At 42.4% G+C, this 243,793-nt stretch overlaps 1 protein-coding gene and 1 long non-coding RNA gene across 2 annotated transcripts; one reads left to right on the top strand and one right to left on the bottom strand.

Annotated features, from left to right (window-relative positions):
- Nucleotides 1-392: 392 nt before the first annotated feature.
- Nucleotides 393-204,300, bottom strand: Ttc29 (tetratricopeptide repeat domain 29). The gene is made up of 13 exons (XM_059264282.1): nt 203,943-204,300; nt 203,557-203,587; nt 198,448-198,545; nt 196,498-196,581; nt 167,617-167,840; nt 159,825-160,010; nt 126,458-126,670; nt 119,770-119,855; nt 87,848-87,939; nt 72,600-72,723; nt 62,078-62,306; nt 1,123-1,189; nt 393-642 (listed from the first exon to the last, which is right to left on the bottom strand). The coding sequence occupies exons 3-13, from the start codon at nt 198,537-198,539 to the stop codon at nt 624-626; spliced, it is 1,416 nt and encodes a 471-aa protein (XP_059120265.1). The 5' UTR covers nt 198,540-198,545; nt 203,557-203,587; nt 203,943-204,300; the 3' UTR covers nt 393-623.
- Nucleotides 64,713-77,835, top strand: LOC131911878 (uncharacterized). The gene is made up of 3 exons (XR_009379450.1): nt 64,713-64,803; nt 72,585-72,692; nt 77,500-77,835. It is a non-coding gene; the product is annotated as an uncharacterized LOC131911878 (long non-coding RNA).
- Nucleotides 204,301-243,793: the final 39,493 nt, after the last annotated feature.

The following is a 243,793-nucleotide window of genomic DNA, read 5'->3' as shown; positions in this document are numbered from 1 at the left end:
ACCTTTATGGATTCACCTGAGGGGGACCATCTGTTTTGGAGGTAACCATTGCAGCCACATCCTTTCAGCTCAAGCACACTAGCAATTGTCCCTGAGCCGAAAGGGATTCCCTGACTGTCTCAAACACACATATGTATGCTAGGTTGTGTCCTATCAGCTAAACATGCCATAAATCTAAGTTTCCACACATCAAACAGACTGAGCAGCAGTTTCAAGCACACAATGGACTGCTCAGGACCCTTTGTGTATGCTGGGACATTTCCCTGGAATTTTAACAAATATGATCATGTGTTTATGCAGCATGAATGGTTTCTTTAACTTGGAAATATTTTACAATCAGGAATAATTAAAATTTGATTCTTGGATGCCATGACTTAGTGTGGAGTAGTGGGTAAAAGGAGACATTTTAGAGTTTATTCCATGCATAACTGTTGATCTTTCTAACCAGGTGAGCTGTTCTTCATCTTCATAAACTCGCCATAGTTACTGCAGCACAAAATTCAACAAACAACTCTAATCTTTTTTTATAACTCTATCACTTCTTACATGCTCCTATGGAGTGAAGTCTAAGGCTATGTGCTAAATTTCTTCTTGCCTTGATGTGGTGCCACCTAAGTTTCCTTTCATTGATTATCTGGAGATCTGCAATAAAATAAATGATAAGATTAACTTTTGCATTGTGCTTGAAAGTTAAAAACAATTTGCTTTGAAAGAGATTTTTGCTTTCCCTGTTTAAAAACACACCTTGGAGATGAAAGTACTTGAAGTATATGATATTTCAAAGTGTGTCTGTGGTGATTTAGGAACAGTGTTTCAGGGTTAGTTTAGCACCAGGTGAAGCATTATTGGTTGTGAGGAATAAGATTGTGTTTAGTGGCTCAGCAGCTGAGAACATTGGCTGCTCTTGTAGAGGACATCATGGCTCATAACTGCATGCTACTCCAATTCCAGGGGATCTGATACCTTTTTCTGGCCTCCTAGGGCATTAGGCATACACGTGGTGCACATATATACATGTAGACAAAACATACTCATAAACTAAAGCAAAAAATATAAAAAAAATTATGTTTAGTATCCCATATAAAGTTGACACTTAGTAGAAAGTTTTTATTTGATCAGTACCTTGATTTTTCTTCCCGATTATCTGGGTATTGATATATGTCATCTTCTGTGGCTCTTCTAGTCATTCCTAGAAGAAAAAGAAAACAGATTCAAAGCTTTTCCTGAATAGCTTATCTTTATTGTGAGCTGGTGTTAATCCTATTGAATGAGAGCAAAAACTACCTACCCACATATTTTCATTGAATTAAGTAAGTTTTATTTTCTGTCAGACAGGGCTATCTTCTGAAGTGGGGTTTGAGAGAATAGCCCTGCCTAGAGGAGAAATGGGTTTTTATAGCCACAAAACCACAAGGCTGGGGGTGGGGTTGTTCTAAGGGTTTTTGGTTATGTAGGAACTTGGCAGAACATTTCAAAATTATTTGGTAGAACGTTTTATTAGGGTGTAAGTCAGGCTATAGGGTATGGAACATGTCAGATTCCAGAAGATGGGTCAAGACCTGGTCAAACCCAAGTTTTACAGAAAACAGGAAGGAACTTATTTTTTTTTTTTTTTCGAGACAGGGTTTCTCCGTGTAGCTTTGCACCTTTCCTGGAACTCACTTGGTAGCCCAGGCCAGCCTCGAACTCACAGAGATCCGCCTGGCTCTGCCTCCCGAGTGCTGGGATTAAAGGCGTGCGCCACCACCGCCCGGCGGAACTTATTTTGACCTTGTAAGAAGATGGCTTTTAATCTTAAGATGAGTTAGACTGGTACATCACTGGAAATGTCTTTTCAGGGACTGCAGTCTTTAGCACTTAAATTGTGAAGGTGCATGTATCACTAGGGTAGGTTGGATGGTCCAAAGATGGCCACAACCATACCTCCCATTCCACATTCCTACAGTGTGACCTTTTCAACCCTTCACCAAGAAGCACAGTCTATTTTTCTCTTCTCTTGAACTAGTTTTCAGGCTTTAAAAGTCAACAGTCACACTGGAAGTGACCATGTGCATGACTTCCAAGGCTGGCTCAGAAGAGGCTTGCAGCTTCCCTGCTGGCCCCAAGGCTGCAGTGTGTGAGCCAGCCTGTCTTTGACCTTTCAAATCACCCTGTTTGTCATCCGAATAGACTTAAGTCACCCAATTGTATCTATCCAAGCCCTGCCTGAAATTTTCACTTGCAGAATTCTGTGATATGATAAAATAACACTGGGTAGGCACTGTTGCTGGTAAGTTGGCATGTTAGACAATACTCAGAAACAGTGTTAATTTAGATAGAGTATAAATTATCGAAATGCTGAAGTCAAATGTGGCAAGTCTGTCTGTGTATCAGTCTGTCTATGCCAATCTCTCCCTGACTTTCATATTTTCTCTTTTGCTTTTGACTTTAGTCCATTCTTGCCCATGACAGTTTTCAGGTGGCCTCATTTCCTATCGTCTATATTTGAATATGGGAAATGCAAAACTTTGTATACTATTAGTACCACACTCTATAGTCTTGTTTCCTGAAATCCCCTTGGTGATTTTGTTTTGAGAGTCCAGAAGCCCTTTTGGTCCCTTTTCTTGCTGCTGGCTCTGGAGATGGAGACAGATCTACATGAACTAACATTCCTTTGGCTCATTTGTCCTTTCTCTTCTCGACACTTGTTATTAGATTCTATAACCAACCATTCATGCTCAGTGTTCTCTAGCTATAAGTGGGCTGGTTTGTTCTCAATATGTTTGTGAATTTTTCCACTTTGGGTGGGAATTTCTCACACTCCTGATCTCCTAGGTCTTCTCCTTTACTCCTGACTCAGTCGCCTTTTTCCTTGGTCATATGTAGAATTGACCATTATCAGTCAGCGCAAGCCCTTCCCGGTCTCAATTTCCTGCATCAACGACTTAGCCGCCATCTTTCTTTCTTTGATACCCTAACTCTGGTAATCCCTCTGCTCCACCTGTAGCTCCACCCCTTGTCATGGTTCCTTGACATCTACCATCTTCTTTCCTTTCTTCCTACAATTTAAACTTGGAGGCCACCCCCTTGATCTCTTTACCCCTTTCCTGATGCGTTGTGTCCTACCTGACACGTCTTCATCCCTAGTCAAATCAAGTTCCTGTCTGCTCCATTCCACTGCTATAGATCCACTCAGCTGGAGAGAACATCGAGCCAGACAGAGAAACCTCACGTTAAGTTTCTGGGCACAAACAGTAGAAGTACTGTTCACACTTTCAACAGCCTTAGTTTGTTTAGTCTTTGTCTCCATTCGATGGCTTTTTAGCTGTTGAAGTTTCTCAGTCTGTCCAGTGACTTATTTTCCAGTTTCACATTGGAAATGAATAGCACCAGGGAGGACAGTCTACAGGTTCCGTTGCAAGAGTGACACCCAGACCTGCATGTGCTCTGTGCTCTGTTTCCCTCCTGCACAGGTGAGCAGCTGCTTGCACTCCCACTCAGGTTCTAGTCTTTGCTTCCTTCCCCACAGCTCTCCACTGCTTGTGTGCACAGAGCACAGCTCCTGCAATCCCGCCTGCTTCTCACTTAGCAGGCTGTTTTGTACACAATCCAATACCTGCTTAGCAGCAGCTTTTGGGGTTACTTTGGCTGACAATTTAAGAAAGGACACAGTTTGCCACAGTGGGTAAAGGCAGAGAAGGGAGGTGACTGTAGTCAGGAAGCAGAGTAGACAGGAAGTGGGGCTGGCCTATAACACCTTAAGGCCCACTCTTAGTGACTCATTTCCCCCAGCAAGGCTCCTCCTCCTAAAGATTCCATAACCTTCCTAAGCAGCACAACTAAGCCATGAGAGTAAGTACACAAACTTCATACTCAGACAACAGTACTTTGCTTTCTAGTAGATCTTTTCTGTCTGTGTATCTGATATTTAACAGAGTTTAAGTCTCTAGGTTACTAGGAACAGGTATGCACAGAGTTACATGCACTGCGCACGGGTCTCGTGTTAGATATTAGGCGTTTACTTCTCTTTGCATTTCTGCCTTTCCTCGGTCTTATTTGTTATTCATTCATTATTTATCTATTTATTTAAATGACGTAGCTTTAGCTGTCCTAGAACTTGCCTTGAACCCACAGTGATCCACTTGTCTCTGCCTCCCAAGTGCTGGGATTGAAGATGTGTCCCACCACACCCGGCCCATCTTTTCCTCAGTCTGGAATGTAAAGTGCTTACTCTATCATTCAGACTGTATCTTGCAAGGACTGACAAGACTTTGATGCAATGGTTCTCAGCTGGAGGAGGGGTGACTTTGTCCCTCTGTAGGACATTTGGAAATTTCTGGAGATGTTTTCCTTGTTATAACTAATGGGAGGAAGTGCTACTGGAATTTAGTAAGAAGAGGACCTGATGTGTGTTCTTCAGCATCCAGTGACACACATGACAGGCAAGCACTATCTCTTTCTCTAGAGACAATCCTTTCAGTAGTATAAAGTTGAGAAACCCTGCCCCAGAAGGGGGTGGGGCACATAAAGCAAAAGATAGAAAATCATTCCCTCCGAGTGCCCATGTGGCTTTGTCATATGTAAGGAATGCTGTATAGAACGCTCACTGCAAGACTGAGGAAGACATGTATATTCTTACGCCACTACACTTTGAGGCTTTCTGTAGTGGGAGCATAGCCTTTCTCATACACAATATGCCCTGCTATTCTCTTTGAGATAGTGTCTCACTGTGTACCCCTGGCTGCACCCTTTGAACTCTCATGTATTCTAAGCTGGCCTTGAACTCAGAGATCTGTCTGCCTCTGTCTCCTAAGGGCTGGGATTAAAGGTATGTGCCACTATGCCTGACTGCCTTCTTTTAGATAAGAGCCCCTATGACTTTTTAGCTGGATGTTTTCATTGAATATATGGAAACATCCTAGTATCCTTAGACAGGATTTCAAGCAAGGTGAGCTCCACAGGACTGAGGACTCTTGTCCCCGTCACTGCCAAAGCACTCATTTTCAGTCCTAATCTAGGACTAGTCTCAAATTTGCTTTGTAGCCAAGGGTGGCCTTAATTTCTGATTTCCTGCCTCGACCTCCCAAGTGCTGGGAGTACAGGCACGTACCACCACAATGGATGGGTTTATGCGGTGCTGCGGATTGAGCCCGGGCTTTGTGTATTCCAGGCAGGCACTCTGACAACTGAGCTTCATCTCCCGCTCCTGTTCTCTCTAGTGTCTTAGGTTAGCACTCCCTTTAGTGTGGTGAATGATACAGCGAGGTAGACTGCAGAAGTCTTCCGTGGAGTTGTCAGGTTTGGTTTCAGTCATTTGGTACCCACTTCCCAGATGCTGAAGGAAGATGATGTTTACTCTAGGATATTGTCGGTGAAGATTCTCAGAGAATAACTACATATGTTGCTAATATTCTACTCCACTGGGCTATAACTACTAGTGGAACACAAAGACATTCCGTGCTGTCTGAGCAGGAAGTCTTGGCGATGGCTGATTCACATATGGGAACACTTCCATTTCCCTTTCAAGGGTTCCGGTCCTCTGATCCTTGGAGCACGGTGAGCCAACAGGACTGGCAACTCCACCATTGCTGGAGCACTCATTTTTTGGTCCTGGTCTAGGTTTTGGACTATGGGTCTGACTTAGGGTGTGACTTGACATGTTCAATCTGCAGGGCTTCAAAGCTGGAAGACTGAGCCAATAGAGTACAAGAGCCCATGGAAAGCAATAGGAAGCTCAAGTGTGACATGTGTTCATGTCCTCTTCCATGTCTGCAGAAATGAACGTTTCTCTTTTGCTCACAGTGAAGACATCCTTAAATGGTGTATTCTCTCGAGTAGTGGGAAGATGTGATTTATACCATCTTCTGGTTTATCCTGTGACAGAACAAGCCACAAAGTGTTGAATGGCAGTCACCTTACAGCCTCATCCCTTTGTTTGAAAGCATAAAGTGCAGTGTTGGGTATAAATGGGATCTTGAAGATCTGACCTGTAGATAAGTTTGGGTTGAAATGGAATAGACACTTTCTGGCAGTTTGGTGACTAGATAGGTGAATGAATTTTTAAAATTTTGTCATGCAAAACATTTTTAGTGGCTGTAGCTTAGAAAAGGGTAAATCATAACTCACACGTAAAGGTTGTGCCAGGGTTTATAGACTAGACCCCGGGTAATGGATTCAACCTTTCCACAACAGATCAAAAGTATTGTTGTGTGCTCACATGAATAGACAGTGGTCATTACCTTACATTTAAAATGCACTCTAAGCGACAAATCCAGAGAGCAGGGTGTGAAGGCAGCATTGTATCAGTGTACTCTGCAGAGAATTTCTTCATGCGGGTTTTGCCTGGCTGAAATATATGCTGCAGTTCAAAGCTAAAGGGATTCCTTTTGAATAGTCGTTGCAGAGGTTGATTACATCCGTCTGTCATATTTAGCCGGACCCTGCGGCTGTTATTCCATTAGCTGTGCTGGCCCTGCCATTGTCAAAAAGTTGATCACCTAATGTTAACAGACCACGCTTTCTGTTGACCTTATCAAAATGCTTCAAAAGGCTTTGTTAAAAAAAAATAAAACTTCGATTATGCGTTATGAAGTTGATTAAGGACAGATACCATGTATAAAATGGCCCTATTTTCTGGAGGGCCTTAGAATTCTGTCATTGTTGAAGATGAGATTTTTTTTCTTTTGTCTTTCAACACATTTTATTTGAAGCCACATATTTAACCTCAGGAGAAATGGCACCCCGTTTTCACTGACAGTAATGTCTTGAATGGATTTCTCAGAAAAGGGGTCCTTTTCTTTCCAAGCATACACTGAAATCACACACAGTTAACACAGTGAAGAAAACCTAGCACATCAGTGACAACAGCACATCTCTAATGCTCTGATTCCAAACGGTTTTGCTACATGGTTTTCATGGAGAACGGACTTGCTTTGTTGAGAAATATATGTAGAAAATGAAAATTTGCCACTCACACATGGTAACCAGAAAATCTTTTCCAGTAAATGTATAGATATTGAGAAGTGGGGTTCTATTACTTAAAATAACATATGAACAGTTTTCGCTAGGATCATGTTATAGAAGCTCTCCCCTAGGAACAAAGATGGCTGGGAAACCACCCCTTGAACAACAATTAAATGCCTTTAATCATGGTCTCAAAAATGATGTTGGCTTGGCACACTTGAAGGTGCTCTCCAGCCTGGTCTCCCTTAACTGATGGTGTGTGACATGGCTGGTCAGGGACAGTGCACCTGTAACTAAAGACAGGAGACAGATGTGAAGTGAGTGATGCTCAGCAGAAACTGACCATACTAGCTCTTGGACCTCAGACTTTTTAACTTTTAAACTGTAAGAAGAAATTTATTATATTATGTTATATTATACTATATTTACTATATTATATTATATGCCAATGAGATTCAGGCAATCTGTAACATGGCAGCCCAAACAGACTGAGACAAGGGTACCAGAGATGAGAGGGCTGGAGATCTATAAAGTAAATAAAACCTCAAGTATTTACACAAGTACAGATTGGGGTCTTTAATCCGGAGCCAGAGGAAGAAACATCATGTGGACACAGAATAGAGTACACAGTGCCCATAGAAAGCTGGGACTACTATCTGCTATTGACAGCCATATCAGGAAACTTCAAGTTTCACAGGATGTTGGGTCTTGCCTCATTGTGGATAATAGTTACCCCAACACTAGACCTCCCTCTGACCCTAGATAACAGATACAAAAGAGATATTTAAGACCAAACTGCTTCCAGGGAACTTTACTGCATATCAAACCAAAGCTCAAAACTATTTACGCCAACAGAAAACACCAACACCAAGAAGGGTTCAAGTTTGTAATGTCTGGTTTCCAGGAAAAATTTTAGACATACAGATAAAAAGCATAATGAAGAGAAAAATCAATTACTCAAAATGACACAGTCTTTAGGATTAAAATGATTACTGTAATTGTATTTTAAACATTTAGATTGCTTAAAAATACAGAATGTACAAAAAAGAAAACAGTAGTGAATGTGTAGACAGAATGGTAGAAAGTGCTAAAAGTTAAAATAATAACTTATTTTGTAAGCTGTAGAACAAGTTCAAGCAGCCTAATAGAGTTGTCCAGGGGGTCGTCTGTCTGTCCATCTGTCCAGGGGGATTCATTCTGTGACTTCCAGTGCTCCCCCAACACACAGAGAGTGCTGACCCCACATATTAGCATGACTGAAATGGGTGTGTAGCATGTGGGCATGGACACACTGAACGAAAGGAAGATGCATTTGCCCCAGGCAGGATGGAGTGCAGCAGCCCCAGACTTCAGCCCATCACTCACAAGACTGCAGAGTAAAACCGGAGAATTCTTTATGTCTCAAGTTTTTCTTTTAATGTTTTTAAGCAATGGTTAACCTTGGCACCGGAAGCAACATAAGGCAGTAAGTAATGTACACACACTGTTGGAATTCTGGAAGGAGATGGATGGATAATTGAAAAATATTTTAAGGAATAATGATTGAAAAATTTTCAAAATAGATGACTTGATAAATACACAGATCTAAGAAGGTCACCAGCTGGGCGTGGTAATGCATGCCTTTAAGTCCAGCACTTGGGAGGCAGAGGTAGGCAGATCTCTGTGAGTTTGAGGCCAGCGTGATCTACAAAGCAAGTTCTAGGATAGCCAGGGCTGTTACACAGAGAAACCCTGTCTCAAAAAACAAAACAAGTCACCAAAAATAAAAAGAAAAAAAAAAGAAGAAAAAGAAAAGCTTTGTCTGTCTTAGAATTCTATCCCTAGTGAAAAAAAAAATCTTTCAGAAAAGACTTTGAGACAGACAACAGCTGAAGTGATTCATCCCCAGCAGAGCTGCTGGACCAGAGACAGAGCAGGAGTGGTGTCAGGTGGGAATCTCCATCTGGGCAGAGAGCTGAGGAGAAAGTATAAAAATAGTTAAAATGTATTAAATAGTGACAACAGGGGCCGGGGAAGGGCTCAGTTGGTGCCCGAGGGCCTGAATCTGGATTAGGGCCTGAATTTGGATGCCCAGCACCTGTATAAAAAGCTGTGCTTAGCATTGTGTCCCTCTAATCCCAGTGATGGGGAGGCACGGACCGGCGGCACTCCTGGCCAGCCAGCCTTACTCAGTGTGTCATCTCTAGATCAGTGAGAGACAGGAGGAGGATGGGGGAAGACAACCTCTGGCGTTCATATGCACGCACACACACACACACACACACACACCTGAATATACACATGCGCGTACACAAATAAGTATACACACGTACCCCACACAACACAGTGTGAGATTCAGAACACGAGAGAAAGCAGAGGAGCAGCAGTGCAGAGGAGGAGGAAAGAAACACAGGTTCAATGCCCAAACTGGACTGACTGAAAATATCAAATGTATGTTTGTTGTTACTTTTGTTTTTACACTTTAGCTTACATGTCTCAGCTAATTTTGTTAAAAAGAAAAAAAAAAAAAAGACCACAAGATTTGCAAATCAACATTCCTCAGATCTGAAAATGAGAAAGTTTGTCTCTAGTTAAAACACTGATTTGAAAATTTGTGTGTTTCTTGTATTTCCTAAAAGTTCAAGAATGAGTGAATGAATTCAAAACAAGGACTGTTTTATTTTTATTCCTAAAGATTAATATTCCCTGGACAAACTACATGAAGTCTGATACATTTAGTATGAAATCAAATATTACTAGCTACATTCATATTTTTTTTCTGGTTTCTTTGTGAGGTAACAGAGGTTGGAAAATACATAAACCCTATAGTTGTTCTCTTTCACAAGTAGGCTACTTTAGAATAAAAAAATAGTTAGGAAATTCTTTTTCTACAGCTACTAATTTGAGTTCTGAATGATTAAAAATACATAAGATTTGCACAAACTGATAAGTTTAGAAATATGTATGCATCTGAAACCATTAGCACAATTTATGCATAAACACATCCATCAACTAGATGTTATCTTAAATGAATAACAGAGAGATGTAAAAAAAGCAAAGTTTTTGTAAAAACTGATTATCCCAGTAGCAGCAAAGTTTTCAAAGAAAAGCTACTATGCATACACAATCTCTAGTACAAGTATAACAAGCCAAGGAAATATGGATCTTAGCAGCAGCAAGGTGGTTCTTGGAAACAATTTTTCTACCAAAACCAAGAGTCAAAACCTTATACATTCCTTTTTACATTTTTTTAAAAATAAGAATGAATGAGTATATTTAAAGCAAGGCCTGTGATAAATTAAATTGTAAAAACAACCCATTGTCCAGGCAATGTATATTATCTGCCATCTAAAGTGTGGCCTCCAAACAGGTGACTTCATTTTATCTGACACTTTTTAGCTGTAGTTTCAGACCTGGGGATGTAGCTCAGTTGGCAGAGTGCTTGGCTAGCATGCATGAAACCCTGAGCCTCATTTCTACCCCATAGTAACAGCATGAAGGGGCACACCCATAATCTCAGCACTAAGGAGGTGGTATCAAAAGGAACAGAAGTTGAAAATCATCCTTGTTGATCAAGAGTTTAAGGCTAGCCTGGGAGACATAAGAACCCATCACCAAAATAATTTTTTTTTTGTAAACAGATGTTTCTCTCACACCCACCAGTCCCCAAATAACCACTCAGAGGCTGAATATGAATTACAAATGTCTGGCCAATAGCTCAGGCTTGTTACTAACTAGCTCTTACATCTTAAATTAACCCATATTTCTTATTAATGCTCTGCCACCGTGGTGGTACCTTTATTAACATGGCATGTTCATCTCCTGCCCCCTTCTGCATCTGGCTGGCAACCTCTGACTCTACCCTTCTCCTTCCCATCATCCTTAGTTTGGTTACCCTGCCTATAATTCTTGCCTGGCTACTGGCAAATCAGCATTTTATTAAACCAATTTGAGTGTCAAATCTTTATAATGTACAAGAGGATTATTCCACAGCATTTTTTTTAGATGTAGCAAATTAGTACAGACTCCTAAGAGAGTCATTGCCTCATCCATGTTTGAGAATTATTATTTTACTTATCTTTGCTCTAATTTATGTCCAACCTCTTAATGCTGGGATAGAAAACATGCTTAGGAAAAAGTAGATGTAGGAGTCCCAGGAAGTTTTGAGAACATAAGTGAAAATGAAATTTGTTTTCCCCAGGCCAAGGATGTATCTTGTTCTAGGAATGTGGTTAGCATTTTATTTAAACCTTTCAGTCCCTACAGGGTTTGCTTGTCTGCAGACAAGGAGCAAGGAAGGCCAGCGATGAGACTAACCTGCTCAAGTCTCACATAGGTGATAAAAGGCTTTTGGAGAGTCAAACCTATGCATACAGCTGTTATTCACTTTACACCAATGCATGTCCCCGAGGAAAGCGAGTAGCAGCAGAGCCTCTCAGGTGAGTTGGGTTTATCCAGGTTGATTTATTTGACTTTGTGGCAAGAAGAGCTGCCAACAAGCTTATTCAGTTCTTATTTGTCTGTTAATTGTTTAATTTCTTGTGTTTTAGGGGCTAATAAAGCACTTACGGCAACAGCAACAAAAGCCAGATACTCAAGGCACCTCTTCCAAAATCATCAATCTACAATACTGGCCATGACGACTGAGCTTGGGGGACACCTAATCCTGGGGTTGCATCATGTGACTTGTTGCCTTTATTTCATCATATTTTAACCCCGGTCCTGATGGCTTCAGCGCCATGAAGTCAGAAAAGGAGGGGCTGTGGCGGTTTCTTCATGAAGATGGCGGTTTATCTATGTTTTCACTGGGCTCCACTGCAGACATGGAATTTCTCTAAAAATGCAAATCACTTGGTGTCACACAAGTGAGACTTGCCAGCTGAAGTGCTGTCCCAGAGCTAATGTCTTTATGCTCTGTGATTGAATAAATCGATCCATCCACTTATTACAACATCTTCACCTAAACTTTTAGTTTTAAGCCCTAGATGAATGTGTCTAGAGGTAGTGGGGGGCTTTTCCTTAACACTCAGAAAATGGATTACACTTGTTAATTTGGCTTTGAATCCTAGCTATGTCAAAATAAATACCATAAACAAGTGTTGAAGAAATCAATCTAGACCTGTTCAATATCAGAATGACCAGAAAAGGATTTAGTAAGACTCTCAGATGTAAAGACTAATGTACACACTAAGCCCTTATGTAATAAGACTTTTTGACATGCTCAGTATAAAGCCGAAGGAAATGATTTCTGAAGGCAGAAATGGTGCACTTTTGTTGCATTAAAGAAAAATCCCTAGAAGGCCCACCTACACAAGCATCCATGGGAACAGGCATCTGTGAACAGATCTTGTTTTTCATCCCAACATTCTTCTTAATTCATGGGCATCATATCACTGAGTTTTCTTATGTTACACAAAGCAGCAATTACACACAACAACTGTAGGGTTAGTTTTTAAATATAGATGAAACAACACTCTCAAAGCCAGGACACCACGAGGCAGAGCGATCCTCCATTCTTTTTCAGAGAAGGTGAAGTTAAGGAGAAATAAAAATCATGTACAAAAACTTCCAAAATTCCATTGCTGCAATTTTAGACTTGGAGCCAGAGCAGCAAAAGCTAACCATCTTTTGCCTGAGATTTTTTTTTAATCTCACTTGTACCATAATGAATAAGACAAGGGCTTTCACACTGCAGCACTCTGAAAGACAGAGTCTCACACTTTCCAGCTGTGATGTGGTTATGTTGACTAGATTGTCCCATAGACGGTCACTAGATAGTCACAATGGTAATCTCCGTTCATTCCTCATCCATTCAACAGCTGGTCACCCAGCACCCATGGGGACAAAAACATATTTGTGGCGCAGGTGCCAGGGGACAGTTGATAGCACAGCTCCAATTAGATGGATGTGGGGCGTAGCTGGTGTGAGTGGAAACTGAGAGTCAGCTACTGTCCTAGCAAAGCTCTTCAGACCAGGGCATAGTCTTCAGGAAAGAAATGAAACTTATATGTTATGTATTTTAATTTACTAAAATCATTTAATCCAATAGGAGACCCAGATTTCTAAGACAAATATTGACTTTCGCAGAGTACATACAAATACGCTACAATCTCATCTCAGGAACAGCCTGCTGCGTTTTTCACTGGGATCCAAATTCTTTGATAGCATGATCAGTGGGTAAAAAGTTTGAAAATCAGAAAATTATTGGTTAGAACACCCAACATTCAACATACATGTGCTTATGATTTTATTGATGGATAGATAAGTCGTCATTTTAGAAAAGATTTTGCATAATCTTTAATTCTGAATATGTGTGCATATCTGTGCATGGGCATGTGCACATGAGTACAGTTCCTGCAGGGGCCATCAGTACTGGGTCCCCAGAGAGGTGGAGTTACAGGTGAATGTAAGCCACTCAACATGGGTGCTATAACCTGCACTCAGGTACTTGGGAGCAGGGCAGGCTCTTAATCACCAAATACAGCCCCACTAGAGGTCATTAAAAAAAGTTCAGATTGTAGAGGTTTCTGTTTTGAAACTTATATATTGATCTTTCTTTGATCTCTCTACCTATAGAACCTTGCACAAAGTTCTCAACTTTTTTTTTTTTAAGACAGAGTCTGTCTGCGTAGCCCTGGCTGCTCTGGAACTTGCTATGTATACCAGGCTGGCCTCAAATCCACAGTATATACTTAATTAAAAAAAAGAATATGGTTTGTAGTTTATCATTTTGCTTTAAAATGTATTAAAATATTGAATAGCACATATAAAATGGTCGCTAAATGTCTGTTGAAAGACAGAATAAATATGCCTCTTCTTAAAATGAGAGTATAAAGTTGTATGATTAAAAACAAAGCTTTTAACATTTTGCTTGAGGCAGGTTCTATATACAATCTAAGAAGTGTGTAAGAGGTAGATTTAGTTGTGAGTTTCTTCTTGTTTTGTTACAGACTTTCACTACGTACTCAGGCTGACCTCAGCTTTGTGACCCTTCTGCTGTGGCCTTCTGAACGTTGGAATTCCAGCACAGCCATCACACTTGGCAGAAGTAGCTTTGGAGAGCATGTTCGTTGGTTTTTGGTGAGTACCTTAATGGCTCATCTTACAGGGAGAGTAAGAAAATAGCCAGTCTCAATTTCTGAAGTGCTTCAGAGAAGAAATGTTTTAATGTTCAACCTCTTCAAATAACTTAAAACAAGTAAAAAAAAAAGCCTGTTTCTTTTTGCCTCCTGTCTTACTGAAAGAAGGTTTCAGCTACACAAATATCTCCATTCTCAGGAGGTAGCAAGGCACCTTCTCTACCCTACCTATAGGACTGCAGTGTTTGTGGTGTGGGAGGGAAGAGGAACGGACACCAGGAGCTGGGAGATCGTAACCTTCCTACAAGCATGGCTGGCCGCCTTTGGTTGACCTTTTTAGGTTTTGTTACAACACGGTTCAGAAAGAAAAGCATCATATCTTAAAACCAAAAGTACTTTATGTAGAAAGATATTATATAAATTAAGGTTTTACGCATGGGATGGAATTACCAATTATATAATGTGTTGCATTCAATGATGCCAGCTGGGGGAAAAGATGGCTTTAGGGATAATCTCATGTCAATCAATTAAGTTGGAGAAAAATTTGGATTATTTTATCCTCAAGAATTCAGTTTTATTTGTATTTTCATCCTTCCCCCATCTTTCAGTAAGATGATAACCTATATAATTTTTATCATTGTCCAATCTAAAAAAGTAGGAATTAAAAACCTAAACACCAAGGACAGGAGAGAGAGAGAGATCGGCAGTAAAGAGCACTGGCTGCTCTGGCAGAGGACCTGGGTTCAGTTCCCAGCACCCACACAGTAGCTCACTCCAGTCCCAGGGAATTCACTGGTCTCTTCTGCCCTCCACCGGCCCCTGCATGCATGTGGTGCACAAAACCATGTTCAGAGACACTCTTTTTTTTTTTTTCGAGACAGGGTTTCTCTGTGTAGCTTTGTGCCTTTCCTGGAACTCACTTGGTAGCCCAGGCTGGCCTCGAACTCACAGAGATCCACCTGGTTCTGCCTCCCGAGTGCTGGGATTAAAGGCGTGCGCCACCGCTGCCCGGCCAGAGACACTCTTATACACACAAATCAATAAAATAAATTTCAATCCCCGATTACAAATGCATATACTACATGTGGTTTAAATTCAGGTTATTTTGTCCCCAAATTTAGGGCATTTCATCACATATACTAGGGAAGAAAGTAAATCGAATGTTATCTTGAATGGAATCTCTTTTATTTTTCACATCTAAATTATCTTTTAAAAAATTTCCCTTACACAGTCTCTGTTCAGTAGTATTTCTTACTCAGGTTGTCCTGTTCTTTTAAAAAATATTTATTATATTTAGTATGTTTCTATTTACATTTTTATATTTAAATGACATTATAAGATTATTCCCTTCTCTTTGGTATTTGCTATCTTGCTCAGGCTTGGGTGATATTTTTCACTAAGACAGCTCACAAATTTATTTGGAATAATGTTAAGTGCCTATTGCTTTATCCATACCACTGGGGACTCCGTGGGACCACTTTTGCCAAACTATATGTCATATAAACATATAAAGGGCTTTGAACTCTGGAAAGAAAATGATTAGAATCCTCCCTATGTATTGAAATTATAGAAAAATTTTACTAGACCTTTTATAAAAGAGTAAACAATGGGTCCCTAGAAATCTGTAATTATCCCTCATACATCATATTCCTTACTGTAGGGTTAATTATTGCTTGTGTAGAGGAGTTATACGTATGGTACAATTTTTTTAAAGGATGGCTATTGAAAAATCTGAACTCCTCCATCCTCAGCTTCTTATTTCTTCTCCCCTGGAGGCAGTCACTGCTGCTGTTTGCTGGGCATTCTTCTCTGAAACATTCTATGCATTTTTAAAAGGATGAAGAATCCATATTCACATACAAATACAGTACATAGTTATGTTTTATATTTGCACAAATGTCAGTATACTATATTCATATTTCTGTACAGAAGTAGTATATATTGGGCACTATACTCTCTCTTCTTAAATACACCAATTTTCTTTAGAGCTATTTTAGGCTCACAACAAAACTGAGCAGAAAGAATCCCTTGTCCCAATGTCCTAGCATATACAGCCTCTGCCATTGCCTCTACCCAGAGTAGTTCATTGTTCCAACTCATGGACCCACACTGGTGTGTTCTCATCCTAAATCCACAGTGTAGAGGTCACTTCTGGTTGTTCCCATGATTTCACATTCAAGAATAAATCTGTTATAATTATCAGTGTGTAGGCATGTAGGTGGGCATATGTTTGCACCAGGTGTCCATCACCATGCCTAGAAGATCAGAGGAACTTTACCTAAAGAAAGAAGTATGGTATCTGTGTGGTAATTTATTTAATGTGAATACTGCCTGGTGGCGCTACCCATGCTCTGTGGGGTTTGCGTATTTGCTATAGGCCATAGCCTTTGCAAATTTTACTAAATGTAATATTTCTTCAGATACCCGCTTTTAAATTATAGACATTTTTATAAACAATATGTGAAGAATATGAAAACTGTTAGAAATATTTTAAGAATAACATGATTTGTAGAATTCTTGTGATTTTTCTAGGAATTCTATTTCTCATTCACAAGAACCTAAGATTAATTTCCTGGGAATTTGGACAAATAGAAATGTTGATATCAGAGAACTGAAGGGAACTGGAGAGGAGACAGGATCAACTGAGAAGGTTTTGGCAGGAGCCCGGCCCCTGAGCAGAGGGACCAGAGATGAAGAACGTCCGAGATAGAGTTTGGGGCTCTGTGCATTTGTAGGAACTGGGAAGGCCTAGGATTAACTATGGGGAAAGGGAAGTGAGTGTGACGGCAGATGAACCCACTGGAGGAGTAGACACAATTGGAGTGATGGAAGAAAATGTGAAGAATAACCAGGGGACACCGACATTGTCCAAATTTATCAGGCTTACTGATGGAGTAGCAGTGAACCCGGAGCTAAAAGCTTCGAGGGATGAGGAGGAGATACAGCGAGGTAGAGAGGTACAATCAGAAAAGGCAGGACTATACAAGATTTATTTGAGTTACAGATCATGTCTTAGATAGCCAGAAGTGGCAATAAGGTCAGGGTTGTGTCCCACATAGAGAAAATGCTTCTGTGAGAACTACAGAGAAACAATAACTCTGGGAGCCAGCCAGGTTCCAGCTCACACAGGAAAGGGAATATTGGGAGTAGGGAGGATGTCCCTTGGTCTGGCCATGAGTTCCTGAAAGCTCACTGGAAGAGTCGCCGTGGGCAGAGAGTTAGCAGAAAAGATGAGAAGAAAGGACACACAGACAAAGTTATGGTGAGGAGAGCACAGGGAGACTAGGGTTTGCTGTAGACGTCACACAGGCAGTGAGGGTATGCGCGGCAGTGAACCTAAATCTGAACATTCTACGTTAGTATGAGTTTGATTGGCTAGGGAATTTAGCAATGCATTTTGATTAATACTTGAATATTTTGATGAAATGTGTTTTAAATACTTCTGTAAATATGACATACAGGAGCTTTATAGTTGGTTATTTTTTACTCTTTGGTCTTTGGGGCCAACTACCCAGCTCCCAAATAAATACACGGAGTCTTATTCTTACTTATGAGTGCCTGGCCAGCTTTTTTTTTTTTTTAAACTTAAATTATACCATCTATCTTTTACTTCTCTCTATCTTATATTTATTTCTTTACTTCTTATTCTGTGGCTGGCTGTGTGGCTGTGTGGCTGGTCCCTGACATCCTCCTTTCCTTCTCCTTCTCTTGCTCCTCCATCTCTCTTCACAGATTTCTCCTCCTATTTATTCTCTCTGCCTGCCAGCCCTGTCTGCCTTGCTATTGGTCGTTCAGTTTTTTTTTTTTTTTTTTTTTTTTGAGACAGGGTTTCTCTGTGTAGCTTTGCGCCTTTCCTGGAACTCGCTTTGGAGACCAGGCTGGCCTCGAACTCACAGAGATCGCCTGCCTCTGCCTCTCGAGTGCTGGGATTAAAGGCATGCACCACCACCACTGCCCTGTTCAGTTCTTTATTAGACCAGTCAGGAGTTTTACATAGGCACAGTAACACAGCTTCACAGAATTAAACAAATGCAACATAAAAGAATGCAACTCATCTTTGCATCATTAAACAAATGTTCCACAGCATGAACAAATGTGACACACCTCCAACTAATATTCCACAACAGAGCTTGTGCAAAATAATGGTGAGCATGAGCCTGCTTACTTCTGCCCGTTCTCCTTGAAAATAGAGTAATGGGACTTCAGTAAGTACATTTAAAATTCTATCAGACCTATTATTTAAATATGGCTGTGCTTACTTTAAAAATTTTAGAGTTTAGTTTTTGCCCCAGATAAAGACTATTGCAGAGATCCACGACTCATCAAGATGCAGAGAGTGACTGACCATGGGGTACTCAGCCCTAAGTGATGCATCTACAATATGACCCAAGGCTCAGGGAAAATCGAAGAGGAGGGATTGGGAAGATTCAAGAGTCGGAAGCCCCGGACATGACCAGGAAAATGCACCCAATAACTCCGGACAAGGCCACCACAATAGCACCAGTTGACATGCCAATTCAGACAGGGAAAATTTCCCATGGTGCTACCCCTAGATAAGGAGCTGCAGAAGGTCAGTTAGTACGCAGAGTGCTGACACACCACCTGTGGCACAGCTGCTGAATGCTGCCTCCTGATCTGGACCCGGGTCACCAGACTCAGCGGTTGGCACTTGGATTTATTTCATTTGCTGATGAATTCTCCCTCCACAGAAGTCTCTGTCTTCACTTCTGTCTGTCTTTCCCAAACTCTCCTCAGGGCATCTGAGCATCCAGCTGAACGGAATATATTTTTCTTCTCTCAGTGAAACGACATTGTGTTTCATATGTGTTTTAGAAACTGCTAAGAAATGAAGGCCAGCTAGACAATCTGCCTTCCTTTCTCGGACTGTGAAGTCAGTGAGGTTCCAGAGTAGCCTTTGGCACATGGATATAAGTGGACGCATTGGTCTTCACTGGTCAAAATCTGACTTCCAGGTGCTGATCAAGAGCACTCCTTGGGATAGGAGCTGCTGCAACTCAGCCACATGGGTTTCTTTGTGGCACCAGAAAAGTAAAGTGTGTCTGTGGGGAGCAATTACAGAATTTGGAAGCAGGGTGGACCACTGGGGTGCGGTGCTCAGTCTCTAAAGTGCTTGGTGCACAAGCGCAGAGGCTTAAGTTTGGTTTCCAGCATCCATGTAAAAATCCAGGTGTGGAAGTGCACATCTGTAATCCCAGTGCTGGTTGGTGAGCAATCTGGGGCTTGTTGGTGAGCTAGCCTAGCCTAATTGGTGAGCCCCAAGTTCAGATGAGAGACCCTGTCTTGAAAAACAAGGCAGACAACTCTTAAGTCACTGGGGGTTGACTTCTGGCTTTCATATGCAACTGCACACACACACACACACACACACGTGTGCGAACACACACATACACACATGTGCACACACACATACACACATTTTACACACCCACACACATTCATACCCACCCACCCATATTCGCACACACATACATTTGCACACCCACATATATATGTACACATATACACATTTGCACACACACCTTCACACACACCACTTATACACAAACTCTGGGGAAGAGGGGGATCTTCTCAAGAATTTGTCTCTCTTTCTTTGAGGACGACTGACTCCTTGAACATGTTGGAGCCAGGATGGCACCAACCAGTGAGTGTAGTATGTACAGCTAACAAAAGTGAAAGACACACTCTAAACACTGAAATTATTTTCTATAGCAGTGTGAGCTCACCCTCCTTCCTTCCTCCATTGTTTCCTCCTTTCCTTATTTCCCTTCCTTTCTCGTTTCCTCTTCCCTTTCCTCTTCTTCCCCCTTTAACATAAATCAGTTGACTGTAGTAGAGTGAAGCACCAGTTAATGCTAGATAGGGCTCCATCTGCGTGGTGTCGCTTAGTGGCATCATTTCCCTTTCCAGAGAAATTGAATGGAAACATAAAACCAACTAAGATGGTTGGGTTACAATGGAAAGCCGGTTTGCCTAGAACTTCAGCTAGCTTCTGCCCTGATCTCCCAGGACAACTCACCCGTCAGACCTTGAGCTCGTCAATCTTCACTGACATTAGTTACAGACAGGGCCTGGCAGTGTCTCTAAATATCATGTGGAAAATATTTCTAGGGGCACAGTTAAACAGTTTAAACAATGTGAGACTGTGTCTTCTCGAAAGAACAGGGACGCTTCAGCCATCAAGCCTCAGCAGTATGGCTGCTTAAAGACCTGAACAAGTCTGACACCACCATGATGCTTACTCTGAAGGGGGAAAGTTCACGGGGCCTCACCCCTAGACAAAGAACTACAGGTAAGTAAGGAATGATCCAATACCAAGTGGTCAGCCCTGAAATCATACACGTACAAGCAACACTAAATGGACTGAGCAGGTTGTGTTCAGATATTTATGTATTTATACACAGGCACATAATAGTTAAGGAAAGAGAAGCCGTGAATCTGAAGGGTGCATGGTGTGGGGCATTGGGGAGCTGGAGGGAGGGAAGGAGGAAATGTTACAATTATATTTTAATTAAAAAAATACAAGCAGCTTTTGAAAACACATCCTAACTGGCCTTGGTTAGTGAGGGGGTGGTGGTGCATAAGTAACTTTGTGAAGACTGAGGTTTTATAAGAATGATTCAAATGCTCTAAAAGGGAGAACGTCTTTCACCTCCTTTACAGATCACTGAAAATAAGAGGCAAACCAGACACCACCCAGGCTTCAGCCATGCCGTTTTCAAGCTCCAAACAGATATTGATTTTCATTTCAAACTCTAATGCCAAAATTAGCAGTGTCAGGTTGAATTAGAGGTGGATGGCTTGGAGAGTTCAAAAGCAAATCGCCTGCACAGCCAGGCTGCCTTTTCTTGGTGGTTTCCTCCCCTTTCAAGCTTTAAAGGCAACAAAGCATGGGATCCGCTACACCCTTCAGTTTTATTGCACCCGGAGAAGCATTTAGCTCAGCTCTACTCCTAGTCCTTCAGTACACTGCTTTCCTCCGAGTTCACATCCAGGGGTGAACGCATCGAGAGTGGGGTCAGTCTGCTGATGGTAGCCATGCTTTCCAGTCCACAGGAGGAAGCTTGCTTATATCGTGGCTGATAGGGGCAATCGTGTGTCTTTGGAAACTTCAGGTCTTCTGATACACAAAGATTGCGTTTCTGCTTGTCCTACAGTGATTCTCATGTTGTACTGATGGCTTCCATAATTTATATCACAGCACAGACAAGTATCCACAGTGTGGTGTGTATGAAAACTACATGGTGTTTTAAATTATAGTGTGCACGATTTATTATTCACATGTTAATTCAAATTGGGTTATAGGCGTAAACCAGAATCCTGTAGTCCTTTATCTTTAGCTCTAGGCGCTATTGAAAGTTCCTCAGACAGGACACTGTCATCTCACAATGGATTCCTCCAGTTATGTAAAGAATACCACACCAGGAGGAGCCATTTGCAAAGAGAGACTCTGCTTTCTGTACCGCAGCTGGGAAGCACGGCTAATTCACTGTCTAAACTCCCAGCTCGGCGATTGATGTTGGAGAAAGTTCAGTCTCCTAGAGTGAGTAGTGGAGTTTACAGACTAGCCTTCAGCTTGCAGATCCTCTGTGCCAGCCCTAGGGAAGGACAGATTTTATAAATAAAATATTGGTGAACAGCAGTAGTCACAACATTTTTACAAACCTAAAGGAAAATAAAAGATATCAAAGGCTACGGCTGCACGAGCCAGCAGTAGTCGGCGCCTGCCTCTCAGAAGCAGGCAGGGCTGGGGGACAGAGCGCAGGGCCAGACAGTCCAAGAATTAGAGACGTGGAAGGTGTCACAGCGTCCAAATGGACTTCAGTTAATTTTCCAGTGGGCTCAACATTATGCTGCTAGGTATTCGTATTAGTGAAGCAATTATGTACTTTGAGGGTGAGTGTTAGAGTCTGAAAACTAAAACAATTGTGATCCTGTTTTCAATATGCAGATTCAGTGAAATATTGTTCTGTGGTAATTTTTCCTGTAGTGAATGTGTACTGGGGGTACATTCCCTTCTTCCCCAATCCTGGAGGAAAGAGTGGCTAGGTGAACACTGATGGGACAACCTGCCATTTCTCCAATTTCACAGTTCAGTGTAAATACTGCATCTTTCAGGAATGACTGAAAATTTAATTTAGGCCTTGCATCACAGGTCGAAATATAGTTCAAAGAATGACCCAGAACCACATGTCCACTATCCCGGGAGTGAGTTTTCTTCTGGGAGCTGTCATCCAAAGGCCTTTGATCTGAAAATGAACAGCCATCTCCAGATTCAGCTTATTGTAGTTGACTGAATTTCAACTCTTGTGTTTAAACAGTCGGAACCTAGGATTTTCCTTAACAAAGATTTAGTCAGGTTTTGATGTCTTGTCTATATATTTTTATGTGTGAGAAACCCCATCACCTATGAAGTTCAAAGGATACTATGGGCCAAAACCAGAATAAAGCTGTGTATCTGGAGTCTACCATGATTTTGTGCAAAGTGGCTGTGGTTAGGCCAATAAGGATTCACTGCTTGTGGAGGCAGCATCGAGACTAAAGGGATGATTCCATTTCCTATTAGGATTAAGAAACGTAACCTCGGGCTGGAGAAATGGCTCAGTGGTTAAGAGCACTGGTTGTTCTTCCAGAGGACACAGACTCTAGTCCCAGCACCCACATGGCAGCTCACAACCACCTGTAATTCAAGACACCCATTTCTGGCCTCTGATGGCATTGCATGCATATGATGGACAGACATATATGCAGGCAAATCACCCCTACACATAAGAAAAAGAGAGAGAAACATTGCTTATGAACAAGCCCATTTAAAACCAAAGCTGTTTTCTACAGCAGCCAACTGCAAACACACTTTAGATGGTAGGCGGCTACGGAGTGTTTCCATCGCTTTTTTATAGTCTAGGAAATAACCCTTAATTATACAAATTAGAGTAGGTCAATTAAAGAACAGAGGGATGTAAAGATTATTCTCGTGTCACATGCATGGAAAACAACTCTTTCTCCCCATCCTTGCTAGACAATCTTTCTAGAGCAGATGTATTCACGTAGCTTCCAGAGCCTCTTGCACACTGCATGTGTGATCAGTGTGGAGATGAGAACCGATGTCACTGTGAGACGCTGGGTTGGGAGGTCAGAGCTGCCTTGCATCTCTGTGGGTAAGAGGCGGGCTCTGCAGACATCAGCTCCGCATTGTCTCTAAACAGAATCTGATTCAGAGGTTTGTGTCTGGTGCTCCCTGCTTAGTCTTTCTTCAGGGTGGTGTGATCTACATAATGTAAATAACCAAGGAGTGCCTGTGCTTAAAACCACCTGTTTGCTTATATTAGCTAATTAATGGTGATTTCTCTGAGTTGTTGGTTTGAGTGGAGCTGATTGTCTTTAGGAACCTGGGAAACACTGTTAAGAATTCTGATTAAAATGTTGCCTTTATGACTGGAAGTTTCATGAAAAGCGATTAATATTCTCTCTCTCTCTCTCTCTCTCTCTCTCTCTCTCTCTCTCTCTCTCTCTCTCTCTCTCTCTCTGTCTCTCTGTCTCGGCAGAGGAAAACAACATCAGACCCCCAAGCGATGTCAAGCCATTGAATGTGCACTGGTTTTTGGTTCAGATCATATGTTATGGTTATTGCTTTTCTTTGCTATTCAGGTTTATTTTCTGCCAAGCTTTCTCTCATCTGGATGTCTTATGTGAGAATATTTTAAGCCTTCTTTTATAGGATTTTGACTGTTTGACAACAGTGCTGATCTTGAATCCACAGACCCATTCATTTTCTCAAGCATTAATACAGCAGATTTGTTTTAACCAGATTTCTGTCCCGGTGCCCGGATGTGTGAATTTAATGGAGATGTGTGCAGTAGGAGCATAATAGACATCTCTCGATAGCTCAGCAGTCTGTTGGATATTGGTGTGATTTCTTTCTTATTTAAAAATGTTTTTAATCTTTATTTTTACTTTATGTGAATGTCCTTCCTACATGTGTGTCTGTACACCATGTGTGTGTTGGATCCCCTGGGCCTAGAGTTACAGATGCTTGGGAGCTGCCAAGTTGGTGCTGGGAATTGAAACTGTGTTTTCTGGAAGAGCAACCAGTGCTCTTAACCCCTGAGCCATCTCTCCAGCCCCTGATTGATTCATTTCTTCCTTCCTTCCTTCCTTCCTTCCTTCCTTCCTTCCTTCCTTCCTTCCTTCTTTCCTTCTTTCTCCCTTTATTTCTTTTCCTCTCTCCTTCCCTTCCTCCCTCCCTCCTCCCTCCCTTTCTTCTTTCTTTTCCTCTGCTGGTCTCACTGTTTCTCAGGCAGAAAAGCCCGAAGTCTGGAAAAACTGGCTATCTTTTTTGATTATAATTTGGTTCCCACTGCTATTACAGCAAAGAGAGAAGTCTCTCCCTAGACAAAGCATGTGGTGGGCAACTGTTGAATACACAATTTATGAGAACAGTGGCTCCATAATTTGTGGTGTGGCTTATCTTGGTTTCAAGAAGTTGTAAAGTAATTAACCTATGTGCCTTGCCAAGACTTGGACTCAAGAGTATTTTCACGAGCCAAACACTTCCCAACAAAGATTGTTCAAATAATAATAGCAAGATGTGTATTGTATTTAGGGTACATATATTTTCAATTTCTGGTCATTAATTCACATATTCCTTTTAAGGAACAAGGCACTTTTCATGTATATACATTATGACAGTTAAAGATTTTAACTATTAAAATAGTCATGAAAGAATTCAGGGTCAAAATGCAGATGACAAATTTGTCTTCTCAGTGGCCACAGACTTAAGGTTTTCCTGGATTATCTAGTCTTGAGGCATACAACTGAAGAATAATTTACCATGTTTTTCTGATTTCTGATACATTTTTAAAATACAGAACACACACACACACACACACACACACACACACACACACACACACTATGGTTACAGATATAGCTCAATAGCAGTGAGCTTGCCTAGAAGGCATGAGACCCGGTGATCACCAGCACAACATATGTGTTATATATTTCTATACATATATAAATATCTGCATACGTATATACACAAACATAATACATGCACATGATCTACGCCAGTTGTCAGATTTGACAACCAAAACAAAGTTTTGCTGTTTCTACTTTGCACTGTAGCCGTTTAGTGGGCGTTATTTTTGTGATTGAGGCTTATGCCAATTTGCCTGGCCACGGAGTTTTCATAGTGGCCCATCCTTGCATTTGCAACTTCAGCTCCCCTCCTTGGTTGTTGAGCGAGGACTCCGGGCACAGCAGTTCTTCCCATCTGCTTCTCTTATCTGTGTGACTTTCAGATTAGTATGCCTGAGAGGCTCTTCAGCTTTTGACGTCTGCCCATTCCCCAACAATGCCTGTGCTAAGTAAGTGAGGAGTTCTTCTAGACCTCTTTATGTTGAAAGTGGCAACACCATCTGTTCTTGGATGAAGATCTTCCTGCGCCTCCTCCTGCTCCATCTATTTTCTCCTGTTTTTGACCTTAATAAATCCAAGACATTTTTATTGGTGGCACTCTGTATCCAAGTCCAGCTTATACCATGTGGGTTATACGCCCCAGCTTCTGTCATTTCATCAGAGTATGGGATAGGGAAGGGTAATTGTCTAGTGCTTTTCAGATAGATTTAGTTGAACGATACATATTTTAAAAACATCGTCTTTTAAGAAAAGGTGATTTTATTTTGTATTTCCCTGCGTGTATGTTTGTGCACCATATGTGTGCCTGGTACCTGTAGAGGTCAGAAGAGGTGCCAGAACCCATGGGGTTGGAGTTATAGATGGTTACAATCTTCTGTGTAAGTTCTAGGAACCAAAGCTGGGTCCTTTGCAAGAGCACAGGAGATCTTAAGCACTGAGCCACCTTTTCAGCCCCTACAAAGGCATGTTCTCTCAGAGACTCGATGAAAGAGGGCAGAGAACATGTGGAAAGACAGACAGACAAAGAAACATCACCAGATTGCCTTGGTCACCATCTAAAGTGGGTTCCGAAAGAGAAAGGGAAGTCATACAGCAGGCACTGCGACCACCCAACTTGCACTCATGGACTTTATCAGAATGCCTCTGAGTTTCATCTGCATGTATTTCATGTTCACATGTGGGGTCTTGATTTTTATAGGGCGAGCCCAAGCAAGCGCTAAACTTTATTCTAGAGAAAAGATCCTACTCATATCAGGGCTGATTATTGCTAAGCCACAGGGAAGCCAATGGCGATGTCCAGCTGAACTGAATTAGTTCCCTCCTTGTGGCCCTTCTGCTACGATGAAGCAATGCACTGATATTTCAAGAACACAGAGCAGAGGAAACACCCCCAAAAGCATCTGTGTTGAAACACACTCTAAAAGTGTAACAACATATGGATGAGAAATTGCTGGTGATTTCTAACGCTCGGAACTAGTTTCTGCAGTAAGTATTCAATCACATTATGATTGGTTCCATTTCAAGAGTGATAGAAGGGGGAAATAGACTCCAATTCGCAGTTACTGTCTTGTGCAAGAGTCTTATTAAAAACAGCACATTCCTGTAGCCCAGAGGGCTGACAGCTTCTTCCTAAGCAGGAATGCTGCTCGAAGCTAACCTCAAGGGGCTACTCAAGAGCGACAGAGATGCAGCCTGCACCTCTCTGGGGGGGGGGGGGGTGTCTGAGCGGGAGGGGCGGAGAGCATGGGATCTTATCGTGTTGCCAAGTCTCAGTCATCCCAATAAACTATTTCTTAAGGCTCTGCTGGCTTTCAGCTCTATGCTTAATTGGTTTATAAGTGCATCACTAAGGAAACTGATCCTAAAGAAAAACACTGTAGAATCACTGTGCTAGGGTGTACATCCTCTATGTTAGCTAGCATTTTTCCTGTTTTGTTTTTTATCATGTTCAAACATAGGTGTCATTTGCTCCTATTTCATCACTTGGGCTTGACACTCTACCTAAAGATGATCAAAATACAATAAAAGGATTGCTGCCAGACAGAGGCTCTTAACAGCGCTGAGTGAAGTAATGCTTGGAGACACTGTGCTGAGGAGCAGGAAGACGCTGAATAAATTCAGTTCAAACAAGATGCTCATGTCCTGAGGTACCACTAACACGCCTGCTTTTTCTTATTGTCTGTAGAGAGTGACAGCAAGTGTGCAGACAGGGGCTGTCCTCTGTTTTCCACAAAGATCGTCAGTTTCCAGTTTATTGACTTCACCTTTCACGGACAAGACGTTAACTTCCACATTCTTTACATGTTCTTATGTGATAGACCCCCCTTCTCAGAACCTTGATTCATGTTAGACGTCTACTGTGTGTACTATCTCGTCACATAACAGGTTTAAAAAGTTACGGTATAGCTGCATGTGATGATTCCAAGGTTCTGGAGGTGGAGGCAGGAAGACTGAAGGTTGTCCTTGACTACAGGGTGAGGTTGAGGCCAGCCGCAGCTGGTCTTCTGACATCACACACACAAAAATCAAACACAAACAACTAAATAGAAACAATAATGTCACTAAAATTTGGAAGGATTTTGGGCTTATTTAAAATGTATTGGTCTTCGGTTGGGGATGAAGCTTCCAGAGACAGAGAGAGAGAGAGAGAGAGAGAGAGAGAGAGAGAGAGAGAGAGAGAGAGAGAGAGAGAGAGAGAGAGCAGAGAGAGCAGAGAGAGGCAGAGAGAGGCACAGAAGGGTAGCCTCCACTGTAATGCAATCTTGGGGACTAATCCTGGGCCTTGCACATGCCAGGCAAAAGTCCTACACTGAGCACCGTCAGCAGCCCTTTATTTTTTCGGACAGTCTTGCTATAAGTCTCAGGCTGGACTTGAACTCCAGCTTCTCCTGCCTTAACCTTCCAAGTGCAGGGATTATGCTGCCTCGTGTATATCTTAAAGGCATGTGCATGTTGATATATTTTAAACTATAATAGTCTATTGTTTTATAAATTTAGAACATTACAACCTCAAGATAAAAAGGAAATGTCAGGTGTGGTGGCACAAGTCTTTCATCCCAGCACTCAGGAGACAGAAACAGGTGGATCTTGCAAGTTCAAGACCAGCCAGAACAACTTACATAAAAGTTTCAGGCTAGCCAGGGCTGCATAGTGAGGACCTGTCTTAAAGGAAAAGAAGAGCCAGGTGGTGGTGGCACACACCTTTAATCCCAGCCCTTAGGAGGCAGAGGCAGGTGGAACTCTGTGAGTTCGAGGCCAGCCTGGGCTACAGAGTGAGTTCCAGGTCAGTCAAGGCCACATAGTGAGACCCTGTCTCAAAACAATAGCAACAGCGACGAAAGAAAGAAAAGTTGACAGAAATAAATTATTAATGAGGTCAAATCATAATTTAAATGCTTAATTATTTCTTTAAAAGAAATAAGAAATCATAAGGAAATGTGTAAACAAAATGTGTTAGACTTGCCACTACACTATTCAAAGAATGGGATAAGATCGGAAACAGAACTCTCATTTTATCAAACTTTTATCCTGCAACTGTGCACATGACCGTCAGTGACAAGGAAGCAGTCCTTCGGCCAGCACACTTGCCCTCCCAGTTGGTTGTGTATATCATGTGGTCCTAAGTCAAGAGCATCTGAGGCAGACAGCTTCTGAAAGATGGCCCACCTAAGCCTGTGCCCACACTTCCGTTTTAAAGGATGACGATACTTTGGGGCAGTAGGAAAAAGATGCTTGGTCTAGGAGGGCAAAGGATAGAAATCAACAGTCAATTAGAGGGCTCTGCTGCTCAGAGCTTTCGGCTTCTGCCATCCACATATGCAGGTCAGGTAGCTGCATTCTTGGGGTATACAGAGCGCTCAGGGAAAGGTGAGAATCCTAGGGATAGAGTGAATCTGAGGACCAGAGAGGTCTTGAGCTGAATTATTATTTACTCAAATTCAGTGTTTTGCACATTTCTCAGCAGCTAAATGCAAGAAGAGGAAGGAAGAAAGGAAGGAAGGAAGGAAGGAAGGAGGGAAGGAAGGAAGGGGAGGAGGAGGAGGAGGAGGAGGAGGAGGAGGAGGAGATGGTGAAGAGAAAGAATTCTGATGTGTCAGTGGCCAAATCCTCATACAGATGTTTTCATTTAAAAAACTGAGGTCAGTAAACTTAAAGAAACACCCAATCGCCACACCTCAAACAGAAGATCACTGTTGTGTAAGGAAATAATTTTGACACAGGTAGGAATGCATTTGGTTAGGTCAGATCATTATGTACAAGCTGGGTACTTTTTTTTTTTTGACTTAGTTTTTATTCGTATATCCCTGTGTGTGTTTGCATGTATGTATGTACTCATACATGTAGGTGTCTTTGGAGGCCAGAAGAGGGTATCAGATCCCTTGGAGCTGAAGTTATTGGCAGTTGTGAACCACCTGATACAGATGTTGGAAACCCAACTCTGGTTCTCTGCAAGAGCAGTGAGCGCTCTTAACTGCCTAGCCATCTCTCCAACCCCCGAAGCTAGTTTTTATGGTCACTCCTCCTCCTTTATTTCTACACCAATACATATTGCCAGATAGAAGTTTTCTAATTCCCCTAACATTTCCCTGACATTAACAAATATGCAAGGGCAGCTTCATTTTGTAAAGGGGATAGGAAGGGATAAGTATTCATAAATGACTATACTAATATATTTGCTGTACAGACTTCCTGTCTGATAAAAAATTAAAGAGGAAAACTGAATCTGTATATTTTACCACGTGGGTTTGTGATAAAACCACTAGCCTCATAATTGTTAATTCCCACTGCAGTGATTTTCTAAATTGAGGTTAATGACCTTGTGGATAGACAGACCTCAGCATTACATTTTGTGGGATCTTTGTTAGAAGTATGAAATCATATGTGTAACAAATGGCAACATTCTTTTCTCTCTATCTAAAGAAAACTGAAGCCTCTAGTTAGGTTAGAAGAGACGTTATAAGAGTTGGGAACTGGGAAGAAGTCGGACAGTGGGCAGCTTTGTGTCTTTGCAGCTAGACATTTAGAAGTGATTAAGGAAAAGATCAGAGATGAATGCCAGAGGGAATTCCTTTAGAATCATTCATGAAATCGTGCTGCCAATTAAACCCCGAGACAGCCGGCCAACCGGCTAGCCATTGTGTAAGCAATCACAGAACTCCTCTGCAGAATCCCTAGGAATCACCCAGAGCGCAAGTCACCTCCAGCCACTGTCATCAGATGGGATGTTCCCTCATGACCTTAGAGCAAAGATTAGCAGTTAGTCTAAAAATCAGTGAACCTTGATTTTGGTTCTCTCTGTGTGTATTTACATGTGTGTATTTACGTGTGTGTGTGTGTGTGTGTGTGTGTGTGTGTGTGTGTGTGTGTGTATGTGTGTAGGCTAGAGGCTGACATCAAATAACTTCTTCATCGTGTTCCACCTTATGTTCTGAGGCAGAGCCTCTTGCTGACCTTGACGCTCACTGACTGGTTAGACTGGCAGTCATTGAGCCCCTGATTGGAATCCCCTTGTTCCCATCTCTCGATACTAGGATCACAAGCATGTGGAACCACACCAGCTTTTTATTGGGGTGCTGGGGATCTGAACTCAGGTCTTTATGCTTGCAGACTGAGCCCTTTGCCCACGGGGCCTCTCCCTGGCTCTGCTGGTCTTAGTTGTGTCCTGTCATCCTGTGGCTGGGGCACAGGAAAATTACCTAACATTTCCAAACCTTCACTCTCTTACTACAGAGAAGAGCTCCCATCCTCCACATGCTTTATCCTATTTTGACAACTACCCTGAATCCCTCATAGTTCTGTTCTGATTGCCAATGCCTAGATCTTTCTCTGCCTTTCTTCTTCCCCAAATAAAAACTGAACATTTTATCCCATTGCTTCAAGCCTGGTTAATATGTCTGCTCACTAATAATTCGCCTCTCAGACAATAAAATACCTTAATTCAGTGGAAGCACACACCCTTCTTAATCATAACCCATGCCTGTATAAAGAGCTGTAGTTTATACAGTAAAATCTCAGTTAATCCACACAGCACACCTGAAGTAGGATCCAATTGTCTCCACCTCACGGATGAGCGGTAATAATAAGCAGGAAACCATTGTTCTCTCAAGGATGCATGCATAATTTGGGACCCAAGTTCTAGACCAGCTATTCTTTCTGCTTCCCTGCTGTGGTCAATAAAATGCTGAGAGAACATTGAGAAATACATGAATTTTAGACTGGGCAGTCGACACCCCCCAAACAGTAGTGGGGAGGTAGCATCCGTCACTCACAGACAAGTGTGATGAAAGCAAGCTTTTCTAGGCCTCAGTTTCTTTACCTTTAAAATGAAAATTTTGGACAAGACAATGCTTTGGGACCATTTCAGGTTTAAGATACTATGATTTTTATGAACATGTAAACATCATAGTTGCAAGTTTTAACGTCAATTTTCATTTTCTTTCACTTTATATCAATTGTACAAGGACATTGCAGTTGCCAGAGAATCTGATAGCATTTCAAAAATGTTTTATGTTTTATGTTACATTAAGAAAGAAGCAAAAATACGGAAAATTGAGAAATTGATTGTGAAGATTCAAGCTGGAGGGTGTTGGGTTGACGCAGGAACACCTCCTGTGGGGTTGTGCTTGGTTTCAAAAAAGATATACAGTAGGGGCAGTGGTGGCAACATTCAACTATCCTAGCAGCCGAATTAACTCGACTTTTCAATAGGGTCACCAGCGTGGAAAATCAGCATCAACCTGCTCATGAATTAAACGGTAAAACATCAGATGTGAAACAAGATTAAGCCGTGTAGCCAATACTGATGTTGCCCAAGTTTAAGTACTATTCTCTATTTATTATTATAAACTGTTGGATAAAATGCAGCCCAATTTTAGACAACAGGCTGAGAGCAGAAGTAAAGGAAAAGATGTTTCGAACCCCTTCCCCCCAACACAATGAGGCTGGCCGGGCTACGCAATTGTGATGGAAATATTTGAGCTGGTGTGTCTGAAAAAAATGCAGTGATCATTTCACTCTTCCTGGCTTTTAATGCTCCAGGGTTTTGGAGACGAATAGGAGTAATAAGTTCACTTTGCAGGATTAATGCAGTAATTCTTTATCATAAGAGTGGAGCGTTACCTCAATCTGATTTTGCTACAAAATGGTTCAAAGTCTATTTTTAATGATGGCCCTAATTTGTTAACACCTTTTACATTATTAATCCCCTTTATATCCAAGTAGTTATTGCATGTCATAACAATGTATCTATGCAGGGAATTTAATAGTGTTTTCTAGATGTCAAGAAAAGGCTTGTTCCACAAAATGCTATTAAAACTGATAATGAGCTAAATATTTGCCATAGCAAACATTGAAATTACTATATCAATCAGCATTGGGCCCTCTTATTCAATAAACAGAAATTAACCTATTAACTATGCCCAACTTTCAGCCACAAAACGCTGCTTTCAACCACTGTTCTCCATTCCTGGTCTTTATTTCCTTGGGACTACGTATTGTCCTAAAATCTCTGAGTTTTGAGTAAAACGCTCAGTGTTAGCATTGGTAGTGCAAGCTCTGAATATGTGAAATCATGTGTGCTTTGCCACAGTGGCTGCAAATATTTTTAGCCTTTCTTTAAGGTAGGCACCTACTTATACACAAAAATTAGATTCTACCAGATAAAATAATGAAAGACTTAAGCTTTTAAATCATTCTTCAAGATCTTTTCCAGATTTCTAGTACTCAAAGATTTCACTAATAATTATAGAATGTGACTACAGTATCCCTATAAAAGATATAGGAAAAGTGGTGGAGAGCCAGCCACTGGTCAAAAACAGCATTCAGATATCAAAACAGAGGCCTAGGGGCAAAGTGCCTACTCTTCATAGGCCCAGAAGAAGGCTGCAGATTCAAAGACACATACAATCAAAACTAAAAGAAAGCCTCATTCCTACTGTGACGTAAGCAGCCCTGGATGAATGCGCTGGCCAGATTCATGGGCTGCCCAGATCCAGTTACCCTCAGAGTGACACTCAGTGACATTGGGCTGAAGATCAGTGCTGTGCAGCAGTGTATGACACCTGGGTTGGTTCTGATGTTGTTCTGTTGGTACTTAAGTAGTCAAAGGAGCCTGTACATTTGTCTTCATGGTTTCTGACTTTCTGGATAAAACGACACTACACATTTTATGTCATTTGAAGTCAGGCGAGGTTAACATTTAAATGATGAGTTTAGGGATTGGATGTGTGGCTGCATGCATCAAAAAATATTTTGTGGTTGTGCTCCCTACTTCTCAGGGCTTTTTGTATCTGTTTTATTCAGTTCCTTTGGAGCAGGCAGAAGGTACAGTATCTCTATTGGAGAGTTAAAAGGCAGATCAGGAACAGTTAGATGTTTGGTTCAGTCAGTATGGGCTCTAGGGAAAGAGCCTAGGGTATGGTTTCCAGGCTGATAACCAAAGAGGGTCTGAATTCTGGTTATTCCCTGTACTCACTGGGAGAAACTCATACATTGTTGGAATGCCACCCAGTTTGATGTCCAAATCTCTTGGCGTCAAGTCTCTCCACCAGTTAGTTTTTAACGTAAATATATAGGGTACCCCATGATATTTTGATCCATGTATACATTGTTTAATATTAAGTTAGAGTAAACATATCTACCTCCTCAAACATGTATCATTTGTTTGTAATGAAAAGCATTCAAATTTGTTTCTTCTAGCTTTAAAAATTATCCACTGCACCATCACCCTCAATCAGCACTACATCATCATCCTCAGGAGTCACCCTCTCGCATCCAGGAGTTTTAGAGGGTTTAAAAGTGCATCCAGGGCAGAGGGCCCAGGGACCTTGTTAAAATGCAGACTGTGGTCAGCAGATCTGGGGGAACCTGAGCGTCTATGTTTCAAAAAGGCTCCTGGACTCTGACAGGCAGAGAGCACATGCTGAGTATCAGATCACTCTTCTTTCATCCCAGGGGCCCAGGGAGACCTTGCTGGGCAAATGACATCTCTCCAGAGGCTCTTCCATATTTAAGGACTTGGAAGGAAACACTTCCTTGAATGGGCCTATAATTTTTTGGACTTCATTAGATTGCATGTAGCTTCAAAGAACACATGCAGTTCAATCCTAAACTTCAGTCTCTTCCAAGTCAAATAATCTCATAAAAGGTAAGTCTTCTGTTAGAACATTTGGGGATAAGGACCAAGTAGGGCTTCAACAGCAGGTCTAAGTACAGATCTGTGAACCAGCTTAGGGGCAGATTCTAGCTCAGGCAGACAGACACCAGTACTCGGCCTCATGCGGCTGAGCCTCGTTCTCCAATGTGTAAGGTGGGAGTAATGTACAGAAGCCTGGTACCAAGTACATCAGACCCTGTGCTCTAGAGAAGAGCAGGGAGCCCTCCCTACAACCAGCAGTGTCTTCGCAGCAAAAGCGAATGATGCCTGCAAATCGCTTAGTATCCGGCTGAGCGTGCAAGGGCTCCATAAATCTTAGTCATTATTTTGTATTAGTGCTAAAGTCATTTCTGTTATTATGTCCAATTAGTACATGCTGCCTTGATTTGTTGATAGCCTAATAAGGACAGGAGCCATTGATTAAATATACTAATCATAATTTTGGATGCAGAACAGGCCTTACAGGCACATTATCTGAATATGCCTAAGAGCAAAGAGCAAAGCCTTCTTGATTAAGAAATGCAGGGACTTGGCTGTTAGTTTTATGGTCAGTTTTTGGTCAAAGGCTCCATATTGTTTATAACAAAACAGATAGGCATGTCTGCCAATGTGATCTGTAAATATAAGTGATGGCAAGTTTGCAAAATTTTTTTTTAAATATTTCCTTGAATGCAAAGTTATTAATAAATGCTTTATATCACATTCATTTATTATTTTTGGAAATTTCTCATTTTACATTTGTATTTTCTTTTAAAAGAGATTTTCTACTTTTTGCATTTTAAGAGATATATTTTTTTTTGTCATTGTTAATTTTTGATACGGAGCTATGGGCCCAGAGCCTCACACTAGACAGGATTTCTCCCATTGAGTTACTCTTGGGAAGTCAGAAAGTTTTAAGGGTGTATAGTTTAAAATAAACCTCTCTCGTGCAAAACTTAAATGTGGAGAGGATAAAAGGAGATATTTTGCCTAAACAGTCCTCTGGGAATATATGCACAGGAAGAACACAGGATCAACATATGAAAGCCAGGTCAAGGAGTCCCAGCCATGTTGCCACAGGGGCTGTAGTCATAGGACACAGAAATACCTTCTTCCAGCACACATGATGAAAAATCAACTTTTTATCACATTTTCAGTTTGCATTTCATCCCACATCCTTCCTGGATGAATAAATACTATTGCCACTCTATTCTGTACCCCATCTCTGAGCATCTTGGCCTCTGTAAGAAGGTACTTCTGGGGCTACAGAAAGTCTGCTCCTTCCTTACACAGGGGGAAGCAGGCACAGAGTGTTGAGATGTTTCCATGAACTCATCAACTCAGAGCCAGGACCAAGAGACTCAGACTGATGCTCATGTCCACGCCAACCCTCTTTTTCTTCTTTTTTAATTAGGAAAGAGGGCACACCATTCTTATTTATGTGTCCTAGATAGTTATTTTAAAATTGCATTTATTTATCTATACATTCATTCATTTGTGTGCATGCATGTGTACCTGGGAGCGTGCTGCAGAGCACTTGTGGGGTCACAGGACAACCTGTCGGCATCGGCTTCTGTTTCCACTCTGGGGGATCAGGGGGTGAAGCTGGGTCGGCAGGCCCGCCAGCAAGTGTCTTTGTCTGCTGGGTTCACTTGCCTTTTGACTTGTTGATTTCTTATTTTTTGAGAATCTATTTGCCAGATCATTCTAAATATTTCTTATTTGAGCAGAGAAGTTGTAAGATGTGAAAAGAAAAGAGGTTTGAGTTGTAATGCCCAGGACAGTTTCTAGAAGCATGGAGGATGTTCCGGCATAACCTTCCCACGCTCTTTCCTTTGTATCCACAGAGCTGTTCACGATACGTTTATTGGTACCTTCAGTAGTAGTTTTCTAAGCCGGACATGGCCACACCCCCACTAGAGTACCTTTGAAATTTCGTGCTAACCTCAGCATGTCTAAAATTCTACCAAAATGTATAACAGAATACTTACAAGTTTTCTCCACTTTAGAAGAGAGTGAACTACTAAAGTAATGGGCGAGCCAGTGGGCTTTGCTCATTAACTGGATGTGGGTGTGAGAAAAGAGTGGACATGAGTATAATTGAGAGAAGGCTATTGGGTGAAAATCAGAAAGCTGCCATAGATCTGCAGATGGTTATGAAATATCTCAGTGGTGAAGTGAGGTGGACTGGTGGCTGTGCTGACGAGCTCAGGGACTCTAAGCTATGCGCATCTGGACTCTGAGCTATGCACATCTGGACTCTGGTATGCACATCTGGGACTCTGAGCTATGCACATCTGGACTCTGGTATGCACATCTGGGACTCTGAGCTATGCACATCTGGACTCTGTGGTATGCGCATCTGGACTCTGAGCTATGCACATCTGAACTCTGTGGTATGAACATCTGGACTCTGAGCTATGCACATCTGGACTCTGAGCTATGCGCATCTGGACTCTGTGGTATGCACATCTGAACTCTGTGGTATGCACATCTGAACTCTGAGCTATGCACATCTGGGACTCTGAGCTATGCACATCTGAACTCTGTTGTATGCACATCTGGACTCTGAGCTATGCACATCTGAACTCTGTTGTATGCACATCTGGACTCTTAGCTGTGGACATCTGGGTGGCACCCATTATACTTTCCTTTTAATCTTGCTCTATTTTCCTTCAATTTGATCTTTTTTAAAATTTCTCTCCCTTCCTATAGAATTATGCTAATATTCTAATGTAATTTGTATATTTAACTCATTAATCTGTGTACTACTTCATTACCAATATATATTTAACATTTTAACAATTCTTTTTTTTTTTTTTTTTTTATTTATCATGTATACAGTGAGTGTTCAGCCTGCAGGCCAGAAGAGGGCACCATATCTCATTACAGATGGTTGTGAGCCACCATGTGGTTGCTGGGAATTGAACTCAGGACCTGTGGAAGAACAGCCAGTGCTCTTAACCTCTGAGCCATCTCTCCAGCCCATTTTAACAATTCTTAAGAATTGCTTTAGTTAGCTGTTTTGCTGCTTTGATATATATATATATATATATATATATATATATATATATATATATATATATATATATATATTTTGGTTTTTCAAGACAGGGTTTCTCTGTGTAGCTTTGCGCCTCTCCTGGAACTCACTTGGTAGCCCAGGCTGGCCTCGAACTCACAGAGATCTGCCTGGCTCTGCCTCCCGAGTGCTGGGATTAAAGGCATGCGCCACCACTGCCCGGCTGCTTTGATATTTTAATATCTTCATATCTATTCAATTCTAAGAATTTTCTCACTCCCCGTTTGACCTTTTATCCAGGACCATTTATTTATTTAACAAAATGGCTATTTGTTTAAAGCATCTTAATTCTATTTCAGAGGAATCACTTGATACAAACTGTAATAATCCTGTTAAGGATTTTTTTCTGGGCACCAGCTTTTGAAATGTCTCGTGTGTCTGAGGCCATCACCTAGAGCAGTGGTTCTCAGCCTTCCTAATGTGCGACCCTTTAGCACAGCTCCTCATGCTGTGGTGACCCCAACCATACAACTATTTTGTTGTCCTTTCGTAACTGTAATTTTGCTACTGTTATGAAATGTAAAGTAAATATCTGTATTTTCCAATGGTCTTTGGTGACCCCTGTGAAGGGTCATTTAACCCCCAAAGGGTTTGTGACCCACAGGTTGAGAACCACTGACCTAGACAATCTCCACTGTTTTATTGTCATGATTTGTATCTGTTGGCTTTTTTAAAAATATTTTTTTAATTATAATATAATTACAGCATTTCCATCCTTTTCTTTCCTCCCCTACCCCTCCAGCACACTCCCTGTACTTGCTGTCAAATTCATGCCCTTTAAAAAAGTTGCTGTCCCCCCCCCCCCCAGCACGTGTGCATGTGCGCGTGGACACATACACAGGACACAAGCATGCATTTCTGTTACTGTGCTTGATCTCGACACTGCCACCCTACATATGGTGCCTTTGACATTTCATGGTAACCTCAGCATGTCTAACATTTTACAAAACTTTATAACAGTGTGGTTGTAGGGTTTCTCCACTTTATGGAAACATAAGCTGCTCAGCCCATGTGTCACTGTACGGACATGAGCTCAGGGCTGACCACTTGTTACTGGATAAGCAATTGCTTTCCACCATTTTAAAAAACCAATGGATTAGATTTCACAGTTTCTTTGTAAAGGAGCACTGGGGGTCTAGATTTACTTTAGATTTAGCTTTTCCTTTTCTCACACCCCTCCTTCAGACCTGTCCTCTGTGATTTCTTCGTTCTTTAGTAATCTCTTCAGAATCTAAGTAACACGGCTCACAGAGTGGGCTGTTTGTTTCTCCGCCCTCAGTCTTAAGGTTTTCTGTATTTACCATCCGCGGTTGACCATGGCTTCTCTTGTTAGATCGAGGTTGTTAAGTACATGTCCTGACTTCCATCATGTCATTTGATAGCTTGTCTTCTGGCCATGCTCTAATAAAATCATTGCCTTCTGGTCGCTATTCAGACCTGTGCTCTCTCCCTGAAGGTCTGCAGCTTTACTCTAAATCCTTTATTAAACTTTGGTTTACCGTGTTTGCTCTAGGTATGGGAGCTCTCCTCTCTTGGCACTTCTCAACCACTGGGCTGTTGTATGTTGCCTTTCTCCTGTTTTCTCATGGGGTAGCACTCCAATTATTGTATCATATCAAAGGATTTATTTATTTTTATTTGTATCTGTATTTTGCCTGTATGTATGTATGTATGTATGTGCAATGTGTGTGTGCCTGCTGCCCACAAAGCTAGAAGAAGTTGTTGGATCCCTTGGAACTGGAGTTAAGCATGGTTGTGAGTGGCCACGTGGGTGCTGGAGAAAAACTCTGTGATGACAGTTAGGGAATTCACTGGTCTGATCTCTGGGGCAAGCCAGTTCAGTTCAGGAACCCTCTCCACTCTTGAGGCAGATCCCATCTGTCTTTTCTAAACAAGGACACTTCACCTTTCTCTTCTCCATTTCACTATAGTTTCTCTCCTCTCCATTGGCTCTTTTTGCACATTACCAGCCATCAACTCCGAGACCTTTTCTCCTATCACTGGGCTACTGACGAGGTTTCTCCTGCAAAACCAAGCTGACTTATTTGCTGTTTTGTAAGCATGCAAGCACACTGAGGTTTAGGACTCTGGTTGTTTTCCAGCTAAGTTCTGCATTCTAGATGGTTTGGAAAATGTTTACCATATTTCAGTGGAAATAAAATGCTCCACGGTGCGATGGTTCTCAGGGTGAGCCGGCCACCTGTGCTTCTCCTGCCTTGTCCCACCACTGCCTCTTTCTCAGAGCACAACCCAGACACTGCTTGCCTTTTCTCTCTGTACTCTCTCAGGTTTATTTCACGAAGTATCACAGATTCCAGTGCTATGCATAGGTTACAACTTATATTTTTTCTGTCTTGAATGTGACCCATCAAAAAGTCTACGTCCTGTACAGAAACATGTCTCAAGTCTCGGCTCCTCTTTGTCAGCACATTGCTGTCACTACCCTGTCGCCAGCCAAATTTTCAGAGGGACAATTTCAGTATGTCATTTAACCTTTCTCCTCCTCCTCCTCCTCCTCCTTCCTCCTCCTCCTCCTCCTCCTCCTCCTCCTCCTCCTCCTCCTCTTCTATTCAGTTTTCTTTTGGTAGGAATTGAGTTGAAGGATCTCCTCTCCTTTGCATTTGGGTTCGGCATGCTTCTGTTCTGAGACTGTAGCAATGGTCTGTGTGCACACATGTCAAACAGATGCTCCCAGGGCAGAGGCGGAGCTCTACGGTGGAGCACCCACTTAGCATGTGCAAGGTCCTGGGTTCATCCCCAGAACCACAAAAATAAAACAAAGAAACCCAAACAGCTACGTCCATACTGTCATTTCAAACCTAATCACATCTGGTGTTTGTACCTTGTATGTATGTGAACATACATTTCTACACTTGGGAGGAAATAAACTATACAACGAGTTAGTTTCCAGAAATGTTGAGAACAATGAGTAATTTCATACGAAAGCATTTTTGGGATGCTGTTTCAGACTTACTTGTGGGCAACAGCTTTGAAGCATGCCGAAACCCAAAGGAGAAAGGAACTTGGTCCCAGTACAACTTGCTAAGAGTTCACTGAACAATATTATGTAAAAATGAAATGGACATCTAATTTTACAATGATTATATGACAATGTTAGAAAAAGATTTGGTAATAATTATTTTTGGCAGTGTCAATGAATATAACCTAGTTACAGTTTGTAGTGTTTCCTTTACAGTGTGCTTTCTTTTTTCAACTAATTTCCAAGGTTTTCTAAATAATTTTTGCTTTTCCCAACATTTAGGTGTAGCTTGAGAACATAACCAAGATCAGTACATTTTAAAGGATGTTTACACAGCTTACAGACAGCTTTTAAATAATATTATAAACTGAATTCAAAGAAGATATAAGAAATCTTCTTAAACTGGCTCCATTGGTAAAAAAATCTTTAAACTGTAGCACTAGTTTGAATATTTGGCCAATTAACTAAATGATTTTAGATAAAAGTAGATGGGCTGATCATCTGCTTCATCTTGGTCACGATGGGCTGCTGTACTCTGGGGCTGAAGACCAGGTTCTAATTGAGTAGATTAGTCACTGTGTGGCTGAATCTGGCCATCACTCTATTCATCCTACGGTCACTGGCTCCCAGCTACTGAGGAGGCTGCCAAAGGCTCATTTTACTTCCTTTACATTGGTTCTGAATCTCTACTTAATGGAAGACTAACCTGGAAGCTAGTCAAAATCACACTGAATTTATAGTTTTCACGTAGAATAGAAGCACCTGCTGTTTCTACTGCTTTTAGAGCCCCTTATAACTAGATGGCTGAGGCCAGTGAGCGAATCTTAAATTCAACATTACATTCAAACAATCTTCTTGCCTGATACAATGTTATATTTTACCCCCACCTGGGCTTAGTAATGACATTTATAGCTACTTGGGATTCTAGACCTGTACAGATTCTCAAAAATTGGAATGTTTTACAATTTGAAAGTATTATACATATTTTTTTATCTCCTTGTGAAGTGTCAGGGATAGTAAACACAATTCTAACAATTTTTTTTAGCCTTAAAAGAAAGCAAAAAAAATTTAAGTAAGATAAAAATAGTATCAATTTTCAGCTAACGTTTAAAACATGCAATTACCTTCCACCTTCTAAAATCCTGCTGCTTGAAGCAAATGTAACATTACAGTTTGTGGTACATTTTTGCAAATATTTTAATTAAACAGTTGTGAAAGGGAATTATTAGAATTATAAAATTCCCATATGTTTTTCCAAATCTGCTGAAACCCGTGTTTCTCCCCAAACTGAGCTTTGTGAATCCCTTCCCCTCACAGTGCTTTTTGGCAGCTTAGGTAAGGAAAGGCCATGGCGTCTCAGGGATCTGGGGGATGCAGTGGACTGTTTATCTTTCGGACAGTGTGTGAGCAAATGAATGACAATTTCTGAGCTTCATGTTGTTTTGTGTGCATGTATGTGTCATAAGAACCTTCATCTTCTGCATTACAAATACTTCATAGTTTAAATTGCTAAAATGTTTCAAAACCACAAAATGCAAAGTAGCACTTCTCATTTGCTTTATCTAGAAGTTATTTCCTAAATTCGTGAAAAATATGTATTTACACATATATAAATTATCACTGTACCAGGGTTCTCATACTTTCTTGTTTCAATGGTTCTCTGTTAGTGTGTTTTTTGTTGCTAATGAAATAATGAACCCTACACAAAGAACAACAGACAACCAAGGAATGTGGAGAGCAGGAGAAACAGTCCTTTCCAGGGAAGAGCACACCAATTGGTTAGCTAGTACCAAATAGTCAGCCCTGAAAACTTACATACAAGTAACATTATAGAGATTGAGCAGGTTGTATTTACATATTTAGGAATACATATCTGTATGTATATAACAACAATTAATGAAAAAAGAGGCCATGAATTTGAAAGAGAGAAAGGAGGGGATATGGGAAGTTTGGATGGGAGGAAAAAATGATATAATTATTTATATTATAATCTTTTTTTTTTAAAAAAAAGATTTATTTATTTATTTATTATGTATACAGTGTTCGGCCTGCATGCCAGAAGAGGGTGCCAGATCTCATTACAGATGGTTGTGAGCCACCATGTGGGTGCTGGGAATTGAACTCAGGTCCTCTGGAAGAGCAGCCAGTGCTCTTAACCTCTGAGCCATCTCTCCAGCCCCTATATTATAATCTTAAAGAATAAAAGAAATAACTAAAAGATGCCAAGGGCTGAGTTCTTTATAAGGAATAATATTTTGGGACTGTACTGGTCAGCCTCTGATGAAGATCCATCTGGGCTGCATCAGATCATGGCAAACGGCTTCACGGTGAGAACTCATGTAAGAGAGAAAGGTAACACAGTGAGAGGAAGCCAGAGAGACACAGGGGCCAAGTCTGCTTTATTACTTTATTTTTAAAATAAGAACTCACTCTTTGTGGAACCAACTGTGGCCTAAGAAAACTATGTTAATCTCTTTCTCCACCACACTCCATGACCTAACTTGTTCTTATCGTGTCTTACTTCTTAACAGATTCCCCCTTCAACTGCAACCCACTCAGGAGCTGACTTGGTTGGACCCTCCATGTCAATCCATAACCAGCCTGTGAATATGAATGATTTGCTCATGTAAAAATCAGAAAATAAAAACTTAGATGGCAAATGATGGTGGGATTGCTATTAGAATCCACATCTTCCGTGTCTCCATATAGGTACTTTCTCATTTGCCTCCCTTGTGAATTTGTGTGAGTCTCAGGAGAATCAAAATACCCTAGCAGCTTAGTTCAGAAATAGAGCTGCCGCTATAACTCTAGAAGGAAGTGTGGTGTAGTAAAAACTGATAACCATGCGTGAACAGAATAACCACTAGATTAGATAACCCAGTACTACAGGGCTTCACCCCACCCCAATCAAGACATGCTAACTTAATACAAATATTTTGATAACACCATTCTGAAATGAGCTAACTTGAGTCTCAAGCATATAGATTTAGGAAATTAAGTTAATCACTGAAAGTTCCTTTTAAAAAAATTCTGAAGTTGAGATTTGAAAACAAAACAAAATAAAACAAAAGACCTACCCTCACATTTCAAAGCTGGTAGACTAAAATTAATGTGAGGACTGTGCTATGAAAAATTTATTCAATAGAAGCAAGTACTATATAAGACAAATTCTCTATATTTGGAGTTTGGTAGAACTTCATTACAAGTGAAGGGAGAAGCATGCTATTCCAATACTGCATTAGCTCAAGTTATTCACCTGTAGTGTAGGACTACCAGAAAATGAAATTTTATCACAGTGGTATTTGGAAATGTTTTACCTTGGTATCTTGAGAAAATGAAATCTACCCAGCTGTGTGCCAGGAAACGCTGCAAAAGTCATTTTATGCATGTGAAGACTGCTTAAGAAACTCCCTAAGACTCGTAGGAAATAGATTTGATGGTAAAGTGAACTCAATAAAGATTCCAGCAGTGAAGGGAAACCTTGAGTTTTAATTTTTAGAGAACAAAAATATAAAACAAAACCCACAAGCAAACCTCGAGGTCTTTCTATTGGCAAGCACATTCAGGGCCACGTCATTTACTCAGCTGGCTGCACAGACAGTTAAAACATGGACTGTGTGGTGACGCCATCTTGGATACAGCACCTTTATACATGAGTCTTACGGGACAATAGTCTGTGACAAATCTAACTCCATTTGACTTTTTGAAATTGATTCTTGATAGTTACTTAATGCCCATGGATGATGCCTCATTGTCTATTGATTTCCTCCTTTTCTTCAACAATCTTTTTCTTTCTTCCATTTGTTTTTTCTATGGTATCTTTATGCAGAAAGTAAAATCTTTATGCTGTATTTTACCACAACCGCTCTAGCATGTTTTCCTGAGACAGGTAGCTGCACGAAGCCTCCATGGATAGAAGAATTTATGATTTCAACCATCCTTTGTAGTTGTATTTCTCAAATGTGACAGGTGCTAAAGCTTATCTACTGACTTCAGGTAGGGGGAGAAGTGTCCTTTTAGATTTATTAACATAGGAACATCTGTGATAGTTGTCTTCTATACTTACAAAAATAGTACCATGTTTTAGGCTATAGCTTGGCAAATGTAACAAACACCTTCATTATTTTTTCAAGATAAAAGGAGAAAGATGGTTCCACAGATCAGTGAAAATTTTAGAGAGCAATTAACTTAGGTCTGTACGGTCACACAATACTTAGAACTGGCAACTTAAGGCATATAATCCTTAACCTTCCTCAAGATTCAAGGAAAATAGACTCAATCACTAACAGGAGCTTTAGCCAGTTTTCTCTACTGAGAAAGGACTGAGATCTCAGTTATAGTATAGCACAACACAACACAGTATATAAACATATATAATACGTGATACATACTGTATCATACATGATGGAAGTCCTATGTTCACCATAATAGTTGCTGAATACAGAGGGATACTGTACTAAATCACATCAAACATACAAAGATAACACACAGTAATGTAGTCCCCCATTATTTTCGAGCATCTTTTGAGAAGGCAGATGGTAAACATTTTCAGTAACTTGAATTTATCTTGGTAAGTACCCAAATCAAAACAAAACAATGAAAACGGCACAAGTTGTTGGGAGAGGTAGTAGGTGTGCCCTCGGAAGTGTCTGTGAGTCCTGGCCATGTCCTCTAAATGGCCTTGGGCAGGAGCTCTGACTTCAGTGTTTCCATCCTCAGCCACAAAGCTGAAATCCTAACTCTCAGGGAGCCGGCATTGAGAGTGGGTTCTGGGAGGGGTTAGGTTACATGGCCTCAGCAGGCGATGGCAGCGGAATACCTCATCTTTGCTGAGCTTGTTCTTCGTCTTCTCAACAAAGGCTGGATTAGAAATCAGGGCCTTTTGTATTATAGAGTTCCACACAAGTGTTCCCTTAGATTTTCCCTTAAACAGATTAACTAAACCAGAACTTTCCCATGTGGTTGAGGGACGCCAATAGAAAAATTGATCGTGTGAGGTAACACGAGGCCACGAAGTTTTCAACAACTCTGGGCTCATTCCCACATCAAATAGCTCAAGAATTCTATATGCTTGGATGGATGGGGGGCTACTATTTTCAGCTGCTTATTGACTTTGTCATCAAGTTTACGACTCACTGAGGAGCAAATATATTCATCTATGAAAGACTGCAGTTTCCTAAGCAACAGCAGCAACAACAGGTTGGGCTGGTTGAAGCTGGTTGAAGCTGGTTGAAGCCACCAGCATTTGATGGATGGACAATTAGGAATTTCTACACTCTAATAAACAAGTGATGTCAAAAAAGAAACTCCTGTGCTGTAATTACCAGTCTGTTTGCCTCAGTCCCATCCTCGGAGGAGATGAAGAACAGCTGGTGAAGTCTCCTCTGCTTAATGATGCTTCTTTGGCCACAGTTACTGGGTCATTAGAGAGCCTTCCTTTCCCACAGCCCGAAGAGTCCCAACCTTTGTTCATATGTCATGTTTTCCAAATGATCAAACTTTTCCATTGTAATTCTGAAAGTGATTTTCAATGCTTTTGTGTATCTTTTGAGGTGTCTGCTTTCAAAACCAAAATTGTGGTCAAATAATAGAATCATTACCACTTAATTCCATGAAAAGTAATATCAACACTTTTTAAAATGGCTGATCTGAAATCAGGGTATAAGCATTTAACTAAAAGTCACTAAACTGGTGTAACTGAGAAAATCCCATTCTTTCCATCACACTATTGAAGAATAGCTACATGTAGGCATATATGTATCTCTCATATACCCTGTAAAATAAAAGACTTTGCCTGGGATCCATGAAGAGCTTTTGGGTGAATTGCTCTCAAGGCTTTATGCTGATAGGTTAAGACTAGCTGAGAAGACACCAGGCTTCTTGTTAAAGCAAGAGGGCTCCCATCTGCCGCACCACTTTTACAGGCTCCACTCCTTTGTACGTATGTGTGAGGCATAATGAACGAGGGGTTGGTATCTCTTTCCCCAGAAAAGCATGGAATTGCCAGGCGGTGCTCTACATAATAAGCCTATGTTTAAAAAACATGCTTTAAGTTAACTCCGAGTCAATTTGTACAACTTACCCATTCTACTCACACTGGTTCAAAGATCACGTAGAGCAGGGCTCTCAACCTGTGGGTCGCAACCCCTTTGGCGGCCCAACAACCCTTCTACAGGTGCCTAAGACCACAGAAGACACAGATATTCACACTACAATTTGTAACAATAGAAAAATAACAGTTATGAAGTAGCAATGAAAATAATTTTATAGTTTGGGGTCACCACAACATGAGGAACTGTATTAAAGGGTCACAGCGTAGGAAGGCTGAGAACCACTGACTTAGAGGGATCAGGGAGATGGCTCAGTCAGCAAACCTTTGCCACGGAAGCACGAGGACCTATGCACAATCACGAAGACCTATGCACAATCATGAGAACCTATGCACAATCCTCTGTGATACCCATGAGAAAGACTGGGCATGGTGGCAGGCACTTGTAATTTCAGTGCTGTGTGGTAGCCATGGGAGGATACCTGTGGCTCACTGACAAGCCCAGATCCCAGTGGAAGACCCTGTCTCAAAAAACAAACTAACAACCCCCAAACAAAAACAACAACAAAAAAACCACAGTAACACTCAAGACTGATCCCTACACATGTATCTTCAGCATCTCAAATTCTATTGGTTCCTCAATTCTTCTGGTCATTTTGATATATCTTCAGAGAAAAATATGCTTTTTTTTTTCTATTCCTTATTCTAATACTTGTAAACATTTGACTACTATTATAAGATATTTCCTGGAATAGTACAAAAGAATTGACCAATTATTTAAAAAATCTGCATAAAATGTGGAAGCTGATATGTAAGCTCAAGAAAATATTCTGTCCTATGTAAAAAGAATTTAAAGAACTGAGAATTGCATAATAACATTTGAGACATGCTTTGTTTGCCAATGAAGAGCCAATGAAGAAATACATTGTGTTTCTGAGCACCTCCAAGCTTAGCTAGCCAGGACTGGGACTTTAAAACAGCGTGAAGGTCCATGCATGTGTTATACTGCATCAGGTATAACTTAGCAGTTCATCTGGATTGTTAGAGAATAAGTCCCCAAAAGCCTAAAAGTAAAAGAGTTTTACTTAAACATACTGCTCAAAAAATAATGTGAGATAGTTGTATATTCACCTATTATAGCTTTCACATTGTCTGAAAAAGTAGTGTGTGTGTGTGTGTGTGTGTGTGTGTGTGTGTGGATAGCCTATATAGTTTAGACATTTAAGCCAAATTTTGCGTCGTTCTCACCAATGTGGGGACATTGATTTACACAATTGTTTGCGTAGGCTCAAATGAGTCTGACAGACTGGGGGTTTCTCCCATGTTTGTTGATTTTTGACAGCTGTCAGTTTGCAGGTCTGACTGCTTTATCTGGGCTTCACCAATGGCACGTTAGTATCTTCAGAAAATGGGCCGTGAGAGCTGCAGTTCCAGTGTCCCAAATCAATTACTGCATTCTTAGACCGGCAGTGTGTTCATTTGTGGGCACAGGGACAGCCAGTGGGGGGACTGATTGGAGGAGAATGTCATGGGTAGCAGGAGAGAAGAGGAGAGTGTTTCTTGCTTAATGGGTTGGTATTAAGTGGGTGGGAATGGCTTCTAATTAGGCAACAATTGCTGTGTTTTCTGGTTTCCTCCTTTCCCTCCTCCTGCCGGTCACCAGCTGCCAATCGGCCCCCATTTCTGGATGTTTTTTTTCTTGAGTTCATTGCTCATTGCAGTGGAAGTCTTTGTTTAAGAGAAGAGGGCTCCCAGGGTCTCAGCTGCCTGGGTGCAGCTTGCAGCCTACAATGAGTAGCAACTGTCAGTTTATTTTATCTCAACCTTTTCATCATTCCGCTGAAACTGATCGACTGAAGCCACCTGAGAGACCTGAGGATTCAGTACCTACAAGTCATTAGCCAGGACTGTGCAGCCTTCCACTGTGGAGTGAGTCAACTCAACACTTCCTGAACCGCAGTCCACCTTAACCCTGTGCTGCCCCCGGAACACATGAGAATCTGGCCTCTCTGTGGTTCAAAGCTGAGTTGACAGGAGTGCTTATTCTGATACAGTCCTATGAGTCTGAATATTCTGCTTTGGCCGAGGGACAAGGAAAGCGTCTCTGTTGTATGTTTTGCTCTAGGGAACTCCCTAAGGGGAGACAGCATATAGTGGAATACAGTTTTATTGTAGCCACAGGAAAAACAGATACAAAATTGGACAACATTTTACAAAATGACTTTATAACATTAGGTACTAAACTCCATTCTTCACAAACATCCAATGAGTGGGGTTAGAGCCTTATTTTATAGGCATGTGACATATGACATTGTTTCTCTTTATATTTATTTATTTACTGTGTGTGTGTCACAGCACACATGTAGAGATCAGAGGACAACTCCCAGGAGTTTTCTCCTTTCAACCTATGGGTCCCAGGGATTGAACTCAGGAAGTCAGGCTTGGCAACAAGCACCCTAATCCACTGACGCATCTCACCAGCTCTAATGTAGCTTCTTTATGGGGTTTCCTGTGTTTTATTTTTACAACCAACCAGATAAAATTTTCCTGCACAGATCAATGGGATTTGGAAAGTCATTTCCTAAAGAAACCATGGAAGCTGTTGTGTCCAGAATGTATTTAAAGAGAATGAATGACGAGACAAGAAGATCCTGCTTGTGCCACAGGGGAGTGTAAAGCACAGTGAAAATCAGCAGCACGCCAGTAAATGGTCTCATTTACCACTTGGAGTGGAGAGTGGCAAATGGCTTATATTTAGCCACAGTCAATATGGACAGACTGGCGTGTCGGGAGATAAAACTGGCAGAAAAAAGTAGATCGTGTTAGGTAAATCAGGAGGTGACACATAGTGGCACTGGGTTGGGACTGAGACAGCAGGTCCTCAGGAAACCCTGCAGCACCGTTAGGTGGGCTCTGGGTGTGAAACCTGAGCACCTGAGGCAGGAGTGAGGGGTACATCCGACTGCCCACAGAACTCATCTGCTAGGAAATGCTGTCCCTTTAAGGGACAGCTACACAATCAGCTTAAACACCGAAAGATTAAAGAAACCTAAGGACAGTTCTCATACACAAGAATCTGGCTTGCACTGAAGGCAGGCTCTTAAGTTCTACCCTTAGAGGTTTGTTCACTCATTCCGAGGGCCCCGGAACACCCATTGACAGTAACTCTATGCCGGTCTCATAACTCTGGTATAAGTGACCCTTGAATTCCACCTTGAGACACTGCCTGGAGCTAATGTGAGGTTTAATTTTTCATAAGCCATCTTAAAACACTTGTGTATAGTAGAAAACACAACGGATTGTCCTGATTCACCAACTTCGACTTCAGTGCAGTTTGTTTTTGTTTTTTCCTTGTAGGAATCTCCTCCTACTCAAAATGAAAAGATTGGCGACTGGCCGAGGAGTACACACAGAAGAGGCCGGAGAGCTTCCCAGGGGTGGCAGAGGAGTACACACAGGAGAAGGCCGGAGAGCTTCCCAGGGGTGGCCGAGGAGTACACACAGAAGAGGCCGGAGAGCTTCCCAGGGGTGGCAGAGGAGTACACACAGGAGAAGGCCGGAGAGCTTCCCAGGGGTGGCCGAGGAGTACACACAGAAGAGGCCGGAGAGCTTCCCAGGGGGTGCATATTGTGTTTGTCCATGTCTGGGCTCAGCTCCATGTTCTCGACGCAACTGATCTTCACTGAGCAGCTGAAACAACCTTTTTGAAAAGTTAACCAGAGGGGTCTTCTCAGACGGACCTCAGTGGCTATTTCCTCACATTTGTAACAAAAAACAAAGCACTCACAGAGGCTTACAAGAACTATGAACCAGATGCCCCCAGGTCCTTCCCTTCTTGCCCTCTCTCCCCCTCCCCCTTTCCCTGTCTTTTCCCCTCTTCCCTTGCTCCTTCCTTCCTTTCTCCCTCCTCTCCCCCTCTCCCCACTCTTCCCCCACTCCCCTTCTCCCCCTGTTCCCCTCTGGACTTGCTCCAGCCACGTTGGTCATCTTGCTGTTCCATGAGCGAGCCTGGATAGGCCAGAAGACCTCGCTTCTTCCTTTCCCAGGCCGGCAGCAGCTTCGAGGAGCTTCTTCCCCTGCACCACTGGGCCACTCTCCTCTTACGCTGCTTTATTTTACAACTTTATGGTACTTACCACTATTTCTGGAGGCTGCCTGCCAGCATCTTAACCTGCTTCTCTGCTGACAAGATTCCCAACTTTATTAACTCAGGTGGGAGGATGAGATGTGTGCTCACTGTATACGTTAAAAAGAGACCCATTTTGCTACTTTCCCTCACAGATGGTGGGAATCTGGTGAGCCAGGGTCCACCTATCAGCTTCCTTCTCAGGCCCGCTGTTGGGAGCCAGGGGCAGTGATGGAGGGCTATCCAGAACCCAGCCCAGCAAGGGGTGGCACCAGGCATGGTTTGTACTGTAAAGCGTCCTTAGTATTTCCTATAGCAACAAATCAACCAGCCAAAACATATGTACATCATTAAAAATCTTTTCCTATGGCTGCCCTTTTTTGTTTGTTTGTTTTTTGAGACAGGGTTTCTCTGTGTAGTAGCCCTTGCTGTCCTGGAACTCGTGACCAGGCTGGCCTTGAGACCCGCCTGCCTCTGCCTCCCAAGTGCTGGGATTAAAGATGTGTGCCACCACCACCCGGCTTCGGTTGTTCTCACTGTTATATAATCTTGGATTTGATACATACAAACCTGAAAGATTTGCTATCTGCATTTTTATTTGGGAGTCACTGTCTTGAATCCCGGCTGTTCAGTTTGTACACAGGTTTATGAGATGTGTGCTTATTGTATATGTCAAAAAGAGACCCATTTTGCTTCTTTCTCTCACGGATGGTGGGACTCTTGTGAGCCAGGGTCTGCCTAGGTTCCCCTAAGTGTGATTATAATTCTATCTAATGCGAGTTACTTCTTCAATTCGATCTACTCATGGATGCAGGTTTTCATTCACAGATATCTTTAATTTCTGTAGATAGCTTTATTATTATTATTTTTTCTTTCTTCAAATAGGTTTGCAAGAGTCAAAAGGTAATCTCGAAGAGAAATAGTTTCCACTTAGCTTTCATGAATTCCATTTGACTGAGAAGGTCACTCAATAGAAGTTAAAGCTAAAGAATTCTGTGTTAGCTATAGAAAGAGACAAAGTTATGCATAATTATCTACGCAATTACACTTGCCCGGCTTGAAGATTTTTAGCCAGGAATGCTTAATAACATTTGCATGGTTAAATGAGACAGCAGGAACAGTGGGAAGGGCCTCGGGGCATGGTCGTCTATTTAAGCATCCACTTGGATTTTCAACATAATTAGTCATATAATTGTGTGCCTAAACTTAGTGGATCCATGTAAGTAATTATCAATTATTAAAAAGTAGTGCTTCTAATGTTTTTCTCTCTGCTTCCTGCCAATCAAATTACCAAGGAACATACTATGTTCATGTTTCATCACATAAATTTTCAAGTAAAATTAACTGTGAAGCCTTAGGTGAAGGTGGATGAATGAGAAATCTGTGAATTAATTCTGATGAATGGTAGCTAATTCAGCCATTTGGATATCTATGGTTTTAGGGAGTTTTCTTGCTATCAAATCATAACATCGTTGAAGGATTCGATCATGGTAAATATCTGAGAGTTCAGGAAGCAAGTTCAAGTATGTTCATAGCGACTTCAAGATTCAGTTCAGAAGCGTTGACACTGCTCAGGATGGCCTGGGGCTAAAAGGTATAGTCAGACATTGCATTTCTTCTCTAGACTGTGGCCCAGTGTTTCCCACATGGTTTATATTGTGCTCAACCCCGGGAGGCTACCATCATCCACGAGAAGTCTGATGTATGTCCATGGGTTGGCATTCAAGGCAGTGTGACTTCTAAGTTACTGTAAGCAATTTCTAAAAGAGAACTCGCCATGAAAACCATGCAGTTTTCTAGTAATTATGCCAAACTATCCAAGTTATACAACATTCACTCATATCTGAGAGTTAGAATAGTCTTCTCCTGGAAAACGCATGCCAGTCAGCCCTGAAAACATATACACAAATAACTTATACAGCCTGGGCAGATTGTACTTATGAACACACACACACCATCACCACCACCACCACCACCACTACCACCACCACCACCACCAACAACAACAACAGTTAGTGAAAAAAAAGAGGATGCAAATTTGAAAGAGAGCAAAGAGGGGTATTGGGAGGGTTTGGAGGGAGGAAAGGGAAAGGAGAAATGATGTCATTATATTAAAATGTGAAAAATAAAAGAAATAAAAAAAATCAGGCCAAGGGGGTAGAATAACGTAATTATATTGCAATTTAAAATAAAAACTATTGTAAAACCTTTAAAAACTAAGTTAAAAAACACAAGGATCTTAGAATAAGAAAATTTAAAGAAAAGCAACTTCTAGAACCAGGTTATAATTTTAAAGAGGAATTCCCAGTTGGGGAAGGTGTAGGACGAATTAGAAGCCAGTAACACCGATGTCTCCAATGCTCGTGCTTCAAGTACCAACCATGTGTCACTTCTTTCTTCAGAAGAGAATGCTAGATGGGAGAGTAACAGAGTTGTCCTAAGAGAAATTTACCAAAGATGGGTGACATGTGCCTAAGGGAGAGGGCCTCATATTTCCAAATTCTGGCAGTGGTAGAAGGATTTAGCTACTTTCCTAGTATGTCAGACCCATGAGCACAAGTCAGGGGACACAGCTGGACAGTGGAGACAGACTTCTCTGGCAATGAAACAGGTAAGACCAAGTGATGGTGGGGTTCACCCAGACCCACAAATGCAGACCTTCCGCTGCCACAGCTCCAGCATTAACCTGGTTTTGCATGGTTTAAATAACCCAAAGACTGTGCATAGGCCTCTCAAATGAGCAGTGAAGACAAACCGCAAACAAAAGCACAGCAGAGAAGCCCAGTTACACATTCCTTAGGAGAGGTGCACTCAGTGTGCTCTGCAAAGTTAAGCCTGGTCACACTACCAGCTACCAAGCACTGTGAGTGGAATCTAAAAGAAGGCAAGTTTTTGTTGGAGCAATCAAGAATTCTCTTTTATTGAACCAAGGCAGAAGATAGAGAAGGAGATTCTTAGAGTGGGGGAAAAAAGAAAATAAGAAACAAACCTCTCAACCTGAGGGAACTGCAGTCATTATTATTATTTCCCAATGAAGCTAGTTTTAGTTTCTGAAGAAATACTTTATTCTGTAGGAAGTAACTTGTTACTTGTGTTGTACAAAATAGGTGAGGGCTGGCGATGTGTATTTGAATGAGGAAATTGAAAATCCACACTCAAATCCTTCCTTTTTCTTTTAGAATTTGGTTGCAGTGAAGTATTGGTTTCTCTCTTTCAGACATTTTCCATTTGGGAAACATTTGGGCATTATGTTTGTTTTGAATAAGCTGCAGAAGGTACTGAACGTGTTTCCTGATGTCTGTGAGAGCCAGATTCAGGTGATCACTTTAAGTAAGGCAAACAGAAAGGGTACACACTGGTGTGCTTCTTTTGACGTGGGTATGGAACATATAAAGAACGTATTTTAATGCTTTTATCCTATTTGTCTCATCCAACTCATTTGCCGTGACTAGAAATGGGAGTTTAATACAGTATTTTAAGGGTTTCTACCTTTAAAAAATCACAGGCCGACTCGTAGACTATAAATGCACAATCCGCAAATTGTCCTACAGAGAAATGGCCACCCCAAGTCTCTCACCAGCACCCTTACTGCTGTGGTCCTGCACTGAGAAGAGTCCTGAGGCTTCTGGAGTCAGAGTAGGCCAGGCAATGTGGGAACCTACATGGGGATGGAGATTGACGTCCTATACATCCTCTCCTAAAAGCCATAGGTTTTTAAACAAAAACCCCAGAGCCAGGTGTAACTTACCCCCTTTATGAGCATTGGTAAGGCAAACCCAAGAGATTACTCTCCCCTCAACAAGGCCTGACACTCACAGTTTCTCACAGGAACTAGACGATAATACCCCGTTGCTGAAGGTGCCACATCCCTTGACTACAAGACAGAGAGATCAAGCTGGAACTGAAGAGGAAGCTTCCCTGCTGCTGACTGGCTTTGTGGGCGCTGAAACGTGCTATGTGGGCTGCTTAGGGAGAAAGGGCATTAATGGTTTCACCCAGCTGTGAATCCTATAAACCACAATATCATCCTGTCAGACAAGGTGTGCCTACTGAAGCCATCATGGCATGACTGTTATAGGAGTAACCAAATTCTCTTTGAGTAGATATGAGGCTTACCCCTAGGAGGGAATCCTTGCCTGATAACGTAAATGCAGTAAAAAACAAACAAAACTCATGGTTGATGAGGTCTTCAGCCCTAGTGGAGAACTTATGACTGTTTATTACCCTTCTTTAGCTTATCATAACACCAAACTTCCTCATAAGTATCTACTTTTAGACCCATATACAAGTGCTCATCTCAGCCTTAACCAGAGATGTTTCTCTTTGTAAGAGGTGATGGTGAATACAGAGATGCCTGGCTGCTCAAGGTGCTGAGAGTAATTGACAGTTGAATGCTTAGCCTTAAACAAGACATTTATGCCACCGCCTCAAAGGTTCAGGGAACATGGCAGAAGAGGGGGCAGAAAAAATGTAAGAACAAGAAAACGGGAAGAAGGGCTGTGACGTGCTAGCTTCTGGCCTGGCACGGCCAGCACCGCTGTGACCTCCCAGGAGCTCTGGCTGCATGCAATGGGCCCGTCAACAGTGACATGGTTTCAGCAGGGCTTGGGAAGGTCCTACCTCTCCCTCCTGAACGACTGGCTCCTGATGGACTCTGGGGGAGCAGAAGACATCATTTGCAGTTAGTTAGCCACAGATAAGACCGTTGGGCTCCAGTGACTAGTTCCAAATCCATCATCACAGAGATGGCCCTGGTTAAACTCAGTGAGTCACAAAACAAAAAGACACTAAAGTGGAGCAGGGACTTGTAGGCAAGAGGAGGTACAAAGGGGCTAGGCGGGAATTCAAAGAGGGTGGGGTAACAATAATCCGGATATACTATGTACATGTATGAAATTGTCAAAAAACAAATTAAATAAAAGTTTTTTGTTTTTTTTTAAACCTTGCTTGCTAGCCAGTTGGATGATTCCATTATTGTCACTTCATATTTATGGTTATTAAGCTATAGAAAAAGTATCCAATCACAATAGAATATGAGGGCTTGGTTACGAAGATGACCTTTTCATATTCTTTAGAAGCTCATGAATGAGAAATGCAAGCAAAGTACACAGTAGAAAATGGCTTGGTACTACACTCTGGGTGCAACATGAAGCCAACAAGAATCAAGAGCTGTGAGACCAAGTCATGGCACCTCCTGAAGAATAGTGCAGGAGTCATAAAGCCAAGATGATAATTTTTCAGTCCCTGTAAACCTTCACATGACGTCTCACCGAGAACAGTGTCCTTGCAGTCCAACTAGCTGGTGTGCTCGTCTGTTTTGGTGCTTGGCGTTCACATCTGATTTCTCTGATATAATTTACATTTGGCCTCAGTGAGAAAGTGCGTGGGAATCCTGCTACTGATCCCATTCTCATCAACGATGTAGCTCGCATCAGGGGCATTTAAATGGCTATAACTGCATGCGGGGTTAACACTGCCGTGAAGTTGAAGGAGGAAAGCATTGTTTCTATTGCTGTGTCTGTGACTGCGGTATGAATTACCTTTTCCTGTAAAAACACACATTTCCTTGATTGTGAGGATATCTTGGGTATGGGAAGTAAATACTATTCTGGAGAATTCAGTCCATGTTCATAGGCCCCTGAGCCTTCCAGAACCAAACAACTGCAGTTGCTTCAGGACTGAGTCATTTTACTGAGGTGTAATAAACTTGATTTTTTTTCTCTCCGTTTTTAAATTTGGGAGGCTCAATGTTGGAAGGGGAGAGCAGGTGTATGAATCATTCCCACCATCTCCCAGTATTAGAAGAGTCTGAAGGTGCCTGTTCTTGCCGTGGTCCCTCTAGAAGAACAAAGACCAGTGGTTTGCTAGTGAGTCACCCTTCCCATTCATCCGAGGACCTCAGTGCTCTCTCTGCTCCATTCCCTTAGGGGGTCATGTTCTCTACTTAAAAGCGTATTGGCAGTTCCTAGAGCTAATGATTTGTTTGGAGGATGGAAGTCTCCGAGGTGCCAATAACCGCATAGCTTTCATAATGTAGCTTTCCGATCTTTGATCTTTTTTTTTTTTTTTTTTTTTTTTTTTTTTTTTTTTCTGTTTCTGAATGCACGGGACCCTCAATAGCAAGATTAAAGATGCCTCGTCCTACAAGGACGGTGGAAGTTGAAAACTTAAAAGCTGCTCAGATTTCCAAATAATATTCTTGTACTTTTTCATTTTGTCAACATCCTGTTTGGTGAGCACCATCCTTCATTCATGTGATAATTGGATGGTAATCCAAATAGTGTGGCATCATAGGCTTCCCAAGGACGCATTGAACACAAGCTTAAAACGTGCTCAGTGCAAACTAGCTTGTGGTCGGGCTTACAGCCTCATCTTGAATTCTATTTGATTTAAACATTTGCTTGGCACCTTGCAGATGTCAACTATCACATTTCCTAGAAAATACCCAGAGTTCGGAATGCGTGTTTGAGAGACCCATGCTCTTAACTGAGCAGTTAAGGCGATTAAAAAAATAGTCATGGTAGAAAATGAGCTGAAATGGCTTGAAGAGAATGAATGAAGCCATTGAGACCAGAGAAGAGAGCATTTTCAAGTGGAAGGGGCCTCAGGCACCCTCACCTAAGGACCTGGCTGAACTGAGCTAGAAGGAAGGTGTTCATTAGGAGTGCAGTGTGGGGGGGGGGAGGGGGGAGATGGGGTTAGGGAGTGGGGGAGTGTTTGTAGGAAGCAGTCAGGAAAAGACCAGTTTAGAAAGGTCAAGAGGCCTTTAACTAGAACTCAGTGAAGAGCCAGTGAGGAGGGTTTTTTTTTGTTTTTTGTTTTTGTTGTTGTTTATTTTTGGTTTTTTTCGAGACAGGGTTTCTCTGTGTAATTTTGGTGCCTGTCCTGGATCTCACTCTGTAGAACAGGTTGGCCTCGAACTCACAGAGATTCCTCCTGGCTCTGCCTCCCCAGTGCTGGGATTAAAGTTATGAGCCACCACTGCCTGGCCCAGTGAGGAGTTTTAAGCAGAGTAAAAATGGAGCATCTTAAGGCAGATGTTAGTGTGCTTTGAACTAAAAATACACTTATGCAAACAATCATGTGCATTTAAATAATTTCCTGTAGGTTTTATTTCATGAAGAAAAGTTACCCTTCACAATGCATAATGTGTCAGCAGAATGAGAACTCAGTGCTTACTCATACCTGTCTGAACAATTATTAATTTTTACTTCTACAGGGAAGTAGCTCATCCCTGCACAGAGCTCTGAGTCACGAGAGATGAGCAGGGCTGGTTGTGATTTCTACAGCACTCTGAGGAAGGCTACCCCCACCCCCACGCAGACCATGAGCTTTAGTGCTTGAATCACATGGGCAAATGGATGATTTGTTTCTGCTCCCAAGTCCTTCAGAAGAAAATATAACCTCTCAAAACACCAAAGAGCCACAAATGTAAGAGGTAGGGATGAACAAAAGTGGAAGAAGGCTTTTTGAAAGCTGGAAACAAGGCACTGACAGACACACCTGGATCCCATCCGAACGTGGCTTTTCTGGCTTTTTCCCCCAAGAGAATTTTTTTCACAGTATCATCAGGATGGTAAGAGTTTATTCAAGACCAACCCGAGACTTGAGCAGCTCAGCTTATCCTCTGCAGACTGTATCTTTTATCAGTGTAAGACGGCTAACATGGATCATTTCCCCTGTCTTAGGTCCTGATATTCTGGGCAGAAAACACAAAAATCTAAGATGTAGGTGTTGGAATTCCTGGCCACTTCTTCAGCTACATGACCGCACATGCACAGTTCAGTAGCCAAGCAAGGGGCCTTACGTCCTATGTAAGCCGTGTGATTGCGTAACTTGCGCTCAGCATGATCACGCAATCTGTGCATATGCGTGGTGTAGCTCTGTAAGCCCATATACGAATGTGCAGGGAATGCATAAAAAGCAGGTCCCAGACTCCTCCCCCTTCTCCTCACCCTCCTCCATGCACATGTCTTCCACAGGCCTGATCACATTCTCTTCTGTCCCCTCCTTCTCCTAATAAAACTCTTATAGTGGGTTTTCTCTTACCTTGTGGCTTTTTTCGAAAGGGATATTGTGCCGCTGAATAAAACCAACATTGATGCCGAGACGAAGTAGGCTCTTCTAGCGCTCTGCGCCCGGAACCTGTGCCAAGGTTTTGCCTCGTCTATGACTGCCCGCTTTTTTCATTTGCCAGGCTGCCGGACCACTCCGCACAATATTGGCTGCTCAGATTGGTGAATTTTCCCTTTCCAATCCCTCGCCATTTCCCACACTGCAGCCTGAGATATATTTCTCTCTGTTGGACCCCCAGGGGGTCCTTGGGCTATGTACACCATGACTCATTCTCTCTTGATGAAGCATTGAATGCTGTCAGACCCCCCCCTCCCCCGGGGTGGGGGTGGGTCCTCCGGGTTCGAACACCCTGGCCCTTATTCTCTGGCTTGACAAAGCATTAAATGATTTGTGCCGATTCACAGATCCTTCCCTAACCTCAGGGATGCCTGAGACTGGGGTCTTGGATCCCGTTTGTTATTTTAGTTTTTCATTTACTTCTCTTGGCTGCAGTCATGGGACATAAAGGTTTCCTCCTCTTGGTCCTACTCCTCCTCTGAAAAATACCTTAAATATCCCTGGGATACCATAAATATGGCCATGTAACAGCTGTTTGGACCCCAATATTCCATGGGAATTATCTAACTTCTGCCAGCGAACAGGCAAATGAAAAGAGTCACCTTAGCCCCACGCTTCTACCTAAGCTCTGAACCCTCCCTTTCTGAGTCTTTCTCTCCTGCCCATGTGCAACTTGAACCTGAGGAATCTCTGACTCCAAAGAACCTCCACCTGTCTGACCTCCACTCTGCTCTCTGGTATCAGGCGGGCTGTTCTAACTGCCCGACTCTGGCTCCCACCTCCACTCTGCTCTCTGGTATCAGGCGGGCCGTTCTAACTGCCCGACTCTGGCTCCCACCTCCACTCTTACTGTCACCGTTCCCAGCTGCCCTGAGAAGCACAGACAGGTCTGGAAGCAGGCGAGGACGCCCGCAAGTGAGTTTCTGATCAGGACCCACGCTGGGATTACAATAACCTGGTTATTACAATAATCATCTGGCTCTCTAGTTACAGACCACTTCATAACTTGCCTCCTGGCGGGTCTTCTTGAGGCTTCCCTCAAACCAGTAAACTATAAAAGCTAAAAACGTAATTCAAGATACAGAATAAAATCCATCTCATGTCTCCCAGAGCTTCCTGACATCAGGGCTAACGTAAGCCCTGGAGAGAGGGCCCTCACCCCATAGGCAGAAGTTTCAGCTGTGACGTTTAAGGTACCATGGGAGAGATGAGAAAGCCCGTGAACAGAATTGCCAAATGCTGGCACATGCTATTTGAGCAGCTGCCTGAAGGCTTCCAGGTCCCTGTTTTAAGTGTGGTAGAAAAGGCCAGTGGGCTTGTGCGTGTCCTGCCCTACTTGGGTCATCAATTGAGCCTTGTCTGAAGTGCCACTGAGAGGGACATTGGTCAGCTGACTGCCCCCATGCACCTCATGGCATGGGGAAATCAAACAAAGACCTCCAGCAGACCTCCTAGGCTTGGGAACCCAGGATAGCCATTGCAGCACGGGGCGATCCGTTTCCAATTTTGGACACTGAGCCACTTACTCAGTCCTGAGGGAGTTTTGGAGTCCCATATCTCCTCGTTTTCCTATTGTCAGGATAGGGGGACAGCCTTATCTATCTCATCAGACCCCATCACTTTATTGTATTTTCAGGGGCATCCCTCTTACACACACATTTTTAGTGGTGCCAACCTGCCCTGTGCCCCTAATGGGAAGAGATTTTTTTTAGCTAAGGTAGGAGCTTTCATTTCATTTGCTCCTCCCATTTGCCTCACTCCAGACCTGTCAGAAGTGCCTCTTCTCCTCCTCATGCACAGTGACACAGACAGGGCCCTGCTCTCTCTCATTTCAGAGGACATTACCCCACAAGCTCTTCCTTCCTGGTTCCCTCTCCTAATTAACTACTCAGCTAATTGCCACAGGACCACCATAGAGCTGGAGTCCAAGGACCATCAAGTATACCCAGGCAGTAAGGAACAGTAACAGTCCAGAGGTATTTACACCCCCAGACTCAAAAGGGTCTGGGCTCTGCAAAAACAGACTTTAATATAACAGTCTATTACTGTTAGCCCTTAGCAATTGATCACCTGTGTCTCCTAGATGCTAAACAGGTGCCTTAAAATAATCTGTCTCAGATAAGGCTTATCTCAGGTAAAAATTAAGAGCATGTTCTAAATATCTGCCCCCCACTAACACTAACCAATACAGCAGAGTACTAAAACATTACAATGTCATGGTCACCAGCTCAAGATTTTAAATTTCCCATGGCTGCTTCTTAATATGTTTAAAAATTCTTCTGAGCTCCAGAGAATCCACCTGGACAGGTCAGCGAACTCCGGAGCCAGCTTGAATCCACCTGGACAGCACCTTGTCAGATAATTCCCAAAGCAGCAGAGGACAATCCACTAACCCAGGACACCTGGCTACCTCAGAAGCCCCCCTTTCCTATCCCCCAAGAGTTAACCATGTCCACCGAGTCAGCTGGAAGCAGTTTTAGGAGACACAGCATCCCCATCTCCATTCACCCACCTTTTTTTATAATAAGCAAAGAGTCTGGAATGTTGGAATTCCTGGCTACTTCTCCAGCTACATGACCGCACATGTGCTGTTCAGTAGCCAAGCAAGGGGCCTTGTGTCTTATGTAATCTGTGTACCACGTGATCATGTAATTTGCACGCAGCATGATCATGCAATCTATGCGCATGCGTGGCGTAGCTCTGTAAGCCCATATGTGCAAGTGCAGGGGAATGCATAAAAACCGGGTCATGGACTCCTCCCCTATCTTCTCCTCCCACTCCACCCCCATGCACATGTCTTCCACAGGCCTGATCACATTCTCTTATGTCCCTTCCTTCTCCTAATAAAACTCTTATAGTGGGTTTTGTCGTACCTCTTGGCTTTTCTCACACAGTAACAGTGCCACTTAATAAATAACATTGCGCTGCCGCATTAAAGCCAACAGTAGGTAGCTCCAAGCTGTGGAATGAGCTCTCAAGGATCTAACAATGAGCTAAAAAAGTTTGGTATTCAGGGTGGGCAAGATGGCTCAATGGGTAAAGGTGCTTGCCACCAAGCTTGATGACCTGAGCTTCATGCCTAGAGTCTAATGAAGTTAACATCCAACGCTGACCCTTACACTAGCCTAGTTGTTTATAATAAAATAATTTAATTATTCATAAGAAAAGTAGTATGAAGAAACATTGTTATAAAATATTTTCCTAATTCAAGATTATAAAACTAACATTAGCTACTATCAGTAAAGTACATCATATATCCCAGTTTCTCTACAGTTGCTCTTATCTGTATGCCGTGTGACTGGATAGTATTAAAAGGCATAAGTTGATTTCACATGCCTTACTCCTTATTTAAATTATTCCTTACAGCTGGTCGGTACATAGTGTGGTCTCTAAGATGACTGGGAAGTGCCAGCTCAAGGACGGTGAATTATTGGTAGGACAGATCACCCCCACTGGTGTATGCTTCCCTTAAACAGTACCAGTATGATTGGCAGGAGAGTACACCCAACTTCCAATGTAGTAACAAATGAACGAAAACAAAATTACCAAGTTCAAGTCACCAACACGCGAACAAACCTTTCCAACAGAAATACCTTCGCTACCATGGGATGATACAAAATCTAAACACCAAAGCCTTACCCAGAATCGGGTCGTATTTGATTTGAGTTCTACTCTCCTTCCAGGACAGCAGGCAGTTGAGGCTGTCCATGTCTGCAGATTCTATGTAGTTCTTCATCATCAGCATCATCTGGTGGGCTCTCGCTATCCCGAAGTGAACTTTGGTTTCATCCATCAGCTCCGTTTTCATGAGCTCCACTGTGGTACGGAAAGCTTGCTGGAAGTACTCGGAAGCCTTGCTGTACTGCCCCTAGTGAGCAAGAGAGAACACTTTTTTATTTCTTACCTCACCCATTTCACAGATTTGCTCATCTCACCTTGGCACACCCATTTTTGAAGAGAAAGAGCTGGCAAGCTGGCTTTTCATCAGAAGGCTGTCTTCGGTGAGCAGTGGTCACTTGAGGGTCAGAATCCTGAAATTAATTTGGTTAGAAAGCTACATCTGTGGCTGAAACACATGAAGTGCACAGCGGCAGGAGGAAGCTGGGGGAAAGTGAGCTGGTTGCCACGATTTCAGCACAGTGTTACTAGTTATGGCATTGTATGTGTCTGGTGAAATGTATTCAGCTGTCTCTTGGTTTTATTTGTAGCAGGAAGGCATTTGATGGCACGTCAGTGGTGACAGCTGACACATGCAGCTCTCTGCCTCTCTCTCCTGACGGACCTGCACCTCTGGGCTAAGGTCATGGGAGAATCGAGATTTAAAACATATGATTGTAATGTGGCTAGAACAAAGAGAAGGTGGGAGGGGTTGAGGAGGACACATGACTTCAACCCCCAGCCTCTACATGCGTGTGTACCCACACAGCTGTGCCCGCTACATGTGAGCACTCATACACACACAGAAAAAAATGATAGAGATATTTAAAACATGGTTGAACACTCCTTTCAAAAGAAACTTTCACAGGAGAGGTGTTTTTTTTTTTTTCAATAAAATTTTAACCCCTATTCCCATACTTTGTGAAAGAAATGGGCATTCAAACCCCATGGATCCATCTTCAGGCCACACCCCAGCACAGAGGGGATGCAGCCTCAATCCACAGCCCTCTGTGCAGTGGGGCAGGCAGATGAGTGGTCACACTGATTGACAGCGGATGGTGATGAGCGGTTACTCTCACACGCAGCACATGTAACACTGTATGTCCTGTGTCCATAGGGCAGTCTATATACACTTCCTATTCAAACTATTCCTTCAACCAAGTTTGCTGATTGATGTGAAGCTCCTTTATATTGTATACCTAATAATTATTATTTGTTGCTGTAAGCAATTCATTCTTTTATCATAAAACAAAATTTCTGATGAGGAAAGATGATTTGACTAAAACCATGTGAAAGGTGGTATCTATGTTCCAATTATATATGACTGAGAACCATGAGAAATACGAAGGATGATGGAAATACAGATTACCCTGACAGATACCAACAAGAAAGGACAAACTCCACAAAAAAGGACAATTTGGCCAAGGATAGCCTTTTTGATAAAACAGAAGTTGAAGCGTCTAACTGCTCCTGTTATATTTCTGAGCCTAAGGCTGTTCATTGATTTAGGTTGTGCTGTGGGATGGTCTGTATGTCAAATCTGTTGCTCTGATTGGTCAATAAATAGAACACTGATTGGCCAGTGGCCAGGCAGGAAGTATAGGCGGGACTAACAGAGAGGAGAATTAAGGGAACAGGAAGGGAAAGGAGAGACTGCCAGCCACCGCCATGACAAGCAGCATGTGAAGACGCCGGTAAGCCAGGAGCCATGTGGCAAGGTATAGATTTATAGAACTGGATTAATTTAAGCTATAAGAACAGTTAGCAAGAAGCCTGCCGTGGCCATACAGTTTGTAAGCAATATAAATCTCTGTGTTTACTTGGTTGGGTCTGAGCGGCTGTGGGACTGGCGGGTAACAGAGAATTGTCCTGACTGTGGGCCAGGCAGGAAAACTCTAGCTACAAGGTTGAGAGTTTGAATCTGGCAAATCAAGGGCTATAAATGGGCACACATTTAAATGTCCAGCATTATTTAAAGATGTGTTAAAATGAACTCGTGCATTTATCTGCTCAGTCCTGGGGCAGCCACTATGTGTGGGGCTGCATGGTACCAGTGACACCCAGCAGCAAGGGCCGGAGGGGCAGGTGCTCGCTTTAGAGGGGACAGTAATGCCTGAAATGGTGACTGGGCCTTATTTAACCCAAGTGCTTTTTCTCCCTGGGACAGGACTACCCTTAGGTAGCTGTCCTCCCTTCAAACTGACAACTGTCTTTCATGAACTACTACCAATGAAAAGGTCTCTAAAACACTGTCAACTAAACGCAATCAATATTCATTCTTTTCAGATGCTATCATTTGTTTAAAAAGTACCTCTGGGGAGTGAGTTTTCTTTAGTGTCTATCGTGTTTCCACATTCTTCATTCTTACAAAAGCTTACTATGTAAATGTAATCGCCTCTAAAATTCTGTATAACTTTCTAAAGTTCATCTTTGTTTTCAAGTCATCTCTACTGTAAATTTCTAATGATTCTAGAAATCACTTCTGACAATCTTAAATAGGAACTTGAGGTTGCACAGCAAATTATACGTACATTAGTCCATCCACGAGAAGGCAACCCCAACCAGTGCTCTGCAATCCCTGGCAATTCCAAGATAAGAGCTCAGTGACATCATAGACCTGAAACAGAGCTTGTAACAGAATTTTCATGCCGATTCTGTTTCTTACAGATCCAATAAGCAATGTCAAAATAAATGAGTGTTTTCTAAAGGTAAGTCATTCTCTCTGTGTGTGTATGTGTCTCTGTGTGTGAGTGTGGGCTTGCACATGCCATGCACACTTGTGGAGGTCAGAGGACAACTTTCAAGAATCAATTTTCTTCTTCCACCGTGGGTTTGGGGGATCGAACCCAAGTCATCAGGCTGTGCGGCCAGTGCTTTGACCCACTGAGACAGCTCATTGGCCCTTTTCTGTTATTTTAACATAAGAAGTACCATTCTTTTAACTGTGATTATTGTTTTATCTTATTAAGAATGGGAAATCTCATAAAGGGACTTGATTATCTCCCCTAAAACATTCTCATTCGGACACTTTATAGTAATTATATATTTTCAATTAACATTCTATCAAAAGATCACATCTAGAGAGTGGCATGGGAGGCGCATTCTCCCAGATTTTATAATAAAAGTTTAACTACAATAAAGACTTTTTAAGATGCACTAATTTAAATAATAAAAGCACTACCATAATCACAGAATATGCCAATTTCAGTGTTTTTCAAAATAACAGTTTCGCCTTGTAACTTCTGTCTCACAGTGTTATATTTTGAAACTTATTACTAACAATACCATTAAAATAAGTGGCCTGAGCAATACAGAGGCAAAAAGGATGAGATGTGGTGGCTGGTAGCGAGCTCTCCTGCTTGCTGTCTATTGATATGATTAAGCACCATGACCAAAAACAACTTGGGGAGGAAAGCATTTATTTCTCCCTATAGCTTACAGTCTATCATGAAGGGAAGCCAGGATGGGAACTCCAGGCAGGAACTGAAGCAGAGGACAGGAAGGAACTCTGTTTACAGGCCTGTTGCTCATGTCTCACTTAGCCTGCCCCAGGGTAGCACTGCCCACAGACAGCTGGGATCCCCTATACCAATCACACAGATGCTGTGTGATGTCTTTCTGTATGCTTTGAATATATGTTGTTCCCATTGGTTAATAAATAAGCTGCATTGGCCTACGGCAAGGCAGCTTAGAGGCAGGCAGGAAATCCAAGGAGAGAGACAGGAAAGAGAAAGGTGGAGTCTGAAGAGATGCCAGCATTGCCAGGAGAAGCAAGACATGAAAGTACCAGTAAGTGATGGTCACGTGACAACTTATAGATTATTAGAAATGGGTTAAGTTATAAGAGCTAGCTAGTGAGAAGCCTGAGCCATAGGCTGTATAGTTGGTAATTAATATAAGCCCCTGTGTGTTTACTTGGGACCAAAGGCTGCAGGATGCGGGTGAGAGAGATTCGTCCTAAAGGGTGGGCCAGGCAGGACCAGAGAAACCTTCCAACTGCACACAGACTCACCTACATGCCAGTCTGATGGAGGCAATTAAGGTTCCCTCTTCCCAGAGGGCCCTAGCTGTGTCAAATTGACAAAAACCATAGTTAGCACAAGGGTCTTACAGGTACAGGACTGATGAGTGGCGGCAGCATTTGATTTGTTTTTAAGGATTCAGGACAAGTTTTCCAAATGATATGATACTCTAGGAAAATGAAAATGTGGGATTTCAGAAGTGATAGAAAGCTTTCTCAAGTGGTCTGAAACTGGTTCCCAAATCCACGCAGTGGACTGACACAGTTCTGCTTCCCTGTCACAGCAGGCATGTTTCTTAGACAGGGCAATAAAACAGTATCTGCAGACAGGGTCTGGGCTCTCACAGAAGTTACATTCTAGTCAGATAGAACAATAGCAAGAAAGCAGAGCAGGCAAGAAAACCACACAGTAAACACAACACAGACTATTAAAGTACAGCAGTGACGAAGTTTCCTAGTGATCACTTTCGTTTGGGCCACCAAGGGTGGCAGGACATGGAACTGTACAGAGTTCCAAATGGCAAGAATGTGAAATGGCCAGCAATGTGATATTGAGACTGGAGAACATGCCACAGAGAGCCTTCTAGCTGAGGCACACATGCTCAGTCAGAACTACCTTGGAATGTGTGAGGAACTATCAAGAAGTCTCCTTGGCTGTGGTAGAGTTGGTGAAGGAGAGTACAGGGAGCACTGAGGTCAGAAGTCAGGTGGGGCCAATCATGATTCAGTAAGGGCATGAACATAACTTATGTCTTCTGCCACAGACAGGCTTATTGTAGAGGGTATGTTTGGGAGGGGCGAAAATGGCTGGTGGACTTTTGGCTTGAACAACTTGATGGATAGGTAGGTTAATGTAGTGCTTATTTTTATGTTATGTTTTGATGTGTCTGTGGGGCGTTTACCCACCTACCCCACAGTTCCCCAGAGTTTTCTTGAGTGTGAGCAGCAGGAAATATTAGATAGAAGGATTTATTGTGGAAAATCTTGTGGAGATAAACAGATAGAAAATACAGGATAGCCTCGAGAGGGCCTGGAACCTATTCCAACGGCCCCGACTGCCTCTGCCCCAGGGTTTTTATAGAGACGCCAAGGGGTGGAGCAAAAGACCTCCTCCCCCAGCACAGCCAAGTGCAGACCATCTCAGACACCTGCACTCAGGCCCATGGTCCTAAGCATCCTCTATGCGGACCTGCTGGGTAAAGCCATGAGGAACCCGAGAACGGGCTCCCACATGTGTTTACTAGGAATACTGGTGCAGGTGCAAAGTGAGCAGAAGCTGGATGCTCAAAGCTATAGAAGCTAAGGAGGGAGGAGGATTTGGTTAGGTGAATTTGGCAGAGAAATAGAATTTAAGAGAGAGAAGATGAATTGGCTTAGCAGTAATAGTTTATGTCTAAAGAGATCTGGGTGAGTATGTCAAACAGCCAGAAGGCTGAGTCTGGGCTTGAGGAGGGAGGAGCTTGATCTATTAAAGAGCAAAGAGTGATTATGAACTCAATATACAATAGGAACTCTATCAGGCACTCCATGCTTATCTTGCAATGCCCAATCCAGCCATGTACAGTGGCCTAGGTCTAAAAAGTCAGCACATGGGAGATTAAGACAGGAGGCTTGCAAGTGTGAGGCTAGCCTGGGCTTCATTGAGAATTTCCGGCCAGAAAAAAAAAAAAAGAAAGAATAGAAGGAAGGCTAATTTTCTAAATTATTTGTGTGTGTGTGTGTGTGTGTGTGCGTGCGTGTGCGTGCGTGTGCGTGTGTGTGCGTGCGTGTGCGTGTGTGTGCGTGCGTGTGTGTGCGTGCGTGTGCGTGCGTGTGTGCGCGTGTGCGTGCGCGTGCGTGTGTGTGTGTGCGTGTGTGTGTGTGCGTGTGTGCGTGTGTGTGTGCGTGCGTGTGTGTGTGTGAGTGTGTGCGTGTGCGTGTGTGTGTGAGTGTGTGCGTGTGCGTGCGTGCGTGCGCGTGCGTGTGCGTGCGCGTGTGCGTGCGTGCGCGTGCGCGTGCGTGCGCGTGTGCGCGTGTGGGTGCGTGCGCGTGTGCGTGCGTGCGTGTGTGCGTGCGTGTGCGTGCGCGTGCGTGCGTGCGCGTGCGCGTGCGTGCGTGCGCGCGCGTGTGTGTGTGTGTGTGTGTGTGTGTGTGTGTGTGTGTGCGCGCGCGTGCTTGCTTGAGTGCAGATGCCAGAGGCACTGGGTCTCCCTGGATTTGGAGTTACAGGTGTTTGCTAGCTGCCTTAAGGAACCTAACTCACATCCTCTGGAGGAGCAGTATGTACTCAACCACTAAGCCATCTCTCCACCCTTAATACACCCCTTCTTACGTTCTTCTGAATACTCTGGTTGCTCAAAGCTTGTGTCAATACTACAGTAAACATTTAATCATTTATCGTTTTAATGTTTGTGTGCAAATTGTAAATTTTAAGACACTTCAAATATAATAACTTATACTAACATTTTAAGTACTGTTTTCTACTAGATGTCTTAAATATGCAGAAAGTCGTGCATAGGGCTGGTGAGACGGCATCGCAGGTATAGGCACTTTTGAGTTTTGAGTTTTCTTGTTACTGACATCTGGAAGGTGAGGGAACTGAGCAGAGAACTAACTTGCCCAATGTCTTAATTAATTAGCAGCTGGGCACAGTTCAAACCAAGCGAACAAAACCCAGGCTAGTAACTCTCTGCCTTACCTTAACCTCCTTCCAGGAAGGGGTCAGTTCCTACCTGCACAATAACTCATGGAATTGTTCATCTGGCTAACTTGTATGGGAGCACTTAATATAATCGGGAACTGTCCTCAGCCACTGAAGAGCAGAGGTGGCAAGTTACTTGTTGTCAACGTTTTCTTAGGAAGGGATTTTGCAGAACTTAGAGAAATAGCAACCACCACTCGGTTCTAATCAATCTCCTTCGTTATACCTACTGCCTTTCAAATTGCACTGAGAAGTAATGACGGGACAATTCAGGTGAGGCTGAGCCACTGTCAGCAGATGCTTTTAAATGATGACAGGGTGAAGAATGGTAATGCACAAAGATTAAATGTCGCTGTAACAGTTTGAGAAACAAATCAAGCTTTGTTTTGAAGTGTGTGTGGTTATAAAATCATGTACTCAATGTTTCATTATTTGTCATTAAGACTATTGACTACTGGACCCATCAAAGTATTGGAATCAACTTGTATATTTGAACCATCTGTTTGTCTGTCTGTCTTTCACTGGTGATTTGAATGAGAATGCCCCAGCATTGGCTCTGGCATTTGAACACTTAGTTTGCAGCTGGTGGTGCTGTTTAGGGAGGCTTAGGAGGCGTGGCCTTGCTGGAGGTAGTACATTACCATGGGAAGGTACTGAGTGTTCAGACTTACACAGTTCTCAGTTTGCTCCCTGCTTCCTGCTTTTGGTTTAATACATGAGTTCTCAACTTTCTGATCTAGTCACCACACATGCTTAAGGCCATGCCTCCCTACTATCCATGGCAATGGACTCATAGCCCTGTGGAACCATAACCCCTAATAAACCGTTCCTTCTGTGAGCTGCCTTGGTCATAGTGTTTTATCACAGCAATAGAAAAGTAACTAACATAGTGTCTATCTGTCTATCTATCTATCTATCTATCTATCTATCTATCTGTCTGTCTCTATGAATAAAACACATAAAGATATATATGTATAATATATGTATATATACATATATATATATCTTTATATATATATGTATATATATAAAGATGGAATGAATGTCCAGAATCCTCCTAATTTTATAACGAGGCTAAATTGGTAAAAATTAACTTTTAGTAGTTGACACAGTCTTTGTACGTTAAACTGTTCAAGAATCAAACATCAGAGAATAAATCACACTAGTGACATTAAAAAACACTTGGCAAAACTTGAGAAAATGAAAGCCTGAAGGTAGTACTAGTGTTTCTCTCTCTTTCCGTATCTTTCTGTCATGAGGGAAACGGTGGACACTTGGCATTCCTGTCATGGAATATTGATGTTTGGCGTACTGTTTGGTAGGATGGGAAAGCCATAGAAATGTGTGCTTGTTTGTGTTTCTGAAGAGCCGTCCTTTCAAAGGATCAGTCTGTGTCTTTCGATCCAGTGTGTCAATCCATCTATTGTGGGCTGCAGTCCCCTCTTTGACTGCAAACTTTTCTAGGGCAAGTCTTGGCATCCCTGCCCACTGCCACTTTATCTGGAAAAATAAAATCCCGCTGTGGGGATCAGCAGAGCAGAAGTGGTCCAGGAGGTGGGGGCAGCAGAGGAGGCACAGGAGAGGAGGGTCTGGGGTGGACATGGGAGGCAGAAAGAGGAGGAACAGTGGGAGACGGAGGGAACAGAGCCTAGGTGAGGGCAAGGGTGGGGGCCTGGAGGGAGGAGGCAGGAAAGCAGGGGAGGGATGAAGGGGGCAGAGTGGGAAACCAAGGGAACAGCAGACCTTAGGACTCTGACCCTTCCCCAGGGTCTCCAAAGCACTCTGGGCAAGGGAAGAAATGGCGTTATGGTCAGCACACTGACTAATTCTGGTGTCTTTGTGCTGTACAAAACCCACTCTAAATTTCCTTTTAGAGTCACTCTTGGGATGGTGGGTACTTCTCCTGGGAAGGGCAAAGGAACCAGAGGAGCAACAGGAAGCTGAGAGAAATGAGAGGACATGACTTGCTTGCAGGATTTTCCCAGTGCAGAAACAAAACAAAACATTACTTTCACTCATTTGTACTAATTTCAAACTCATTTTCTTAAAAAAAAAATATTGTAGTGGCTAAGAGCGCGGGTGGGACTGTTACAACTGCTTTGAATCTAGGAGACTCGAAGTCAGTCAAAGTCTTGGAGGGTCTGGAACAGAGAATGGTTTGGTGGTGGAGCACAATCGTAGCAAAACTAGCCCTGTTTCCCCTGCCAGACACAGCAATATTTCAAGGTGCTGCCCTCACTAATTCAGTTCCTGTTCTCCTCAGTATTTACTCTGTGTGTGGTGCATGTTTGTGTTCGTATGGATTGTGTACCTGCTCATGTGTGTATACATGCATGTGTATGTACAGATGTATGGAGGCCAGAGGTCAATGATTAGTTTCTCCCTGGACCACTTTCTACATTGTATTTTTGAGACAGGATCTCTCTCACTGAGCCTGGGGCTCACTGATTTGGCTAGGATGGCCGCCCAGTGAGCACCACCGGTCCTGCCCTCCATTACTGGGGTTATAGTCATGTGTGACACACTGCTTTTGAACACAGGTGCTGGGGATCTGAAATCAGGTCCCTTTGCTTGCAAAAAAGATACTTTAATGATGTGGCCATTTCCCCAGCCCTCCAGTATTTATTTACTCTGTGTGTGTGTGTGTGTGTGTGTGTGTGTGTGTGTGTGTGTGTGTGACTATGTGTATTTATGTGTATCACCTGCAGAGGCCAGAAGATGGCGTCAGATCCCCTGGAGCTGGAGTTATAGGTAGTTGTGAGCAGCCTGGTGTGTGTGCTGGGAAGCAAACCTCTTCTGCAAGAGGAGCAAGGACTCTTACTCATAGAGCCATCTCTCCAGCCCCTAGTGCTGATTTTTTAAAAAGTAGCATTGTAGTTGGTATATAAAATACTGGGTTTCATTATGACACTTTCACACATATACACCACTGTGCCCTGTTCATGATTACTCCCCCCCCCCGCCCTCTTTTCCCACCCTCTCAGGGTTCTTCCTTCATAGCCGTTCTTCCGCTTTCTTGTTGCTTAATTTAATCCTTACAATAACCCCGTGAGACGAGAAAATCAAAGCACCTAGAAGTGTAAATAACTTGTCCCAGGTCCCAGATCTTATGAGAGAGGGAGCTGGGCTTGTCACCCAAGCAGTGGGTTTCCACAGTAGTGCTTTTAATCACTGAGCACTCAGATTAACACAGAGTGCATGAACACAGTTGGAGAATATAATTACCCTAAAAAATGATGGATCTGATTCATGATCAAAACAGCAATTATAACCGGAGAAACAGGCTTCTTCCATACAATTTCTAAAGGAGACCCTGGGCAACTGAAGGTAATAAAATTGGTATTACAACTGATGCATTTACTAATCATGGCTCCTGGGATGCTGTGAAAACCCCACTCTAAATTCCCTTTGGAATCATTCTTAGGGTTTTTGTTTCTTCGCCTGGTGGGGCTTAATAAAGAGCATCCCAACTGGATTAAAAAGAAATAAGAATTTGGACCAAGAGAGAAATGTCAGAGTAAGCTGATAAGGGCCAACAGTTATCACAAAGTGCCTTTGAATGGAAATCTTTTCATTGTTCCTCACATTCAGTCACTTGGAATACTGAATAGCCGTGGTCACTGCTGGTGGGGCCTGTACATCACCAGTGAGTGGGAAAGAGGTATTCCTAGTTCCGCACCTTGTCTGTGCTCCATCCTGTGGTCTCAGCCCTTTTCCACACTGACTTGTGAGAGAGCAAGCATAAAATGAGAACAGACTTCCAACTTTGCAAGCTTTTCCACAAACAGGGGGACACAACTCACTCTTTCATTGTGGATGTCACCAAGCATTGTGGACGCTCGGATCACATCGAGGCTCTGGAAGTTGTTTCTTGCGATTTTCACAACCTTTTCCAGGTACTTAATTGCTTCTGTCATCTCGCCTTGGCTAGAATTAAATGGGAAACGGTTAGTGTAAATCATAGCGTTGTGAAAAGAAGGAACTTCGTGTCTGATGTAAAAAGTGGGAGTGTTGGTCAGATGGTTAGATTTACAACACACAGTGCATTTGCAGACACATGCTCAGGATGTTAGACTTACAACACACAGTGCATTTGCAGACATGGCTCATCTCTGTCAGAGAATACAATGAGTTAAAACTCAAAACTCCTTAAGTTATTTTTTTAAATTCTATACATCGTTTCCACCCCATCCTCTCCTTACTCCAACTCCTCTCATGTCCTTCCCCTCCCTCCCAAAATTCATAACCTCTTCCTCTTTCATATCACTTTACACACACACACACACACGCACGCACACACACACACACACGCACATGCACACACACACACGTGTGCACACACATGGCCCTGCTGAGTCCATTTAATGCTGTTCATATCTGTATTTTTTAGGGATGAGCACTTGGGATTGGATAACCTATCTGGGTGCTTGTCTCTAGAGAAGACTGAATCCCCCTTTCTCAGCCAATAATTGCTTGTAGCTCCTTATTAGAGCTATGAGATTTCTATGAGGTTTCTCCCGTCCACAGCAGCATGTCGACTGGGGCTGTCATTCTTCAGATCATTCTCAGGTGATTCTAATTGAGACACCAAGGGTGCAGCTTCCCTGTCATGTATTGAGGACACAACCTTACTGTAGACATCTGGGCCTCTAGCTCTGGCAGCCTTCCCATCCCCTCTTCTGAGATGCTCCCTGAGCCTTTGGTGCAGATGTGTTGAAAGCTCAGACTTGTAAAGCCTCATGGATTGTTGGTGTGGATGGAAAATGGTCCCACTGCTTTAGAAAACAAATAGTTCTTCAAAGTCTGTAACACAGAGTCAATGTGAGGTCCTGAAATTTGACTGAAAGATATTCAACCAATAGAAACAATCACATCTTCACACAAAAATCCATACATTATTGTCAGAGCAGCCTTATGAATAACAGCCAAAGAGCAGACACTATTGAAATGTTGATCAGTTCATGAGTGACTCAGAATTCAGTATGTCCATACAATGGAATATTACTCTGCCATAAAAATGAAGTACTGCTGGGCAGTGGTGGCACACGCCTTTAATCTCAGCACGTGGGAGGCAGAGGCAGGTGGATCTCTGTGTGTTTGAGGCCAGCCTGGTCTACAGAGCGAGTTCCGGGACAGACTCCAAAGCTACAGAGAAAAACTCCATTTCAAAAAACAAAATAAATAAATAAATAAATGAAGTGCTGATACCAGATAAAATATAGACAAAACTTGAAAATAGTAAGTGAAAAGTAGACAGGAAGACGATATATTGTGTGTTCATTTTCTACTGTGTGAAGAACAGCCCCATCAACAAAGACAGAAACGACACCAGTCACTGCTAGAGGCTGAGAGGGGGATGAAGGATGATTAATGGTCCACACAGGATTTCTTTCAGGGATAATGGAAAGTTCCTGAAATCAGAAGGTAGTCACGGCTACACAATTCTGTGAGAGTATTAAAACCACTGACTTGTGGAATTTAAAAGGAGAGTTTGTATATAATTTTATTTTAAAGTATATAAAAAGTGAAAATGCTAGATTTAATCCCAGAACTTGGGAGGATATGAGTTTGAGGCTAGCCTGGTTTATGCAGTAAGTTATAGGCCAGTCAATGTTACATAGTGAGTGAGTGAGTGAGCGAGCCAGTCAGCACCCCCCACCTCTCACACACACACACAAACACACAAGTGAATACTGTTCTTGTAAGTGTCTCTCACCAGCAAAATTGCAGGTCTCACTAAAGTCACACATATACACATTCTAGCAAAATGCTCAAAGAAACATTCACTTTCCAGCAGAGTACACAGCATGTACTGGTCACTTAGACACATTTGAAGGAAGGCGTGGCTCAAAGGTGGATGAGGAAAGATGTGGTCCACGTGAGCTGAGCATCAAGGAAACTGAGGGAGCCTCAGCCACGTGCATGTTTGAAGTTCACAACTCATTTCAGTAACATTGGGGACTTCATGAGAAGGAGCACAGCTGGAAGGGCATGTGCCTGGTGAGCACAAGTCCTGAGTTTCATCCCCAGCACCACATGAACTGTTTCATCCTAGCACTTGGGAGGTAGAGATGCTGGCATTACAAGTTCAAGGTCATCCTTGTGAGTTAGAGGCCAACTTGAGATACACGAAACCATGTCTCAAATAAACAAGCAAGAGGTGCAAATTAGGAGAGATCGATTACGGACTCTCAATGACTTTCAAAGATTATTTGAAGACATTTCCCATCTACGAACTACTGCTGGGGTAAAAAAACGATGAACTGAGTAATTTGTTCAAAACCTTAGAAGGTGACAAAGACTTAAATCGTCCATGAGAATTATCACCTGAAGCTGAGAAAGAACTGGCCTTGGTAGAAAAGAAAGTACAGGAAGGACACGTGGATCGTGTTGATCCAAAGCTGGATTGCACTTATTTTTTAAAAAAAAAACCCTCTAGGTAGTCTCCTACAGGAATTTTAATGCAGAGGGAAGATATTATATTGGAATGGATATTTCTACCAAAGAAACAGAGTAAAAAATTAAAAACTTATGTGGAAAAGATCTCTGACTTGATTTTAAAAGGAAAATTGAGACTTTGTCAACTAGCAGGAATAGACCCAGCAGAAATTGTCATACCTTTAACTAAGGAGGACATTAAAAAATTATGGGCAGAAAGTGAACTTTGGCAAAGAGCTAAAAGAGTAATTTTTGGGGAGAGATTAACAGCAAATATCCAAAAAGCGATAGAATTGAACTTACAAAGAGAGCTGATTGGATTTTGCCTTGCATTGTATGGAAAACACCCATATCTGGAGCTCGTACATTTTATACAGATGCAAACAAATAAGGCAGGTTACAAATCATAAAATTTAAGTAAAGTGGTTCAAAGTCCTTATAATTCTGTTCAAAAATCGGAATTGTATGCTATTCTGTTGGTATTAATGGATTTTTCAGAACCTCTCAACATAGTTACCAACTTTCAGTATGCTGAAAGAGTGGTATTACGTATTGAGACTGCAGAATTTATCCCTGATGAGTCAGAATTAACTTCACTATTTATTCAGTTACAAGATATAATCAGGAATAGGAATCATCCCTTATATATAACTCATATCGGATCCCATATGGGTCTACCGGGCCCTCTAGCACAAGGTAATGATGAAATTGATACATTATTGATAGGAAATGTGCTGGAGTCCTCAGAATTTCATAAAAAACATTATGTCAATAGTAAAGGTTTAAAAAAGGATTTTTCCATAACCTGGCAACAAGCCAAGGAAATTGTAAGGGAATGTCCTACTTGTTCCTTTTACAATCAGACTCCATTACCAGCAGGATGTAACCCAAAGGATGCTCAGAGGAATGAAATCTGGCAGATGGAAATGTTTTACTTTGCAGAATTTGGAAAACTGAAATATGTACACCATACTATTGATACTTATTCAGGATTTCAATGGGCAACTGCTTTGAGTTCTGAAAAACTAATCACTCATTTGCTAGAAGTTATTGGCCATCATGGGTATACCTGCACAAATTAAAACTTACAATGCTCTAGCACATGTCTCTGTTAAAATGAAACAGTTTTTTGCTTATTACAATATAAAGCATATTACAGACATACCACATAATCCTACAGGCCAAGTAGTTATAGAAAGATCAAACAGAACTCTAAAGGATATGCTAAATAAACAGAAAAGGGTAACAAAAACCCCCAGAAATCGATTGCATAGTGCTCTATTAACTTTGAATTTTCTCAGTGCTAATGAGAAAGGAACAACAGCTGCAGAGAGACATTGGATATTAGAAAAAACTACAGAATTAAATCAGCCTATATACTTTAAGGATGTGCTGACCTCAGAATGGAAACCGGGATATGTGTTATGTTGGGGACAAGGTTTTGCTTTTGTTACTACAGGGGAAGATAAGCTGTGGATACCATCAAAATTGATAAAAGTTCGATTTGAACAAGAGAGACCTCTTAATTAAAAGAAATGATAATTCATCAACCAATATGATCATCCAATTTAATCTAACTTATACCATTAACACATGGCATTTCATTTAATCAGATATAACTTGCCAAAATGGAACCTCCCTAATGTTAGTCTTGGGGAAAGGTTTTTGTTTTTGTCTGTTAGAAAGAATGAAGGCTAAGAAATCTGAAGAACACTGGACAAATGAGACATCTGAAGAAAAAGGACAAATCATCTAGAAAAAATGTCCCAAGAAAAGGAGTAAATTGGACTATTGGTATATCATCTATAAAATTTCATAAGTTTTCCTAAATGTTTGTTTCTGCTCTTCTCTATGAGCACTTAACACAAATGGTCTTCTTGTAGTCCCAGTTCAATAAAAATTAAAGCTGGCTTTGGAGTTGGAGAATGGCTCTCTCCTTCTTTAAACTCAAGCATTTTGTTAGGAAAGGAAAATGCAAACTCTCTGTATCATGCCAGAAGAAAGAGCTATCTTCTGATATGGGACAGAAGAAAACAAAAAAAAAATTAAGGGACTATTCCATTACTACTAATCTCAATTCTTTGATTCTATTTTGATTCTTTAAACTTTTCTTGAAGTATGAATTTTATATCAAAATTTATAAGATTAATATATATTTTAAACTTTTGTTATGATATTAATGGTCATATAGAATACTAACTAATTCTAGAAAAAAGTCTTCAATTAGCTGCTTATACATGTTTTTTGTAATTGAGTCTCTATCAGTTTTCTGCAGGAAATCACGACCAGGCCTAACATCAAATTTGAAGTCTCCAGAAAGATGATGGGGCTCCACAACAATGATTCCACATGGACAATAATCATACCACTAAGCTGACAAACATCACAGATCAGCTTTGGACTACAAACTGCTCAGAACAATTTCGAATTGGCTAGCTGAGATGATCCAGTTTCACAGTCTACTTGAACAAGGACGTGAGATAAGCCCTGAACTTTAGCATTATGCAGAGACTGGACAACAAATGATAAAGCTACCTTTCCTAGAACTTGACAATTAACCCCCAATTTTTCTTTTCAGAATAAAGATGCCTTTGCCCACAACCAGCAGGAAGCAATTTTAAGAACACAATGTCCACATTCCCAAAGAGGTAGTGTGGGCAGGTGGTTTTTGGTCTTTCAATGGGTTTTGGATTTGGGATAATTTTCATTGTTTAGGAGGGTTGGTTACAAGTTGTTGTTGTTAATGGTTAGGAAAAGGGCTAAGCAAAGGAGATTAGATTTAAGGTTCTTGTAAAAAAAAAGATATATAGAAAAGATAGATGGTAGATTATTGAATCTACTCTGAAAAGTAAAGAGAAGATATAGATATGATATAGATAAAAAGAATCTACTTTTAAAAGACAATTACTAGCTTTAAATACTTTACATTGGATTGGATTTTTGTATATTGTATACAAATTATATATATTGAGATTGTTAGGAAATGTTATATGTATATTTCTAATCTTGTTCAAGATATTGTACTTGAACAGTTCATTTAACAATGTAATGCAATTTGCTAATCCTTGAGTGTTATTATTACCAACTATTAGGCTATAAAGAAATGAAAGTAGTTAGACATTACAATTGAACTTGTAGTTATATTAGGTATGTTTTCGAGGTTGAGCAGATATATTTTAGATAGACAGGTCATCTTCAAACCTTTCAGAGATCTATAGATTATGGCATTTAAAATGTTTTAATAACTTAGAAATTTTTTCTTTCTTCCTTTTTTAAATGACTATGAGACATGTCGGCTCCTGGCAGCACCAATCTACTTCAGAGAAAATATGGGCATTGAAGAAATTGCATATGGAGTTAACTTTCATTGTGGCAAAAGTTAGCCACTGGACAACAAAGTGTCCTCAAATTGACTGCTGACAAACAGGACAAAAATGGACAGATAGGACATGAAACAAAGGACTACCGATTCTTGCCAAGACAAGATTGAAGTTGAAGATTAGTTGAAGACAGGCATCCTCTGAGGCCAGGACAATATGACACTATCGCTGAAGTGGCCTTTGCAATCCGGAAAAGGTACAGTGCCCCTTTCTTCAAAGGCAGCTGAACAGGCAGTGGACCGATGGCTTCTGATGTGCAGTGGAACAGTAGCTGAAACAGTTATTCTTTAAAGAGTAACTAGGCTGACAGAGTCTAACCTCTCAATGGTAGACTGGCATTTATTAAAAGAGATGAAGCTACTCATAAGCTGAGAAGAATGGGATATGGAGAAGAATGGGATGCTGAGATGAAGCCACCCACAAGCCAAGAAGAATGGACAGCTGAATTTCAAAAACACCAACAATTTCCAGAATTTAAAATCCTGAATCATTACAGGACACTGGTGAAATTCAGGTGTTTCTGGTACATAGACTGCTCTCACCCAATGTGAGGTCGAACTGTAGGCCTTGTGTACATCCTACTTCAAAAATGAGTCTGTCAGATACGCTAAGCCTATAGGGCTGAAGATGATGCCCCAACGCTGCGGAGAAACCTCGGGTGACTGTCCAGGCAGCTGGCTGTTTCTGTCAACTCACATTTTTTTTTGGAAGCTGCTTGCTTGCACTTCCTGTTTTACTAGGTTACATTATTTCCTTCTTGGGTCTCTGAGGGAGTTGAAGATTAGATAGTTATAGTTATAGTTAGTTGAAGATTAGATGGTTATAGTTTTCCTTGTTAAGAATTTCAGAAAGAAACTCTCTAAAGAGGTATAAGTGTATAAATTTGAAAGACATTATAAGATAGTTCTTTGTTAGTAATATAAGTTAAGATAAAAAGTGAATCAGGTACATTTTTGACTTACCAAAATAGGATAGATAATGGAATATTTTCTTTGAGTTTGTCAAATGCAAATGTACTAGACATTGTTGAGGTATTTATTGCTTGTATATATTGTATATAAGTTATTGTACTTATTGTATATAGTTTTTCTTGTATTAGTTATAGGTTTTTTTCTTTTTATTAGAATAAAAGGGGGAAATGTGGTGATATTTTAATTGTGCTGAAATGTGATTTTATTTGTATGTTAATAAAGTTTGCCTGGAGATCAGAGGTCACAGCGAGCCATAAACAGAAGTTCAGGCGGTGGTGGCACATGCCCTTAATCCGATCACATGGCAGGCAGAGTCTCTGTGTGGTCAAGGACACAGTGGAGCATGGTGACACGAGCCTTTAATCTCAGTACCAACCATAGAGACCTGGAAGTCTGTATAGACAGGCAGTGATGAGGAAGTCATGTGGCTGGGCTTAGAGCCAATGAGAAAGCAGAACAGAAAGGCAATAAAAACACAAATCAGACAGGACGAAGCTCTCTCTGGGGAAGCAACGGTGGCCAGGTGGTAAGATAAGGTAGTCGTGGCTCTCTGATCTCTTTGGCTATTTCCTCTGTGTTTGGCTCTGTGTTTTTTATTTACTAAGACTGTTTAGAATTTTGTCTACATTTGTCCTCCTTCAGTGTCCTGCACAGTCTGACCATCTCTGCTCTCTCCTTTCTCCTGTGTTTTACCCTCTTTCTGGATCTCACTCTGAAACTGAGCCCAGGATTCTCTGTGGACTTCCATCCAGTGTCTTGCTCTCCCCTGCAAATAATGGTTACCCTGGGTGTGTCTCATGCACCAGCTGGTGTGACCTGCTCTGCACCCATGTTTGGCAAATCTTTATTCTGGAGGCGGTGGGGGGGGGAGGGCTCTGATGTTTCTCGGAACTGCAGATCTGCCTTTCCTGTCCCAGCTGTTCCCTATGACTGTTCCCTTCAACTGGTCCCTCTCAGCGACAGCACCCGCTGAGATGTGAGATGATGTTGATGGTAGTTATTTAGAGAACTCTGTCGTAGCATAGTGGTAAAAACATTCCTAAATAAGTTAGTCAACTTTGTCCTGAAGTAGGATTATATGTAGAGATTTTTCCTTCCTTCCTTCCTTCCTTCCTTCCTTCCTTCCTTCCTTCCTTTTCTTCCTCCCTTCCTCCCTTCCTTCCTCCCTCCCTCCTCCCTTCCTTCCTTCATTTCTTCTTTTGTTCCTTCTTTTCTTACTTTCTTTTTTATTTTCCTTTTCTGTCTTTCCTTCTCTCTCTCTCTCTCTCTCTCTCTCTCTCTCTCTCTCTCTCTCTCTCTCTCTCTCTGTCTTCTCTTTTTTAAAAATTGTTTTCTAAGGCAGGGACATAGTGGCACATGCCTTTAATCCCAGCACTTGGGAGACAGAGGCAGGCAGATCTCTTTGAGTTCAAGGACATCCTAGTCTACAGAGCAAGTTCCAAGACAGGCTCCAAAGCTACACAGAGAAACGGTATCTTGAAAATCAAAACAAAACAACAACAACAACAACAACAACAAATTATTTTCTAAGTGTGACTCTAATTTTTTTTGCTCTTTCAAATGATGAAATATACGTCCAAATCTGCAATGATGTGCTGATATTGAGGGGATTCAAAGGAACACGAAACAAGAATATGTCAGAAGCGTTTTATGGGCACTTTCGCACAGGCTACGGGATGAAAAGGCTATCGTCCTGCATGGGTTCTCTAGCTCTAGGTGGTGACATTCATTTTATCAATAGTTTGTTCATAAAGAAGCCAGATGACTTTAAAGCCAGCAGGTTGTAGACGTTAGGCGGAGCCAGGTCCACACACACAAGTGTCATATTCTCATTTTGTTCTCCTTTCGTTCTCTTGGAAAAACAAATTTGATAATATTAAAGTTATAGACCTAGAGAAAAAACTCCCATTTCTTCATTTTTAACATGACTCTAAAGAGCTCTGAGGTGGAAGCTGTGTAAGTGAGCAGCTGGGTACACAGCAGGGATTCAACAATGACCGCCCGTGAAGTGACAGAGACTGTGTACCATGAGAGACAAACGCAGTGTAGCTAAGCATCCACTGGAAAATCCCACGATGTGATAAACTGAACGTGAGATTTTAGTGAATGCTCTACCCACAGAGTCACGAAGCCCCGGCTATCAGAACCTATCAAACCTGTTCTTTCTTCTTTCTTTTTGGTAAACCAATACTCTACAGAGCAGAAATAAAATGGAATTTCATGTTCCCCAAAGTTGTAATTATTGCCTTTTATAATTCCATATGTATCATTTTTCATGCCAAAATCACGGCTTCTCTTCCAGAATGAGGTATAGATCAATTCTCGAGAAAAGTTATGCTGCTTATGAAACATATATTAAAATATAAAGAGAGGGTTGCTAACTGTTTTAACTTAAATATTTGTCTGTATGTATAATTTTCAGGGAAGATCAGTTGGTATTAGATAGTCGTTTGGTATGCTTTTCCCTGGGGAAGACTTTCTCCAGCTTTTAGCAGTCTTAGTTATGTGTATTTCGTTACCTGGGATTGCTAACACAAACTGTGCAGGTTGTATTTGTGTATTTAGGAATATATATCTACACACACGTGTACACACATATATGTAACAACAATTAAAGAGAGGCTATGAATGTAAAAGTGCAGGGGGCTGAATGGTACATGAGAGGGTTTAGAAGAAGGAACGAGGAGGTTAAATTATGTAAGTCTATTAAATCTCAAAAAATAAGAAAGTATTCAAGAAATTAACTATCTACAACAAAACTAAAATGTATTGAAAATAAGTATTAAATATTGATAAAATAAATAAAGCATATAAGCCAATAAATAAAATACTAATAAACAAAACTGAAACAGAGAGTACAATAATATTTTTAGGGCTAAGAATATTTTATCAAACTGATGTTAACATTTCGAGCTTTTTTCTGTACTGTAATGTCCCAGGAAAAGAATGAGACATCTTTACATACCACTTTAAAGCCAGAGGGAAAATTTATTCTTGGTATTTAGCTAAATAGACTCACCAAAGCTTATTTATGCTGAATGTTCTTTAACAAGTGGGTATGTCTTGGATAGAAGTACAGTTTACATTAGGTTTGGCCTGCTGAGGATGTTAAATCATATCACACTCAAACAGCAGTGCAAAAAGAAGTTTGGTAGAAAAAAACCAAAATACTATAAATAGAGTGATTACGGGGTGTTTTGATCTTCTCTCCAGCCCCCCGAGATGCAACAGATTTTCCAAGCACCAAGAATTATCCTGGACTTGCTCTAAAGCGATGCTAGAGAAAGTCTTCTCATCATGAGTTATACACTCCACTCCCATCCTCAATCCACACTGTCAACCCAGCAACTGGAATATAAACAACACAGAGTGGAAAGAAAACCTCCGAATGTGGACACTAACAACAGATTTAGAAGCTAGTTTGTCCTTGGGAGAGGGGGAAAAACAATTTCTTCCTAGAGAAAGGCTACGGATTATTTATATAAGTTCAAAGACAAGGTTAAACGTTAGACAAATATTAATTCCAGTTTTCCTATACGCGGTGCACAGGTGCACCTTCAACAGCAGATTATATGGTATAATCATTAAATTCATTCAACCGGACCTCAGAGAGTTAAAAACATATATTCTGAGGACCAGGACTCCTCGGTCCAAAGAATGAGAGTGAAACGGGGCAGAATATTTGTGTATCAAGGTGATTCCAGTTTCCAACTGGGAAAACAGGACTGTTAACGTCCCCGTCCCCTGACAACTGTCCAATTATGTAGATCACACTTGGCCTAGTGTTTGCTGAAGAAGTAATCAATAAAGGATGTGGTTGACTGAGCATAGATTTTGGTTGAACCAATGCATGAAAACTTAATCATTTACTCAGAGAGAAGAAATCAAATAGAGCAGAGATGGAGCAGCCACTGAGGGGTTTGTTGATTGTACCACCAAGTTTGTGGGCCACAGATGAGAGTAATAAGGCAAATGGGATCAGTGACAGGAGAAAATGTAAAAAGCTATTCTTAATTCCATGAATTAATAGAAACGTTTCTGGTGGTCTTTTTTTTTTTTTTTGTCATTTTTAGCAAATTTCACATGGAAGCCTGGATGCTCCATTTTAGAGAATATATGAAAATTACTAGGGCATGTCATTTCTCTCAAGCAAGAAGAAATTAATCTTTGGCTATAACAGAAAGGTAATTTTCACACTGGAAACTTCGTTGGGATTGATTTGAAGATCTCCACTGTGGAAAGTTTTCCAGGAAATCATTTAACTCAAGTGTGTGAGGAAATTGACAATGGGCATGGAGTAAACCCAGAAGTGGGATTGCTGTGACCAGTGCATCATGAACACAGCTGGTGGGGTTCTTTTTTTTTTTAAGGTCCTTTTAAGTAGTTTCCTGATTATGTTGAGCTGTGGCATTTCAGTAAGTGAATTTGTAAATGAGAATATACAAACATACATATTCCATAAGGAAAATTGCATGCACTTGAACCATCTCTCTCCAAAATCATCATCATCATAATAGTAATATTTACTTGGAAATTTCTCAACTCACTTTTTCATTATGAATCACAAGTGACGTTTATAGTAGTGTCATAAGACCCTTTCAGAATCAATTCTTCTCTTCAGTACTACTTCACGTAGGGAGGAAATGACGTAACTGCTTATCTTCCTTCACTCCTCTTAAGCCTTTATGCAGTGTATATTGTTTACACTAATAGAAAAAAATGTCCACTACTGAAGCCTCTCTGAATAAGTCACTCCAGGTCTGGCTCGAGCAACATCAAAGAGTAACTCCATATTCCCAAACCTGAGAGAATGTGTGTTTCCCAGGGAAAGCTTAGTATAAATTCTTGTAACCATTTTAGAGCTTCTAGCTTGTACTCCTTCCATGTACTCTCAGCTGATGGCCTTAGACACGCACTTATCCTAGACATGGCTAACCTCCTCCATTTCCGTTAAAGAGATAAAATATGTTTATAGAGATAGGGCTGCATTACTGAACCTGGTGCCATTACTCAGGTTAGGAAGAAGAGATTTAGGAGGAATGTTAAGTTTCCGCCTAACACAACTTGATTTATTTCTCAGCCACCACTGCCATAATTTTTCCTATTTTGCCTGTTACCTTTTGTGTGATACCTGCTAGTCCAGAAGAACAGTTGAGGACTCTGAGTAGGGTTGACATGTATGTACTTGTGTGTGTTTGCACATGGGTGGGCGCGCTTATTAAAGTTAATATCAACTCCTCAAAGCAACGTTTTCTTAAAAATGACCATAAAACCTGTAAAGGTTTGGACAGTTTAATAGACTTGATTTTAATCAAAGCTTTCCAAATAGCCAGTGCTGTTGTGTTCCAGAACGTTTTGTTTTGAACACTGAAGAAATGTCCATAGATTACGTCCTTGACCAAGGCCATGTTCCCCTGAATGCTCCTATGAGCCAATGTTGCAAAATGGCAGCTCCACACTGGGAAGGTCACGGCCTGGGATATTTTCTCCTATGGCTTCAAAGGAAGCATCCCTGTACCCTCCTGCATCCTATACAACATTACAAAATTAAGGACGCACAAATCATTGACAGCTTTACCATACTTTAGTGAAAGGCAATTTCTATAAGTGTAATAAGTTTTATTGGCATAAAAGTAAAATTTGGATCTGTTTCTCTGTGTCTGTCTCTGTCTCTCTGTCTCTCTCTGTCTCTCTTTGTCTCTGTCTCTCTGTCTCTGTCTCTTTCTCTGTGTCTCTTTCTCTCTCGTGTGTGTGTGTGTGTGTGTGTGTGTGTGTGTGTGTGTGTGTGTGTGTATAATATTAGGAGTCTTTCTCCATTACTCTCCACACAATTTTTTTTTCTTTAAGACTGTGTTCATCGTGTAGCCCTGGCTGTCCTGGAACTCGCTCTGTAGCACAGGCTGGCCTCGAACTCACAGAGATCCACCTGGCTCTGCCTCCCGGGTGCTGGGATTAAAGGCGTGCGCCACCGCCGCCAGCATCAACACACTATTTTTTTTTTTTTTTTTTTTGAGACAGGGTCTCTTACAGAACCTGGAGCTCATCAATTAGACTAGCTCTCCCACAAGCTCAGGGATGCGCCTGTCCTGACCTCTCCTGCTCTGGGATTACAGCATGTACAGCCATGCTGCCCTTTACGGGGATCCTGGAGATCTGAGCATAGGTCTGTATGCTTTCACAACAAGACCTTTCCTGATCGGGCACTTTCACGGTTCTATTTGCAATGTTCCCGAGAATATGAGAAAAGGATTTTCCCCATTCCCAAGAAAAACTTACACCTCCTGGCCTGGCATGTGCAGCTATAGCTTCCCCTACCTCAAACACATTGGATCATCTGTGTCAGAATTTACTAAATTATCACTCACCTTTGCCCTTAGTGTTGACAGGACAGATCAAGAATTCAAATTCTGAGGTACATACTGAAATCTCCCAGATGAAACATACAGTGAACCTTTGCAGATCATTTGAAGCCAACCTCAAGTGTCCAGAAGTTTCAAAAATAAATACGAGCCATCAGTAACCAAAGGCCGCCATGACATTATCTTGTGACACGGCAAATGCTCAGAATAGGTTGTTAGGGAAACCATTCCCTCGAGAGTTTTCTCTCTCTAGCCATGTGGAACGGTATGGAAATTTCCTTTTATAAGAATTATTTTATAAACATGTGAAGGGACACATTAATATTACTGTGTGAACTTAGATCAGGCTTATCACTACCAAGTGAGATGAGGAATTCAACTATTTTCTAGGGGATGGAGAGATGGCCCAACAGTTAGAGCACTTGAATGCTATTCCAGAGGACCCTGGGTTCAATTCCTAGTACCCACATGATGGCTGACAACCACCTCTAATTCTAGTCCCAGAGGATCTGATCTCCTATTTTGGCTCCTGTGGACACCAGGCATACACATCATGCACAGACATGCACATATATAAAACATGCATGCATATAAAATAAAAGAAAAAAACAAAAACAAAACAAAACCAACAACAAAACCCCCACAAAAACCCAACTGTTTTCTACTGATTTGCGACAATGATGATATCAGAGGCAAGTGATTTAGTAGTTGAAATGAACTGGACAAAGACATGCACAGGGTCCAAAAGTCCAAACAGATATTAAGTTGAATACTAGCCAATCTCATCTTAGCTGCTGTTTGGAGAGCAGAGCTTTCAAGAGGCAGCTGGTGGGACTGCTGGGGACTGCTCACCATGCATATTAGGAGGGTCCACTTCCAGGTTGCTTGCTTTCCTTACGTGTGGCTGGCCCTGGCTCTCTCCAGTAAACATCTACATTCTCAACAGTACACCTTCTCCAAGATATTTGTCTAACAACTGATATTTTATAGGCCACCTTCCATTTCATTTGTATTAGCATTTTAAGTAGTGATTCTTATATTAGTAGTAATATTTATGTAATGATTCTACTTTTAGTTCATGTAGCATATAAACGTTAAATGCCTTTCAACAACACCGCCACCTTTTCAGACTGCCCTGTATATATACAATATGTTTACAACGGAAGATGAATATGAAGAAGTTACAGTGTAACACACTTTACACTTGCCACTATTATTATTATTATGAGCAAGCTATATTTTGGCTCTAAGCTAACATACTGGAAAAACAAGACTGTACGTTTGATGGATTTCGGTTTTGTGAGTGGCTTCCACACAGTCACACTCTATAGTGAGTGGTGAACCAGATCGCACTGGTTGCAGTGCAGGAAGTGAGGGGCAACCAGGAAGTTTCCACCAAAGGCCGAGTCAGAAGCTGCTCTAGAGATTTTTATTAACTTTCTTGTTTCAAATGAAATGTTGGGAGTGTTGGTTTGCACCCAACTGTTAATGCAGGTTTGCTTAATGAAAGGAGTGTGGTGGAAGTTCAAGTGGAAACTCTTCCTGAGGAACTCAGCAGAGGCTAGGCGAGTCACAGCATTGAGGCTCACTGCCTGGTACAGGCTCTCTGCAGCCCTGACCTATGAGATGTGACCTGATTTTTTCTGCTTGGGTTCATTCAAGGTCATCACTCGGAAAACGAAAGGGAGCTAACTCAATGGAGGAACGGACGAAGACGACTTCGGATGCATCTTTTAAAAATACCACACTGGTTTGAAGTAACTTACCATCAAAGGTCACTTAAGAAGGGCGCTGCTGAAAATTTCAGCAGGCAGTAATGGAAAGCGACAGACCTCAAACAATTTAAGTCCTTCACAGCCGGGTGACTCCACAGGGACAGCAGGCCAAGGCTGTGCTAACTTACCTCTGCAGGACCTTGGCGATCACCTCGTAGGCTCTCCCCAGGCTAAGATCATCATCCATGTTGGTGGCGATCTCACAGTACCTGTGAAGCACCTATGGGGAGAGGAACATGCTGAGCGGGTAGTCTGTCCACATTTATGGATGGTGCATTTCATGACAGAGAAGGTGAAAAGGCATCCTTTTTAAAAGTCTAAGTTTTTGTTTATTAAAGGTTCACGCTGGCTTGCTTTATTTTTGTCTGTGCTATGACTGTTTCACGACTATCTCTTTGAGCCATGACAGTGAAGTCTTACTTTTGAAAAATTTTTTTCCTTACACCATCCCAATTCTCCAAACCTTTCCGTTTATATAATGTAGGTGTGAATAAATAATTGAATGGTTTACAGCATTATTTTAAAATATGGAGACTATTACCTAAGGTAATAGAAGGCAGATTAGAATGTTCTGCCATAGTAGTTCAAATATCATGGTTCTTTCTATAAATAGCTCTTTGAAGAGAATGAATTTAGGCGAGGGGCCTTCTCTAAATCTGTCATTATAGGAGAGGCCTGCCTTGCAGTGTTATGTGTATATAGCAGAGACTAAAAATATTTCTTACAAATGTACTTCATTACCAGCAATCTCCCTGATAATCGGAAGATTACAGCTGCCACAGCAAACGTATGATCTTAATTTAATTTAGCATTGACATCATCGGTGTGCTGTCATTTTTGTCTTTTTAATTCCCCGCTCCATTCCCTGGTCAGAGGAGGAAAACACAGAAACCACTATCCCCTCTCTTTCTTCTTCCTTTATGGTTATGTGACCCAACCTATTACACACACGAGGACGCAGGAACTCTCCGAAGACCTCTGTGAAAATCCTTTGTGCACATTTTCTAGGAAAGAATCATTTGAGAGGGTGGGGGCGGGGGTGGGCCGCACATCTGCCTGGTGTGCTTTGCCTCATATGGTGGCACGAAGGGTTATGTACCAGGAGAGGGCCACGTTCGTCTCGTTCTTTTTCCTCCCGTTTCTTTTCCACACACCGCCCTCCCCTGTGGCCCCGCCCCCATTGGCTTTCTGTTTCCTTCCCTATCTGCTTCCATGTCACATTCATCTTTATTTCTTCAAAGTTAACACTGGGGAAATAATTTCGTGAGGTCATCATGATCCCTGGTCAGAAACAGCTCTCCTGTGGTTTATAAGACACTGCTCATGTTAAGACCTGTCCATGGGTCTACATCAACCCTGAAGTCCACGGGTCTACATCAACCCTGAAGTCCACAAAGTTCTAAACTTTGAAAATGCTTTCAACAGTTTTGATTGACAAGTGATGACTGCATTTATTGATAAGCTATAGTGTGATGCTTTGTCCTGAGCATAATTGCGGAGCTCACTTGCCAACTTCCCAACTTGTTATTGTTTTATGGTAATAATGTTCAAAAACAAACAAAAAGAATGTACATAATGTATTTTGATCAATTTTTTTATCTTTGTGTGTGTGTTCCTGTGTGTGAATGGGTACACACATGCACGGCACATGTGTGGAGGTCAGAGGACAGCCCCAGTTTCCAGACCTCACCTCCTCCTCATCTGGAACAGGCCTCTTTTCTCACTGTGTAACATTAAGCTGGCCCATTAAAGGTAACGGAATTTTCTCAAGTTCAGCCCTGAGAAAATTCCTCCCAGAGTCCTGGGAAAGACGCTAAGCCTGGCATGGGTTATCTGAGGGAAAGGAATCTACATACACCATGCTTTTTTGTCCGTTGACTTTATTCCTCTATGACAAAATTCTGTTTATACAGCTTCAGCCCTGTCCTCACATTCAGCTCCTCTCTGTGCCCACTTTTCCTGTCTTCATAGTTTTGGTAAGCTCCTATGTTTTTGACTTCATCTTCGTCCTCCGTTCCTTCATCCTCCATCAGTCCTTCCTGGCTCCTTACTCCTGGCCCTGATAAACTCTACAAGAGATCTGCCTTACCATCTGTAGAACCTCTGTCTTCCTCTCTTTTCTCTGGCCATGAGATTCTGTGTCTAACTCTGGAATTCCGCTCCAGTCCTTACAGCATCTGGTTATGCAAAAAGCCCTATTGTCCTCAGTCAATCTCTCTGTCATGCCCCTAGGCCTGAAGGAAGGGGATGATCTGAGCTTCATCTGTACAAGAAACAAAGCTATGCATCTACAGCCTGCTTGTCTCCTAGGCTCAGTTGGGGAGTTAGTTACCTAGAGCTTTAGCAGGTCTGAGAAGCTGACCCGTTTGCCAAATGGTCTATAGTATATGGGCACACAAGAATTTCATAGCAAGGCGCAGCTGAATATTAAGACTGTATAACACCAAATATTCTGTGATAAATGGCTTCCCATTTGGTGGATCCTTGGTCGGTCAAAGTATAGCTTTAATACACAGCTGAATCTCTATAATATATTCTTGCGGCCTGCAAGAGCCCATGTGCTTCATTGGAGTTCTCTGCCTCCCGTCTTGCTGCAGGAATACACACACACTACCACATCTGGCTTGGCGTGGTGAATACTGAACTTACACACTACCACATCTGGCTTAGCGTGGTAAATACTGCACTTACACACACACTACCACATCTGGCTTGGTGTGGTGAATTCTGCATTACACACACATGCACCACATCTGGCTTTGAGTGGTGTGGGTGCTAGGATCTAAACCCAGGTCCTCACACTTGCACAGCAAGCCGTCCACCTCCTGAGCTGCATCTCTGGCCCTCCCTTGGCAATTTTGGAATATATAGGACATGATCAGTAGCCTTGATTCTCATTTTTTGGCCTCTCAATGAAGCTCCACAGAAACCTTAGGACATTCTTTTGGTCCCATCCTCACAGCTGACAATTCACTGCTTTGACCTGAGGTGACTTCACAGAGCCTACTCTGAGGCATGAGATAGAACCTCTGAATCTTTTTAAATTTGTAAAAAACCTTGTTGAACTGATGCACAAAGACATGTAGGAAGAGACTCTAAGGAGCTTTATTTTGGTCCACGTATTTCTAGATGACATTCTAGAATCTCAAATTAAAGGCTGACTATTAATAGATTTTGTGCCCCAAATAGTTCATTTGCTTTTTTTTTCAATAAAAACTGTCACTGTTGATATGGATTCACAACACGCCCCCACGGTTGGGCATGGTCACGCATGCCCGGCAGGTCCTAGTCACTTCCACCTAGTCATTTCTGGGTCAAAACGTCTCACGTGACCAGGACCCCGTGGCTTTGTGTGGTTGCATAAAGCCTGCAGTGCAACCATGTGATCTACATGCATGTGTGGAATAGCCACATGGGCCTGTGTGTGCAGGCGTGGCACAGCCTTTATAAGCCGGCGCCATGATTCCCGGCCCCACTTCACTCACATGTCTTTCCACAGGCCTGTGTGTGGTGGTATTGTGTTCCCCGAAATATTGTGCACCATAATAAACTTATCTGGGGTCAGAGACAGAACAGCCACAATAATAAACATAGAGGATAGGCAGTGGTAGCACATGCCTTTAATCCTAGCATTCCAGAGGCAGAAATCCATGTGCTGAAGGATACAGCCAAGCATGGTGACTCACGCCTTTAATCCCAGGGAGTGAGGCAGAAAGCAGAAAGATATATAAGGCCTGAGGACCAGAAACTAGAAGCATTTGGCCTGGTTAAGCATTCAGGCTTTTGAGCAGCAGTTCAGCTGAGACCCATTTTGGATGAGGATCAGAGGCTTCCAGTCTGAGGAAACAAGACCAACTGAGGAACTGGCGAGGTGAGGTAGCTATGGCTTGTTCTGGTTCTCTGATCTTCCAGTTCATCCCAATACATGGCTCAGGTTTGATTTTATTAATAAGACTCTTTAAGATTCATGCTACACCTGTGCACCTCTGTCTCTCTACCTTATTTTAATAAAACTCTTGTTAGTGGATTCTGTCGTGTTTCGCAACATTTCCTCGCAGGGTAAGAGCGCCGCAAATAAACCAACAACTGTGGCCCCAGCACTATTTTAAAGGAATCTTACAGTGGTGACTTGTTTGCAACACTGAGAACTTTTGTATATTGCCCACTAGTCCAGACTTTGGACTGATGCAGCTGTGTGAACGAGTAACAATCCAAGGCGGGATTCTTGGGGGCATAAGCTGGGCTTACACAGTGAAGCGCTCTCGTGTTCTTAGTTACCATGTGGCTTCTTCATGGTGGTGGATACGGTCTCCTGGGTGAACACTAACCCAAGTAATCCCTCTTTTTCTTGCTTATCCCTCTGCCCCTTCTGTGAGAAGGGATCTCACTCTGTTTACCAAGCTGGCCTCATACTCTGGGTTCAAGCAATCCTGCCTTGGCCTCCTGAACTGCTGGAACTAGAGGCATATGCCCAGCCTCAAACTCAGAAGAAGATTGAGATGTAGGCCTTAGTTCTTCCATGACTGTTCCATATCCCAGCAAGCAGGCCAGAAGAGCTCTGTATTTAATTTCCTCACTGAAGAAGAAAGCTAAAAGCTGTCACTCAGTTCTTGTGACTCCATACATCATATCATGTAGTCTGCACACTATACAAACAAGTCTTCCTCTGCTTACCAGCCTCCGGGAGCACCCTGGCAGGAGTTCCCTCCCCAAAGGGAAGACAACCAACTTTATCTATGGTATGGAGAGAATTTGGTATTTGTTTTAACAGGTACCCCAGAACCATGAGCCGCATAGGCATGTAAAGCCATGGTTCGTCTTCTGTCAAACAGGGAATCACTGAAGGACACAAGAGCCACACTGGGTATCTTGTGGAGGATCTGGTCTATGACGGGTTTCTCTGCCCCGGGAACAAAAGCTTAGGAGAAGAGCCATGCATGTGGGGGAAATCTAAGAAGAATGCAGAACAGAGGGAGTAAGGAGTTCTTATTAAAGTAAAAAGAAAAAGCCAGGACTTCAAGTAAAAAAATAACATGGAATTATGAACTCTGTGGAAAGTAGAAGTGTTTATATTCATTGCAACAAACTACTGTGATAACCTTAATCCCACTAAGAGGCACCTAAGAGATTAGTAAATCTAGACCTAGGTGTGTGTGAGAGCGTAGCCCGGGTGTGTGTGTGAGAGTGTAGCCTGGGTGTGTGTGAGAGCATAGCCCGTGTGTGTGTGTGTGTGTGTGTGTGTGTGTGTGAGAGAGAGAGAGAGAGAGAGAGAGAGAGAGAGTAGCCTGGGTGTATGTGAGAGGACATCTCTAGAGAGGATGGACTAGCAGGGCCTGACCAACCTTGAACATGAGTGGCACCATCCCACAGACTAAGTAAGGCCTGTAATGGAATAAAAAAGGAGAAAAAAAAGCCCTTTAGTGAAGGCATTCCTTCCTTCTTTCCTGGCCTCCATGATGTGGATTTCTCTGCTCTGCTTACCCCCCTCACCAGGACAGGCACATGCCTCTAAACACATGGCCCCAAACATACTTCTTTGTTTAGCTTGTCTATGGTAGGTATTCTGCTACGCTTGCGAAAGTCTAATGTGACGCCTCATCTGCTTTTAAAAGTAGGTAAGCTGTGATGTACACACAGGTAGTTAGCAAGTGCTGGGCAACTGAAATCAGTGAGAAAAACCAGAGTGGGACTGTTTTTACAAGACACAGCATGTAAGAAGATGCATGGGGTTCTAGCAGCATCTGTGGAAATCTGAATAGACTCGTGTTGTGACTATGTTGGGCACGTATCTATAGCCTGGATGGTTACAATCTACCAGCACAGGTCAGAGAAGTGGGAACAAGGAATCCTTAGCCATGCTGTATCCTTGTGGATGAAGAAGTCTTCTTGCCTTCCAAATGTACAGTCAGTGAAGTCCATGAGCTTGAAGAAAGAGAAATACTTATCTGCTATGCTGTTGTGTCAACTCAACGTCACCAAAGTGGGAAAAGTCAGCTCATGTAGAACCAGTGACTGGTACCATGCAAAGAGTTCTTCCAGCACATTCCATTCCAAATGGTGACTAGTTATAAAATCATATCGTGAAGACCATTTCATTGACCTTATACATTGTGCAGTGTGATGGATCTACATAAGGGAAAAAAAGACACAACCCAACGGCTCTGCGTCATTAGAAAAATTCGAGAACCTTCCAGAAGTCAGAGTTTTCTCTAGGTACTGAAACCTGTTCTAAAACTGTCCCTGTCCCTGTGCAGCCAACCCTATGTTTGGAGGAATGGAAGATAATTTGTAATGAAATTAATGATGAAACAATTTTAGGTATTTGCGAGAATTCTGGAGAAAATACAACAATAATTTGAAGATTCATTAAGAAACTCACATGAAGAGGACATCAATCTACATTTGAAAAGAAGGACAGGGGTGGGTCCAGGACAGCCTGAGCAGCTGTCTTGAAATGAGAGTGAGTGGAACCACTGAAGAAAGAAAGGTTTTGCCAGAGAATGAAGATGCAGCAGTATCCAACAGGAACATCTGCTTAAAGCTTATCTAGTAATAGAGAGTGAGTAATTCCAGTTTTAATTGATAAGATAAGTGAAAACTCCAATCACAGCTTATCAGTTCGATTATGATTATTTGTTGTTGGAGAAGCCGGGCAGGTCACTCATTACAGCTTTTCATCCTATTCCAAGAAAGTAGTGCTAAGGCAGCACTTTATGAGTAAGCTCAGTGTCCGTCTCTCATCTCAGGGCAGCTTGATGAGCTTGGCTGAAGTCCACACGTTCATGACCAAGCCAGAGCCCTGTGTTTCCTGTGGCTTGAAATTGGGTGCACTTGTTCCTGTGTCTAGGGAAAGGACACAAAACATGTTTCTTTTCTCTCCTCACGTATCACTGAGCACGGACAGCTCAAATCAGTGCTACCAGGTCACCCAGGCAATGACCTGAGATTTAAATAAGCCCCTGGTCCTGCTGGCCACCCTTACCACCATTGTTTCTATGGGGAAACAACCCAAAGCAGCCATCATAAAAAAAAAAAAAACACCACCACCACCACCACTCCACCCCCACCCCACCACCACTCCACCCCCACCCCACCACCACTCCACCACCAAAAAAAAAAAAAAAAAAAATCAGGTCTAGGATGTAGCTCACTTGAAATGGGAAGGCTATGCAAAAATGTCAATGCATGCTAATTGTTATTTTTATGCATGTGTGTGTGTTGTATATGTATATGAGGGTTTATGCATGTGGAGACCAGAGGACCACCCCAGGAATGCCATCCACCTCATCAGAGACAAGATCTCTCATTGGCCTGGAGCTCACCAATTATGAAACCAAGTGGCCAGTGACAGTGAGCTCCTCCCTTACCTGCCTCCAGGGTTGGGGTTACAGGTGCATGGCCAAGCAGAGTAAATTGGCGGGGCTTGAACTCAGGTCCACATACTTTTAAGATAAGAACTTTACTGAGAAAGCCACCCCAGTCCCCCAATTCTTTTCAAAATTCACATTTAGTGGTATTTAAAAAATATTTTTCCTTTGACCATTTGCTGCCCTCCCCCACCCGCTCCTTCTTCCTTAGCTGGTTCTGCATCACAGGCAGAAATCCTCCTCAGGAGGCATAGACCAGGCCATGGACAGACTTGTGCTAGCACTAATAAGGCCATGGAGGGCGCTCGTGCAAGCATTAATCAAATCTCCCTCTGAGTGTTCAGCTTTCCTCCAAATACCACAGGTGAGGGCAGGCCCTCTAACAGACTGAGTGCCATGTGTCAAGTCCTTCATCTCCCTGAACCTAGGGTGCAAATGGAAACGAATAAAGCTTACCTTGAAGGAGGAATAGAAGGTTCTATGTGGCGTGGTATTTAAACCAAGGGTTTGGAGTGAAGTCACACCCTGACTTTTCCTTCATGCTTGTATAACCTAGCCTTTCTCAGATGGAGGGACATCTGTCAACATCTGAGAACACTTCCGGTTGTTATAGTCAGGGGAGGATTGCTATCTCCGAGTTACACACCATACACCCCATAACAAAGAATTATCTGGCCTAAAATGTCAGTAGAGCCACTGTTGAGAAACCCTGACTGGCTCCCTTAAACAACTTTCCTGACTGGAAGCTATTCCCTTGGGCAGCTAGCCACACGCTCACCAGAAAGCTCCATAAACGAGCTGTAAGTTGAGTTGAGGTAAGATCTGCCACTCCCACCTGCTAGCCAAGATTGTGTCTTATGGGGCAACAAGGTGAATTTGTCCATCTCAGTGTAACAGCTTCTAATCCCGAGGCATGGCTGTTTTCCCCGTCCAGTTCCTCAGCAGATACACGGTCATCAAGGACATTTGGAGACAGGAAAGAACAAAACTGCCACCATTTAGTCACATTGAAATGCTTCCTTCTGTTTTTTCCCTACAAATCTCAGAGAGCTAGAAGAGTCAGAATAAGCCTGCTTAGATCAAACATCATCCTTAAAGCCATAAAGGACAGCCAGCAGATTGTCTGTAAACAAGACGTTATGAGTCCACTGCCCAGGGCACAGTTTTCACCTTCTTTCTCCATTGATCACCATAAAAAGGCAACACACCTAGAACTTTGTTATACACACCCCAGAGAAGCCCTGGATTGTGCCATTTCATAACAAAAGTTCGGCACTAATCTCAGTTCACTGCTTTGCTTTGAAGAAAAAACAATACAGATTTTTACTGGCATAATAATAAACACAGGAAATGTAAAAAGTCAGGTGTGCCACCGTGAGCTTGCAATCATTGTCAAATCCTTTTGGAAATACATTTCTTCTGATTTCTGGCACGTAAGAACCCTTTAGCCATTTCACAGTTGGCGAGCAGGGAGGATGCTTCTGCGTCATTTGCAGTGTCTGAACCCGATGCAGACAATCAGCTGCAACATTAGTCAAAGAAGTCAGTGGCTAATGACTTCTGACAGGCCCTGCAGTGAGAGGCTGAGGCCAGCCAGGGCATCACCAGCAGCGTCCAGGGGCATCTTCCTGGAGATGAAGAGGGGCATTGTAGGAAATGTGGAGAACGGGGCAGGGTTCACATACACTTTCTGGAAAGGCACAGCTTCTGACACGCAATAAACACAGTCTGAGGGGGCCATCCGAGTGTGTGACTTTGTAATCTTTGCAAAAGTAGCTTCACTCTTCTTTTTTATAGCGCATTGTGTATTCTGAAACTCTCTCCTTCAGTCGGAGGCAGTCGACTTTCCTGCTTCTAACACTGATCATTTGGAGGGTGCATCCTTTGTCCTTGGAAACCATTACTCATCATTGAACCCATCTGCCACACGTTGATGGCTTGTACTGTCTAGCACACAACCCAGAGACTGTGTGATGTGGGGCAGAAAGGACTGAGTGTGAGAAACATGCGCTCTGATTTCTCCTGTCTGCCCAGCTCTCTGTGTGATCTTAAACAAGTAACTTCAGTCTTGCAGATTTTACATCCCAATTCTGGAATATGAAGGCGTTGGAACAAATGGCCTAGAATTCTCCCTTCCAAAAGTATGATTTGGAGTTTCAAACTCTAGGATGATGTGTTTAGTCATTTAAGACATGTTCTACTTGTTTTCTATAATCTAGCTTAAGAATTCCTGATCAGGAAGCAAGATGGCTCAGAGGTTAAAAGTGGGTGCAGCTCTTCAGAGGACCCAAGTTTGGTTCCCAGCACCCACACCAGGTGGCCTGTAACTCCAGTTCTAGGGAATCCAGCAACATCTTCTGGTCTCTACAGGTTCCTACACACACACACACACACACACACACACACACACACACACACACACGCACACACACGCACACACGCACACACAACACACACACAATTAGAAATAAAATGGTACCTGGTCAGGGACTGCAAAGGCGGCTCAGTACTTAAGAACACCTGTTCTTGTGCAATCACGAGGACTAGAATTGAGATTTCAGAACTTGTGTGACAATTTGGGTGCCCTGAAAAGACCTGCAAGTCTAGATCCCAATGTCCTCTTCTGGCTTTCAGGTGGGCACAGGCACACACACACACACACGTGTGTGCAGACAATCATATAGACATGTATACACATAAATAAATGAAATAAATCTTTCAAAATATCCCTGATGGAATTATTTTCTTTTTTAAAAGTTTAAAGAAACAAAACAGTGAATCATTTCTATTCTGTTGAAATCTTTATACTTTCTTCTTATTTGAGGATTCTTGAAAACTTGAAGTGTTTTTAAACCGTCACTACGTTAGAATAGCAGTAAGCAAGAGGTGAGTTTATAATGGTAGCCAGCTAGTCTGAAGAGGTAGTTAATGCATGCTCACTCTTCTTCAGAAATAGCGAGCATTTGCTTTACACCTTGATGAAAGTTTGAAGTCACTCTCTCCAGAAGTGCTGGATAATCCCACAAGTGCTGTAACTTGACAGTATACTTTCAACAGCCTTATAAGGATAGAAATATACCCCAGAAAATTTTCCATGTTTTACCTAAAGCTCCCCCTCTGCAGATGATGCTCAGCCTCAAGACAGAGATGAAACTCCACAGACAAGTAAAAAACAAAGCTTTTCTCAGCCCTGAACTGAAGCATATTGCTCCAAATTGTTACTTTCAAAGTTGCTCATTACATCATTTGTACTATGATGGTAATAACACTACATCTGAACATTTTTACTGTGATTCTCAGTTGTTATTTTGTATCAGAGGTCAGAAGGCACAGGGACGTCTATCAGGTGCAGCCCAATCATAGCGTGAGTTATATTTGCAGTTTCTCAGAAGAAAGTATCTCCCTGCCCTTGACCTCCTGCAGAGGAAACCCATTGGAGGCTTTGTTTTATATTTTGTTCAGAGGCCCTCAACCAAAGGGTAGTCAATTTACGGGCAACTGGCTATCGGTGCTGTAACCTGATGTCAAACTTTCGGCTTGGTGGAAGATTAGAGCGATAACTTAGTTCAATCACATCCTCGTAGGACATTCAGAGTGTTGAGCTGTGAGGCATGGCGGAGGGAGGGGTGTTCAAGGCAAACACATCGAGAGGACAGACTGGCTGCAACCGCTGAAGGGCAATATGAAAACTCAACTCTCCTTTTCCAAGTCTCCCGATCTCAATGGAATCCACTGTTGACTCCTCTTGGGATTCCTAGGAGTGTGGTCTATGCAGAACCACAGGCATTTTCCAATCACCTCTCCTACTTGATATAATGAATGGATTTCGTTCTTGAAATAAAACTGAGAAATACTTGAAGGCAAAATAAGCATCTAGAGCTAAAGTGATAGGCTAATAAATTTAGCATTTTCCCCTTTTTGTTTGTCAGTGAAAAACACTACGAGAAGATTCCAGCCCCAGTGAGAGACACAGAGTGGAAGACACAGGCAAATTCATTATCAGAATGAGACAAGAATGCAAAAGGTTGAGGGGTTCTGTCCCAAGTATTGCTCTAACTAAGAAACCCCAAACTCCACTAGGAAGAAGAGTGAGTATGACAGATGCTGGCCCTGTATCTGTGATGACATCAGAGCTAACACCAGCTCTGTTATTTACGAACGCTGGAGATGGTTGTGACAAGCTGAATCATAGTTAGTGCCAGTCAGATCTAATCAGATTAGATGCACATTGCCACTCACTTGGCTCACGCAGAAATGACAGCATTTACAAGTCGCTGGGATATGCTGGCCCGCGGGCCCTTTACTCCACCATGCAGACCTCTGGTTCTCAATCTCGGTCCTGGTTCCCTTGGCCTCTGGACTTGAGAACCTTCGAGGTCTTGATCCTGAACTGTTGTTTCCTGCTTTTCTCTTGATTTTCCAGAGCTTTCCGACAGGGAACTGCAAGTCTCTGTCCTAGCTGAGCTCTCTTCACACTGTCCCATGCATCTAAGTATAATCATTGAGTCGGAGTCACGTGGACAAAACTCTTTCTGCCTCGTTCTCCATTGCACTCTTAATTCCTAGTCATGTTAGCTTTGAATGTTGTTGAGTAGATATGGTAGAACCGGAGCAAAGTATCAAGAGTGAAGTACCTACTGAGACACTAATGTGGTTTGATACGATGTGGTATGTATTGCCTTAGGTCCCCGGCAATAAAGAATAATCATGACACTTCACACTCAGGGCCAATGGAAAGTGTGTGAACATTTTCAATTTGTAACCAGCCTGGAGAGCTGGAGCATCAGCAAGTGAATTTAAAAGGACACACATGAATTTCCAAATGACATGAGACCTCCCTATCTAAATGTATGATTGTTTTGTCCAGACATCTTCTCAGACAAACAGATGTTTCCCGTCAGGCCCCAGGATACTAAGGCCAGAGAAGAGCTGGAGCTCTTCAAGAACAGTGGGGACAACCTGGCCTTATCTGTGGAATTAATACCAGGCCTCTCCTCCTCTATTTTGCCGATGAATAATGAAGACAAACACAGAACTCTCTTCATAGGTAACAAAACAAGTCTGAGGTGTATGCTGCAGAGAACCCGTGACAAGCGAGCAGCCCCGTGTCCCTCCTCCTCTCACCGGCAGCTCATTCCTCCCCCTGGATGCCTTCAATGGAACCACATCGGGCTCACAGGAAAGGTTCTGAATGTTCTACATTTGTCAGAAGGCTTTAACAAGCACTGATACTACAAAGGTTTCCATATTCTTGCATGAACCTATTACCAGGAGATTTCTCTCTCTCCTCTGGTGGGAAGCCATCATCTATCCATAATCCCTCTCATGGAAGGCAGAATTCAATAAAATTCATTCTCATTTCCCATTCTAAGAAATCCACAGGAGTCTTGTGAAGCGTTTTAGTATCTGCTCTGTGGACAGTGCAATGTTCCCCCCACCACAAGCCATTATTCTGGTAAACTCAGTAAATATTAATTTATGTTTGCAATGTCATGCTTCCCTGTCGGAATGTAAGAACCCAATCCTTTCAAATAAGGCATGGTAGAAAGGCTTCAGCTGACTGCTTCAAGGAGGCTTCATCTATGACCCTTCCTCAGTGGCAGGAAAGACAAGGAAGCAATTTATGAACCATTTCCATTCTGACGAGAAATGTGATGCCACCAAGAGCTTTTATCAAGTAGGTTATAACAACTAGTGATAAGTGTAAATAATAAATGGTTGGACTCCTAGGGGACATGGTGGCAACAGGAAGCCGTTTTGGGTATTGCTGATGGGGTGCTAGTAGTCTTGGAATTCCCTGGCTCCTCAGTAGAGTTTGGCCTGACAATAAACAACAGTTTAGTACCTTATCTGATCTTAGCCAGGAGGGGAGTGGCGCAGCAAGGTTTTGCAGATGTTCACATCCAATAATCTATCCATAATTGATGAAACAGGGAGGTCAGATGTAATGGCTGCTCCTATCCCGTCAGCAAATAAATGGGTATTGACAAAACAAGCCAGCGTGGCACAGAGCGCTGAGCGATGACAGGCGGGAGATGGCATGGGGACAGAGGCAGGGGAAGCACAGGGCTCTCCATTGGAGGAATTTCTCTGCAAGCGTATGATGGAAGGACGGCTCCAACACACAAGCAGATGCAAGAGGCTTATCCAGGGCCATGGACAAGGCTGTTGGAGTACAAAGAAAAAAAGATGAAGGCAAGCAGAGACGGAGACAAGGAGGAGGGGCCTGAGATAAGGCCGGGCTGGGTGAGTGCAGATGCATGAACAGTTCGGAATGCCTTGGAATGCTTGCACTGCGATCCAGATGTCTGAGTTGCCTTTATTGCACAGCGTATGTGTCTCCTCTCGTCTGCCTGACTGTCACACTGAGCAAGCTAGGTGAATCCAAGTCAGCGCGAATGCTGCATGGGACACTTGGGGACCCAAACCCTCCTGCTGCTAAGGGGCATTCATGGATAGATATCCATTTATACTGTGACCCTCCACTATGACTTTAAAAATCTATGAAAATCACTTTTGCTATTTTAGGAATATTTTCAGATAAGCTCAAGGTACCGAATCACAAAGTTAGAAAATTTGCTTGAAACTGGAAGGAACCTGAAATACACACTGCTTAAAATCAAATTTACTGCAAAGGGGTGAGTGTGAGGCAAGGATTTTTTAAAAATAATAAAAGTCAAACACTGTATTTTATTCACCTCAACTTATGCAAAGAGAATAATAAAGCCTTAATCGAGTGTACTTTTACTGACTGAATAAAATTCAAGATATTTAAACATAAACAAGCAGCGGCACTCCTAGACTTCCATTCCAAAGCCAAAGAATAAGTTTGCACAGTTTATTGTGTAATATTATACAATGAAGAATGGTGGGATGAAACGATGGTTATTATTGCTATAGTTGGTCATAAAGATGCATCGGACACAGAAGTTTTAAATATTAATATTCCCACAAATTACTTAAATCAATTTAGCACTCTTTAGTGGTTTGTTTAGAAGAGCAATTTATTTTATTCTTTGCAACCAATGCCTTTGATCAATTTTGGAATAACATTCAAGCTGAAAACACAGTGGGAAGCAAGTAGCTCACTAGCACCCTAGCTCTGGGCTTTACAGCCCACACTAAGAACTGCTGTTGTAGCTGGCATTTCCAAGTTGCTTCTCAACACAAAAGCACCGAGAAGCAGACAGCTCAGAGGGATCCTGTGATCTGTGATGGAGTACTTGTTGGTAGCCTTTCCTCCACCCGCCCCGGCCAAACCCCCATCTCACACCTTCGGACCTTCTTACAGAAGCTTGGCATTCCACAGCTTGCCACAGATCATATTCTGAACTTTAACCTTTGTTCACATGACTGGTCCTTGGCTCAGTCCTGCCTTCCTGAGAGATATATGCCTGTGTGAAGGAGTCTCACCTTGAGCCCCGTGCCCCACGTGGCTTAGGGGCTGCCACTGGCTGATGACAGTTGTTACATTGACCAAAGCCTACATTTACAGTGTTTTTCTGTTCATTGTGTGTTTGATCTTCACAAAGCCTTGAAATAAATATTAATATTCCCAATGTGCAATCAGGAGCAACCAAGTAGAGTGTCTCATTGTGAGATGTACGGTGAGCAGGGAGGGGAAGGGTTGAGCTGCCTGTACTGAAGGTCAGAGCCAGCGGTTTCAGGCTCGGCACTCGGCTTGCTGCTGGGCCATCCTGAACAGTACTGTGCTGACCTCCACTGTCACTTAGAACTGCCATCCGGTGCCATTGTGACAGCCACGGCAGCCCCAAATCTCCTGATGCTCTAAATGTTAGCCTCCTGCTTTCTGGCCACTGTTTGGCCTACCACCTGCTGCCATTTTATCAGCACTGTTACTTATAACCACTAAGAATGGCCAACCCCGAGAACTCGTATGTCATTCATTTGCTTATAGCCAACATCTTTTACTTTCATTAAATACTATTATTAGATTATGTCTATTTTTTTTTAAGACTGGGTATCATGTATCCCAGGCTTGAACTGAACTCTCTATGTAGCTGGGGGTAACCCTGAAGTTGTGATTATCCTGCCTCCACCTCCCGAATGTGTACACCACCACACAGGTTGCTGGGGGTCAAACCTAGCACATTATACACTTTAGGCAAGATCTCTACCAACTGAACTGTACTGCCAGCCCCATTATATATATTTATTTATTTATCATGGCCTCCACGGTCCTCTGTGTACCCATTCTTAATCTTTCTAACCACCTCCTACGCTCCTCCTTGGGCTTTGCTGGGACCCCTTTAGCACCAAGCTGCTAGAAGCCCTGACACCCAGGACTGTAAACTTGCCCGTTCCCTCGGCCTGGGCCACTGCATGGTTGTCTCTTAACTGCTCCCAGGCAATGCTCATGTGTCAGCTTCTCCAGGAGGCCTTCTTTCTTCATCTGTTTAAAATTCCCTCAATTCAACCACTCTCCCAGTATACAAGCACCATTCCTTTGGATGGTGGGTATCTCCCACTCTGTTTTTCTAGGGTTTGTCATCATCTAATATAATCCACTTGCTTATTCTGCTCAATCTTCATTATCTCTTTCCCATGGAATAGAAGTTCCACGAGGGAAAAGATTTCCTGCCTCTTTTGTTGCTAGTATATCCCAAACAGTGTGGCCACAGGCATTCAAAACCATGTGCAGGATGAAGAACAAAGATGTTGTCAAGTCAACACAGTAACCATTTCAGTCTCCTGAAAACATCAGGCACAGCATTTTCAGTTCTTCAATGTGGGGACACTGAGGCACATAGCCATGAAGATACTGGGCCACAGTCACACAACTGGAAAGTGGTCATGTGGAAGGAGGGATCTTTTAGCTTAGAGTAGAAAAAAGCTGAGGCAGGGTAGGAACTTTACAGGCAAGGGCTTAATTTCAGCTCTAACTGCAGAGAGCTGGCATGGATCAAGAGACAACAGGACTGGAACAGCTCATCTGGTGGGAGACTAGCTGTACACGCATAAAAACTGAGTTTGGATTGCCAACTACTATGTAAAAGCCCAGCACACAGCAAGCATCTGCAAGTCTACTGTTAAGTCAGGGCAAGATATCCAGGGCTTGCTGGCCAGTCAGTCTACCCACATTGGTGAGCTCCAGTTTCAGTGAGAGAGCCTATATCTCAAAAAATAAGATGGAAAATGATTGGGGTTGATGTCTGGCTTCCACAGACAAATGCATCCCCCCACATATGAACACACAAAAACATGTACACACACACACACACACACACACACAAAGAGAGAGAGAGAGAGAGAGGGGAGAGTTATTAGGCTTGTCCATAAACAAAAGTAAAAACAGTGGTAGGCTAGCATCTAGTAATTCCCAATAGTCATTTATATGACATTTTCTAAGACATTTCTTCCTAATGCAAGACACAGAGTGGTAACCTGTTTGTCCTTGGAGACATGATGCTATCCTAGACATCATGGAAGTCTGGGTCTAACAGTGTGAGAAATGGGTAATTCAACGTGTACTTTTTAAAAAGGAAGGGACACCTGCCCATCCATTTAATGGATGGCAGGTTGTGGGTTAAGGTCCAAGAATTCATTCATCTCTTGCTCCATGGTGGCCACTCATCATGGAAGTGATGACCATATTCAACTCCGGCTCTCTCTCCCACCTTGCTGCCAAGATGGTGCCTGATGCTGCTACTGTGAGGCTAGGCTCAGAATTCTGGATCTTTCTGATACAATCTGTCTTGTTGTCAACCAAGCAAGACTATAACAACGGTGTTATGCAAACAGTGCCATTTAGGGGACAGAACAGGACTGGGCCAAAGAGCTCTGTGACACACCAGACCCAGAATGCCAGATGACTGAGTCTCAATTTGAAAGTTTTTCTGATACTTTAAAAACCAATTTTGAAGACGGCAATGACTACAGAGATGGTACAATGCTATTCCCATGTCATCTATTACAGCAAACAATTAAAAAGTAATTTTAGCTTTGAAATCTTGTGACAGATATTAATGTTTATTTACACAATGTTTTTAAAGGAAAACATTGATTTTTAATATCTATGGTATTATAAACATATAAAATGTACATAATAAACACCCGCTCTACTGTAAGCTAATATAAGCTCATAGGGAAAATGAATATGTTTAATTAAATTTGGGAAAAACGTATAGTTAAATCATTTGTGGTACAATAATAACGACCAATAAACCATTATCTCCTTACTGTTCCACTGGAATTTCATCAAGGCACTTTATTAATAAATATCATGTTCATTTTACAAAGCAGGGAGGATCTTTACAAAGCAAAGTCGTCCAGGATCTCAGAAGTCAGCAGAAGCAGGAATACCACAGTCCACATGCTGCCCAGCAAGGTCGTCCTTGAGTTGTTGCTTGGTGCTAGGCAGCACTCATCACACATGCCCAGTGCTTTTCATTGCTACTTCATTTCCTCTTCACCACCACTTCCAGGTGAGCCGGGCAATGGTATAGCGTTCATGCTGTGGGAGAGGAAACTGAGGCACAAGGGAGGTTTAGAAGTGCTGGGACCAGCATTCTAAGTGCTCTGACTCCAGGGACCAACCTCTGAACTGCTACCTCCTTCTGTGGTGACAGCTGAGGTGGCAATGTGGAAATTAAGAGCACGGGAGGACCTGTCCTTCTCCTCCTAGTTCTGTTTATTGAAACTTGCCAACACTGTCTTCTCCGAGAGAGCTTTTCAACTGCAAGTCTCACAACTAGCACTTTTAGTAACGCCATCCCTTGTATGTAACGAGTTGCTTGCATCCAAAGCGAGGAGAGCCAGCTGGGTTGTAGCAATATGCCGAAGACATCACTTTTGAAAAAGACTTGGACTACTTCTCTGTCTCGGATTTGTATTAACTCAAAGGCACACAGAAGTACTGACAGAAAACAAAAGAAAACAAACAAAAACCTGAAGAGAATCCAAGACAGACTGAGCTGGAAGAAGACTCCACTGGAGCTCCATTTCCTCCTTGGGGAGAGGAAGAAGGAGGTGAGAAACAGGAAGTGAGCATGCCATTACTACACCCCTCTGCTTCCTGGGTCCGTTCTCATGCTTCCCTAATCTGTGTATTGATTCTCAGCGGGCCCATCCGGCTGCACAGGGGTTTCTGTTTTAAGTTTCAAGTGTTATTGGATAATAATTCCTCCTGGGCAGTAATAACAAGATGTTATTCCACAGCAGTAAATCGTTCAGTAAGGAGAACAGATGAGGAGTTTATTAAAAATTTATACGGGATCTAGAGAGATGGCTCAGTGGTTAAGAGTACTGGCTACTTTTTCAGGGGACTTGGGTTTGGTTCCCAGCATCCACGTGGTAACTCACAACCATCTGCAACTCCATCCAGTTCACGGGGCTCTGGTGTCCTTTTCGGTCACCAGGAATGCCCATGGTGCACATACACACATACATGCAGCCTCAAAAATAACACACATAAAATAAATCTAAACAATCTCTAATGTGCAATTTGTGATGAGACTCAACAAACCGTTTAGAGATGATGCTAGCGCCACCTCCGCCAGTGCGCAGGAGCAGCTGACACCAGCTGGAGGCAGGGGCTGCAGCCGGCTGTGTGCTTGCTGGCCGAGCGGGCATGGGCAGGAGTCTGAGCCTTCCTCTCCTTACCATCTCTCCAGCAGCCCCTGCCCCCAAACAGCCCCATTTCTCTGACGTCCTAGGTCCCACCTGAAATCATCTTCAGATTTCTTTTATTGCTAGCTAAGCACTTAATAATTTTCTTTAATGCTTTGGGCTGAGATGAGCTGTTACAATAACTAAGAGCTATGCCCAGTGGCACACTGAAGAATCGAGCTATAGGCAGTCCACATAAACCTATTCAAAGCATCAACTAAGACCGTTGCATTTCAGTGGAATGCAAAGGAATAATAGCTTACTTTTTACATAGCTTTTTGTTTTTTAAAATATAAAATCAATATGTTAATTGTGTAAATGTGGAGAATATGCATCTCATTGTCTTTTCCCCAATAGAAAATTAAAGTCATTTGTTATTTCCACCAATTATCATTGAAAACAACTTGATGGTTCTAGTATTTTCTATGTATTTATAGAGTATGTATATACGTGCTTGCATATATACATATGTAAACAGGGTTGTAATGTACAGTGTTTTGTAACCTAATTCTTTACTTCCATATATCAATAATATTTCTATGTTATAAACGTTTATTGTTTAATTCCTCTTGTCTGGGAAGAGTGCTCAGCAGTGCTTTGAACAATCTGTTGTTGTTTTACATTTATTTTGTTTATGGATTTTTCCCATGACAAATAGTGCTTATAAAATTGTATATAATGGTCACAGCTAAATCTCTGTATATATTAGTCATGCAGGTGATATCATGGCTAAATATTTGTGTGTTTTAACACTTATTTCCTTCAGAAAAATTCTGAAATAAGTATTCCTGAGTCAAAAGATGTACAAATTTGTACACCTCCTTTAAAAAAAAGCTAGTATTTATTGACTGTTTACTAAGTGATAGAAGTGTTATCTCTTTAGCTTGGTTAGTCATGAGGTAACCGTCTCTCTGTTTTACAGGTACAGAGAATGTACTAGAACTCAAGCCCAGCAGCCTGTCTGTTCCTCTCCAGAATCTCGGCAGCTGTGGGCTGCTCTGGTCACGCCTTAGGCTTTCCCTAGCTCATGGCCGTGGTCATAGCAACCTAGAATTCCAGAGATGACTGCTGTAGATTCTTCCCAGTGACTGGTGAACACTGGTGGAGAGGAGCACCAGCTTCTTCGTCTCTCTGGGCTTCCTTTGTGCGTGGCGGCAAGTGTGTGGAAAGTCCTTGTGTAGCCTTCTTTCTTGTGCCTAATTCTCCTGCATATAGAATCCCTTCTAGTTCAACCACGTGAACTCAGATCTGTGTCTCAAGGTTGGCTCCCAGGGAAGCTCAAACCTAGTCCTGTAGGTGTCAGTTTCGTAGTGCATAAATGCTCTCACCGACCATGGCCCATAACTAACACAGAAACTCAAAGCATGTCCTGTACCACCTCATAAAATATCTAAAAATACAGATTTGAGTAAGAATGATTGGACACATTCAGGTTGCAATCAAAAGTAGTCCTGACTAGGCTGTTCTGTGTTCTTTATTGTGAGGAGTCAAGTTGAGTTAACCACAAGTCTTAGCCCAAGCCACAGTTTAAACATCCATCTTTGTCTGTCTCTTAATTTTATGTTCATCTTTCCTCCCCATTCTCATTCCTCTCACTGGCCCATTGGCCCTCATGTCCCCAAGAATCTTCTGGGTAGATATACCAGCAGAGGAGGAACAGCACGTAGAACATCCCTCCCATCATTCTCAGCATGTGGGTACCAGCAGACACTAACTGCACTCACCGCTCTCTCAGATCCTCACCAACCATTGATTCTACTTACATTTCTGATTTTGTGCCTCTAAGTCATGATTTTATGCAAAATAATATTAAGCTCCTTCCTTGAAATGCTCACAAATGAAAGCTACAATCTATGTCTCCACGATCAGCTCCCTGCCTGCCATTCAGGGACAGGACACTGTTCTGTGATTAAATGAGTTCACTACTTTCTTTTCCTTTTTTGACTATCCTCGGCTGCCATCATCAAAATACACACACACAAAGAAAACCAATAATATGTTTAGGAGAAAAATAAAAGCTCAGTCTTAAACAAGTACATTTTATTAGTTACTAATTAAAATTATGTGCTTATGAATGTAGAAAGTCTAAGGTATTGGATAAAATAAATTTTTACAAATCTACGAATTAAGTATTAGGAGTAAAGAATGGATGTTCCATTCAAATCTTAATATAAATTATTTTTATCGAGCACTAATTATTCTGAATATCTAAACTCAATATTGCTATTAAGTGAAAAACAACCAATTTCCTATGTTCAGATTCATTTGAGAATACTTTACATATTTTCCTTGTGTTGTGAATCCAATTTTGGTCTCATGAGGGTAGACAAGTAATTCACCTCTGAGCTTTACCCTAACTCTGGATAACCGTTGACACTGGAGGGTGGAGAGTTCGAGGCCAGACTGGCTATGTGGCCAGCTCCAAGCCAGCCTCTTCTGCACAGCAAGAGCAAGACCCTGTGTTAAAAGAAATGTTCATCGCTTTTCTCTGTCGTCACTTCTTGTCTTGAGGAAATATACACGATCTGTCCAACTCTACAATGGCGAAGCACAAGCCATCCATATTTCTCCTCACCCATCTGCTCGTAAGCATCCGCGGTTCCTCCAGGTGTGGTGCCTCTTCGTCTGCAGCCCTTAGATCAGTGTGCACTGACAGCTGTGCCTTTACCTCCGGGTCTGCCACACAGTCTGTGTGGTGATGAACTATGCAGGTTGCTTTCTTGCTGCAGAGCACATTGTCACGTGCGAGCCCTGGAACTTTAAGGAGTGTACGTGCACTACGCTCCATGTGGCACTGCTCAGAACTCGTGGGTAGAGAATTGAAGTTCTTTGTTTTTTAGAGACAGATAAAAAGATTACCCATACATTCATCTGCTCTCGAAATTAATATCAGAATCTTTTTATACCATTTTGTAAAGTGGGGCTGACTGGAAGCTAAAAACTCAAAAACTCTGTAAAGACCCTGTAGCAGCAATTTTTAAAAAATGAATATGTAAGATAATCACAAAGTATCGGCTAGTGTGGTGTTTTAGATATCAAGGGAATCTAAAACTAGGTTTCTATTAAAAACGCAATGTATGCTATTACCAGGAAATGGATTTTTATTGTAATTTAGGCCATAAACTTTTCTGACATAAAACATTGCACAATTTTGATGGAAATTTGAGTTTTTAGTTTACTAATTCCTATTTCTAAAGTTCAGTTTCTCAGGATCCTCAGAGATGGCCCAGGGGAGAAAGTGCTCACTGCCCAAGCATGCAAATGGACTGGACTTTAGGACCCAGCACACAAGCAAAAAGTCAGACATGGACGCACTGTCAGAGATGGGCAGACCCGGAGGCCTCCTGGCTGGCTAGTCAGGCAGAATTAGGGAAAGCCAGGCTCAGTGAAAGGCTGTGTCTCAGAAACTAAGTTGGTGAACTATAGAGAAAGACACTTATCACCAGCTTCAAGCTTCCATATGCACACTCACAGGTACCTGCACACACAAATGGACACACACACACATACACACAAATAAATAATTAATAATTAATACAAATTTTCATTTTCTCCTTGGAGCTTGACTTGTTACTTACTCAACGTTTTCATCATTTAGATTACAGATACGGCCTTTTGTGTATTGCTCAGTTTAAAAGAAGGCAAAGACAGCAGGCTGAGAGAAGAGGATTACTGGATTGCTACAAGTCTCAGGCCAGGCAAGTCTGGAATACAGAGTGAGAACTTACCCTCTTTTAGGTCTCAAACCCAGGACCAGTTTCCCTGAGCACCTGTGGCTCCCCCCAGCTCTCCCAGCATCACTGGGCACCTGTGGCTCCTCCCAGTACTTTTCACCCCACCTCCACCCTAAATCCCTCCCTCCCAGGGGCGGGGCTTCTACTTCCCTTCCCCCAGTCTGACCCCTATATAACTCTGCCATTTTGGCTACTCCAGTCTCTTGGCCTGTTGGCCCAGGGCCACCTCTCCACCTGCTTCTCCTCTCTTGCCCTCCCTCCCCATCTCTCCTCTCATGGTCTGGTTTAGTCTGTTGGCCACGTTCAGCCTGGACTCTTCCCTCTGCTCCCTTTCTCCCTTGTATCTACAGTGAAAGTCTCTCTTCTCCGTACTTCAGGAGTAGTCATGCCCTCCTTTTGTTTCATTTTTTTTTATTCGCCTCCAAAAACATAAAATAAAAGCCAAGAAAAAGAAAACAAAAAATGCACACATTACTTTCTAAAACTATTCCAGTATTGAAAACCACTATGGAATTTTATTCAAGTAAAAAAGTTCCAAGGGTTATACAGCTCATTAATTGGGAAATTAAAAATCCTATGATTTGATATGATTTATTCTTCTGTGCTTATAGAAACCTCAGTAATTACTATAAAATTACCTGATTTAATGTTTCAGGAAGGTTATAACTTAGATACAAAGACAAGAAGAACAAAATTATTCATAAAACAATTGCTTCTCCATTCTCCAAATTACTAAGACAGATTTTTCTATACTCCTTAAAAAGCCATTTTCTACGCAAGGCTGACTACCCAGAAGGCAGTGTACTCGAACACTGAGCTCACATTTGCGATCACTGCCAAGTCATTTTGAACCATGTTCTTCCCAGGTGGTTTGAAAATGAACCCATTTTATAAATGAGGAAGTTCCACTGCTTTCTCTCTACACCACTTTCTGCAAGTCCTTTCTTAGGCTTGATCCTGGGTGTTCTGGACGTTTCTCTACTGAGTACCACATAGGAAGTGAAAGTGGAGTGCTGTTGGCATGCTGGCAGGTGTGTGTGTGTGTGTGTGTGTGTGTGTGTGTGTGTGTGTGTGTGTGTGTGTGTGTTTCAGCAGGTGTCTTGCCAAACAAAGGTCGGCACAGCAATACCTGGTGGAACTAGGGTCTGTAAGAGCTGTTCCTCGCAGAGTTCTCAAGGGGACTGTCTGAGGCTGGAGCAGGGGAGAGAAATTCAACAAAGGATTAATGTGCTGAAAGCTTTGCTCTCAAGTAAGAGAATGGCTGCTGGGACCCGAGCTCACACAGGCACAGCCTCAAGCTGCAAGGTGAGTCTGAGTTCTCTTGTTTCTCAAGCGTTGGGAAAGGATTCCTAATGATAAGTAAAGACACATTCTGTTTCATGGGTAGTGAAAGGTATTATATTTAATTAAAGACCTGGCTCAAATCCTTTTTGGGGGATGCCTTTTTTTTCTCAAAGAAAAATGATAGCCGGGCAGTGGTGGTGCACGCCTTTAATCCTAGCACTCGGGAGGCAGAGGCAGGTGGATCTCTGTGAGTTCGAGGCCAGCCTGGTCTACAGAGTGAGATCCAGGAAAGGCGCAAAGCTACACAGAGAAACCCTGTCTTGAAAAACCAAAAAAAAAAAAAAAAAGAAAGAAAAATGATATAAACAGTTTTCTATAAGATGTTGCCTTATTTTCATTATAAAAATGAATGTCAAGTAAAAAAGACAAATTTAAGTATTGTGTAAATGCATATATGAGAAGATTAATAAATGGTAGTTAAGAGAAAAATAAGATTAGGGATGGTGTGATAGCTCAGTGTGTAAGGACACTTGCCACCAAGGCTGACCGTTTGAGGTCATCCCTGGGAGCCACATAGTGGAAGAAGAGAACTCACTCCTTCAAGTTGTCCTTTGACTTCCACACTCGTGCAATGTATACACACACACACACACACACACACTCACACACACACACACACAGAGAGAGAGAGAGAGAGAGAGAGAGAGAGAGAGAGAGAGAGAGAGAGAGAGAGAGAGTACTTTTTAAAAGAAAGGAGTTTTCATGACAGACAAAGGCACAAAGTGTCTCAGTAGGAACTTTGCTCTATGTGTGTTGCTCCAGAATCTGCCAGGGTATGCATGCCAGCTAGATTAGGAAGAGCTCACTCCTCTGTACTTCAAAGGGAACTCTACACGGAAAGAAAGTAAGCAGGAACAATTATTAAGAGTTATTTCCTCATCCCCCAGTTTCCTATCAGTGAAGGATTATGGAAAGAATACACCATTCTTTGTGAGGAATGGCTTTTATAGATATCTTGCATCTGTTAGGTTGAAAGGATAAATAAAATTTCACTATAGTTACTTAATGAAACCCTAAGAATGCTTTATAAATATGACTAATGTCATCTATTGTTAATGGATATATATCAAGCAAGTTGAGGTTGCCAGGATATTAATGTCAGTGTTTCTTTCTGACATATAGTATTTACTTGTGTTCTTTCTATGTGATGCTGCTGAGTAATGACAGAGATGTAGGTCAGCCATGCATGCAAGTTCAAAGCTTTGTTGGATGCTTTCTACAACATCACAAAGATGCTAATGTATTAAACATTGAAATGGCTACATTGGGCATATGGAATAACTAAATAATAGTATGTGTGATGAATCCTGTTGTATAAAAGCAAATGAAATAGCAATCTGATGAATTTTGCTTTCCTTGTACATATTTTTTTAAAAAATGACTTTATTTCATTGTATTTGTGATTTGTGTGTGTATGTGTTTGTGCACATGAGTATAGGCCAGAAGAAGACGTCCAATCCTCTGGAGTTGGAGTTACAGGGTGGCTGTGGGTCACTCAGTGGGGTGCTGGGAACCAGACTCAGGTCCCCTGGAAGCACCACAAACATTCTCAACCACAGAGCTATCTCTCTAGCCCCTTGTAGAAGTTATGATTAAACTATATTATTGGTGAATAATGGAAACCGGATTTTTCACAGGATGAACAACTGAATAAAGTTGGTTTCTGGGAACCATTAAGGAGAATGAGGTATTAGGAAGGAGGGAACCGCACAGCCAGAGAAAAGGCTGAGGAGACACTTCCTTTCCTTAGGGTTGCGGTATGATCAGGACTTCTCACTGAACTGTAAAGGTGGAAAGCCTTACACAGTAAGACAGAACAAACATGCTACCTGGGGTATCCCCTCTTATACTGGCACTCTTGCTATCATGGGGACCCCACCCTCGTGACTTCATCTAAGTCTAATTACCTCCCAAAGCCCTCACCGTCAAATCCTATCAGCATATGACTTTGGGGGTAAAATCACTAACAAATGAATTGTAGGGACACATCTAAACCACACCACCAGTAATGCTTCATCACTAAACTTGAATTCTTATTCTTGCCAACAAATTCTTTTGTTAAATATATTGACAATTTATTAAGAAATGTTTTTAAATAGAGGCGCATTAACACAAATTTAAAATGTCTCTTTCTGGTCAATAGAACTATTGAGTAGGAATGTTTCTTTTAAAAGACATGGCAGAATCATTAAATGGATAACTAGCATTGTTGGAAGGGAGAAATGTGTGAGAGGTTGAGTCCAGAGAGAGGAAAAATACTGAAAATTTGATGATATCTTGGTTTATATACTTAAGACACAAGTGACTGGATAAAAAGCTATAGCTCTAGCAGCACCAACAACAGACATCTCTAGGGGTTCCAAGACTGCTGACGGGGCAGTCTCACTCCTGCCCACAGCCACACAGGACAGACCCACTGACACTGCTTTAAAGCATGAAGATAACACTGAGATGTTATTGATGACACTGTCAGCGGACGATTAGGAAAGGACTTCAAAGAGAGAGGACAGGGGCGAGGGTTGCCTGTTTTCCTCACATAAATGGAATCTAGCTATCAATCATCTGTCACCTACCTATCATTATCACCTATTATCCATCATCTATCTATCTGTCTATGAATGGCATGAAAGAGTTAGGGGACAATTTCAGAGGAAGGGAGACAGTAGGAATGGAGAGAGTAGAAGGAAATAAATGTAAGCAAGGTACAGTGATGCCCGTGTATGACGTCATCTAACCCTCTGCTGTACAGTGATGCCTGTGTATGACGTCATCTAACCCGCTGTTGTACAGCGATGCCCGTGTATGACGTCATCTAACCCGCTGTTTTAACAGCGATGCCCGTGTATGACGTCATCTAACCCGCTGTTGTACAGCGATGCCCGTGTATGACGTCATCTAACCCGCTGTTGTACAGCGATGCCCTGTATGACATCATTTAACCCGCTGTTGGGTATGCTGACTGTTCTGGTTAGTTCTAACTGTCAACTTGACTCAACCTAGACTCACTTGAGGAGAGAGTCTTAAAGAGGAAATAGCCAGATCGGATTAGCTTGTGGGTACGTCTGTGGGGATTGTCTTGATCACCCTGGGATATGGGAAGACCCAGGCTAGGGCAGCACCATTTCACGGGCTGGGCAGGACTGTGTAAGAGAAAAAAAGCTGGAGTGCTATGAAAGCAAGCAGAAACGACCCAGGTTTTCATTCTCTCTGCCCTTGCTTGTGCATGCGACTCTTGGAGCTCCTGTCTGGGCTTCCCTCGATAGTGAACTGGAACCTGGGATTGCAAGCCAAACAAACCCTTTCTCCTGCATGTCACTTTCTCTCAGGATATTTTATAACACCATCAGCAATGAAGCTAGGACACTAAGAATTTAAAACAACAATCAAAGAACCTTTTTAAAAAAATATTATTTGCTTTGCGATTAGGTGACTATTTCCATCTCCGATTAATTAGGAAATCACCTTGCATATTTAATTGTGTCCAGTCATTGTGTTTCTTGTGTATCCAGTAAATACAGAAGGTACTGTCTGTTGCAGACTTCCTAGCAGACCAAGTGGACACTCACTCAGAACTTTATGTAGAGAAAATCTTCTCATTCCCTTAGGAGTAGTTCCATGGAGCTGACATGATGAAGGATGTCCTTTTGAAGCTTTGAAGGGCAGAAGTCTGAAATCAGGTGTCGTGCAGCATCATGACACCACTGATAACTCTGGGAGGGGATGCTTGCCTGCCTCTTACCCCTCTGATGGGAGGGGATGCTTGCCTGCCTCTACTCCTCTGTTGACTCTGGGAGGGGATGCTTGCCTGCCTCTACTCCTCTGTTGACTCTGGGAGGGGATGCTTGCCTGCCTCTTACCCCTCTGGTGACTCTGGGAGGGGATGCTTGCCTGCCTCTTACCCCTCTGTTGACTCTGGGAGGGGATGCTTGCCTGCCTCTTACCCCTCTGTTGACTCTGGGAGGGGATGCTTGCCTGCCTCTTACCCCTCTGGTGACTCTGGGAGGGGATGCTTGCCTGCCTCTTACCCCTCTGTTGGTCCCAGGTGTTTCTTGACTTGGGTTTACATTGCTACCATCTCAGCCTTCATCCTCACATGGTCTTTTTCTCTCTGTACTGTCTTTTGTTCTTGTCTATTTCACATCCTCTTCTGCCCTTTTCTTAGAACATTGTTTGACCTTGAGCCCACCTCAGTCAATCCAGGACAATCATCTCATCTCAAGGTCCTTAAACTAATCACACCTGAATTCACTGGTTCCAGGGGTTTGGAAGGGGCTGGCAGCACCACTTAATGTATTACACTCAGTGGAGTAAGCCTACTTATACTCCCAGGGGTACGTGAAGCAATTCAGATGTGGAGAGCTCAAGGGACTGGCCCGAGGTTTTCCAGCTAATAAGCTGAGAACATGAGATTCATATTTACTTCTAGAAAAAAAAACCCACTTTCTTAAAAGAGTAATGGTTTCCAGAATTTTCCACTTGGATATCAAAGATAATTTCTGTGATCCACTCTTTACTGGACTATCTTCTATCACTCACAGCATAGGATACACCAGAATTCCCTACTTCATGCAGGAATTCTGTAGTTAAATTAGTCACATCTGACAAGGCTTTTGGTTGCACACTGTATTAATTAGCCTTTTTCGTGGCTGTGAGAGAGCGCCTGAGGAAAACAAAAGGAGGGAGATGGTGTCTTCTGGCTCATGGGTTCGGAGACCTCAGTCTATGGCACTTTGCCCCATTGCTTCTGGGATTGTACTCAAAAAGGCAGAACATCACAGTAGGGGGAATGTGGCGGGCGAAGGGACTCACCGCACCTCACACCTCACAACAGTAGGCAGAGAAACAAGGACAGAGCCCTGGACAGGAAATGGGCCCCAAGAACACACTCCCACATCCTGAGACACCTACTTCTTTGCTCTATGTTTTTTACATATTTATTTATTGTGTGTCTGTATGTGTGCATGCACGTGTCATAGCACACATATAAAGTTCAAAGGACAGCTTGTGGAAGTCAGTGATTTCCTACCCTAAGAGTTCTAGGGATCCAGCTTGGGTCTTCAGGCTTGGCAGCAAGCACCTTTCCCAGCTGAGCCATCTGGTTGGTTCCTATTTTCCTTTTGTTGTTGTTGTTGTTAAGGTTTTCTTTTTTCTTTGTTGTTGATTTGAAACAAGGTCTTACTTCGTAATCCAGGCTGGTCTAGAACTCATGGCAATGCTCCAGCCTTAGAATTCAAGTATTAGCATTACAAGGGTGAGTGTCTCAGTTAGGGTTGCTGTTGCTATAGTGAAACACCATGCCAAAAGCTAGTTGGGGAGGAAAGGGTTTATTTGGCTTACATTTCCACATTGCAGTCCATCATTGAAGGAAGTCAGGACAGGAACTCAAGCAGGGCAGGAACCAGGAGGCAGGAGCTGATGCAGAGGCCATGGAGGGGTGCTGCTTACTGGCTTGCTTCACATGGCTTGCTCAGCCTGCTTTCTTATAGAACCTAGGACCACCAGCCTAGGGATTGCACACCCCCAATCACACACAATGGGCTGGGCTCACCCCCATCAATCACTAATTAAGAAAATGCTGTACACGCTTGCCTGCAGCCAGATCTTATGGAGAGATTTCTCAATTGAGGTTCCCTCCCCCAGGTGACTTTTGCTTGTGTCCAGTTGACATAAAACTATCCAGCATGGTGAGCCACCAAGATTTGATTTCTTCAAAGTTCCTGTCTGTAAAGTCCCTGCTACCTCCCAAGTATGCCACCAGATCATCAAATCCATAATTAGATTTAGTCTGTCAGTGAGGGAAGTGTATTCATGGTCCTTTCACCTACTAAACCCTCATCTCCAAACATTGCACTGGGGACCAGAACATAGGGGTCTTTTAAGGGGTTATTTCATATTCAAGCCATGACACATAGAATTTATAATAAAAATGTATTGAAAATAACCTTAATGTCCGGCCATATGTATCCCATGCAGGCCTTTTAAAATGAAGCAAATGTATAATTACATACGAGATTTTCTAAGAGAGTAGATCTTGAGTATTCTCACAAAAATAAGGCAAGTTATGAAGAATAGGCTAATGAGCTTGACTGTGACAATCACTTTCCAGTCTATACCCATTTCAAAGTAGCATGTGGCATGTTTTACATACTAAATACACGCGTTTATCTGTTAACCATCCCTTGGTTAACCTGCAACCATGAAGATGAACGTGGAGCATGCCTGAATCTGTGTGGAAGAAGTTCATTCAGGGCACAGAGCTGCGTGTGTGAAAGGAAACCATTTCACACATAACAAAAGGATGCATACTTACATGCATTTATATGTGCTGCACGGACTGAATGTCTTAAAAAGGTAAGTCGTGAATTTGCAACTGTATTTGCCTTTGAGAAAAAGAATGGTGGAGCTAAGTGTGGGGATGGAAGGGAGCTTTCTGTTGTAAGTGTTTCTGTGTGACTTGGTGTTACCTTGCTACAGAGCAAGAGGGTGGGGGGAGGGAAAGAGAGGGAAGGGGGGATGAGAATCCAGGAGCTAGTTTTCACCTAATTTAATTTTTATTTTAGTCTTTGTCTCTCCCCCCCCCCCCCCGAGCCTTTTTTCTTTTTTGAGACAGTCTTGCTATGTAACTTAGGCTGGCCCCCAACTCAAATAGTCCTCCTACTTCAGTTTCCTGAGGCTGGCACACGCCACCATGCTTTACAATTTTTTACCTTCATCTCTTAATACATTTTGTCTTCCTCAGACAATTCATTGCTTCCCAAACAGTGTGTGTGTGTGTGTGTGTGTGTGTGTGTGTGTGTGTGATGTGTTTATGTGCACCACTCCATCATCACCTTTGTGTTTTCTGCATCTAGAAACCCCACCGCCCCACTGTTCTCCTGTGTAACCCTCCTGGTTTTCAGGGTTGGAGCCTACCCCCTCTTTTCTCTTCGCACAGAAGCTCTGAGCTTATGCTCTGAATTATGGTCCTGTTTCTCAGTTGGTCACTTTCATTAAATTAGCTCCTGCAGGAAAGCATGCATCTTGGTCATTTGTACACTCTCCAAGCACCAGAACAGAGCTTTGCTGAACACATATCACTGACCACAAAATTTAAACGGAAGAGTCTTTTAGGAAAAACTATGTTTTCTGTGAGGACCAGTTTCAAGGGAACTAGAAAATAACACGTGACTCAAATATAGGACTCTTACTTAACATAAATATCTAAAGGAGCCAAGAGACTCCAAAGCTTAGCATCAAACCTGCACTATAAAAAGTAAGCTAAGTACATGGGGTGTAGACGGTTAGGAAGCTGCATTCAATAAACATTGCAGATAGCACAAGGAAAGAAAACTGATTTCAGTTCTAATAAAGAAAACATGCTCTGATGTTTGTACTTGTTTGTGTCCCGTCCAAACAGAGCAGGCCCTGTTACAAACTATACAAGCACTAATTCTGTCATGAAGTAAGACATATCGAAGATTGGGACTATCAGCCTCTCACTGCTCCGCCCCCCCCCCGCCCCCCCGCCCCCCCCCCCCCCCCCCCCCCGCTTCCAGACTCACATCTATGCCAATCTCACTGTTGTTGAACAGACACATCCTCACCTTCTAAAATCATATCTAAAATCACGTTCTAAAATCACCGCACTTGGGCTGGAGAGATGGCTCAGCCGTTAAAGGCTGGGCTCACAACCAAAATCACTGCACTTTCTGTGTTTAGTCTTCCTTCATTGGAAACTATCGTCCCTGTTCTGGGGGATGGGAGCAGAGGGTCACGGTTACTCAATGTGTGTAACTTCCCTATCTCTCAAAGTGCTTCACAATGGCTGACTATAATCACCTTAGATGACCAATAGAGCCCACTTTTTCATGCTTCTAGGAGACGGATATCCAGTTTGGATCTCCATAAATAGGTGTGTTGATGTCGGACCCAACCTACCTCTTCTGACCTTATGATAACGTCAGATATTATAAAATGATGACGTTCACGTCGACTTACTGTGAGTGCAGTTTCATATTCTCCAGCAGCCAAGTGGGCCGAGCCCAGGTAGAGAGCAGCTTCTCCTTCCATGCTTCTGTCATTTCCTGAAGTGAGGATGTAGAGAAGTCACCACGGTGTTGGTGGACAGACACCACACAGAAAAAAAATCTTCATCAGTCAAGACAATAGACAGTCACTCTTTTAAATACTTCCACATATACCAACGATCCTTGAAATTAACCTGCGTTAAAAAATAAGCAGTGTGTGTGTGTGTGTGTGTGTGTGTGAGAGAGAGAGAGAGAGAGAGAGAGAGAGAGAGAGAGAGAGAGAGAGAGAGAGAAAGAGAGAGAGAAAGAGAAGAGAGAGAGAAGAGAGAGAGAGAAAGAAGAGAGAGAGAAAGAGAGAGAGAGAGAGAGAGAGAGAGAGAGAGAGAGAGAGAGAGAGAGAGAGAGAGAGATTAAGTAAGACCTATCTGGATCTCAAATGATAGGTTAAGATACTTTAGTGATATAAGTATAAGGAGTTCCCTTCTACACACACAGCCTAGTTAGTATACACTTTCCACATGCCATAGAATGTTTACATTAGTCTACCATGTGTAGACCTACAGTTGTCCAACATGTGTGTGACAGCTTACATGAGACAACCAGCAGCATGTAACAGCGTACCTGGCTGCACACTCCTGCCAATGATCCATGTTTCCAACAGGACACATGGTTAACCAATCAAGAATGTTGGTCTGACAATGTTCAATTCAGAATTGCTGGTTCAAGCTTATGTGAGAATGACCAGCAAAGTTCTGCTTCTTGGTACAGAAGTCTATGTACACACTGAAATGGAAAAATGCTTTCCTTTGCTAATTATGCTTTCTCCTTCTTAATTTTTCTGATGTATTTATTTCAGCAATGACCCGGTTCTTTCCAAAGGCAAAAGTGTAAAGGTGTAATGTATGGGTCAGTAAGAGGTATGGCATACTCCTGATGAATCCATAGCTTATTTACATTACTATGGAAATGTAATCTGTAAACTTTATATGTAAGAAACAACCATTAAAAGTTTTCTTTAAAATAAGAACACTATTCTTTTTCTGCTTTTAGATGTCACTGTCATCCAAATCCTGGAAATGCAGATGCTGACAAAGCCCTGTTGGCTTAGGCCTCTGCACAGTCTCTTTGGGTGTCTGATCCTGGATTCTAATCACAAAGGATTTGAGGAGTTAGCATCCTCCTTGCTATGTTCTGTCTCTCCACTCACTGAGTTACCGCTGGTGAGGACATAAAATGCCAAGACAGACAGCAAATGCCTCGGACAGTACCTGTTTTGTTTTCTAGCTATGTCACTGGCTACAGAAAACTATGCTACAGGATCTCACACTTCAGCAGACCTGATGATCTGTGATCCAGCCTGGTGATAAAATTTTAACTTAGAGCCCAGCAGGGTCCTCATATAGGTTTACAGGTGATGGGACAGGGCTGAGTGTAGGGAAGGAAAGATGAAGTAGGAGAAGGTGGCAGTTGTCGAAAGTGAGCCCCTGGATACGTAGAAGTTGATTGTGTGTGGTTTGCATTTGCTGAAAGAAATTATTGGTGTGGGCAAAGACAAAAGATTTCATATCTTCCTCATATCTGGAATCTAGATTTATCAACACACAACATACACATATACATGATATGAAAGCAGAAGGAGAGATTTTGGGGCAAGGATGGGATCTGTGAGGGGCAAGGATGAGGATCTGTGAGGAGCAAGGATGGGATCTGTGAGGGGATCTGTGAGGAGCAAGGATGGGATCTGTGAGGGGATCTGTGAGGAGCAAGGGTGGGGTCTGTGAGGGGCAAGGATGAGGATCTGTGAGGAGCAAGAGTGGGGTCTGTGAGGGGCAAGGATGAGGATCTGTGAGGAGCAAGGGTGGGGTCTGTGAGGGGCAAGGAGGAAGACAGAATAGGGAGCAAATCTTATACAAACTAAAATGATGCATGTGTATGGAAATGTCACAATAAAATTTAAATGGTACAATCATACTACAAAGCTATCAACTACCCAGTGTGATACATCACGGTTGTTTGTATCTAATTGTGGTGGGGCGGGTGTGGATTCACCAAAGATGAGGCAAGAAAGGGAAATTTACACATGATGCCACATTTTGGAGCAGCTACTTGAAACAGTCAGGGAGCACAAATATCAGCTTAAAAACTAGTGGGCTGAGAGCATGATTCGGCAGTGGGATGCTCCTGCGGTACACTCAGGTACCTGCACCTGTCCCTGGCCATCAGCTAGGTGTGGGTGTGGTAACCTTTCCTGTTTACTGAATTGTGACAATGTGACAGCAGGGAATGACAGGAAAACACCAGTAACAATAAAAACAAGTTATAGCTGCAACTTTGGCATGATTAAAATGGAGTGATAGATGGGTTGTAACTTTTAGTTTGTAGGGTAGAGATGGAGACAGAAAGTAGGCCTGTTTAGTGAGGCACTCAGTGATTAGTGTCCTGGGGGAGCACAGCAAGGGAAAGGGAGCCCTGAGGTGAGAGGGTGAAGCAGGTTTTGACTCTCACTGGGCTTGTGTGGGAAGAGCACAGGAGAAGACAGCATCTACAGTCAAGTGGAATTAGCAGCATGGAGCAGAAACAGTCTGGGGACCTCACAGCTGTATGAAAACAAACCACCCTGCCAAGTAATCACTGGGTAAAAAGAAAGAAACCTCTCTAGCACTCTACTTCTTCCTATTCCCCTGGGGTCTTCATTCATCATGGTATCTCCCTCCCCATTCTCCCACTCTATTCCTGATCCAGCTGGGAAGCTGGGAATCCACAAAGACACCTCCACTGTAGACTACTGGCAATGGTCGAGAGAATGCCTGAGCCAAACACCCTGGCTGTCATGATAGAACTCTCATCCAGTGTCTGATGGAAGTGGATGCAGAGATCCACGGCCGAGCTCCATGTGGAGCTCCGGGAGTCCAATCGGCGAGAGAGAGAGGAGGGATTGTATGAGTGAGAGATATTGAGACCATGATTGGAAAAAGCACAGGGACAAATAGCCAAACTAGTGGAAACACATGAATTATGAACCAATGGCTGAGGAGCCCCATGGAACTGGACCGGGGCCCTCTGGATAAGTGAGACAGTTGATGAGCTTGAACTGTTTGGGAGGTCCCCAGGCAGTGGAGCCGGGACCTGTCCTTGGTGCATGGACTGGCTTTTTGGAGCCTGGGGCCTGTGCTGGGACACTTCATTCAGCCTTGGTGCAGGGAGGAGGGGACTGGACCTGCCTCCTGAGTCTACCAGGCTGGGCTGACTCCCCAGGCGAGTCCTTGCCTTGGAGGAGGTGGGAATGGGGGATGGAGTGGGGGGAAGGCTGGGTAGTGGGAGGAGGGAGGACACGGGAATCCGTGGCTGATATGTGAAATTAAGTTAATTATAAAATAAAAATATTAAAAAAAGAAAGAAACCACAAGGTGAGCTACAAAATACGAAAACTGTGAGATGGATGAAAGCGAAAATGCAACAAACGGAAAGCCAGATAAAGTAACACACACACATGTGAGTACACATGTGCGCGCGCGCGCACACACACACACACACACACAAACCTAGCAAAGCCAACCTAGTGACATAAGAAAGATTGCACATCGTGATCCAGTGGGATTTAGTCTAGGAGCCTAAGGTTAGTTCAAACTATACAAACCAGTATTATCACATTAATAAAACAACAAAAAATGCATGGTCATCCCAAATGATAAAAAAAAAAAAACTCTCAGCAAAATCCAGTTCATTTCCCCCCCTAAAACCCTCAGCAACCCTGGAATAGCGGGAAATTTCCTTAATGTGTGAATGGACATCTACAAAACCCTCATAGCCAACATCATGTTTAGTGTGAGGGGCTGAAAACTTTGGCCCTAAGAGCAGAAAGAAGGCAAGACTGTCCCTGTCACCACTTCCAGGTTCTAGTCAGGGACACTAGTAAAGCAAAGCCATCGGATCAGATGGGAGAAAAAAGCTGTGCTCAGATATGCATGGTCTATTTATGAGAGAAGGCATGTGTGTTTGTGTGAGCAGGCATGTGTGTTTGTGTGAGCAGGCATGTGTGTTTGTGTGAGCAGGCATGTGTGTTTGTTTGTGTGAGCAGGCATGTGTGTTTGTGTGAGCAGGCGTGTGTGTTTGTGTGAGCAGGCGTGTGTGTTTGTTTGTGTGAGCAGGCATGTGTGTTTGTGTGAGCAGGCATGTGTGTTTGTGTGAGCAGGCGTGTGTGTTTGTTTGTGTGAGCAGGCATGTGTGTTTGTGTGAGCAGGCATGTGTGTTTGTGTGAGCAGGCATGTGTGTTTGTTTGTGTGAGCAGGCATGTGTGTTTGTGTGAGCAGGCATGTGTGTTTGTGTGAGCAGGCATGTGTGTTTGTTTGTGTGAGCAGGCATGTGTGTTTGTTTGTGTGAGCAGGCATGTGTGTTTGTTTGTGTGAGCAGGCATGTGTGTTTGTGTGAGCAGGCGTGTGTGTTTGTGTGAGCAGGCATGTGTGTTTGTTTGTGTGAGCAGGCATGTGTGTTTGTGTGAGCAGGCGTGTGTGTTTGTGTGAGCAGGCATGTGTGCTGAAAGCTTCAAAATGTGAGGTTAGACCCTCTTCATGACACACAAACAAATAGACCATGGATCTAAAAAGGTTCAAACCATTAAAAGTTCTTAGATCAACTGCAGTAAATCACTGGGACCTTGGGTTAGTGTGAGCGTGCATGTGCACGCACAGACACACACACACACACACACACACACACACACACAAATACATGTTGGATGAGACCAAGATTAAAAACTTGTGCTTTGCTGAATACCACCAGAAGTTGGAAGGGAGAAAACGTTCAAATCGGATACCTGATGAAAGGCTCACATTATGAATATATAAGGAATTTTAACAACTCAATAATAGACAAATAACACACCTGAAATGTGCAAAGGTAGTGGAAATGGTCAGTGAGATCACTTTGCAAGCTAGAGCTCCCCAGAAAGTGAGCCTGGAGTTATCACATAACACAACAATCCTTCTCCTAGGTGTGCACCAAAGAGAATTCAAAATGTACAAAAGTTCTACTGTGGACGAAACAGCTCACATGTCCATCAGGTTATGAGCAGGTAAAGAAAGGGTGACAAAACCATACAGTGAAGTGCCACTTGGTGAATGTATGAAGGATGGAAGCCATGATGCATGCTGCAAGTTGGATAATACCTTCAAGCGCCATGCTTCTCCAATGCTGTCAGCCTGGCGCTCAACTTGAATGTCCCACCATAGTGCCCTGGAGAAGGATTCTGTCCCAGCCGATGTTAGTGTCTCTTAAATACTCTCAAAAGCCAGTGTGGGAGGAATGTGCTCCTGACTATTCATTCCTTTTTCTATAAACTATGTTACCACACAGAAAATGCAAACTCAAAGTGTAATGTCTTCTCCTAGTGGACACACCCATCATTGATTAAAGGGTAAAGTCTTCTCCTAGTGGACACACCCATCATTGATTAAAGTGTAAAATCTTCTTCTAGTGGACACACCCATCATTGTAATTCTGGTATCATTTGCTGTGTGACCAAAATTTGCTGTTGACACTGATCTAAGTGTTAAGGATTTGTGTACCCTTTATTCCCCCAGAGAAGACATGGACCATCATTTATGCAGAAGCAGTTAATTAGATGGAATTTACCTTTCAGTAATAAGAATTTCCTTTAAGTATTTCGACTAAAGTTATTTAAAATAATAACAGAAAAAATGAGCTCAAAAATTTACTTTTCCTCTATAATAAATTAAAATCATACCCCAAGACCAGTCCCATTTACCCCAATTAAGCCATCAGCTACTAAACAAATGAATTCATTAAATGTGTCCATGAATCAATAAATTTTAGTTCAAGACTGTAGCTTCCTTTTTCCCTTTGATGGAAAAACTTCTCCATTAGAAAATAACTGTGTGGTAATGTAGTAACAAAAAAGTATTTTTTCTTTGCATTTTATAAATTAAAAGTTTATAAGAATATGCTCCATTTTCCTTATGTTTTATACAGATAAAGATGCTGTAAGATACTAAGGGTATAAGCAGCTTTCCAGAAAGCATTTTCACTGCTGAGAGTGTGAATGAGAATCACGTGGGCGTCCTGCCAGCCTGCAGACTCTGATGCTGCCAGTCTGGGGTGGGGCAGAGTGTGACTTTCACAGCATGCCCCCTGGTAATGTTGATAACACTAGTCCAAAGGCCGGGCTTTGAGAGGGGCAAAGGTCTAAAGCAAACTGCAGTGTTATTTCCTTGTTACTTCTAACTAAACATTTGCCACAATTTCCCAAGTATCTGACTATAGGGAATTTATAAACAAGAAAGGACTTCTCAGATTGTAAAAAAACACACCACCTACACACACACACACACACACACACACACACACACACACACACACACATGACCTTACCACCTCTTTGTGGGTTCCTTGTTTTTCAGCAGTACCCCCAGTGGATTGTAATTTTGGAAATAAAGCTTTCAAGAAACTAATGGATTTCTCATTGTCAGCACTAAAGCCCTAGCTCTGCCTTACAGTGAAATCTGAAAGCAGATTGATGGCATTTGTCTTTGCATTTCATAGGAAATAATTACCCTAACACTTGACAATTTTTACTCCTCTCTTGGGAGAACCAGTGTCTGTCCATTAAAGAGAACAGTGTGAGAGCACTCTCTTCCACCCACCTTCTTTGGCTATTTCAGAAGCTTTTATTAGAATTTTGATGGCCTGTTTGTATTCTTTGTTTTCCAGCATTCTGTCTGACAGCAATCTGTAGGTCCTCACGAGACTTTCACAGGCCAGCAAGTTGAGAAGCTGACCCGTCTCATCCTTCCATATCCGTCCCTGTGTCAGTTCATGGAATGCTTCATAATGCTGGGCAGCTTCCAGAAGCTCACCTGAGGAACAGAAGCCATTCATAAATATAAATAAAGCACAGGCCAGAAACTTGTTTTCAAAAATTTACATGTTTGTCGGCACTGCTCATAAAGGGTGGGAGAGAAGCAATGGGTACATGTGTCCGCACTGCTCATAAAGGGTGGGAGAGAAGCAGGGATACATGTGTCGGCCTTGCTCATTCGGGGTGGGAGAGAAGCGGGGATACATGTGTCCGCACTGCTCATACGGGGTGGGAGAGAAGCGGGGATACATGTGTCCGCACTGCTCATACGGGGTGGGAGAGAAGCGGGGATACATGTGTCCGCACTGCTCACACAGGGTGGGAGAGAAGCAGGGATACATGTGTCGGCCTTGCTCATTCGGGGTGGGAGAGAAACGGGGATACATGTGTCCGCACTGCTCATACGGGGTGGGAGAGAAGCGGGATACATGTGTCCGCACTGCTCATTCGGGGTGGGAGAGAAGCGGGAATACATGTGTCCGCACTGCTCATACGGGGTGGGAGAGAAGCGGGGATACATGTGTCCGCACTGCTCATACGGGGTGGGAGAGAAGCGGGATACATGTGTCCGCACTGCTCATACGGGGTGGGAGAGAAGCGGGGAATGCAGTTCAAAGGATCTGAACTGGAACGGGATCTACCTCTAATGGGGCCTCAGATTCAGCAGTGAATTCTGGATAGACATCTCCAAGAGGGATGGACTCAGCGGTGGAAATGACTGCCTCTGTGCTGGTTCAGAGACAGCACGAAGGCCCAGCAGTGGTTGCTAGCCTTATTACATTGGCTAGTGTCTCTAGAACAGCGTGCATTCTCCATTTAACCCACAAACAGTCTGATGGTGTGGAATTCACATGGTTCCATTTTACAGAAGGGGGTGTGGAGGCTCAGCTCACCATTGTGTGCTCAGAGGGTACAGAACTGTGAAGACTCTCAGAGCCTGGGCTCACCACCATTATCCTCATTGCTTTCCAGAGACGGCAAATGCCTCACTCTTGGCGAGCATTTAGGTACCATGAGAGACATGTACCAGCTACACATTTCAGATGAACACAGTGGGTTTTAAACCTGCTTCTCGGAGTTTGAAGGGGGCACCACCCCATCCCCTCCCCTGTCATCTGCCTAGTTCTGGATGAGGAGAACCTCGCTGAGTTGTTCTGGATTGCATCTTATCAAGTTAGCCTTAAACCGTTTCATTCCTTACAACAGTATGTTTCTGGGAGAACAGTTTGCCGTCCCACACCGCAGACTGTGTTTTGTATGTTAATTACCTGCAGAAACATTCCCTCTCTCCTACAGCAGAAGCAGCTTTGGCAGCATTAGAGTGACATCACTTGTCTTAACTAGACCAGCTCACCTAGGCATTTCAACTGTAGCAATTAAAAGTGAATAACAGTTTCAAGCAGACAGCCTGCTCTTATTTCCATTTTCTTGCTTGTTTGGGTAGACTAATTACTGCCCCCCTCTGCCTTAGTTTACCATTCTGTGAAATAGGCACAGAGTGAATTAGTTCACATTCAGTGTATTGCGGAGTGTAAAATAAACATAGGAAGTGTTATCAGTTGGCACAGTAATAGCATTTCTGCAATAACTAACAATCAATTGTAGTACAGTCATTATATTTATACTTTAATTCAGCTTAACCTGCAAAATATAAGAATTAGTCCCTCTAACAATATTACCATGACAGTTTAAATTAACCCAAACAGTTCATATTAGGAACACACATTTCCACAAGTTGTTTCGTTAGATAGTATAGGCAGGGATGGTGCTGCCTTGACTATTTATATAATCTGTCAACACTTGTTATACTGACTTTGTTATTGAGACTACTATTAGTGAACACATAGACAAGCCAAGAGTGTTGGCACATGCCTGTATAACCCCAGCCCGTGGGAAGAGGGTGTGAGAGGGTCAGGGTTATAGATAGAAGACATTGCATGAAGGGTCTCAAAAACTACATCAGAAACAAGAGTGATACTTCCAAAGAAAGCTAGACAAAGTGGAGAGTCACCAGCAAGTAAGTGGTAGCAAAATACAGTCAAATCATAGCCAGTATGAGTTCTTACCTTCTGTGCGGGGGTGGGAGTAAACAAAGATACCTAACCAGAAGGCAAGGAGTCCTGCGGAGCTGTTTAGAAACCTATCAAACAGCTTTGGAAGAGAGGAGAGCACACAGCCATAAATTGATATCGCCGAAGAATACTTCATGTCATAGGTTTTTATAATGAATGAAAATATCAGAAAACATCTACAAAGCACTCTCTCTGGGAGAAGGGCTATGGTGGTAGATGGTTTCATTTTCTATTTTCCTTTTCTTTATTTCCCTTTCTTTCTGCTTATTGGTATTTTTGAGAATTTCTGTCATCAAAATATGTTTATTTAGTACTAATAAATACATAACAGAAGTCATTTAAAAATAATGTCCTGTCCCTTTTTGCTTTGGAACAGATGTAGACAGCGTACACCCACTGCTTCAATCTGTTTTTCCTTGCAGCTGATGACTTTTGTACCTCCTGTAAAGGTCAGCGTAGTTTCTCATCAATACCTATAGCACCTCTCACCAGAAACACCTTCCTCAAATACCCATGACCCTCATTTTGGAACTTCAATGGAGCACTGGTGTGTGTGTGTGTGTGTGTGTGTGTGTGTGTGTGTGTGTTATGCCCTTCTGTTAACTATACTTCTGCCCACAAAGTATTGCTTTGTGACTCTGCAGAGATGTGCACGAAAGCTCTTTTTCCTTTTTCAGTGTCCATAAAGTGGGGATACATTTTGTACCACATGAATAGGGAATAGTGGATACAGAAAACTGAGAAAATCAGGGAGTTCCAGAAAGGGGGAAAAAAAAAACTGTAAAGGATGGCACTCTAGATAACACAATTAATTTAAATTATATGTAAATGAGGCATGATGGTTCAAATAAGAAGTGAGATATCCTTGTCCAAATTTGAGGGTAGAAGTTGAAGGCAGGAAGAGGAGGAGGGAACGGAGGTGAACCCAAGGACAAAACGGTGGGAAAGGGCAGAAATAAGGTCTCTATTTCCTGTGATTCACTTGCTGCTGAGTCTTGAGGGCTGTTAGGTTTTCAGGATAGACCCAGATGTGTAAGGAGGAATACAGTCTGGGAGGATTTGGGGGTGCTGCTCACTATGAAAGGCCATCTTGGAGCAAACAGAAATGGTCTTTTTGTATGAATTTGGGGTTTTCTAGAGCTCTGGGGACTGCCTATTTCAAGACTGTCTGGGATTCAGGATTCAGAAGGGTGGTTTGTGACCACCATGGGAAAGGGGCCTAAGACGCTTGGGTGACAAAAACAGGAACCCCCTTTCCTGGTGGGGTAAGGCATTGATCAAAACAAAGGTTTTCTTCCTCACACATTATTTTTAAAATGTGCCTCAGACTGGTGGATATAATTTCCAATTTTTCACAAATGGGGAAACTGATGCTCACAAATCAGAAATGGTCTTTTTGTATGAATTTGGGGGTTTTCTAGAGCTCTGGGGACTGCCTATTTCTGAGTAAATTAGTGACTGAAATTTGTAAACCACATTTAAAAATTTTATGATTAGAGGTTGAATTCCTGATCGTCAAAACCCCAAATAACCAGTTCTACCACATCAGCTACAGCATCACAAACTGTTAGGAACGTAAGTTGCCTCACTTAAAATTGCAGGCCTACACCTCTCTCAAGCAATACTTGAGTTAACGCTCCTGGGTCTCTCCTAGGCCGATAATACTGTCACTCGAGCTGGTCATCCTTGCAACCATTAACCAAAAAGGAAGTGCCCAGCCCTCTTGTGCTTCTGGTCGGTCTTCCTGAATATCCAGTTTCATAATTAGCTCCATTTAAACCCTCTGTTTTCTCCTCAACCATGTGGGGACACCTCAGGGACATTTTGAATTCTTTGGATGTCCCAATGTAGTGACTTCAGCCAACCAGTCATGACTTCCACGCCACCTGTCACTGATGAGGCTGGTCACCAGGGTTCTGATCAGCGCTGCTTCAAGTGGAAGGACTTGTACAGAGGAGAGCTTTCCAGTCCTTCTCAAAGGTTTCAGTCCTCCAGTTTCTCAATGGAAGTGAATAAGGCAGTAAGGACTTGATTCAAAGGACCACAAGTCCACAGGTGGCTCAACCACAATGTCCAAAGGCTGGTTGGAACTTGAAAGCACACATTATAATACAGCATATACTTGACTTAGAAAACTAAAAGATGCCTATGCCATGATAAGATTACCATAACTTAAATGCAGTTACTCCCTTGAAGCAGGATCAATAGTGGTATGATTTCTGTCCAATCTATCTCCAACAGCAACAAGGACATTAGTAATTATTTTACACTGTAAGTAAGTGTTCTGATGCCAGTTGAATAGGTATCTATTGCAATACAATGCATACCACTTTTATGTGAAAACTTTCACAATGTTACTAAAGTTTTGGAAAAGGTCATAAACAAAACTCATTTTGACCAAGCTAAGAGCAAATACCAGTGAAAATAACAAGCCAGTATAGTAGTTACTTCACTTAGAGAAGAAAGGATTTAATTGGGATTATGGTTCCAGAGGGCAAGAGTCCATGATGGTGCAGTGGAGGCAGCCAGTGGCAGGCATGATAGCTGGAGCAGCATGTTCACATCTTGAACCTCAAGCACGAAGCAGAAATTTTGCAATATATTTGATTACACTCTGTAAAGATGTGTCACTGTGGTTGGTTTAATAAAAAGCTAAATGGCCAATAGCAAGGCAGGAAGTATAGGTGGGACTTCCAGACAGAGAGCGCTCTGGGAGGAAAGGTGGGTCACCAACTGGACACAGAGAAAGCAGGACATACAGGAGGAGAAGTAAGAGGCACAAGCCATGTGACAGCACATAGATTAATAGAAATTGGTTATTTAAGTTATAAGAGCTGGTTAGAAACAAGCCTAAGCTAAGGCCAAGCTTTTATAATTAATAAGAAGTCTCTGTGTCATTATTAGAGAGCTGGCTGGTGGGACAGAGAAAGACTCGTTACACAGAGAGAACAAACTAGAAATAGACTGCTCGTCTTCACACTCTCAAAGCTCCTTCTCCAGTGGCACACTTCCTCCTACAAACTTACACTGCCCCAAAGCTCCCAAACAGTGCCATTAGTCAGGAACCGAGTAGGGGATATCTCATTGAAACCACTACAGCTAGATTTTTCAAATCTGGCTCATGACAATCTTTGTAACTCCTTTGAAGTGTTCATATATAATCTACCCTTCATTTCCAAATAAAATTTAGCATATCAGGACCTGGAGACAATGTTCTAGACCCCACTATCAGTCTTTTAGAAGGGTAAGAGTGAGTGAGCAATGTAAGTATCTGAAGTCTGTCATCCTCTGCGATTCTCAAGTGTGGGCACTGTTTTCCACTGAGGAATAGGAGCAGAGGGAGGAAGAACAATTGAACTCGGGATCACAAAAATAAAAAATAAGACTTAGTAGACCCTCATATCCATTAAAAATCTCCTGGGGTGGGGGGAATCACTTGGGCAGCAGGATCATTAGCAAATCTTCAGCACTGTAACATCAGGGTAGCAGTCAGTGAGAGATAACCAGGTACTGCTGAGCTGTGTGCCTTCAGGGCACGGCCCTAAGTCATGGCAAGTGGGCCATGCTCCTTCACCTGAGTCAGGGAAGAAATCAGGGCCAAACTATGTCACTGCGGGGATGAAAGGCAGCCCTCCATAGACACTACCAGTGGTCCATTTATTTCCAGACCATGAAATGGCATTGCAAACCACATCTTAGGTGAACCTTGTGAACAACTGTGTGGGACAGGAATATCTAGGTATAGACAAAAGGTGGTCCAAGCCTTGATTTTATTTCATTTTTCTTTTAACAATTATATGACGTCTACATAAGCAATAAAGACTTGGGCATGTATTTATAGTTTTTCACCTCAAGCAAAGTGTGCTCCTAAAATAAACACACTCATCGTATCTGAGGCCACACAAACAAGAAGTCCATGCACTTATTTAAAAACACAAACAAAAGCCAAACAATGCTGCTGTAATGGCCCAGTGCTCGGCAGGATGTTAAGACAAACACAATGTGGAGAAAATACAATTTTATACATTTGGATATTACCCAAATTGTGGCTTCCCCTTCTCTGCACACCATCTCTGAAAGTTTATAGATATTTGTTGCCTCACAGCAGATGTCTAGAACAAATATTAAGTAAAGGGAAATGTATATGATCTCTCCCATTTTAGTTTTTTTTTTAAAGTAGGAAGATTGACTAGATATTAACACAAATAGGTTTAAATGTGAAGCTGCCATAAAGGCAGGAACATAAATGTAATTCTCCCAGCCGCTATTTTGATGCACATTTTTGATTCCATGAATATTTTATGAAATGGCCCAAACTAAAGCCATATAACATTCCTGCATTACTGATGCTTGCGCCCGTAAGCTACGAACATTAGAGGCATGATTGAATGCATTAAAATGAACTCATTCAGCAGTGCATTGATTACTTGAAGGGGGGAGGGAAACAAGAAAAAGAAAGAAGAAAAAGAAAAAGAAAGAAAGAAGTTGCTCCACTTCAGGAAAACGGAAAATACTTGGAGTCTGAAAGACAGTGGGGTGAGGACAAGTGCGAATACAATAACGTTTCAGAAAGTGTTGCTCATGTTAGCCCTGACATTAATTAGGCAAGGTGTTAATTATGTCCAAAGATGGCTGCTGGTATTGTTCAAATAATTTAAAATGTCACATTCCCTAAGAGGCAGAGGCCTGGACTGCTTTAGCTCCATACATCAGCAAGTCTGAGAGCAACTAATTATTTCCTTTTCTATCAACTTGTACATTTGCCAGTAAAAACAATGCTGCAGAAACAATTGCATGAGAATAATTTGACAGGTCCACGAGGCCCGTTCCCTCAGTGAGTCGGGCGTGTATTGTAAGCATAGTTAGTTCTAAATTGTGCACATTTGTTGAAGACTTTAGGGAAATATTCCACTTTAGTTTAAAACAACAACCTAAGGAACAATAAAGCTTTATGTATATTATGTTGCATTTTAATCTGGAACTACTCGCCATCTTTGGTGTAAGTTACTATCCTATACAATGTAGACATAGAATGTGCTAGAAGCAATATTGAGCAGTAACAAAAAGAGAAAAATGTTACCTCCCTGGTGTAAAAACAAAAGACATTGCTTTCCATTTTGGCTTAACTGCAAAAGCAATTTACAACATCTTTCCATATTTACATTCTATTATAATCATTATAACGGCACTACACATGCGGACAGAGCTCAGGCTCACCATCCTGCCCGTGGGAACACTGGAGTTCCACCGTTAACCTCCTGTTGGGGGAACTTGCTCTTTACTCTAATCCACTGTACAACTTTGCAAAACGGAATGCCAGAAGACAAAGGTTTGCTTTCACAACTCAATAACATCTCTAATAAAGAGTTCGGAAAATGTGCCCATAACTTTCAAGGAGCTACTGTGAGATGCACAGAGCAAACTTAGAGAGCTGTTTCTTTCCAACACAGATTTCAGGTGGGCTGTAGGAAAGCCATTACCTACCAGTTAAAGGGCTGATGCTCACTGAAGGAGACAGTGAAAGGGGTTCCAGGAGGACGGTGTGTGTGTGTGTGTGTGTGTGTGTGTGTGTGTGTGTGTGTGTGTGTGTGGTATGATCCTTCTGTATACTATAAATATGTATTACTCTCATTTGCTAATGGAAAGCTGATTGGCTGATAGCTAGGCAGGAAGAGATTGAACATGAGAGCCAGACTAGGAGAATTCTGGGAAGAGGAAGGGTGGAGTCAGAGATACCAGCAAACACAGAGAAGTGAGACAAGAATGCCATGCTGAGAAAAGGTACCAAGCCCATGTGGCTAAACATATATAAGAATTATGGGTTAATTTAAGTGTAAGAGCTAGTTAGGAATAAGCCTGAGCTATCATTCGAGCATTTATGATTAATATAAGCCTCTGTGTGGTAATTTGGGAAGTGGCTGCTAGGTATTTGGGAACAGGGAATAGGAAATGTCTGATTACATGCCTGTGTGTTTGTGTGCGCCTGTGTATGTGTGTTTGTGTCTGTGTATGTTTATGTATGTGTGTGTATGTGTGCCTTTGCCTGTTATATATTGTGTGTCTGTTTCTGTGTGTGTGTGTGTGTTGGAGACTGAGAGGGGAGACTCAAAAGGCCTTTGTTATTATGATGGCAAAACTGGATCAGGTAAAGCCTGCCTTGATCTTCAGGGCCCCTGCAGGAAGTGTTGGTTGTCCCAGCTGCAGTCAGTGCACAGGTATAACTGCTGAATGCCAGCAGTTGCTGTCTGAGTTGGGGGATTTTAGGTTTGCTTATTAGCTGCTGGCTTTGGGGGAAGAGATCTTTTGGAATTTGTCCTAATCAAAGGATTGATCCCTTGGTAGGTTCACACTATGATAGTATTATTTGGAAGTGGGACCTAATTGGAGGAATTAGGGCCCTAGGGTCACTGGAAAGATACATCTTACCCTTGGTCCGTACTGTTTTTTTTTTTTTTTTTTTTTTTTTTTGCTTCCTGGCTTCCTTGAAGTGAGCAGCTCAGCTCCTAGCTGCCCTCTCTAACATGAGGTCCTACCTCACCTCGGGCCCAAAGCAGAGAAACTTGTGAAGCCATGACCCGAGACAAGCTGTTACCCCTTGCTACTGTTTCTCTCAGGTGTCTGTCACAGCTGTAAGAGGTCTGACTGAGACAGTTTCTTTGCTCTTAAACAATGCATAAGCTGAAGATATCAGATCGTCTCAAAATTAAAAAAAAAACACAACAACAAAACACTGGGTTCAACCCCTAGTACCACCAAACCCTGGTGTGATAGTACACAGCTGTAATCCCAGCTCTTGGAAGGTAGAGGCAGGAGGATCAGGAGTTCAAGATCAGCCTTAGCTACATAATTCAGTGCCAACCTGGGTTATATGAGACTCCATCTCAAAAACAAAGGTAAAACATTTGTAGAATTTGTACACATGAAATTAGTACTTCTCATTAATAAACCTTGTAAAACTTCCAGTTTTCTTCATATAATATATTGTTTTACTTTCATGCTTGTGCCTTATTTGAAAATCCCTTTTATAGTTTTTTAAGACCAATTAAAAAAACAAAAACCCTAGGAATTTCACCCAGTAATTTGTGCGTACTAGGCTAGTACTGTACCAGTCATTGAGCTACCTGTTCAAGCACTCAGACATCCTAAGTGGGAAGTGTTAGGCACACAAGTATTCAGAGAAGGGTCCCATACTGACTTTAGCACTAATGAGTGGTATTTCATAGTTTTAATAGTATCACTCTTACCTGCAATCCATGTTCATCTGAGCGAGGGGGGGGGGGCAAACCGTCCTCCACACCTTCATTAGGTAGATAACGAACATGCTATTTGGGATATTACAAAGGAAAAACCAGCAAACAGACCGAAGATGTTTGATTTAGGTGAGCATGGAGATAAACCACGTAGTTGGACACTTAGTAGTTGCCAGGCACACTAGTAAAAGACTCTCCTGACAGCTCTTCCTTTCTCTTCCCTCCTCCCTCCCTTCCTTTCTCCCTCTCCCTCCCACCCCTCCCTCTTTTTCTCCTCTGACCCTCCCTCTCTCCTCATCTGACCCCAAGGCGTTAGCATCTATGTGTCCACACCTTAGAGCTGTGGTAACAGCCTTAGTGACCATCTTGCTTGCTGCTCATGGGCAAGGCCCCTGTGGAAGACGATTTCAGGTTTGAACTTCAACATCAGGATGCAATCACCCTTTCACAGAGCCTGCTGAGCTCCCCTGAAACCCGACACCAGCCAGACTAAGAGATGGTACCCCCCCCAAAAGATGATACCCCCCCCAAAAGATGGTAACCCTCCCCACTGATGCCTGGCCTTTTCTACTCTCTACTCCCCTCCTCTCTGCTCCCCTCCCTCTCTATTCTTTCTTTTCTTTGATATGGAGCAGTGTCCCTTTTCCATTGAATGCTGTTGAAGACACTAATTGGAAAGCATTTGCTATCCTCTGGTCCTTGGTAGGAATACCTCTGCAGACACAGTTTGGGGGCCTTGCTTCTCAGCAGCGGAGGAAACACAGGCCCAGAGCAGTTATCTGCTGCAGAGATGGCTGCAGGCTTGCTGCAGCCAGCCAAGGCCTCCTTGCAAAGCTTTCAAACAGAAAACCCTGTTGCCAGCCAGCACCTCTGCACCAGGCAGGGCTTCCTCTCTGTGCTACTCGTTAAGCGGTAAATAATTAAAACACCCTGAAAAAGACAGGTAAAATACAAGCCACGGTGTCAGTAACACAGACATGAAAGGAAAAGGGGAAGAAAATGAATTTAAAAAAAAAGCAATGAAATAATTCATTTGAAGCTTTAATAAAGTTTCATTTGCAGTCTTGTTTAAAGATATATCAGACTTCAGGGATGTAACCTAATTACATTTTTATTCTAAGTTCCATTCAAAGATCTCGGACTTTGATTCTTTAACACAGATCAAACATGGTATAATTTTCTCTTGGCTATCAATACTTAAAAAGAATCTCTTCATTAAATGCTGTAAGGTCTTAACGAGTGTGTACACAGAGTAGATGGGTAATAAACTGACACAATCCAAAAAGGGGACAATCCATCTCTTCAGAAGCAGCAGCATGCACCCTTTGGTATCTTTAGACAGTTTGAGTAACTGAGTTCACATTTACGGAACTGTGAAGTGCCTCGGTTTCCAGCACTACCTAGTCAGGTGGATCTTGGGAAATGTGTGGTAGTAGTCACACCCTCAATTAATTCCTGGGGTTTCTGGCAAAAATGAAGCGTGTGAAGAAAGAGCTGGCAGTTCTGACTCTGTCGGGGACACAGCCACCCCAGGGGAGGGGTTTTAGATAGTCCTGCTGTTGTCTGTGTCCCCCCATGTCCTCCCATGCCTCCACCCCCATCCTGTCCTCCCCTACACTTGCTCTGGGTCTCTGGTAGTTTGGAGTCCCCAGGGTTCATTTCAGATGGGTGCTTGCATAGTTTTGTGCCTCTTCACACCTCCTCACTAGTAAACAGAGACTCATCCAGGACTCTCTCCTCCAAAAGACATTTAAGATGCACTTCCAAAAGCAATTTATAGGCAGATGTCTGGATTGACTATTTTACTTATCTGGAGGCTGGGGTTGAACCCAGGGCTTCCTGCATGCTAGGCAAGCACTCTGACAACTGGATCACTTATTGAGTCCTGAGGTTTATTTTTTAACTATGAAGCAGGAAGAAAAATTCTCCAGGAACTGGCTTAGCTGTACGACAGATAGACTAGGACTCAGCTACACTGACGGGAGAGCCACAGAGAGCTTCACAGGTGTTCTGGGAGATGGTTTGGTTTCGTTTTTGCTCCACCCACCTCCCCCCCCCCACTCCCCCACCCTCTGCTCTCAGATATCTGCAGTGTCCACGAATACGTTAATGTTTTCAAGACTAATGCTTTGAACATAGTAAAAATGGCCATCCTACCCAAAGCCATCTACAGAGTCAATGCAATTCCCATCAAAATTCCAACACAATTCTTTACAGACCTTGAAAGGACAATCTGAAATTTCATATGGTCAAATAAACAAACAAACAAATGCAGGATAGTTTAAACAATACTGAACAATAAAAGAACTTCCAGAGGTATTACCATCCCTGATTTCAAGCTGTACTACAGAGCTACAATAATAAAAACTGCATGGTATTGGCATAAAAACAGACAGGTAAATGAGTAGAATTTAAGAGCAGATATAAATCCACATACCTACGGACACTTGGTTTTTGATATAGAAGCCAGAAATACATAATGGAAAAAAGAAAGCACCATAAACAAATGGTGCTGGCATAACCGGATGTCAATATGTAGAAGGATGCAAATAGATCCATATTTATCCCCCTGCACAAAACTCAAGTGTTAGTGGATCAAAGACCTCAACATAAAACCAGATACACTGAACCTGATAGAAGAGAAAGTAGGAATATCCTTGAGTGCATTGGCACAGGAGACCACTTCCTGAACAGAACACCAATAGCACAGGCACTAAGATCAATAATTAATAAATGAGACCTCATGAAACTGAGAAGCTTCTGTAAGGCAAAGAACAGTATCAATATGACAAAATGACAGCCTACAGAATGGGAAAAGATCTTCATCATCCCCACCTCTGTCAGAGTGCTGATCTCCAAAATATATAAAGAACTCAAGAAACTAGACACCAACACCACAAATAATCCAATTAAAAAATGGGGTACAGATCTAAACAGAATTCTCAACAGAAGAATTCCAAATGGCCGAGAAACACTTAAGGAAATGATCAACATTCTTAGTCATCAAGGAAATGCAAATCAAAACCACTCTGAGATTCTATCTTACATCTGTTAGAATGGCTAAGATCAGTAACACAAGTGACAGCTCATGCTGGTGACGAGTACAAACTTGTATAGCCACTGTGGAAATCTGCTGTGAGATGATCCTTCTGTACACTGTGAATATATATTGCTCTCATTGGTTGATAATAAAGCTGTTTTGGCCTACAGTAAGGCAGGATAAAATTAAGTGGAACAATTAAACTGAGGACTTGGAGAAAGAGGGGCAGAGTTGAGGGAGATGAGAGCCAGCCATCTAAGAAGCAAGATGCCAAAGGACCAGTAAAGCCACAGCTACATGGCAAGACATAAATGAATAGAAATGGGTTAATTTTAAATGTAAGAGCTAGTTAGTAATAAGCCTGAGCCATCTGCCAAGCATTTATAATTAATATACATCTCTGTGTGGTAATTTGGGAAATGGGTGCTGAGTATTTGGAAACAGGCAGTTGGGACAGAGAACTCCACTCCCATTTCCAGAAATCAATATGGCAGTTCCTCGGAAAATTAGAAATCTACCTACCCTAAGACCCAGCTATACCACTCTTGGGCATATAGCCAAAGGAGGTTCCACTATACTACAAGGACACTTGCTCAATTATGTTCACAGCAGCTTTATTCATAATAGCCAGAAACTCCAAACAACCTAGATGTCCCTCAACTGAAGAATGGATAAAGAAAATGTGATATATTTACCCAGTGGAGTATTACTCAGCTGTTAAAATCAATGACATCATCTATTTGCAAGCAAATGGATGAAACTAGAGAAAAAATGTCATTCTGAGTGAGGCAATCCAGATCCAGAAAGATAAGCATGATACGTACTTACTTATAAGTGGATATTAGCTGTAAAGTAAAGGATGATCATGCTGCAATCCACAGACCTAGAGAGACAAAATAACAAGGAGGGTGGAGAGGGAGCTGGCAGCATGGATATACCAGGGAAGGGAAAATAGAATAGATTTTGTGTGTGGACTGGGACATGTGGGAATGGGAACAGGAGGAATCAGGTTGGAGAGGGAGGTATGGAGGAAGAGAATATGTGAGAAAAAACTGTAATTGGGGGACATTTGGGGTCAGTGTGGAAATACAGCGCAGTAGAAACTTCCTGGAACCTATGAGGGTAACCCTAGTGAGGACTCCTAATAATGGAGGATACAGAACCTGAACAGGCCATCTTCTGTAACCAGGCCAGTCTTCCAGTGGTGGGACTGTGACACCAATGCAGCCACAAAACCTTCAATGTACAATCTGTCCTGCTTGCAAGATGTGCTGGGGCAATGGTGGCTCAGAGCTTGTGGGAGTGGCCAAACAATAACTGGTCTAACTTGAGGCTCACATCACATGCCTGACACTGCCTGGATAGCCAGGAACTGGAAGCTGGATGGCCCAGAGACCTAGGGTAGAACCAAATATGACTGAAGGGAGGTGGGGGGAAGGTCAGTGAAAATGATTCCTAATGATATTTTGCTTTACTCATAGATGGGTGCCTAGCCCAATCATCATCAGAGAAGCTTCCTCCAGCAACTGATAGAAGCAGATGCAGACACTCACAGCCAAATATTAGGCAGATCTTGGGCAACTCCACAGAAGACAGGGAGGAAGGATTGTAGGAGCCAGGGGGGTGGAGGACACCAAGAGAACACAGCCCACAGAATCAACTAAGCAGGGCTCATAGAGGCTCACAGAGACTACAGCCATGGAGCCTATACGTGTCTGCACTAGGCCCTCTACATATACATTGTGGTTGTTCAGTTTGGGGTTTTTGTGGGACTCCTAACAGTGGGAGTGAGGGTGTCTTTGACTCTTTTGCCTACTCTTGGGACCCTTTCCCTCCTACTGGGTTGCTTCATCCAGCCTTGATATGAGGGTTTGTGCCTTGTCTTATTACATCTTGTTGTGCCATGTTTGGTGGATATCCTGGGAGCCCTGCTCTTTTCTGAAGGGAAACAGCGGAGGAGTGGATCTGGAGAAGAGGGGAGGTGGAGTAGGGGTTGAGAGGAGTGGAGGGAGGAGAGGCTGCTGTCAGGATGTATTGTATGTGAGAATAAAAAAGAACAGACAGATGCTTTGATCCAAAGGCCTTTGCCACTCTAAGAGCCTTATGTAAGGGAGGTTTCACTGTAACAAGTTTTAAAATTGATGGCAATTTAGAAGGAGAATAAAGTCTTTCAAAGCCCAAATACTCCTATAATGCTTGTCAACAGTCTGTTAACAGCAAATAATGAAGATACAGTTGTTCTCATTATCATTAGCACAGGAAGAAAATGCTAGGACTTAGAAATATACCACACTCTACTTAGGGTGACCGGTTCATGCAAGTTTACTAGTGACTTGCCTGATTCTATCCCCAAAAGTCTTGAGTCCCAGGGACTCCATGTGTTCCGGGCAAACCTAGATGGTAACAATTGTCCGATCTGTGGCCCAAGATATAAAGGAACTTTGAAAATAGAACTCAATAAAACTGAAAAGCGGCTTCTAGAAAAACACATGCATGTAAAAACATATCAACAGAACTGAAAATCTTAAAATATTGCTAGCAATGACACTATCCATCACCCAAAATCGAATTATTTTGCTCATGGATCTTTTCTATACCCATTCATATTTTTTACACAGTTGTAAGGAGTGAATGTAGTTTTCTTCTGATTCTCACTATTTTTTAAGGATTCCTTTCCATGCTGTGTGTTTTCATAAAAGTATTCTGAAATCCTGCATATTATTATACTACATTTCAAAACCATTTCAGCAATTCACAGTGCTACCACCAATACACACAAGTAGTACCTCAATGAATAGCAATTGCTTTTTCTTTTTCTTTTTTAAATTTTAAGAAGTTATTCAATGGAACTTTACAATTATTCAAGTGAGTTAGTCACTGATTCTGCTTTAAACTTGCTCTGTTTCTTCTTCAGTTACTAGCCTTTCCTATGAAGTTAAACCATCAGAAAATTTTCTTGGATGATATACTTTTCACGTGGAATACATCTGCTCCTTCTTCCTCACGTGTATGTGCAATATACATATACAGATATAAAGTTTGTATTTATATACAGATATAAAGTTTCCATGGATTTTCCCCACTCTGCCTGACAGCTGCAGACTAATTTGCTCCTCCCATGTAGTGTGCAAATATTATCTTCCCTTTGAATTTATTCAGTCACATGCCCACATTCAATGTCTTGTAAATCTTTCCACCCCCAGACCAGTTCTCCCTGTTCTGAGTTATGCCGTGAGTAAGCAGCCTAATTCCCACTTGTGTTTCCAAGCAGGACAGGAAACCTTGTCTTCTATAGGAAGCCATCCAAGCCCTCTCGCTCCTACTGACTTACTTGCCCAGTCCTTTTCTTCTTCCTCTTTGCTCACCATCTCTGGAAGGGCTCTATTTGTACTAATTTTCAGAGAGCTAGCTTCTGTAAAGAACCACTTTTTAAAAATTTACATTTATTTATCTTATTTTTATGTATGCAAGTGTTTGCCTGTAAGCTTGTATCTGTGCCCCATGAGTACACTGCCTGCAGAGGCCACAAGAGGGCATCAACATCTTGGAACTGGAGTTAAATAAAGATGATTATGAACCACCATGTGGGTGCTGGGAACCGAACCCAGGTCCTCTGCAAGATCAATAAGTGTTCTTGACACAGAGCTATCTCTTGAGCCTTAACAAAACACACACTACTTTTATAATGTGCCATCTGGATAGTCCAGAGGGTAGCATGGACTGAGGAATGAGAGGGTTTAGCACTAGTGCCTACTGCAGCATGGTGTCTTTATTACACTGGATTCCTGGGCTGGATAAGGGCTGAGCATGGAAGCAAGAAGTCAAATTGTTTGACCAGTGGACAAATGAAAGAGGACTTGAAACATGAGATAAAACTTATATATTCTTGCTGGGTGGTGGTGGCGCACACCTTTAATCCCAGCACTCAGGAGGTAGAGGCCAGTGGATCTCTGTGAGTTCAAGGCTAGCCTGGTCTACAGAGTGAGTTCCAGGGCTACTCAGAGAAACCCATGTTGAGAAAACAAAAATGAACAACAACAACAACCCCCGAAACATTTACATTTTTAATTTTATTTGAGCCTGTCCTCTTTCAGACACCTTTTCTTACTATAATTTTTATAAGCATAGACCAAGGACAAAATACAGCCAAAGGGAGCATTGCAAGGTGACTGTTGAAAATCTGCACTGGGAAGTGGTGGAGGGCAGGGAAGGAACACAGCCTGGTGTCTGAAGACACAGGTTCCCCTCCTGGCTCTAACAGCTTTACTTGTCAGCTAATGTTGTTCAAGCTTAAAATTAAAGACAACCCTGAATATGTGGCATGGATGGACCTTGAGGACATCATACCATGGGAAGTATGCCAGTCACAGAAGAATAGAAGCTGCAAATCTGTGTACATAAGGAATCAAACCAAACAAACTTCTGGAAGAAAAAGCAGAACGGGGCTGGGGAAGCAGAGGACCCAGGGGATCACCAACTAACAGAGACTAAGTTTCAGTCATGGGAGACCAGCAGTCCTGGACTCTTTAGGACATTGTACCTATGGGAGACCAACAGTCCTGGACTCTTTAGGACATTGTACCTATGGGAGACCAACAGTCCTGGACACTCTATGGGACATTGTACCTATGGTAGACCAACAGTCCTGGACTCTATAGGACATTGTACCTATGAGAGACCAATAGTCCTGGACTCTATAGGGACATTGTACCTATGGAAGACCAACAGTCCTGGACTCTATAGGACATTGTACCTATGGGAGACCAACAGTCCTGGACTCTATAGGACATTGTACCTATGGCAGACCAACAGTCCTGGACTCTATAGGGACATTGTACCTATGGGAGACCAACAGTCCTGGACACTCTAGGGGCATTGTGCCTATGGCAGACCAACAGTCCTGGACTCTCTAGGACATTGTACCTATGGGAGACCAACAGTCCTGGACACTCTAGGGGCATTGTGCCTATAGCTTACAATGCTGTTTCATGAACTTATCTGTTAAGAAACTAGACCTTACATTTGGTATTAACTGCAATAAGATAAAACTGCAAATGCATTTTTGAAAAGAAAAACCTCAAGCTCTCATTTAGTTTATGCATCTTTACAATGGAATAGTATCACTTACCTTGTAAGTGAGGAAAAATATGGCATATTTACATACCAATGTCCTTGCTCTGTCATTCTGTGTATTGAAGATACATCTGACTTATTCTGCTTGTCCAAATTCTATTCTTTTTCTCTCTTTTTTATTAGCCTAGTATTTTTATTGATTATTTGGGAATATCACATAAAGTATCCCAATCACCCTTACTTCCCAGTCCTCCAGGGTCTGCCCCCCACCTTTCTGGCCTCTCCATGATGAAAAGATTAAAAAAATACAAGTCCAATTTGTATTGTTCATGTAGTCATTGGAGCATGGTCAAACTCCCAGTGGCCAGCCCCTTAAAGAAAAGTGAGTTCTTCCCCCTCTGACCCCACCAGTATCCTTCTATTGTATAAGGTATACTTCCTTATCCTTATCACAGTTTTTAAGAGTTCTCTATGGTGATATTTTATTTGTATTGAAATGTGATTTTATTTGTATGTTAATAAATAAAGTTGCCTGGGGGTCAGAGCTAATAGCAAGCCATAGCAGAAGCCAGGTGATGGTGGCACACACCTTTAATCCTGATCACATGACAGGCAGATCTCTGTGTGTTCAAGGATACAGCCAACATGGAGACACCCGCCTTTAATCTCAGTACCAACCATAGAAGACCTGGAGGTCTGTATAGACAGGCAGTGATGAGGAGGTCATGTGGTTGGGTTTACAACCAATGAGAAGGCAGAACAGAAAGTCAACAAAAAGACAGATACACAGGAAGTAGGTCTCTCTCTGAGGGGAAGGACAACAGCAGCAGCAAAGGGTAAGAAAAGGTTTATAGTATCAGCTCTCAGCTATTGCTCTGACCTCTTGGGCCTTTAACTCTGCATTTGGCTCTGTGTTTCTTATTTAATAAGACTGTTACATCTACAGTTCTCTTTAATGGCTTTCTGTCTAGGTTGTTATTTTTTGGGGGTGGGGGTGGGAATGTCACAGAAGCCTTCTGTGTCTCTCTGTCTCAACTGAGAGTCTGCTGTCATCCATACCAGAGCAGAAGCAGCTTCCGTGTCCTTTATAGTCAGCAGGAAAAACGTTCATGGACATCCACATGGTATCTGGCCACAGCATAGACCATGAACCTTCACCTGGCATCTGGCGTCAACACGTGCCACACACCTCAACATGATCACTGATGGCAGTATGGGCCACAGACACCAATACTGTCCCTGGTGGCAGCCCAGCCCATGGACATCAACATGGTTTCAGGTAGTAGCACAGACTATAAACATCCACAAAGCTTTTGGTGGTAACATGGGCCATGACTGCAACAGAACCATGGACCAAGATATGGCCCCTTTTGGCAATGTGGGCCATAGATATCAACATGGCCTCAGGTGGCAACATATCGGCATGGCCTCCAGCAGCATCATGGTCCATGGGCATCAACATGGCCTCATGTGTTGGTGGCACAGACCACAGCATCAGCATGGCCTTCCATAGTAACATGGGCCCAGCATGGCCTATGGACATCAACATGGTTCAGTCTCTCTCCACAGAATAAGCACTGCTCTGTTCCTCCATCTTTCCCATCCCTCCATCGCAAATTCTTTAGTCACAGTGGCATTGGAAACGGCAGTGTGTCACTCAGTATATATATATATATATTTGCCCACACAGCTCTACATGCAAGTACTCATTGCCTTGAGTCATTGGTCTGGCTCAAGGCCTCTGGTCTCTAACGCACCACACATCCTGGACCATCATGGAGACTTCTTTGATCACAGCCATGTTTCAGGTTTTCATCTTCAGTGACAATGACTCGCTCCCAGATCTGGTTCTACAGCACCGACTCCTCCTTGTGGTCTAGCAGCTGGTAGATGGAGTAGGTGTTGGGGATGGACATGCCTGATGACAGCTGAGTTGGTCAGGCTGCCATGGGAAGCAGGCTCTCCTGGGCAGGCACCTCAGGGGCCCAAATTCTATTCTTAAACCACTTGGAAGAAGCAGTTTGGCATAAAGAAAGGAAAGGGAATAAAGAACTCTGGATTCAAGTTGGTGACCAACTACTTACACACCACACGGCGGTGACCAAATTGCTCACTTCTTCCTTTGTGTCAAGTTGGCCTAAGGACTAAATTGATGTGAAGATTCGATATGGCACTAAGAGTCATTCATTTCACACTTATTTCCAGCTCAGTTTTAAGTAATTGGGCACTTAGAACTTACTACATCCATCTCATTGCACTTCTCTAGGAAACAGGTCTCCTGATCCCTGCAATTCACATCATGCCTCTTCTTGGACAGCAGCTTTTGGAATCCCAGCTCACAAAAAGCAGCTGCCATAAACAACTCTTGCTTTTCCCACCTCAGCCCAAGGACAGCTCTTCCTTCCACTTGTTGGCTTGTTTGCAAGCAATGGCCTAACAAAGTGGGACATGAGGGACCTCCAGGAAAGCCAGTAAGGTTCTCAGGCAGAGACAATGGCTCTATGTGCTTCCTGTTCCACATGTATGTGATGTTTCCAAGAAGAGATAAGATCATCTTGAATACAAAGCTGAGCAGATTTTTGCTTCTTCATGGAAGACATAAGCTCCCAAAGTGGCTCATGAAGTCATTTTCTATAACTTTCTACATGCCTCCATGTAGATGAACACTGTCCGTGTAGCCCTACAGAGGGTACTTGGAGCACTTGACAAGGCAGAAGATTTGAGAACAGAGATGGAACATCAGGAGATGTCATGGGAGACACCACGGGCAAGTACAGCCGCCCACGCTGGAGAGCAGGGTCCCCGCAGACACGTTCTCCTGCAGCTGCCCCTGACGTCTACTCTGTTTCTCTGAAGATGTTCTCAAATTCCAAATGCATTCACTAGAGCTGGAGTTTGCAAGCCCGATACCGATTTCCTCCAGGACCGTGCATCCCTCACTGCCATGCTTTAAATGACAGGTTCACCAGGGAGCACAGGAATTACCTCATTGATGTTAATGTGATGAGCTGAGCACCAGACACTTCACTAATCCTATTACTCTCATAATAATATTCCAATAGTTATTTGTGACAATTAAGAAGACATGAAGAGGGCTGGAGAGACGGCTCTACAAATAAGAGTGCTTGCTGTTTTTCCAGGACTCAAGTCTCAACACCCACATCAGCCGGACAGCCACCTCTGACTCCAGCTCCAGGGGATTCAATGTCCACTCTCCCTCCATGGGTATCTGCACACACACACACACACACACACACACACACACACACACCACCACGACCACCACCACCACCACCAGCACCACCACTACCACCAACAACAACAATGAATCTTTCAAAGATCCTTTGCACAAATGTCAAAACTGCTCTGCTTCTGCATCTCTGCTGCTACAGAACAACTAAAGTGTGCATTGATGATATTCTCCTCACTCTGTAAGACTCTCAAAGTCGTACTTGTTATGGGTCTGTGTTAGAGTGTGGTCACTGTGACAAACCAGAGGAGTCAACTTAGAAAAGGGAAGGTGATTTTCACTCTGGTTTCGGTTGGTCCTTTGCTTTGGGTTCTGTGATGTGATAGAACATCTGGGCGAGAGGGCACGCTGAAGCAGGACTACTCATCTGATGGCAGGGAAAGCTAGGATTCAGAGGGAGAACCAGATTGCCAAACACTTAACTTCCTCTGCTAGGCCCACCCCTAAAGGTCCCCCCCGCTCCCGGTCCCAATAGACCACAGACTGGGAACCACGCTTCCAACACATGCTTTCCAAGGACTCCTCTGTGGGGCTAAGTGCTTAATCCTCAGTACCTGTGAATATAACTACAGTGGAAGGGAGGGGCTTTGTCCAGTTCTGAAGGGACATTGTGGCAGCCTGAATTCAACATGGCAGTCACATATAGAGGGGAGATGATGTGAAGAGGAGGTGCAGTATACCAACCAATGAATGCCCTGAGCCACCACAGGCTGGGAGGGCCTGAAACAGGCCTTTCTCCACAGATCTCAGAAGGACCCAAACTCTGAGGTCATCTTGATTTTGGATTCGAAGCTTCAAAACTGTGAGTCCACACATTTCTGCTGTTTAGTCCACCTAGTTAGCAGTATTTTGCTATGGAAGCCCCAGAAAACCAATGTAGTACAGTGACAAAGATTTCTTTAAGTAACAAAAGCTATTACTTTTGGGAAAAAGAATACGTCAAGGATCTACTCAGTGCATTTGAAGAATGTGATACTCATTTTAGACATGCCATATAGTACAATCATGTGGGGAGTGATCAATTGAATAGTATCTAAAACAACACAAAATGACTTTCAAAAACTCTTTAGTGTCTCATATAAATAATCCCTTCCTAGCATTTTGGCTTTTTATTTTATTATATATTCTGTTATAAATGTAGTTTTATTTTTATTCTTTAGCATTTGAAGTGAAGTTGATTATCATGGTATTCAGTTCTTAAAAAGGTAAAAATATAATCATTTAATATAACCAAAGATGTCACATCAAAATTGATAGAAATTTCATTGTAATTCCTTATTTGTCATGGGATAACATTTGCCAGTTTATTAGAAAAACAGCCTTAATAACTAAAAGACATGCAAAGGATATATCAGTTTTTAGTGTGGCATTTTATTTTCTCTTTCATTTTATTAAAAATTAATAGAGATGTAAGCGCTGTTGAGAGGATTTAAAACCCTTCAGATGTACGAGATCTCAACTGAGGAGGCCTCTAGAGAAGGGTACGGAAGCAGAATGATGAGGAACTCACTTTGCAGGGTGACTGACTGCTCTCTCTCTCTCTCTCTCTCTCTCTCTCTCTCTCTCTCTCTCTCTCTCTCTGTTGTTTTTCAGTTAGAACAAAACTGGCCAGCTGAGAACTCTCAGAGACACTATCAAAAAGGATAGGTTTTAAGAGATAACGATGGAGACTGAAGACCACTAGAGGTCCAGACCCAGGATCATAGAGTAGGAAAGTGTGAGACTGAGGTGCCAGAAACATGAATTCCATGTATAAATTGAATGATCATCACATAGCAAAGGAAGACTGATTTTGAGAGGCCTTAAATAGCAAATAAACATTTGAAATAAAAGTAACAATTGGAGGGGCAGGTGAGACGGCTGAGCAGGTAGAAGCGCTTGCCACCAAGCCACCCACTTGAACTTGAGTTCAATCCCAAGGGCCCATGTGTAGGAAGGGAAGAATCAGCTCTTCTGAGTTGCCCCCTGAATACCACACATGTGCTATGTCATATGTATATTCACACACACAGAATAGATGTTTAAAAATACCAATGGAAACCTGCAGTTTCACACATGGAGGTTTAAGTTGGTGATAGTTGACAGGCATTGAGTGCCTTGGTTCTGTGCTTACGTGGCATCACACTCAGAAGTGCAGCAGCTGCTTTGAGAGGCTGAGTCGAGCACTCTGAGAGTCTCTCCTACACTCCACTTCTAACTAACTCCGGAAAGTGAGGACGTCATTTCATCACTGCAGCCTGACTTCCTTGTCTCTAAAGGGGAGGGCGGAGCTCACGATATCTACTCCTAACTCGTTTTCTGATTTCTATGGATACATGTGCCATCTTATTAATTTATTGTGGTGAAAAAGCATTTTTATGAGAAGTGGGGATGGAGCTTTGTGTTAACTTATTTATGCTTCTCTTAGTTTTGACCTTTTATGATTTTTAAGTTTTTATTTGTGTGTATGTGTTTTTGTGGACATATGCCATGTGTATGCAGGTGTCAACGGAGGCCAGAAGAGATCATAGAACACATCCTTAAACACTCAGTCATCTCTCCAGGTCCACAAATGATTTTTTTTTTAAGGAGAAAAATGCTTTTATTATTTGGAAACTACTTTATGGGGTGAGTGATCACTACTGCATGAAAGTCAGAATACTGTGGGATGGTCTCAGCTTTGTTGATTTTTTTCTTTTTTTTTTTAAATGTATGATAAGTTTGTTTGTTTGTTTGTTTGTTTATTTATTTATTTATGTTGAATGCTGTTTATTGAAGGAGGGAAGAGGTCTTAAATACAGGCTTACAGCACAATGGGAGAACCCCGGAGGGCAGAAGTTTGCTACAGATGTTTTACAATCTTGCATCTAAGCTGTTAGTGCCCATTATGCAGGATACACAGACAAGGAACTTCCCTTAAGCATTCAGGAGGGTGGAACCCGGCAGGGAATTAGCATAGGGAGGATATCAAGGTCAAGGTCAGCAAGCAAGGCAACAGTTACTCAAAATGAGGGCCAGGGACTTACAGGTCCCCCTTTTACTAAAAAATGAGCTTCTGACTTAGGTTGCGTGGTCACCTTACCCGTCGTGGAGATTTTTTTTATAACATGCCACCAACGTTTTTGAGTGATTTGCTTTTGAAAATATGCCATGTTGGGGCTGGATGATGGCTCACTGGTTAAGAGTGCATGCTCCTCTTGCAAAGGATCCAGTTGTGGTTCCAGCATCCACATCAACACACATGTGCTTGTGACTACAGCTCCAGGGCGTTCAGCACCACTTGCCTCCAGGGCACGTATGCTCATGGTGCAAATGAACTCACACAAAGACATACACACATATACATTTTAAAAAGTAACAAAATTATTAGCATTGGCTTCTTATTATCTGGTTAAACTGAATTATTTTCTTTCAATTATTTATTCTCTTGGTTTGGTTCCTATTTAGTGGCTCTTCTCACTATTTGAATGTCCATTACCTAAGAATATTAATTAATTCATGAATATGATGGTTTAAAATAGTTTCTACTTTTGTTTAATGCATTCGAATTGGGTCTTTAAAAACCAGTTTTAAAAATTGCACTTCAAATTTCTCAGTTTTGTTTCTAATAGAGATCTCTGCTCCCTCCTCTAACCTCCAGGGCAAAGAGACCTTTTCCCTCTGTCTGCTTCTAGACAGAGATAGATCTGGTTGGTGGAATACTGAACCCTTGTCCTCTCTGGATTCAGTCTGTAGGAGGTGTGGTCTCTGAACTTCCTGCCTAAGCACAGAGAGTGGCTTTGATGAGCCTTCTGCCAGGACTGGAGGTTAGGATTAATCCCTGGGGGGCTGGGGAGATGACTCATCAGTTAGGAGCACTTGCTGGCCTTGTGTAGGAACCAGCACCCACAAGGTGGCTCACAACCATCTTTAACTCTAGTTCCATGGGATCTGATGTGCTTTTCTGGATTCCACGGGCACCAGGCATGCATGTGGTACATATACGCACATGAAGGCAAACATACATACACACAAAATGAAGTAAATCTATTTTTAAAAATAACAAAAACAAGATTAACCCCAAGATGAAAGAGAAGGTGACACATCCCAGCCCTGATGTCAGCAGTCTCACAAGTGCAGTCCCTGAGATTTCTGTTCTTTTGAACCCATCCTATACTTGGCACAGCTAACAAAGGCTTCCCTCATCCTTTTGCCTTATTCGTTTTTTTGTTTGAAAGGTTTTTCTCACAGAAGCCAAAAAATATGTAGCCATGTATCCTACCTGTTCTTTATAGTTCGTTTAAAAAATGTTTCTCATGCAATTTCATTTTAAAATAATGTAGATCTGACATAATCTAAGGATGTGTGTCAGGACCACATCTAATGACTTGTGTTTCTTTGTCTGTGATATTTAGGATAAACTGAATTTTTGGTGTGTGTGGGTTGGTGTGTGTATGCACGTGTGTTATAGGCACATGCTTGTGTGTGCACATGTGTGCATGTGGAGATCAGAGATTGACACTGGGTGACTTGCTTGACCCTTCAATCACTCTCCATCTTAGTTTTTGAGAGAATCTTTCCCTGAACGTGAAGCCCATCAATTCAGCTGCGCTGACCGGCCATGCACTCCAGGATCCACCTGTCTCTACCTCCCCAAGTGCGGGGCTTACGGACTCATGCCGCCATGCCCAGCTTCGGCATGGGTGCTGGGAGCTGAACTCAGGGCTCCATGCATGTACTTCGCCCATTGAGCAACTCAGCCCCGGGAAGCTGATCTTCACATCGTTGCTGGCAACAGACCTTTGAAATACATGTGATTCTATTTGAGGGAGGTGCTCATGAAGCCTCACTGGTACCTGAGGAACTATGGGCAGTTGAGCTATATGGCTGCTGGGGGAGTGAGAGTAATTTTCCTTGGAGGTGTGGGCACTGGTCTATTGTCCTACACCCATGATTATACAGGCAACACTAAATGAATTCAGTGGGTTATTTAAAAAGGAAGAGAAGGCCGTGGCATTGGGAAGGAGACACGTTGTGGGTAATCTGGGTGAGTTAGAGTGGTGGGTATGATCAAAACACATTGGACATGTATAAGATTCTCAAAGAATGAATAAAACTGTATTAAAATGGTTCAGTTGATTTTAGTAACATTCAAAGGATTTCTGTTTTACTTGCTAGACTAAATATAGGGTTAGAATAAATTAGAAAAAGCAAGCTAATGTTTACATTTCCCATTTATACTTTATTTATATTCTCTTTTTCATAGATGCTTGTTTAAAAGATTTAAAAATCATTTTGCACTCTGGTAAGGACAATAGTAAGTATGTCTTTTAAGTGTTAAAAATAAGCTAGAGGAGTAATCAACAATACTTCTAAATGTTTGGTAAATATGGAAATCATAAAGAGGAAATTAAAATTATTTTATTTTATTATACTTAATTTTATGTATCATCTACTAAAACCATTTAACTTCTTTTTGGTAAATTCAACTTTGTAGACACTTAGTTTGAATTTTTATGGCTAGTTCTTCTGTATGAGGCTTTCCCTTGTCTTGAATTTCTCATTTTGACCTGTTTGGTTCTAGACCACAGTACACTTGGAAACTACACACGCGTGGTGCTTTTAAAGCAGGGATCTTTAAACATGTTTTCCAGCGGCTTTGTGTGAGAACCAGGAAGTAGCCTGGTGTTCCTCCTTGCACGTCTCAGGTCTCAGGCTCACAGTGTCCCCATCTCTTTTCTCCCACTAAACTCTGCAGGGTCTACTCTTTTGTCTTCTGGTATTCGTTGATGAAATGAGAAAACAGAGCCTTGTTTACTTCCTGACTCAACACAGTCAGTGTTTTCTCTTTGCGTGTAGGTAGATAGCTCTCTTCATGTAGTATTCAAAAGGCTTCCAACGACGTTTCAAAATATATGGATCTCTCTTTATTAACTTTGACTGAAGCAGAGAAGCTAGTTTAATTTTCATTTAAGATACTTGTACGGTCAACAAAACTTTCTGGAGATAATTCTGATTATTACTTTCATTCCAATCATGGTTTATTCTTTCCCTAGAGAGTCTGTATTCATCACCATCTTACACTGCCTTCATCTCTTCGTCTTCCTCTGCAGTATGAGGCCTTTATTCAAGTGTGTTGTAGACGTCACAGTTACATATTTACATTGGGCCAATTCCTCTCTTTAAGGAAAGCAGTTCTTAGGTAGAACCCCCGGATCTAGGATGCAAAGATCCCTGCAGGCTAGCTTTTCAGAAAAGTCACGGTCTTTTGGAAGCTCCACGGATACCCTTCAGGTGGGTGTTAGAGGCAGCAGATCTTGATTTTGACCCTGTCATTCTCTGATGGTAAGGAGAGGTTGGTGTTTTCCAAACTCTGCAAGCCTTCATAGCTTGCTATCTAGGCGCCTTCCCCTAAGACTGCAAGTGTAGGTCTCTGCCCCAGCCACTTCCCCAATCCTCCTGCCCCTTCCAGTCATGCAGGGGAGGGGAAATGCACAAATCCTGAATTCTCAGCTGGCTTGCATCAAGGCTCTGCCATGTCCACTTGCTACTATGTTGGGTTCTGATCATACCAGGAGGGTAACGATGCTTCCTGAATCATACAGTAGCCTATAAAACAGAGGGTCTGCGAATGCACTGTTCTTCCTGCCTGCGTCAGTCCTCTCCGAGGGCCACGGCACTAGCGAGGTGCTGCCAGAATAGTTTGCCTTGGTCTCTTACTAGCGGGGCAGTTGTCCCAGCAAACTGATCACCTACCCAGGCACACGCAACACGCTTCTGCAAGTAAGTGCAAACTAGCATCAGCTCAAGAGCCCAAACTGGGGTGACAGGTGTCCACTTAGAGAATGACTTGCCTTCAAGAGTCTATGACTCTTAGCCGGAATCAGCAGGAGGTTAAGGCGCTCATTGCCTAGAATTCTTTGTGTGTGAGAGAAGGGGAAGGAGGGAGAAAAAGAAGGAGAAGGAAGGAGGGAGAGAGGAAGATGGGGAGAGGCAGAGGAGGGAGGGGGAGAGACAGACAGACAGACAGACAGACACACACACACACATACACACACACACACAGAGTCAGACAAGAGACTGACTGGCTGAAGGGAGTTACCTAGTGTATGAGCTACTTTTCTGACAGGAAGTTGAACCATACCGCCCCTTATAAAATTCATGATAAAAAAGTCACAGTTGGGGACACATTCCTCATGATCATTAAGGAATAGGAGTTTGAGAGATGGCTCACTCAGTAAAGGGCTCGCCATACAGACATGAGGACTTGACTTTGATCCCCAGGACCCACGCAGAAAGTTGCTCATGGGTTCTGGGAGATAGTTCTGTGGGTAAACTGATTGCCACCCAAATTGGAAGATCAAAGTTAGGATTCCCAGCATTCATGTAAATGTCAGGTAGCCACGGGTGCCCTCCTATAACCCTGCTGCTTGGGAGGCAGAGACAGACGGTCCTTGGGATAAGATGGCTAACTAGGCTAGCTGAATTAGTGAGTTCTGGGTTCAAGAAAAATCAAGGTGAATGCTTGACATCAACCTCAGACAAAAAATGCGTGTGTGCACACACACCAGCCCACACACACATGAACATGCACACAGACCACACACACATACACACGAAAGAAACAAAAAGCTGAGTACAGTGGTACATGCTTGCAACCTCATCATTCTGGATCCAGAGACAGGTGGGTTCTGGTTTGCTGCTTTTTGAGTATAGCTTATTGAGCACATTCCAGGTCAACGAGAGACACTGTCTCCAAACCCAAGTGGAAGGAACCTGAGAAATAACACCCAGGGTTGACCTCTGGCCTCCATATGCATGAGTATATGCACCCACACACATGTGCATCCCCCCAAAATACACTCACACATTAAAAAAATGATAGAGGAGGTAGGGGAAGATGACTGATCTCTCACCATCAGCATACAAGGATAAGAGAGAGTGGAAATTCTATTGCTTCTCAATGAAATCAAAATAGCAGAGGGACAGTCCCTTAGCAGCGTACCCTCCTCTACCACTACTGGCGGGATGGCCTTCCAGTTCTAGATGAGACAGGAATGAACTGGTGGTCATCCTAGTGTGTTTTTGTGATGGTCCTGGAGACATGTGGCTTCCAAGTAATCTGTACTGAGACATTACCTTGTATCTATCCAGCAGACTGACAGTTGTAGCTGGAAGTTTTCTCAGGTCTGCCTGGCCCTTCGGCCCCACAGCTGCTTATAAAATAACCATTCAGAGACTTATACAGAGATGCCAGCACCGCCAGAAGAAGTAAGATGTGAAAATATCAGTAAGCCACGGCCATGTGGCAACTGATAGATAAACAGAAGTGGGTTAAGTTATAAGAGCTAGCTAGTGAGAAGCCTGAGCCGCAGGCCAAGAGGAGAGAGACGGCTCAGCAGTTAAGAGTTAAGAGCACTGTCTGATGTTCCAGAGGAACGGGGTTCAATTCCCAAGTCATCCAGAGTCCGATCATGCCAGGATAAAAATAAATAAATAAATAGGAAGAAGGGACCTGGTGACCCTTCTCTCCTCTCCTTTCTCCTTTCACTATCTCTCTTGGGTTTTCCCTCCTGGCTCCATCCTGCCCTGCCATAGGTCAATGCAACTTTATTTATCAACCAATCTAGGTAACACATATTCACAGAGTACAGAAAGATATCTCATAGCAGACAGTTAACAATCAATTCTAGGGCTTGAACTGAGGTGACCCAACCGTGAAGGCTCTCTCTTTCTTCCAAAGTTTCCCCGTCCCTGGAAGAATTTAGGGTCTATGTTGTAAAGTCTATCTAACATTAACACAGTCTCTCTGCTCATATTGGTGGTGAGTTCTCTGGACTGGAAAATATGCCCTTTTAAGCTCTTCTTCCAAGAGTTCCCCTGCCTGTCTCTGTGTACGTGCTCAGCACCCAACATTATCACTCAGAGAACATTGTATTGCCTTTCTCATCTCCTACGGCAATCAGTAGCTGGACTCAAAGTCTGGGGTGAAGTGGAATGGATTGCTGAATGCTAGGAAATGGTCCTTGGAAGCTACACACTGGAACTGGGTGAGAAGGAGCAGGACTTGGAAAGGTAAGGTGGACTGAAGTGAAGGTTAACTTGTCCAGTGCTAACCCTTCCAATCTAGTCCTGCAAAAAAGAGACTGACCTCCATAAGGCTCCATGGAAACAAGCTAGTTTTCTTGCTTATGTCTAGTGGGCATAAAGCAAGGCTTGGATCAGTTCCTAAGTCACTGAAAGTGGGAAGAGGGAAGAGCTGCTGTTTCCTCCACCAATGCTGTGGCTTTGCAACTCTCCCCCTCTCTCCCCCCACTAATGACGCTGCTGTGATGGCCATCATCTTAGGATGACAGAGGAAAGGCTGGTGCTGTCAGGTCGGGGGGGGGAGCATAGAGATATGTCACACCATCTTGCTGTGTGTCTTGGTCTCAGTTCATCCAAAGGGAGGAGATGGCACTTCCCTCTGGTCATTTGTTCTCCTAGGTCTGACTGGTGGTTCTTCTGGCCCTCCAAGAACTGCTCCAGAATTAATGAGCACATCTCCTACTGCTCCAGGATCTGAGTACTCTCTGCAACGCCCACCGGACAGAGCATGAATACTCCTTGCCCCTTCATCCTGGCTACACAATAAGATCCTTACTGATAAGATCATGATTCTAAAAGAAGATGCAGCCAGTGACTTACTATAAGAATTAGTCAGCACCTGATTCCTCCATGACTACTACTCTGCCGTAAATCTGCAGATATTTACACGGAGGAAAGCCTGCCTGCCCTTCAGCCAGTGGGAGCCGGGGCACAGCGTATACTTCAGCCATCCTGAGCAGAGGCGCGGACTTGAGTCTCTGTTGTGTTTGACTTAGCCAAGAGGCTCTGGATGAGAACTAGTCACATTTGTGCCTGTGGGCTGCACATTACCCCTGATTGCAACCATGTGCCCAGTCTCTGACAATGGCATCTGCATTTGTTCCTCATTTGCTCTACAGTTCCCTGAGGGAGCTGGAGCCCTGCCCTGAACCATAGCTTGCTTGGTTGGGCCCTGACAACCTGCCCGTTGCCATCTGCTGGCTAAAATCCTCTTTAAACCTGCATGGGGGCACCCATGGAATCAGGAGGCTGCCACCTGCCCCGGAGCACAGCTGTTGCCTAGATGTTGCTGTGGGGCCTCCATTTGCCTGTCTGGACCAATCAGGCCAGATGAGTGGAAGGGACAGGACCTTGGCCTCAGCAGGAACCCTACAGCCAGGTGAGCCCCCTCCATTCTAGCTGCATGTATTGACAGTCTATGAGTTTACTTTTCTTGTGGAAATTCTCCCCCAGGCTGCAGGATCTGCACAGACAGTTCTTGTCGCCAAGCACCCAGGCTCTAGACTCCCTACCAACACTGGCTTGGCTGTTCATGCCACAATAAAAATGTGGTTCTAGAACTCAAGCACTGTTTAAGAACACAGATGACATAATTTTACATCTGACAAAAGGTAAAAGTAAACTAACAACAGACTCTAACTTTAACATAGCTTTGAAGGCAAAGTCTTTGAAATATTTCAAATACAAACATGAACTTTACTACAGATACTAGTGTATTTTACTATGATGTAAGGGTGGGACATCTAAGTGTGAGCAATCCAAAGACCTGCACATGTTACTTTGAAGGAGTCCACTGGAATCACACTTCCCACACTCATATTGGTCCAGCCCCTATGTCTGTCATCAGTGAGATGACCAACCACTGTGCTGCTTCATGTAGGGTTAAGGGACACTCCCAAGAGTTGTGGCATGAATGAATGAATGACCAAATGAAACAGTAAGGTCAGTGATGCATAAATATGGTCATCAAAACTTGTTCAGAGATTCTAAAACTCAGGAGGGGGGGAATGGGCGCAGAGTGTCCATTTGGCAAGGTGAAGGGCTGGAATTTACTCAACATACTGGACTATACATTCAGAAACAGTTGGGCTTCCTGTGGACCAGGACTCGGCCTTGTTCACTGTGTTGCCCTGGGCACTAGGCTCTAAACCAAGTATTTGATAATGCACTGGAACACTGAATACTGAATGAATTTTGCTCAGTTGTAAGCTCATGACCGATAGTTTGTGGCACAGAGTTGCTTACTTAACTGTCCCTCTATTTTGGGATATTATAAACTGTACTTGTAATGGAATGGGACAATTAATCCTCTTAGGTATCTCTTAGCTGTTTATTCTGAGTTATATCATGGTGGCAGCTTTTTAGCCACACCTCCTTCCTTTTCCCTTCCTCGTAGAGTTGGCATCTCAGGTACACTTGAAAGGCATGCCTTTCCTTGTCGGAACGTAGAGAGGCTCAACTTCAAACCACAAATGCTGCCGTTTCTGTCTGCCCTCCCCACTGTGATGTCCTCTCAAAGCAGGGTGTTCCTCCTGTCCTGCAGCTGTTTCCTATCCAGAGCACTGCACCGTTATTTTTACCTGTCTCAATCCCAGCAATCTCCAAGTCTTACCAACACCCCTCAACTTCACCATGTACCGCTCTAGTCAGTCTGCAGGACCTCTCACCACGGCTGACATTTCCCAGCATCCCCTGTGCTGCTCATATTACATGGTCCCTCATCACTTTGTAGTGTCTGCCATTCTCTGGGGTACAACCCAGCTTCGCCACAGCTTCCCAGAGCACAGAAACTAATTTTTAATTTCATTTTGTTTCAAAGTCCTATATCATCCTGGCCACAAAATTATATATATTTATTTTTATATTATAAATATATATAGATTATATATAATATTATATATATATATAATCAATTTGACTACCTCCTCAAAGAACCGTAGAGTTAAAATAGCAGGTTCATAAACTATTTTAATCATCCCCTACATACTGTTTGCATATTATCTGCATATTCCTTTTCATATGTTTCTTAACTTTCTATGTGAAACTCTTGATCAGTCATCATTTAACAGCATCCTTACCATTTTGTTATTTGGTTTTGATTTTGGGTTGTCTTATTATTACACTAAATACACGGTTCTTTTAAAGAAGCAATTCCTTCAGCAATTATTGTAAAATCTCAAGGTAGAATCTGATTTATACAGTTTTTATACTTTGATCCAAGGAGGAGGAGGAGCACTAGGAAATTCACAAAGGAACCTTTTGTTTTTCCAACAGTTCTGTGAGTGGAAACTTTATTACAAAACAGACAAAGAGGGCTGCTAGGAAAACAGAAGAGAACCACCACAGACATAAAAAGATGCAGCAGGTGACCTGAGGAAGGTCGTAGAGGACGCAGAAAAGATGTGGGAATGACTCAGGAAGACACGCTGGCCGTTCTAGGCTGACTGCTCCTGCAGAGACAGCAAAGGATTGTGCAAGGAATGGCCTTCAAAGGACAACGACACTGACTCGTTAGCCACTCGATTTTGCGTTTTAACTGCAATATTGCCTCCTCACCTTCAGGTCCTTTTCTTGACTTCCTCCACGGTTTTGGTCTCAGGATCCCGCCCCCACACCAACACCTCCAGAGAGTGCCCACTCACCTTCTTCCTCGAAAAGAAGACCCATGTGCGCATGCGCTTCTGCTTCTTTCTTCCCACCGTCAGCTTTGACCCGCTGAGCAATATTAAAACACCGTCCATAGAAGTGATTTCTCACCCACTTGTCCTCAGAATTATCGAAGTAACAGGCCAGAGCGTACAAATTGTTATACACTTCTTCATAGTATTCTTTACAAAGAGGAAAAAACATACTGTGCATCAGAAATGCAGCTTAGGACACACATGATACTGCAAATTACTGCCGTATTTGAATTAAATCTAATGCAAAACATCATTTATTTCAATTATTAAAATAATCACATTAATCAAGGGGATGTGTATATGAGACAAGCAGCAGGCATCTTTCCAAAAATGCTGAAACCCTAGAAATTGAGACATACTTGGTTGAAATAGGACTTATTTATATAACAGAACTGGACAGTATCTGTTAGGAATGTGTTTCTCTTGGAAGAGGATAGTGGTGTCAGTGGTCTCATATATATAAATGGGGATATAAAAGGGGAGGAGAGGGGAGAGGAGGAGAGAGACTATTCCATATCCCAGTGATGGGTCTAAAGGCATGCACCACTAAGCCTGGAGGTGGCACACATCTTTAATCCTAGCACTCGGGAGGCAGAGATCTGTCTGGATCTCTGTGGGTTCAAAGCCACCCTGGACTACACGAGATTGACTCAGTCTATGAGAGAAATAGAGCCAGGCAGTGGTGGCACACACCTTCAATCCCAGTATTTGGTAGTCACACATCTTTAATCCCAGCACTTGAGATCTCATGCCTTTGCTTGGGAAGCATACAAACCTTTACCCCAGGAAGTGATGGTTGGGCGAGAAAGGTATATAAGGCATGAGGGGACAGGAACTAAAGGCTTTTCAGACTGAGGAGTCCTAGAGGTGAGACATGGCAGTAGCTTGTTTCCTTGTCTATCTGATTTTTCAGCATTTATACCAATATCTGGCCTTGGATTTTTTTTTTATTGAAAGATCATTTTAGCAATTCGTGTTATAATGATACACATGCTTCTCCCATTTTCTCCCAATGTTTCTAGAAATGTAAGTTTGCAACAATGCTAAAAAAGTAGACTTCCATACTTCTGTTTTGGGGTATTTTTCTTTATTGAAAATGTGTACACACTAGCCATTCCTTTTACTCAAATTTCTGGTAATTTGTTACATGGATCTTTGTATTTTTCTTTTTTCCTAAAGTGACATCTGTATTTATAAGTGTGTGTATGTGTGTGTATGCGTGTGTGTGATCTGTTTCATGAATGCTGCTGCAATAGTGAACTTGAGCAAAGATATTTGTGTGTTAACAAACTGTGCCTTGATTCTGTAACTCTAATGGCCCACAGTAGCCTCAAACCTGTGACAATCTCCCTGCCTCTGTGTAACCAAGAACTGACACTGTAGGAGAGAGCCACTGCAGCCAGGACTAAATTACCTTTAAACATCAGTCACTGCACACGGAGTGCTCCGACACCAGCTGCTCATCGCCAGGAGAGCCAGCTCCTAAAATCACCCAAGTCACTGCAGTATTTCAAAAGCATTTCTTTGTGTGTATATGTGTGGAGAATAGAGAGTGGTGTGTGTGTGTATGTGTGTGTAGAGTAAAGAGTCAGATATATGTGTGTGGGCACATGTGGTAGTTTGAATGTAACTGGCCCCCATAATCTCATAGGGAATGGCACTATTAAGAGGTGGGGCTTTGTTGGAGTGGGTACGGCCTTATTAGAGGAAATGTGTCATTGTAGGGGTGGACTTTGAGGATTCTTATGCTCAAGATCCCGCCCAGTGAGTCAACTGACTTCCTGTTCTCTGCAAGATGTAGGACTCTCATATTTCTCCACTTCCATGTCTGCCTGCATGCTGCAATACTCCCTGCCATGATAATATGGACTACACCTGTGAAACTGTAAACAAGCCCCTCAATTAAATGTTTCCCTTATAAGAGTTGCCGTGGTTGTGGTGTCTCTTCACAGCAATAGAAGAAACTCTAAATAGGACAGAAGTTGGTACCAGGGACTGGTGTATTGCTGTGGTAGGCCTGACCATGTGTTTGTTTGGAGGAATTTGGACTTTGGCACTTTGGGTTAGGAAAGCAGTGAAATACTTGAAGCACTGTTTAATGGGCCATACTAGTAGTAGCAGAGAACACAGTGGTGCTAAGGGTTATTTGAACTACCTCACTCAAGAGGTTTCAGAGAAGAATTTTAGTACACTGCCTAGAGATCATTCTTGTAATATTTTGGTAAAGAAAATGGCTGCCTTTTGCCCTTGTCCAGAGTCTGCCAGAGTCTAAAGTGAAGTCTTGAATTAATTCTGTTGGTAGAAAAAAAAGTCAAAACAGCCTAGTGTAGGATCTGTTTTGTGGTTATTAGTGGCAACTCTAATGAAGATTTATAATAAAAGGAGCAGGCTGAGCAGGGTAAATTATACATGAAAATTTTGAGGAGAAAAAGAGCACCAGGAAGTGGAATGGAGCCAAATTCTGTGTTTAAGGGGATAAACAGATTAAGAAATGGAATAAAGAGAGTGGTGACCTCAGGATAAGATCCTACCCAGCTAACTTTTCAGCTTGTGAAAAAGAACAAAAGAAAAGCTAAAGCCAGGTGTGGTGGCACACATCTTTAATCCCAGCATTGGGAAGGCAGAGGCTGGCAGATCTCTGAGTTTGAGGCCAGCCTGGTCTACAGATCCAGTTTCAGGACAGCCAAGCTTAGGCAATGAAGGACAGAAAGCTGGTGAAGATGTAATTAGACAAGGACGCCCATGTTCCAGTCCCAGTAAGCAGCAGATCTTAGCAGCTTCAGCCATGCAGCTCTGGCTTTAGAGTTAAGGACAGAAGAAAGGAGTTATGGAATAAAGCCACTGAGGCCAGGCATGTGTCAGGGGTGTCCCTGAATGGAGACCTAAGAGAGGCCATTATGTGAAGTTGAAGCCTGGATTACCTTGGAGAACCCAAGATATTAGAGATGAAGAGTTGTGGGATACTTGCCAAGGAGAGCTGCTAACAGGGAGTGGAACCAGCCCAAGACAAAGAAGTGTGTTCCAGTCAACAAAGTTGTACAGAGTTAAGAGATTGCATGAATCTCAGAAGAGACTTTGAACTTTGGACTTTTAAACATTGTTGAGACTGTGATAGACTACAGGGACTTCTGAAGTTGGACTAAATGCATTTTGCATTATGATATTGTTACAAGCTTACGCAGGCCAGGGAGTGGAATGTGGTAGTTTGAATGTAATTGGCCCCCATAAGTTCATAGGGAGTGGCACTATCAGTGGCCTTGTTAGAGGAAGTGTGTCACTATGGGCGTAGGCTTTGAGATTTCTTATGCTCAAGATATCACCCAGTGAATCAGTTGACTTCCTGTTGCCTGCAAGATGTAGCCAGCACTATGTCTGCCTGCATGACATCATGTTCCCTGTCATGATGATAATGGGCTAACCTCTGAACTGTAAGTAAGCCATTCCAAAGAAGTGTTTTCTTTATAAGAGTTGCCATGGCCATGGTAACTTCACAGCAATAGAAGAAGCCCTAACTAAGACGCACATGTGTGCATCCATGTGCATGCCTGCAGAGGCCACAGGGGCTGTCTTCCTCAGGTGCTTGCTGCCTTACTTCCTTGAGGTGGGTCTCTCACTGAATCTGCCTAGGCTTTCTTGTTTTGTTTTGAGTAGGCTGACTAGCCATCCACACTGATCCTCTTGTCTCTGCCCCCACATAGTGCTGGGGTTACAGACACATGCTGCCACATAGTGTCATCTGTGGCAGGAAGTGTCATCTGTGGCAGGGTTTCTATTGATGTGATAAAACACCGTGACCAAAGCAACTGGAGGAGGAAAGTGTTTATTCAGCTCACACTACCACATCACTATTATCATCAAAGGAAGTCAGGACAGGAAGTAAAACAGGGCAGGAACCTGGAGACAAGAACTAATGCAGAGGCCATGGAGGGGAGCTGCTTACTGGCTTGCTCCCCATGACTGGCTCAGCCTGCTTTCTTATAGAACCCAGGACCACCAGCCCAGGGATGGCACCACCCACAATGGGCTGGGCCCTCGCCCGTCAATCACTAATTAGGAAAATGCCCCACAGCTGGATCTCGTGGAGGCATTTTCTCAGTTAAGCTTCCTTTCTTTGAGATGACTCTAGTTTGTGCATCAGGTTGACATAAGAGCAGCCAGCACGCCCAGCTTTTCCTTGGGTGCTGGAGTCTAACTCAGATCTTTACGCTTACACAGCTGGAACTGTCCATGGAGCCCCTCAAAAGACACTTGTGAATCCTATACCTTCTTCACAGAAACTCCGCACAAGTGCATTTCTTACCTACTGTAAATAGACCATTAAAGTGTATTTTATCACATGTTTCATACTCACTGATTGGAGTTTCTGTTTACAGCTGCCAGTGGGTAAGATATCTCAACTTTCTATGTTAACAAATGTATATGTAAACATTTTCTTCTGTTTAATAAATTAAACTATAATTTAAAATATTCTCATCATTATGTATACAGAGTATTTTAAAGTGTAAAAGCTTAGTTATGGAAGCTCCCAGGATTCCACAATTAAAGACTGCCTATCAGTTGAACTGTTTTTCTGTAACTACATCTGTAGTCTTCACATTCTAAGTACCCTGTTCTCCTCAAGTGAACCGCCAACAGTCATGATCAGAAGATGAAAGTCCATCACGGGTTTGTTATTTGATCAGATGCTATGGCTGCTTTTTTAAAAGGGAGATTCTCTGGTGAAGTAAATTAAAGAAATACTCTTGCTAATTTTCCCTACTGGTGAAAAAACACAATGCACAAAAGCATACATGATGATAAGTACTACGAAGTATGCTTAAGCCCAGGATTAATTAACCCAGAGTCCTCCAAACTTCCTTTATTGGATATTGTTTTCCTCCCTTTTCTACTTTGCATGAAACTTACATCATGTGAAAGTCCACTTGGGTGAAACAGATTTTGTGTGTATTAAACAAGTGTTGCCAAGAAGCTAAGAAGCTACTCAACCCTTGACCAAAACTTACAAGTCAAATGTAAGACACTTTTGAATGTCTTCAGTTTGCAGTTATCATCGGCACTTCCTCCTCAGCTTCATGGGGCTCAGGACACTAAGAACAACGGTACAGGTGTCACAGAGAGGATTCACACTGGAGAACGTGAGGTTTGTGTCAGAGACGGGTACTTTAACAAGGGACGACAACCCAGAAAGGAATGACAGATTGCTTTAAAACAGCTTTTCTATAAAGCAGTAAGTGGTGTTTGCTGATTTAAAAAAACTAAGGTTACTGCTGTGCACATCTAGAGGCTGAACTGCCACGGATGACACTGTTCTTGCCACGGATGACACTGTTCCTGCCACAGATGACACTGTTCCTGCCACAGATGACACTGTTCCTGCCACAGATGACACTTCCTGCCACAGATGACACTGTTCCTGCCACAGATGAGGGAGAACTGCCACAGATGACACTTCCTGCCACAGATGACACTTCCTGCCACAGATGACACTATTCCTGCCACAGATGACACTTCCTGCCACAGATGAGGGGGAACTGCCACAGATGACACTTCCTGCCACAGATGACACTATTCCTGCCACAGATGAGGGAGAACTGCCACAGATGACACTTCCTGCCACAGATGACACTTTCTGCCACAGATTTGATGAAATGAACTTCACTATAATCCTAGAGTGGATGGTCTTTCTGAGGAAGCAATGAAAACGCTCATAGACATGTTCTTTCAGGATCACTGTCTTGCACCCCGAGATGACACTCAATGGGACCTGGATAACCCCTGACTGATCTCTGCATTCTAGATGCACGTGTACACACCTTAAAACATAACACATGTTTTCAAATTTAGGATTCATTCAAGTTAATAGAAGCAAACATGCAGTTCCATTTTTAGGGGGCAATTTTTATTCAGATCACAGTTTTTATGATAAATGTGTGGAGGGTGAAAAAAATTACATAAAATTTTAAGCAATGATTACATAAATGCTTAGGTGATACTTTCTGCAATAATTCTAATTATCTATATTTCAGCAAGGCAAAAGCCATACCATCTTATAGAAGGTAACCCTATGGGTGTTTTGAGCAAAGGTAACTTTGTTCCATTTGATAACTGCAACTTTATTTCTCACACACATGAGTGGGACTTTCGCTGTCACAAGCTGGGACTCTGTCATTGTTTCCGTTAGAGAAGTCCTTCTCTTCTCATGTAGTTACTTTCCTTTAGCCTAAGCATCTTACGGCCCCGTCACCCTGCAGATGCTCCATGGCAGACTGGCACGGTAACGACACACCGTCACAGGTCAGATACCTGCCTCACATTTATACTGCTCAATCAAAGCCCTCAATTTAAGCTGATGATGAAATTGAACTTTATAAAATAAATAATGGGCAGACTTTATCTTGGCTAATTCTATTTCTTGTGTAAATATCTATTCAGGATTTTGTTCTGACAGTAGAATTTGGGGCTTGGGTTTTGTTTGTTTTGTAATAACATGGCATACTTATTTATAATAGTTAATTTCTTATATTTAAATTGTATTTTTTAAGTTCATCAAAAGACTGTTTCATGTTGATTCTGCAGTTTAGAATGCTTTCCATAATACAGATGGGCCCTCCCTTACTCAGTCTTCCTGCTGTTCATTTTCAGTGTCTCTTTCCCCTGCTCTACATCAAGCTCGTGATGACTGGGACCCAGGCTGTTCCTCTGAGCTCTGCATTTTCATGGTCCACAGTAGCTAGCTGTGGGTAGACAGAATCACCTACTGACCGAGTAAAGGCCACGTCGTCACATACAGCACTGGCTTTTCTTGTCTGTATAAGTCCTTTCGTGTTTTCACTCAGAATGTTGAGGAAAAAAAATAATTTGGAATGCCAAATTCTAGAATTTTCTTTTTACTTTTCCAATGAAAACAACAAATTCCTAATTCAGACCTAAAAATGTTAGTTAAATGATAAAGTCAAATTTGTGACACAGAATTAAAAATATTAAATGACAAAGCCCATATAGCTATATCAGAGATTAAGTAGTTAATTCTTAAGTACTCTAAAGTATTAAATAATTAATACTTTAAACGTACAGTACTAGCTTTGTGAAAAATATTAAAATATGGCAAAGGAATACACTAAAATTATTCTGTGGAAAATAAGAAATTAACTATTGAAATCACAGTCATGGATTATGGATCATTTTCCCTTTTCTTCTGAGAAAGTGTCTCACAATGTAGCCAAGGCTAACCTCAAACTCACGGAAAGCCTCCTGCCTCCATCACCCAAGCATTGGGAGTGCAGCCTAATAGCACCCTGGAAATTAAAGGCTTTACATGTCTTTTAACTAATATCATTTTATGATCCAACCAACGGGATCTAGTGACAAAACTTTGAAAACTTACTATGAAAATGCTAAGATAAAACAAACGATATCAGTGAGGGTCTCAAGTAATGGTGCTTTGAAAACTCCTTGGTGAGAGCCAATATTCATCCCACATAGAGAAAGATCAGGATATGACTGTTTTCGATGACAGGAAAGGTTTAGCCTGTTGGACACCTCTGGAGATGTTTGGTAGTGTACCCGGTCTTCCCAGACTTTCAGTGACATCGCCAGGATGTCTTTGTACCTAGCCAGCCTGGTGCCTAGTCCCTTACTCCTTAAAGCCACTCAGTGGACCAGCTTGAATTGTAGTTTGTCTTAATGTATCAAATTCACACGGCAACAGTTCGGCATCTTCCCTGGGGTGCATCCCCGGCCACCAGGCACCTACCTTGTCTCTCCGCGGTCTCGGCCCTGGTCAGGTAGTGGTAGAAATTGTCCAGCTTGTCCGGCTGCTCCTCCAGCGGCCTCTGCAGCCAGAAGAGGGACCGCACCTCAGCAGCATGCCGCAGTGCATCCCACTGCCCCATCAGCGCGAAGAGCTCTGTGAAGGACTTGTGGTAGCCATCGCGCAGCATGTCCACACAGACGCTCTTCTTGTAGGAGTTCCTGTGCCTGGAATATGAGCAGAACATGGGCAGATTTGGACCTCAGAGAGTTTTCCATCCTCTGAAAACCAGAACTCAAAGCAGGCTTTTTTTTTAACCGTCAAGAGAGCTTTGTGACAAATCAAGAAGCTTCAGTTTAATGAAGGATGCCTTGTGCTTACCTAACATAGTGATATTAATGTGATTGCATTATAAATATGTCAGCTCCAGAGCTGGGGTCTCTTTGAAAAGGACAAATAAGCTACATGACTATTAAAGTTCTCCAAATACCACCCCAGCTTTACACCACTCTGCTCAAACCAACCAACCAATCAGAAGAGCAAACAAACCCACCAACCAAGCCAGAAGGCCAACAGCCACCAATAAATCAGATAAAAGTGAAACTTGTTATTGAATATTAAAAAACCTTAATTCCTCTATTAGGTAGTTTCACGATCTATTATCGGAACTTGACAAACTTCACTCAATCATGCTTCTGAATTTAATGTTTTAAAAATCACTGAAATATCATACTAAATATATACATTTACATAATCATTTACAGGTAAGATCAAATTAATGACTTGATAATGCAATTAATAATAAGTAGATAAATAGTTAGAAATTCACCTCCTTTCTGCACTTAGGAAGCTGAGGAAGGAAGATTATTTACTTAAGATCAGCCTGGGCTACATAGTATGAGCCTGTCTTAAAAGATAAAACCCAATCGAAACCTCCCCAGACGTACTTCAAGGTTCATATGCGGAGATAAAGAGGCAGGCAACTCTCTCATGTATCTATTCAGCAAACCCCTATTGGGTTTCTTATGATGAACTATTTTCTTCTTTTTATTTTCTTGTGTGTGTGGTGTGCATATGTGCATATGTGCGTGCTTTTTGCATGTGTGGGCATGTGTGTGTAGGTTAATGCACATGTGTGCCTGAGGTTAATGTCAGGAGTCATCCATGACTGCGTTTGAGCCTATTCTTTGAGGCAGAGTCTCTAAGTCAAGCCCAGAGCTCACAGACATGGTCAGTTGGCTCTGGAGACTCTGAGCTGGAGTTAAAGGTAGGTTGATACACTCACTTGGTGTGCATGTGGGTTCCAGGGATCTGAACTGCAGCCTTCACGATTGCATGACAAGTGATTTAACTATTGTGCCCAAGAACTGAGCCATCTCCATAGTCCCTTCTCCTCCTCCAACAGATTGTTCTAGACCAAACAGATTCAGTGCCCTCGTGAAATCTGTGTACCTGCTCAGGGGAGGACACAGACAACTAAGTAGATACATAATAAACAATGACTGAAAATGTTTATTTTAGAAAGACATGTGCTGCCAGGCAGTGGTGGCACAGGCCTTCAATGCCAGTGCTCAGGAGGCAGAGGCAGGCAGATTTCTCGGAGTTCGAGGCCAGCTGGTCTACATAGTGAGTTCCAGGCCAACTAGAGCTATGTAGAGAGACCCTGTCTCAAAGAAAAAGAAAGAAGTCAAGAAAGAAAAAAGAAAGAGAGAGAGAGAGAGAGAGAGAGAGAGAGAGAGAGGGAGGGAAGGAGGGAGGAAGGAAGGAAGGAAGGAAGAAAGAAAGGAAAGGAAAGAAATGCACGTGCTTATGGAGAACAGCTGTGTGGTGGTCATTGTTAAAGCAAAAGAATGATTAGGTGCTGAAAGACACATTTTATGTTAATTACTTTATGTTCTTTAAAAGGAGGCATTTTTAGACATGTTTAGAACAACTGACCTACTAGAAATACAGAGTTGAGTGACAGTGGGTTCTGTCTGACCTCTCAGAATCAGAAGTCCTGAGGTGGAGCCAGCCCGGCATGACCTGACTTCTTTGTGTTCCATTTCTTTCCCTGTGTAAAAGCCTGTATTAAAGTCAGTCCTAACTGCATTGCGGGGCTCCCCTAGGACGCTGTGAGATGAAGTATGTGCACACACTCTGGGAAACACAAAGCCAGTGTGGTTGGTTCTAGCCTAGCTATGCCTTAGATTCACCTGTGGAGGTTCAAAAACAAAACAGCACAACTGTGCAGCCTCCACCCCCCAAGAGCTTCTTATTCCATGGACCTCCTTAGGCATGGAGGAAGTGTGGTGAGACTATGAAGTTGTTCAAGCAATGGTGAGGTTTGGACTCCAGGCCAGTAGTGCTAGAGCTAGCTGCTGAGGAGTCTGGATCTGGGCCACGTTAATAGTGTGCAACGGAAGATTGTTATTATTATTGTGGTGCTGGGGATGGAATGTGGAGTACGGAGCATGCTAGGCAAGCATTTCACAATTGAGCTCCACCCCATACACACGGCTGCATTTGAGAAGTGTCTGGAAGGAGCATCCCAGACGAACTTGAACTTCAGTCCTCTCCCATCTGACAGCCTGACTATTATAGAGCTAGGTGATAAAGAGAATAGAGAAACCATCTTTCTAAACCAGAAGGTCAAGAGCTACTATGTGATAGGAGATAAGATTCTCAACACATGGCAGAGAAGAGCAGCACCGGATTTCTTTTTCCTGCCAGGTTCTGATCCAGTGAGAAGGACACGGGATGGAAGCATTAACGAAGAGACTGTGAATGGGCCAGGTTCCCTTTTCCTCCCCTCTCTCCCTCAAACAATAGCTGGAAGTGGAATTCAACTTCCTACAAAGTCCAGTAGAACATAGTGGGGTTAACTGTACCCGTCTCTCTGGTGTGATGCTTGAAGGCACAAAGCTGACCACCATCTCCTTGCCCACCTCCCTGAGCACAGTGCATGGGGAAATGGCCAACCGTCAGGAGATTCTAGACAGAAGGCAGCTGGCCCTTTAATTTCTCAAGGACCTAGAATAGTATGAGAGGAGTGTGATAACATCCCGGGGGCTCTGTGTGCCATCCTGAAGTTCCTGGAAAGAGAGGGCCGCCATTCCTGCCACCATATTTTGGAGGGGTGGCAAGGTTTGTGTGCAGAAAGGCTGTTTCTAGACTGCTCACGGGGACAGACATGAAACAGGAAGCATCCGGCAACTCAGGATGGCTCACCTGTGGAGCTGATGGGAAAAGCTTGGTCAGGTGCATTAGAGGTGGTCACCTCTGCAGGGCCCCCCAGCTTAGGAATACATTCTATTCCTATTCTTAGGAATAGCTTAGGTAAGAGAATTTACCTCCCAGTGTCTTAGAAAATCAAAGCTCCTAATTGTTGCTAATGGTGCATAGCTGAAGGTCTGCTGAGTGTCCTGGTGGATTCTCTTATTGTTTGTCCCCTGCTGAGCACTCTCAGGCTGCTGCAACCCCAGACATCCTGTCCACTGCTACATTAAGAAGAGCAGAAAGGAGAGCGTGGGGTGGCATGGCTGTGCCTTTCCTTATGTGTGGGGAAAACAAAAGCATTCCTGAAAACAGCAAATGCCCGTTTATGTCACATTGGTCAGGACTGTGTCAAATGCCACCCTGCTGTGACACAAGGAGTCAGGGAACAAATGCCTCTTTGGCTTGAGAAAATCCTGCTAGAGAAAGGAAGTGTGGGGACTGGGTAGTTAATGCAGACATGGGCACAAGGCCCCTGGCCAAGGCTGTCACACCCTGTCCCTCACTTGCCAGGTTGTCAGAGAAGATTCAGTTAAAATTCAATGCCAGACCAAAAAAAAAAAAAAAAAAAAAAAGATTTTTTTAAAAAGTATTAGAATGTCCTATATATTACATCAGATAGACTAAAAGATAAGTTTCTGACTGTTTGAAAACAAAATCGAACTTTCATATACTTTCGTTTGCTGGATCCAGGAATTCTCTTCCCTTTTGACCCCCACAGTGCAATGTTTTTCCACTATAGGGGCACAGAACGGGGGGGGGGGGGAGTGGCTTGGGAATTTTGAGCCATCTGAAAGATCACCACACTGGTCTGGCCTCACCTGAGGGACAGGATTAGACTAACACAAGGGAGGATTGAGGCACAGGGCCAGAAATTAAATTGAGGTTATAAAAGAATAAAGACTTTCCATTCCTCAGTCTTGAGTTTGTGACTCTGAACTTCACACCTAATGAGAAGGGATGGACCAGAGGCTGTGGGGCTGGAACCGGGCAGAGGTGCCCGGGCCAGCAGCGGAAGTTAGGTGGTAAGATTCGGGTGGCTTGGTGACCGGATGTTATGGTGAAGGAGGAGATCGGATGTGACTAGGTGTTTAGAGTGGTGACGGGTCATTTTCTAAAGAGGGAAAGCAAATGTGAAGACACCTTAAAAATGATTAACTGCAGTTTGGGGAACCTGAGGGCACATGTGGTTGGCAATCCAGAAGGCAGCACTGGGAGGCCTCGGGGACTGGAGGTTGGAACTCCAGCCTTTCCTGAAATAAGAGATGCCACATTTGTGTGTTGGTGGCTCTCACCACGGGAGGGAAGAAGACCTCCTGGGTCAAAAATAAGGAAAAGCGAACGCTGGCTGTAGGTGCAGCATTTGGGAGGGCAGCTCATCTCACGCTGGGTGAGAAGCAAATGCCAGTCAATCATCCCGGGCCGCTTTTGTGGGCCTCCATAGATGGAGGCTCCTTTGCTGGATGTGGCCCGTCTGGCAGTGAGCTCCCCTCCACAGCTGGCAGTGAGCTCCCCTCCACAGCTGGCAGTGAGCTCCCTCTCCACAGCTGGCAGTGAGCTCCCCCTCCACAGCTGGCAGTGAGCTCCCTCTCCACAGCTGGAAGTGAGCTCCACCTCCACAGCTGGCAGTGAGCTCCCCCTCCACAGCTGGAAGTGAGCTCCACCTCCACAGCTGGCAGTGAGCTCCCCCTCCACAGCTGGCAGTGAGCTCCCTCTCCACAGCTGGAAGTGAGCTCCACCTCCACAGCTGGCAGTGAGCTCCCCCTCCACAGCTGGCAGTGAGCTCCACCTCCACAGCTGGCAGAGAGCTTCACCTCCACAGCTGGCAGTGAGCTCCCCCTCCACAGCTGGCAGTGAGCTCCCCTTCCACAGCTGGCAGAGAGCTCCCCTCCACAGCTGGCAGAGAGCTCCCCTCCACAGCTGGCAGAGAGCTCCCCTTCCACAGCTGGCAGTGAGCTCCCCTCCACAGCTGGCAGTGAGCTCCCCCTCCACAGCTGGCAGTGAGCTCCCCTCCACAGCTGGCAGTGAGCTCCCCTCCACAGCTGGAAGTGAGCTCCACCTCCACAGCTGGCAGTGAGCTCCCCCTCCACAGCTGGAAGTGAGCTCCACCTCCACAGCTGGCAGTGAGCTCCCCCTCCACAGCTGGCAGTGAGCTCCCTCTCCACAGCTGGAAGTGAGCTCCACCTCCACAGCTGGCAGTGAGCTCCCCCTCCACAGCTGGCAGTGAGCTCCACCTCCACAGCTGGCAGAGAGCTTCACCTCCACAGCTGGCAGTGAGCTCCCCCTCCACAGCTGGCAGTGAGCTCCCCTTCCACAGCTGGCAGAGAGCTCCCCTCCACAGCTGGCAGTGAGCTCCCCTCCACAGCTGGCAGAGAGCTCCCCTTCCACAGCTGGCAGTGAGCTCCCCTCCACAGCTGGCAGTGAGCTCCCCCTCCACAGCTGGCAGTGAGCTCCCCTCCACAGCTGGCAGTGAGCTCCCCTCCACAGCTGGAAGTGAGCTCCACCTCCACAGCTGGCAGTGAGCTCCTCTTCCACAGCTGACAGTGAGCTCCCTCTCCACAGCTGGCAGTGAGCTCCCTCTCCACAGCTGGAAGTGAGCTCCCCTCCACAGCTGGCAGTGAGCTCCCTCTCCACAGCTGGCAGTGAGCTCCTCCCCTACCCCCCCCAACACAGCTGGAAGCATTTTAAAGTATGTGGAAAATAACTAGTCCCACTGAGGTAAAATCTTTGTGAGTCAAGAATTCAGGGCTTTTTTTTTTTTTTTTTTTTTTTTTTTTTTTTTTTTTTTTTAGCAAAGTGGCGATATTCTCTGAGAAACTTAGAGTGTAAGCAGGATTGGGGCTCAGTCAATGTGTCAGTGGCCTCTCAGAAAGACTGTTGGCTGTTCTTGCTACCCACTGTCTGTTTAAGGGTCTCTGACTTGGCCTTTCCTTTTGGACTAGAGTCTCTCCTAATTTCTACCTAATTAGTTACCGAATATCCTTCCAATAAGGTCATTCCCACTTAATTTAGTCAAGATCAGTTTCTGCTTCTTGTGTCTCCAAACCATGAAAGTGCTTCAGAAGGCTAGACTGAGGTTTTTTCTGAAATAGCTTTCAGTCTCCAAACATCCACAATACAGAATTAATATACATTTTAAAAATGTCAAATGTTTCAATGTCCACTCTTCACAAAGACGTTCTAAAAGGCAATATTTCAATATGTATCTGTATCTATGCTCACATCATTTTCATTTTGCACATATTTTTTCGTGTGTGTATGTATACATCATGAAATAAGCCTTATTACACTTAAAGAAAATACTTAAAGAAAAAACAATAATGCAACTTACTAAATAGACTCCTATTGAAACTTTCCTAGTTGATGTAAGCTATTTACCCACCCCAAATCTTCATTTACTAAAGTGACTTGGTTACCTGAAAGTAAAAATGTATGTTAGTTCTCAGCAGTATGTTTGATATTTCCAGGCTTGCTTTCTTTCTTTCTTTCTTTCTTTCTTTCTTTCTTTCTTTCTTTCTTTCTTTCTTTCTTTCTTTTTTAAGACAGGGTTTCACTGTGTAACCCCGGCTGTCATGGAACTCACTGTGTAGACCAAGCTGGCCTTGAACTCACAGAGATCCTCCTACTTCTGCCTCCAAGTGCTGGGATTAAAGACGTGGGCCAACAATGCCCAGCAGCTTTCTGTTTCTTAATAGAGAACCATAACCAAAGTTCATTTGCTTTGTGGAAATGATTTTTTAAAATATAAAGACAATAGAGTTTTGTCATTTTAATAATTTTTTCTTTGAGCCTATATGTTTCACTCCTTAAATTCAGTGACACACAAGAAATAATTATAAATATTGGTCTAAACTAAAATATGCTGCTTTTAGGCATCAGAAGAACAATTTAAACAAGTGGGAAATGAGAATTCCTGGAACTTTTATGAAGGTATATGGTTCTCCATCAGCACAGCAGCCGCACCTGAATCTACTGCTGTTTTAGCCAGTAATTATTATTGGGGCTCCACAGTTCCTGACCAGCTTCCCAGGCTGTGGCCCAGTGAGACTTTTATGTCCCGCCAGATCCTCTGCCTGCCACTGCCACCAAATGTAGTTTTAAACTAAATCTCTATCATTCTATTTATCAATACAACTTGGGAGTCAGAGGCTGGGGTGAAAACCTGCTAGCTCAGAGAGGTTGAGGCGCAACTAGCTGACCTTCTTCGTTGGTGTCTCTGAAAGAGAGCCTCCTTGCGATCTGCCAAACCAAAAAGACTGCCACCCTCAAAGTCTCTCCCTACAACTTCCTGTGCATCTCTCTATCTGTCTTCCAGATTTCCTCTGACTCTCTATGATTAGTTTCTGTCAACTAGTTGCTGGCTCCACCTCCTGATCCAAGGTTGATTTTACTTAATAGCACAAATGCAAACTAGGGGTTCACAGTGTGATCGAATATCCAGTAACAAAGGACTTGGGGTTTTTGTTTTTGTTTTTGTTTTTTTTTGTTTTTTTGTTTTCCAAGACAGGGTTTTTCTTTGTAGTTTTGGTGCCTGTCCTGGATCTCACTCTGTAGACCAGGCTGGCCTCAAACTCACAGAGATCCACCTGCCTCTGCCTCCCGAATGCTGGGATTAAAGGTGTGCTCCACCATCACCCAGCTGAAACAAAGGAATTTAATATTATGGAATTTGAGGCGAGTGCTCTCAAAAACCAAGTGGCATGGAAGTAAAAGTGGGGACATTCATGAACACACCAACCATCTATAAAATGTGTTCTGGGATGTTATCACTGCAGGTACACGAGGCTTCCCGGGCACATTGGCTAATGTTTGCATCAACTCAACATAAGCTAGAGTCATCTGAGATGAGGGAACCTCAGTTGAGACAATGCCCCCAGAAGACGGGGCTGCAGGGAAGCCTGTAGAGCATTTTCTTAATTACTGATTGATGTAGGAGGGTTCAGCCCATTGTAGGTGGTGTCACCCCTCGGCTGGGGTCTTGGAAAGCAGGCTGAGCAAGCCAGTAAGCAGCACCCACCATTGCCTCTGCATCAGCTCCTGCCTCCAGGTCCCCCAACTCCCATTTGAGTCCCTGCACGCACTGCCTTCAGTGACGCACTGTGATGTGGAAAGGAAAGCTGAATAAATCCCTTTTACCTAAGTTGCTTTTTTGCTCATGATGTTTTCTCATAGCAACAGAAACCCTAACTAAGACACCGTATGGGAGCTGTAGATGGAGAATGGATTTTAAAACTAAATTGAGCTCTGCCCCAGTTGCCAGCCAGCAGGGAAGACTCCTGCAGGCAGGCTCCCTGACCCTGCAATCTACAAGACCCCATGCTCTACCCCAAACATACCCATCCCCCTGCAACCCCAGTGGCTTCCTGAGACACGGAATCTGCCAGCTCTCATTGGATCAAGAGAGCCTTTCTCCAGTAACTGATGGAAGCAGATGCAGAGATTTATAGCCAAACACCGGCCGAGCTCCAGGAGTCCAGTCGAAGAGAAAGAAGAGGAATTCTATGAGCAAGGGGCATCAAGATCATGATGGGGAAACCTGCAGAGACAACCAAACCAAACTAGTGGGAACACATGAAATTTAGATCAACAGCTGTGGAGCCTGCATGGGACTGGACTAGGCCCTCTGCATAGCGAGACAATTGCGTAGCTTGATCTGCTTAAGGGGCCCCTGGCAATGGGATCAGAATCCATCCCTGGTGCATGAGCTGGCTTTTTGGAGCCCACTACCTATGGTGGGACACCTCGCACAGCCTTGAGGCAGGGGGAGGGGCTTGGCCCTGCCTCTACTGGATGTGCTTCCCCATGGGAGGCCTTACCTTCTTGTAGGAGGGAATGGGGGGAGGGTTGAGAGGGTCTCCAAGGGTGGGAGGAGGGAAGGGAGTACCTTTGATTGGTATATAAAATGAATAAAAAATTTTCTTAATTAAAAAAAAAAACCCTTGACCTATGAGAGGGGCATTAACATCTAGTCCTTTAAGACTTTATGTCATGACTTTGGTTCATTATTCATCATCTTCCATTCATCTCTGGTGGCCATAGAAACATGAAAATTTCTAGAGTTATTTATCTTGCACTTGACAATCACTAACATTTGGACTAAAGAGAAGAGACAGAGGTGGTTCACCTCTTGTGTGTCGCCCTTTCTGGTCAGCAATTCCTGTTATTTGAAAGATATTTATGATCTCAGCATCTGTCAAATGGATCGCCTCAACATCCATATGTGAAGATCTGCCAAAGTAGAGGAGTGCAGATCAAAGCTATGTGGCCCCCTTAGCGCCTTAACAGCCTTCATATTTGAAGTAATTGCATCCTACCCATACTGGAGCCTGTGGGAATTCAATAACAACGTTGTGCAGTTTGTATCCTTTGGACTTTGGGAAGTTCATTATTTTCAAGAATTTAATGTCTCAGGGACTGTAACCAAGACAGAGGTGGACATCCCTATCAGTTCCACCTGGACCCCTCCACCTGAACTTCAGCATGCAAAATATATGCTATTAGGGGCCATTTTGATGAAGACTGTAGTTCTGGTTTTCAGGGCAACAGCTATTAAGATCAACTCCATGAAAAACCCAGTTGTTTATATTGCTACAAGCTCGCTGCCTTAGTTTTGTGTGTTAGTAGCCTGTTCACATTTGTTGCTGCGAGCAGGAACCACTTCGCAGATCATTATGGCCAAAACATTCTGGAGTTTCCGCCTGACTTTCCTGTCAAAAAAGAAGCCTTGATAAACAGACATTACACTGATGTGTTTCCATTAGCGGTCCTGACAACCATTGTATCACTCTCTGGTGCGATCGTCTTTGTAGATGACTGTAAGATCGTTGAAGCTACAGAGTCAGATGAAAACGAAGTAAGTCTGAAGCAAGGGCTCCTGCTTTTGCAGCACTTGTCAGAAGGTCCCTAGAAGTTTCCTATTCACACCCAAACTTGTGCAGTCAGCAACTCATTCTAAATAAAGTGTCGACAGGAAAAAAATAAATTGAATCTAGTTTTATCTACATGGAGTCTCCTGCCATTTAAAGGCAATCTAGTTAACTATTTTAATTTACATAAAAATCCTTTAAAATATCTGTGTTACAGAAACCTGTAAGTGGAAGAGTCGACATTCACACACAGCCCTCTGCCTAACAATTCACAGTTCTTTCCACTTCCCCACATGGCTGACAGTTATACAAAATATTTAATCTACAGTGTTCTGCTTATTTGTACTGTTTATTTAAAAATGACATATTCTGCAACTGTGTTGCAATCTCAGTTTGAATGATTTTCTCTTTATCGAAGCTCATCTGTGTTCATGCTGGGCCAGGAAAAGTGACCAGAGTCATTCTGTGGCCTCCCAGAGGATCTGCCTTAAAATGAGGGGCTGGCAGGTGATAGCATCCATGACAAATGGATTAGATAGCTGTGAGTCTCATTAGAGGAGATAAAGGAAGCATTCTAGCAAACATTTAAAAAGAATGGAAACCGCACCTTCTACAGACGGACAAGGTAAGGGTGAAACAGATGGGCACCGCAACACCATTTAGTTTTCTGCACATGAACATGAGTTAGCTAAAGGTAGACTTTCAAAATCTAAGCGTTATCACCTCTCCAAATATATGGGGAATAAATCTAATGTATTTCTTTATGGGGTGAACTGGAATTTACACTATCAGAGTAAACCTTCACATTCAAAGATTTCAAAGAATTTAAAAAATTCTTTAAAACAAGATTATAAAAATTTTATTTAATCTGATAAAGATAAACTCGAAATATCTCTAAGAGCTCTTCAAAAGTCAGGATAATACTTTTATTCCATTAAGTTAATATTTATAAGCCACTAGTGGGTTATCTGTGTCAGTTTTAACAATTTTACACTCATATTGGAGGGACAAATGTTATTGGAATCACCTGCGGGATAATTACACTGACTTAATGAATACCGAAACAGCTTTGGCTAATATAATTTCCACAATATAAAGTGAATCACTATTCTTACATCTTCTTTTTAATGTAGGTAAATACTATACAGGATCAAAACAGAAAGAAGTTATTTCCTGGCATACACATACTGATAACAATTGCCTAAGTGCTTTGGGCCTGTTTGAATACATTTTTTTTTTAAATTTTTCTCCTAAAATTAAACACAGAACATCACAAAGCATTTCTCTATAAATACACAAAGCTGGAGGAAAGGGGTAGAAAAAGTCACAGCACTTAGAATGACTTTACTTTAAAACTAGATAGAATTTCAGTGAACAATGAAGGCATTCATTATGTAAACATCAGCTTTTGGTAATTCTTAGTCACAAAGGTGACTAATGCTGACTGAGAAGCATCCTATATGTATAATACACACTGGAGAGTACTAAATGAATGGAGACTTAACATTTTTGGTGCTTTTATTTTATCTTCCACATACTTCTAAATAGAGCCCAAAACAAAGTTTTAACATTAAAAAAAGAAAGAACAAATCCCTTCCTTTACAAAGCACGAGGGTTTCCAATAAGTTGACTGGTCTCTGGGGGCATCTACTGGAAATTTAGCAAACTGCAGTCATATCATGTAAATCTGATAATTTTGATTCTCCATCTTAATACAGATACTATTTTAACTGGTATGCAACAAAGTGGCACACAAATAATATCAATGTAAAGTTATTCAGGGCGATCTACCTCATCCAGCTGACAAGGGCAAGCATAAAGCTGTCTGTGGGATCAGGGAACAATACTCCACTGCTTCAGATGCACATTGATTAGGTGGCACCTCAGGTCAACCTTTTCAAACCAGTCAGCTCTCATTGGGGAAGAACTAGGGTGCTATTTCAGCCATAAGCACCCCATACTTAATAAGGATTTTCTATTCGTTCCAAGGAAAATGCAAACACTTCCCAACCATGATGGTTTCTCTGAAACCAACATTGCATATCTGCACATGTACTAACTACAAAAAACCAATGTTGTCTATTTTCTATATGATTAAATTTGCCTGTTTCATGTTATTGTCTCAAAAAGCAGAATTTTACTATACTTAAATTTAAAACTCTTTTTATCTTGACTAGTCATTACAATTAGAATTATTCATTAGGATTAACATGACTCATTCTTCTAGACATTTCAAAACCTGAATAATGCACATCATGTGACAGACATAATATAATCACAGCAGCTTACATATATTTTAAACGTACATTTCAATAAAGAACTTTTCACATAGTTTTACTTATGACTAATCACATTGTAAGAATTTCATGGCATAATCATAATCACCATCTCGATTCTTTATGAAATTTAAGGGCATATATTTAAAAGAAAGTTTTAAAAATAATTTTGAATGTATAAGTATTGTGCTATAAATTGTACCATTATAGATTTTATATGCTGTTATAATTTTGTGTAAAATGTTTCTTACAAAGATTGGAATATTTAGTTAGCATCTAGAATGTATTAATTTATATGTTTTCTGAAAAATTTCGTTAGACTCACCACCCAGGTAAGTGTGGTATCATCCATTATGTAAGCTTTAAAAAATGGAGATAAAAAATTGCCAACAGTTAGAATGTGCATGTTAATACAGTAGGACATTTCATTTCTGCTCAGATTTACATTCAATTAGGTATCTAGATTAACTTTCTAATTTAGAAGTAAAATCTACTACATGACTGAATAGAATTGTTGCATAATTCTCTAAACAGCTACAAATTTATTAATATTAATATTTGGAAAACTGTTATACATTCAAGTTTTGCTCTATATTTTTGGAAAATACAAATTCATATCTATTAATAAAGTAGGAATCACGAACTTTCGATATCTTCATAGTATATGTACAAATTTGAAAATATTATTTGAAAAATTTTATTGAACCCAAGCACAACTTTTTATTTTTTTAAGAAACCTAGTAATAAGATGAACTCACTGTGAGACTATTGCTAATATAATTCTTTTGATGGATAACACAACATTTTATAACATGCAACAAAGAATCCTCTTAACAAGAATTCATTTCATGACGGGTGACTTCATTTTTAGAATACATAAAATATTTCTGTTTGTGAAACAAAAGTTAAGTTGCATATTCAATTGTTAGAACTGATGTTTGGCTTTCAATGCAGTGACTCTTGCAAGACCAATGACGTTTACCAATCCAACAATGTCTTGCTGGCCATAATTACTGGCTGTCACAGGAACAGTGGGTTTGATTCAGCAGGCAGCCTAGGACCGCAGCCCTCTGAATGGCTTTAAAGAGTTCTCTTAGCAACATAAATGTATTTTAATGTATAGATCATGTTAAAGGTGCTTTCCATTCAGTCAAATCTTTGAATCACAGTGGCTACCATTGTTTGGGCGAGAATCAACCACGCATCCATCACTATAACACAGCACCGGATATCCACAAAGCTGTCACAGAGTTTTAGCAGCATACACCTTTACTGAAAAAAATCTCAAACTCAGCCACAGTTTTTTAGAGCTTCTTTGGGAATTTTGTATAAAAAACTAGAAGAAAACCCATTATGTGAGTTTCCAGTTTTGTATGTGATCTAACTAGTTGCAAGCCTTCCTGGAAAAGCCAAGCTCACTTACAGAGGAGTGGTGTGTGCTGAAGGCCAGGCAAAGTGTGCTGCGAAGGAACTGAATGCCACTTGAAAGGGATTTTCCAGGGAATTAGTGTCAAGCTAGAAGGAAACGCAAGTCTGAACACCTTTTGGGTATAAGGGGGAGCCACATGAATTCATGTTCTTTTTGTCCAAATTATACTGAAGTTTTCAACCCTTGGAAAGGCAACAGAAAACCATTTTTTAAAGTGGCTTTTAGTGAGAAAAAAGAAATTTGAGTAAGTAATACAATTATTATATTGTGTCCTAATGTAATATTGAGTATGAATTAAAAATTAGTTTTATATATCATGACTATGAACACACAAAAGTGTTAGCATGCTACAGCATCTGACTCTTTTTGTGTAAATTAATATGATAATTTGTGTTAGCATAAAACTCCACAGGATATTGTATCCACTCTATTTTTTTAAATATAATTTGTAGTGTCTGCCACAATTTTTGAAATCATATTATTTGGGATTGTTTTTCTCAAAACAAACTAAAAAAAACCACTCCTTTTATTCTGGTTCTCATCTTTATAAATAAAACAACAATTTTCCACATAAATTGAGTGACCTATGAAACAAACCTAAAGCTGGAGAACACACTAATCTCAGGAAACCTTAAGACGAGGGTGTGGTCTTGCCATGCTGTTTTCAGGAGCCTCACACTTCACCTGTGCTGGATTTTGCTGAGTTTTGCAAATAAAATTCTGTTTCTCGCACTCTTGCTGGGAGTTGTGAGAGTCTGGAGTTTGCACCTTCCCATTAAAAATGTATTGTATTTTTTGAAATTATTCACCCCGCCTTTTATCCAGATCGTGTCTTTGAAAGGAGGAAGTGGATAATAAATGGAATAATTCATGATTTCCCATTAAATATGAAACTTTCTTTTGCAGAGTTTAGAAAATGAAGTTCTACATAATGTACAAAAGTTGATTAGAACTTTTTCAATGGTATTTTTTAACCTTTCACATAAAACAACTCCACAAGTAGGTTTCCTTAGGAAAAGTAAACCAATTGACTCTTTACACCTACAGTCTTGTGCTAACTGTTCTCTTGTTCCTGCTTCCAACACACACACACACACACACACACACACACACACACACATATGCTCACACATATACAAATACATACACTCACTCACACACATACACACACATACACTCACACAAACACACACTCACACATATATTTCTTTAGGCTGTTTAAAAAGCATTCAATGATGACAGGAAATGTGTGACAAGTATTTAAGAGAAATGTGACACCCTTAAAACACAAAAGGAAAACAACATAATTTAAAAATGAAAACAAAACGTTATTCATTCTCTTTAGTATAAAATAAATAGCAAACCCGGAATTTTGATTTCTCATATTATGATAGTTCTTAGTGAGGTGGTGACATTTGTCATGAAAAAATAAAAACATCAGCTGTAAAGTCTCGTCTCTCCCTCCCTCCACCTCCCATCTTCGTCCGTACTCTGCTAACCACACCATTGTCCCCTTTTCTTCCTTTTCCTTTTTAAAAATTAAGTTAATTTGAGAAAAAAAAACCCTGTGATAAATTAACTGAGGGGACGTGTTACATCCAAACATCCAAGGACAACAGCTGGTCTCATTTGCCAGGTTCTAACGTTTCTACCACAGCAATGTACAACTTTTCATTAAACATCCTTTAACTTTCTCCTGCATGAAAAATAAGTCAAGAATATGTCTTCCCCTGTCAAACTTAAGGGCATATAAGATAAGTACAAAATTATAAGGCATACGGAGAAACCTTTCATATTTCACATTCTTTATCATTACAAAGAGATGGGTACCACACAGATGAATGGAGAAATGAGGTTCCTCACAGGCAGTGTGCATGGAGGATCAAACTTCCAGAAAATGGTAAAAACTACACTGATAAAAACAATATAACTGATCATTCTGATGCTTTGACAAATAGCATCTAGGAATAAGTAGCTCATCCTAAGCACCATATTGTCCTTACTGCAGCTATCACAAACATTTAGGAAAATTTCTAGTTAGGAATAACAACATTTAAAAATCAAATAATGCATTAATAAGAATATTGTAAAATAAGAAGGAGGTATGTTTGAGAATACAAAACAGTGCTGAATTCAAACTTAAAAACAAACAAACAAACAAACAAACAAAACCCACATAAGATAGACAGGCACTGGGCAGAGACGGTGTCTCTCCTGGCGTTTTGCTCCCCCACCACACTGAGAATGCTAACAGGAGGAAATCATGCAGCATCTGCAGCATTTTCAATATCACACAAAACAGAATGCAAAGAGAAAAACAAAGACTCGGAGGTTTATAAATGGTTTGATTGCTGAGAAGTGTGGCACTGGAAAAAGTGTATCAGATGCCATAGCTTCAGAGTGTAGAAAATCAACAGAACAATGAAGACAAGTAATCCAAATGAATTTTATCTCAGAAACTTACAGATGAGGTAGCAGAAAAATGCTTGGCTAACACAGTCCCGGGCTGATGGGAATAACAGATTCAAGCTGGTGACCAGACGCCAACAGCTGTGTCTGCCAACTGTTCAGTGAGTGAATGTAGAATATGGATTCATATCGCAAATGCACAAGAATTTTTCATAAAAATTGACTACATACTAGAATGTACTATGGACACTGGAAATTTTATAGACTGATATCGTGCACAGCATGCTGTCTAAGCCAAGGTTCCCTCCTCAACCCCCGTTCCCTCTGAATGAGAGAAACAGAAAGCAAACTCCAAATCCATTCACTGTAAATGCATAAATATAACTCCAACTTACTCAGTGCTTCAAAGCAAAACCCTTTATGTAAACTTAAAATATTTGGGATCTTAAAGATACTGAAACATCACACCCCGAGAAGGGAGCCTCGGGGTCGAAAGGAAGCGTCACCCAAGAGACAACGGGAGCAGCTGTTCTGAGTGAGGAAGCAGCTTTCCACTCAGGATGACAGAAACAATCCTAACGAAATAGACACAAGGAAATACGCCCAAAGAAAGGGCAAGAGAGGAACATCAAGAGGAAAATGGAAAATAACAAAACAGAGAGAGGTATGGTGGTCTCAGAAAACAGACAACTTCTTGTATAAAAAGACAAAGATGTCGCTTCGAATCTTATCAAGAATTGAAACAGTAGCAGGAGTACAAAAGCCGATGCAGCTGTGCACGGCGGCAGCACAGCCTTAATTATAGTCACGCTATCATTTATTTTATGTTTAGATGATGTTCACAACACTCGTCGTATAATTACCTGATTGAAGGCTCCCAATGTTATCTATAAAACTGTAGGGCAGGGAAAGGAAGATTACAGGTTAACAAGATAATTTAGATGAAAATGCATGTACATACACACACATACATAATACACATACACGAGAGAGAGAGAGAGAGAGAGAGAGAGAGAGAGAGAGAGAGAGAGAGAGAGAGAGAGCAAATTAAATACACACCATGTAAGTAGGGTTTACCCAGAATTCAGTATTTAAAAAAAAAATCTAGTAACTTTATGGTCACTTCAGCAAAATTTATGATCACCTCAGGGAAAAAAAAGCAAGCAAGCAAACAAACAAAAACAAAAAAGAAAACACCAGAAAATTATTTAGTAATGTTAAAAACCCATAACGTTTAAGAAAAGTAGAAATTAGGGAAACTTTTGTTGACAATGCACATATCTATTAAAAAGACATGGAAAAGGCCCTTCACATTTGGTGGTTCGTTAGCATACTCCCAAGCCAGGCATGTGAAGGAGTGCTGTCTGCCACTGTGCCCACTAGCACTGCTGAAAACAGCAGTTCTTGTTGGTGTGGGGGCTCAAGATTTTAATGCTATCATTTCTTGTAGAAAAACATTTAAATTTGGTGAAATCTTTGCTGGAGATCCAGTGACATTTTCCTGACTCTTGACAAGATAATTCTAAAATCCATACAAAATAGCCATATGCAAGAAAAACATTCAGAACAAAGAGGGGCACTGCCTGCGACTATGCCAATGACAAGGGCTGTGCCATTGCTACCAAGAAAGGCAAAGAAATTAGTAGCACAGAATATATATGCTCACGAGTGTGTGAGGCATAGGAATGCACACGTGAGAATTTGACATTTAATGTAAGAGGCACTGCAGTTTGGGGGAAATTTGGGGGACAATCGATTTAATTGCAGATTTTGAAACCCATTTCTTAACATTGGTGTCTTGCACACACATGCAACATACACTGCACATGCTGTTTTGCCAATCTGCACTGAATAGTGCACCTCAGACATTTCGATCTGTTTTCTGGTCATCTTCCTGTGGCTATTGCATGTGGCGAGTTTACAGTGGTGTCAGCCCCGTGTCTTCCGACACTCAAGCCTATCTCTGGCTGTAGTGACTCAGATGACATAGACTTTGGACTTCTGCATTTAGGAACTGTTTCTTGACTTGAAGAAGCTCAAAATGGCAAAGCAAATCAGAAAAACTTTCAAGTTTTGTTTGTTTTTTTCTTAGACTTGATAGACAAGTCTAAGATAGATAGTCTAAGACAAAACAAGTAAACAAAACTTGAAAGTTGGCACATCGTATTTTTTCTTTTTCCTTAATAGTCTGGTTAAAGGTTGATCAGTTCTCTTCATCTTTTCAAAAAAAAAACAAAAAACAAAAAAACCCAGCAATAAATTCCATTTATTTTTTCAATTGTTTTCTGCTCTCATGTTAATATTTCTCTGTATTAACTTTAAATCTATTTTTTATTTTTTTAGTTTTATAAAAAGGAGGCTCAAAATGACAAAGCAAATCAGCAAAACTTGCAGCAAACAAAGAAAAGGAAAAACAGGCATTTAAAAATGTACATGATACAGTTGGGGTGGAGCTTCAAGGGAAATCCACAGCACTGGAACGATGGTGTATAAAAAGTATAACTACATAAAGGGAGAGGGACAAAGGGAGGGAGGGAGGGAAGGTGGGAGGAAGCGAGGAAGGAAGGAAGGAAGGAAGGAAGGAAGGAAGGAAGGAAGGAAAGAAGGTTGGTGGGTGCAAGATGGTAGGAGTCTGGAACCTGGCCTCTAATGTGTGTTCTCCATTTTTCTCTCCAGCTTGGCCCCTGCCTTCTTGACGCTTGCTCACTGCCAAGTGTCTCCCTGTGCATGTGCATACAGTACATATAAACACATAAAACAGTACAAAACCCTGCCACACACAGTGCTTTATTCTTCTTTTGATAAATGGTAACATAATCCTTAGAGCTGTTCTATGAGACCCTTTCTCTCACTTGGAGGAGGCTGAGTTAGAGGAGGTTAAATGAATTATCCAAAGGCAACCATTCTTTGTGAGTGTAAAGCTGAACGCTAAGTACCGAGTCTGGGCTTAAAGCCTTACTCCAGTACACTTCCCAGCACTAGCCTTACTGAACACAGTGCACTCTCTTCCACTCTACTTTATGAACTCTCTTTTTAGTTTTAAAATGCTGGCTGTGATCCCCAAACTAATGGGTCACAACTACTGCTCTCTAATGGGTCACAATCTATAGTTTATTAAATATTAATACTCGGGGAAATAAAGTACATGTTTATGGTGGTCACAGCTGTTCAGTGAGCAGCAACAAGCACTTGGAATTCTACTGTGTGGGTGGAAGTGGGGCAAAGGCGGCCTCACACAGTGAGGAAAGGGGAAAGCTTCTAAGTACATGAGGCGTGAGAGGGAACGGCGGGCCTTCCAGGCACAGCACAGGTACCCAGCTCACAGATTCACCACCACCTGTGAGCTGTGGTCCTCATCAATACCGTAGCTACACAGATAAACAGCACACCTCCTCCATCCTGTCAGAGCACATGCAGGAAACAAAACGGCAGCGGGGTGCTGGCGTGCTGTAATGGGAGAGGGTTACGAGAGGGTTACGAGAGGGTTACAGAAGAACCCCAAATGCCTGGGTAGAACTGAACCACTTGACACAGAAGAACCATGGCACAGTCTAGGGCAAGAATGGCAGTGCCTTAGGATGGGAGATGAGAAGGATAGCACTCGGTTAAGGCCTGGGTGGCTCCAGAGCCAGGGTGGTGTCAAGGACGAACAGTGGGACACAGAGCTGGAGCGCCAGGACTCAAGTTCAGCTCTTGTCCTGATGATCTGGGTGACTTGGTCAAGATAATGCCTCTGGACTTTTATTCTTGGTTATAAATGGAACTGACAGGTAGTTTTTTTCTAGTATTAAAAGAATTTTTACAGATGACTTACGTGAAACAATACCTGAAACATTTTAAGTGCTCACTGTAACTCTTATTATTTTTACAACAAAAATTTCAAAGTGGGAATGGAAGGGATTTAACTAGAGAGGCTTAGGTAAGAGCAGCCTGACTTAAAAGGTTATTTATTGAGTGCCTACTGTGTGCTGCATATTGTTGGAGGAACTGGGGACTCAGCTGGGAATAAGACATTGCCCCAGCTGCTCAGATGGGTTCAGAAGAGTCAACATCTCTTTCTTCCTTTATTCATTCCCTTGTCCATTCTATCATAATCTCCAATCAGCTCGTCATCTACTTCTTCCTTTATTTATTCCACGTCCATTCTATCATATTCTAAATAAGACCACTTCTTATAATTTCCTTTATTCCCACCCTGGTCAAGCCACTCAAAGTAAGTCATGCACAGGGCAGAGCAGTCTTGCGTGCACATTGAAGTGAAGCCACCTCACATCGTTTCCTTGTAGAAAATATAGCAAAAATTTCCCAGTATATTTAGAATAAAAGTTAGTCTCCTCAGAAATTATTCTGACCAGTAACATTTGATCCCTCAAGAAATGGAATGAGAAAAAAGTCCACACAAAAGAAATTTGGAAAAATTCTTCCTCATTGATCACCTAAGAATTTTGGAAGATACTATAGTGATTAATTAGTCAATTTATAAATGACTAAATGCATATATAATTCATTAGTTTTAATTAATTCAAGGACATTTTATTAGACTTAATTAAGTGAAGGGCTGGAGATCAACACTGGTTAATTTCCAAACAATCAAAGTCTTCCATATCAAAAGCTGGAGCAGAACTAACACTAGTAAATGAAAGCATTGTTGCAATTTTCTGAAGATGCATTGCCCCTTTCCTGTCTCGGGACCAGGGAAGGGGACAAAGAGACATTCACCTCCTAACTTTACTTCCTGCCCATGCTGCGATGGGAGCGCCCTGAGAACCGTGTCTCCCGTGCCCGTCATCTCGGCCCTGCCAGTGGATTCCAGGACACCTTCGCCTTGCAGTGGTGGCTGATCCCTTGGGTGGGCTCTGCGAACTGATAGTTCAGTGTTAAGTTTCTTTCTCATTGGGTTTGATCATCTATAAATAGGAAAAACAGGTTTCTGTGGAAAATGACATAATCAAGTTTATTCAATGAAAACCCCTCTAATTTCATATAATTCCCAAGTTAACTGCCTTGGCCAGTGATGGATTTGCACTCTACCAGGCAGTAACCTACATGAGCCATTTCTAGATTTATAAAGGATGTTGATCAGCCTAACTCTCACACCTGAGTTAGTGGGGGCATTCCTTACAGCCTTACTAGAAAAAGGACTGCTGTGTTTTGCCTGGGTATGAGGATTATGAAGAAGACAAGGATATGTCTCCTTATTTCTGGGTGTTCTGGGTGTGTTTAATTTTAAGATACTTGTTAACCTGAAGAAAATGGTCAAAATTTATTATATGATTTTTGTGTGGTATGTAGAAAATTAATATTATCAGTTTAAGCCCAAGGCTAAGGATACATATTTACACACAGACTAATATATACATATTTACAAATGTACTACACATGTGTGTATCTTGATAATTATATTCCAGATGAAGGGAAGTTGGACATTTCTAAATAATCTAATTAAAAACCAAAGAAAAAAGTATCACTTTAATTTTCTTCTTTTCATTATTTCTCATAGTTAGACATAAAACTTTTTTTTCAAAAAAGAATAATGTGCTTTTTAAACAGACAGACATCACACACACACACACACACACACACACACACACACACACACACACACAATTGCACTGACTAGGAAAGACCTTGATCTAGCCATTTCCGCGGAGACTCTGAGTATGCGGAAGCATCCTTGTGAGCTTTAAGCACTGAGTTCAGCGGTTGTTATAACAACACCCCCACTTTCCAACATAAAAAAACAGCATGGCAAATGTGTGGGCCAGGAGATTGATATTTTTATGAATGTTGTAGTATCAATATTTTAGGAATTGTTTTTTAACCATATCAGAAATCTAAAAGGTTGTGAATAGTTTCGAGTCTTCTCTGTTTTAATACTGACAGAATACAATATCAAAGACGAACCTCACTTAACACCATCATACAACCATTTACTCGGCTACTGACTGCTTCAGACGTTTAAATTTGCCAACTCCCTTAGAGATTCCATTATTTTACAGCAGAGCACAGTGTTTTAAAGGAAAACAAAGTGATTTCACAAAAGCAGACAATAATGAACAGGCCAGAGGACGAACACACCTGGAGGAGATTAAATTCCCACAGCATGCTCTGAACAGTTAAATCTGGACTAAACACCGTCTGCTCTCGACACGTGCAAACCCCGGACCTTATTGGCCAGTAACCGGCAAATCTGAAAAGACTGTCTAGAAGGCTCTGAGATTCCAGAGGAAAGCCTCCTCAGTGAAATGCTAATTTATTATGAACCACAGGAGTTACACAACTCAGAATGAAGCAGAAAGGGACTTTAGTAAATTTTACACTGACCGTCACTGAACCCGGAGTTTACCGGTTTATCCAGACTGGCTGGCCAGGGGCCCCAGGGATTCTCCCCACTGGGACTGAAGGTGTGGGTGCCACATCCGGCTTTCCCTGGGTGCTGGGGTCCTGAACTCAGGTCCTCACGCCTGCGCACCACGCATCTCACCAGCCGAGCTGCCACCACAGCCCTGGTTCTTGGTTTTGTTACAGTCTAAAGTAGCTGGATGAGGGAACTAACAGTCCTGGCCACAAACGCCTTGCAGATGAGGCTCAAAGTCAGACACCCCCAAAGAAAGCAGCATCTCAGGAATCATGTGGGCCTCAACCTACCTTCTTTGTCCACGCGCTGGGGCTTCCGATTTGAAACAGAAAATAATACGGAGCAGATTAACATTATCTGTGCCCAAATGATTTTGCTCATTTGTATTTTCACATACAATGTTACAAAAACTGCCTCCCCCAAATTTTATTTGAATCTATAAATTACAATTTTATTTCTTAGCTTCTCGGAGCAATTAAGACATGATAATACGTGATATTTTAAGTGCTTTTAGAAAAACAATACTGCATTCTGATAATATACATAGTTGAAAATCCAAAGTGCACCAAGGGTTCTGGTTCACCAATTTCCAGCAGTTAAAGATCAGTTAAAACAACATCAGTAGCCGGGCGGTGGTGGCGCACGCCTTTAATCCCAGCACTCGGGAGGCAGAGGCAGGCAGATTTCTGTGAGTTCGAGGCCAGCCTGGGCTACCAAGTGAGTCCCAGGAAAGGCGCAAAGCTACACAGAGAAACCCTGTCTCGAAAAAATCAAAAAAAAAAAACCCAAAAACCAAAAACCCATCAGTAAACCTATCACGTAGACCTATGTAATAAAGTTGAATCACTGTCAAGTGCAAATGTAGGGTATATTATTTTGAATAATGCAATATCTAAGATATAGCAAAAAAAAAAAAAAGGCACACTTAACAACTAATAAAGTAGAGACTGGGCCAGCTGCTTAGTGGTAGGAGTGCTAGCTGCCCTTGCAGGGAATCCAGGTTCAGCTCCCAGCACCCACAATGGGTGGCTCACAACCACCCACAACTCCAGCTTCAGGAGGTCCAAAGCCACAGTGCCCTCTTTTGGTCTCTACAGGTATCTGTAAGCACATGCTCATCTATATACTCATACACACATACATAAATTTAAAAAAAAAGCTGGGTATGGTGGTGTGTGCTTTGAGAATGGAGGCAGACCAGTCAAGAGTTCAAAGCCATCCTCAGCTTCAGTTCAAGGCCAGCTGGACTGTGAAAGGCCCTATCTCAGAACTAGGATCATGTCACTGAAGATACCACACTCTTTGCTTGCAAGGTATAAAGAAACCCAGCAGGAACTGATCTGGAAGCTTCCTCCCTGTCTTCATAATCCTGGAATGTGCTACACAGGCTGTTGGGGAAGAAGTGTGTCTGTGGTCTTATCCAGCTGGGAACCCTGTGATTGACAACATCAACCCATTAAGCAAAATGAGTGTGAGGAGGGTAACCAACCACTGTCTGACTGGTGCTGTGGTCTGCTCCACAAGAGGGAATTGATTCCTGATACTGCAAAAAACCTGGTACTAATTAAAAACCCATGCCTGAAAATGCCTTAGGCCCTCAGGGTAAGCTTAATACTGTTGATTAGCTAGATGGTCATGGTCCCAAACTACCTTCTAAATAGTCATGTTTATCCCCATAGACCAATGCTACTTCAACCAGAAAAGCTTCTCTTTGCAATGAATTAGTGGTGAATGCAGAGGCACATGGCTGCTCATGGTGCTGTGGCTAAGTAATAGTTGAATGATCAACACTGAAGAAAACGTTTATACTCTGTCTAAGGCTCAGGGAGGGTGACATCGCAGATGAAACAGAACAAATTTAAGAGGCTGAACATAAGAGGGGCCATGACATTTGTCTTCCGGGCATGGCAAAGTTAGTCAATGCAGTCATAACCTCACAGCAGCTACGGTCGCTTGCAATGGGACAACACAAGACTGGGCCCCTCAACAGTCACTCATGGGAGAGTTTAAAGGACTCTATCCTTTCTCCATGAACTACTGGCCATTGGTGAATTCTGGGGGAAGGGATATCATTGTCTTCAGTTGTGTGCCCACTGAGAAGCCGCCAGGCTTCAGCTACAGTTCCAGAGCCACGGACCCACATGATCCTGGGTAAACCCAGTAACTCTCAAACAAAACAACAACTAAGTCATGAGAATAAGAAGGAGACTTTTGGGAAGGAGGGAGAGGGTGAAAATGGCAGAGAGAAAGAGAGTAGAGAGGGGCTATAATAATTAGAATGCATATTATGCGTGTATGGTATTGTCAAAGAACAAAGTCAACAAAGGTTAAAAAAAAGCATCCTGAAATTCCTTCTGTATATATAGATTAAGGTAAGGCCCGAAGTCCTTGCTTCTGAACTATTCTACCCATTTCAAAGCAAAACGAGTGGCATCTGACCCTCTCCTGGATTTCTCCAGTAACAATTGTTCAGTTTTTCTGCTTGAGTCCTTTTTAAACCAGATTAGGAAATGGGAAAGAGATCCTAAGGATGGGCACATTCAAAGTGACATACCACATGAGAAGAAGTACATCAGCAATAAAGCCACACTGGGAGGGCAGATGGGGCCAAAGGAGGGCCATCCAGTCAGAAGCCAGCAAAGCTGCAGTTACACCCAGCTTTAGGCCAGATGAGTTTAAAGGTATCACAGAAGCAGTGAGATGCTCTTTAGAAAGCTTTAGAGAAAGGAGTGTCTTCATCATTTTTTTTTAAGTTTCACTAGATTTGGTAGAAACAGAATATACACAAGAGTACTCCAGAGTAGGAAGAGCACCTAGAAGATTGTGTTGAGACCTTGGCAAGACTGGGGTAGGCAATGGGGAGAAGTACTGGGGCTCAGGAGATATTTTAACCTTGCATCTGATGGAGAGCATTGGGCATGGTAAAGGTAAAGGCTGCCTTGGGGAATGGCTATAGGGAGAATCCTGCGTGGGGTGTGGGAGAGGAGCATTGGAGAACCTAGACTTCAGTTTCAAGTTGCTGTAACCTTGTGATGTGTATTCTGTATCTTTAGTAGCCATATCAAAGAGGTAGGTGAATGTAAAACTTTGGAGCCTGGAGAGCTCAGTGCTGGATTTGCCAGTGTAGCAGCTATGATATCGCTGCTAATGTTTACAGCTAAGACTGCATCCATTGAGATGATGGCTGGAGAAGCAGGCCTAGGACAGAGCCCTTGGCTTTCTTTCCACTGAGACTTTGAAAACAAGAGATGCAGTCATCAGAGGAGGCTGAGGTGATGTGATCTGGAGGAAAATCATCCAACAAGACATCCCAGAAGCCACAAGAACAAAACAAGAGTGGTGTACACTGCCAATCACAGGGAAGGTGGTCCTCAAGATGAGACGGAAGGAGAACTGTCAGGTGTGGCAGAGAGGAAGCGTGCTAAGGAAAAGGAGAGACATCCATAAGGATAGCCACTTCAAGTGCATTGGAAAAAATATTTATATGATGCTCGTGCTCGCTGCAAAAGATGGGGTGTGTGTGTGCGTGAGAAAGCACTTGCATAAGAAGACCAGAAATATTAATGGAGGTTTGAACACTAGTGCTGTTGATTCAATGGGAAGGGAGAACTTTATGGTGTACTGAAGGAGGGGGTGGGAGGCAATGAGATGGAAGGATCAAGAAGTGCTTAGAACAAGAGTGGGACCTCCCACTCACCACAACCAGGAAAGCCACAGTGCCTACATGCATTGAGATGCATGTAGGCTGCCATATTTGGAGGCATGTGATAAGAGGTCGTTTGGAGACAAGACAAAGAACACAGCCTATTAGGGGATACTAAATCTAGTGTGTATCAAGTGTCTTAGTGAGTATATACAAATGGTCTAGCATCCTAATGAAGAATAAGGCAGTAGAGGGGAGGATTTGAGGCATATCTTACATGGTGCTCTACCTTCTTGAACATTGATTTTTGAGTCACTGTACATTAAACTCTGTGTGCTGGTTATCGCTGACTTATTGGTCTGATCACTTTAGTGTGCTAACCACGTATGTATATATTGCATGACAAGTTTCATCCAGCCATCTCTGTCCTTTCTGCTTTACCCTTGGTCTCTGGGCTGCACTTCTCAGTGCATCAGCAGCACTTATCTATTTCATAGCTGTCTGGTGCACATAGGTCTTAATATCTCCAATACATGTTAAGACTTTGGGATAGGGTCAACTATCTTACAGTAAAATATCACTGTCTCTCCCAATGTGAAAAATCTCATATTAGATATGAGGTAAGTATTTAGTACCTGTTTGTTGACCAATTTATCTTTTTATAGTTGAATGGCTAATAAAACGTTTTATGCAGCAATTCCTCAGCTAATAGAATATGCACAATTCTTCTTGGCACCTGCTGGGGCATTTCTGGGAGATGCTGAAATCATTCATCAGTTTTCTCTTTTATGTGTTATTCAATTAGTTTGTCTAGGGTGCAGTAGTCTAGAATGAGTATCAATCAAGAGCGTAATAGCAAGTTGTGTACAAGCTCTCTCCATACTAATGGCCTGCATTGAGTGTCTCGCAAAAAGGGCTTTTGTGCAGATAAGATTAGATTCTTGAGTCACATGCATGGTCTGTTTTTAGGAGAATACAATATGGAGGAATTACTCAGTGCTACTGTTTTCTGTAACACGGTCATGAATTTGAAATCAATTTGGTGATATTCTTAGTGAAAAAATATATTATTACTGTAATTAGAGAAAAGTCATAAACATAGTCTATCTTGTACTTTCTTGGATTGAATAGTCTGCCCTGATTGAATAATGCTTAGGTGCACAGAATTTCTAGTTTGTTGACTTTTATGAAGCATACATTTAATTCTTATCTTAATTCTTAACACTTAAGGCCAACTAAGTTATTTGGACATAATTATACTTAAGTTATCATGCAAGTACTATTTATATATATTTCTTATAGTTAGTAACCACAGTATCCTACAATAACGACCTTTAATTTTGTTCAACAGGTTGCCAAGGCAAGCCAATGAGTCATCAATCCAAATAACATTTAATCAAACATCCTAATAGCAAATGACACTCTTTAGAACAGCTTTGTGGAAATAAGTAACATTAATTATTATAATTTTAAAAGTTATTTTTAGACAGGGTCTCAAGGTTGCCCAGGCAATCCTCCAATTCTCTATGTAGCAAAGAATGAATTTGAACTCCTGATCCTTATGCCTTTGCCTCCTGAGTGCTAGGATTTACAGGCATGTGTCTCCCACCATGCCTGGTTTATGTTGGCTGAGGATCGAACCTAGAGCTTCATGCATGCAAGGCAATCACTCTGTCAACTGAGCCATCCCCCAGTCCAATTATTATAAATTTTACCATTCTGTGCTGGAGTTATTGACAAGATGAGCTATTTTGTTTGTCTATGCAATACTCACATTGACAAACATCAAATCAAACATATGAAACATATTAAGAGACAAAATTTTACAGTGTATGAAACCTATGATAAAAACATTAGGCATATTTCTTGATTGAATTAGCATTAAGCTGTATGCTGGTGGAATCTTTTAAAAACGTTTGCACTAAACATTACAGTGGAAATCTAGTGAATTCAGTGTGATACGTGGGGCCCTTTGGAGATGCCAGTTTTTCAATGCTTATGCCTAAAGACTTAACCTGGCTGAGACCAACTTAAGCCTGTCTGGCCATTCTTTAAGATGTCTCTCTATCCCTCTAACATATATTTTTTTTCTCATACTGCTATTTGTCCCATAGATTAGATTCTGGTTAATGATAGAATAGCAGTGTTTATACTGTTCATTAAAAGAATAAATCCAGACAACTTAGAAATAATTTTACATTTAACAACAAGCTGCTATTCATCAACATTTTTGAGGGTTTTTGGACAGAGGGAACAAAATATACCACTAAGAATTATTTTTCATTTTTTAATCACCAATAAAAAATATACATCTTTTTCTGAAAATTCTTTTCTTCTCCACAGAGGCAACATACCCTAAAATGGAGATTAATAAGCAATTAATGGCTCAGACTTAACTCAATATTGCAAATGTGCTAGTATAATATCTTGCTAAATATAAGAATTTTGAGAGCCAAAAAAATTAAAGACTTTGATGTGTGTAAGATCAATAGACGTGACTTATCACTATTTAATACCAGTTTTAATTTTTAAATGCCATGTTCCAGTGGAAAAAAGTTTACTGCACGGGAAAATTGAAATTCCAAGAAAGAATCCAGACAAAAGAAACAAACTTTATATGAAAGTGCCGTTAAGAGGGTCAGACTTACGCAGCAACCTCTTCCTTCGACAGGCCTTTGAAATTCTGCTCCAGGTAATGATCTATGTCATCTTTCTCTTTGATCAACTGAGCCCTAAATGAAATGGAAAGAAATAATAAAGTACCGTCTGACCAAGCTGAAAAGCTTCCAAACACAGAACAACGCTACCAGGAGAGAAGCTGCGTTCCGCAGACAGTGGTGTCTGTGGTGAACCGTAGCTCTAACCTTAAGTAGTTTGGATCATTTCCAAAAACGTGAAGGTAAGAAGATAGGGAAGAGTAGATCTAATGAATAAAGGGAGACATGTCTACATATTGCAGCAGGTCATGTGCTCACGTGGTGTTTTCTCTCAAAGCTTGCACGGTCTTCCACTTCATTGTGGGATTTGCAGTACGACTCTCACTATTTTCTTTGGTACAAGACCTTGAGTCAAGAACTACTGCTTGATACAGATGTGTTAAACATGTGTGTTCCAATTATTGGCACAGTTTTCCCTGGAATGCTGTTTGTAAAGGTCTATGTTTTCCACTTGTTCTATTTGTTTTTGTTTTTTTTTTCATAAACTCTCACTTGGCACCTAGTCCTTGTTAACCGCCTGCCTCAGTCTCTGAGCACTGATCAATTCCAAGTGTGCCCCATCATGCCCTACTAAGAACTTGCTTGTGGGTTTTTTTTTCTTATATCGCACATAAATCTCAAATTATTGAGATTCAAGATGCAAAAAAGTTAAAAGAGACTTTATTGGGAAATGTGTCCATTATTATCACCCTCTACATTTGTAAAAACAAATATGCATTAAGTTCTCAGAACCCAGTGTGTAGTCTACTAAACGTCCCCAAATAGTCATGTTTCATTTACAGAATTTTTATTAAAGAATGTTTGTAAAAATGTTTCCCTAAATAGTAAGATTCTTTAATAAGATTCTTTTTTAAAATCCATTTGATTTTAGGGAAGCGACAATCAGTTGTGTTTATTGCTCACTTCGAAAATAATATGTAATCTTAAACACTGAAAAAAAGCCAGACAGAAGAAGCTTTTTGAATTTTGTAAATATTTCAAAAATTAAAGAACATATACATGAATGTGTGCATGCACTATTGAAAGATTTCTTAGCTTCCTAAAATAAAGTATTTGATTTGCAATTTTAAAAGAATGTTTGTGTTGGTTTGGTTATGAATTTGCTTTGGTCCAGGGGCTTTGTCTTTCTAAGAAATACTAAAAATGATATATGAGAACAAAGAAATCTTGTAACAATTTGATTGTTATACTTTGCAGGAATTGACACAAATGCACAAAAAGAAAATAGCCAAAGGTACGTATGCAAATTGTTTCTAGGTATAAGCAATATGTGTATTTCTAAAAGTCAGTACACTGACAAATGGCAACTTCAAAGTATTTCAGTATCTGTTAATATTCATAAATATGATAAATGCATCAATTTCTTCTTCTGCATTTTGTGACAATTCCAGTAGCTTGGTAGCTGTTCCTCAGTAGCAGTAGTATGGGAATGCATTTTTGGATTCCATTTCATTTCATGAGCTAAATCTTGCCTGTCAATCTACCTACTAGGAAGCGTGCATCCTATTAGGACACAGCTCCCCAAAACAGAAGTCAGTGTCGGAGACTTTGAAAGCTAAAAGCCACGTGTGTTTTCATCCAAAGCGTCTGCTTTACTACCTCTGTGTCTATTTTAAAAAGAAAACATCTTGAAATTCTGTAGAAAATATAGAATAATTTCACAGGAAATAAAATGATTAAATGACTACCAGCTTGGCAAAAACTGGTTATATTTGAGTGAGGCTCATTAAGACTTTCTAAACAGTGAATTTGAATATTTGACTATAACAATGTATTATCTCTTTTCCTTACACAATTGCAATTTTTAAGATGTGCTATTGACATCCACGACTGCAGGAATTGTACCCTGTAGGATGAGAAAGGAGAAGTAGGGATGCATACCTTGGAATTGTTACTGACGAGCATGGCAGCTTCTGTCTGGCTAAGACTGTAAGCTTTTTACTCGTCACAGGAACTGGGGGAAAGGTGGTCATTGGAGACTGCAAAATGTAAGCAGAAATGGCTGTTTTAAAAGGATAAATCTTCAAAGAATCAATAAAGACAAGACATTATTAGCAATGTATTATGTGTTGTCTGAGATGAGGATACCTCTATATGTCGAGCTATTGCTTTTGTTACACAGGAATGCTACTGAGAGAGTTAATTCCACAGGCTGCATCTCTCATTCTCTCTACTGTCTGTCTTTTGGACAATGTTCTGTATCTCTACCCCAAAGTGATTTAGGAGAAAATCCATAAATGGATTTTCGACAGTTCAGCTTTGTAAATAGTTCTGTTAAGGGACGTGGGTGCAATGCAAGGATAAATTCTCTGGACAGCTGTGGGTTCCAGGATTCATGCTTTACTTTTCTGTTACAATCAACATTTGAGAATACGTCACACTTTGCTATTCTCTAGCTACCTCAATACTCACAAACAGAGGCTTCCCTTTAAAGTGATAGATGCTGAGACTGATTCTCAGTGAAGAGGCAGCCTCCTTGACGAGGCAGATAGCTAAAACACATCAGATAGCAAATCATTTCAAAATGCATTAGTTTTAAAATTTGCAGGCAGGTGGATCTCTGTGAGTTCGAGGCCAGCCTGGACTACAGAGCGAGTTCCAGGAAAGGCGCAAAGCTACACAGAGAAACCCTGTCTCAAAAAACAAAAACAAAAACAAACAAAAAAAAGTTGCTTAAAACCACTTTTTCTCTTTGAATTTGGACAGAGTGTAAAAGAGGTAGCTTTTTCTCCCCCAAACTATTGAGACCTCTTCTGTATGTTAGAAGCTCACGAACCCAACTAAGGGCAGAGCTCATCTCCACTCATTTATCTGGTGGTAAGGGCTACCAGCTGGGACCCCAAACAGCTGTCTTCCAGAGCACAAGCATGTAGTGTGGTCATATACATTGGGTTTTCTCATTGTATAGCAGTCTTAGGGTTTCTTAGGGACAACATAGGGTTCCAAAGGCAAGTACCCCTCTTAGGTTGGGCCCACAGTCCTCACAGCATCACTTCCTGTAGTGACATGCCTGTCCAGATCCAGGCCATGTGAATACAGAACCATCTACCTGAGGGAGACTGTTAGTCACACTTCAAGAAGAGAATGGGGCAGGGGGATGAGAGAGATGGTGGCAGCCTTTTTCTGAAATGCATTATGCCATAGTTGTGAGCATTGAGAAAGGAATGCCAGTCAAGTTATTGGAACTTTGTCCCCAAAGAAAACAGGGTGGGTCAGGCAGTGGTGGCACACGCCTTTGGTCCCAGCACTTAGGAGCAGAGGCAGACAGATCTCTGAGTTCAAGGTGAGCCTGGTCTACAAAGTGAGTTCCAGGACAGCCAGGACTACATAGAGAAACCTTGTTTCAAAGACAAGAAAAGTAAGCAAGGTGGGTCCTGGTGTCTGGAGGACCTACAGTAAGAGACAGTGTCCACTCTGACAAGGCTCTCAGTTGCAGAGTCTGCCTTCCACTTAAACAGAGAGACATTCAAAAGACCAGATGCTCCTGATGCCGTCATTGCCACGTGCACCAGGTTTGACTCCTACCCTTCATCAACTCCCTGGAAGGCTGCATCTAAGCTTCAGATCACTCCTTACCAGCATTTTACACCTGTGTGATCTGTAGTAAAACTATCAAGTGAGGCCTTGAATGGTCAACAGATTATTCACTGAGCCACTACTTTGTGATGGACACGTCCTGGGTGCTGAAGACACAACATCCAGCAAAAAGACCAAAGATCTCTGACCTCATGGAATTTCCATTATGAGAGTGGATATTGAGAAAAGCAGATACCAGTTACATAAGCAAAGTAAAAAGACCACGCCATGGCAATAAAAAGACTTGGTAGGAAAAATACACCACAAATGCTAAGCTATAGTGGAGGGTAAATACAAGAAGGCAAAGAAGTTAAAATTTAGGAAGGCAGAGTCTTGAAGTTGCTGTAGACATGAGATTGACTTGGGTACTCTCTCTACTGTAGATCCTCCAGATATCAGGATCCACCCTGTTTCCTTTGGGGTGAAATAATCTCAGCTTCACTTTGAAAAGTAGCTTCTCCAGAGGTCATAGGGAAAGGAATGCTAGATTGCAGAAAGGCCGCTCTGGAGGCTTCTGTGAATCTGGCAGGAGAGGTCAGTAGGAGGAAGTAGAGCTGAGAGATGTAGTCAAACCATCCACATAGTGGGGTGCTACAATAGCATGTCACTATGGGACTGGGCATAGGTGGAGGGAACACTAAACTTTGAAGGAAATCTTATGAAAGGCAATATTGATAGCATTGGTCTCACATTCCTAAAAAGGATTATCACATTGGACTAAAATATTTTTGCATAATTAAAGAGATAATTTAAATACAGGTTAGTATTTTATTTTCAGTACACTAAAAGCCTATTACCCTGTTTATGCAGACTTGATTAATGACATGAATCTTCACAGTCTGTGCATAATATGCAGCTAAAGCACACAGTCTAAAGACAAAGTATTGTTTTATTTTGCAGAATAAGCAACAGAAGTGAATGCTATTACAAGGGATAACTTCATAATATAATGACTTAACTCTCTTGTAACTTAAAAAGATCCGATTTTTTTGATCAAATGTTATATCAACCAATTGGTTTATCTGGATGCCCAGAATGTATTCAATCAAAGTCTTATACATAACATGCATGAAGAAGTTTTGACTTACGTAGGGAAAACCTCATGGATGTGTTTGAAGGAACATATAAAGGCTCCCCAAACCCGATTTCCAGAAGCTTAATCCAGAATCTATGAAGCCTTTCTTCCAGAGTATTCAGTGTTGCAGAATAAATGTGAATGAACTCCATTCAGCACAACCCACATCCCATGAGTGCACACATCATGAGACCCATTCTACTTTTTCAGAGCAGTGTAGAATGGTCACTGAAGCGAGGGAGTCTGCACAGTTGCAGAAGCCATTGAAAGATTCACCCAGGAGCTTCTCATAGGCCGGGAAAGCTCATCTACATTCAGGCAGATGGAGCAGCCTCCAGAAGGTCCAGTATGGCCAGCATACCCCATCAAGGTGCATAAACCTCGCCACCTCTCAAAGTGGCCTTCCAGTATATTATACAAAACCAAGTGAGTTAGCTGAGTTTTGCCAGGAAATACAGGCATATAATGAAATCAAATGCAAATAATATCCATGGAAAAGAATGTGTCTTCTTTGTCACACAGATCAACTGCGATTTTTTTTTCAAATTCTAAGTCAACGTTTCCCACCATTAAAGTTTCAGCTGCCAGTTCCTTCATTTTGCTCTCCTCTGATCTGAGAACATGAGCAGCGGGAACACCTTTACTCTTAAATTTAGTTTAATGTAAGTATTGCAAACCCTGCTGGCAAGCCTCAAGGCACAAACTCTGAATGAGGGGTGGTCAGAGCTGAATTATAAAGTGGGGAAAAAAGTTATTAACTGCATGTTGGAAAAATGTTGCTCAACCCATCTGTGCTGGAAAGTTGAAGCTAAGCATTAGTGTGGATGTCTAGCAGCCTCTCTCCTTGTTCTAGCCCACATCCTACTTTGCCTGTGCTTTAGGCAAGAACATTTTGTTTTTCATAATCAATGTGTGATCACCACTGCATCTATTTATACAATATATAGTGTGTATTTTGAATTACATCTTCATGTGGGACTTGAAATATACTCAATATTCAGTGTGATCTTGGACCAAATTATCTTCCTAAGTAACTGTCCTCTCTCTCTCTCATGCCTTATAAGTATGGTCTTGTTTATGCTGACATTTATGAAAGTAGGAAGTAGCTGCTTTCTCACAAGTAATAGGGGCTGAGGAGAACTGAGGTAGTGGGGGGAAATGCCAGTATTTTTAGGGAGCTATCATTTCAGGGTTGGTTTTGTTTTTGGAGTGACAAAAGCCTCTTGTTCACTGTCAACATGACTTGAGCCATTTTCCCACCATTCCCAGCCTTTGGTGTTCTAACCTCGACTCAGTAATAAGGAATTTAGTCCATTCCTGCTGTGCACCACCTGCCCATGTCAGCAGCAAAAATGGAAGCCACCTCCAACCCATTGGCCATCAGGGTCTACCCCAAGAAGAAAGCTGCAGGAAGGCAATCACTCAGGAAAGGGAGAAGGAAGTTACCTCTCGGGCTGGTACCAAGATGTGCTGAGCCCCTGGAACCCAGCTAACGCAGTGTGCAGTGCGTTAGGAGGGCCCAGCCCCACCCCCCCACCCCCAGTGCCAGCGAATGGGCATTGCTACGTGTGGTACCACAGGGGCTGAGACACAGATCAAAAGGCCGCCCGGAGCCATTCCACAGTTGGTATTCAGAAAAGATTTGGTGCATTCTTTGATCTGCTGGTTGGCACTCACATCAGCCGCACGTACAGCCTCTACGTTTGGCCCCCACATACAAAGACAAATGAGAATGAGGAAGCAGAGGATGAAAGGTTTGAGCGTTCTGGGTCAGGCTGACGGTGTCCTACGGTGTGAGTTTGTTTCTGGCCCCCAAGTGAAACTTCAAAGAGTAACCCTCCCGCCCACTCCCCGTGACATGTCCCCAACAGGAACCACAAAGAGGACAGGTGACTGTCCACAGAGGCTGCTTAGAGAGCGACTGTGTCTGAATGACTACATCTCCAGGTCCAATCACTGTACAGTGAAAACTGAGGTGAGAGAAATAAAACCAACAACTCCAGCAAACAGGGTTATTAATTATCACCAGGAGAATTTAAAATAAATGTTTTCCCACCAATGACACAATATCATTCTTAAGATTCAGAGCACTTTATGTAAGAATTCTTCTGCTATGAAAGATGAAAGAAACTATGGGATACATTTGTTTACACTCCTTCCAAGAGTGAAAAAACAAGTTCACATAAATAAGTTTAAAATTTCTGGACACTCCTAGCACCTTGTGATGGACAATTGGATAGGTTGTGAAGTAAACAGTAATCACATATTTCCCACCTCCTGACATTTATTAGTGACTCAAAGCATCAAGTAGAAGGTAGGTCATATTTCATCCCACTTACATTTGCAGATCTCTGGTCCTCAGAAGCCAATCTGAAAATTCAGAAGCAATTGCAACAGCAAAGAAAAGAGAAAAAAAATTACTCAGTAATATAATTCCTCTGTGCTCCCCAAGTCAAGAAACAAAACTCACTCAGACTGGCGAATAAGTGAATTAGTAAAAGTACTACGTACCCAGTATATATATATATATCTTTAGATGAGCTAAAGAGTGAAACGTCCCAATTAGTCGCTGTGAAACTAAGTCAACAAAACAGTAGAAATTTGTGTGTTTTGACGCAGATCAACTCAAACGTGGTTTAGGAGTTCTTTCTCTCAGGTTTGTAAGATAGCGCTGTTTTTTTAACAACTGAAAACAGAGAGTGCCTTCAGTTCTGTATCCACTCACCTCTGAGCAGGCCTGGTGTGCCTGTTCCCACATCTGTTTGTCTTTCCTTAACGGGCCAGGTGGTCTCGAGCCAGGAAGAGCGCCTTGCCTTCCGTTCCTCTAGGGAGAGGCTTGATTCTGGAGGTAGACCTCAGGAAGCAGGAGGAAGGGGTCCTGGGAAGGAAGAGCAGCTCGCTCTCCTAGGAGCTGGCCAGGTCTTGTTCCCAGTCTTGTCCCACAAACCTGGCTCTGGGGACAATTGCGGCTGTGTCCCCTGAGGAAGCTCCTGAGGGTGCTGGGCGCTCTTTGGCCTCTCCCTAGGTCAGTGGCCTGGCTAGGTGCAGACGGGGGACGCCTAGAGCGTCTCCCGGGGAAACAGAGGGGCGCGGCGGGCCGGGAGGGGGCGGAGTTAGGCTAAAATGGGCTTTGGGATTGGGCAGCTCAAAGACTCTTTGAGCATGGGGGCAGGGCTTGGAGGGGGAGGTTTGTTGATGAGTGGGCGTGACCTGCCGGAGGAGCTGAGTCCTCAAGTGGACCCGCCAGAGAGAAATCTCCACAATCCAAGGACCTTGAGTTTGAGTTGTTTCCTTCTGGGCATCGCTTTTTCTCAAGATTTTTCAATATTTCTCCTTTGTCCACGAGATTGATGGAAAACCCACAGATTGGCATCCAAGATCCCTATTAACCTGATGAAACTCTTACTGAAATAAAGCAGCCATTGCCCTCTTCCTCGGCCTCCGGGATGTCACATCCACAAAGATGACTTTGCCAAACTATCTCCAGAAAGATAACACGACTTTGAGCTGTGACCAGCTAAGAAGCCTAGGGTCCCTTAAAATTACTCTGTCCTTGTTTGTTCTCATTTCTGAAACTTGGGAGTTTGATGTTTCCCTACTGGGTCATTGTTCTGTCTTTTCTGCGACTTGTGTGTATGTCTTAGTTAGGGTTTTTATTGCCGTGAAGAGACACCATGACCATGGCGACTCTTACAAAAACGTTTAATCGAGGTGGTGGCTTACAGTTTCAGAGAGAGGTTCAGTCCATTATGCTCCTGATGAGGAGTGTGGCAGCGTGTAGGCAGATATGGTGCTGCCTACATCTTTACCAGAGGCAACAGGAAGTCGACTGACTGTCACACTGAGTGAAGCTTGAGAAAGAAACCTTAAAGCTCGCCCCCACACAGACACACTTCCTCCAACAAGGCTACACCTCCTAATAGTGCCACTCCCTTTGGGGGCCATTTTCTTTCAAACCACCACAATGTACTAAAAAGTGAGCCTTCTTGCACTTTCTCTCATACATAGAACAGGGCCAGAGCTTATTGTGCTTCTCCCATAAAACCATGCTGGGAAATAAGGCTTTATTGATTGCCCATTGTCATATATTGTTTGAGTTAGCCAGCAATCTGCCCACCTATATCATTTTACCAATCATACATTGATTCTGTCTAGAGTATAAGCATACAGCCATAGCCACATTTTCATTCCCACATCTGATGTTCTGTAATAAATCACTGTATTATTTCCACCAATTAAGTGTAGACAGTGCATTCAATTGTTGCTCGTGAACATTCAGTTGACCATTGTGACTACCTATAGCCAGCGCTTCCTCCAGGAGGTCCTCCTCTGTTCTCATGAATTAATTTTCCCGCTCTCAGAATCACTTTAGTAGAACTCCATTTGACTGGTGGGAATTCTCTCCCAGACTCTGTTCTCTGTAGACTTTCTGCACAGGAGATTTGTGAGTTCTCCTTCCTGCCTTAGGTAATGAAACACCTCTTAGTCCAAGGTCTAGAAAACTGCCCTGTCTTTTTGGATTTATTCCCATGCTTGCTGTCCCCAACTCACTGGAAGTTCTGTGACATCCTTCTGAGCATAAGTTTCTTTAGAGCTAGAAAATGCAGTCAGAGAACTTTGCGAATGACAGAAAACTCAAACTGACTTAAGCAAAAAGTAAAGAGGAAACTATTCCTTCCAAGTGAGGCTTCAGACACTGCTTTTCTCTAGGTGCTTGGGCCCTTCTGGAAGCACTGGGGACTTCTTTATCCACACAGAATTAATCTCTCTATACTCCTACTTACAGATGTCTTTATTCTACGAGCCCATCTTCCCTGAGAGTGAGAGCTCACTGTAAGTGTGGGCTTTAGTTTTCCCTTCTTCTTGTCTAGTTTCCTGTAGTAACACAGAGGCTGGGGACTGTGGTGTGGTACATGTTCACACAGGTTTTGAATTAAACGAATGAATGGCAGCATAGGCAGAAGTTCCTCCAATTGACTTCTTCTCTTCCTCATGTAGAATTCGAAGAGGGGATGGGGGCAAATACAAATGGCCATTTGAAGCTCTTGCTGACCTGCTACATCCAGGGTGCCTTCTGATCTTTGCTCTGGAGACAGGTATTTAGGACATGCCAAAACTCTCCCCTAATAGAAGCTCCACTATTCCAGTGGGTGCCGCTACCTTCTAGCCACTCCCCATAATAGATCTCAATGCTGTTTTGACCCTTATTCATCAATTCCAGCAGGAAACCTTTCCTGAATCCTTCTTGTTTGACTCCTGTGTTTTACTGAATGTGTCCCCTTGCAACACTGAAGAAAGAATATTCTAGACATTTTGAGTTCTTTCAGGCTGACATGGTCCTTCTTTTCTCTACAGCCATTGGGAAAGTAAACATTCTTGATACTTAGAAAGTATCTTTTACTTTTCCTAACCCCAGCATGTGTGATGAGAACTCCGAAACCCATTTCCTGTGCCTCCTTTGTATGTGATCTCCTAAGTGGGTACATGTGTGTGCATGCATGTAGAGGTCAGAGAACAACCTGGGTGATTTAGTTCTCTCCTTTCATTCTGTGGGACCTAAGTTCCTGGGGCTTAGAGATAAGTGCCTTTATCCGAGGCATATGGTGCTGATCCAGGATAGCCTTCTAGTTGGAGGTGCTGGGAACTAGATCCAGGGCTCTGTACATGCCAAGTGCACACTCTTAACACTGAGCTCTGTTACCACTATTTTTTCTTTTTATTTATTCTATGTGCCTTTTACATCATGTATCTTAACCCCATTCATTTCCTCATCCCTTTGCATCTGCCTTCTGCCCCTGCATGCCTCCACCTCCCAAATAAAATTAATGAGAAAAAAATGTTAAAAAGGGAAGAAATTTAAAATCTCATCATGGGAGCTGCAGTGTGACACAGTGAGTCACACAGTAAACCCCTTTGTTCGTCTATCTTTGCTTGCAAGTGTTCATTGCAAAGAGTCATTGGTCTAGTTCAAGGCTTCTGGTTTCTACTACCCTATCAATGCTGGGCCCTCACTGAGACTCTTCTTGGGTATGTTGTTGTTGCTCTGTGTTGTGGAGATCCTGCAGCTTTGGATCTGTGAGTCAGGTCCCTTCACATGCTCCAGCAGATCATAGATGGGGTGGATGCTGGGACAGGCCAAGTCATAACCTTGGATCTGGGCCTGGGCAGCTGTAGAGTTGGTCCGCCTGCCAGTTCTCCCCTGTTCTCACTACCAAGGTGAGCTCTGTAGCATTGCCCCAGCTAATTCACCTCTAGCAGCAATGAGTGAGAGATGGGGCTGGTTCTCCTGCTCTCATGGTCTCAGGATGGGCTCTCCCACACCTACAACATCAGAGCCAGCTCTATTGTGTTGCCCAGGCAAGACATAGGGACCACTCTTCTGAGTGCTGCAGCTGGTGAGGGATGGGGCAGCCCTCCTGCTCTTCTGACCCCAGGGCCAGCTCCTCCATTTGTCTCAGGTATTGATGGACAGGAGGTGGGGGAGAGGGCATCTCTCCTCTGCCAATGCTACCACATATCTGATGAGTAATGGGGACATCTCTCCTTTGCTCATAACATCAGAGCTGGATCACCCTCCTCTCTGACCACTGGCCAGCTCTGCTGTGCTGCCTAGGTGAGAGGCAGGGCCTGTTTCTTGAGTGCTGCAGCTGGTAAGGGGGAGGGTCAGCTCTCTCATCTGCTGCAGGTGGTAAATAGGTGAGGGATAAAGAGGGGCATCTCTTACCCTCCCACATTGCCACATAACAGATGAGTAGTGGGGACTGCTCTCCCACTTACAATTTTGGGGCTGGCTCATCCACACCTCTGCCAACAAGGTTGGCTCTATTGTGTTACCCAGGTGAGGTGCAGGGCCTGCTCTCCCAAGTGTTGCATCTGGTAGGGGGCAGGGACAGCTCTTCTGCTCTTGTGACCTTAGGGCCAGTTCTTACACTTGCCTCAGGCATTGATAGGCAGGGTGGGTGTTGGGAGCAGGGAAGAGAGCAACTCTACCCTGCCCATGCTACCACAGGACGGATTGGTGATGGGGGCAACTCTCCCTGCTCACTACTTTGGGGCTGGCTCACCTACACCTGAGCCAACAAGGTTAGCTCTATTGTGCTGCCCAGGCTAGGTGCAGGGCCTGCTCTCCCAACTGTTTGCAGCTGGTGGGAGCCAGGAACTACTCTCCCCTTCTTATGACTACAGGGCCAGCTCTTCCACCTGAGGTGGGGATTGATGGGGGGGAAGAGTGTCTCTCCCCAGCCCATGCCACCACAAGATAGATGGCTAGTTGGGACATCTCTCCCATGCTCACAATTTTGGAGCTGACTCTATTGGGGCACCCACAGGGTTGGCTCTATTGTGTTGCCCAGGCAAGATGCAGGGCTTGCCTTTTCCTGAGTGCTGCAGCTGATGAGGGTCAGGGACAGCTCTCCTGCTCTCCTACCTGTCCCAAGTGTTGATGGTCAGCAGGGGCCAGGGGAGGGGGCTTTGCCACTGTTTTTAATAGATTCTTTTTCATGAACAGAATCTTGTCTCAATTATCACTGAATATATCAGATTTTTAAGGCTGTATTTTTTCTATAAATCGTGTTTGCCTGCAGGAAAGTTTTTCTTTGCTTAATGTTGACATTTTTACATAGCCTATTATCCTTGGCTGCTATAGTGATAATCAGTGGGTTCAGCTGCCAGGAGCAGAAATCAACACTAACAGAACTGAAAAAGTAGTCCCTGCCTCTGAGTTACAGCTTAACTGGGTATTCTCAAGATGGTCTTTGCAATCCAGTCACAACATCTGCATTTTATCTGAGGAATGCACACACAGGAGAATAATGGTACACTCATCCCAAGATGAAGAACAAATCCCTGCTTTATCCCACCAGTAAGGGCTTCGTCACATGGCCACTTTAAGCTTCAAGGGCAGGTGGGAATATGTCAGCTGTGTTTTGAATATCCACATGCCATGCCTTGGAATTTGAAGTTTGAATACCAAAGCAAAAAGCCTAATAATATTTGTCAGTTATTCCATACAAGCAGTGGTCTCCTTAGAAGGTAATTACTGACAAAAAGTCACTGTTGTGACTCTGTCCATCTTTTTTTTTAATTTTAATTTTATTTTATTTTACAATATAATTTAATTTTACATATCAGCCATGGATTTCCTTGTTCTCCCCCCTCCCGCCCCCTCCCCTTCTCCCCAGCCCACCCTCCGACTCTGTCCATCTTAGTATAAGATTCTACCTTGGTCCCTGGAGTTCCCAGGCCCAGCCGTTCAGATTCTTATCTCTTTCCTTTAGGCAGATTCAACTACAGTATATTTTATGATTTGCAGTTGCTCAGAGAACCATATCTTGGGTCCACAGACTGCATTATGGATCATATGTACTATTTTTAGATAATTCTATTTACCTGCTCTCCCCTCCCCGTGTGTGTGTGTGTGTGTGTGTGTGTGTGTGTGTGTGTGTGTGTGTGAGAGAGAGAGAGAGAGAGAGAGAGAGAGAGAGAGAGAGAGAGAGAGAGAATAACAATTAAAGAAGAAGAGAGTGTGAATTTGAGAGGGAGAGGGCATAGGAAGTGTTGGAGGGGAGAGAAGAGTTGGATATGATGTAAGTATAGCAATCATGCATGCAATTCTCAAAAAATTAAATGTAAAATAAATACTGCTTTGCTGGGGGAATTCAGACTTGAAAAATAGCAACTAATAATTCCTCGAGTGTTCCTGTATAATACTCAGGTTTGCCAGACAAAGCAGATGGAGAGAAACTGGCTAACCCAACAGTGACTGTGGTCGTGCTACAGTTTCTGATAGCTCCTTTCTGATGGAGCAAAGTCATGCAGCACACACTGTTACCGCCTATGTGTTAACAGATAAGACGAAAACAATTTGCTTTTACCTAGCAGGGCTAACTCTACTTTCATTTTCCAGTGTAGTAGTAATTTGTCAACTGTGGCTTTTTTGTTCTGCAATTTAGACTATAAGAGACTTAATTCTATGTCTCTGTCTCTCTCTCTTTCCCTGCCCCTCACCCTCCAACACACACCATCCTGGTGGCTCACCACACTGATAGGCATTTAAAAGACCAGAAGAGTAAGAAATAGTAGGTGTCCTCCATGCATATTGTGATACAGCAATCTTCCATCTCAACGACATTTGTTAAGGGGTGATCTTTAAATGGCTGGACACTACAAAGTAGAAGTCAATTTGTCACAATTTTATCATCCAACCAAAATGCTTCTCTATTTTTGATGTTGTTGGATTTATTTTTGCTGATCCTTTAAAACCTTTTTACATTTTGTATTGTGTATGTATGTGAGGGTCAGTTCTCTCTTTCTACCATGTAGGTCCTAGGACTTGAACTCAGGTCACCAGGCCTGGCAGCAAGCACTTTAACCTGCAAAGTCATCTCACTGGCCCTTACTTGCCCATTTTTACCTTTGGTGGCCTGATATGCATTATGGCCTTTCACCATCTTTGGAGCTGTACCCTCTCATGAGAAAATTATGGTTCTTGTTTAGGATCTGCCTTGCTAGCTGCCTCTGGCTTCACAGTGATTTAGCAAGTAGTCCCACAGTATCATTCATTCTGATAAATCACTTGGGAAGAGAGATCTGATGAGGAGCTGACAAGATAAAGTTGTCCTGTGGTGTGCCTGCAAGGCACTTTCTTCATTGGTTTAATTGATGTAGGGAGACCCACCCTGGCTGAGGACGGCTCTATGTCAAGGAGGGGACCGACTGAGCACTGGCAAGCTCGCACACAATCGTTCTTTCTCTGCCCTTGGCTGTGGACGGAACTAGATGCGTGAGTTCCTGCTGCTTCAGTGTCTCCGTAGTGATGTGCTTTACCCTGGGATTCAAGAAAGGAAGCCTGTTCTCCCCTAAGGCGCTTCTGTCACTGTCAGCAAAGAAAGGAGGCTAGGACACCAGGACACCAGCTAAAGAGATGTTTTTGCTTATTATGAAAGGGTACTAGTTTAATAATAATTAAGAAACTATTAAATAATACAAATGTAATAATAAATCTAATTTAAAAACACATCTAATTTAAAAAGCCGTTAATGACATAAAATATTTGCTCACAGTGAGCATTTTAGAGTACTATATTCCTCCTAAAGTAAAAGTTGAACCCTTACAATTTAGTTGAGAAATGGCAACAAAGAATCTGCACAATAATTACACTTATTTTCTATCATTCCACAGAGATTTGGTAACAGTAGTTTAAAAGGCTGAATCGGAAGGATTTTATTTATATTGTACCATATCTTGGGATGTTATTGACCAGACTGAAACTATCCTGAAATATTTGAGGTTCAAACATTTTGGATTTGTATGCTAAATCAGATGGAGAAGTCTAGTCGATATTTATTGATCTACCATAAACAGTGCAATGAAGCAGTTATTTGAAGGTAAAACAAATCATTTGCTTATTGATGTTTGAAAGTAATTTTTACACTAAGCTCGAGTGTAAAGACCTCTGTAGGTTTACGGTGTGAGTGGCACTTTTGTAACTGTCCTGAACGTTTTGCATTTAAAAGAACTTCCAAAACAGTATTTGAGATCTGGTCAAACACAGTCAGTAAAGGCTCTCTCCCACTGTCGTACTGCTTGGTGGGACTGTAAAGAAGGAAAGGGGGTGGGCGAAAGAGAGGCCGGTGGCACAATGCTGACCTCAGTCTTAGGAGAGGGCACGTTTGAAGTTTGAGAGTCTCAGAAATGATTTTCTTAAAGCTCTCCCCACTAAGGTGTCCTGGGAACCTGTCAGGACTTTGGAATCTAATTTGACATCTTGTTTGGCATCTAATCCTTGGTTTGAAGTTGAATTGCAGGTGCTTTTTCTTCAAAATGTACAAAGTGTACAAAGAACCAGTCGCCTTTTACTATTTATGTTAGGAACACCTCTTGGTATTAAAGTAATTTACTGTGGTGGCTTAGCATCTTCCTGCTTCTGGGTTTTTCTGGGTGCAGTTCTATTTTCTTTGATAAATTTGCTAGCTTAAAAACAATACCATTTGAACTCGAACACTCAAATGTGCTTTCTTGAAAGTTTACTTATACTTTTGTGCCTTTCCAAAATGGATACAATTATAATAGGAATGTTTTCTCCAAGTGGAGATTGATCTCCACAAACTAATGCTTGAATATGTGTCCAGATCTTATCTTTAAACCTTAGTTCTGTGTGTACACACATGGGAGTCAGCTTTCTTTTGTTGTGATCAATACCTGAGGTCAAGCAGCCTCCAAGCAGGAAGATTTGCTTTGGTCCATGATTTCAGAGGTCTTAGCTCATGGATACCTGGCCCCATCACTTTAGCCTTGCTGTCACATAGTAAGTTTATCATGACAGAAGTGTGTTGTAGAGAAATTCTGTTCACCTCATGGCATTGGAGAAGCAAAGAGAGAGGTAGGGAGAGACTAGTCTCTAGTCTTTAAGGGCATGTCTCCAATGACAGAACTTCCTTCCATTAGGCTGTGTACAACCCCCCCAGTGTCCCAGGCTCTACAACCTCCCACAGTGTCCCAGGATCTATAGCCTCCCATAGTGTCCCAGGATCTACAGCCTCCCACAGTGTCCCAGGATCTACAGCCTCCCACAGTGTCCCAGGATCTACAGCCTCCCACAGTGTCCCAGGATCTACAGCCTCTCACAGTGTCCCAGGATCTACAGCCTCCCACAGTGTCCCAGGATCTACAGCCTCCCACAGTGTCCCAGGATCTACAGCCTCCCACAGTGTCCCAGGCTCTACAACCCCCCCAGTGTCCCAGGCTCTACAGCCTCCCACAGTGTCCCAGGATCTACAACCTCCCACAGTGTCCCAGGATCTACAACCCCCCCAGTGTCCCAGGCTCTACAACCTCCCACAGTGTCCCAGGATCTACAGCCTCCCACAGTGTCCCAGGCTCTACAGCCTCCCACAGTGTCCCAGGCTCTACAACCTCCCACAGTGTCCCAGGCTCTACAGCCTCCCACAGTGTCCCAGGCTCTACAGCCTCCCACAGTGTCCCAGGCTCTACAACCTCCCACAGTGTCCCAGGATCTACAACCTCCCACAGTGTTCCAGGCTCTACAGCCTCCCACAGTGTCCCAGGATCTACAACCTCCCACAGTGTCCCAGGATCTATAGCCTCCCACAGTGTCCCAGGATCTACAGCCTCCCACAGTGTTCCAGGCTCTACAACCTCCCACAGTGTCCCAGGATCTACAGCCTCCCACAGTGTCCCAGGATCTATAGCCTCTCACAGTGTCCCAGGACCTACAGCCTCCCATAGTGTCCCAGGATCTACAACCTCCCACGGTGTCCCAGGATCTACAGCCTCCCATAGTGTCCCAGGCTCTACAGCCTCCCACAGTGTCCCAGGCTCTACAACCTCCCACAGTGTCCCAGGCTCTACAGCCTCCCACAGTGTCCCAGGCTCTACAACCTCCCACAGTGTCCAGGATCTACAGCCTCCCACAGTGTCCCAGGATCTACAGCCTCCCACAGTGTCCCAGGCTCTACAACCTCCCACAGTGTCCCAGGATCTACAGCCTCCCACAGTGTCCCAGGATCTATAGCCTCTCACAGTGTCCCAGGACCTACAGCCTCCCATAGTGTCCCAGGATCTACAACCTCCCACGGTGTCCCAGGATCTACAGCCTCCCATAGTGTCCCAGGATCTACAGCCTCCCACAGTGTCCCAGGATTTATAGCCTCTCACAGTGTCCCAGGACCTACAGCCTCCCATAGTGTCCCAGGATCTACAACCTCCCACGGTGTCCCAGGATCTACAGCCTCCCATAGTATCCCAGGCTCTACAGCCTCCCACAGTGTCCCAGGCTCTACAACCTCCCACAGTGTCCCAGGCTCTACAACCTCCCACAGTGTCCCAGGATCTACAGCCTCCCACAGTGTCCCAGGCTGTGGAACAAGCTTTTCAAATTTGGGAGTTTGGAGGATGCTCAAGTGCCACCCTATCTTGGCATGATGATAAACATAGACATGTGAAAATCTATCCAGCTACTCATATATCCATGAATGTCATTCAAAAATATTAGGAAACATGTTAGTATTTCCTTGATGTAATGCAGAAGTGCAGCTTCTTATTTTCTAAGGACAAAAAAAAAAAAAAAAAAAAAAAAAAACCAAAACCAACAAAAACTGTAACTGTGTGTGCAAGGGGAACTCTAAATTCAGAAAGAAGATGTAGAATATAATGGTCTTTCTCAAGGACAGTTATTAAAAAGTGAGAAACATCACACTTGGTAAAAATCCTACTGTAACTCCCAATATACCACACAAGAAAACAATTTGTTAGGTATAAAGGTATCTGTGTAAGCTGAAATAGATGTATAAAGGAAAAAAATGGAATAATGGTGCTAAGCATTGAATTTGAACATCTAAATCCATCCATCTTTATTTCAACAAATAAGGTTTTGGGTAGGATAATGTATCAGTTACTTTTTTATTGCTGTGAAAAAAAAATACCATGACCAGAAGCAACTTATAGATGAAAGTGTTAATTTTGGGTTACAGTTCCAGAGGGATAGGAGTCCATCATGACAGGGAGGCACAGCAGCAAGTGCCAGGCGTGGCAGCAGGCTCAGGAGCTAAGCCATCCAATCTCAACTGCACACGAAAGCAGAGGGAGTGAGCTGATAGTGGGTGAAGCTGTGAACTCTCAGAGCCAGCACCCACGGAGACGTTTTCTCCAGCAAGGCTGCACATCCTATAGACTCCACATATGGTGCACAAACGTGGAACTTGGGTACGGAGGATAAAAGAGAAGGAACACTGCAGCTTAAGTGGGCATGCTTGATAATGAACTGGAGTTTTGTGATTTTCTTTTCTTTGGGAGTAAAACTGTAAATAAATAACAGGGTAATAGTAGGAGTTAGGCTGCAGCAAGTCTATCTGTCTGTATGTCTGTCTATCTATCTATCTATCTATCTATCTATCTATCTATCTGTGGTGGTATTGTGTTCCCCAAAATATTGTGCACCCTAATAAACTTATCTGGGGTCAGAGAACAGAACAGCCACTAGATATAGAGGCCAGAAAATAGTGGCACACATGCCTTTAATCCTATCACTTAGAGAGCAGAGATCCATGCGGATCTCTGTGAGTTTAAAGCCACACTGGAAACATCCAGGCATGGTGACTCATGCCTTTAATCCCAAGAAGTGAGCCTTTAATCCCAGGAAGTGAGGACAGAAATCAGAAAGGTATATAAGGCATGAAAACCAGGAACTAGAGGCTGGTTAAGCTTTTAGGCTTTTGAGCAGCAGTTCAGCTGAGACCCATTTGGATGAGGACTTGGAAGTTTGCTTCCAGTCTGAGGAAACAGGATCAGCTGAGGAATTGGTGAGGTGAGGTGGCTGTGGCTTGTTCTGCTTCTCTGATCTTCCAGCATTCACCCCAATACCTGGCCCCAGGTTTGTTTTATTAATAAGACCCTTTAAGATTCGTGCTACAATGTATCTACTAAGTTAGATCTAAAATTGTAATATAAGTAAGTCATAAAAGTTTTGGTGAAGTTTGAGAAATATACTCTTTAGGTCTAGGGATATGGTGAAGACTTAGGCTTAATAGAAGGTTTAACTTAGAGTAGAGTAGGTTTTCCGCAGTACGGGACCTGGGACACAGAAGCAGCATCTGGGACCGAGCAGCTACTGTGGACTTGGCAGTCCCAGAATGAGCAGTGGCTTCAGAAGCCCCCACCTCAAGCAGCAGCAGCAGCAGGAGCAGCGGCTGACCTAGCATCAGCATCAATGAGACCCGTGGGGCATCATCACATGGCAGGCAGCAAATGCCAAGAAAGCCAGCATGAGCAGCAAGGGTCTGCACACTTTCTGCCATGGAGGAGCCATGGTGAGGAGAGCACGGTCAGCCAGAGTGCTTGTAAGAGCCGGACTGACATGGCTAGAGGCTACGCTCTTCAACCTTGATGAGCCAAGCAGAGATGCTGCAGGAGAGGTGAATGGAAGGCAGTGGAGGTGGCTTGGGGAGCGCAGCAGAGACTTCGGACCTCTGCAGATGGAGCAGGTCTATCACCAGGAGCCAGAGTCCCCTTTGGCCAGAGCCAAGTGAGGAATGCCCTGGAGAGTTGGGGGGTGGGGTGAGTGTGCAGGGCACCTTGACCGTTGCACAAGAGATAAAGATGCCAATGGGGTGTGCACCCGGCAGGCCAGAGAACAGGTGCCTCCGTGTCTGAGTGTGCCCAGCTGGCCATACCTTCTGGGGACACAGAGATCCTGAGCAGACAGGCCAGAGATGGGAGGTGCAGTTGGACCAGGACTGTAAAAAAGATGAAATGGGACGGAGTAAGCAGCCAAAGCCATGCAGCTTCTGTTTGTTGGCAGCGAACAAATGCATGGCTCCTTTGAAAGATGACTTTCTGGTTCACGTTGACTGCACAGAGTTCTTTCCAGAGGTCTGCATCTGCCCAGCTACTGTGACGGGTGATGGGCAGACTTTGCCCTGAAGAGAATTTCCTAAGGGAAGGCTACCAGCCGGAAAGTGCCACTGTAGCTGAGAGTGAGGTTTCAGAGACTCTAGTTTGAACTGGGTTGTTGCATACAAGGGAACTACAACAAGTTTTGGTAATGAGACTCTTCATATTTGGAGCTTTTGCTTCAGATTCATTATGACTTGGATAGCTATACAAGGACTTCAGTGCAGCTGGTGAGCCAGGCCCTGATCTTGGGCTTTCAGTGGAACATTAATACCGGTATCAGAACTGGCTTTTTGAACTTTTCGGACTTCAGAAATGGAATGGACAGGAGTGGTTCAATTGCAGAAGAACAGTTTTGATTTTACCTACACATCTATATACATTATGAACTATGATGACTTATGAACTGTTTTATGTAGAAATGGAGGAGTTTATTTTTTCTACCCAGGCTTAAGATGAAGCTTCAAAAAATATAAAGGGGAAGTTGTTATATCCCTCAGTCTATTTAATTAAAAAAATGTACTGATGAGTAGGAATTGGGATAAAGTTTTTGCTGCTGGACTGGAGCAGCTCAAATGAAAAAACATTTTCTTGTTCTTTGTATGGATAATGTTAGCATGTGTTAATGTACCCTATGTTTTGTTAGCAAGAAATGCAAAAAGTTCTATTAAGAGTTTGCTTTTGGATGTAAGTTTGTGAGAATTGTAATTGTGTATAGTAATCATACTAGAATTATGATGTTATCCTGCTAATGTTAATGAACCATGGAGTGGTGATGCTAAGGAGACCTTAATGACATGGTTGCTTCAGGAGTTTATTGATTTAAAAAAGGGCTTGGTGTGCTAAGACTACTATAATCATCTTAGACCCATTCAAAAATGACATTCCATCTTGATCATCCTCTACTAGGAGGTATAGCAGCCATAACAAACAGGTGTATTGCTGTGATTGTTCCAGCTACTTGCAACCTCTTAGTGGAAAGCTGATTGAGAGCTGCAAAGAGTTAAGCTCTGCACCCTCTTTTGCCAGAGGCTGGCAGCCAAACTTTATATTATAAAGAAGGGGGAATGCGTGGGGGCCCACAGAGGCTCCCTAGTGAGGTTTTATTCAAGGTCAGAAGGTCTGAGCTTGCTTTACCAAGCAGGACTGCATGATGGGATGATTTGGCCATGGTTGTGGGTACCAGGTGTTTTGAGGGGTCTACACTTGGCTGTACATTGTGCTTTGATCTTGCAAGGGGGAGGTCTTTTGTCTCTCTTCTTGGCAATTGCACAAAAAGCCCTTTGGAATAGACCTTGAGGTGACTGGTTATTGACCCAGGGCCCTCCTGAAGCTATCCTTTGTCTCTGTCTTTCTTTTCTTCTCTTTCTGACTTTCTATCTGATACTTCCTCATTCTTCTCTTCTCCCCTCAAGAACCTTTTGACAGGTTGGAGCTGGACTCCAACAGACTCCCATATTCCATAACCTCCCAAACAGCACCACCAACTGGGAAGTAAGTTGTCAGACACCTGAGCCTCTAGGGGTTATTTTTTCATTCAAATGCAAGTGACTATTAGGATAGGTATGTCTTCCAGGAACTCACATCAAGGAGTAGTCTACATTTTTGCTTTTTAGCTCATCACTCATCTGTACCAGCAGCAGGAAGGTCTGCAATGCTCTTGCTTTCCCAATGGCCTAAATTATAGGCTTTAGCTGTTTCCCAGCCAGATCCCCAAATGGTTCCTAATTCTCTCTGTTCCAGACTAATTACCTCTTTAAGGTCTCCAAAGAACTCATCGGTGATCAACTCCTGATCCCTAGGTACCAATCTCTGGCCCATCAGTCATTCAAGACCCACTAGTCATATGCTTCTCATCACTTTGCACAATTAGTTAGTCCAGAATTCAGCAGGGGACAGATCATTGCTGCAGATGCTCCTCTCTGGAGCCTACCAGTCCTGGGGCCACAGTGCAGTACAGTGCTGTAAGATGGCCTCATAATCACTACTATGAGGAAGGGCCATACAATTATAGCCTTGGGCTACACAGAAGCCTGGATAGAAGGGATGATGCTTGCGATGTGAGCTTTCAAACCTTGAAAAGTGAGAGATACTATGCCTGGAACACTGAGGTGAAAATAATAGACACACATAGCTCACTTAACACCAGGCAGAAAGCTGTGGAAGATGCAACCAGCCTCCAAATGGAGCACTACAATGTTGACAACATAACAAAGATCATGAAGACATGAATATATAATAACTAATTTACTTAGAAATATGAATATGTTGTAGCATATAATTTTTCCTTTTATCTTTGAGATTATAGTATAATTACATAACTTCTCCTTTTTCTTCCTCCAAATGCTCTCATGTACTCCTTCTGACTCTCTTTCAAATTCATACCCTCTTTTTTCATTGATTGTCATTACATATGTATGTGTGTGTGTGTGTGTGTGTGTGTGTGTGTGTGTATAAACTTAGTAAGTTATTTAGTATTATAATTAAAATAAGTAGTGATATTATAGTACTACTTATAGTCCAGATATGGGAGAATTATGAACACTCTTGCAAAAACTGAATTAAAGTCATTATTTTGAGATAAAACATTTTGAAACTATAAGTTTCTTTACAGGCAGTCTCGGTTGCCTACAAGATCATTTGATGAAGAGACCTTGTCTGCCTTCTCCAAAGCTTCCTCTTACATCACTGTCTTTCTTTAGTTTTGTTTCCTCTGATTTCGTGATCATCAAGCAACCACATCCTTCATTTTCTTCTGTGTAGAGACTCCTCAACTGATAGGAGGAGATGACGCTGGTTAATTGAAAGTATCTGTAGATTAATATTTAGATTCTCTTGAAAATTACATTCTGACCATGAATGAAGTGGTATGTTTGAACACTTAGTCCCAGCTGGTGGTGCTTTTGGTGAAGGTTATGGAACCTTTGCAAAGAGGAGGAGTCTTTCTGGAAGAAGTACGTCACTGGGGGTGGGTTTGAGTTTTTACAGCCATATACCACTTCCTGTTCTCTTGTTACGCTTCCCATGTACACATGAAATGTGATCCACCAACTTCCTGCTCCTGCTGCTGTGCCTATTTGTTGCCATGTCTTGCCTGCCATGATGAACTGTATCCTCTCTGAAACCAGAAGCTAAAATAAGCCCCTTCTTCCTTAAGTATATTTGGTCACACTCTTTTATCACAGCAACAGAAAAGTAACTAATATGGACAGCATGTGTAAATTTGGTTAAAGCCTTTTCTAAAATGGAGCCCTGAGTACACTGCAGTTTTCAGACCTGACCTGCAAAGCTTGGGAGCAGATGTCTGATTGGAGTAGCCCAAGCAAAAAGGACATTATATCAGGGATAATTCAGTACTGTTGACTTCCATTGTGGTTGTCTATTTTAATCCCTGCCCCCACCCCAGTTATTGTGATAATGAGGAAGCTATGTATTTTATTAAAAAATTTTTTGAGAGCCATAAAGAATGTAAAAGAATGTCACATAAACTTGTTTAGCACCTCTCTTGGTCTTCTAGTTCTTAGAAAAGGCAGAACTAGAAAATTTATAAATTACATTTGGAAGCTGAGAGGTGCAAGCCCACGGTGTAAGTATGTTTAGTCTGTGGTGAGGACCTGACTGCTGCCTCCAAGATGAGCCCACTCTCTCATACTCTGCTATGAGAACCATGCTCACACCCATGAAAGCTCTGCCTTTGTGGTTTAATGACCCTTTTAAAGCCCCATTGCTTGGTACTATCATATTGTTGATGAGTTTCAACACATGAGTTAAGGGGGACATCTTCAGACTACAGTAATTTAACTAGAAGAGAAGAATTTTAGATATTAAAATCCAGAACCAAAAAGTAACATTAGTTGTTTTATGAAAATTTTTATCAATTATGTAATTTCCTGGGAAAGTAAGATAGTGAGTGTCTGTTATCTGTTTCATTGGGCATGAGAATGTTCTCCACAGGTAAGTAATTCCAGGAATGTAATTAACCAAGAGCCTAGGAACTGTGTTGGGAATGTCTTGCTTCTTGGTTTCCTTTAGATGTTTCCTAATCAGTGACCATGAGCAGCAGGGGTACTAAGACACCCTGGCATCTTGCGATGGCCATATTTAGGTTAAGGACTCTCCTGTGATTTTCTCCTGCCTACTAGGAGTCTAACAAACACCTACTTCCCTTTCTTTTACTCTCCTTTCCAACTGGAGTCAAAATTGTATCAGTTTCTTGGCCTGCTTCAGATTTCTCTTAATTTTCTTTCAAATAGACATCTCTTTAGATAAAATCCTTGCATTTTAAGCCATTAAACTTCTATCTTCAAAAATATTTATGTTACTATTATCACAGTAGCAAAATTACAGTTATGAAGCGGCAACAAAAATAATTTCATGGTTGGGGGGGTCGCTGCAACATGAGGAACTCTATTAAAGGGTCACAGCATTAGGAAGGTTGAGAAACACCATTCTAAAGTGAATGGAAACATTCCATCTTATATGGGAACTCATGATACTCAGGAAGTAAACAATTCAATATCTTCAGGAAGTTCCTGAAACTGACCAGATTTACAATGTCCTTCCCTCTCCAGGTTGATATAAGCAGTAAGAACTGCTGAGAGACACTCTCAGACCAGCAGAGCAGCCCGTAAGAGACAGAAACCAACTGAACGTCACATTGTGTAGTGAATTCTAAGTTTCTGGCTTCCATGGGTCATTACCAATGCTGAGGTGGGCTTTGATGATGCTACTATGAGTTGCTTCTGTTCCCATAACCCTTTTCTATACTTTTTAAAGTAATCCTCATAAGCTTATTCCTTCAGTAAACTGGACTTTGGTGGTATCATTACTTAGGTCTGTCACTGATTCACTGTTTGGGGCAAGTAGACATTTTTTCATGTCTCCTCTGCAACAGTGCCTCGCAGCAGCTGTGTGAAGCCACACAGGTGTGTAATGTGTTCATAACTCTCACCTACAGGAGTGTAATGTGTTCATAACTCTCACCTACAGGTGTGTAATGTGTTCATAACTCTCACCTACAGGAGTGTAATGTGTACATAACTCTCATATAGTTTCAGTTTTCCAGCAGGAAGCCATTGAGCTGGGATTTGCTCAGACATAGTTTTTAGGCCTTCATTTCCATATTCTATGGCCCTAATAATTATGCTCCACTAACTTCATGTATCATGGATGGAAATGGACCCAAAGAAGGTAAGCAGTTTCCTCCTACATTTTCAAATCACATTCATAAGTAGGACAGCACCTAGTGATAGTCGCAGTCAGTATGATTTTCAAGCTGTTTATGGCTGAAAATTTGAACATGCACCTAAACTATCGCATGCCTTTCACATCATGAATGTGATGCTCATGCAGCTCCCCTGACATCAGTGAGTCTTTACTAATGCATTTGCTCTCCAGGAACATTCTCAGATACCTGTGCAGCCTGCCTTCCACCGCTGGAATTTTCTCTTTTCTCCTCCAAAGTTTCTGGGTGCTTCTACTTGTTCAGTGTGTCTCTTAGTCAATCCTGACAACCAAAATAATGTATTTTATAGTTTATTTAGAAACTACTTTTGAGATGATGAAAGGTGTTTTTTGTGGGGATGAAAAAAGAGATCCTTGAAGCACATAAGTTATCTTACTGTAAGATTTTAGCCTGAATAAGAGCTTATAAATAAAAGGTCCTTCTTTCTGCATTTAATTTTGCACAAAATGCCCAGAGAAGAAGCATATTTGTATGTTAGCAGAGTCTTGCCCCTTGATGTTTCCTTCTGGTTCCTAATAGAAAAATGTAAGGATTTCAATTGAAACACATATAGATTTTAAAACTCATCAAATCATAACGCCCTTTGAAAGAATTTGGAACAAGAGATTGGATTGAACAAGCAATGCTGTTGAAGATAGAATAAACTACCATTGTAGGCATGATCAACAGGGGCAGTTCATTCCGCAAGTCATTAGAGGAGAAACTCCTGGAATGCTCACTGCTCCAACACTCTGCAAGGAGAACAAAAAAATATGTTCAAGAAACTTGACATCTGATGGATTTATTTCAGACTTTCCGTAGTCTCTTCCATCACTTTCTGCTCCAAAAGAAAAAGTCAAAATTGTGATAGAGAGTGATGAGTGTTTTCCAATAGTGTATTCTTCTAAATATTGATGAATTTTATAATGAAAATATTTTCTTTTATTTTTACCCTATTAGTGCCACCAAAACTAGCAAGCAGATGATTATTTAATGAGGTAAAAAGCAACATACTCAGTGAGTTCACAGAAGCTATATGTGCCTAAAAGGTTACAGCAGCAAAAAGAGAAAAAAGTTTTTTTTTGGGTGAAACTGAAAGACATAGAAATTGAAAACATAAGAGAGAAAAGAGCAATTATTGTAAGCAAGACTGTGAAGACAGCAAAGTGTGAACTGTCTTATAAAGTGTTGCCTCTGGGGGCTTATGGTTATAAAGACTTAGTTGTTTGGGGAGACGAAGTGAGTGTATAATCAGATTCAATAAGTATAAGTTGTCTAGAAGAGATGATGTCATAACTGGTTGGGAGAAAAGCACAAGCTGAGCCAGACTCTGACAAGCACCTACCAGCAGTGAGTACCTACTGCAGAGAAGCCAGGGCCGACTCCAAAGGCAAGTCCAGCTTCGTGGCCACGTGTCACATACTGATGCATACTGTAGAGGCCCAAAGCTCCATCCTCCAGGGCACCTGAGTCTTAATTCCTTGCTCACCATGTAGACTTTCTGATCTACAGCTGACTTTCTCCACTGAAAATAGAGTTCGGGCTTCAATACGATGGGTTTTGTTTTATCTTACAATTTATTTTGTCATGTTTGGTTGTTATCTCTTAGAAACCTGTTTCTTTCTAATGAGAGACAGAAAGGGAGAGGATCTAGATGAGAGGGGAGGAGCGAAGGAACGGGAAGGAGTAGAGAAAGGGGACTGTATTCAGATAATATTGTGTGAGAAAAGAATCTATGTCTAATGAAAGGGGCAGGCAAAAAAAATAAATTAAAAAGGGGAAATTAAAGGACTTCAGAAGTACAGTATCCAACACACGCCAAACTTTTCATCTAGATCCGTATCCACACTCCTAGTAGCAATTACAACTTATGTAATGATAACTGCACCTATGTGACAGTTTAGGAAAGAAAATATAGACACAGAGGACAGCTGGAGGCTTCCAGGGACAGGGTATGATGGATGGAGTCCTGACTCATGAGGAGGCCCTGTGAGAGAATTGGGGGAAGACTACAATGTTCCTTAACCTTCATTGTGCTGTCAAAACTGATGAAACTAAGTACTTAGAAGTGTAAATGGTGAAGTTTACGTTTTATGTAAATAAAAGTGATGCTATCGCCCAAGCTCAGAGAACTGTATGGAAAAGGGCTTATAGGTTTTACTGCATATCAACTGTGCATCTTCCTTATTAAAACAAATGCAAAACAGGAACATTTTAAGTCCTAAAAAATTTGAGTTTCCTAACATAAATATGTGTATATAAACATAAAAATCTATTTTCAATAAAAATATTCCAAAAGAAAAAAAAAGAGTTAGGGATGCAGCTTGATCTGAGGTACATGGTTCAGAGGATGCTGCTGATGCATGAATTCTTCAAGTCTCAGATCAATGGGAAAGAGACAGGATGTAACGAATAAACAAGTGGAAGACGCAGAGTCTGAAGAACTTGTGGTAGAAGTATTGGCTTAGTGTGTCATGACTAGATGGGAAGTAGTTGGATCAAGAGCAGTAACCAGATAGATAGGAAGCTGTGTCCCTCCTGAAGAAGGATGGGCTTACAGATGCTGGCAACACTTCGTGTGTGTGTGTGTATGTGTGTGTGTCTGTCTGTCTGTCTGTGTGTTTGTGTTTGTAAAAAACTATATTAAAATTTGATCTGTTGGTTTTCAAGTATTGACTGGTGTTGGGATTTTTTTGTTTGCTTTTGGTTTTTGGTTTGCATCAAAAGACACAGATTACTTTGAACAAATAAAGCCTTTCATGGTTGCTTCCTTTAACAGAATAGAAAATTTGAGTCTATAGTATATCTTCCACATGAGAACAGCTTCTTCGAAATATTGAGGAAATTCTCAAGTTGTTACTCAAACAGAACTTATCTTTAATGATATCATTATTTACATCCCAACAGCAGTTTTCTCTCCCTACTCTCCTTGAAGTCCTCCCCCCTACTTCCCCTCCCCCCATCCACTCCTCCTCTTTCTATTCAGAAAGTGGCACACCTCCCATGGATATCAACCAAACATGACGTATCAAGTTTCAGTAAGACTAGGCATCTCACCTTGTATTAAGGCTGGACAAGATGACCCAGTGTGAAGAACAGGGTCCCAAACACCCTCAAAAGAGTCCAAGACAGCCCCTGCTCCCACTGTTAGGAGTCCCACAAGAACACCAAGCTACACAACTGTCACATATATGCAGAAGACCTAGCTCAGACCTATACAGGCTCCCTGGTCATTGGTTCAGTCTCTGTGAGCCCCTACGAGCCTTGGTTAGTTGATTCTGTCTGTTTTCTTGCAGTGTCCTTGTCCCCTCTGACTCCTACAATCCTTCCTCCCCCTCTTCTGCAGGATTCCCCAAACTCAAGCTAATGTTTGGCTGTGGGTCTACATCTGTTTTCATTAGTTACTGGATGAAGCCTCTCTGATGACAATTGGGCTAGGCACCAATCTATGACTGCAGCAGAATATTGTTAGGTATCATTATGTTGAATTTTTCCTTCTCCAATTGTATTTGGTTCTATTCCAGGTCTCTGGGTCGTCCAGCCTGTGGGTCTTGGCACTCCAGGTAGTGTCAGGGGTGGGTTCCCTCTCATGGCCTGGGTCTCAGGCTGGACCAGTCATTGGTTGGCCATTCCTGCAGTTTCTGTGCCACTTTTACAGAAGCTCATCTTGTAGGCAGGACAAATTGTAGGTTGAAAGTTATATGGCTGAGTTGGTGTTCCAACCCCTCCACTGGAAGGTTGTTTGGCAGAATCTATGTTTAATCAGTGTACAGAGGACCATTTGGGTTTTTTGTTTGTTTATTTTTGTGTAATACATAGAATACTTACTTTTTAAAATATTCACCCAAACGAAGAGGATGGGTGATAATCCACCTTCAGGGGACTCTATCATTAAAGTAGCCAAAGAAATCATGTCAGGATAAGTTGAAAATTTGCTGAAGCCTTAACCTTTCAAACTAAAGAGATGAGTCTATAGATGACCAGACAGCTTTGTTTGGAAACTTTAAAAGCAGGCACATCAGAATTCATCTCCTTATCATCATTTAAATACAATGCTTTGAGAAATTCCCAAAAATCAAAATTGATCACTGTCAAATCCTGACTCCATCAAGGAAGCCACTTAGCCCCCATGTGTTTTATTCAGCCAAGCAAGCCTCAAACAGACACATCAAGTCAGGAACTCCTCTACAGAAAGTTGAAATGTACTAAAAGGTAATAATTCCCGTATTATCCAAGATGGCTAATAGACATGCCATCACACGGTTAAAGAGTTAAGGGGCATAGACCTGTGATGTAAATGGGTGGTATAGATTATTGACCTGTGTGCTTTACCCTGAGTTCTTCCTTACTAGTAGGCTCAAATGTGTTTTTGTATTTGGACTATGTTCAGCAGAAAGCAGGGGAATAACTTCTTTGCCTCAGAATGTTTCCCCAGTGTGTACTATGTCCTATAACTGTTGCTAAACAATGCTCAATAAAAAGTTTTAAACTCCTTGAAAATATAGTTGAAGAGTTAAGTCACCAGTCAGCCTGGTGACTTTCTAGTCCAAAGACTTGCTGATATGAGGCTTCTCCTGGGTTATAAGGAACACTAAGTGATGAATGAATCATGCCCAAGGACTTCATTAATTGAATTAAATGTAACATAGAAAACAAAAAACAAAAACCAAAACCCAAACCTGGCATGTGTCTTATTTTGATGAAGGGGAGCCCTTTCAAAACTGTCCCCACTGTTCTTGCTGTTAACAACTGTAGTCAGAAGTTTTCCTGTGTCTTGGCTGGCTGGCAGTCGGAACAAATCTCTCCCACTCACATCCGCAAAGTAAGCACACATAGGCTTATATTAATTATAACTGTTCGACCATTAGCTCAGGCTTATTACTGACTAGTTTTCACACTTAAATTAACCCAAAATTCTTATCTATGTTTAGCCACATGGCTTGGTAACTTTTCTCAGTTTTGCCTTGCCATCTTGCAGATGACAAATCCATAACCTCTTGCTTCCTGTGGAAACAAAAGCAGAGCCTCCTTTCCAAAGCAACATATCCTTAGATCCAAATTTTGAAGTCAAGATACCTTTAAAATATATATATTGGTTTAACTGAGCAGCCTTTAAATTAAATGTCTTTCTGCAGTTAAAAATCTCAAAGACAATATAATTTAGACTCTCTATGTGATTTCCATCTTTATGTGGCTTATTTTTTATAATACTTTTAGTTTCTCTTTAAGGACTTTATTTTTTAAAACTTTCTATTTCTCTATATAACTGCCTATATTCCTTTTCCTCTCTCTTCCAAGCCTACATACATTTTTACACATACTGTAAACTGTTTAGGCTTTATCCCATCTGAATCTATCTTATTGTGAATCTATTGCTTTAAACTGTAGCATGACTAGGACTGAAATAGCAACTTTGGCTGCTGGCTCCACCCACCTCAGCTTTCAAACATGGCAGAACTACGTTTACCACCATCTCTGGGGGAACCAGGCTCATGGCTGACTCTGTGAAGCAGTGAGTCTATGCTATATCCACCATGCACCATGCTGCACAGCTTGCAGACACTACTGTGTACAGTGGCAGGAATCCACTATGCTGCATTCAAGCCCACATGCTGTGAACCTGCCATACTGTAGCTCGAGTCTACGCCATGGTATCTCTTGACCCGCATTAGACATGAGATAGAAGGCTGTTTTTGGCTCCGTTATTGTGTGTTTAGAAGCCCTTTTGAAGCTCTTTTAGGCCTTATGAAAATTTGAGAGCCCCATTTTTGGTACGCCAAATGTTGCTGGATGTTTTCCTGTGTCCCAGCCAGTCGGGACAAATCTCTCACCCACAGTCCTGCAGCCTTTTATAAAATAATCACACAGAGGCTTTATATTATTTATAACTACTTGGCCATTAGCTCAGGCTTATTACTGACTAGCTCTTACACTTAAGTTAACCCAAAAGTCTTATCTATGTTTAGCCACATGGTTTGGTACCTTTCTCAGTTTTGACTTGTCATCTTGCTTCCTCTGTGTCTGGCTGGCGTCTCCTCACTCAGCTCTTCCTCTTCTCAGAATTCTTCTTGTCTGCTTACCCTGCCTATACTTCCTGCCTGGCTATTGGCCAATCAGCATTTTATTATTTATCAACCAATTAGAGCAATACATATTCACAGCATACAGAACAATATCCCACAGCAAACAACTGTATGTAATTCATATTCATGTTGGGTTTGAAAACTCTAGAACTTAACAATTTGTTTATATATTAAAGACAGTTAGAAACAAGGTACTGTATAATTTTTTTTTTGAAGATTTGGTGGAGATTGCCCAAGGCAGTGAATTTGTTTGAATCTCTAAACCATGACAAACTTGGAATTAGGTGTGGTTGTGGCATCTACAAATGAATTTCAAAGTGTATCAATAAAGTTTTGCTTTTCCATTCAGCCCAAAGTACTTGGCAAACAATTCAGAGAAGTGAATTTGCCATGTTATATGGCAGAGTTAGGAGTACAGCTCAAGATGTCACCATTTAACCACTCTAGCCTCCCTTCCAGCTGATGAATTCCAAGAGGATTTACTGAAACGAAGTCCACATTTGCCTAAGGCAGACAGCAAAGTTTCTGACTGGTTTATGAGCGATTGTGTGCACAGTGGAATAAGGTTGCACACACCATGCTGCTATCCAGTCACAGTATTGTAGTATGAGGTATGGACAACAGGTCTCCATGGGCCCCAAACAACAGAGCAGCATGACAGAGAAAATGGTGTTGTGAGATAGGAATGGGCCAGGGTTGGTGAATTTTGCATCATAAAAGAACTGGAGTAAAAAAAGCAACCAAGAATTGTAAAAGTGTTTTAAATTTATTTTGTGGTTTTCATCTTCTGGGGTTTTAGAATTTGGGGACTTTGGCTTTATGATTTCAACATGTAGGACTCTGGCATTTGGTTTGTATCTTTGGGGATTATTGAATCTCAACCTACTCTAACAGTGGCCTCAGCCTTAGTCTGTTCACGTTTATATTTAAAAATAAAACAAAGAAAAGGCAATGGTTTATAAACAAAGCAAATTTTCTCCTCTTAACTCTTGAGCTTGAGAAGTCCACGATAAAACACAAAGACCGAGTGTCTTCTGCTGGACCACGTTCTGGGTTCACAGTGACGTTTTCCTGTGGATGCTCACTTCACGGAAGGGAATGTAACATGCCCTCCAGCCTCTTGTAGGAAAACACTAATTCCATTCATGCTAGCCCTCCCACAAAGCCCCACACATAATCCCTCCGGAGCAGGCTTCGACAAGAATTCTAGAGATATCCAGACATTTAACCACAGCACTGTCTTGCACATCAGCTCTAGTGACATGCACATGTGGCCGGCAGTTTAACATGGATTACGGTTAAAGAGGCAAATGAATTGGTAATGATAAATTAAGATTTTACAAAAGTGTGATTGATTTTGGTAATAGACACAAAGAGAGAACTCCACACTGCTGTACTTTTTCCCATACTGGAGGATTTCTTACTTCTCAGGAGTGATTCTTATCTTTCTTTCATGAATGTGAAAAACTTGGAGCTTAGGATTGCCTCAGGCAAGTGGGCTTGAAGGTCTTCTTGGGATTGAATGAAAGGTAATAATCAAAATCTAGGTCAAGATACTATTTATTCTGTGGAGAATTGTTTAAGCTAATGCTTAAAATTTAAGTCAGAACACATTTTAATCTATGATTCATACCATGCCTATCAGATATTCTTAATGACTGCACACATTGTAATCTTTTCCTGACTACTTTGAGGAATTTTCTAACATCAAGTAGAACAGCCATTAAATTATCATTATAAAGATATCAAGCTCTCTTCATTGCATCTAACTATTTCTCAAGGCACATGGATGAGGTGTGTGTCTGAGAGCTTTGGAAACTTCAATATCTCTCTTCAGAGAGAGAGTGAAAACAAAGAGTCTATGGGAGAGGAAGTGAAAGGGAATAGGAAAGAGGGAGACAGGAGCTCAGTGCCTAACGAGGAACCGGACGAAGCCACTGGCAGTTCTCAGTGAGAGATACAGACATGTCTAATTTCATAATAATTATTTTAAAAATCAGTGAAAATGTGTTTGAGAATGCAATAGCAATACTTTGTAAGATGGCAAAAACTGGAGCAGAATAAAGAGAGTTATCCAGTATAAATAGTTTTTATGGAAGAAATTAGACTACCTTGCATGTGACTTATAATCCAACAAAATCATTCTCATTCATAGCATATAGCAAATGACCATTTGATATTTAAGAGTATGAATTTTAAATGCATTACTCTGAAAGTATTTTCCCCATCTCTCCAATTCTTTCTGACAATTGATTATGAACACTGATTATATATGAAGAAACACATCTCATGCTTTCAATGATGTTAGGACAAATGAATTTTCAAACTCAGAGGCAGCTACTCTGCTAATATCCAGAAAATGACCACAGACCAAAGCTGCATTATCTGGATAAAGATTTCCCATAGCAAAAAATAAGAATGGGAAACAACAATAATAATGTATTAAGAGAGTTAGAAATATATGCTTACATTATAGTAGGATAAGAGCTAGAGTTATGTGAGAATAAATGTTTGAGTTATATTAGAATAACAGTTAATGCTGGCATGCTTTGAAGTCCAGAGATGCTGAGATATAGACTTGGTAGCCAACGCCTGAATTCCATGGATATATATTCACAATAAAGGTTATGTATCCAGCACCAGCATGGAGAACAAGGAGGAGGCCATGTAAGATCACACAGTCTGAGGCATGGAAATAGCATCTGTCTGGAGGTTTGTAGGGAAAGAACAGGGAACTAATGAGAAGCAAGGCCAGATTTCTGGCTCTGTTTTATAACTTGGAATTTCCTCTACCTTCCAATGAGTTTCCATATAAAATAAAGACTCATGGTCATAAGGAGACTAGGCAGGTGACTTTTAGCTGCAAATGAATTTCCTTAACTGCCAGTGACTAAATCACAGGGTATTTTTTTTTTCTAAGCAAATGTAGAACGTTTAGCCAAATTGTAACCAAATAAAGAGGTCCAAAGAGAGAAATGATCATCCAGCTTTGGTGATGAAGATTAAACCCAGGTGACTAACACCTACAAAGGTGAGTTTCTCCCCAACACACTGTAAAGGCAGCATGTCCTCTCCTTGACAGACAAGACCGATCATTGAAATTCACACCTAGCTCCAAACTGCCTTTCTAGTCAAAATGTCCAACTTTCCCCGTAGCAAAATTAGAGAGAAGTAATCTGACCTAACTGATGTGAGTTTTATCTTCTTGTATTCCCTCTTTTATTTCTTATAAAGATGCAAATGAGGAGTGAAATGGCCAAAAAAAAAAAAAAAAAAGCCACAAAGAGAAAGCAAGGGATGTTGAGAACCCAGAGTGACTAATCAGCGCCATGTAACTGCACCTGAGCACTGGTGCATTCATCTGAAGATCAAAGGCTTCCCCCATGTTCTAAACTTTCAAAAGACCTCCAAAATGGGCTGAAATTTCATTATCACAAAAGGTAATGAAAGTAAAAGTGGTATGGCTGGTGAGTTTTCTCTTCCCATGATTCTGTGTCTTTTCCTCCTGTCCACTAGACAAGCGGACACAGAGAAGAGAACAGAGGGTCACATGCCCCTTCCCACTTCCTAATGCGCTCTGCACATTCACAACCCCTCCCCTTTCTGTCTCCAGAAGCAATCTGAAGTGCTGCTCTTCAGTTCACACCAATATAGCCAAAATCCCAGGACAAAGACACTTGAAGGGTGATTTTCTGTCATGCAAGGTTGTTCCATGCCTGTAATCACAGTACTTGAGAGTGAAGGGTAGAAGGTTAAGGAGTTTAAGGCCAGGGTCAGCTACATGGCAAGTTTGATGTGAGCCTTGGATACGTTAAACCTTACCTCAAAGAGATAAACAAAAAGTCATCTTGTTGTTAACACACCCTTCCTGCCCTTGTCAGGCCTGCGGTCTTACTCCTGGAATGCTAAGACCCCCTGTGACCACCACTGAGTCATCCTTCCCTGGATGCTCTCCTTGCTCCTGTCACTACCAAATGATGATGCTGGTTAGCACCTCTGCATAAACTGACAAAGGAAAGGAATGAGCTCTGTGATCAAATAAACCAGCTTCCACATCTCAGAAAGTGGTGAGGGAAACAGAGAACTCAGAGAGAAAACTGACCTGCTCCAGAGGTGCATAAGCAGTCTAAGTGTGCCCTGGAAGAGGATCTTCTCTCCGGCAGCCACAGAGCTCAAGTTTCAGAAAACCAAACTGAAGCCCTCATTATGGCTGAATTACAGCAAAAATGTAAGTCCCAGCCTCGAGGGTGTCTGTGGTTAAAGTAAGGGCGTTAACAGGTGAAGAACTGGATCCTGCAACGTGGGGTGGGTGGGTGTGGGAGGCTCTATCACCCTCAGATTCTCAAGGGTTTACCTCACCTGAGGAAGTAGTCTCTCCACCCGCCCCCCCCCCCCCCACCTCCTGAAATAATCCCCTGTTCACCTCTGACAGAGGAAATTCACCATTCATGGTCTGCCAAACCAGCAATGACTTTCCCTTAAAGAAATGCCAGGCCCACCAGTAGTTGCCTCTAGACCTGTAACCAGACTTAAGGCAAAGCAAGCTCTTAGAGGGAAGGTAGAGAGTGTAGTCCACGAAGACTCTATCACCTCCATCACGAGGAGGAGCACTACACCACTAAAGAGCTTAATGAGTTCGGTAATTCGTTCAAGTAAAAGTCGGGGAATGTGTGTGAGGACGGATCTTCAGCGTGTGCGATGGTGGAGGAAGGAACACAGACTAGACCTTCAATAAGCATGTATCTCAGCCGGGCGGCGGTGGCGGTGGTGCACACCTTTGATCCCAGCACTCGGGAGGCAGAGCCAGGTGGATCTCTGTGGGTTCGAGGCCAGCTTAGGCTACAGAGTGAGATCCAGGAAAGGCACCAAAACTACACAGAGAAACCCTGTCTCGAAAAAAAAAAAAAAAAAAAAAAGAGTGTGTCTCTTTCCTGGCTGTAAAGGGGTGTGGATTTTATAGGAAGGCTGGGTATTATGGAAGAATAGAGACCAGATTATTTCTCTATTTCTGTACATTTCTACCAGAGGTGACATTCCTTTTCTCTCAGTCTCTGCTAGAAAACAGGATAGCCGATCTCTACCTTCTCCATGGGGAGGGGAATAAGAGAAGGGCTTTGGTTTCACGTTGTTGCGAACTTGGTACTACCCCCATTATCAGAAAGAAAGAAAACTGGCAGATCCAATTTACCACTCGAATCTGTCTAGCACCTACCGTATTTGTGCCTCAGGGTAACATCAGTCCAGGGTTAGAGTCCATGTGTACATCATCAGTCAAGGGTTAGAGTCCATGTGTACATCAGTCCAGGGTTAGAGTCCATGTGTACATCAGTCCAGGGTTAGAGTCCATGTGTACATCAGTCCAGGGTTAGAGTCCATGTGTACATCAGTCCAGGGTTAGAGTCCATGTGTACATCATCAGTCAAGGGTTAGAGTCCATGTGTACATCAGTCCAGGGTTAGAGTCCATGTGTACATCAGTCCAGGGTTAGAGTCCATGTGTACATCATCAGTCAAGGGTTAGAGTCCATGTGTACATCAGTCCAGGGTTAGAGTCCATGTGTACATCAGTCCAGGGTTAGAGTCCATGTGTACATCATCAGTCAAGGGTTAGAGTCCATGTGTACATCAGTCCAGGGTTAGAGTCCATGTGTACATCATCAGTCAAGGGTTAGAGTCCATGTGTACATCAGTCCAGGGTTAGAGTCCATGTGTACATCAGTTCAGGGTTAGAGTCCATGTGTATGTCATCAGTCCAGGGTTAGAGTCCATGTGTACGTCAGTCCAGGGTTAGAGTCCATGTGTACGTCAGTCCAGGGTTAGAGTCCATGTGTACGTCATCAGTCCAGGGTTAGAGTCCATGTGTACGTCAGTCCAGGGTTAGAGTCCATGTGTACATCAGTCCAGGGTTAGAGTCCATGTGTACGTCATCAGTCCAGGGTTAGAGTCCATGTGTACATCAGCCCAGGGTTAAAGTCCATGGGAAGAGATATGTGAAGTGAGGGGTGAAGTCCAGCCCATTTTCTCCTGTTTGCCTTAGCCAGGGTAGCGGTCCCTGGAGGACAGAATGGGACATTTCATCCCAGGAGTGAACGTTTGCTGCCCATGCCTGGTTTCAACACGATGGCTGCTGTCACCATGCTGGTGAAGTACCTGTTTTCACTAAGTAGGTCCCTGCAGAGAGAGGGTCTCAGTAGGAAGCCAGAGCCCCACCTCTCCGGCACTTCAGCAGCCGCACAATAGTTTCCACTTTTAGTCACCAGCGGTTTTTGTAAGCTCTTTAGTTGTAGATTCTTCTGAGAATTCTGAAAACCGCAAGTCGGAATCAGAGCTGCTCTGTCTGAGCTCTGCACGGCCACCTGGTTTTCCTGCCTCCCCCAATTTGGCTTCCTGTGCACTAGGTTGAAGAATCAATCTTCTCTAGGTTATTTTTAATGAAACATCAAGTTGTTTTAACATACAACGATACAAGTCTGAGAGTGTTACTCCAAGTTTCTTCCTGAATTGCCAAGTGGTTTCCCGTTCTCTGAATGTACAGGGCGAAACTCAAGCCTCTCTCCCTCCCTGGAGAGAACGAACCCTCACAATTATCTCCCTGACAGGGAACGGTGGCACCAGGCTGAGGATTCAAAAGTCATCATCTTTTTGTTTTTTTTTTTATAAGTTATGGGACAAACGATACCCGTGGTTCTGTGTGTCTTTAACAAGTACCCTTCTCTTACCTTAGCGTTAGGTTCTGTGTGTCTTTAACAAGTACCCTTCTCTTACCTTAGCGTTAGGTTCTGTGTGTCTTTAACAAGTACCCTTCTCTTACCTTAGCGTTAGGTTCTGTGTGTCTTTAACAAGTACCCTTCTCTTACCTTAGCGTTAGGTTCTGTGTGTCTTTAACAAGTACCCTTCTCTTACCTTAGCGTTAGGCCTTCCTGGGTGATGAGTGTGGATGTCTCAGCTGTCATGTCCATGTCTGCACATAAAACCGGGACCACAGGTTGAGAGTGTGGATGGTTCCATGACTCCTGCCTTCCCAGCCAGTCAGATTTCTTCCCTGAAGTCTATATAGAGAGTGGGACACTTACAGAAGAGACTTTATTTACAAAATGTTAATTATTTTAACTTCTAGAATATGCATATGCTCAACCCCCCCTCTTGTTTTGTTTTGTTTTTGTTTTAAAATAAACATTCATTTCTTCTTTTCTTTTCCAGGTTATGAATAATTTGTGGTTTTATGTATATATTAAATTGGGTAAGTCATGGTCCCCAGATATTTGGTCAAATACCAATCTAGAAGTTGTTATTGATGGCATGTTAAATGTAGTTGATATAAACATTTAAATCAACACACTTTGAGGAAAGGAAATTACCCCATATTGTCAGGCAGAAGTATCTGATATGTATTATAGGAGGCAGCCCAAGATGTTTTCTCCCAGTATACTTTGAACACATTTACAATCGACAACACTTCCATGGGAGGGTGGTTCTGCCAACAAGCAAGTCTTGGCAGAAATCATTTGGTCATCTTATAATTGAATTTAGTTTTGATATTATCTACTATCTATGTAGAGTTATAGTTAGACCTGACAGGCTAAGGAGGGCTCAATTCTCTCCCTGCTTCAAATGCCAGTTACACGTCCAGAATAGCTGACCAATCAGCTATCAGTTGGAGGTTCCCACAGCACTCACTCTGATTCAGTCCTTTGCTAGAATATCCAAAAGCCCAAAGAAAGAGTTCATTTAAACCCACTAGATTATTACAGATGCCATGGTGGCACACAAGTGTAATCTCTTCTGCTTGTTAGGCTGAGGCAGGAGGATTGCAAATTCAGAACTGGCCTGAGCTATAGAGTGGGTTCAAAGTCAGTCTGGAACTTAGCAAGACCCTACCTCAAAATAAATATATAAAATGAACTGGAGATGGTAGAGTACTTGTTTAGAATATGAAAGATCTTGGGTTCAATCTTCAGTACTGCTAAGAAGGAAGAAACGAGCAACAACAAAAACCTAACAGGTTCTCTCTCTCTCTCTCTCTCTCTCTCTCTCTCTCTCTCTCTCTCTCTCTCTCCCTTCTTCCCTCCTTACAGTATGTGTGTGTGTGTGTGTGTGTGTGTGTGTGTGTGTGTGTGTGTGTGTGTGTGAGAGAGAGAGAGAGAGAGAGAGAGAGAGAGAGAGAGAGAGAGAGAGAGAGAGAAAGAGAGAGGGGGGGGGAGTTACAAAAGGAAATTGGAGTGCAGCCTGATGGGATTGATGCAGAGGCTAAGCAGGAAGGGCTGTGCACCGATTTGTTCTTAGTACCCAAAAGGAAGCTCTCCAAAGCCAATGGCTGTGGGATTTCTACTGAGGCATCATCACAGTAGGCACAGACAAGCATTATTATTATTCAGTCTTCAGCTTTTCCTCTTCCTCAGGGTAAGTTCCTGGAGGTCCTGAGCTTCCAATGATGGCTCTTTCTGGCGGCCTGTGAGTGGCCTCATTGTCATAAAGTGCATTTGTCTCTGGTAGTTCTGAAGAGTTAGGAGCTCTGTGTCATAAACAAGAGTGACAGAGCAGATGTTCTAACAAAATACTCTCTGCATCCCCTTCACAGGAGCCTAAGGAGCCCTCCATCAGGAACCAGGAAATCAGGGATGAGTTTTAAAGAGCCTCATACCACGTTCCCACACACACCCCAGAACCCATGGGTTCCGTTCTCTGGAGAACCCCAACTAAAGCTCCAGTTCTCAATTCTGGCTGTGCCCACCCTCTCCTGTGTTGTTGCTTACCTTTTTTTTTTCCCAAATAGACAACCAATGGAGGCCATGCCAACATTTCTTATATGTTATATGAATGTAAGAATCTCTTATTAATTACTGCTGATTAGCCAAAAGGCAAATATTTAATTAAACCTTGAGAGATAATGAAATTGCACATGAATTATCTATCTAAGAGCACACAGGTCTGTACATTTCATTAAAACGCTTTAACTAATAATCCCATCTCCCATACCCAGTCTTTGTTAGCATGGGTTGATTTTTTTCAAGCATGTTTCCCTGAAGGGGTGCCCCTCATCCCGTCCCATACCTACCTCCACTAGAGCCGTCTCTTTGTTGACTTGTATGTACTTTGTAACTCATCCATGTCCCCTTAGAGCCACTGCCAATCACACCTTCACAGGTTCATTATCTTTGAATGCATACCCCCAAGAACAGTGACTGACCAGTTTGAATAACAATGAAGCTTCTGAAAGGATTTGTCTGGAAGACGAACAATACTCTGTGTTGGGTCAGTTTTCATAAGTTTCTGTTTTCTAACATAATTTTTGATGCTTCTGTCCGTGGACTTAAACAAGGCAAAATAGCCAGCTACTGCTAAACTTGCTAAGGCCTTTTCAATGCTTACCCCAGGCATGTCCATGGATTTTTATTTGGTTTATGAAGGACTATGTTATGATGAACTTTCCACTGCTGTGATTAATGGGAAAACATGTTTTAGAGATAATTTATTTTGGTTCACATTTCCTGAGGTTTCAGTCCATAGTTACTGGTGCCATCAATTTTAGTCTTCCGGTGAGCTAGAGCATCATGGCAGCAGGACCATAGAGGCTGTACTTCATAATGGACAGAAAGTAGAGGATGGAGACTTGAGTAAGATACGATCCCAAAGGACCTGTCCTCAGACTTCTTTCATTCAGGCCCCAACTCCTAATGTTTCTAGATCCTCCCCAAATAATAACACAAGCTATAGCGCAAACCCTTTACTAGGAGCCTGGGGCAAGGGGTAGGGCAGTCCACGGTTGATTCATAAAAAAGATGCAGCAAAAATACAAACATTTTCACTGTGTTCCACCCAAACAGAACTGAAGGAGCTGTGAGAACTTCAGTCAAAGCCTCAAGAGATCAGTACTGAAGGAAATGAGCCAGGGAACTTCTAGAGGGAGTTCCCAAGACAATCTACCTCAGGAGCTGCAAAGGAGAACAGCACCATGCTCACTTTTGGAGTTGCCAAAATGCTACCTTTTGTACCATTTCCTTGTGGTGTTACATTAACCCGTCCTGCTTTCTACGGTGCCAGAAGTTAATGATAAAAGGGATAGGGGCATGCTAATAGTCTTAGTTTGTGATTAAAATTCCGCAGACTTATATTGGCTTTTCTTTGGATATTTTCTGTCTAATGAAACCCTAAAGTCTGGGACCTGCTGGCCTTCACGCACTTTCCCTATTGTATTTGATGCTGCTCTTTCCAAATTCTGGTCACACCTCCTCTGATGCTGCTCGAGTGTACATTTGTGCAATGGATATTTGGGGACTGTCATCTTCAGAGTGTGGGCTCTCCATCACTGGCACCAGATGGCATTGCTGGAGTGCTTGACACAAGTTGTTAGAGATGACCTCTGATGGATGCCACAGGGCAGGGTAGCTGGGGCACTGCACGTAGCACTCTGCCTCAGGGCTCATTTCCCCTCTAAACACACTGGTAGGAAAAACTAGATGATGCTCTGTAGATTGGCTATTAGGATTGTTTATGCAACATGGGTCGGGGTTGGCACTCTACAGAATAAGAAGAGCTAAACCACTAATTGGTCTGGAAACAAAACCTCAATGAGGCTCCAAGTGTGGTATATTCCATCTCATTTAATCAAGCCAAGAGATACAACCACATGCCACATACTCATGTAACAATTGGTCCCATAATAATAAATCTTCTAGTGATTTATTAGCTTATGCAAGCACACTATTATGTTTATGTTTGTCCAGTAATGAAATCCCTTAGACTATGAGTCTATCTTTAAACAAGTAAAACTATATTTGATATTGTATGTCTCTAATTTGCATATTATTTTAATTGTACAAATAGCTTTGAAGCCTTCTAATATAAAGATGACATCAAGATATTGAAAATATTTTGAATGAATAACTCAAAAGTATTTTTATAGGGATAGTGCTCCAGATAAAGATCCCTAAATTTGTGCTAGTTCAATTCTTCAAATTTCATCAGTCAGGAATTCTATTGTTTACCTTAGAGTTATTTCATCAGTCTAAACTGTATAGTTAAAAGGCATAGAATAAGAATTCTTTTTTGTGTTGATGTGAGACTGAGTTTTGCTATATAGCTCAGGCTGACCTTAAACTCATGATCCTGTTCCTCAGCCTCTGGCATGCTGGGATTACAAGACATGAGTGACAACCCCCACCTAAAATAATTCCTATTATTGTCACAGTTGTTACATGCTTTCTATTCATTCACTTCTGGATTTATTTATTTACTCAGAGTGTCTTTTATGGGACAGACTAGAAAGTTTCAGTCAGAAGTGAGCTGAGAGCTGAACCCTCCCATACAGTCTTGGCCAGAGCAGACTGATACTTCACAGAAGGACTCCAACCACAGTCAACTACCAGTAAACCCCCTAACACTAACAAAGATGGCATTTCCCCCTTTTCCTGTCCTCTTGAAAACATGGTAAGTTTGAAATCCTGAGAAATGTTGACTGATTCCAACCATGGACTTCACAGAGGAGTGAGGTTTTAACAGCTTTGCTGTGACATTCTTCATTGATCTGGGACTCAGAGAATGAGTGGCTAAGTTAAATGGTCCTTGTTTGGACGGAACTCCCAACAGCCACAGTGGGAGCAAATACATCAATGGGCAAATAATGGTTCATCTCGAATATCTGGAGGTAAAGACTGAAAAGCCCCCAATGTGAAAGTGTGATCACTTCCAGAACAAGGTAAATGCAGAGCAGAACTGCTTCCTGAAGGTCCCCAACCTGCTACTAAGAGAGAGAACCCGGGAAGCCCAAATGAACCTCCCACCAGCAAGAGTCCCTCAAGTTAAATGCAGAGACTTCCGTTCTGCATGCGGTTGTTTAGACTAGGAATGGAACGTGCGACTGTGAGGCGGATCTCATTCATGCATAATTGAAGCACCCAAGGGTAAAATACCGAGGCACAATAGCTGACATCTGATAAAGAGAGGAAAGAAAGGGCCAAGTTAAAAACAAGATACAAGACGCTGGGGACCATGGAGAAGAATACCTGGCACAGGCCAAGAAATCTCAAATAAAAATATCTACGTGATAAGACAATGCAAATACAAAGACAAACGCAGGGAGGGGACTAGGACCTGGGAGACAAAAAGGACATCAGACATCCAAGGAGCGTGTCACTGGTTAGAAACTCTTACCTTAACAGAATGACGCTGTAATCATATTCAGGGAGCTTTGTCGTGCAGAGTCACACATTGCTTAGTAACAGGAATGCATTCTGTGCAATGCGTTGTTTACTGATTTCTTACCGTGCAAATATTGTACAGTGTCCTCATACAAACTAAGACAGCTACGGCATCATTGGGCCATATGATCTCATGGGACCACAGTAATTTTCAAGGACTATTGTTGACCCAAATACAATCGTGTAGCATATGACTCTACATAGGAACTAAAAAGCATCAAGAAAAATTAAATTAAACCCCCAAATGATTGTCTTTGAATAAGTTATAGCCGAAATGGCTGTGTACTATATATTATAAAGTCACTCATAGGGCATACATATGAATAAATATTATTTTATTAATTTACTTTGAGAGTAAATATGTTATATTCTATATGCTTCTACTATACAGGAGAAGATTTATTTTGATACTATAACTGTTTAAAAATATCCTTTCCATGTGGAAACCAAATGGAAAAGACTGAGCTGAGAAAATTAGTTCACCTTGGTTCTAGTGTGACTAATACATTTTACACACAATTTAACCTCACTGGTGGTCAGCTTTCCCATTTATATGGGAAGAGACATTGACTTATGATCTTGGCCATCATTTCTAGCAAGGAGAACCTTGGACTTAGAGATCCTATGCTCATACAATACAATTTCCTTCTGCCAGTTTCGTAAGGCCCTTCTTTGTTTTCTGTTGTTAGCATCCGTGCCCACATAGTACCCATCCCCATCTAGTGCCCGTGCCTGTGGATTGACATCAAAAACAAGAAAACAAGAATCAATGAAATGACTCCTTGTGAGGGTCCTTAAACAAACAGCTGGAAGTACTGAAAGTGAAACTGGGGTGGTTAAATGTCTCTCTGTACTTCTCTTTCCCCGGCAAACATATTCCTTCTGATTTGGCCTGGCTCGTATGCAAAATTACTCTGAGGACTCACAAATTTTCCTAATCCTTTTTCATCAGAAGTGACCTGAGAAAAACAGGTTTGACTTTCCAAGAATAAAGTCCTCACTTTGACATCTGCATTCGTAAGAACAGTTTAAATGGCAACAAATCCAGGTGAGGAGTGCAGGGAGTTACGACAGGATGTTCATCTTAAATCCTAATTTTCTAGTTTCCAAAACGAAGTTAAGGATGAGCCTTTCCTCAATATTCATGGAACTTGTAATAAAGTAAATCAAGGCAAGTTTTAATCCTCTCCTACCTTCCAGGGGACACTGGATGAGAACATCCCCAATTCAAAGATAAAAACACTTCGTTCCACTTTTCCAGTGACAAACCTAAACCAGGACATGGGAGAAAAGGTTATGCACAGTTCTAGCAACTAGAATAACTCAGGGAGATGGGTATGTCTTCCCTAGTCCGAACAGAACACATCTCACCAGCGAGACCTAATGCCTGCATGCTCCCTTGGTCTGCCAACAGATGACAGCGTGTCCCTCCTTGTATAAAGCTGGCAGCACTGCCCACGTGGTGAGTGGCCAGGCCTTCAGCAGCTAGGCTTCTTCTTAGTGTGTAGGTAGCAGCAGGTCCATCCCTAGCTCTAGACTCCTGGCAATAGAGGGGAGGGAGAGGCAAAGGCAGGCAGAGACCTTGGACGTAAAGAGCCTCAGACATAAGTAAGCACTCTCTTCTCACCCAGTGTGGACCCTTACTTAACTTTCTTTAGTGGAAGGCCATGTTTGATTGAAACATATTTTTAAAGGCAAAAAGTACCTCTTGGGAATTGGTCCCTAGGAGATCAGTACTTCCAGATCCAGGATACGTATTTCTTTACATATAAATCTGTTTAATTGTTTTTACTTTTCATATAGAAAGCTAAGTGCTACTTGAGAGCTGCTGAGCCAGAATTTGTAGGGTTGTTACATATATCTGTTAATATTTTGGCTATCTGCTCAAAAAGAATCTTTAGATGCTTACTGTATTCATTTGGAGCTGTAACATTTAATGTGATCAAGATAAGATGATTATTTTAGCATACATTTATCCTATTATTATTGGAATATATTATTTTTACCCTTTTCAATTTTCTAAAATCCCATGGGAGAGCTCTTTTTTATTCAAATCAATGAACCATTAAATTAAAATATTGCCCATTGATTGTCCACTGAAAACCACTAGGGCATAGCTCTGCCAGCAATCATGTGTAACATTAAGAATATAAGCAGATGCTTGGGTCCAGAAGGCAGACAATGTCATAAAGTAAAAGGGTCTGTCAATAGCTTGTGAAGTCCCACATAGTGATAGCTCTTGGCCTCATTGCCCTATTCCAACTGAGATTTCCTAAAGTAAAAACACTGGGGTCTAAGAACTGTACCCAAGGCCACTTCTTTGCTAATAAATGCATTTGTCTAAAAATCATATACTACGTCACAGCTGAACATCCATACTGAGAACTCAACCTGTACTGGAGAGGAGGAGGGGAGTGAGATGAAATTCAGTGGTGAGCAGGGATGGAAGTACACACAGTAACTTAGGAGGATGAAGAGAAGGGCTGGACTCAGAAAACCACTCGAAGAGCTCATGGATGAACTCCTCGATCTGAGAAAGGAACATGGTTGTATTAGTAATCAGGATTGCCCTGAGAACCAAACCAACAGAATATATGAAGGTGTTTACTAGACTATTCTAAATGATACAAAACTGAGATCACCAAAGTGCCTTCTGAAGGTTGCAGAGCCAGGAGAGTCTGTAAATTCTCAAATGGAGAAACTAGGAGTCTTAGAAGAAGAGAAAGTTCAACTGTACAACATCTATCCAAGTCCGAAGGCCTGGACACTCCCTGGAGAAATTTGGATTCAAGTCCACGTTCAAAGGTTGAAGAATCTGGAGTCTGATGTCCTTGAGCAGCAGAGAAAACACATGCACTCAACAAGCATAGACACGTGAGCTCTCCACCTCCGTTGCCTCAGCCCATTGGAAGGCACGGTCTACATTCACAAGTCTCCCTTTTCAGTTTGCATCTCCACATATTGGCTTTCTCTGAAATTGCCTTTAGAGTCAGCTGTAAGTGTGCCTTCCCAAGGTTCTAGGCAGTCTGCAATCCAGTCAAATTGGCAACCAAAACTAACTGTTAAACTTATAAACTACAATTCTTCACTTATAGCCATTATTATTGCAATAATAGGTGATGGTAGTCTTCAAAATACTGTCAATGAAATGGACGGAAATTTTAGGAAGGGAGTGAGAAAGGCAGTCACAAATCTCTAGCTCAAAGGGACACAGGCGTTTCCAATTCCAGTTAGCCTTCTACCCTTCCCCTTCCCATTCGTGTACTCTTAGGCAGGACAACTACGTTTTCTAAGTCTCACTCTATTTACTTATATTATGAGGTTGCTAGTAATTGGAACGTGACAATGGGAAGGAGATTAAATAAAATAATTTGTATAAAGTGCTGTCTGCATAGTAATCAAGAGTAGAGATTGTGTCTAAGAATAATATAGATTAATAGAAAGGAAAACATTTTATTCAAGTTAATTAAATCTCATTAAAAAAATAAGTAGGATGCTGATGTTAGAATATGGCCTCATTTCACTTAAATGGACAATATTGGGTCTATTAAAGAGAAATGTAAATGAAAGGGAAAATAAGCTCAGAACAGGAGGAGAGTTTAAAATGTAACATTTATAGAATGAAATGTTAACAGTCCATGCATTTACTGTTTAAGTAGGATAGA

The sequence above is a fragment of the Peromyscus eremicus genome, chromosome 5 (assembly GCF_949786415.1).
Source record: "Peromyscus eremicus chromosome 5, PerEre_H2_v1, whole genome shotgun sequence".
NCBI classification, from domain to species: Eukaryota; Metazoa; Chordata; class Mammalia; order Rodentia; family Cricetidae; genus Peromyscus; species Peromyscus eremicus.
This window is presented reverse-complemented; position numbering and strand designations above follow the sequence as displayed.

Bases quoted from the DNA above. Each gene is read 5' to 3' on its own strand.
- Ttc29 (XM_059264282.1), bottom strand. From the start codon at position 198,539: ATGACCACCTTTCCCCCAGTTCCTGTGACGAGTAAAAAGCTTACAGTC. The intron at 160,011-167,616 runs GTAGGTGCCTGG...CTCTTTGTAAAG, and splicing joins CGAGACCGCGGAGAGACAAG to AATACTATGAAGAAGTGTAT. The intron at 119,856-126,457 runs GTGGGTGGAAGA...TCCTCACTTCAG, and splicing joins TTCTGAAATAGCCAAAGAAG to GAAATGACAGAAGCATGGAA.